This window comes from Serinus canaria, chromosome 2 (genome assembly GCF_022539315.1).
Source record: "Serinus canaria isolate serCan28SL12 chromosome 2, serCan2020, whole genome shotgun sequence".
NCBI classification, from domain to species: Eukaryota; Metazoa; Chordata; class Aves; order Passeriformes; family Fringillidae; genus Serinus; species Serinus canaria.
Window position 1 is genome coordinate 118,620,096 of NC_066315.1, and position 281,155 is coordinate 118,901,250.

General features: G+C 39.7%; 2 protein-coding genes across 6 annotated transcripts; both read right to left on the reverse strand.

Annotated features, from left to right (window-relative positions):
- Positions 1-39,601: 39,601 nt before the first annotated feature.
- PRDM14 (PR/SET domain 14) lies at positions 39,602-46,579 on the reverse strand. Its single transcript, XM_050971029.1, is given in 7 exon segments — positions 39,602-39,829; positions 41,943-42,044; positions 43,305-43,507; positions 45,035-45,305; positions 45,483-45,799; positions 45,967-46,251; positions 46,342-46,579. Coding segments are annotated over 7 exon segments (1,644 nt in total).
- Positions 46,580-53,488: 6,909 nt separating this feature from the next.
- On the reverse strand, positions 53,489-241,298 carry NCOA2 (nuclear receptor coactivator 2). 5 transcript variants are annotated; one of them, XM_030237618.2, is made up of 24 exons: positions 241,174-241,298; positions 231,538-231,617; positions 171,988-172,231; positions 127,729-127,830; positions 126,678-126,850; positions 104,936-105,039; positions 100,697-100,874; positions 99,092-99,277; positions 98,145-98,246; positions 97,908-98,048; positions 94,499-94,646; positions 91,085-92,354; positions 82,444-82,654; positions 79,102-79,311; positions 77,117-77,332; positions 76,357-76,486; positions 73,192-73,357; positions 71,044-71,322; positions 70,141-70,218; positions 69,369-69,606; positions 68,472-68,649; positions 66,024-66,222; positions 60,588-60,677; positions 53,489-57,614 (listed from the first exon to the last, which is right to left on the reverse strand). In XM_030237618.2, the coding sequence occupies exons 4-24, from the start codon at positions 127,809-127,811 to the stop codon at positions 57,603-57,605; spliced, it is 4,392 nt and encodes a 1,463-aa protein (XP_030093478.1). In that variant the 5' UTR covers positions 127,812-127,830; positions 171,988-172,231; positions 231,538-231,617; positions 241,174-241,298; the 3' UTR covers positions 53,489-57,602. The 5 variants fall into 5 exon arrangements, with proteins under 5 accessions (XP_030093478.1, XP_030093474.1, XP_018766516.1 ...); XM_030237614.2 differs by having other exon boundaries at positions 241,133-241,298; XM_018910971.3 differs by lacking the exons at positions 231,538-231,617; positions 241,174-241,298 and adding an exon at positions 197,587-197,695.
- Positions 241,299-281,155: the final 39,857 nt, after the last annotated feature.

A 281,155-nucleotide genomic window follows, 5' to 3' on the forward strand; every position in this document is an offset into this window, starting at 1 on the left:
CACAGAGCATCTCCAGTGCCAGTGTTTCACCACCCTCATTGTACAGAATTTCTTCCTTCTGTCTAGTAAAATTCTGCCCTCTTTCAATTTACCCATTGTCCTGTTCCAACAGGCCCTGCTAAAATGTCTGTTTCTCATAAAAGTCCCTTTAGATGTGGAAAATTCGCAATGAGGTCTCCCTGGAGTCTTCTCCAGGCTGAGCAATCCCAAATGTCTCAGCATGTCTTCATAGGGCAGGTGCTCCATAACCTTTTATACCAATATAATACAGCTTTTATACTCCTTTCTGCAACTCTATTGTATTTCACTTCTCTATAAGGTTCAGGAACAGATCCCATTAGACCCCTACTCATCATAAGACCCCTCAGCCTCCCAACCCCAAACCACCTGAGGGGGTGTGAAGCTCAGTGATTTATCTTCAGAGAGCAGAGGGTATTGTAAAGCATATGTGCAATACACTTGTAGAAAGGCAAAAACAAGCAAAGAACTTCATTTTGAACGTTCAGAAAAGGGAGAGCAGTGGTCTCTGTAGGGGAGGTGGGCTCTCACACTGCTGTTCTGGCAGTGCAGACCTGCATGTGTGTGAGAGGCAGAGATCACAGCTGGCTCATCGATCCCTTCCTCCCCCACCTCTGTTTTCTGCTCTGGCTTTCTGCCTCCATTTCCAACCTATCTGTCCTGTTGGTCCTCCTATCACAGATTTGGGCACACTCTGGGTGCCTCTGTGTTCCCCTCTGTATCCAGCTCGAGCTCTTTCAGCAGTGTCACTTTGTGCTTCAGAGCTTTCCCTGTCAACTCTAAACCAGTGGGCATCAGGGGAGGTTATTGCTGTGTGCTTCTTCCTGACACCACTTTTGCTTCCCTGCTTCAAAATTTTAGGGCAAATATCTCTCTTACTGACCCTGAGGAACAGTCTCTGAGCCATAAAACCACTGAGGGGGGGATCCTCTTAAAGGTTTTTCTCAAACCCTTTGGCAGCTCAGAAAATCTCCATCCAGTGGAATTAGGTAAGGGAGTGAAGTAATTTCTATCATGGTCCCAGTGTTTTTGCACTGCAGTGAGGGCCAAGGGGAGGTTTGCTCTGTGCATCCAGTGGTCAGGAAAGCAGACAAATGGTGCAGATGAGCACACACTTCACAACTAAATGTTTCTTTGGAAGTACCTCATATTCAAGCATTTTTTACCAAATCTAGGTTAAGTTTCCTGGCAGACTGTGCCAGGGTTTCGATCTAGCACTCACTCACCACAGATGATCTTTATCAGGATTACCCAAGGGCAGAGCAGACAGAGAGCAGAGAGCAGACAGACATCATCCTCTGAACAATTTACTGGTTTCCATCTAACATTTTTTCATATCAAAAAGTCAAATCTCACACAATTTCCTACAGAAATGTTTCTTGATGACTAATTGTAAGCAAAACACCATTCCTAGATTCTTCTAACATTTTTTTTTCATGTGACCTTTAGTTGTTCTGAATAACAAGAAACCAGGTAACCTACTCCTGCAGAAACTCTGTACACCATTGACAGCTGTGGCTTGAGTGATTTGCACCTTGTGTGCTTCAAAGACTTGACAAGAGTTTTATAAACACTAAGTAATGAAGTACATCAGCTCTGCTTGTTAATATCACCGAGGAAAAAGAAGGCTCAGCCCAAATACCACAGAAGTCCAGCTCCCCCTTAAAAATTAAAAGGGATTTTTCTTAGTCCAAACACATGTAGCCTGACCTAGATGCTTCTGTGAATAGCTCCTTGGTTTTTCAACTAAGTAAAACCAAGAACCTATTCACTTTCATCCCAACAGAGTGATCAAAGAAGCCATTGTGGGATAGTAGCTTACAGGGAGGAGAGCTGCCTATTGTGTCACCAGCTGCCCCAGCATCTCAGCAAACACATCGAGTCTAACTAGGCTCAGCTTGGCTAATCCAAGTGCTCTCACGAGGTCACAGCACAGGCAATAAGGCTGCTGCTGTCCAGAGCTTGGGAGAGTGATGATATCAGAAAACGCTTCCTTGACCATGGTATTTTTTAGGGAATGATGCTACAGAGTTTAAACTGCCAGCAAAGTCAGGTCACACTGTGACCAGCTGCCCCACTGTCTCTCCAGTATTTATGGAAATGCCTTCACAGGTAACAGCAAGATTGCTTTATTGGTGCATAAAGAAGGACTCAGCCAGTGTGAGCTTGTTATGGACCACACTAATAGAAAACAAGGCATATCCTTGGCAAGGTCTGCACCACCAGAAAATTCAAAGTCATCTCAACAAAGCCTAGTCCTGCCACCTACACATAAGGAGGGCATGAAATCTCTCCACAGGAACTTGACACCCTTCTCATGACAGCACATCCGGGGTAAACAGTCCTAGAAGGAGAGAGCTTCTGGAAATGGAGCTGCAATAGTGCTGTCCTGGGCTGGAGACAGCTATGGAAGGTTGAAGAGTCTGCTGGTCATTCTGGCACACCACTCTACACACCTTAGACAAGCTTCATCTTTTCCCACGTACCAAGAGCTGCAGTTTCCTGGATTTGTGCTGTTGTTACACAGACAGGATAAGAAGGTTCAGTCTGTTGGTGGGAAGAAAAACATGCTCCCTAGGCAGAGCTGGGAAGCTGTTCTCTTATTTATTTTATACTTCAATTTTTCTTAAGAGCAGGAGGTATAATACAGCTGCAGTGCCTTTCCTTCTGACAGTCCTCTCATTTCTAGTGATGTCTGAACTTGTTGATCAATTGTCTTCATAGACTGAGAGACAGAAAGGCCTCAAAGACTTTATGTTGATGTAATTTGCCCAATGACTGCAGTGTTGCTGGAGAGAGAAGAGCCCAAACCCTCCCACAGAGGAAAGGCAGCCCCCAGCATCTCCTGCCCAGGCAAAGGTCCTGCTCTCACCCAGCAGTCATGGTCTCAGTGCAGCAGCAGAGTGGGAGCTGGGCAGTACTGGATGTGGAAGATTGGACAACCCATATCACTCTCCCACTGGAAAGCAAGCTTAGAGCTATTTATAAATATATTCACTGTTCTTTTTGCCTTGGACTGATACAATTTACAGATTTTTATTGGTTTCTTGCATTTTGCTATCCTTATCCTGACATCCAACAACTGAAATCTACTTAACTGTGTTTTTTATCTCCTAGTGCAATAAACCTCTATTAAATTTACTGAAATCACGAAAGCTAAGTTTGCCTTAAATGTCTCAACTCCATCTTTTTTACTACTTTGAGGCTGGTTTGTGCCTTTATATGTATAATGAGCTAGCCAGCTCATTAACTTGGACCTGTGTGATTCAGTGTGTATTTTCAGGACTCTGAAAGAGAAAGCTATCATTTTGTATACAGTGCAAATGACTCCTTACCACTGCTGATTGCTCTTCATGTTGGAGACACCTACATTTTCCTATCTATAAATTTACAAGCAGAAGATCATTAGTTTGCCTCAAACAGTTCAATGATTTTGAGTCACCCAAACCAAACAACATAAAACACAGAATCCTGACCATGGCTCACTGGAGTTCATAGGGCCTTGTCTGCAGTTTATTGCCATGAAATGTGTGGCAATAGGGAGCTCATGTGGCTCCCTCTTCTGTACATCATGATTGCTCCTTAAGACTGCGCAGTGAACACTTGAGGGACCTACTAAAGATAAAATGATAACTTCTTTGCACTTGAGAGAGGGAAGATATTGTTGGTATCTCCATTTGGGAAAGCAAAGTGGTTAACTGATAGCAGAATTCTACTATAAAACACGCAGGACAAAAAAAAAAAAAGCCAGAAAAAAAAAATTAAGTAGTCCTCTGCAAATAAGTAAAAAAAAATTAAGTAGGCCTCTGAGATAATATTGCAACTTGAGCAATTATAGAATGAAATCTTCAAATTCAATTGGATAAAATCAATAGAAGTTAAATCCTTGGTTTTTCTTTTTTTTTTTTTTTTTTTTTTTTTTACATATTTATCAATACAAGTGTACATTTGCTGGTTTATCATGGCATAACATCCATGTCAGCTTATAAATTATTTCACAGATTGAAGAACATTTATTTATGAGAGGTACTGGTGTAGTGGTTTTGTGGGAGCCAGCAAAGTGCTACTTCTGATCACACAGAGCCATTGACCAATGTCTGTGGTCAGATAACTTGACTTCTTCCCTCAGTCATCCCAGCTGGAAAGGGTGTTAAATGCATTGCCCCTGGAAAATGACAGTGTGCATTCATGCATTATTGTGTGTTTTACTGCACAGAGGATGTTGCACTTCTCCTTCCCCTTCAGCTTGTAGTTTCTGGTTTCTTTAAGTGTCATGCAGAATCCTGTACAAGTGATGTTTTACACTTCCTAAACCTTTTATATCCTTGAAGTTCAAGAAATAAGATAGCACTAGCTTTCCTCTCTTGGATTTCTAAAGACATTTCAGGCTTGTCTTTTATCTAAATCATTTTATAGCCCATTAATTGAATAGATAATGTTTCTCAGCAAAGACTGAAGGGTCATTTAGCATTTTCAGCATGGCACAGTATTTTTTCAGCCAGGGATGAATTTTCTTTTACAGTTTCAACACCACCAAGTGAGCCAGCCTTTGGTATCCACTGTTCTTGATACATGTAAATCTTTGTGCTGAAATTTAAGCAGAAGAAATAGTATTTTGGTTGAAATTGCATGTCATCTAATGCCATTACTGAAAAATCAGAAAAGGCAAGGGAGACATTGGCTACTGCTTGTAAGAAGACAGACTAAAATTCCCCAGAAGTCTATCTGTAAGTTCTCATTGAATTCAGAGAAAGTTTTACTATGTTTGGTAATAAAATAGATGTTTTCAAGGAAAAATCCGGTTATACTACGCATGTCAACTGCAAGTGAGTTTTGTAAGCCAGTTTAATCTCTGTTAAAGACCTGGGTTAATCATCCAGTTAGAAGTGCTGCCAGTAGTGGCCTGGTAGCATGAGGAGCCCTGCTGCTCTATGAGACAGTCATAGAAAGTCAAACAGATAAGTCCAACTTCTTACTGTTCTTGACATTATTCTGAACATTGGGCAGCATCCAAAACAGTCAGCCCAAGCTCTGTTGAGGCTACTGAGCCATTATGTTGTTGTACATAGCAAGGAAAGGGGAATGTGCATCCTCCTTGGTGTTCTTCTGCCACTGCCAAGTGGGACCCAGTCCTGTAAGGCCTTGGAAACATGTTAAGCTGCACACACCTTTTCCAGACAGACATGGACAGGGAGATGGAATCCCATTGATCAACTAGTTGGATATTTTATGTTTGGAGTCTGTAAGACTTCTTGGATTTTGAGAAAATGAAAACCAGTCTTAGTGGTTCAAAAAGGTCTGCAAGTCTGCATCATACCTTTGGTTAATCATGGAATCATAGAAAGATTTGGTTTGGAAGGAAACCTAAAGATCATCTAGTTCCAATCCTCCACCATGGCCAGGAACACCTTCCACAAGATAAGGTTGCTTAAATAATTATCCTTTCTAAATTTAACAAGAATATTTACATTCCATAGTACTGCTTTTGTGGACAGTCCTTGCTCCTGAGTGGGTGGTGGGTCTTTAATTTTTAATTATTTGTGGTGGGTCTTTAATTTTTAATTATTTAGTAGCTACATTTGTGGAGGACGGTTTTTATTGAGGTTGAACTGGGGAGGGAGAAAGAAAGCTGGTCATTCATATAAATCTATTTTCTCATATATATATATATATATATATATATATATATATATATATACCTATAACTTATAATTAACAGCTACTTTAAATCTTTAGTGGCCACATTCAACAACTACAACCTAAGAACATGGCAGATTATAGTCCATTATATAATTTTATGTCATGATAACTTCAGGGTGTGTTTTGAAAGACTCTGAGCTCCCTTGGTGAACAGCAAGTAACTGCATTTCATCTCTAGAATTAGTCCCAATTGTTGCAATTCAGGTGGAAGAGATCATTACTGTGAACTCACCTCTTACTACTCCTTATGGTACAGTTGCTCCAGGGACTACTTATGAATTCACAATCAGTGTTTATTAAGCAGATCACTCAGAGCTTGCAGCTTCTCTTTCAGTTCCTGTCATATCACAAAGTAACAACAGGGCAAAACAGGGAAGCAGCACCGTAACACAAAATGTCATTTTCCCTTCGACCACTGCAGCTGCTAACATAGGGCTGAGAATCTCTATGAAATGAGAACAATAGATCACAAAGTTGTGCCAAGAGGTGTCAGGGGTGCCAAAAGAAAATTCTGTACACTTGTGGCCTTGTCGAGAGAATGAGGCCACTCAGAACTAATCAGCTTTTAAAGTTGTCTCTGATCTCCAAATTACTGCAGGCCCTGAAATAACCTTTAAAAGGGTGTCTCCTGCACATGTCCTTTTGATGAGCACCAAGGCAAAAAGAGAACCTCAAAGGAGCATTTGCCCTTCATGGTCAGAAATCCTTAGGGTAGTAAAAATACCCAGAAGACTTGTATGAATGAGGCCTTAGTGTGTGTAGTACCTTTTATTTTGAAAATATTACTTGCCTCCCAAGGGGCAGGAAAGACTCATATTTTTTCAGTACTAGTTCATGCTGCATGAATTCAATGACTGCATGCTCAAGTTGGAAGATGAACAGTCCGTTCTCAAACCATGAGCCCACCAAATTAGGTGTCAATATCACCTCCAATCATAAAAGACAAGAAGTTATAGAAGGACAATTTGGGTTGTTGTAGCCAACAGCTGCCTGAGCACAGCATGGGTCAGATTCTTTAGGAATGAGTGTTTCTGATTCCATATGAATGAATGAATGACATCTGATTTCATGTAGGATTTAATGACCAGGCAATAAAGGAACCTGGCCTCTGACACAAAGTAAGTTAGTGTCTATGCCAGTCCTTCTAGAAATGTGATTACAGCAATGTAATTATTGAAGGAACTGAAAGACTGAATATGTCTTATCTTTGTAAAGTTACCAAATAGTGCATTTCTAATGCTTTTAACAAAAAATTTTGTGTGTAATATAGCTTAATAGAAGGAGCAATAGTACCAAAGGTATCACGCAGGCTACACCAAGTGCTGCCGTGTGAGCAGGCATGACTTCCTGAACAGGGGCTGTGGCCTAATGCCAACAGACAGGTACTTCATGCAGGAATAAAAGGTCAAAGGAAGGGCTAATGGCACAAGGAGGGAAAAAAAGAGCATGCATGGTCTCCTGCACCCATTTTACAAGCAGTAGAAAATATGATATATCTTACTCATATTGTATGATTCAGGCAGTAGTAAGAATCACAAAAGCAGCCAAAGCATGGGTCACCAAGCATCCAGAGACATATGGATGTGTATATTTTCCACTCATTGGCTCTTTGTTCTAATCCTCTCTCTTTCACTCCCTTATTTTCTTTCCCTCTGCTTCACTCCCCCCAGGCCACTGTACCTAACAATGTCATCCCACAGTTAACTATTCTGTCTCATGATCTTCTCCCTATCTGAGCCATTTGCATTGAAAGGTCTCTGGGACAGGGGACACTCAAGCATTGTGTTTTCCCAATACCTGTAGGCCAACTCTGATTCCTGTAATGATTTATAAGGTGCTAATCTACTCACTATAAGAAGACATTGAGTATCTTAACTGATAGCTCATTTAAAAGTAGATTATAGCCACTCACTACTGAGTTTGAGACCAAAACAAGAGTATACCTACTTCTCTCTGTTGTTGTTGTTGTTATTGTTGTTGTTGTTTTGGTTGGTTGGTTGGTTTTGTTTTCTAGGGGTTTTTTTTGTAATGAGCATAGAGGACTGAAGACCTTTAAGGGAAATATTTCTACTGTGAAATGAAACTCCTCGCTGTTTTTGATCAGGAGCATTAGTAACGTGTCCACGTGCATTTTTTCAAAAATCAAGATGATTTCTTGGTAGTGGGATAAAGGCTTGCAACCACATTCACTATTTAATTTAATGGGAAACAGGCTATGAGACAAGTCAGAACCAAATTCCTCAGAACTTGGAGGGAGCTTGTGGCCTCCTGGTGAACACCCAGTGAGGTCCTGCTCTCAGTGGAAGCAGGAAGATCCTACTGTAAGTTGGTAGAATTAAATTAGAGATGAGCAGTAGATAAGTAGGACGGGAGTGACACAATCCGAGATAAGTGATTGAAGAAGCAAACCTATTCCATTAAAAATGCAAAACTAAAAAATATGAGCTCAAATACACTTGCCCTCTAAGGATAAGTCTATACTTCAATCAGAATTGTGGCTTCAGCTGCAAGCATAGACCATCACCTTTGAACTAGCCAGTGCAGATGTTGATATCCATGGAGTCCAGCAGGAGCCACCAAATACCCAGGACAACCTTGAGCTTATCAACTGTTGATTTCCCAGTGGTCTAAGCTAGCACAGCACTGAGCTCTCATTCATTTCTTACAAGAGTGGTCTAAGCTAAGGCTGTTATCTGTGGCTCAGGGATTTGACAAACCATGGTGTTGTCCTGGAGATTTTTCAGGTTCCTCCACACTGGAACTCCTGCCCCTGAAGGCAGAGGATGGCAGCAGAGGAGGAATGGATGGCGAGAGCAGTGGCACCATTTATATGAAACTGTGAATGCAGTTATACTGCCAATTCCTCTTGGGGCAAAAAGGTCTTGAGAAAGTTCTGGTTCTCATTTTTCACCCTTCTTGACTTCACACAATTTGCTTCCAGTGCAGCAGGTGCCTGCCATAGCATACCACAGCAGCTCTGTGGGGCAATGCTGTGAACAAAATCACCATGAGGAGGAATTCCAAAATCATACAAGGCATAAAAGCCTCCCAAACTGGCTTTAACAGCAGGTAGAGTTCCTATACAAAGAAAGAAGAGTATCTATAACCTGTGTCTAATTTCTCATACCAGAATTTTTGCATTTGTATGAGTGGATTTAAAATCAGCTTTTGTCTTATTGTGGGAGCCAGGGTAGGAAACCTTGATCCCTAAATTAAACCACTCCTGTAGATGAACTTGAAGCTTCTACAGTCTTATTTGTGCTTATCTTGACCAATTTGCAAGTTCAGGCTTGCCTGTCGTATTTTCCCAAATTCAAGGATGGCAATGCAAACATTCACCAGAGACTAGGGGATCAGGAAAAATTAATTAAGACCTTGTGAAGTGCAGCATTCTACCCCAGCATTTTGCATCTTTCGATTCATCAGAAAAATTTTAAATAAACAAGATTTCTGTATATACTTGCCCCTCCTCTATGTTTAAAATACAGTCCTGTCATTTATAAATGTATTTCTGCGTTATTGTTCGACTGCTCTTATTGTGTTCGAATACTATTATTGTTATATCTTCAATGTCTTGAAAGTGCTAGATTGCCTGTGTGACCTAAAATTTGTCCCACTGATATTTATATAAGAATACTGGATAAAGCTGGGCTGTACACAGGCTTTATGATGAAATCATTTCTGTTGTGTCCTTATTTGAATTTCCGTATTTACTTAACAAAAGGTTTCACTGGGGCTTTTCAATCCTTATTTACATAGATCCATCAAAGATGGCATAGTTAGACACAGGATGTAGTTGAAAATAGACAATAGCACAGCAGGGTTAAGGTATTGGGCTGCAGCTAAAGTGTTTTGTTAGGAAGATCTGATAAGTGCTTAGACTTTTCGCTAAAATAAAGACCCTGACAACAGTGGGAATTCAACAGGGTAATCACACTTAATGCAGACTGTTTAGAGCAATTAGAGGTGATTGGCAGTGTCTTAAAGCCCTTAAAACAGAAACAACATATAAAAAGAACTGACCTCAATTGGATTTCAGCTTCGTTGCCAGTTCCAGTCTAATGGCTTATATCTACCGTTAATGCACATAAGGGTAAATAATTTTTTATTGATACTGTAAAGTGTCGGTACTGAGGGTTCCTCTGCCATGGAACTATCAAAAGGCTCCACGTGGTATGCAGCCCTATCAGTAGACAGTGTAAATAAAGTGTGCGTACTTGCCAAGGGATAAATCTCTCTTCCCTGATGTCCATGAGTTGTTTATCAATGAATGGATCAGGAATGCCGCGGGGAAGGCAGGCAGACAGTGACAGATGATCCAAAGGCAGAATGGACTGCAAAGTGTGTTTTTAATGCAAAACCAAAGTTTGCAAAGACTCATTTACAAACAACAGTGTATTTTTGCTTATAAATAGCACACAGATATTTAATCTTCAGTGCGTGAGACACTCTGATTTAAAACTCTGCCGACATACTGAAGTCACTGAAATGAGGCAGACTTTTCATTTCTAGTGTTTTAGCTCATAACCCTAAGTTGAACTAGCTCATGTAATGAATCACCGAAGCAGTTACACACATCTTGGGAGCCTCAGCAGGATTTCTGTGATAGTGTCTTTAGGACAAAATTTGCTAAGGCATGGCACCCACTGCCATTGCCAAGTGCTGAGTACTAGGCTGGCAGTGGTAGAAGACATGTTTGAAATTAAAAAGTCACACTTATCTACAGAAGGTATGGCCAGAAAGACAAAACAACTACCTGGGACAGCTTCAGCTTAAATTATGTCAGCCCAGGTAAGAATTGCCATGTTTTCAGCTGAAATGCAGAGCTAGAATAGCCATGTGCTCCTATGTTGTTGTAGTGCAGAAGTTTGGCATCTTAAAACCTTCATTTAGGAGGCGGCAGCTTTTTAAAACGTTCTTTCCTGATAACTTTTGAATGTCTAATGCTATCCAAGTTTTTTATATGTTTTTATATGTTTTTTATATGTTTATTATTTATAGTCATACTGTGATTGTGTGCATAAGATGCCTTATGTTCATCTAACCTAATCTGTTCTGAAAATATCTGTATTACTATATTGCCACCATTGTAGCACTATATCTGTGATTAGGATGTTGGAGTGGCTGTGGAGTGATGTGCTGAGGGAACAACCATTCTGTCATGACAGTCACCCCAGACAGTACTTTTTGGTCTTCAAAGGGAAGGGCCAATGCTGAAATCCACAGCTGGGTACACTCTTTTAGCAGCAGAATTTATGCAATGTAATTTGTGTATTTTCACAAGTGCAAAATAATGACCCAAGGGAGCAATAATACTCTGCCAATTTGAATAAACAGTGAGGTGAGTATAGATCAAGAGCCTTTCTCCGGACAAAATCTACAGAAAATGAAGATTTGCTGACATACTTTGCATTATGACAGACAGCAAAGAAAGCTGCTGGTTTCTCTTTCTTAATCAGAGCCCTAGGTTTAATCAATAGTCACAGTAATCCCATCTACACAAGGCTGGGAATTGCCTTGGTCTAGCCACCCAAGAGATAAGCCTTCCTTTAAGTCTGACCCATTCCCCTGGACTCCCTCCACAGTCAGTGGAGACAGAATAGGCACCTTCACAGAGAGATTCCTCCCACCCCAAGGAGGTGTAACAAACCAGGGGGACAAGAGGGTGTGCCCAGTGACCACCTGCACCAAGGACATACACAATGAGCTCACTGCAGGTACTTAGCTTGCAGTGGTTAAAGTTCAGGTGAATGTTTGCACAGGGTGTCTAGCACAGTCAGATACAGAGACAGATCCCTCATCCTGCACCTATAGATTACTAAAAGCTTTTCCTCTGCTTTCTGAGCCAGTAGGAGCAGAGCTTTCTCTTACAGTCAGACTCAAGCCTACCTGCAACCAAGTGGAATTCCTGGGCCATTTGCTTGTTTCACTTTGTTCCTTACTGGTTATAAGCCAGATGTCGGAAATCTCTTATTGTGTACACATTTTACTCATAACAGAACAGGCAATAAACATTTCATATGGTTTCTACATTAGGATAAATAATGGTTTATTCTTTTATGTAATAAAAGAAGGGGAAAAAAGTGAAATTAAAATAATCTCCCGAAGGCAAGCTCTCAAAAATGGAGAAACATCATAATTTTATTGCTTGACTAGTAGCAATTTTGAATTTCAACAATTTTGAAGTTTTTTGCTTTACAAACAACTTCCAGGTTCATTTCCATTTTAATACAGTAACTGGAGGCATAAGCTTATAGCTTCTTAGAATGTTAGTTAATTAAAACAACGTTAAATTACCATCCTTTCCCGTGCCATGGGGAGCAAACAGCCAGAGGATTATGAGTTTTATTAACTCTCATAATGTCAGTGTTGACTACATCCAAATATCAGATCCATTATTTGTCAGTCCCCAAAGAACCACCTAGAGAAGCAAATGGGTCAAGGATTAATTGACTGGAGCAAGGTTCTCTCTTTCCAGTGGAGTTGTGCTGCTGTGCCAAGGAGAAGACAGTCAAGGTGTTTTGAGGCTGGGTTATTTCTGCTCAGCACCAATCACCCTCCTTTTGCCTGGCTTCTCCAGTTGATGTTGTATGGTCAGCGACATCACTGCAACCTTTCAGCAGCTGTCAAATATTTTTACAAAAACCGCTGGCCTCAACTGGCAACCACTCAGGAATTTTCTAACCAAACTTTTGGATTTCTTGTTTTGTTTTGTTTCTTAAACCTCATGCTAATTTGTGGAGTTGGAATCATTACCTGGGAATGCACCCCCCTCCAGGAAGTTCTCACCAGGAAAGGACTCTCTAGCACACAAATTTGGAGAGACATCTGCAGCCCAGACTAAGGAATAGATCAGTGATTAGGACACTTGACTGGGATGTTGAAGACCTATTCTTCCTCTGTCCCAGCTTTGCACTAGCCCTGGGCTACTGCCAGAGGAAGGGAATTTCCCTCAATCTCCTCTGAGGCCTTTCCCTTTGAATAAATAAACCGTTGATTTCTGATACAAATTTTGTTATTTCATAATACAAATAGATTTGTCAAACATCTGGTTGCTATTCATGTAGCTCCTGAGCAGATTTTTCACAAAATTCTCTTTTATCTGCTCTACCAGGGACATTTTCTTGGCTCCATGTTTATGGATGAATACTAAGTCTATAAAAATTTCTGCTTTTTAAATTGAGGGAATCCAAGAACCAGCAGTATCAGCACAAAAAAAGCCAAGCACAACCAGGAATGAAGGGGTAAAACTGGGGTTTTTTGGTAACAAGTAACCCTTAAGTTAACTTCTTGTGCATTAAATGATAATATAATATTGTCATCTCTCATGACTGTATTTGCTTCTTTTTTGAGGGGAAGGAAATCAGATTTTAATTTCTTTTGTTCTTTTAAAAAGACTTGGTTTCACCTTACTGAGGAAAAGAAGGCTGGGAAGAAACATTTCTTAGCAATTTTCCATAGTAGATATTTTTGGGGATTTTATCCAGCTTTTAACACAGATATCCCTGAGCTGGAAAGCCAAGTGACAAATCCCCACGAAGATGACATTGGTTTGGTGTCAGAGATATTTTCTAACCTGTAAAGAGCAAGTAACCCTGCAAAGTCTAGAACTATCACAAATTTAGCAGAAGCAGGTAAAAGCAACTGATTCCACTGTGCATTTCTGTTCAATGTTGGGTGAATTTTCAGAAATTTTCTTCATTCCCATACTGGGTCCAACAATTTTTGTGATTTACATCCTGACTTACCCTCTGACTAAATTCTGGAGAGCAGTCAGCTCTGCAGCCAAGGCATGTAGGTTAGAGGAGGGTCTGTCTCATCCTTCTGAAATTAGACAGAAATGCAATATTTCCTACCCTTTAAACTGTCCATAAAGTGGATTTTAGATCATGTTGAAAGGAAGCTTGAGAAGCAAAGTACATCATAATACTGAAAACTAGATGTATGAATATAAGTATACATGTGAATACATACATATATTTAAATGATGCACAAAATCCTTTAGAATATGTTAAAGTGGGAAAAACTAGAAAATACAGCACTTTGCACTATGTTTCAACAAAATTAATGTTTCAGTTCCTGCAACTTTTGTTTTTCAAGAAAGATGTCTTTTAGTGGTACATCCTTCCATGATACTAAGAGCTGAACAACAAATTTATGAAGTTCCCAAGGTATCCTCAATGCAACCTTTTGGGAACTCATTCCCAAATGTCATTTTTGCCATTTCCACAAACAACTACAGCTGAATGTTGGCAATTGGAATGGAACATGCTCTGTGCTAGCTTTGAAATCCAGCTTGCTCCTACATCTGGTAAAGTAAATCCCCAACAGCAATGGTAAATTGGGACCCAGTAACAACTGGCACAAGCACCCACAGCTCCACATCACTGGGAGGGAAGTGATGTGACCATATAAGATATCCCCCTCTTCTCTACTCATTCCTGTTCCTACTCAGTGTGACACTGCTCCCTCAGCTGGTCTGATGTGGCTGATCTTGGGCACATCATCTGCATGGCACTGGAGAACTGAACTGGCTTTTTAAACATTAGGCAAATTTTAAATTGCTTTAAAAACTAATGAAAAAGCACCACAGGCCAGCACTGTGGTTTATATCAGCAGCAGGAATACTATAGAAGGAAAGACAAAGGGGTTTAATGCAGTCACTGTAATAATCCTTGTGCTTGCCTATCCTCAAGAGGCTCAGCAAAACTTCCACTTAATACAAGCCAACCTCTCTTACAAATAGGAGATATTGCTGGATATTAACACAAAGCCATCTGCAACTTGGAAAGTTGCATGTGTTTTAGACCAAGAAAATCCTCCAGAGTGGCCTTTTTTTTTTTTTTTAAATGGATAGAGAAGCAGGTTAAAGGGTCTGAAGATAAATAATAAATGAGTGACAGCTTAAGATCACAATTAGGCCATCATTAATAAGCATCAATTCCAAAAGATAAAGGATTTATCTTCAGAAGTGACCACCACAGTATTTGTTTCCTACCACATTTTAATGGATAAACTCAGTATTATAGTTGAATACAAACCAGGAAAAACGTTATACACAGGAAAAGTCTTAAACAGTTTTTATCTCTTTATTTTTCCTTTGCACTGCCTTGGCAACAGCCTTAGTCATTCCCACAAGGGAAAAAGATATCTGAGTATAATGTACATCCTCTGTCACACAATACTAACCTTCAAGGGATCTTTCAGACATAACTAGCTTTGCCCTGCATACTATTGGCACACCATTCTCAACCCTAAGGGGACTCCCTTTCCATGGCACTTTAAAATTTGCTGATTTTAAGACCTATATTAAATACTAAATGCTCCAGACAGACTGGTAGGTCTTCTCAATGCAGTTGAAACAACCTGTAGCAAATGACTTTCCAAAGCAAAAATGGTGAGTTAAATTAAATCTTGTTTGTTTATTTGTTGTCTTGTTTCCCTTCCTCTCTTCTATTCTTGCTGTTTATTTGATCACAATACACTGAATAGCAAACACATCCCTCTGATAAATCTGGTTCTTGCTGAGCATATTAGCTTATCTGTTCCTCCATCCCATCTTTTACAAAACTGAGTGCTGTGACAAATCAGATTATTTCAAACTGTTTTAAGTTTCTCAGCTCTAAGAGATTTACTGTCAACCTTTGTTAAAAAACACAGTTCTTAGAGATGAGATAATGACAATGTGCAAATTTATTATGTGATATCAACATACAACAAATAATGACTGGTAGGAAACAGAACTTTAATACATTATAATAACGATGAAGAAGAAAATCCCGTAATTACTCAGGACCGACTTTATGCCCTGTCCAGCCAACTGCAGTGGAAGTTTAATTTCTAACTTGGAGCATGTGAGCCTAGTATAGGTTTTCAGTATACTTACTCCAAAAAAGCCAGTTCTATGGTCCTGCTACAGCCCTGGTTTACTGTAAGTCAGTGAAGTGATCCTTCAAACCTACACTCTGAGTCTAAGGGACAAGTGGGCATCTAGGAGCACAAGTACCTTCTTTTACTGATGGACAATAGCACTGCTCAAGTTATTACAGGTAGCCAGGAAGGGAGTTGCTCTCTAGTCCCTAAGGTATCTTTGCTTAAAGCATTTAAAATAAAGAGAGCAAATAAGAGAAAATATCATTGTTCTCTTAAGGAAAAGTAGTGCCAGGAGGAGGAGTAACATGTAAGTGTGATCAGATGCTTTAATAAAATTACATTCTCCAGCTTTCAAGAATTTAGGAGATGAACATTTTTCTTATTAAAGACAATGAAGTTCCTTCATGAGACTGTAAAGTCCATATCAGCCCTGGAATATAATGCTAACAGTAATGCTAATACTTCTACTAAAATTAAAAATAGCTATGCTCCTGAAGGTCATTCAAGCAGCCACTGTTACTGCAGTCATTTTTTCTGTTGCTTGAAGCAATGGAAGAGACAGTGGAGGAGTTAATACACTTCTTTAAGTGAAAACCTTGTCAAGGACCCAGCACAAAGCTGTTATGCTACTGGCACCTCCAAAGAAATATCAGGTGGTATCAGCTCAGGTAACCTACCTATCTCAGACAAAAGATTAAATTGATTATGTCCTCATTTCACAAACAAGGGGGTTATTTACCCAATGACTCGGTGAAAGATTTCAGTTTCCACTCTGTTAGAAGCCCAGTGATTCTAAAAACCAAATTAATACTCAAGATAACAGACCTATTTTCTTCCATATTAAAGTATACAAGTCTTCCCAAAGTAATAAAATATTACTTCATTAGCAACTGCTCTATTAAAACTGGGTATGGTCTTTCACAAATCACTTAGATGATAGCTCTCTCTATGAAGGAAACTGGGAGGAAGAAGCAAAGACCATCATTACACTAGGCATGAACAGGAAAAAAAAAAAACATTAACCCCATGCTATGAGTACTGGATATTTTGAAACAAACAAATAAAGAAGTAACTGGATATAATTTTGAAAGGCTAACTCAAACTACTTTTGTAATGAATGATTACAAAACATAAACCATTCTATGATTCTATCATTCTGTGATTCTATGATTCTATTGAAAGCCTGCATGATGTCAAATATCTCTACTTCTCACTGCTCCAAGTTTCCCATTCTTTTAGCTCACACCACTGAGCTCTGTCTGCCTGAGACAGAAGACTGCAGCAGTTATTGGTGTTACTGTGACAAACCCAGCATTAATGATGTACGATGGTGCCAGCGCTCATGCTCATGGATCAGCTGCCTATAGACCCAGCACACTTCCAGCAATAGCAATCAGGGTCCTGATGGATGCATTTGCTTCTCATGCCTTTAGATCAATTCAAACTGCAAACACCTATTGGTCATCTTTCCTATAAACCTGGATAAGGCAAATCTTGCAGGTGCTCTCAGAATTTAATGTTTCCTCATATGCCAGTTTTCTTTTCTCCAAGTCCCTGGGCAATGGTTTTGGATTAGGACATATATCCTTCATTCCAGGCAGAATGAACATAGGGGAATTACTCTATAATGAAATTGACTGAAATTGGTTGAATTGGTTGAAATTCAAATTGGTTGAATTGGTTGAAATTCAAAACACCTTCACTCTGCCTCCAGTCTTTGTACTGCTGAAATTCTCATTACATCGGTTGGAATTTTCCCTCAGATGAGCACATGAAATGCATGCAGGGGGAGGTTGACCCTACTTGAGATGTTGTTTGGATGAAGATAATGTATGTAAGGGTTACTCACCAATTGGTGAAATAACTGGATTATTTGGTAATTGGTGAAATAACTGGGTTATTCAGGAACTAATGTTTGTTGAGGGTTTCAGTTCTGTATTACTGCTGCCTAGACTATAACTCATGGTGGCACCAGGTGCCAGCTGCTCAGTGACCTATGAGAGATAGGTCTACTACTACCCGAGTAGTTGCCAAGTCCTTGGGAACCTGACGTCCAAGCAGGACAGGTGAGTGGTTATGGGGCCAAACCCATCAGAGTCCTGATGAATTCATCCTGAGTGCGAACTCCCAAAGTTAGGGCTTCCTAAACCCAGGAGGGCACTGCTAAGGACTTATCCTCCTTGCAATTGCAACATTTTATTTCCCAGCGCTGGTGGAAACCTGCGCTGTTAATTACCCCGTCATTTACGGCTGATAAGCAGCTACTTTGTTGCTGTGGAGACACAGATATGGGGACACTGTCCCTTGGTGATGTGAAATTTGATGAAGTGAAATTTAGTTAAGTTTAAAGCCAGTTGTTACTCACATAAACCTTGGGATTATCTCCCTGTAGCAAGTGTGATTTGAAGTATATTATTCCTTTTATCTTAAAATGAAATTGTTAAGGACTAACTTTAAAATCAGTGAAAAGAACCCAGCCCACATTTATTGCTATGATGGGGTTTTTGGGGCAGTAGTAAAAGTTGCTCCAAAAATGTCTTAATAAACTCACACTAGAAATATTCCTTCAAGGACTGTGTTAACAAAAAAGCTGAATGCAAACTCACCTCATGGAATCATTGAAATGCCGGTGGCAGGAGACTTGAAGAAGTATCAGAAGTAGTAGTTTTCAATGTCTGTTTTCATATTTTTCACAATGATAATTCAGAGATAATTTCTTTCACTTTAGATCTGAACCAGTGCTAATATTAATTTCTTAGTTCCCATAAAAGAAAAAACGATCTTATGATCTCTGCTTATATGTGAAGGAAACCTCTATTATTTCTGGACACCACATTTATTTGAACTTATCAAAATACAGGCTTTGCTTCCATTTCTTTTTTTGCACCTTTGAAGAGATATTAATATATTTCCTATATTTCCACCAAAATGTTAGCCAGTAGACTAGATAAATTTCTTGCAGTCTTTTTTCAAAATACTGACCTGCAGAGCTGATGCTACTTTCTACAGACTTTCTTTAGAGAGTTAGTCAGCAATGTGTATGAAGATGTCTTCATTTATAAGTCATATTTTCCAGTATGCATCTCTTTAAAACCACTGTTACTCTTTCTGTGGTTCTTTCTGTGGTTTTCCAAGGCAAACAGGATTAGAAATGCATATAAATGTACATCTGTAGAAAAGAAGGAAGTCTTTAAAGGGGGTACTTACAGGCAGACATTAAAGATAACTGGATTTCCCTTTTTGGTTTCAGTAGCATTTCATTCCTAATATCAGTGATTTTGCATTAACAGGCTCATTTTATTTTACAGGCCTGTGCTCCTGACTGTCAGCTGCTTATCAAAACACAACTTAAATCAAAAACTTGACACATGGACCACAGCTCTAGCATTTTTCCCTTTCATTTCCATCTAAAAATATAGGAAAAATTACCTGAACATTTTTCCTTAATACAAAATACACTCACTGCAGACTGAATTTATACATTGGTATAATTTAAACATATAGATTTAATCCCCTACTACAGAAGCAGGTACAGTCTGATTTTGTCTCTCTCCAAATCTGAAAATAAATAAAATTTTAAAAAATAAAATAAAATAGAAAATAAAAATTAAAAATAAACAAAAAATTAAATAGAAGATAAAATAGACAAAAAAAGAAAAAAATAAAATAGACAAAAACCCCACCAAAAGATAAAAAATGAAATAGAAAATTTAAAAATAAAATGGACCAAAAAAGTGAAAACAAAATAGACAAAACCCTAACATCTGAATCCCACATGTCAGGCCCTAATTATTAAACATGTGTGTGTATATATATAGAGCTACACAAACAGAACTTTATTTCCTAAACTGTTCTATTCCAAAATACATATTTAAGGTCATTATTTCATTATTGAAGCATACTTAGTCTATACATAGTTTCTGTTTCACTAATCTTCATTATTTTTCTATATTATAAATGGTTTATTACTATGTTTTGGGGATTTTGGTTTTTTGGATTTTTTTGCTAGGCACTTGTAAATCAAAGTCCCCTCAGGTAAGAACATGGGATAAGAATGTCAGCTCATGAAAATTCATCTCTTCCTTTATTACACTCAATTCTTCTGCATCAGTTTCTTTAAATACTTACCTGAATTTTCCTCCAAAATGTCATTTTATTTATTTTTATAATAAAATCTGTAAAAGGTGAGTATTTTAGTTTTGAAAAGAGAATGAAACTTACCATAAGTTACAGAAATATTTTTTTTCTGAAATTTCCAGTAAAATAACACATAAATTGTCACTCGATGTTAGTGACCTGCTACTTCATCTCACTGTGGCAAGTTGTCACAAAACATTAGACCCATCAGTGACTATAAATGTGCTATTTTTAGGCCATTAGTATTTATTTCTTGCATGACCTTTTAAAAAAACACCCAAGTCCTTGCCTGAATTATTGTTAAAATGAGATGAGCTGCGAAATACAGCCAGAAAGGCTATAAAATCTATAAAATCTGGTTCTTTATGAAATCACTAAGGTTTTCTGCAGTGCTGAGATTACTTACAGCAAAGCTATTCAGTAAAGAAAGTTTGAGATTTGGCCTTCTATAGTAAGCACTTAATAGACCACAAAATAATGCTTTTACAGCAATCAATTTTGCCTTAACAGTCTTTTTTTTTTTTTTTTTTTAGTAAAAATAGGGTTATAAACTATGTTGCTTTGTTTCACATCCAGCAACCTTGGGCTAGCAGTCCCAGGCAGTAAGAGATTTTGAGTAGGCCTTGATATTGTAAAAAGCCCCAGCTTCTACAATAAACCATAGATTTCTTGGCAATTAGACTAGCTGGACTAAATTTCTCTCTGACATGATTTATAAATTCATCCAACTTAATTTGCTGATAGGAAGCTGAGCACTGTACCCAGGTCATTTGGTCTGATTTATATCAGAAAAGTGTGCAAAAGAAAATGGAGCTTCTCTATCTTGCTCTTGTCCTCTCCTAGATTCCTGTTACTCTATAACAGGCATTCTTTTCCTTTAATTACCTTCTTCACGGCTTGAGAGCTTTGATGACTTGATTAAGCCTTGCAGTGCAGTTCCAGTCCCTACCCATCTGATTAATTAGCCCAAACCTTATTAACTTCCTAATTCCAATCAATAATGCACTGATGCTGAACTGTGGAAGGGCAAACTAAGGATAGCACTTTTGTCTGAAGACACAGAACCACGTATGGTCTGTTCTTTTACTTCTTCCTAGTTACAAAATTAAAACTACCCATCAAGAATACATTTGCTCAGGGAGGATTTTTGTCACCGCCTGTCTTACCTGAACCATGTCACAATAGAACTTACACTGATGGAGGCCCAGTGCTGGCACCTCTGTGCTGGGCTGCCTTCTTCCAAATATTTAGCTGCTTCTTGTGGAAAATGGCACCTACTGTCTTGGAGTTACAGTCTCCTGCACAAAATACTGATGGCACAGGAAAGGCATGGCCCATGCTGATCCTGTACAGCCTTCCCTGAACCTGTCCAGAAGGGAGGAGAGCCAGCAGTGACTTTCAGTGTATTTTAAGGATGCCAGTGGATAGATTTCAGTGCTGAAGGATTATCTCAGTGCCTGCCAGCACGGTCAGAACAGCACACACATAATCCAGGGCAAGTGTAACTATGGGTGGCTGAAACAGAGCTGGGATGTGGTGGTGGCACTTCTGTGGCTCCCAGCTCCTCTGTCCTGAACTCTGTCACTGGTGCTGGAGGTCTAAATGCTTACAAAGGCTTGGCAAAAGGAAGCCAGGCTTTATTTTTTAGTGTTGGGATGATCTGAATGAAAGCAGAGAATTTTGCATGGCTGGGGCAGCTGTGAACTGTCAGGCAATTGCATTTCTCAGGCTGCCACTTTCCCACTCAGTGACTGACCAATGTCAGCATTTCACATATTTGTACTTCAAGTATACGTTAGACCTAACTTGCACAGTCTGTAGCTGATGTGTCTTTTTTAAAAATTATTATTCTTTTCTTGCAGCAGCATTGACAGTGAAAATGGGATCCAAAAGTCTGTTCAGCAAAGATTTCACATTAAAGTAGCTCTGCCCATTACTGTGAAAAGTACTGCTCTTGTCTGTATTATTTGGCTTGGTCTAGCTTTCTTCAACTATTGGGCTGGGGGGGAAATTATAGAATCAGAGAATATCCTGGGTCGGAAGGGACCCACAGGGATCACTGAATCCAATTCCTGTCTCTACACAGGACAATTAAAAGAACACACATTGGTTTTGAGTGTCAAGAAGTACAAGAAAAAGTAGAAAAAAAGTATGACCTCTCTAATTTTCTTCCATCAGTAGTAGATAGTCCTGGCAACAGCAAGAGTAGTAAAAGGTACAGCTCACAGAACATTTCTCAGCAATGCACAGCTGGTTTGCATTCAGGATAAGAATCCTAGAACCGATGGTGGATGCTAACTGCTCACCATTTATTCTCCAAAGGGAAACACGGGGTTTCCAGACCAAGCACATCTGAATAACAAACCTTTAAAGCACTGTATTGTGCTAAGAACGTCTGCAAGAGGGGATCTGGACAGGTAGGATGTGTGGGAGGACCCAAGGGCTTCTCATTAAATTCCATTGTTATTCTTGTTTTCACTGGGTTTTCATTTTCTGATCACATAAGCAGCTCTTTTGTTCTCATTAATGTTTGCCTTTCTAAACAATCCATAGTAACAAGTACCTCCATTATGCTTTGCACAGGCCACTGACAACAAACCACAATTCTCTGTGCAATACATTTTCTTGGAGGTAGTGGGTATCAAGGACTCTTAATAGTGCTATGTGGAGGATCAATTGTTCAGCTCTATAGTGCAGGAGTGTCTCCTGAGCCTCTCAGGGCCTGCCTTTGTGTACAGTATCACTGATGGGGAGTGACATTTCTTTCTTAGGGATCCTTTCCATTAGAGAGGCTGCTTCCAGGCAAATCCAGTTGTGGAGCATTTGGAAAACAAAACATGGGTAGAAGTGGGCTTTTATCACATTTGTCCATGTGATTGATAAGGAATTAGACACTTTTCCTGCTACTCAGTAGGGAACTCTAGAAAAGCACTTTAATTCCTGAACTGTTACTATTTCTCTGAACTTTTAAATGAAATGGCACCTCACTATCAGGGTTAATTTCCTAAAGCAGAATTTAAGAAAAATTCTAAAAATTCCTTCATCTCTGCATTTCCTGGGTTTACATGAGCCACTAGCTTTTGGGGACAATGGCTTCAAACCTTTAGTTTCCTAAAGATATGAAATCATGTTTTTCATGTGTCTGTGCTGAGTAAAGTAAGCCAGGGTAGTAATTATGCAAAGGCTATAGTGAAGCAAAGCTGTACATGAGTTTCTATCCCGTGAAAACGAATATGTGCACTGCAGGTAAATCTGGTTTTGAGCAACTCCTCCCACCATACCCACGTAAAATCCTTCTGCATGTGTGCTAGTCCAGCATCATGCTGGGAGTGGCAAGTCATAAAGATTTCATCTTTACTGATGATGGCCTTTACTGAAGAAGCAGAATTGGCATTTGTCCTTGCTATAACAGCCCTCCAAATAGTCCTATAAATCTCTGATTCCTAGCTTCTCCTGAGATATTAGGAGAAATCAGGCTGTAGCTGAGGTCAGCAGCTGATAGATATGGGACTGCTCATTTGTTATTTGGAGTCACATTGCCCCAGAAGAAACTTATGAGGAGCTTAACATCCCAACCTGGATGGCTAAACACCAGGAGGCAGGAAGATGCATCTGCATGAAAGAGGCTGTACAGCCTCACTATGCCTCAGCTTCCCTCCTGCAAGCCAGAAAGGAGCAGCGTGCTGATAAATCCCAGCAGAGTCTGGGAACTCCAAGTTTGAGGTGACCAACATAATGTGGCTTCACTAGCTAGAGAAGGTGTGAGGTACTTACACCATGGCAGAATTAAGGTGCAAGTAGAATTCCACACTAGCCCTAACTAAGAACACTTCCTTCAAGTTTCATGAACATGTGAGTCAAAGCAGAAAATTTCAAGCCAGTTTTGTAACTGGCAACTGAGCTTTGCAGGGGAATCTCATGCCCAACCACTGCCAGCAGTAGATCCCGAGGGTCTGCCAGGCTGGATGTACTACCCAACCCGGCTGCTCTCCCAGGGCTGGCACAGGACAGGGACAGGCATACTTCACTGGGGAAGATAAGCACTTAAGAAGCTTCCAATAATCCTTTCATTCATTAAACTACACTAAGCAGATCTGCTTGGTCTTCAAAACAAAATCAGACACGTGAAGAAAGGAAAGTGCACCTAAACTGATCATACAAAGTCAGCACAGCACTTGGCACCAGGGGCTGCCTGCCTGAGACAAACACAGAGGCACGAGGCTGCCTGCAGCCATGTGCATCCATGCTGCAACAGGTCATGTAGGCTTAAAGAACATCTACTCTTCCCTGTCACCAAGGGGTGTTGGGAAGTGATGTAACTGCAGGGGTCTTGGCACTCCCAGCTTCTAGAGAAGTGCACAGGTCGCCAGACACTTTTGGCTTGTGTTTCTCAGGGCCAGTCAAGAAATTCAGACAGGTAAGGCTCAACAGCTATCGAGATTCCAATCCACCTAGCCTGATTATTCCCACCACCCCAACTCTCTTCTGTTCCCTGAAATTTGCTCCTCTCCTCTCCTCTCCTCTCCTCTCCTCTCCTCTCCTCTCCTCTCCTCTCCTCTCCTCTCCTCTCCTCTCCTGCTCCTCTCCTCTCCTCTCCTCTCCTCTCCTCTCGCTCTCCTCTCCTCTCCTCTCCTCTCCTCTCCTCGTCCTCTCCTCTCCTCTGCCTCCTCCCTCCTCTCCTCTCCGCGTCCTCTCCTCTCCTCTCCTCTCCTCTCCTCTCCTCGTCCTGCTCCTCTCCTCTCCTCTCCTCTCCTCTCCTCTCCTCTCCTCTCCTCTCCTCTCCTCTCCTCTCCTCTCCTCTCCTCTCCTCTCCTCCTCTCCTTTGCCTCCTTGATATTCACCATGCTGTGATAAGATCCCTTAAAAAATCCGGTCTTGTTTTTACAAATATTCAATAGCAACTGACACCTTCTGCTTGTCCTTGTTTGCCATTACCTGTTCTCCCGTTGTTCCAGCTGCCCCTCACCCCACTCATAAACATGCAGGCCAGATAACATCACAGGACACAGACAGCCATCCTGATGGCAGGCAGCATTGAAAGAACAATCGGCTCCTGCTGCCAGGCCCTTACATACATCACCCAAAGCTGTAAGGCTGAGCACAGCAAGAGAGGAAACACAGGTTTGGTGAGGCACACAGAGCCTGGCTTTCCTTCTCCAGAGTTACTCAGTGAGAAGCTGTTTCATCATTTCATTCCCTTCTGTGCAGACACAAATTTGCAGGGATCCTGGTTTTGTCCAGATACTGCCACCAGCCTGGTGACCTCCACTTCTGACCTGGGACCATATTGTGTCCTATGGGATCCATGCCCTCAGGGATCCATTCCGCCAAGGACAGTAGGACCAGGGTCTTTGTAAACATTGTCTGGACAAATGCTCTTGACACCAGGAACAGCATTATCTGATCTTGTATGCATTTCCCTGCAATACAACCAGGCCAGCCAGGTCTGGTAGAAAAGGCTTAGTTAGCTCATGTGGAACATGACCATCTAATGTACTGGGAAGGAGCAGCCCAGGAGAAGGCTTCAAGGGCAACCCATTGTGTGCATGGTACAAACCACAGCCCAGAGCTGGTTTTGCTGGCACTCCTAGAGACTGTACAACAATCTAAGTAATACCAGTAGTAATTGCTTAGAAGTCATGCAGTAAAATTACATTTGTTTTCACAATACTATTATTACAAACTATATATCCCATTCCAATCCATGTCACCCTGTTTCAACAACAACTGCTGAATATTCTTTCCTTGTGTTCCTTGGGACTGCAACAACAGACTACTTAAAACCTGCTGACCTCTAATACTAAAGCTCCTCCTGAAATTATGCATTTTCATATCAGCTGGTTAGTTACCTGCCAAAGCAATCATAGCTTAAAGGGAGTAAATTTGCTCATTAAGAGTGGGAGGTCCATGTTTTAGTAAAATGTTTTTCATTCTTCAGGCGCGCCTAGGAGAGGAAAAACAGGAACACAACAAAGTGAAGAAAACTAGGGAAAATATCTGATTTTATGTAAAAGAAAGGGGAAAAAAAGTATTTTATTATTCTTTCCTAAATTCTTTCTCTCAAGTATGTGGAAATGTTATTCTAAAATACATATAATGAATCAGATAAAAAAAATGCAACAGGAAGGAAAGAAGGCAAGATCTGATGAGCATGGTAACATCCCAAAAACGAATCAAATATTTCAGGCTGGATCCATCTCACTCAGCATATATTTTAACAAATGGATTCCAGTGTAGAAAGCATAGTGAAATTCATCCCAGGAGTCTGAGCTATAGCTTTCATTCTAGGACATTAATGGAAGATTTCTAACTAGGCTGAGTTTACTGAAACAAAAACATCTCAAGGTCACACTTCTTAGGATGAGATATGTTCAATAAAATCACTGAAAAGGGCACATATGTTCCATGCAGATATACTTACAGATGTCACTCATATATGTTCTCTACTTTTTGAAACCTGAGGTGTAATGGGAGTATATTTATGTTAAAAGGCATTTTAAAAAATCAAGAAATCAATTTCTGGTAAGAAGCCTTCATATGAGGAAATGTTTTTTCTACCTATTTGGGTTCCTTTTTTCTTTTCTTCTTTTTTTTTTTTTTTTTTTCCTGGCTTACAGACATTGTGGCAAAGTACAGCAGGGGCTTTGTAACAGTTTATTGATGAGGGGTGGCCAAGGACATCTGTGGTCTAGAAAACCCACTACCAATGCAAAACAAAACCCTCAACCTCAAAACCATGAAGTGAATTTTTAAAAGACCACAAAAAGCTCCAGCTCTCTCCCCCTGGGATTCCCCATGGGAATTCTTTGAAAAGCAGCTAATATTTTTTTCTGTTGGGATTTCCTATATCAGTGAGAAACCAGTTGATTCTCTGGAGCCTGGAAGTATTCATCTTGTTCCTTAGACAAAAGATGCCATGACCAGAAAGAGGAAGCAAAATTGCTTAAGTGCCATACCTGGAGCACTATACCTCTTCAAAAGAAGCAGAGTAAAATTTTTCAGATGTGGAGATGATGGTCTCTCAGTTCTGTCCTGATCCATGAAAATTCCAAAGCAAATTTCACAGACATTGGGAAGATCTGACATTGAGAACCAGTTCTAAGATTTAACCCTCAAAGTTGTGTTTTTATCCAAAAGAAATCCTCACTGTCTGACAAATGTTGGACATAGACAGTTTCCTTGACTTGCTGATAGAAAATGTCATGAACTGAAATGGTCAGCTAAACTGATGAAAATTAATTAAAGTCAGAATGGCAGTATGAACTCTGAGTACAACAGCTTAAAAGGCACTGATATCACAGTTTTATTAGACTTTAATTTATATTTCATTAGAAATACAAAATGACTGAAAATTAGTGTGTTCACTTTACCTGTAGTGCTGTCAATTCACATATATCAAACTATTTATTAAAACCTATAATGTACCTATTTAACCAAGTAAATCCTGTGTAGTGCAAAACATGAAGGAAAGTGTGATGGCTCATTTTACTTCAGGTTTCACTTCAGACTTCAGGCATGTGATTTATTACCCTGTTATTGCAAGTTTAGGCTTTTGAATCAAGTAACACAAAATCTTGTGCATTTTGTGCAGCTATGGTGGACTGCAAACCTGAAAAATATAACATTCTTGTTATGGCTTATGCATTTTGACCAACCTAACTTCAACATGCCTTTCTAAATACACAGACACACACACGTTTGCACAGAGCTAAATTCTGCAGTATGATACATCCTGCTTTCTGTGGCTGAGGTGGAGAAAACACTTTTAACTCAAGAAACTGATTTTGCACTGGAAGTTGTTCAACTATCTCTCCATCAGGGTCTTGAGAGCGAGGTCATACGCAGAGAAACTGCTGAGTATTTCTGGGAAAATAAAAGGTGCAACAGAAAATAAGAATTTCAACAAAAATATTGGGGCTTGGTGTTGTTTTGAGGTTTTTTCTTTTTTAAGGACTTGCTAATAAAGGAGCAAATTCTAAGCATTATAATTGACACAGCAGACAGCAGGGTTTTAATCGAGCAATCCATACCTGACTTTCTTCTAAAAATTGTGTCTGTCTTGGTTCCTTTCCCGTATGCTAATCATAATCTTGAAAGTTTAAGTAGCTACAAAGTTGTGTCAATTTGTCCATCATTTAAAATAACAAAAGAGCTTTATCTCAAAGGAGAAAGTCTGCCCAAAAGAAAATTCAGCAATGCAGGAGAAGAAAATTCCAAGTACACTGAAAATCCTATAAAAATAACTTCATTAAAGAGGGGCAGACATACCAGCTCTTTAGGATATTCAGAGCATTTACTAGAGCACCAGCTGCAGTGGGGTTAGATGCCCTACACTGATGAATTCCATTTGAAGGAGATGTATTAGCTAAGCAACTATTAGATGGGTTTCTGAACATGGTTACAGAGGAATATATACAGTGTCCCAGCAAAGGACATCATCAGGCACGTACGTGCCCGCTCTGCCCGTGGAAACTCAAAAGGAATTGAATAAATGGGATTAAGAAGGTATTTACAGCAGGACAAAGACAAGGACCTGTGAAACACTAACACATCAAAATGTTCAAGAGGAACACTTTAATTGCTTTGGACTGAGTCAATGAAGAAATAGTAAACAGTAGTAAAATGTGTTAATCTGTTTATTAAGACTGCACTGGTGCCATTGTTCCTTTGCTGCTCTTTCCCCACACACCCTCCATACCCTGCGAGAGCAACGTGTTTTCCAGCACATCAAGCAGGGGCTGTCCCCAGCAGGCTGTGGAGGTGACACGTGCTGCTGCAGCTCCCTTCGAGGCCATGCCCGAGGCTGCTTCCCTTGGAGGAGATGCCAAGATGGGAGTAAGAAGCAAGGCCGGCTGTGTGAAGCACATGTTGGTATCTCCCTTCTGTACAGTAATTATTTTTGAGGTCCATTAACATGGATTTGGGGTCTGCTTTAGGCATCATTCTCTGCAGTGCAAAGAAAATAATTTAAGTGATCCGCGGCTCTTTTTTCCCCCACCCTTTGGAAAATAAGAGCTGTTATCCTCATCTGTCTTTACACCAGCCTATGAGATCTAAGGACAAAAAGTGTGAACTGGCACATTAAAATATAACTACGCCAGTTTTCGAGTTTCTGCCAGGGACAATCAGCCCTGCTCCCACTTTAAGTGTCTTGAGAAAGCCTCTTTCAGCAGAGAAACCACTGAGTAACAGGAGGTCATCCAAACAGCTCCGATACTTCCCCCTGCTGCAGGCTCCCACCCTGTCCTGGCTGCTGTGACAGTGCCTTGGAGAAAGTGGCACTGAGAAATCAGCAAGGAGGAGGCTTGGAAGAGACCAGCCTGGACCAGAGCCTGCTGTACACAGCTGGTGCAGCCTGGACCAGCTCAGCTGGGCCAGAAACTCCAGGGCTGGGTCATTGTGTTGCAAAGGAGCCATTGTAGTGAAACCAATAGGGGCCTTTTAAAATACCCCTACATGACAATTCCAGGGTCTGAACCGAGCAAGTCAAAGAAGGTTGTTCCCCATAGCAGGTTAAACTCCTGAGGGTGGAGATAATCTCACAGCAGGAAGGGAGGAAAGTGCTGTGCCTGCCTGGGCCAAGATGCTTTCACACTCCCCATTGCCAGCTTTAGGCTACGGAGCGGGCCATTGTCAGAATCATTGTCATTATTATCCTAAAATCTGCCGCCCAACATTCAGGCATCTATCAGGAAAAGACCCAAGGCCCTATTAGTGCAGGCAATAAGCCCCCAGGAGGAGGGGAGGAAACTCATTCCTAGAGAAATTAACGTCGCTGCTGGCTACATTCCTATCAGCTTTGTTAATTCTGAAGTGACATTCATTGGTAAATCTGATTTTACCATGCTCTCCTATCAATCAGCAGGACAAGTCTCCTAACAGAGGGTTTTTTATTGTCACACACAATAATTTGCCTCACAGACACATGATGTAATGGCCCTGGGGGAAGCTGATCATCAATGCTCTGTATCTATATGAAAACCATGTGCCCACCACCATCACTGTGTCCTGACTGTGTCTGTCATATCTGCCTCTCTGCTCTCAAGCCGCACTTGAAAAAGTCAGCGTTTTCCTATCAAACATATTAATCGATTGTGAAGGAATGCCACTCCCTCCCCAAGCGATGCTTCCAAAGATTATGATGGTAAATCCTTCACCTGGAGATGCTTCCATTGCAAATGCACACTCGAGATTTGAAAACAGTGTCCAACGATGCCTGGTGTTTTCCTGATACAAAAGAAAGTCTTAGAAAAATCATGAGTTTTCATCTCACACCTCAGCAAGCCGAGTCCCACTGAGATTCCAATTCTTCAAGCCCATTCAGAAATGTTTTGTCCCGTTTTAGATGGCTGACCACAAAAGACAATATCTGACAAATGGTGATAGATTTGCAATTCTAAGTTAATTGAATATTTTACCGCCAACTGCATAAAATACAAAATTAATTAACAATAGACTGCACACACCTGCTATTTCTTTTGGGAAACAAAATTTTTGATTGTGATAGAATCTTTAAAGATTTGGGTATTAAAATCCCAATAAACTTCTTGATATACTTCCATCTAAGTGAATGGAAACAGGTAAAAGCCTCCAATAGCCTTTTAGCTGTTTAGGGGGGGTGGGGTAGGAGGGAAGGAACCTCTTAATTTCTTGCAGATTTATGTAAAATAGTCCAGACTCATGAGACTGTGTGTGAAGATCACAGTCTTTAAGGTGATGAATAGTACTAAAAGACCTCCTCGCCACTCTGAAGGGAGTTAACTGAGCTGACTGCCTCGAGCGCTGACACCTTTAAACTGCATCTTTATCAAGGGGAAGACGGGTTGAATTTGCAAAATATTTGTCCTCCTTCTGGGGCCGCGCAGTAACCCACTAAACCGTGTAATTGCTTAATTTTCTTCTACTCCGTACCTTGCAAGAGATGACAAGCAGCGAAGAGAAAATAGAACCTGATGCTGAAGGAAAGTAAATTTTAACTGCGTGCCGGGCAGGGGCTGCTGCGTGCCTCCCTGCCATGGGAATGGCTATCAGGGCAGGCTAAAAGCTCCTCCTCACAGCCCCCCAACACCCAATGCCGCCGAGCCCCGCCGGGATGCTGCTCGAGGAGGGCTGTGCCCAAAAGCAAGGAGAGATGGGCAAGAGGCCATGTGGGACTGGGCATGCAGAAGGGGTGAGCAGAGGCAGAGCTGCTGGTCTGTTCTCAGCAATGCCTGCTGAGCCCACCACAGTGCCCGGGCTCTCCCGGGGCCACCACAGTACCGAGCTAAGCCAAGGCACCTCTGATCAAACCACGGCAGGTTTAACTTCTGCTGAGTTTCTAATGACTGTAAAAACTCCCCTTTTGCCTTGGGTGCTGTAACTATTTATGAGGTTGACCTTTAATTACTGTCTCATGGAGAAATCTTTGATGATATGTCTTTGAAGGCTTGACAAATACGGACCTACCCAGCACAGATCAATACCAATATAGTAACAGAGTAGAGCAGCTCCCACAAAAGCAGATGCTAAAAGGTATTACCAGCAAAGCTGCTTCAAAGGACTTAGCACTTCAGCTGGGCACTGTCAGCTCTTTCCTGCTACTGAAGGGTTTAGGAATGTAGAAAACAAACATGTAAGGATGCCAAATATTAAGGTGACATAAAGACTGGAAAGGGTATGAAGCATTATCCCACTGGGCCCAAGGGAACCACAGCTGTCCAAGCCCCAGCAGGACAAGAGTGACTGCCATCTGCTGTTGCTGTGAAGTTTTCTGCTCATCTGCCTTTCAGGGCTGGAAAAAAATTGATAGTGCTGAGTACCTAGTTTGTATGTCACACAGCTTCTTGAAAAGCAACTCCTTAGCAAATTCACTATCTTCATGAATGGCATCCAAAGCAGTAATGAAACTGAGAGTGGATAGGTACTAATTCTATATTCAGTTTACTTGAGTATTCAGTATTGCTTGACTTTTCAAGTTTTATCAGACATTGTACACGTGCATGAGCATACCTATAAGTACACAAATGCACATATATGTGTGTGTGTATGTACACACAAATAAAATCAAGAAGTCAGTAATATTCTGTTAAGAATGGTGAATACACTTGGAAAATGTCTACACATTTGTGTTCAGGAGGGGGTTATCAGTACAACCATACAGTTCTTTAAAAGAGAACCTCCTAATTCAGAATATTTCATTTTGATTTTAACCCACCTAACATAGCTTATTATTATCATGAAAGTTTAATACTTTGTGTTATAAGTACTATGGAAATAAGTGGGGGTTCTCCCAGGACAATGATTAAAAGCACAGAATATGCATCATCTTTGACCATCACAATACATTATAGGGAACTTGACACTGGTCTTACCTAATGAAAGTTTGCTGCTGGGAGGATGATTCCCAAAGATATAGATTGAAGAAAATGCAAAGATAAAATTTTAAAGGTTTTATAATAGTTTTTATTTTGTCATCACTGCTAGAAAAATAATTGATCCATCTACCAGCCAGCTATAGTTGAAGAAAAGCATCACAGACCAAAAAGCTGTACAGATTTTGGGAGAGGTTTAAAACGCTAAGAACCACTTTAGTTTTCCTTCTCTTCTGAATTTCTTCAAAATTAAATTGTTTTCTCTTGTTCAGAAGAACAACTGTTCTCTTTTAGCTCTCCCACCAAATTTTTTTTTGTCATAACAACATCCTGGCCAAAACAGCTCCCAGGAGACAAAAGCAATGAAAGCCATAAAGGAAGAATGTTTTTGTCATGCCAGGCCCTACTGCTCATGTCTTACACTTACAAAAGCATCAGCAACTAAATTGGGATAGAGGGACCATCTGAATAGATTTAGCCAGATACTCCAACTAGTTAAAAAAATCCAATATATAGAAACAAATTATGTTAAGACTGTGATAGCAGTGTTACATCAGCAGAGAAACAGAAAGGGAATTTAAATCCCTAAATTCAGGGACCTTCCCCTTGAGGAGGTAAGATCAGGTAAGCTCAGACTGATTTTCTCTGAGCTTGCCTCCCTGCCCCTGCAGATCTGGCATTTGAAGTCTCTCTTTGTTGGAAAGAAACTCAAAAAAGCACCTGAAGGGGCCCTTCTCCATCCCTCATTTCTCTAATCTCCAAAACATTAGGCTGAAGACACCATTGGGAAGGGGTCTGGGGATGGAGTGTGGGGGGCTGAGTAAAGAACCCAGATGCATGAGCAAATAACCAAATGTCTCTTATCCAGGAATTTTCCCTTTTGATGGCACGTTTTTTCATGCTGAATTTTGTGTGTATTATATTAGCTCTGTGTGTGATCTCTCCAGCTCTTAGACTAAGAGAAAGAAGCCTTAGAAGAAGAGGCATGGGTTAAATAGAAGCCTACTGTGATTAATATAGTAATATCCGTACAAGGTTTCATACTACTCTTGACTGGAGGTCCACGAAAACTTAGAGAAAAACTCGTTTTGACTGGTAAAATTCTGAATCAGCCTCGTTGCAATGTGTGGAGCAAAGATACCCAGCAGGATCCTGTTTGGGCCCTGCTGCCTGCAGAGCCATGGTGTGAAGCCTTCTTTTGCTGCCAGCCTAAGGAAAAAAGTTTTCAAGAAGGCAGCTCCAGACACACCAGAAAAGTAAAATCCTGCCCTCCAGGGGCCGGACTGTCTCTCTTCCAGCACTGCACATGGCTCCTGGAAGGGAAAGCCCCCAATCCCTCCAGCATCCTTCAGCACTGCCATCTCCAGCACTGAGCCCACTTTGATTTAGACAGAGGATGGACTCACTCTTGCTCTCTAGGAAGCTTGATTTCACTTCAGGTGTTATCTGCCAGTTGCACTGTTTGGCCTGTATAATCCAAGTAATCATCCCTTCTTCCTTCCTTCATTCCCAGCAGGTGTTTTCTCTGCTCCCGCATTTCTGTTCATGACTAAGGTATCTCCAGGATTTCCTGCTCCTGTCTTGCCCATCCCCAGTAGCAGAAAGAGCAGGATGCTGTCAGCCCACGTTCCCACTCTCTGCTTACTGATGGGTACAGCCATACATCAAGCTCTGGGGGAGGGAGCTCAAGCAGAGCAGATTCCCCTTGGGTTGTTTCATGGGAGTTTTCACATCCCTGACAAAAAAATAAAATTTAAAACCAAATCCACTTTTCATTAAGAGTCTATGGGTGAAACTGATACTACAGAAATACGCCTTCCTGCTCCATAATGGCTCTTGCATTAGAGGCTGCTGTTATCCATTTACTTTAGTAAAGATTGCTATTGAATGAAACCTTTAATGGGGTGTTTATGCTCCCGCTTAGCTAAGAGCTCCGAGCTTATGGCAGAGTAGTCTTTCCCTCCACCTTGACAGCTATCAGAGAATCAATACAGGTAATCCCTCAGCTGGCCCCAGCACCGCTGCTGGGGACTGCCCTGGCCACTGCACTGGGGTCACTCGTGGGAAAGTGAAACTTCTCCGGGGAGTGACTTTGCACAACACCCCCACCACCCCTGCACCGACCCTGCAGCTCCAGAGGGAATGCCACTGACCCCACTTTGATTTAAACAGAGGACAGACTGACTCTTGCTCTCTAGGAAGCTTGATTTCACTTCAGGGGTTATCTGTGAATTGCACTGTTTGGCCAGTATAATCCAAGAAATCATCCCTTCTTCCTTCCTTCATTCCCAGCAGGTGTTTTCTCTGCCCCTGCATTTCTGTTCATGACTAAGGTATCTCCTACTGGCTCTGCTCAAGTTCCTGCAGTCGAAGTGGAAGGATTGCATTTTCTCACTGCTACTTTGCAGGCTGATAACACTGCAGCTTGCAGGACTGTGTGGCATTCTCACAGCAAGGCATTCAAAAGTGCTCTCTACACTCCTAAATTGCTGAGCCAGCCAGAGGTTAGTCCTGTGACAAGGATTGGTCCTGTGAGTTTAAGTCTGGCTTGTCACTGCTGCAGTGGAGGTAAGCTGGGGTTTCAGGACAGCCCCTACAGCAAGGCTCCTGCAGAGTGGCTGGCTGGGGATGGAGATGGAATAGAGTCCCTCCAGCCCCACTGCAGGAGAGGCAGAGGTGCTGTCTCTCTCCTCTGGTGCTGCTGCACAGCCCCTGTTGTCAACATCCAACCCCAGGAACCTTTGAGGGGGATGGCTTTTCAGAAAAGATGTTTGCTGGTGGAGATGAAGCCTCTTTAAAGCTTGAGTTAAACGCCATAAAAACACAGACAAAGTCTGGAAGTGTTTCACCGAAGGTTGAAAAAGAACAAAAGAAGAGAGCAAAGACAGAGCCTCACACCCCTCATGTGCCTAAGGCCCTGCACTAAGTGTGTTAAGGAGAGACAGAAGGGAGAAAGTGCAAGAGGCATGTGTACCAAGAGAGAAAGGAAAACGACAGCAACTGTGTCTGTGGGGGTAAAACAAACACCAGCACTTGCTGCAAAGGCCTGTAGGAGACTGGGGACCCAAGGAATGGCTTCCTTAAGAATGGGACAGACAGTCAGGGCTCCTCTGGTGAATGATCTCTCTTGTTTAATGGACAATTTGGCACTGAACAATATTTGTGACATTATATTCAATTCATTAAGCTCCTTCCTGCTTTTCATCTTCCTTCAGTGGTTAACCACCTCCCTGTTCTCCAGAGTGAGCAGCAGGACAGGGACTGGGACAGCAGGGGCTGGGCACCAGGTGTTTGAAAAACAGGGATATGCAGGAGATGCTTGAGGCAGCAGATGTCTGTGGCCAGTCCTTTTGTTCTCTCACACTTGCAAGCCGAGCTTTGGGACCACCTTTTTTTTTGTCTCCCATTGTCATTTACCCAGGAGGAGCATTTCAGGAGTTAGCCTCACACAGTCTCTCTCCCTGCACCCCTCTGCTCCAACAAAACAGTTGATTGCCCTCATACTCTGGTTTCTATTTAGATCACTTTCTATTAACATTTAAAAAACTCACACAGAGTTAATGCAGAGCACTTAAAATCAGCTAGTGTCTTACAGGACTGATTAGTCCCAGGGACTTGTCTTGCTGCTCCCCTTGGGAGGACTGTTTTTAATCCTAGTTAAGAGAAGAGCCAGGGCTCAAGAGCACACACATCCTTTGCCTTAGTGAGAACAGTGACAATGTGACCCCAGACAGGGACACCACCCCACAGCCAGTTTAAGCAAAACTGAGTGAGAAACGTGGGTACCTATTGAACATAGTGTATTATTGTGGTTACTGTCATGGAAAATATCACTTCTGTCCTATATTTGCAAATGTCAAGAAATGGAAGAGATGGATTTAATACAGAGTGTAAAGCCACATCCCAGTCACCTGAGAGCTGCAGGGATGTCCTTTCTGCTGCCTCAGCTCAGAATTAGCTGCAGGAGCATGGAGCACCACGGTGCCTGCTCAGGATGGAGCTGGCAGCCAGGGCTGCCCAGCACAAGGACTGAGATTTTATACATGGTCACAGATATTCTCTTTTCTGCTGAGCTTGCAGTGCGGCCTCCTCCATGCACATGTCCTTCTGTGCCATGCAGTCATTCCGGGAACATGCCAGATAAAAAAGTGCAGCATGCACACAAGCTCCCACTTTCCTAGCTGTGTGTATAAATATGCAAACCCCCACTGCTGGCTGAGCTGGCTGAAGCTGCACATTCACTCAGCTGCTGAGAGCACAGCCACTAAAGGTGCAAATGAATGTGCAAATCAGCGGGGAGGAAAACCTCAGCTCACAGGACACACACACAGGGTACAGGTAGATCACGGGAGGATTCCACAATTTCTCCTAACCCCCACGCAGCAAGAACAGCAATCTGTTTGCTCTAACAATCAGTGCATTTTGGTTTCAGAAAACCAAAATCCGCAGTGGTCTCGCGGGTGGCTCAGCTTGATCTCCCTCCTCCCTGATCCATTTCTGCCCACCCTGCTGTGAAGTGTGCAGAGCCAAGTGCCATCCCCGCTGTCCCCAGCCCAGCTGGGACTCACTATTCAAAAGGGAGAGGATGACTCTATAGGGCAGTTAAATGCTACAAGGTAGCTTAATTCCTTTTTTTAGTGCTCAATCCGTATCCATCATCTTGCAAACGGGAGTGAACTCAACCCAGACCTGAATGCCCTCAGCTTTCATGAACTGTTGGGGTACTTAAGACCAAATCCATCAAGACACTGGGTGCCTTTGACTTCTTGTGCAGTCAGCTGCTGCCCAGCAGGACAAGGACTAGAATTCCCAATAAGAGACAGTTTGACACTGTAGCGACTTACAAATGACACAGGAAAGACCCTTCAGCTATTTGCTAGTACCTCAAATACTCAACTCTGCATCTGGCAGAAAACAAGCCGCAGCCCATTAGTGTACACTGCAGCCTCCAACAATTTATTTTTATTATGTAAAAGTAATAATATTAATAATAGGAAAGATGGGTGCTAATGTCTTTACAAACAACTCGACGGGTGACACTTTAGGACAAAGGGGTGTTAATGCCTTTGAGATGGGTCTTAATGTCTCTACCAACCTCAAGCTGAAAGTTTGTTACAGAACCCAGACAGCTTGACTACAGCCTAAACTCCTGAACTTTATGGCAATAGAAAAATAGGTCAGCAAAGCCTGTTGCAGAACCTACATAGCTTTAACTTCTGCACTTTGGGAGAAAATGACAAATGTTCAAGGCAGCTCGGGAAGGCTGTACCTCAGCCAATGGGGAAAGGAAGAGGGCAACATGCAGCCGGGAGTTTAGGACAAAAGAAGGCTCAGGCTTCCAAAACCCCAGTGGCCCCTCCCTCCCCTTATTCAAATAAAGTTGCAGGACTCCTCTGTCTCCTTTATGGACACTGGCTTTTCGTAGAGTGGTTTTGTACACAACAATTAACATCAAAATTTACATAAGGTTTTAATGTGCAAAACAGCCAGAACCTTCAATAACAAGTACAATCCCTTCACATACTCCTTTACAGGCAACACATCAAATACTATATCAAGGTGCAAATACTTAAGAACAAGACGTTTGGGGTTTCTTCAAGATGAAAATGGCACACAAGAACAGTACAGAGGCAACATTTGAATATATAACCTTCATTCAGAGCAAAAGAGGAGGTTGCCTGCATGGGAAGCTAACCAGGCATTTCACAGTTCTTCAAAGCCATTCCTAGTCATAACATTTCCTTCATTAGTAGGCAGTTTATTTCACCAAATCCTGATTTTTTTTTTTTTTTTTTGACTAAACCAACAAAGGCTTCACACACATAAGTCTCATTTCTGTTGGCCAGGATTTTGTATGTTTGTATCTGTCCTCTTAGATATCAGGCAGCTGATAGGTTCAGTTCCCCTACCTGTTTCACAGCATTGTTTGTACACATAAGTACTGTGATAATTTTCTGCTCAGGAGTGAATTTTTGTGTATTTAAGGACCAGGGATTCAGCCCTCAATATGTCAAAAATTTAGCCTGCTGTATTATAGTAATATTTGATAACAAAATAAGCAAAAACCAATAATCAGAGCATACTCTAAAACCTACATGTATAAACATACAATACAAATGGATTTGCTTATTTCACACACTTCCTAGTGCTGCGCCTCAATATTTTGTTTACAAGTAGGAGATTAAATAAATATCTAAAAAATATTTTTACCATGAAAACAAGAACAGAGCAACTTAAGATACAAAAAAAACCTTATAAAATTAGTGCAAATCAATATATTTAAGGATACAGTATCTGCACAGTATAATTAAATGTACAAGTAAAATATTTTCTATTTCTATTCTGTATTTAAAGAGACCAATAAAGTTGGTACAAAATAACAACTTTACTTATCTACTTTATGTACAAAATTGTTAATCCTAGATGATCTAGGATACTTTGAAGACAATTTTATCATCCTAGTAATATTGAACTACCTGTGTTCATCGACTAACTCCAAAAATCACTTCCATTATTCCTCCTAGACGCAACACACAGTCCCACTGGCACAGTGAGCACTCTCATATGCACAGCCTTCTGCACAGCCTCCTGCCAGGTGTGGTGGTCACTCAGTGATAATTAAAACTTCTATACCAATTACAGCACTCCCTATCCTCATCAGTCCTTCAGCAAAGTCTTTTTGTTAAGCCTCCTAGTTAGGATTTTACACTGATAGAGAAGAGCCCACTGCTGGGATTGTGCTTGCCCCTGGCCTGCTCGGAGTCTACAATGAAACACCTCTGGGAGGCCACTTGACTGCTCATTATCCATAGGGTTATGGCTCACTGATGCTCAGGAATATCACCATGTTTGGTCCTCCAAACTCTTGAGAAGACAAAACCAACCTCCACTATCACTGCTAGCTGGGATATCAGGCCTGTATATATCTTACCACACCCCACTTCTCTCCCTCTGGGCTAACCAGCCTCCAGCATCCTCTGGAAGAGTTGCTCTCACAGTCCTGGACCTCCCAGCAGCTAAATGATTTAAAATAGCTCTTCATTGGTCCAGCAGCCAGTATCTCTGAGGAAGTTCACATTTAAATAGAACATCACTAAAAGACAGGTTAAGGGTAAGTAGACCATGTATCTGTGGTCATCTGTCCAAACAACACAAACAGGTTAAATAAGCTTTGAGAAACACACCTGATGAAAACATCCCTTACACAAGCTTTGGTTGTACCAGGCAGTCCACAGCCACTGCAGAAACATCCCTCACAGTGATATTTGTGCACAAAGGGGTTTTGGGAGGTAGAATTCCTTCCTGCTTTTAGAGATTACAGCATGGGAGGAGAAGGAGAGTGGCATCAGGGTGTACCCTGTTCCCTGTGCTCAGTCATGTGCCCCGGGTCCAGAGACCAGACCCACCCCCAGAGCCACTGCAGCTGTCCCCTCCTGCGCTGTGCGCACAGCCACGCACAAACAGATACACACAGACTGGTACACACAATCAGCTGGTCCGGGACGCCTCCCTGGGGCTCCTGACTAAGGAGCAGCGTGAATCTTCATGTGGCAGCTGTAATCCTCCTGCTGGGGGAAGTGCTGGCCGCACACGGAGCACGTGCAGCCCTTGTCCTTGCTGTGCGTGCGGCGCACGTGGCTGTCGTGGGCCGCGTGCGAGGCGAAGGCTTTGCCGCAGTGCTTGCACTTGAAGGGCTTCTCCCCCGAGTGCTGCCGGATGTGAGTGCGCAGGATGCTGGACGCTGTGAATGCCTGCAAGGGCAGGGATCATCAAGGGCAGGAAAGGAGGTTCAAGTAATTTGCTTTTTCACATGTGCAATCCCCACCTTCAGCTAACCCAGACCCCATCAGAAGCATGTTACCCTGAAAATTAAGCCCTGAAATAGCTCACGTTTCCACTCCTCAGGTAAGAGGAAAAAATAATGAAAACTCCCAGCGAGGAGGAATCAGAAGGCAACAGCTGTTGCTATGCAGATGTGCCTGAGTCCATGGAGATAGATGAAGTTCAGAGAAAGATTTCTGACCAAAGATACCAGTAAATATCTTCTATGTCAGAGGGAAGAAGTCAATACTACCCTAATTAGCTTTGAAGCTCACTTATGTGTGGGAAACATAATACATGCATTTCTTACAGTTTTTGTTTTAAAAGTTAAACCATTTGACTGTCTTGGGATTCAGCTGCTAAAATTCATCTATGCAGTCCACCATACATAATTTACAGGTTCATTCTCCCTGCTCCATCATGCTCTTCTCTATCTGCAGGCAGAGTTTCCAGCCTGTTCCCCCACCACTAACACTTTTGAGTAGCAAAGTCATAAAGACTTCTCCATCTAGGGATAAAACTCTCTCATTAATATTTGAGCAGGAATGTTGTAAAGTTGCCCATGTTTTCCCCGTTTTTTCTTATCCAAAGAGAGACAATTTCAGACCCTTCACTATTTGCAGACCACACAAAATAAATACTCTAGTAAGTTTCCATGGCAAATAGCAATACTTCAAAATTTCCATGGCAAATAGCAATATTCTAAGGTTCCTAGTGAAACCTTGTGCTCTAAGGTTTCACTAGGAACCTTAGAGCACAAAACAATCACAGACTCCTATGCATAAGTCCTTAGAAGTGTATATCAAGGGAAAAAATATATTTTGGGGAGAGAATGGTGATGCTGACCCAGCACTGTTCCTTTAATCTCACAATGTTCCTGAAATAAGTGACCAATGATTTCCAGCAAAGGAGCTGGAAAAGCAAAGCTGCTGTTAGAGGTAGAAAAGGAAAAGAATCATAATCATATAGGAGGAGCCAGTGAGGATTCATTAAAACAGACCCTGGTTTTCCAGCCTCAGAAATTATGGCTATGTTCTAGGATAGCTGCATCCTGAGGACTAACAGTTTAATCTGATCCAATCCACAACAGTCCAACCAGAACTGGCTGGAGGACTGGTCAACTGTCCCTAGAGATCTCTTTACAGAGCAACTTATAAAGTTTTGCCACCTCCTCTTGTGATCAGAAGATTAAGGATGAGATTTCATCTTGATGTCTGAGAAAAAGTATGTTCAGGACTATCATGGGAGGACAAAGAAATAGCCAAAAGGGGTTTCCTCTAAGTGCACTTCAGCAGGACATTTCAGCTTTGTGCTGAAATGTCCTGTCATACACAAAATTTCTCTCTCTACAAAATCAGGAGCAGGTTACCACTGCTGATGGGACTTCTGCATCTGGGGACACTCCACAGCACTGGGAACCCTACCAATATTCATCCTCCAGCAGCCTGTGCATCCACATGCTATCTGCTGCGAGAGCTGCCAGCACTTTCACAGGGAGAGCTCACCTGAATCATCCCTAGTGTGATGGGCAGTGAGAGCAGAGTACATCTTTGATCAGGGCTGTATGGTTCTCCTTGTGCTCTTTTTTAAGTGAAACCTCCATGGCCGTCTGCCCATCAACAACCTTGATACTTCAGGGTAAGCATGCACAAATTCATGTTGTGCAGATTCAGTTTATACACCAAATCAGTTTATTGCAGTCCAGAAGCAGTGTCAATAACACCAAAAATTACCTATCTGATGAAGAAGTGGGATACTGGATATAGCTGCATGCTTTGGATGGTATTTGAAATGCTCTCAAGCTTCCCTAGACACCTTATTTCTGCAGCAGATCACTGAGCTGGTATGAACCACAAATTCCATATCAGATGGAGACCAGACCCTGTTTCTTCAGTCTCATCCAGTCCTGTCACCATACCTCACAACTGCCCAGAATATACAGCCACTCATCTGGTTACCAGTTCAATAAAAATCATTTTCTTGGAAGAAAACAGAAGAAACAAAGCACAGCAGAGGGAAGGATGGGGCAGGGCTTTGCCTTACCTTGTTGCAGTAGACACATTTGTAGGGGCGCTCCCCAGAGTGAACCCTCATGTGTTTGTTCAGGCTGGAGGATTGAGAAAAGCTCTTCCCACACACAGAGCACTGGGGGGAAAAAAAAGGAATAAAGTTAAAAGGAAGCATGTAACAGCATAATTAAAGGGGAAAATTAAGTATGTGGATGATGTACACATTTCTTATGTATAACCTAGATATACATATGTATTTATGTATTCATGTGTAAACATAATAGTAATTTTAAGCTGCAATAAATTGAAATATCCAGAAGTTTAGTCTGGTTTTAAAAACAAATTTACCTGCATATGTACATATATATATTGAAACCATGCAAAATTTCAAATAATTTGTGTTAAAATTGTTTCAATAAAAATGGTTATTTTACAGAACAGATTATTGATTTTCAGTAATAAAAATCTGAAAATTTCTGTAAAATCACCTTCAAATATATATAAATCAAGCCCCAGTTTTAATTTTCCCCTAAAAGATAAACCATTTAAAGAATAAAATAATCTTAAATTTACCAAGGCAAGAGAAAGGAAAAGAAATTACATGGTATTTAATACCTCATATTTAATGGAGTATTTTTATCTGTTACGAATTCCATGCAGATATTCTGACATTGTAATAGTGCCATTTTAGTTACAATTTTTTTTTCTGAAAAAAATAGACATTGTAAGATGATCTATAAAATAAATTTGGAGAATTTTGAGGACTGATTTTACTGAGCTATTTCAAGCACTAGAATTTGCCCTTCCTAAGCTTTTAGAAAAAGTTTGATTTTCCATTCCCAGTACTCCTAAGAAAACTGGTGCTAGAAGCAAGGTGTTTGGTGGAGATGAGTAAAGCATTTTAAAGATTTGTTTTCATCCACTGAAAATCTGCTTCACGCTGAATGTAAAACTTTTAAGCCCTCTTTGGTCCAACAGACACAGATAAAGCTGCGGTCGGTTCTCAGACCGAACGGTGGAGTGTGGGAAATAGACATGAGACATCTCTCCCCTGATCGAGGACAAGCCAAGCACCTTTAAACACAAGTTAACATCACACTGTGTGAGAAAAGAAGTAATACTCATACACAATCATCCAAAAAGCCCAGGAGAAATTTTGTATCTTTTTAAACTAAAACTGTGGGTTTTATTTTCTCAACCTAAACCCATTAAATTTCTTTAACTAAGCTTTGCTGCATATGACAAGCTCTTCCTGAGCAGTCCCATCAGGAAAGTGCCAGAGGAACTGGAGGAGGAGGAACGTTATCAGCATCTTATCTGGACCAAAAAAAGAGACTTATTATTAAGTACCCTCAGAAGAGCCAGTGACTGCGGAGAGACCCGGGAGCAGGCTCACCTTGTGAGGTCTGTGCTTTTCGTGAACGTGGAGAATATGGATCCTCAGCCTGTCTCTTTTTTCAAAGGATCGGTCACAAAGGTGACAAGGAAATTTGCGGTCCCCCTGGTCCACGCAGCGGGTGTACTTGAGGTGTTTGTCCCGGTAGTACTTGTAGGCAAAAACTTTGCCGCAGCGCTCACACTTGAAGCTCTCCCCGGCTTCTGTACAGCAGAAGGGAAAGTGCCACCTCTCCGTTACACCACGGCAAAAGGGATTCAGATCAAATCTGCATCCTAGTCAGAGCTGGGACCCCTACGGGGAATTTTAAGTCTCTGAGAGGGCAACGACTGTAAATTGATGCTGGCAATATTATTAACAAAATATGTGCGGCGTCTCCTGAGTGTTCGCAGGGCTCCCCTTGCCTTTTAAAAGGAGGGGAACAAACGAGAGCCCACAGTCTACTAAAATTATTCGATTTAGCTACTAACTTCACCAAAACCAGAATTTCATCCTTGTATATCCATTAATAGCAAGAAAACGTGTGAAGAAATAACTCAGAGTTCCACATAAAAACTTCTCCCTGTATGCAACCATTGTGAGATACTTCTTATCAAGAATTGTCTGCAAATTTTACCCACCATTCCAAAAGGAAAAAAAAAAAACAAAAAACCACCACACCTTTACTATCGTTTTCAAATAACTATTGAACAAAATAACATATTTATTTGACTTTTTAAAAAAATTCAATTCATCTTTTACCACTGAATTTAGGAAAAAACACCAGAAAATTTTCAGGCGTTTATACATTCTTTTCTGTCTTTAGTAAAAGTAGTTTTAGATTAAGCCTTAAGATGAAATGAACAATTTAGCATCTGTCTGAATTAGACACTTCAAGATAACAGGTACAAAATTTTCCATGCCAAATTTTCATGCAAATTTGCTTCTCTCTCTTTCTGCCACAGCAGGCTGACCCATCCCTTCCCTGCTGCAGCTTTTCCCGCACTGGCACAAATCAGTTTTGTCCATACATAAGTTTTGCTTGTAAGATCATACTTTCTGTACATAACAGGTAGAACTACCCTCCCTCTCCTCTCACCCTGGCGTAAGTGCATTTGACATTTCTCTTGCAAACAAATACTGGCATTAGAGGATCGGAACGACTTCAGCCTGCCTCATTTACTGAGAGCGTTCATTATATGAAAGTCAGGTGTGCAATCCTGAGATGAAAATAGGACCAAAAGTGGAATAACCCCGAAAAGCCCATCTCCTCCCAAAACGGGACCCTGCACAACGGCGCTGCGGGGCAAGCTCAGCCCAGGACCACCAGATGTTTTACAATTGTCAGACCAAACAACACTTCAAACTCCCCGAGGAACCGCGGACTGGGAGCGGGCTGACGGCAGAAGAAAGAGGAGCCTCTTGCTCCGCGCTGCCGGCAGCCCTCGATGCAAACCACCGGATTCCCGGTGCCGAGGGGAAGCTGCTGCTTCGGGGTGCTGGATGCCGCTGGAAGGGGTGGCCGGGGATCGGCTCCCTGGAAGGATGGGCGGACAGACCCGAGGGACCGGGGCTGCGGGGCCACCCAGCACCGCCTCATCGCAGGGTCTGGAAAGCCTTTAAAGTAAAACGGCTGGACAAAGGTGGTGCTTGTGTTTCTTTACCTCCCCTCGAGTGAATCTAATCCAGGCCAGGCACACGTCCGTGGGAAAAAGGGGCAGTGTCGCTCAAGGGGTTGCTGGCAGGCTCACCTTCGGGGTGCTGCGGGGGTTTCTTCCCCTCTGCCATGCCCTTCAAGCTGATGGGGATGCCCAGAAATTGCACGTAGCAATCGCCGTACCACACCAGCAGCTCCTGGTTAGGGAAGATTTCCTTGCAGGTCTCGTAGAAGATTTGTCCTTGGCACTGGATGGCCGTCAAATTCTGCTCCTCGGGGAACCTGGCACAGTTCACCAGGGACATCCAGTTGCCAGCGGCACCCTTCCCATCGATAAAGTGGCTCAGGCCACCGCATTCAAAGATCTGGCAAGCAGAGAAAAAAGGATCAGGCTTGACCTTCCGTACACGTCCCAATGTCACCAGTCCCACCACCCACACTGGGCCGAGCCCCTCTTGCAGGCTACGGTCGAGGGGAAGCCAAAAACCTCGCCCCGGCCCCGCGTTGGGAGCGCGGGGTGAGCCCGACGGTGCCTCCGCTACCTCCCACATCAGCGAGTTGTCGTCGTAAGTCTTGATCTCGCTCGTGTTGACCACTTTGCCTTGGAAAGGGCCGAAGCGGACTCCTTTCGGGATGGGGTCCGTACAGAAGACTCCGAGCTGAGACACGTCCCCGTAGGCCACCCGCAGCACCGACAGCCCTGCGGGGGACAGGGGGCTGAGCGCGGCCGGGCGGGCGGGCGCGGAGCGGGCGCTCCGGGACACCTACCTTCGGGCAGCTGCAGCGAGTCCCGGTCGAGCAGCGGGGCGGCGGAGTCCGCAGCGCCTGCAGAAGAGGAACCCCTTCTTCAGCACGGGTCCTACCTCTCCGACAAAGGCCGCAGCCCGAATCACCCCCCGACTCTTTCCAGGTGTGGGCTCGTAACGCAAGAAAACCACCGGGAAAGTCCGAGGTGCCCCCGGCGATGCCCCTTGAAGCCTGGCTGCCTGCACCCTTTTTGGGACTGTCCCGAACCCTCCCGCACACCTGGCTGCAAGGAGCGACCTGCCGCCCAGGGTCACCCTGTGCCCCGCTCGCCGCCGTCAAATACCCCCTTACCCGAGCTGGCGGGGGACACCCGGAGCCCCGAGATGGCGTGGAGGTTCCCGGCGGGCTGGCTGCTCCGGAGTGCCCCATACAGCACGGCGTTGAGCTCCTCCTCGGTGAAGTGGTACCTGTAGCTCTGCCCCGCCGCCCCGTCTGCCCCCGGGCTGCGGGCAGCCCTGTGCGGGGGGCTCGGGTAGGGCGGAGAGAGCGACCCCGGGGCCCCCGTCCTGAGGGCCGAGCCCTCGCTGGGAGGGAAGGGGGCCGGCAGCCTGGCGTAGACGGGCAAAGGAAGGCTGGAGAAAGGGTCGGTGGGCAGAGGGGGCGGCTGGCTCAGAAAAGAGGGGACCCTGCTGAAGGTGAATGGAGGCAGAGGAGGAGAGGAGGAAACCAGGTCGCCCAGGGGTTTCAGGGGCTGGAAGAAGTCGGGAGCAGTCTCGAAGTAATGGGCGGGTGGGAGGAAAGAGGGGTAGTAGGAGGCGAGGCCGGCGGGGCTTATCCCGAGCGAGTCCCCGCCGTCTCCGGGGACCGACTCGCCGGCCAGAGACAGAGCCATGTCGGGAAGAGCCGGGCCGGGAAGAGCCGGGCCGGGAAGAAGGGGGGCAGACACCTGGGTGCTGCCGGAGCGGGGTCCCTCTGCAGGGCGGGACGGAGGTACGGGCGCTGCCCTTCGCCGTCGGGGCGAGCGGCCCGGCCCCTGCCCGCCCCCCGCGGCTATATCGGCCCGAGGAGCGGGGCGGGGAGGGTGGGCACGGGAGGCAGCGGCCGCCCTGGGGGTCACACAGCCCCGGGGGCGGGCGGGGGTGCTGCCCCGACCTGCACCGCTACCCCGGGGCGGAGCCACGGCTACTCACGGAGCGGCCCGGCCGCCCCTCCCCACGTCGGGGTAGGGGAGGGGGGTGGGTGGGTGGTCCGGCTTCCCGGACCCACCTTCCCCGCCGCCGGCTCTGCCCTCCGCCCCTCCAGGCCCTGGCCCGGCCGCAGCCTCGTGGGCTCTGCCTCTGCCCAGGGCAGGAGGCTGCAGTGCGGAACGCTGTTCCCCACGGAGCACCGGCTGCTGCCGGAGGTCAGGGTTCCGCGGGAACACGGGTCCCACACAGTGTCTTCGGGGGCTGCAGGGCTGTGGTTTAAATACGGAAAGGCAGAAAACACCGCTGAAACTCCAGTGACCTGGACATACAGGAGCAGCACAGTCACTGCAGGCTTCACAGGCACAGCTGAGGTGCTTTTACTCCAGCCTGGGGCTTCCTCTTAGGTGCTTAGCAGACACTGGGCTCTTGCTGGGGTTTCCTTGCTAACCTGACCAGATGGGACCAGAGGAAGACACCTGACCCTTGCCTCTTGCAGAGGTGCTGGGTGATCCCCCTGTCTATGGTTTCATCCCACATATTTATAGGGTTTTCTCCTGCCTTCCTTCCAGGTGGATACATGGCAAAATTGCAATGAAAAAGGGGCTTGGAAGGGGCTGGAGAATCCTGGGAGCCCAGCTGTTCACTTTGCAGAGTGTCATCCCCGGTGGTGCAGAGGGATGGAGAAATCTTCAGTCCAGGACAAAACCCCATGCAGCATGTTACTGCAGAGCTCCCTCTCCAGTAGCTCTTTCCAGCCTGGGTGACACTGCACATGCAGGCATGGAGGGAAGGGACAGGATGGGCTCTGCTGCACTGTGGAGACCTTGGGGACTTGCACCCAGGGGGCACTTTCAGAGAGAGGCAGCATAGGGCTTCCTGGGACACAGCAGAGCATGAGCCAAGTTGCACACAGACACAGCTGGAGTGGGGAACATAGCCAGGCTTAGCTCCTGGAATTTTAAATGCCATTTCAGTAGTTATAATTGTTGTGCTATAAAAATTAATTAGTATAGCTCCATGTGATCCCATGTAAAATATTTTCTCCATCCCAAAGAAGGGATGCATTAGGAAGCACTTGAAGTAGCCCCAGACAGAGAAATCTCAGCTCCAGACACAGTAACTGCCTGCACTTGACCAGAGGTGAAGCCATCCTTTCAATCCTGATTTCTTATCTGGCCTGAATTAAGCGCTCTGAAATAGAGAGTTTGAGAAAGAATCACTGGCTGCCCGGGGCAACGAGGGTGTTCAGCCCTCATTCCTTCTGGCACTGCAATTCCTACTTACTACAGTCTTTCATTTACATTCTCCCTTTATTTTTTCACTCAAGACATAAACACTTAGCAAACACGAGCACACAACCCCAGTGGAGAGAGACAGAGCTGATCCAGTCTCCCTCAGCTGCCAAGATCCCTTCCACAGCCAGTCTAACACATCTCTGCCCCAAAGTTGAGCAGAAACATTTCTATAGTCTGCGTTAAATGTATTGGACTGATTCTCCTACCTACAACCTTCTTCTCCATCCCAGCCTCTGCAAGACAACAGTATTAAATACACCAGGGAAGCGAATATGCACAAGTCTTATGGACAAAGCAAGGAATGCAGCCTTATAAAACTTGTTTGAGATAGTCCCTTAGCTTAAATGGCCTGATTTTTCAGTTGTCTTTTCAGTTTTAATTTTATTTTCTAATTTTCTCTGCTTTGTTCCACACCTCTGTTATTTGTAAAACAGAATTGATGCTATAGTGCTTTAGGAAACAGTTTCAGCCAGGCATTTCAGCACAACTTTATTGATGCATCAGTAGCATAAAAGTAGTACCAGCATTAACCTGATTTACAGGAATAAGTCTTTGAGCTCTGATTGCACAGAAAAGTTGGAGTTATATTTAGAATTTAAGTGTTGCCAGTGAATCTGAAATCTTTTGACAATGCTGTGTCCAGGTATCACAGCAAAGGAAGAGGGAGAGGGACTAGGGGAGACATGCTCACATTAGAGATTCAGGAGAAATGAAGTCAAATAAGTACAACATGAAATTTTAAAAGTCACATCATTAATTAAATTGTAGACACAACCAGAAACAAAAGGTTTCCTTTTTCTAGAAGCCTGATGACACAGAGTCCAGGGGAGGAAAAGGCCTTGAAGCACCATTGCCACTATACTGCAGATTAATCTTTAGATGCTTTAACATCCTCTAAGAGGTTAAAGGCATTTAGTGTGCATTAAACAAGTCATGACCTCGGGGAGAGACGTGGGTGAAGCAGAAGGGCAGCCTTGCAGATGCACCCCCAGCAGTCCAGTCAGTACTGTGGACAGCCCCAGCCTAGAGGGCCTCCCTTCCCTGATTTCATGTCTTATTACAAAGTAATCAGAGAAGTCTATTAGCCTCCCTTCCCTGCTGCAGGATTTTAGAGTGTATTCCTTCCTTGCATTGAGGTGGGGGATGCATAATTAAAACAAGCACCAAGGGACATCCCTGCAGGCTGCTTGCATAGCATTCAGTCACCTCTCAGTTTGGACATGAGTGAGTTCATCAATCTTACATCCACTCTGCGTCTCCCTTTCTCCAGGGTTAAAGCAGCCTGCCTCCTACACATTCCCAAACACACAAGTTACACCTGTGAGCATCCCTGTAATCCCCCAAAGACTACAGTGCCACAGCACTCCCTGATGCTCATCCTCCCACACGTGGGCTCCCTGTGCACCAGCACCTACACTGATACTCAGCTGCAGCATGGACATGGGAATCCCAGCAATGGCACCAGATGCTGTCACGGAAATAACCTGAATTGCAATTTAGATGAGGTCAGAGCAGAAACAGTTTATTGCTATGGCTATGGAAGAGGATAGGTAGCAGAAGAGCAACTGAATCTGCTGGTGGACTATTAAAAAAAGGGGAAAACAAAATTAAGGTGATTCATCTTTCCTTTTCCTGTACTAGCTGTATCTTTAGATACAGCAGCATTTTAATGGTGTTACCATTTGCTCTGTGACTTCACAAAAGTAATTAATTGCTCTCAACTCATTCCAAGTACACTGAGAATAGACAATTACCTGAAAAATATATGCACGAGAAAGAGGTGGGGAAGCCATCTAAAATTTGGATCAAACCAATTCTGTCATAGAGATGCAATCCTCTTCCCTTTGTTGGAGTAGGCCACTGAGTGAACACACAAGCAAAGGCAGGAATATCTGTTGTTCTTGTGTTTTAAAGACACTTTGCCAACAGTTTGCAGGGAGCTGAATAAACTACTCCAATCAGGATCACTGTGGGACCTTTCAGCATCCTGAGTAGTTGTAGAAAGAAGTGATAAAGTGAAGTATAGCCCGAAACTTGGATAGGAGACATTTTTCAAGCAATTAGAGAGTTTTCCCCTGTTTCCTCCTCTGTCTTTGAAGGAATATCTCCTAGGGAGAAATTCCTGGGCACATCACAGAAGCTGGAACAGCTTCACCTCCCCAGCAATTGTATGGGACTGGGGGAGTGTCTCAGTTTCCCCAGTCTTTGCTACCTTCTTAATTCTTAAATGAAGTCTAAGTGAGTGGTGGTTGAGTAGTTTAGAGCACATTCAGTAGGAACTGACATGTTCCTGCTGCTGTGTGAATGAGCTTTACCTCTGGCTGTGTGGTGGAAGAAAGGTCTGAATGCTCTCTCAGCTCCTTTCTTTGCACAGAGCCACCCTTTCATCATGGAGTGTTTCTGCCTTTAGTGCCTAATTTCAGGGGAGGTGGGGGAAACACCAACTGGATGGCACTCAAACTGTCACTTGGCCTGTCCCCTGCACCCAAACTGCTGCTGTTCTTAAAGCCAGAATCTTTTAATGATCCACAGAAGGGTTCCAGCTCCTTGGGGTTGGAGAAGTAACAGAGCATTCTTCCCACTGGAGCAGGGAGTTATCTGAGCATCCTTGGACATAGTGACCTCTTGTGCTCCTGACAATCACAGCGGCTGACTCTGGGTTTTCCTGCCCACCCTCCCTTGTGCGTAAGAACGATGGCAGCATTTGTCTAACGACAGCAGCCATGGTTTGCAGGTTCACCCAGCAGCAAAGCTGAGCACAAATGCCAGAGACACACAGACACAGGATGCATAGAGAGGACAGACATGGTCAGTCACGTGGATTGCCATGAACAAGGCGCTAACCTCAACTGCACCCACTCGTGGTACCCGTGTAAGACAAACACAGCTGTTTCCACCTCTTCTTTAACTAGTAGAGCTCTGTGTTCACTGATGAAAGCACATCATGCCCTCCCTCTCTAGGTTCACGAACACTGGTTCATGGGTGACCTTGCTCTGGGCACAGCCCGTCTGCCTGCCCAGTATCCCTGACCACAGTCCCAGCCCTCACAATGAGCTTTTCAGGTCCTTTACCTGCTGGCTGGTGCAGCTGGATGCACCAAACATGAGCACTCACACAATTGTCCCTTGAGCACTCCACCACATTCTGGTCACACTCCAGGGTACAGCTGTCAGATTTCACCCTTTCAGGCAGAATGTTCTGTTTCAGCCACCATCAGATGTTTCTATAACTGTCCTTTAAGATCCTCTACTTGATCTTATTTTTGCTTTTTTGTTTTTTTTTCTCCTGTGTGTCTCTCAAACTTCTGATCAGAGATTCAGAGATTCTGTTTTTCTTTTTCTGTCCTCCTCACACAAACTGAAAAATACAACCCACTGAAACTGGGGAATTACAGCCTCTGGACTCCAAAATGCTCCATAAACATAAACCCTGTAATGCAATCAAGTGTGGTTTTTTTCATCCCCAAGGTAAGTATACAGAACGAGAGACTGAAGAGAAGAAACAAGATATACAAGGGCTTCCTCCTGGTCCCAACATCTGGCTTAAGTCCACCATCCCGGCTGAGGCTGGAGTCATTAGCAGCAGTAACAAAGGACACTCAGACTAGAACCTGTCTGGGAAGGTTTAATGGGGTCCATCACACCACCTGAGTCTTTAACTCTTGGTGTGGTTTCTTCTTTAGCTGAGAGACATCCCAGGAACCTGTCCTGAAGTGGCAAAGAGCTCAATGCCCAGCTCTGAAGGACCACTGTTCATACAGGTTCACTCACACTAATTCCAACTTGGACCTTTCCTGACCTACATCTCCTAAAGACTTCATCAATTTGTGTTCATTCTTTCTTCTTTTAGCTTAGGAGTATGACCTCTTACTGTGGCTCTGTGACCTGTGTTAAAAGCTGGAATTCAGCTGAAGTGCCTGCAGGGATTTCAAAAAGGTGATATTACACAAGTCATATATCCTCACTACATGTACATGGCCAACAGAATCACTCAAGGCTGCTCTGAGTTCTGCTTTCTTCGGGACAAGAACAAATCCATCAGGAAGGTTTCACTGTGATCACTGTTCCAGGAGACAGGGTTTGAGTTCAGTCAAGAGGCCCACTCAGGCACTTGGCATCTCTATCCCCACATTTCACAGTCCAAGAACCAAGGCAGAGGGCTGATACCACTGGCTGCTCTCTGCCCTGGCCATAGCCTGAGCCCAACATGTTGTCCTCCTCTTACACTGGAACACACATAAAGAACTGCAAGTGGTGAGCAACAAGCTGGGGGAACAATTAATAACTGCCAGGCACCCCTGTTCTATCCCTGTGAAAAGTCCAGTCTGCAAGACTCAATGCAGAGTTTACCATGAGAAGGACCTTTAAAAGGCAGAGTCACTTTTTCTTTGGTCATGACATCAGGTTAGAAGAACTTGTCCATGTGTCTCATGTCCTTGGCTCTGTCAATAAAGCCTGATCTAGAAAGTAAAAGGCAGCACTTCTCTTTCATAAAGCCAGGTACATCAGAGGTCATCATTAGCTTATCATATTTTGATGCCAGGAGTTTTAGCTAAAACTTTTCTATCTTCTTTTCAATATTAATTAACTATAAGAATGTCTAAAGGCAAGGCTTCCATTGGAAACATTTTGTCTCTTATTACATGGATGTTTTCTCTGCTTGCTTCTGACTCCACACTGGGAAGAAACTTCCTTTCCTTGCATTAGTTTCCTCATATCACCATAATTTTGCTGAAAATAAGAGAACTGCAGGATAAGCCTTGTTTTGGTAGGAATGGCAAAAGGTTACTAGTGTTTGAAGGTCTTTAAAATAATTTTAATTTCTAAAATTTTTGATATAAGAAGTTTTTCTGCTGCATCCATTTCCCAGAGACAATATAAGATCATTCTTTACATTGTACATTCTGGAATGCTACAAGCATCCTTGTACCTTTTTTTTTTTTTTTTTAATTGACCAATCAAACTTTTTCAACTGTCGTAAATCCACCATTTGGCATAGCAAGGAGAACAAGCCTGTAACTCTTCTTATCTCCACATCTGAGGTCTGCTGACACTGCCATGAAAAATGCCCATTTCATCCTGTCTGATTAAAAAAAGTACTCAAAATGAACTGTTCTCATATTAAGCCATGTGATAAACATTTTCAGTCAATACAGCCCTGAAAAGATGAAAGGACTTGCCAGTAGTAACTAGCTGGAATTTCAACTTGTTACCAATGCCTGCTGCTTTTTTAAAACCTAGCAATCCATCTACCCTCCAGTGCTTTAGTGCTACTTCTTATACCCTTCTATGAACAAAAGAAGACACAAAAGAAACCTGTTGAAATCTCTAAAGCCATGTAAAACCCGAAGGCATTAAAATTTATTAAATGATGCAATAACAACAGAATTCTTTATTTACAATAGCATTATTTAACATCAAATAAGCAAATAGCATCAGCAAAGCAATATTAACTTGCATAAATGTATTTAAAATTTCTCTGAATATATCTACCTTTGCATAAACTGCTAACACTAGAAATACAAACATCAATGCAGGTGAACAAAGTGATGTTCAGAGTCAACTCCGTTTTGAAAATAAATCACAACCTGAAACACTGTAAGCTTTCTCCTGAAGAACCATAGTTTATATATTGCTTAATTTTACCCTTGTATAATCTTTTCATATACACACATCTCAGATGCAACTTCATGATGAACTGTACAAATAAAACCCACAAATGACATAAAGGGAAAAAAATTAAATGACAGTAAATGTTTGAAGAAATGTGTCCATCATCTCTATTGAACAACATAAAGATTAAGTGATGATGCACTTATTCCAAAATTGTACACAATTCACTATACAAATATAATACATCAGACAGCTATGTAGGAATATACAAGACTTAAAAACAGATCTAAGGCATTATGCTAGATTTTAGCATTTTGAGGTTCTTGCACATAGCTTTTACCTGTAGTAAGAAACTTAAAAGATTTTGTTTTAGTCTACAAAGAAACACCAGGGAGAAAATTCTAATTAAAATCAAAGCCACTACAGTAAATTTTCTTTTGTGCAGAGAATGCTTTTGCTCTTAGGCAGCATACTACCATACAAATACTAGAAAACTTTTAAATTCACACCAACAATTAATGGCTTAAGTTGCATTTCAAAACTGATTGTGTATCTTTGGGTTCTGCAAGTGGAGCTGTGCCACCCATTTAATCTGTTAAGCCCATATGAATTCCGCTTTTAAACAAAGATTAAAAAATGTATTGTATAAACTGCAAAAACATTGCTTTTAATTAATACAGGCCCAAAGGGATACCGGTGTGGGACAATATTTTAAGGATTGAGTACAAATTAACTCCTTGTAGCAAAACAGCTCACTTCACTTTTTAAACTCACCACATTACATGAACACTTAAACGGGTCGTACGACCATGTATATATGCTTATTTTTCACATTATGCGCCTTTCACATTTAATAATGTAAATAGAACACTGATTAATTGTTCTCTTAAAACAAAATCCAAGTACTTTCTCCGACAAATTTACTGTATACAGGATGAAAAATACTGATAATGAAGGGAATTGATTTGGCTTTTTTGTTTCTATAGTGATCAATATGATCAGAAGATTCCTTCACTCACTTTTCTCTTTCATTACTTAGAAGACGACAAAAGTCACAATGAACCCAAACGGAGCCAAAGTGATAGGTACAATCTCCTTTCTTTCAAAATGACAATGGATGATGAAGTATCATAATCACTACAGATAAGGGTTTGCAGGTCTGTTGTGAAATGGGACAAATTTAAACTGTTTTTTTCCACTGTGAAAAAGCATAATCTATCTGCAGAGGTTATGGTTAAGAACCAAAAAAGAATGGAATAGCAACAAAATTATTTTTAAACTCATTTATGCTTTGTGGTGCATGAAATTAATTCCTTCAAATTTATACATTTTGTATATAAGTAATTTTTTTTGTCAGATACATAATGCAAGTTCAAGACCAATGTTGTAGTAATAAGGCTGTGGAGGTTAGGGCTGATGGTTATTGTTTCCCATCAGCAGGTCAAAGAATGGCTCAGCTGACTAAGCATTCTGTTTGAGTTCAGCAACAGAATGGTGACAGCTGAGAAAGTGTTGCTTCTCCAAAATGGTAGCACTGTCTTCTTTAAGGACAAAGTCCTTTGTCATATTTTCCTCAGCCTTAACACAGAATAGCTGCTATTTTATTTGAATTCCCACCTGAATACCAAAACAAATTAAATGACAACAAGACAAACCTTTCAATTCCAAAAGGCAGGGCTGATGAGATATTATAAAATGCATTGCATTTTACACTTCATCAAAAAATTTGCGTTCCGGTTAGAAAGTTTGTGGATTAGTGTCCTGGTTCCGGCCAGGATAGGGTTAACTTTTGCAGAAGCCAGGAGAGGGCATGGCTAGGACCCAGAGGTTATTCTATAACACCTCACATCATTCCCGGGGTGGGGAAGGGAGTCTTTTCCCAGGAGAAGGGCTCTCTTCTGGATCAGCGCAGTGGCGGAGGGAGCATCGGGCATGTCGTGAGTTTCCATCTGTCTCTTTCTTGCACCCTCTGTCACTAGTACTGTAGCTGTAACTGTTTTCTTATCTCATTGCTGTTTCCAGTAAAGAGTTCTTATCTCAACCCATGATTTTTACCTTTTGTGCCTCCAATTCCCCTCTCCAGTCCTCCACAGGGAAAGAGGGAGGGGGAGAAAGCAGGCTCACGGTTTGAAGAGTCTCAGTGGGAGCACTAAATTAGGGAATACCATTCCTAAACAATTAGGAATCAGCAGAAAGAAAACAGGTCAAATTCATCAATTTCTTATTATTCCAAGTCCTCAGAAAGTGATGTCAGTATAGTAAAAGATAATTCAAACCACAGTGGGCAAGGAAAAAAACCAACACGCCTTAATAGTGGCCTGCTTAGTAACAGTTTTTCTAAGATTTGTTACGAAAGGATATAAACATACAAAAATCAAGAACTGGTTCCTACAGTGGCTGCATATAATATAGGTTAATTAAATGGTATTATGAGCAGAATCACAAGGCTTAGAAAATGAGAAGTCTCAAGCCTACAAATTAGATCTAATCAAGGCATTGTGATCCTTTACAAAACACTTTTCCAGGAGACACACACGGCTAAGAAGATATCTAATTTAATACTGAAGTACCTCATTTGGAATCAACTTCACAACATGTATATCTCACAAAAATTATACAAGTAAAACACTTAAGTTTTCAACTTAAATTATTGCTTGTTTACATATAAACTGGATTTTATGTACCTTACAAAACGTCTTCGTAGTCCACACCGCTTTAAAATAATCAGAAACATGATAGTGGTGAAGTCTGTAGTGATATCTGCTATAGGTATTACAGGAATTGTTAAGGGGATGGAAACCAGAAATTATCATGCTTTAAAGCAGGTATCTTTGATATTATGCACCGATTTTGCCACTACCATAATCATTACATGCATTACCATTGAAATCTGCTGTTCGGCAGCCAGTTCTGCCAGTTCTTCTGTGCAGATTGCTGGAAACACACCTAAGGAAATAACGGAGTAACCTGTTTTTTAATTCTATTAGAAAGAGTAAGATGACAGAGGTCAGGAGAGCCAGGTTAAAAAAAACCAGATTTGCTGATTGTTAGGAATTTAATTAAATGAGAATGTAACCAACTTGTATGTTCGGATTAATGACTTGCATCATAAACACTACCACAAAACCCAACCAAATCACCCCTTATAAACAGCCCTCTCACAGGGTAATTTTCATCTGTTTCACAACTTTAACCCCATTCAAAATTGGTCTGTATAGTTTTCTGCATCAGTTGATCTTCTCTGACTTGCTGTCAGTGGAACATGCTTGTTGGAGGTCTCTAAATGTACCAGACGTTGCTTCTATGCCCTCCTCCATGCCTCCTCTCCGCCCCAAAATGCAGGCCTTAGTCTAAAACACCAGTTTTCAGACAGAACTGAATCCTTTGCACCAGACTGTGTAAGCCAGGGAAAACAAAGCAAAAAAAACCCCAAGGTCTAGAACTAAACAGAAACAGAACAAGAGCATGGTTGTTTTTCCTTAAATACATACATTTAAATACATTCAATCTGACATGGTTTATGAAAATTGCCTGTCAACATTTACTTTGCAGGAGAGATCTAAGTTGCACTAAGGTGAATGCAGTGAACAGACTGAGCAATGTCTGTACGCTAGCTCCAGACTGTCAAAGAAGAGGCTGCTCTTCGGCAACGACTCCCGGCTCCCCTCGGGAAGGCAGGGCTGAGTCCTGTTGGCAGCAGGCAGCTGCCAGGGCTGGCAGCTCCACGGGGACACAACAAACAGACACAGCTCTTCAAACTGGTAAGGGTTTGGGGCTGTGAGCCCAGTCAGCTGAAGAAAGGAGCAAACCACCCTCAGGGTCAGCAATATTTCTGCAAAAGAAGAGAAATGGGGTAAAAAGAAATGAATTCTTCCTGCTGGGATAGTGATAGTGAGGATGGACAGGTCAATGAGATCTGGGATGCTGGAGTCCACTGTCAACCATGCATTACTGTTATGTTTTGCACCTGAAATTTAATTGGAATTTATAAAGCTAAACTATTATTTGTGTACACTGATACAACAGACCAGTGACTTAGTTCCTTTGATATCAGTGGTGGTTTGACTTCACTGCATCCTTAGGTCATTCCAATATGCTGCGTGTTATAATAACTCAAGATCATCCACCTCTTGTAAACTCCAGCTGAAGGCATAGCAATAGGGTTTAAAAGAAGTCTCATTCTCAGAATATGTGCAAAAATCTCTTTTAGTGCTGCATCACTGTCAAAGAAAACAACTGCTCTGGCTCACTTTCCCTTCCAAGACTCATAATGAAAAAGGGAATAAAGAAGTAAAGCCAGCTTCAGCTACGGATCCCTAGAGACATCTTTTACCTCAATACCCTTGTGATGTCTTTACACAAATATAGTACAAACTGGTTTCAGCTGAGTTGATTATCTTCTTTCTTATTCACAAAAACATCAGGATGTGGTTTTCACAGCTGTTTTAAGACTACTCCTTCCAGTGGCTGCAATCTGTGCCTTTCTGTCTTCCTCTCCTTGTAAATGGCTGCTCCCATGGGGTGCTGTGGTCAGTCAGGTCAGAGAGTCAATCCAGCCAAATCCATTTTCCTCCTCCCCTGGGCTTGCTTTTCACTCACATCCCGTGGCTCTGGCTGTGGAACAGCTCTTTGCTCACAGCTTCCTGTCACGCATGAGGAAGGCCCTGTTTGGTAGGTCGGCAGCTTCCTCACCAGTCCACGTGCACGCTGCTAGGCTGCCTTCTAGAAGCTGCCTACACCGTGCTTTGGACCTTACCACACCTTCCTCTGCACTCACACAAGGCCTAGAAATGTAGCTTTACTGACAGATAAAGTCAGTGTCAAGAATTATCCTGCAAAGCAGGAAAGCAAGGTCCTAAGTTTTGTACATGTCCTATTCCCATTTAGCTGGTGCAGCTGGAGCTCCTTGGGTGTGAGCAGCACTGAGTCCTGATCGTGGCTCCTCCTTCCTTCATCACAGCACAGAGACACCACACTCACATCCCCTCATGCCCTGACTAATATGGACAAACTAAACTTTGACTCTTCTTTCTGACATGCTGAGAGGTAGTTCAGGGACCCTGTTAGTGGTCTTTCAAGTGGAAACAAAAGTGAAAATCCAAATAAGTCCTTATTTTCAGGGTGGACATTTATGAAACAGTATCTCCAGAGAGATACTAAATAAACACTCCCACTACACCAGCGATTTGAAAAAAATTATGTAATGCAAAAGTTGCCCATTAATTACACAGACTGAACTTTCTTAAAAAAAAAAAAAAGCTTTGTAGGAGTAGTTTATGGCTCAGCTGCATGAAAAAAAGCAGCTGTTTAACCTCTATTACAGTTCAAAGTTCAGTGAAAGGTATTTATAGTGCATATAAACTGCATTTTCATTGACAGTCAGAGGAACATTAATAGAATAAATGTAAAACCACGAAGTGCAGTCTGATGTACCTTTCCAAAATAATTTGGGAGGTTTGAAGAAGTTGCTTTCCTTTGGTGAAACAAAGCTTCTCTTATGCATTGCTACTGTCCCTCTCATTATCATGGCACTGACTTCATTATTATAATTTTACACCCCAGAGATTCCCTGCCAAAAGTCATGCCACTCATTTCTTTCCATCTGCACCCTGACTTTTCTCCACTATCTATCGTACCCTTTCTGTCACATTCACTCTCTGCAACAATTATTTAAAATCTACCTCCTCCTTTGGTCTGCTTCTGTCTCAACATCCTTATTCCCTTTCTTTCCTCAGCAGTACTTGGGATTCTCTTCTCTGACAGCCAGGCTTCTCTGAGCACATGAAATTTAACTGGTTAGGGAATGCACTAAGTAGGAGACCTAGCAGCCTGCCAGTACTTAAAAAGGCCCACAAGAGAGCTGGAAAGGCACGTTTTACCACGGCATGTAGTGACAGGACAGTGGGAAATGGCTTTAAACTGAAAAAGAGTAGTTCAAGATTGGATATAAGAAGAAATTCATTACTGTGAATGTGGTGAGGCACTGGAACAGGTTGCCCAGACAAGTTGTGGATGACTCATGCCTGGAAGTATTCAGTGTTGGATGGGGCTTTGAGCAAGCTGGTCTAATGGCAGGGGGTGCCCTGTCCATGGCAGGGGGTTGGAATCTTTAAGGTTCCTTTAAGGTATCTTTAAGGTTCCTTCCAACCCAAACCAATTTATGATTCTGTAATAATGCCTTATTAACAACTGTTAATGTATATAACAACTTCTGCTGGAGCAGAATACACTGCATCTTTTTATTAATCAAAGTGACCATGAAATGGCTGCAGAAGATACTCTCTATGTACAGATCCCTCCCTCTTGGAGACAGACATTTGTATGTTTATATGAGCAAGACGAAGATGTGAGAAGAACTGGCTTCTGGGAAGTTTTAAATACATAGGAATACAAAAAACAAAACAAAAACAGGGATACAATAAAATATATATGTATGGTTACTTCTGCCTCAGAACTTTCACATTCTTCATTTTCCCTCATGTTATTAACTACTCAGACAGATAATCTCCAGTTTCCCTTATTACTCAAATTCCTCGTCTTTAACAGCGGAGAACTTAACCACGCCCCAGCCCAGGAAGAGGCGCCGCTAGATGGCACCTCCCCCGCATCACTCGGCCGCTCTCAGTCTGTCCGTCCATCGTCCGTCTGTCCCTGCTTCCCTCCCTCTCTGTGTCTACAGAGCAATCCTCCCTCACATTAATTACTGTTATCCAGGACACTTGCAACTCGGCAAGTAAAAAGGTACCGTACCCGCTCCAGCCTCAGTACATTCATAGTTCTGCTGTGCCTGTGCCCCATTTCTTACCCGTGCTGCATCTCCGTCCTGCTTTATCATATCCATTCCAGGCAGCTGGTTTGGAAAGAGATTGCCTCCCCTCATAGCAGGATCATTAACCTATTGGTAACAAGATATTAAGGAGAATGAATCAAAAAATATCTTGGGAGAAGGGCTAGGAATGCAGAAGAATCATTACAGACCATTACACTACTTTAATGTACCAACACCCACTCCAGGCACTCCTCTTGCACAGCATGTATTTGACTTATATTATTCTGTTTCACAGTCAACAACAAAGATTTCATTCCTGATACTATGACCCTTATGCATATTTTACAAAGCAGGTTCCATAAATTATGTCAGTGTTATCTGAAGAGGAAATCCCTGTTATCAAAGTTCTGAAAGCAGAAACATGTAACTACCTTCCTAACTCAATAACACATGGCTTTGCTGCTTGCAAACCACCACACACTTTTTTCAAAGCCTAATGAGATAACATGTAGGCTAAATTATACCAACTACTGACTCAGTTTTAACAATACTTTTCTATTTGCAAGCAGTGGTAGAAAGGTAACATCAAATAGGAAAATGTGCAGTGGCATGCTTTCCTAAAGGATGGTCTCCACAATTTTCTGAACACAGTCACAGGAAAGTTGAAGCTATGTGTTTCTGCACAGCCAAAAGGTCTGCAATGCTTAGTCATGTGTAATTTACCAAATTTACAGCATGGATTTCTCAGTCAAAGGATTAATCTCACCATGTAGGAACTGGCATAAAATACAAAACAGAGCCCTTCAACAGGTTCTGAAATATTATAAGAAACAGTTTTCCTTACAAGTTTAACACGGAAAGAAAGAAACCTCTTTCTAGGAAGACTTTCTTGAGTCAATTCTACTCCTTCAGATTAGATCCCATTCTCATGACACTCTCCCTCCAGACATATCTATTGGCAAGATCTTGTCTCAGCCTTCTCTTGTTGAGGAGGACTCATTACTTCAACATACAAAATCTTCTCATTTCAGGTTCTCCTGACTGTTATTTCTGTTGCTAGTCACTGATTTTGAAAAATACATTCATATGCAACCACCTAAAGACTGGTTTCCAATTCTGCCAGATATAAGGCTACAATTCAATGGGAAAGATAAAAAACTTAAAATACTTTTGCCTTCGGAATTTTGACTCCAAAGAAATTAAGTGCTGCAAGCCTCCTAGTGATGCTTTCTGCTCCTTGGAGAGATTTTTAAGCCTGAATGTGAAAATTTATATCAGAAGGGAAGAAAAACACATTATTTTATTCAGAAAGGAAGATAACAGATACCTTTGCAGCTTTATCTACAAGCAATTGATGAATCCATGTTTAAAAAGTGTTTTCTGCCACTAATCAATATTCATTAGAATGTGCAAGCACAAATACCTTTTCTGATAGTTTAGTAGACAAAGGGAGGTAAAAAGGAAAGCAGAAATAAAAAATTTGTATCCTGAATCAACAGCAGTTTTGGAACCAAAAGATGACTGCATGATTTGTCTCATGGCACTTAGGACAGGTATGGAAAAGGAAAGTGGCTCCAGGCCACAACAAAAGGAACAAAGGCATCAGTGAAGTTTCTATTAAAGAATCTCTTTGCCAGTAAGATGCAAGAATCCTGACTGACATAGTATCAGATATTAAAAAAAAAAAACCAACCCAAACTCAAAAAAAAAACCAAAAAAAACCCCCCTACTATTTTGTTCTATGAATACATTTGCTTCAGAAGACCTTAAAACACCCGACATTAACTCTTCTGACTGCAAAAAATTTCAATTAGAAAAGTATGGAGAAGGACAAAGAAATGGAAAGGTTTTTATAATTTTCTGAAGAAAGGTAAAGTGGTGTTATCCTATATGAAGTCTTACTAAAAACGAGCAAATATATTTTACAATTCCTTTGCAATTGAGCAAAATTAATACTCTCCCTAAAAAACTAAGTTATATACAAGGTGTATAACAAGTAAAGTTTCCTACCACTCCAGAGCTCCTTTAATCTGGTATGCTGAACAAAATCAAAATACCATTTCAAGATAACTCTTCTTAAATGCCATAATATTTTTGGCCTGGGGAGTACTGCCCTGTGGAGATTAATACACAACTACTCTGACTGGAATTCTAAATTGGGGTTTACATCACATAGTGAAAAGCCTCTTTTCTTGCACAGGTTTCAAACTGGTTCTCTGATAGCTCAGTAAATAGCACAGATCCATGATGCAAAATAAGTAACAAGCAAAACCATGGCAGTAGTCCACTGTGCCAACAAGAAGATGAGGACAAGGACACAGAAAGATCTCTGAATGGTGCAACACCAGGAAGCTTTACTTTCTTGATGCCTGGGAAAGCTGTTTTGGACAGGAGGAACCTGCAGACCTGGCAGCCAGCATTTCAGTATTCCTGGTAGCAGCCTCCTAGAAGAAACACTAGTAAGAGCAGCCTGAAGAGATTAAATGTAATTATAAGAGAGAAGATGATAATGAGACAAGATCTCATTCCTCAAATATATAAAAGAGTCTCTAAGTATATAATAATTACCAAGCCCATTTTGGCCACAATCTTTTTGCTTGGTGATGCTGGGAGCCCAGGTGGTAAATAAGAGCAGTTGGAGATAACACAAGTATGATCAGATGGACACCAAACTTAGTATTTCTGAGCTCTGGATGCATCTGTCTGATACAGCATAGTGCCACAACAAGAGAGGAAAGAGAGCCAACAAAACCTGTTTGGTACCAGGGGTAATATACCTGCTTCTCACCTGGTAAGTCAGTCCAGGCACAGCTGTTTATTATTAGGTAGTAAGATCTTACTTCCAAAACCATCCAATAGTAATAATGTTGAGTTTTTTTCAAAAGCTAGAACACATTTGCAGAGAGTAACAGTGAATCACTGTTAGTCTCACTGCGGTCAGAAAGAGACAAGCATGTGAAGTTCAAATAATGTATTGTGGAACTAAAAGTGACACTGAATAAGTAAACAGAAGTGTAGGTGACAGTGTAAGAAAACCCCAAAGAATGAATGAAATAGCAACAGTCAGCAGAATTACAGAAAATACAGTCATTTTGAAAACCACCAGTTACAAGAAAAAGTTTAGCAGAGTCTAGGTCAATTGCTAAATAAAGATGTCACTTAAGTAAAACACTATGCCCTGAAAGCAGGAAAAAAAGGTGTCAATTTTAGTATTCAAGTACACAATTTTAGTTACTTGTGTTTCTCAAGAAAGAAAATGCAAAGCAGTACAGCACATTCCAGAGGACTAAAAAGTACTGTCTCGCGGCCCAGAAATGTCCCCTCAGCTGTCAGCTGGCCACCTCTGACCTAGACCTAGTGTAAAACATTTGCTTGCAGATGACACAATGGTGGGTGGTAAATCAGGAGGAAAACAGGTTACTGTTACAGAATGAGCCACAGCACTTTGCTTTAACAGACACAATCTAAGAAATGCAATTTGATGGAGACAGGAGGGAGGCAACACTTCTGGGAACAAAGAATGCAGGATTCATCTACGCAGAATGTGTTGAGGAGAATTTGGGGGACCATCATAAGGTTCTCAGTGTGACACTGTCAACAGAAGAATCAAGGCAACCCATACACTGGAAGAGAATTACAAGCAGAATTTGACTCTACACAGCTTTGGTACAGTCACTGTTAAATCACTGTCTCTGGTTACTCCATTCACGTTTCTAGGAGGAGGTTACAACAACACAGTTTAAGGTAGATCCAAAAAAGGGACTGATGGGCTGAAACCCAAATGTTGAGATGGATAAAGAACCTCAGCCTATTTAGCTTACTGGAAGTTGGATAAATTCTATCTTGAAACAAGATCTTGTAGTCTAACAGGAAGGAAAAGCAGTGTGACAGCTGTGCCAGGGGAAACAGTAGCCTGCATGGAAATCTTTAAAATAAAACCAGATCTCTTTCTACAATGTGGTTTGTAAATTCAGGTTCCTAAGAAAAATTGTGTAGCACAGGTATGCTGAGAAATCAGATTGGGTCATAACCTTTAAATCCCCTTTCTTTTCTTTTTTGGTTTTACTACTGTTTTACTACAGTAAACGTGTGCAACTCTATTAGCTTGGTAACTAATAATAAATAAAGTCTGCTATAATTTGGCTTAGCAACTGGGAATATCAGAGAAGGTGACAGATTTGGGAGTATCAAAATTACTTTGGGTCACCAGTATGCAGCAGCTGTAAAAGACAAATGTGATCTGCAGCTATATCTGTCAGAGTATTCCAAGAGAAATGGGGAAGAACTAGTGTCATGCACATGGCTCTGGTGGAAATACTGATTCAAACTAGAACAGCTGCAGAAAAGCAATGGGAGTTTAAAGCCCAAGAGACTGAAAAACCATGGCTTGTTTGGCTTAGAAGAGAAACCCCACACAACCCAAAATTAAACAAAAGAAATCTACCCAAACAAACAAAAATCCCCAAAACAACAAATCAACCAACCAACCACCACGTTATTATAATCCTTCTAAAATACAGAGAAGAAAAGAGCTAATTAAGGTGAAGGACAACACTGGAAAAGTAAACACTCTGTTATCAAATTTAGGGTGGAAAAAGTCATACATTGACAAGCCATCAACATAACCAGCTTTAAACTGGAACACTGTAGTATCAGAAAAAAATTATAGCAAGAGATTTCTATAGCAGAAGATGTTACCTGAAGACACAAGAGGTACCTTCCTGTGAATATTTCTAAGAAAAGTCCATAATTTCAAGCCTGTATTTTTGAACAAGCTGAAGGTCAGCTTTGAAGCAAATATATGAGCCTGTTAATTAACAGGATTTGTTTATCAAACACTTAATAATGTACTGAGAGAGTTTAATTGCAGGTTGACAAACAGAAATGTTATTTTTTCTTATTTCAGATATCCTAAGCAGCAGTATCAAATAAGAATGTGTAAACATCCTCTCAGCAGAAAAGAACAGGTTAGTTACGTATTGATTCAGCAACCTATTTTATATGCACCACATTACAAAAAATGTGCATTTAGTGCTTGTAAAGTTGCCACATGGATAGCTCTGAAAGCTGATTGAATATTTATTGTTTGGGACTACAAACACTGTGGCAGTTGAAGCATCTCCCAAACCCTGTCCATATGGGCAGCTTTCACTCCTCTCTCTAGAAAGCAGCTGCCTGCCATCCAGCTGCTGCTGCTGGGAAAATCAGCAACTGCAACTGTGCCACAGACACTTACCTATTGAGAACAGGAGCTGCCATCAGCATGTGCTTCCCATGGAAGTCCAGGAGCTAGCTACAGTGCTCTCTACCTCACTGGTCACCTTGGCTATTCGAGTGCAGAACTAAAACCAAAGCCCTTTTATCATAAATTTTCCAAGACAGCTAGTAAGAGAAACAATGCAGTGGACCTGAAAAACTACTGGAAGTAAAAGCAAATCCTCTAGCTGTCATCTCACATCCTTAGATTCTCACCTGCTCAGGACCCATGGAGGACAACCCTGATGTAGGCACAGAGGTCGCTGAGGTCATGCTGATCTGCCCTGTCATCTGGTTCATGTTGTTCATACCACTTGTGTTGGTTGCCATGGATACACTGATGTTCATGTTATTGTTGTACATGCTGGTGCTTGCTTGCTGCCCAAAATGTGGTGGGGACTGTTGTGAAAACATGCTACAGCAAGGAATGGAAAAAGCAATGTGTCAGACTTAGAATGCTAAAGCCACTAAGAAACTTTTAAAAATATATCTTAAGCTAGAATTTGTATATCCTGTCAGTTATTCCAGCTTGAAAGGAAAAACTAGTTTTCAGCTGCATTAATGTCTAAGGAGTAGATTTTCAAAATGTAAGGTCCCATGTCTGTGTACAAAAATGCATGCCTTTGCGTGTGAAACTATGGCAGAGTACAAATCTGTTCTGCACGTGCAAGAACAGCCAATCAGCTGTCTAAAGGAGCTTTGCATGTATTTTAAAGTAATGTTGGGAGGGAGAGGAAAACACCTTTAACCTCCAGTGTTAGCACAGCGTAGGACTGTTGAGCTAAAACTGAAGACAGGCTAATAAACTTTCTTTTTTGCAAAATAGGCTATTTGCATATACGAACACCAGATTTGCACATACAATTATGGCAAGCAGGCTCACAAATATAGACATGCAGTTGTGCAGGAATTTATTTACTAGGTCTTTGCATCAGGTTTTGAAAATGTGGCACTGTAAGAAACAACATAAAGTATAAGATCATTACCATCTATGTTTCTTTAAGGACATTTCTGAACAACTTACAGGGGAGTTACTGTGGGAAACCTCATCCTAGATTTTATTCAGTCCAAAAGTTTTCTGGACAGTATCTTCCTTCCCATTATGTTGAAAGCCATATGAGAGACTTCTCTGCATTTCCTAAAATGCACTTCACTGTTTACACATCAGTCTTCTCTAGTCTTTGAGCATAATTCAACAGCCAATGAAGGAATTATTACTGACAATGTGTCTGTTTAGAGAATGTGCATTAGACCGAAATACTGGAAGGGCTGCTGTGTCTCAGTATCAGTGGCTGACTTTCCCTCCCCTGTGAAGCACTGCTCCCACAGCTGAGGAAATCTTTCAGGGTTAACACTCAATCTTGCACTTGGGTACTCTGTTAGGCTATTGCTGCGCATTCTGAGACCTGGTGCAGTGCAATGGCATTCTGGGCACAGGACCAAACCCAGAAAATCCCACCATTCTCTTTCTTCCAATTCCATGTCTTTTCAGGCCACCTCACCCCATTTTTAAGTTGTTATTTGGATGGCTGAAACAGTACACTACAGATCATTGTGAATACTCAGTGGCTTGTGTAAGCACATTTGACATGTCTCTGCTGCAGAGCTGCAGTTTAGCAAAGCCAACCATTGGAGTTATGGAGCTGCCCCCGCTGCCATTTTTGGCAGAAGCCATGACAGTGGTAGCTATGCCTCCTGCGGATGCTTCAGGAAGACTGTGAGGATGAGGCATGGACAAGGATGAGGATAAGAGATAAATCAACTGCTTTAGGGGGAACTTTACTTGGATTAACCTCATCAATAAAATACTGGTGTTTTGGGTTTCTTAAATCTTTGTCAGCTAGCAGGAAAAAGGTTTGTTGCTGTGCTAGGACAGTAAGCCTGAGAACTTCAGGATGGCAAAAGCACAGTGCTAGAGACAGCTGTGTGCACCCCAGTGCCAACTGATAAAGGCTGTACCTGACAGCTCCTCCCATCTTCCAAGGAAAAGCTCAGATCACTGCCATCTGGAAGCTCATTGCTGCCTACTAATAGTGTTCAAAACCCATTTGATTTGGACAGACTGATTATTAGAGCTACACCCACTGGGGCAGGGGCCTCAGCCAAAAAGGTGACTGCATGCGTGAGGTATTGCTACAATGCTGTCAGGGAATGACAGCTATATGCTGACCCCCAGCATGTGCAAGGACTAATGGGCTGAACCTGGTTACACTCCAGCATTTAAAGTAGGAGGTGATAATCCAGTCACTGCAATTCCAGAGCGGTAGAATGCATTGGCTCTGGTTTAGCTGATCCAGCCATGTAGAAAGCAGTGTGGGATGAAAATCATATGCAGAAGAAATGCATCCACACAAACATTACGGGCTGGAGCTCACTGAGCAGCACAGGTGCTTCTTAAGGGCACATGGTGTTTGATCAGTTGTAACAGACAAAGCACTGCATTGTGTGGATGCAGGTCTTTTAGCTATGCACCCACTTTGCCATGTGTGAAAACAGAATTTAAACCAATTCGTCAAGCCAAATTGGAAAGAAATCTCTTTTAGGATAGATAGTTAGCAACAAACAAACACACAAAAAGTTACATAAAACGAGCCCATAAATAAGTGTAGATCATAAATGACCCTATTACTCTGTGTGCTCATTTTGGTTTTCTTCTGGATTTACCTGTTACCACCCATATTCCCTTGTGCCCACCCATTCATCTCCGTAGAGGACTGATAGGCAGGATTAGCCTGAGACTGCTGAATCATGGGGCTTTGAGTGTGAGCCAGCCTTGGTGACATCAGTGGACTCTGAGGAGTAGTAGCCCCTGTGAAGCCTGGATCGGGCTGCTGACTAATACCTGAAGAAGAAAATAAGAAATTTAGCCACTGTACATTCAGAGTTAAAACAAACCAAGAGCTCATACCTGCAAATTTGATTGTAACCAGTCTTACTTTTATCATCTGGTAAGAGTAGATACCAAATTTAGAGTTGGATGGACATAATTTATTATATCAGCAGAACTTTCACATAATATATTATTTAATATAATTATAACATAACTTATACAGTAGGTATAAATAAAGAAACTGTATAACAATAACTGTATGGAGGTAACTGCCCAGAAGAAAGTGGTTTGTGGCTTTGTAAAACAAAAACAGGAAATGGTATTAAATTGGGTTAGGGGTAGGAAATTATCTAAAACTGATTTATATTACTTAAATTGAAGAGGTTTTTGTTTAGTTCACTCAAAATTCAGAGTCCATCAAGCAAATACATACACATACATGGGTTTGTGTGTGTGTACATGTATTTATCTGCATATATCTATATATAAACAAGCATACACATTGCACGTCTGCTGCTGCTGCTCAAAGAAAGAGCAGTGCTTGGAGAATAACTGGTACTAGAGCTAGGAGAGTGACTCCAAGGGGTCCAAGGGGTCGAAATTGCCATGTTTTCCACTGTTCCTAGGGAGCCAGGCAAGAGCCTGTGGAGCAGGGGCTCGGACCCAGCACTGGGAGGAACATGGGGGAATAAGGACTGACAAAATGCACTGAGAGGGAGCGGAACCAGTACCGTAGTTTGGAGGAAATGGAAACTGCTGTGCGTTTGCCTGCGGGATGCGCGGGTTGCTCATGGTTGCCGGGATGCCACCGGTGGCCACCATGCTGGGGGTCATGCTCAAGCCTTGCCCTCGCATCATCAGCGTCCGCTGCTGCACCTGCTGCTGCTGCTGCTGCATCTGCCGCTGCCGCAGGTGCTGGCTCAGGATCTCCCGCTGCCTCTGCGCCAACATCTGCGCGTTGATGGGGCCCTGGGGGAAAGCCACCACCACCCATCCATCAACAACCCTTCCAAGGCAACCCAGCCAGCAGAGGCATCTCCACTAGAGCAAACTCAAAGATTCCAGCTTTTTTCCCCCCTCATCACACAACTAACAGAAATACAAAGCAGGAGAGAATAAACTTGCTAATGCTTCTGCTGGGCAAGGCTTTCAACACTGCAAGAGTCAGTAACTGAAATAATACCAGCGTTTAAGGCTGCAGTGATCTGTATTTGCAGTGATTTGTATCTGCAAATGGAGCAGCTCATTAAAAACACACATCTTTAGGAAATGAGAAGCATGGTTAAAAATGCAGTTATACCAAATCTTTATTAAACAATTATCCATCCCATGTAAAAATGGGAATAACTCTCAGAAATGAAACAGCAAAATACTCCCTATCACACAGACTGCAATATTTGTATTGAAATTGCACTTGCCACAAAGCATTGCTATTGCATTATATTGGGCAAGAAAGCAAAAAAGGAAGTGACTTTCTTTTTTAAAAGGTATTATTTTTCTCACCTGTGTTGGCACTCCAGTTCTCAAGGACAGATTCATATTGGAGACGCTGCTGATCTGATTTATCAGTGGCTGCCGATTCTAAAGAGAAAAAAACCAAACCACCCCAACACCAAAACCCAAAAGTTTTTAGAAGGAAAGGGAAAAAAGAAGTGTTACATACAAAGTCATACAGATATACTTCTCTGACGAGTTGGTCTGTAGACCTAGTTCTACTTATCCAACAGTGACTAATTTTCCTCCTCAAATCCTACTCCCACTCACAGAATGCTGTTTCTTAAAGAGATAATACAGCATAAAAATAACAACACAGGCATTATGCTGTTTATACCAAACATGCTCCCTTCATAGCTCCTGTTCTTTTTCGCTATGGGACTGGACTGTTGAAGTTTATTCCAAATTAGATCTCATCCTGATGACTGAAGGCAGAAATTATCTTTCCTCCTTAAATACTATAAGCACTGATATCTGATAGTACTACAAACCTATGTATTTAAAAACAAAACAGGAAACAAGAACTTAATTCTCAGAAGCAGACTAAGGCCAAGGGAAAAAAAAGGATGTAGGATATAGGCAACAGGCAGCAATAAAAGCAGTGAAGAGTCAAGATACAGCAAATAGAAAAAGACGTATATAACAAAAAGCACCAATGTAACCTTGCTCAGAGACTTAGTGAGATCTAGGCTTAAATACTGGTCATTGGCGTATTGTATTACACTAAGAATAATGTGAAGATACCAAAAAAGACAAAAAAGAGAACGTGCAAGGCACTATCTTGTCAAGACTTATTGTGGCTCCTGTTAAATTTTAGCTTAAAAGCGGAATGAAGCGAGACCCGGTCCATTTGGAGCAAGCTGACCGCACGTGCCGCCTAGGAGAGAGAGCTGGGCACGGAAGGGGCCGTACCTGCTGCGCCTGGAGGCGGTGCTGCAGCTGGAGGCGCAGCTGGTTGGGCTGGTTCTGCACCATGCCGGCGGGCCGCAGGCCGGGCCGGGGCTGCATGCGCAGGGCGGTGTATCCCGGGCGCTGCCCCATGGCGTGGAAGCTGGGGTCCTGCATGGGCGCGTAGCTGCCCTGTGCCATCTGTGCCTGCGCCGCGTACTGCTGCGAGAACACCGGAGCCTTCTGCTCCAGCAGCATGCTGGACTCCTGGCTCGGGAAGGTCTCGGGGTCGACAGCTTGGCTCTGCAGAAAGACACCAGCAATAGGAACAGTTGGTGGGACACGGCTTTCCAGAGGATTATACGGGACTAATACAGACAGCCTGCAAAAACAACCTTCTAGAATGGGAATGTTTTGAAACAGAGAATTACATTATCTTTCTTTACCTCAGTATAAAACTTAAAAATAAGCAGAATTGTATGAAAATATATTCAAGGAGACAAATTCCTCCTCTCTCTCTTTTCCTTTGTTTTGTAGGGTTTTTCTTTAAATAAAACTCCATAATCTTTCTTGTGTTCTTTACACAGACATTGCATTACTCTTCTAATGAATAAAAATCTGAAACGACAAATGCTAGATCAAAATCTGTAAATGAAGTGATGCTGCCATATTTTTGCCATTGAATCTGAGATAAATTCAAAGGTATTATACAAATGAATAACTAGATTTTTATCAGTGTCTTTAAACAAAATAATGACTTCAAATAAAGATGCCTGAAACTATTACAGAAGCTAATGTGAACAGAGTGCCTAATTCTTTCAGAGCACTTTTGCACTAACTGATTATCCATTAGCATAAATAAACTAACGCAATTCGGAATTCCATTCTACATACTCCCCTAATATTTGCTCCAGCCAGAATAATTTGATAGCTTATTCCACACTGACCTTGAAAATGAAGTTAATCTAAATTTCAGTGCCCTCATGAAAGGAAGTCTTTAAACTGCTGTAAAATGTTTGAAGGCTATTTTAAAAAACATGTTTTAAAATGAAGCAGTCCTCTTATCTGCAAGATCCTTTAAGTGTTTCCACTGAATTATTAATTAAATAGAAACATATTTACTGCTTAGCTTGAAATAAACCATTATTCATATTTTTTGGTGGTGGCATTCCAAAACCTATATAATATTGCATGAAAGTTTCATAGAGCAAAATTGAAGTTCACCAATAAATTGTATCTCCAGCTCTACACCTCACTGACTTCTGTGTTGTACCAAATAGGCTTGGAGATAGCTTTCTCATGTTCAAAGCAGAATTTCATTGGTCCTATTTCATATCTAAAATACAGAGCTAGTTCACAGCTATGCTCAGGGTGCTGATGAGTGCTGGGGAATGAAATGGGTATTGCAGGATCCTCTTAGAATATTAAGTCATTGTACAGACATACACTGATTTTGGAAATAAAATTCTAATGCCAGAAATGTCAGGAACTAACTTTTACTCAAAATACTTTCATTTTTACCACTTTTTTTCTTTGCAGCATGTAAGACTGAAACAGGCAAGAACCACGTGGAAGTCAACAAAAATGACTGTGGGGAAAAATGGATGAAAAAGTACAGAACAAAGTGTAGAAAGCATGCTCAAAATTCAGAAAAAAAATTACAGTTTAAGTGCTTGGAATGGAATCAGCTGCCTCAGATAAATCTCATCCCTTAACACAGAGTAATCAACTAAGGAAAAAACCATAGGTGAATTTACACACCTCAGGTTTGCTAATCCAAAAGTTTGTTGTCCCCATCACACCAAACTCTGGATCCTGCTCTTCAGCTCCTAGGTCTTCATGCTCTTATTTTCCTTTTCCCGATATTCTGTTGCTGGCCATGATCTTACCTTTTGTCCCCTACAGCTGTTTCTCTGACCACCATTTTTTTGTTTTGGTCAGTTTGGTTGCGTAAAGCAGGTCAGAAGGAGGAGATCTAGGTGAGGGTGGCAGGGGAGAGGAAGGAAGACTAAGCCAGGGTCTGAGGGAAAGTTTTCAGGTGACACTGAGCCATTAAATGGACTTCCACTATCCTATCTTGCAAGAAATGTTTTCAACTTTTTCAACTCCACCTTGACAGCGTATTTTATAAAAACAATATATAATACACGCAAAATACCATGTCCAGTATACCTGGCTCACTAGTTCTGGTATTCCTAGGGCCCTGTCGATTTCTTCTAAACCATCAAAATTCCTTAATGCCATGTAAAGCTGATCCAGGAGAGCACCCTCATCACTTGGTGACTCTGATGAAGGATGATTACACAAGAGATCATCTGGTGAGCTGCCAAACGGCTGCCTGTGAAAACATGAACACAGGGATGGTAAACAGCTGCTGGAAAACATGAAATAATATCAGAGGATTAGTACTCAAACTGAACTAACAAGTAGAGACAGAAATTATTTTAATTGCTGCCAATTTTGGTTAGAAAGTTATCCTGGGTGGAAGTTATGCTACCCCAAGAAGTAACTAAATGACTAATGCCTGTCAAGAATCACAAGCGTGGTGATTCTGACAAGCAGGAAAGCCCAATAAATGTAGCCCAAGTGCTGACTGCATATTACAGGGTCAACAGAGAAACTGAGAAGTCAGTATAGAATACAGCCACTAAAGACAGAAGGAGAAATAATTTCTAAAATTTTTAAAACTAGTTGTAACTTTGAATGTCTCATGTCAGATCAAGTGTACTACCACAAGTAGTACTCATTTCCATACTCTCCCCTTAGTTGGTTTTCTGTCAGGCTAAACAAGTCACAGATGGGTCCATGGATTGTCTGAGCTCTCAAAAATGGAACATCTGGAAGAGCTGGGCAGAAGCACGAGGGAGCAGGGAGAAAAGGACATTCCCCTTTTTGCTTGCAGCAAAACACTGCATCAGCTTACCCCAAATGCACACTTGGGTATTAGTTTATACACTTGGTTATGTGCCTTGGAAGGGCATCAGCAAGAACTTGGGTACTGTCAGGCAGCATGTGATGACTCTATAAATCCTGCTTACCTCACCCCTGAATTTGTATGCGAAGCACACTTGCAGCTACAAAGGCAGAATAAAGGTTTGCTATAAACCCAAAGGACAAAACTTCCCGAGAAACAAACTAAATCTGAAATAACACCTTATCTGCAGCTAAATGACACGGTTTTGTTCTGCAGTTCACACACCTGCCCTGCTTCACGCACGCTACCACAAAACTGCAACAGAAAATAAAAAGAGCAGAGCATTCTGCAGGCAAGGGCAGCTACAAAATGCACATCATGGAAGAATCCCATCCCAGATAATTACTCAGTGACAACAAAAGCTGTCACCCATGGAGGGAGAAAAAGCACTATATGTGAACCCTTTTTACATGTCTGTTTAGAAAAAACAAAGAAACATGTTTGTGTATTTAGTTTCCATAATGAGATATATGGTTGCCATGGAAGTCTAATCTCTTATGTCAAAGCTGAGCAGGAGAGCTGCATCGTCAGGCTGCACACTGAATGAACTCAAGGGATGGCAGGCAGGAAAACGAATAAAAATACATTCTTTTTAATTGGATCCCAGACAGTAAAAAAAAAAAAAAAAAAAAAGGAAGGGTATATGACGCACCTTTAAAACATTGCAAAGTATTAATCAAACTCAGAGAAATTTTTCTAACTCCACAGATGAAATTATAAATCCGCAAAAAGGAAAGAGCAAAAAAAATCCTTTGATTCAAATTGCTTACAAACTCTTAAGATAACTTCTAAGAAGGGATCTGTTATATGGAAAAACAGTTGATGAGGCTAGCAAAAAACCCTCTCTGAAATTGCAAGTGAGTGTGAAGACACATGAAAAAGAAAACAAAAACATTTGTCAAATTCTGTATATTAAAAAATGACAATTACTTACAATTTCTCAATTTCTTTTGTATACCCCAATGAAAATGTTAGTTTTTAATTTAAGAATTATTTTTACTCATTTAATACATAGCAACCATCAGATTATAAAAATAGCCACCTTGGGGATTAATAAAGCAAGAAATGGTAGCAGCAACCAATTAATCGTCTCTGGCTGGGGTGTAAATGATCAAAATATTGGTACTTTCAGATGCAATGCAATGGGAATTTTTTTCACTATCTTCAGCTATAAGGAAATTAACTATGTGGAAATAAGGAAATTATTCAGCTGTAAGGAAATTGTGACGAATGCAAAGGTAAAAAAATGGAAGAATTAACTGCCTGGCTTGCTGACCAGACATGACCCTGTATTTTCTTTTAAGGTGTAGTTTTTAAAGTGAATAATTCCATTATACAAACACTGCATTTTGCATATGGATATGCTAACTGAGGGAAACACCAGGAAACATCTCAAAAAGCATGGAATATAACAAAGAAAATGCCACATATATATTTATTGGTAATATTTTTGGGCATCCTAATGAAAACTAAGAGAATGTAGTCAGAATATAAACTTTTTTCCAAACATACTTTTTTTCCAAATGTATCCACCTAATTTTCTTTTCAGTAATCCCCCGATTTACTACTTACACAACTGAAAATATTTCAATGTTTTGTACTTGCTTGTCCATTTTGCATTCCTTAGACATTCCATATACACACAGTCTCTCTAAAGTAAGCTGCAGACCTTTTGGAGAAGACATGGCTCTTTTTTAAGAAGTGTAAGCTGCTTTTAACAGTTGTGCCATCACTTAAAAGTCTTGATGATGAATGAAGTTATTAAAACATTACATGTGAGTTAATGAGTTGTGACCAAACTGCAGTTCTGATTACCTGAGGAGGAGCTAACTTCAGGGAAGAGGCAGCCTTCCTTTCACTTCATCTTTCCTTCCTTGTCTTTTACAGAATTTAGGTCAATTAAAAGAACCCAAACAAAACATAATTAACCATGTCCTACATCACTTAAAATGCTACCCTGCTGCAGGAAGGGACAGATATTATGAATACACAGTCATGGCTAGTACTACTGGCACTCTTCCACATTTAGTGTTAAGTGTAATTGCTAACAACAAGAACTGCAAAATCAGACAAAATCATGCCCACGTTAATGCTCCAGAGGTGAGAAATGGTGCAACTATACCTCAAGTGCTGGCAGCATTCACTGTGATACAGAAGTTTCAATTCATTCAACACATTACACGGCAAAGAGAGCATTTATAAATATTACTGGAACACACATACATTTCATGAGCACAAAATAATGCAGAAACTAAATTGATGTACACTTGGTGAACATTCTATTCACAACTTTGTTTCCATGAAGTGTGTAAATTATAGGCCTGCAAAATCTCTCTGTGTTCTGATGTGACACCAAGACTCACCTGTTCTGATTACCAAAAGTTGCTTGTTCTATAGGCAAGATGCTGTCTGGCCACGGTGCAGTCTGATTTGGAGGTGCCTGCTGTTGGCTATACTGAGGTCCTCCTATGTTCATTTCCAATTCAGATGGCCCTAATCAAGAAAAAATAACCATATGACTTTTCTGAAGAGAAGCTACTTGCTTGTTAATTCTTTCAATTGAGTTACTTATGTTATGGTAAAAGCAAACTAAAGCATCAAGACTTCAGCAATATTACACTTAAAAGCAGTATTATTCCTTTGTTGAAATTTGCTTTTAAATTTTGAGAAAATATGAGTATTCTGAAAGTGGCTCAAAATTATAAAATAGCAGATACAACACCATAGATGCAAAAATGAATAAGACAAGCATAAGAAAAAGACTGTACATAGAGTCAGTATTATAATGCACTTGCTTTAAAAGTGACCAGGAACAATTATCATTCCACAGCGTTTGGTCTAAAAAAACTCCACAGTCTTTAGTGAACCAAAGCAACTTCATGTCCTCTTTCTCTGGCCACACAACCATGGAGCTACAGAGTAGCAGGAACTGTACATTTCAAAACGTGTTAAAATTAAGCATTTTAGACACCTTCTTTCCATGATCCACAGGAAAATTTCATGGTGAAATATGGTTCTTATTGAATCTATAAACAAACCGAGGATTTCTTACTTCTTTTCCTCCTGCTTCCATGTTTAACAATCCAGCACGTGCCAAAAGGAGCAGCTCCACGTGTGACTTACCCATATTCATGACCTGAGATGGAAGCATCTGCCTTGGGCCAGGCTGGCTGCTGGGTCTCAAGGGGATGCTGGCCGTGGGGTTGCGGATCATGCCTGCCTGCACCGGCCGGTTCATGGCGCCAGCCGTGGGCGCGCAGGTCACCCTCACCGCGGGGGCCTGGCTGCCCCAGTCTCCAGATGCCATGGCAGGCCGAGGGGCATTGCCACCAATCATTCCTGCACAAAAGCCAAACACACTCAGGTACCAGCACATGATCAGAACAGCTTTAACACCACTGCTGCCTGAGGAGCTGCATTTTCAGCAATACCAACGCAGTAGTTTCACTCAAAGCACACTGTACCACCACAGCTGCCCATCCAGATGTGCAAAACTGCAGAACAATGCCTTACACTGCTTAGCTGAGGGACTGGAGACTGTGATACATCTTACAAGAGGAAGACCCTTTTATCATTTCCGAAACGCTGCTGGGGAAAGTGTTCCCACATGTGGCCTGCGACAGGTGCTGAGGGTGTGTGGATAGCCTTAACTTCCTTCCTCAGGAAATGAATCACTGATGTGTGTCAGTGCTTTACTTTCCAAGTGCTAAGTGAGGATGAGGACTAACAATGTGTTAACACTAAACGCACAAATTAGAAGTATTGTGTATCAACTTGTGTTCTGCAAACATCTTTTGGTGACTTCTTTCACTTGGAACCCAGAGCTTTCAGAGCCTCGAGGCTCACCCAGATAATCTCAGATGAATGCACAGTGCAGGGAAATTACTCACGGGAACTTTCCGATAGATGCTGAAGTTCATTACCGTTATTATAGGGGAAGTCCTCCCACATCTACTGTAAACAACTGATACGTCTTATTTACACTTGGAATATATAGAATACTACACTCTGACAGTAGCCAAAAAGCCTCAAGCAAAACCCAACACAAAAACTCCCAAGCCCCAAAGATGGCAGTCACAGTATTTATACATTATATATACAGTATATATACATTTCAATTTTATATCAGTCAAGAGAGTAGATAAAACACTGGTTTCAGGCTGGACTAGTGGTTCAGATTGGTTTTTTCAGTTGCATTATGCAAAATCCCTAAATGAATACTAAAAGCCACACAAACAATTATTACTTATCAGTTCAAATATTTGGTGACATAAAACCAGAGAAAAACCCTCTGAAGAGGGTCTTTGTTTCAGCTGCTGTACAAAATTTGCTTTAGTGTTACATCCTGAGGTTCAGTCCATTTGTGTTCATATTCTATCAGATGAAAGATGTGCTGTGCTTGAGCAAGGCAGGAACACAATAATATTCTCTAACTTGTATATATAAGAAGAATAAAATCTTCTAACATGTATACAGAACATGAAAGTAAGATGACACTTGAAAGAATGCAAGTTGATCTCTAAACTGTCTAAATAAAATATTTCAGCCTGTAGCTGCATGTCTCTTTTAATACTGATGCCAACTAAATACACAAATTTGACACCAAATAGCCAGCTGAGAGGATTTCCAATGCCCATTTATTTACTCAGAACTCTTACAGGGTTGTTGCACACTTGCACAATCTCAGATTATGCACTAGTTGAAATAAATCCATCAGCCAGACTTTTCTTGTCAAACAGGCTATATGTTTGCCCCTTATTAGGTGAACATGTTGTTAATTGCAACATCTGATGGTTCCTAAAAAGGAGCTAAGACTACTAAGTAAAGAATAATTGAGGGCAAAGCCAACATCATAAGGGCAACACTATTGCCCATGATTTTGTTTTGAAAGACCCATCTCTATAGGTAGGTAAAAAGCAGTGCATAAAAGGCAGGACTAAAAATATGCAGACACAGAAATTCAGAATAAATATGCCAATACATAACATCCCACAAAACAGACTTCATGGAGAGTAATCATCTGCAGCATCAACCCCAATGTTAAGCTGCACATGCTATAGCTCGTTACTCAAGTATATTTGAAAAAAAACCCAGGAAAATTGTCTTACCTGCGCTGCTGTTGCCTAAAGTTCCTTGACTTCCTATCATCCCTTCATTCCTGCCCATCAGTCCCGGCTGAGGTATCACTGAGTAGGGGCTACTCGTTCTTATGGGTGGGAAAGTTCCTGCACCTGTTGGGTTCTGCAGTGTTATGTCAAGTGGTAAATTCTGGTTTGGTAACAACCTGCCCAGTTGGCCTGCTCGTGGGTTATTAAAAGCTAGACAGGAGGAGCAAAGAAAAAAAGCAAAGTTAAAAGAATGGAAACTTCACTAGGTTAAAAAAAAAAAAAAAAAAAAAGAAAAAAAAGAAAAGAACCTAGACACAATTAAAGCTCTTGGGCTCAGCTATTTAATGTTGCATAATTTACTCACTCCATATCTGAGATACATCTCTTCTTGACATTTAAATATAAATTTCAAAATGGAACATTCTGATACTGAACACAAACCAGATATGACGTATATATACAAAAACTTTAAATTATGCAATTTAACTGACAGAAGAGCCACTACAGCAAAATATACCACTATGTAATGTGCATACTTAATACTGTCAATTAATCTTATACCTAGTAGGACTGTAATTGCATGCAGATGCCATCCTGAGGCAGATTGTTAGGAATTATTTCAGTTTGGAGAGTTTTCTAGCACAAGCTGTGCCCCTGAAGAAGTTTTCAAAATTAAGGACAGACTGACTCTATATTGGATCCCACAGCCCCATTTCACCATGTACCTCTTAATTTTTCGGCTTGTACATTTTTTGTCATTAATAAAAAGAAATCCTTCTGTGATTCAGCAACAACAAAAAGCCAGCCCAGAATCTGAGCTGTGCCACCTTAATATTCTGGTAAAAAAAGTACCATATTCTTGATGGTTGTTGCCATCTTTATGTAACTACTTTCCTCTGGGTTGTGCTTTTAAAATCAGCCTCTGCAAATAAAATGGCAGACTGCCTCAGCAAAGTGAGTTTCAGACTGTGACTGGCAAGCATCTGGCTCAGCTGGTCTTTGGGCAATGTTCCAATGCATGAAAGCATCCTCTGTGTGCTCAACTAGCTCTCAAACATGAATCAAACACTGACCTTGTAGCTTTGATTCCAGTTCCAATCATACCCATGAAATACATGCAAGTAAATTAAACATTTTTGTGAAAATACTATTTGCAATACTTTTGATAGCTTCTTCTAGGAGAAGCACTTCTGCATTTTTGTGTTCATCACATTACTGAGAAGTTAAATTAATACTTTCTTATTTTAGATCAAAGTAGTGCTACTTTTGAATCTGAAAACTTAGATGAGGTTTAGCAAGTTTGCTAAAATGCACTGAAATATCTCACAACAGAGTTCTCTGACTTTTATTTTGTAAAACCAGACTAGAGGAACTCATTGTATTTTTTTTTAATGTAAGTCCTCTTGCCAGGTGTATTTGCTTGTATGTGTGTACAGAAAATATATCACATTACATACACCTAACTCCTAACCATGAGATTTAAGTTTTGTCTTGTCTGCCTGTTCAACTAAGCAAACAAAACTTACTTATGAAGCAAAAATTACTTTCTCAAGATTAGGGGTATCACAAAGTCTAAGGACTGAAGCAAAATTAAACTTCAGTGACAGTTTCAGAACAGTTTGCTCCAGAAGTTTGACACATCACATAGATAAATGAGTTATTTTATGTGCAGCTTTGCCAGCATCAACTAATATAACAAAAAGGAATTCTAGAAATGTGGCACAAAATAACAACACAGTTGATGAGCTGTGGTGGTGCTTAGATCACATCACCTCCTGCTAATTCTACTCTTTGTCAGGATGGGACTGAAGGAGGCTCCCTATCCCCCATGTAACAGACCCTAGCAATTTGGCAGATCTAGCAGCCTTTCTATTTTTCAACAGGCAAAAATATTTGTCTGTTGAAAATAAATGTAATTCACTAAAACCTGTAAAATTAAAGTTTGTTATTTCGTCAGAAAAAAAAAACCAACTATAAAAAACCCCAAATCTCTTCTGGAGTTGTATATGATTTGACATTCATTCTACATTTTTTATGGTGAGCATATGAGAGGCCTCTCACTTTTTCTGTGGACCTGTTTTCTGTATGCTCTTCTACTGAACCCAAGGCACAAGTTCCTAGGGGAATCAGGAAGAGACACAAGACTGAGCTGGGGGAAAATATTTTAGGTTTTAATTTAGATGGGAAACAGGATGCTGCTTTTGCAGAACTGCTGCTAACCATGAAGCCACTCTCATTTACAGTCATACAGTTACTGTACTGCCAGTAGCTTTAAAAGCACATTTAAAGCTAGGCTACCCCTAGAAAGCCAAAAGGCTGCAAGGAACAAACAGACCTTATTTCAGGAAGAATATGCTGAAGACTTCACAGAGATTCCCTTCTGACTTTGGAGGTGTTGCTGTTAGTACCTCTATACTCACAAAAGCAAGTACATTAAACCCAAGCATCCTCCTCTGAGCTACACAGATAACAAGTGATAACTTAAGAATCTGAAGTGGCCTTAATATGAATTTACACACTAATATTCATTGATAGAATATTAGTATTTATGTAAACACTTTTAAGTAATTTGAGTGAATTTGAAAGTGGCTCAGTGTTAGTTTAACATTATCAGAATGGCTAAAAATATTATCTAAACCCCATGTTCTACAAGAAAAAAACCTAGAGCACATCTAAGGAAGTAAATAGATGCAGCCATCCTAGCCAACAGGAGCAAAAAATGAAGCAGTGGTTTTTCATGCTATTTTATTCAACATTAGTACTTGATAAGACTCCTGTCTTGCTTGCTTTCCAGTATATTATGATGGCAAACCAATGTTTCAATGCTGATTTGTAAGCTGATTAATAAGGTTAAGGAAAGCCGTCAGCTGGAAGTGACTCAACTAAAAGCCACAATCTCAAATTAAAGTTGGGCATTCTTAATCTTCTGTCCTTCTATTAATCTTGTGGTTTTAGAAGAAGACTCTCCTTCATGCTTAGAAAAGCTTCGCTGCAAGAGCTGCCAGGAAAGAAGGACCTGCATGGCAAAAAGATGCACGCGCTCTCCGTGCCAAAGCCCTGCCAACAGCAGCGTCACCTGTCACCCCAGGAGGGGATGTTTGATTTGAGGGTACCCCTAAGAAGCTCTCCGGGGATGCAGACTGCCAGGGTGTGCGAGCTAGACACAGCTCCCGTGTGCCTGCAGCTGGGATGACCGCAGATGGCGCTCTGCCACCACACAACACCCGCCCAGGACCGGGAGCTGCCCGGTCCCTCCCTGGCTGAACCTGACCGGGGCACCACGACCCCGCACCGGGGGTTTCTGAGCCCGGGGTACGCGTGCGGAGGGCGGGGGGCACTCACTGCTCTGTGAAATCCTCATTGCTGGTTTCTGGGTGGCCACTGCTGCTCCGGGGCTGCTGTCACTGGTGAGCTGCATGAGGTCATTGATGATGGCTTGCTTGTCGACCGAGCCCGCTGGCACGCCTGGGCGGCTGTCTGGGAAAAGCTGTGGTAACTGGCTGTTCTGCAGGTCATCCAGAATCTCTTCCAAGTTATCCAGCTCACTGCCCGGCTGCAACAAAGAACACACAAACCCCAGTACAGGTCGCTGCCCGCCGGCTGTTGGCCAAGCTGGGCAGCCCCCGGTGTCACACCCGCAGTGGCCTCGGATGTTCTGGCAACAGGCCTGATGTGGGGGAAGCTCACAAACCTGTTGGAAGGGGACTGGGAAGGCTTCCCAGGGCTGGTCTGCCCTGCTTTTGGGGAGCCCAGAGTGGCACTGGCACCCTTCAAAAGCCCCTCATGGGAACATATGATTCCATACCCTGTGCACTCTGAGATCAGTGCGGACAGCAGGGCTAACAGGAGAGCCAGGAGCGCTGCAGACAGGGGTTTATGTAGGTATAACTGCTATTTCTTGCAGCACAGTTGTATTTCTGATCTCTTTATGACTTGATTAAAAGCATACAATCAGAAAGTTACTTTATGGCTATACCACATGCCTTTTCTTTGATATATTCAAAACCTGAACACTGAATAACTCTACATAGGTTATCCGGCAAGATACATAGGATTGGGAATTTATTATACTCCTAACTTCACAAATCATTGAAAATAACTTCTCTGGAGCATGACAAGAGAAATCTACATCTACATATGAATTTACATTTAAATTCAGCAGAAAATTAATGAAACAAAGGTGGGAGAAAAATCAAGTTCACCTTACACTAACATGATTATTGACCTTCTTGTTTTTCTTATATATACTGATTTTCACTGGCCTTCTCTTTTGTCAGCTTCTCTGTCTAAAACCTCTCAGAATTAAAATAATTTTCTGACTGAAATGTGGAAATCATTGCAACTATATTCTCCAATCCTAAACTCTTGATAAAGGTAAAACTTGGGTAATAATCAAGAGCAGGGTGTCTGGTTTCAGTTTACTACCATCTTGAGCAGTAAATATATCATAACAGTATTTATAACAAATATCTACTCAAAATCAGTGTCTTCATTAGGAAATGTGCAATGACAGAGGAGAGGCAGAATGAGCAGCCACCCATGAAGGATGGGGAACTGAGAAATAATACCACAAACATGCAGAACTGAAATACAATTCTTTCACAGGATACTGTAGAAATACCTGACATGGCTTTAAAATGCCTACTGAGGTTCTCACAGGCTAGCTAGGAAGCACTGCACATTAGTCTGTACAGAACTCCTGCCACCACATCTAGCCTGCTCCTGGGAAGTCCAGCAGTTTTATACAAAGGTAGCTAAAATGCCCCAAGGTTACACTGCTAAGTGCTTTTCTTGGGTGACTGACTGCAAATAATCATGGTGCTATTTTTTATTATTTCCACATTATGTCCTAGTCATATAAATTGTAGTATATGATGCAAAAGAGGAGGGAATTCACTCCATTAAAAGGCAGCACATGGGTGATCTAGAGGCTGGTGTTATTGGCAAAATGGTAGGAAATCAGAGAATCAGAGGACTGGAAGAAATTTAAAGCCTCCAGGCAAAATCAGTGTATGCCATTCCCTATGGAAGTTCATACAGTTGCTTGTTAAAGATATCCAGAGACAGAAAATCCACAGCTTCCCTGGAGAATTGGTTTCAGCACTCTGCCATCCTTGCTACTCTTGTACTTCTTTTATCAGTCTCAACACAAAATCTCTCACACAGATATTCAGACCCTTCCTTCCAATCACATTTTGAATCTGGAGAACATACTGTGCTACCCCCTTTCTTTTTCTAACTTTTTCTGTATTTGAAAACACGTGCCCTTTTGTGTTTTAAGCTGAAATGAACACACAATCTCAACTTGTGAATTTTCTTCAGCAAATAACCTGTTTTCTAGGCCTCCCATTACTCTTGTTGCTCTTATTGGTTGCTTTCAGTTGAGTCACAAGTTTTGCTGAAGCCATGTTCAAGACAGGACTTAAAATGAAGCCTTATAGCTGCTGGGTAAAGCAGAAAATTTCCTCTACACATAGTATGCTTTGATGGCATATTCCAGAAAAGCATGTGATTCTTTTAATTACATGACATTTACTGACTCTCACTCATCTTGTCATCACTAAGATCCCTAGAACAGCTCGGAAAAACTCCTATTTAGTCACTTCTCCCCTCATATTAAAAAAAAAAAAATCTGAGACATTATTCTTGAGTAATGATAATAAATAGCATTTATTCACCCTGAATGTTCTAGTATTTTGTCTCTGTATCTCTTCATTGCAGCTGAATCTGAACTGTGTCCTCCAGGGTCTTTGCAGACATTCAAGTGCCACACCCAGCTTTACCAAGCTCTATTGTCACATCAGGTCATTCAGGTTAACTTAAAACACTGAGCAGCTCTAGATGCTGCACGAGTCCTGCAGCATCTCCATTTTGACAGTGAATCCTTCAATAACCACTGTGTGTGGAGGGATTTCCAAACAGCTTCCTCATCTTGACCATGCACCTCTCCCCCACCATAAGGAAAAGGGCCTTACTCAAATCTAAACACATTGACATGCTATTTCTATTATGCCAACAATTCTGCTACCCTCCTGCTGAAGGGAAACAGGTTGGCTGGTCCAAGATTACCTGCTCTTGACAAATCCCTCTGATGACTCACTGCTTTCCAGGCAATTACAAGCAGCTGGGTGGACCCAACACATCAGTAGAAAAGGCTGAGCCAGGAGGAATCAAAAGTGTTTATATGAAGGCTAAATCACTGCAGGGACAGGTGATAAGCAGATTCAAAAAGGTGCTCCAAGAGACAGCCATGAGTGATGTTTATAGGAGCTGCAGTTTGAGCAATGGGAGATCTGCTACAAGAAGACCACAAGAGCCAGGAGAAGAGACTGATATAGAGCATCATAAATTATAGAAGGATGATTCAGTACTCTTTGGGGAATTAAGACATATGGCCTTCATTACATGGATCTGAGACAACAGCAAAGGGAAGTTTTATATGTTGCAGGGGGGTTTTTTAGTTGGTTTTATGTGGGATTTTGTGTCATCTTTTGTTTTAGCATTCTGGCTACTGCAATTCTTTGTTCAAACACTAGAGATATATATATATATAAAAACAACCTCAAAACCAAACCCAAAAAAAACCACCAATGAAGAACATATTGATCCAAATGTGTCAGAAAACTGCACTCCCTAAGATGTTTCTAATTCCTCTCAGAAGTGGCAAAGAAAGGGCAAATACAACAGATGTATTACAACAACCCAAATACATAACCTTCTCCTTTTTTTTGCTTAATAATCAATATTAAATACTTGAACTTTATATTTTTATCAGGGTTCTCAACTGCTACAAAAGCTCCAAGAGATTTGGAATTAACACCAACCTATGATGTTAGCCTAAGTCTTTCCAGACTTAGCCTCAAATGGCACCATATGTGCAGAAACTACCATTAAAATATTTACTTGGTTAGATTAATGGGATTTTTATTTTATTTATATTCTATATTTACTTTGTTAATGGCCTAAATTGAATTTTGTGTAAATAGAGGGCACACCATAAGTTCCCTGAGAAACAATTATTTGTCAGGAATTAAAAAAAAACCAAAACATAAAAACCTGATAAAGAGCTAAGCATCACAAGAAAATTCTTGTGTGGGTATTTTCACTATGTCTGAGTAATGCAATTATGAAAATCACTGTAGAACTTGGGCAGTAGGTGCCAGAAAGTGTAAGACAAATAATTCTCAGGGATACTTTTGCATTTGAAAAAGTACTTATTTTATACTGTCATATACAGAAATACAGATTAAACTTAAGAGCTCAGAGAAGCTGTACCGAAAGGCAGCTGCACCTCAACATGAAGTTTGGTTTACAAAAGTTGCTGTTTCAAAGCCTGGCTTCCATGGATTGTGAAGGACTGGATAAGATACTCAAGCCTCCGGAAATCTCCTTCCTGCCATGGGCAATGCCCATAGCTTGCACTGTGACCCTGTATTCTAAGGACTTACAACAGGATGTCTTTTGGTGGGGACACAACTTGAAACTACACCTGATTTGCATAAATTTGAAATTTAGTTCATCTTCTACCTCAGAAGTACAGGCAAAGCATTTGACCGTAAGAGGCAAATGAAACCAAATCCCTGCTCCAAACTGGCAATATATCAAAGGATTATAAAAAGAAGGGAAAAAGAAATTAGAAGTGGAACCAATACAATATTTTTCCCCCTGGTAACTGCAATAAACATAAAATTGGCTAATTTTGGTATTAAAAATATCAAGCTATTCTATGACTAACATTTGAAAGCAGAACTCTAATTGAAAGACATTCAGAAAATGGAATCCCCATTCTTAGGTTCTGATAGAATTTCAAGAAGAAACAAATGTTCCTCATGAACTTAATGGATTCTGGACTATTAAACCAGAAATAGGTTTTTTAAAGATGAGTGGCATGTGTAGAGAAAATATGCTAGTACTGGGAAGATACTGGTTTCCACATAAAGCATGAATACAGGAGAATTGATAAAGTATGTGAGGAACACTAGAGCAGTTTCTGAGTTTTAGGACAAAAATGTACATACTTGAGATGATTTCTGGAACAGCATTTGTGCAGACTGTTGCATTGCAAAGTCCCTGTCAAACAGCCTGTACTTATGGTCTACTGAACAAAAAAGAGGAGAGTACACTTGTGGAGATTAGGGTTTTATTCCACGCTCCCCCAGGTTATTTCTCAGAGAACAAGCTGCTTTAGCAAGGCCGTATCTAACATTGCTCATGATGTTTCTCTAATGCTCCCCTGTACTTTCACTCTCCTTGCCCTCCAAGCTGTCAGCCAGTCCTTGCCACTTCTGACCACCTCCTGCTCACTACAGGGGCTGCTCCTGGCAGTGGGCAGTGGACAGTCAGGGAGAGCAGGAGAAGGCAGGTTTGCTGCTGAGGGACACTCTCTTCCCTTTCTAACAGCGGTGAGCCATATGACAACTTGTGGTGCTCGACAGCAACAGCCCTACTACGGTTGGTGCTGGAGGAAAAACCCTGCTGAGTATCCCCAGCAGGTCCTTCTTTCATCCCCTCCCCTCCAGCTGCTGTAACTGGAACAGCAGTTATAATAAAGCCTGATAACCATCATCCCACCAAGGAAGGGAAAAAGGTACGGCAGGGCTGGAAATATTCTCTGCCATTTGAGAAAGGCTTCCTGTCAGTTGCTGCTCTCTGCAGAAGAGTATGTTTAAACACACTACCTAGAAGACTGCTATTTTTAGTACAGTGGTGCACTTCAAAGCATTTCCTGCTCAGAAAGTCACACCAAAAGTAAAAGGAGAAAATGCAATGGCTCTGTTGCCTCCCAACACACTGATCTCCCTTGTAGAGGCCATCCCACTGCTGCTCTGCTGCAGTTTCCAGAGAAACTGCACACTACAGTGACTAATTACTTAAAAATACAACATTCCTCAGGGAGGAGAAGTTTTAAATAAACCTGCAAAATAGGTAACACAAGCACATGGCTAATTTTTACATATGGGAGGAAAAAGGAGGGGGAAGGATGCAGGAGGATGGAAGAATTTAGCTCGAGAATCTGTGTTCTAGTCTTGTACTAAATAGTTCCAGCTTTGATCTAAATTTAGGCAATGAGCACTTCCTGTGGGAGACCATCTTCCAAAGCTGAAGAGTTTTGATGCTAAATATTTTTAGTGATTTTATAATTGGGGTAAAGTGGTTATTTGTTTAAAGGCCTGGCCTTCAGACAGTTAAACACTTACATTATTCTATATTCCCCACCATTTCCTCTCCTACTCCATGCTGGACTTCTGTTTATTCAGCTCCAGGTTTCACTGCATTTTAAGTGGATTTTAAAGTTCTGTTTACAACCAACAGGAGCAACAAAAGCCCTTCTGTCATTATCCAGCAGTCTTCCATCACAGTGACAAGACTGGCCGCTCCATACCTTGGAGCTGAGGAAGCCCTTACCACTTTATCATGACTCCTGCACTGCTTTGTGGTTTTCTGAACAAACCCAACTCCCAGACCTTCCTGTACCTCCGGTTCTCTCTCTCCTGGGAGACAAACTCTGTCTCCAAATTTTAAGAAAAGGCAATACATCCACAGCCCGCACTCCAACCCCCTCAAATCCCTCCCCAGCCTCAGAACGTAAAACCTAAAAATAAAAAATGAATAGACCATTCACTTTAGGAAGTTCATAATTCAGGAGACCTGATTTTCAACTGCTTGAGGTTGGCAGTGCCTGGAGACACTGAAGTCTCTTTCTTGAAAGCTGCTTTTATAGTTAGTCTCATGTTTACATTTAGGGTGAGACACAAGTTGCCCATGAAAAAGTAAAGCAGCTAGTTTAAACTGTTCACCTGTGCTACCACTTGTCAATGGGAATACCAGTGAAGAACAGCTTACCTCATCTGATTTAGACACACAATAGGATAAGATTAAAAAAAAAAAATCCTGGACTATTTTTCTGTGTTTCCATCAACAATAAAAGGAGTTTGTAGGACTACCTTGGACTAGACAACTAGAGGGGACAGAACATGCTCTCTGAGAATTGATTCGTAAGCTGAACTGTTTCTTGTGTACTCCACAGAGATCATGAAAGATAATATTTTAATTCTTTTACAGAGTTAATTCTAGGGGAACAAACCATCTGAAGGCCATGATTTTGATCTACAGATGAAGGGCATACTTTTTTTGTGATTACCAAATTTTACATTCTTGTTGAGTACCTAATTTTGTACAACTGAAGATCTCTGCTTTCAATCTAGTACTGACTTAAATGTGTAAGATCTGAACTAGGAACTGAAATCTATCAGACATTTTAAAAATATGCCATTCTTGCTAGTTTAGGTGTGAATTTCTTGATATCTGTATTTTTCTAGCCTAATGAACCATCAGTTCTCAAAGAGAATCTAAACCCTACCTCTACAGACACTAAAAAATACAGGATTCTATTGAAAACTAAACTAACATCCAGGCTTGAGGATAAATCAGTGCAAATTTCAGTGAGGAGAAATTAGTACAATTTGGCTTGGTTTCCCCTAAAGTGTGAGAAGTATTAAAAAACCATGATTGCTCCTACATAGTGACAGTAGTTGTCAAATTTTGCAGAAACAAAAGCAACAAAGTAACCTTAGGAGTTGCCTGGATAACTGAGATTTTAACAATGCTGCATCTACACTGCAGTGGCACATTTGGCCTCTATTTTGTGGTTATAACCACTGTTGAAAGAACTGTCTGCTAGTGATAGACTGCCAAAAGGGCAAATAAAAAAAAAATAATAATCCAATGTTGTGTCTTGGGGCTAAGAAAATGTCATCTATCCCTCCTCAGCCTCACAATACAATATAGAAAATATAAACAAGAATGTCTTTATGCACACATAATAAAAAGATACAATGGGTTAAAAAAATAAACAAGCTGAAACCTAGTCTACACATTAGAAAATAGACAAAATTTTTAAAAGTAAGGATATGGCTGTGAATGAGACACATGAACATTTGCATTATATATGATGTGATCATGATTTACAAACTAAGGCTTCACACACAGGGCTGCCTGGGGATTAATGACCAGCTGGGAGATTTGATAGTGTAGGACAAATCTAAGGATCATTAACTCCAGCTAGTTATAACCTTCCCAGAAAATGTTTTATACTAAAATTGATATCGTAATTACCCATTTTATAAATAATATAAACAGTAACACTGAAGGAGCAGATTGCTTTCACTGTGTCCCCTTTTCTTGCAAAGCTCTGAAAACTGGAGCACTCTGGGTGGACCTGCTGCTTTTGGAAAGTGAATTCTGCATGAAAGCCAGTGTGACATAACACTTCTTAGCATAGGTCCCAACAATACACCATTTATTATTGTGTTGGGCAGCACAGCAACAAGTGATCTTGCACAGAAAGCTAAGAAATTCCGAATGCAAAATTTAATGCAGATAACCTTGCATGAGGAGACATGATCCCTGCACTGCACAATTCACCTTTCAGAGAAACTTGAGGCTGAATATAAAGAATTTTTAAGACAACAAGAAAACTCCATCAAATCCTCCAAACTGGCACAGAAGTCTATTTGTTTTGATTTTAACTTGCAAGTCAAGCATAACATGAAGACCAGAAATGCAAAGTTGTTATCAGTCCTTTCAAACAACTCCTGTTCTTGAGCATGAACCTGTTTTCCATGGGAGGAGTGTAGCTGCTATGCTGGGCTAGGTCAAGGACCCATTTAGCAAGCACAACAGCAGTTCAACCTCAGCCTGTGGGAAAAGCTGTCAATTAGGTAGCACTAACCAAGAGTCACGAGTATTTTCTCTTTGCCTGACTACCATCTGGGAAAGGCACCCTGCATTATCCATCTCCTCCCAGGCAGAGCCTGTGCTTTTACACAGCGTGATCACCAACTGGGAAACTGAGTGAAGACTGGATTTCAAAAGACAGGTAACAGCTTCCTGATGTGCCAAGATGCCACTCTCAGTGGAAGTCAGATGGCAGGAATGCAGGCCTGGAACAAGTCATTCACACATAACACAAAAATCAGCTTACCTGTTCATTAGGCTCAAAGCTTATCTCTTCTTTTTCCGTCCTCATAGCTATTAACTTTGTGCTACCGGAAGGGTCTGTCTTACTGTCCAACCGCTCCAGTTTTGGGGGTATGTCTGGTAAACCAATATCTTTAGTATCATCTTTATCTAGCAAGTAGCGAAGTAGTGCATTATTATTCTTCTTAGGACTCGCTGGCTCCTGTTTAACAGTCACCTCTGAGCCAGGAGCTGTGCTACTGGACTCCTGGTTCAGTTCTTTGCCTGTGGCCTCTGCTGTGAGCTTGGCCAAATCTACAGGAGAACTACTGTCCTGCAATAGTCTGTGCAAAATTTTATGCTTCTCCTTGAGCGAGGTTCCGTGTGCTGAACCAGACCCAGGCAACCCTCCCGTGGAGTCCTTGTTAATGTCTCCCATGGTACTGGACAAAGGTGAAGGCTCCATCTGATCCGATTTGGTGGTCAGCAACTGTAAGAGCTTTGTCTGGCTTTTTCCATCGTGCAGTTTATTCTGTCCATCAGGTCTCTCGCCACTGACAACGGGTGGCATGTTGCTATCGCTGTTGTCTTTCTGTTCTCCTGAATGGCAGCTGCTCTCTGCTTGTCCAGTTGTACCTTCTGATTGCTCCCCATATATTCCAAAGCAGTCTTTAGAGTCCAGGCTTCCCATCTTGCTTAGCTGGGGAGGATTCATATTCACAGGGGAATTTTGTAAATTTCCCATTTTTAGGTCAGGTGAAGCCAACGACGATCCTAGAGAAACGCCGTGGCCCTCGCTGAGGGCCTGAAGTGCGTTCAGGGAACTGTTGGTGTAGTTATGGCTATTTCCTGTGCTGCTGCAGACTCCCACAGGTGAATGTAAGCTTCCTGCAGGGGAGAACTGACTGGGTGGGATCCGAGGACTTCCTGCCACTCCAGGGCTTACACGATGCCTTGGGGAAAGCATAGAGTTTGGCTGCCCTGGGTTCATGCCGGGGCTGCTTTGAGAGGGGCTATTCATTTTTAGTGCATAGTTACTACCCTGAGGAGTGGATGCTTGTATGCTTGACACATGGTTCATTCCCCCTGAACCACCAAACCTGCCTGCTGGCATGCCCACTTGCTCCTTTGGGCCATTTATGGCAAAATTTATATTGCTACTGATGGTCATATCCTGACCTGGGTTCCCACTGCACATGGCCTGATGGGCAGGGCTGCTGGAACTAATTGGGTTCAATATCTTCCCCATTCCTTGTCCAGTCAAATCCTGATTCATTCCACAGACATTCTGCTCTCTATGTGGCGAGAGGAAGAAAAACAGCCTGTTAGCTAAATGGCAGTGGCCAACTTGCAATTACATTACGGAAAAAGAAGCAAAACCCCAAACCTCACTTTAAAATAACACAAAACCTCTACAATCAAAAACAAATCAACAATTTGACAAAACTGATATGCAACTCTCAACATGGCTGAACACTGACAGTATGGTTTTTCAGTGCCTCATTAGAAAACAATGAAAGAGAGAAAAAACAAAATTGAACCTCATTTAAATGACAGTCATTAGAAATGCTGATAGGTTACAATTTCACACTCCCTTTAATGTATCTCTCCTCTACAATTTGGCAAGAGCTAACTTCTAGAACTGAAAGAAATCTCATCTGAAACATATGACCCAACAAATACATGTTTTACAAGACAGCTGCGGACAGCTGTTTGCTGGAGTTTTGAATTTCTCTAAGTTAGCCCCACCACAAGGCTGGAGTGGGCTATTTGCCCACCAAGTTCATAGTGAAAAGAAAGTTGAAAAAGTCACATTTTTACACTGCCAGAGTATTTCAATACTGCTCCAAAACAGCCTGTGAGCCAAGGGAACTACTGGATACTTGTTCAGAATGAGAACAGTCTGTTAACAATCCAGTCCTGCACAGGCATTTAGGAAAAGGGGAGAAGAAAAACAACAAACCACACACAGGAGCTGAAACTCATATTTTAGAGATTTAAGCCTCAAGACCGAAGAAAGAGAAAAGAGAGAGAGACACACACAGAGAGAAAAAGCTCTTGTGAGAGCACCTGAAGGTCACTTTTCCTCAGTAGATTTTAATTAGTTTATGGGAGGATGTAATACACTTTTTACTCTGTGCTAAAACTTAAATAGGAAAATCAGATATATTCCCAAATGCTAAAAGCTACAAAAGAGACAGAGTCAAGTAGGTTAGAAAGGCAAAAAAATGAGATTCTGACAAAAAAAAAAAAAAAAAAAAAAAAAAAAAAAAAAAAAAAAAAAAATCAAATCTACTCTGGACTTCCAAAACCAAATACAAATGGAACATTCCTAATATGCATTCTCCATGAGACAAAAACCATTCCTATTTGCACAGTATAAGTAAGTGCAGATAAACCTTCAGTTTTGCTAAAGTGTGAGTAGCGAAATAATTGAAAAATACAAAGTAGTGAACCTCCTTGTTCTGTATTGGTTACCTTAGGTATAAAGGCAAAGGTGAAAAGCATTAACTATAAAAAAGGAGTATTTTTAAAACCTTATTACAAGTACAGTAGTACCAGCACTCTGCTAAAAAAGTGCAAGAAAATTTATGAGTACTGTTTAAAAATTATTAGTGCTTGCTTTTTAAAATGTAAGATTTGGCACTTAATAAAATATTAGGTCTATTCAGCAATCCAAAGAAAACAAATTGCAGACAGCTTTTAGTTGGATCAATCTACAATTTCTATAACATGGTTTCAGTTATAATTATGTTTAGCACTGTTTTCTCACTCTCAAGAAAAATGATACAGAGGACTGGGAATAAAGCCTGAAACAAAATCTGATACAAATACACCAGGATGTGCAATGACTTAATAAAAACTATATGTTAAAGTTCTGATGTCAGTGATTACTCAGTCCTGACTTGAGCATATTCTTGTCTCTACTTTTTGAAAAAAACCCCAAACTAACAGTAGCAACAATGCTTAGGATTGGACATATGAGAGCCATTAAGCCAAGCACCAGAAAAGACAAGGCATGAAGGGAATCAAAGAATTAAGTAACACTCTGTCTAAAGTACAGCCCTAAGTAATCATAACATGTTTTTTAAAGAAGAACCAGAACCAATAACAGAATGTGAACTACAAGAATTCTAAGTTTTGTAGATTTAACTACTGTTGGAAAGTTTCTTTTATCTACTATGCAAAATACAGGAAATTAAAATACTGAAAATAAGAACATGGCATTGAAAATCCACCATGCCATTTTTAAATTCTGAAACAATCTTACAGTCTTTCCCTGCTGCAAGCATTGATTTCAAAATTTTACTTTGTTTCCATCATATCAGTTCTGGGTCAACAGAAATCTATCAGCCTTAAACAATCTATTTTCTTTGGCAACCTTGTGCTTTGCCTGACTCTTAGCAGAGTGAGGATGCAAGGAAGTGGCCAGGATTACCTGTGAAGCATATGCAAGGAGATGACAAGCTGAGGTTCACTGGTCGTCTGAGAACGGATGAGCTTGCTCTTCGTTTGGGCAGAGACGATGGTGCCATCCGAGAGGGAAAAGCGATAAACGGGGCTGAAGGCCAGCCCCTGCCTCAGCACTGCAGGCAAGCACAACAACACAGGTAAACTCATGACAAACTGCAGGGCACCTAGCTCGGCTGCTCAACATCTGATGCTTAGCACTGATACTGCAGGTGTGGTGCTAATTAAGCAAAATAAATAAAAATAACATTTTGAAAATGAATAGATGCAATGCGTACAAAAAAAAGGATCCCGCATGCTGTAGGGGGATCAAATGAGAATCTGCAAGGAGTGACAGCAATAACAGGAAGATGCTGTGAAATAGAATGTATTCCAGGAGCAGACAGGAAGCTCTTGATGTCCATTTCACTTTTCATCAAATATGTGTCTAATTCCTTTTGCTCCTCAAACACTTTTTCACTGAACCATTACATCATGATGATTTGATATAAATGTCCTTAGTTTTTAGATCATCCGCTTCCATTAGCCTGTATATTCTCCTCCTTATTGCCTGCCCAAATTGTCTCACAACAGTTACTCTCACTACTTCTTTAATTTAAAAAAGGCATAAACTCTTACCTAAGAACAATTAGAAATGAGAACTAGAAAGAAAATCATTACTTTGAAAAGAACAAATACAAAATATATATAGCTAAAAAATTACAAATAAAATTACCTACATCATACCTGGGGCTCTGCTACCCTTTCTCAATGTTGATTGCATTTCAGATTTGGGGTTTACTTCACTGCACACAGTCTGCAGCCCTTTAAGTTTTTAATGTAAATCTGAACTTTAACAACTTCAGTTTTTTAACGTCCCTACACCCCTGTGACACTTCTTTAATGAAATATTAAAACATGCTTTGAAAAGGAAATCTCCCAAACATTTATTCTACTGTTCACTCTCTGCCATCAATGAAACAAGTGTGGTCACTTAAAATTTAGAAGTAAAATACTTCAAAAATTTTCATATAATCATTTACTGAAAAAAATAGGAATGAAGCACTACAAATACATTTAATTTCTTTTTTTTCATACATCTGTATTTTCTGTGAGGTTCTGTCTCTCTCTTTTTTATTTTATTTTTTTTTACTTAATAGTATCATGTGATCTTCATTTCATTGCTAGTCTTTTAATATTTCCTGTTGTAATGAAATGACGTGGTTTTCCAAGTCTGGCCTTTATTCTTCTGGTCTACAGAGCTAGCACATTTTCAGCCTTGCAAGACTGGTTACGATTGCTTTCCTTCCCTGTCCCCCACTGTTATATATTGTTCTGCAAGGTTGCAAAGTATTATCTAGGCAGTGAGAAAACAGGAAGCACAATTTAAACAACCAGAAGGGGTTTTTCAGCGTAAAAATGTAACGAAAAACAAAAACCTACAACAGTGAAACAATACAAAACAAAATTTCACTGTTAGGTATGTCATTGTTTCAGTTTAACCTTTGGGCACCAGAAGGTCCAAAGCTCTTAACTTTAGCACATACCACACCAGGAAATTCCAGTACTCAATGCCAACAGGATACAAGTGAAATCTCTACTTAAATCATTTTCCAAACTATTTCTTTAAGCAAACAAGAATGTTTCCATATTCCTCTTGAGGAAATGCTATTTTTCTGACTGTGGCCAATAAAAACTTACCATATATTCTGCATTTTACACTGAGAGATAATTTTAAAGCATGCTTTTTATTGTTTATCAAGCTAATGCTGCATTTTTTTTCACACTGCAATGCTGGATTACATGTAGGAGATCACTACTTTCTTTGCTTCCATTCTCAAACCACAATGACTTGAAAACTGCAAGCACAAAGATGCTCCAGCCCAAGATATGACTTGTTTTTCTTCTCCATACTGCAGGGCAGGGGAGCAAAGTATTTCAGCCATTATTCCTCTTCAGTGCTGCATCATTTGTAGGAAAGTAATTCCAGAAGTTTTCCCTCCTCTTACCACTCACTCTTTCCACTTTGACAAGAAGAAAAGAGCCCTCTCATTTAGATTAATTCTACAATTTACATGATGATCCTAAGCCACAACTGCAAAATGATACAGTGTAAACTCCAAAACATTTATATTTTTACCACTTCATAGAAAGCTTAAGAAAGGACTAAATCAACCTTTGGACTCAGGGTAGTAGCTGCTAATTTGGTCAGGAATAACTTCAAGAAGACTGAAATAAAGTGCTGGGATAACATAACACATACCCTGAAATCATCTCTGGCACAAATGGGTCCTTACCTTCAACTGCTCTCTAAACCCCTGGTGTAATTTTAATTGCATACTGCCTTTTTCACTTCTGTCTGAAATCACAGCACAAGGCTGTGAACTTTTAGCACTTCTAGTGTATATACCCCTGTTATCTAAAATAACACAGCATTTCTGTGACCCCGCATTTCTAAAACACCACCTGAAGATTTCAGGAAAGGAGAACATATTAAAGAACATTTAACTAATGCCTCATGACTAAAGCTCTTTTTTTTGGTGTGTATTTGGTGGAATAATTTGATATTCCAGTTACAATTTAGAATCCAAGATGACATGTCTGTTGCTTAATGACCATGGTAACTATTTGTTACGAGCCAGCTGTAAACTCTGCTCTTTAAACATGAACCCAAAGAATGATGCTTCTGTACTGGAAATGTTCCAGCTATTCCCAATAGGTTTTGAAATTACTTTCCCATGGACTAGATAAGGTTATTTGCTTTTATTAATTTGGGTCTGTGTTACTAGAATTAGAGGTATAAGGGTTTTATGAAAAATCTCTACCACAGAAAGCTCATGGGGACCATTCCAAAGTGCAGTACTTTCCTGTTTCTCACCTGCCATAATCTTGACTGAGTAGATGTGCTTGTGGTATATCCTATAACACTTATCAGCTAGATAAAGTGCCACAGCGTAGGTTTCCAAACAGTATGAGAGGTGCAGCTTTGGGAATTTACACTCAATGTTTCTCACAGGAAATGTGACAGTAAAAGTCCATTTTTGTAAAGAAGGGGAATACAGGCAATGAACTGCAATGTGTGAGTTGAGGTTTTGAAGAAATAATGGTCAGCGAACATTTTGGTGGACAACATGCAAGAGGGTCTTTCCTTCCAAAATAATTTTGACATTTTGAAGATTTAAAACACACTCCAGGATGGCACAGTTGTAACAAGAAGGGTAAAACAACCAGTGAGAAAGCTGAAGACATCCCTAGAGAGCCATAAGTAAAACAGCTTGAGAAAGGGACTGTCAGTATCTGGTGATTGTTTCCTGAAAGCATAACAAAGAGAGCACAACCAAGAGATACAAATGGCAAACAGGTTAAATACAAAAAGTACTAAAAGTATGAAACCTAACCTTCCTGGTGATGCCTCTTGGCGAAAGATATTTCTCCCTCATGCTGTGAATGGAACCTCTGAATGCATCTTCTCACCAAATCCTCCCAGCCAGGTTTCATAGCTGCTCGCATGGTACTTGTGTCCAATGAAGTTATTTTGCCTGATATTAGATACATTAGAAAGTATTTGTTATAGCAAATTCTCCAGTGAGGAAAAGGAAATAAAATTAAAAACTTCTACTCATATTTCACAATACCTTGAAGATCCTGGCGTGTAGTAAAGCTCTCTGATGAAGGAAGAAGTGGTCTTTCCTTCATTGGAGCTCTTCTTGCAACACAAATCAAGCAAGACTGCAAATCTTAGAGAAAAAATGTTACTTCGTTTTATTTTTAGGGAAAGGGGTTTTGCTTCCACTAAGAGTTCAGAAATACTTTTAAAAAGTTCCTTAAATCTATTTAGACCAAAATACAGATTTTGTGCCAATAAACGCATAGACAAAACTCAGAGGGTTTGTGTCTTCATTAATTCCTAAAACATTAAATAAAACAGGAAAGGTGGGTTTGTTTTCTTTCAGAAGAAAAATTAACAAGGACTCTACCACAATCCATAAGTATTGGCACATGTTATGAATCTACCTGTAGTAGCTCAACCACTCAGGAAGTAAGTAATAAAAGAGAATATGCTGCATTCACAAAGAGCACATTTCTTCAACACTCACCATTTCATACTTTAAAGCCAAATTCCTTAAACTTGCCTCAAATGCTTGTTGTTCCTGAGAACTCACCTTCACAATAAGCATCTTTACTTACCTGAATACTTATAAAACAATCTGAGGAAACTTACCTGCTGAAGTAGTAAATGGTAAAGGAAATGGTGAACCACGATTGTCTTCAAATTCTAAGAATTTGAAAAATTGCCCTTGGAAACCTTCTTCCTAGTCAGCTACATTTTTCTTACAATTTCAGCAATATAAAACTAGGGTATCTCCTTTTGAGGTAAACAGAATTTCTCTCAGTTCTCTCAGCTGGTTTAATGAGTACGTGCATGCAAGCGTATATCTTCATAGCCAAAACAAAAGCACATTTCTACAGTTAAATTAAAAAAAACCCCAAAACCTAAGAATTTTTCCAGTTTTCAGGACTTAGAGGTCACTTTATCAACTGCTCTGAAAGTACATTAACACAAACTGGAAATGGTAATTACCTTCACCGTCCTCCTTGAAGGAATTTGGTTGAGAAACAGCAAAGCACTGCATAGTTTCATATTTCTGATGTGCTTCCTGGTTATCGTGGCCTTCTTCAGAATCAGCCAGAGGTTTGACCAGCATCCGACAATTGAAGGTATGGCTGTTACGCCTAGGAGTGTCTCCAGACCAAGATCCCCCATTCACTGAGCAAAACCAAAATCAGAGAGTGACATAAATCTGGTACCAGACATTTCTGCTGCTTATCCACAGGAAATTATCAAGATGTTTTACAAACTGGTTGGGAAATAAGCTCATTTAACAACAACAACAAATTAATTTTAATATTAAAGCCCAAAGCAGCACATAACTAGGTCATTTATAAAATTAACAGATTTTAAGAGCACTGCTAATTTGTTCAGCTATTATGTTTTTACAAGTGACTCAAAGTGACACAGTAGAAAGGAGAATGAAAGTCTAAATATTGGTGCATATAAAAGTTATACAGCACAGCAAAAGCCTACTGACTGGGTAGATCAAGTTGATTTATGAGACTGAAAAAAATAAGACAGTATGTAGGATCTTTCCAGTAAACTTAAAAGGTACTTCTAAAAGACAGGGCTGCATTGTATAAAAATCTCTGTCCAGATTAGAAGGGAAAGAAATGAAACTAATATGCCCTTATAAAAACAGGAAGCAATACAATAGGGACTATATTGAAACACACAGTCACAGCTACAATGGGAAAGACTGAAGGGTTGAAATGACCTGGGTGGAGCTGTGGATAAAACTAAAGCCTAACACGGTGCTTAAGACAAGTAAAAAAAGAAACAAAATCCTGAGATGCACAAATATAGGTACTGGACATCAGTCAGAGCGAATCACTGATACAACACATTAGGAAATGGCAGGGTCATATTTAAAATACTCTTTGCTTGGCCTCTTCAGTTATAAAATGCAATAAATGCAGTAATATATTGACTTTAGCCATTTACATTTTTGCTTCTTCAGAGTATATAAGTACAGTAATAAAATGCTAAAGTGAATTGAGCAATACTTTTTAAACTGCTGGGAGTAAATGAGGAAGCCAGTATTGACTTTCTCTTTCTTTTCATCTCCTCCAACACTCAATAGCATTAAAACTAATATTAATATGAATCCAAAAATGGCTGCAACTAACAAAAACAGTTTTTGAAAGTTAAGAGTAAGTATTGCGAAGATCAAAACCATTGAAATGAAAAAATCTAACATAAGGTGGTTTCTGCTTTTTCTTTTGTATTTCTCCTTTCCTGGGCCATTTTTGGATCAAGCAGCCTAGACAGAGAACTAACAGAGAGTTCACATAGCTAATGCTGTCTTTTAGTGATTCACTCTGGAGATCCATTAAAAAATACCAGCTAACATGAATTGCTAAGAGCAATTTTAACAAGGAAGAATTTGAAAAGAGTGGAGGATGCTTTTGAGAATAATATTAATCATTCATACTCTATATATACATTAAAAATAAATAGTATATATGATGAAACTCTAAGTAGTGTCAGGACATTAACTTAAGTTATTGAAATGATGACTTACAAAACCAAAGTTAAATAAGCAATGGTACAATATCAGGAAAAGGTACATACCTAAAGATTTTGGCAGCAGGATTTTGACAAATTCATTGTGGTCCCCTACATGCAGGATGCTGTATATGCTTGTGTTCATCAGCTCTTCTTGGTTGTACCTCAGGTACTGTGTCACATTCTCAGAAACAAACACAACATTACCCTCTGGGTTCACTACAAAGAAGAACCCATCTAGGGCCTAAAGGGGGAAAAACAGAAAACCAGAGAGAGAGAAAAACACAATAGCAAACAATCAGATTAACAAAATACACAGAAAATAAATACGCAATTCAGAAGACATAACTGAGTTTTTCCTCATCCATCCCAGTTCTTACATTATTGCCTGTAAGAGCAAAGGACACATTTCAGATTGAGCATCTAATCTTACTTATATGACAGCAGTGCAAAAGCACAGAAAGATACACACCTTGCAAAATAATGAAACCCACAATCTCCAAGCATGATTGCAGATGGTAGAAATATATCATCCCTCTAATTTTATGTCATATGAGCAGATAAAAGGGGAATACAGTTAAACTTAAAAGCACCAAAGCTTTTTGTCTAAGCATTCAATTAACAATCTACACAGACTTCTGCAGTTTTGCCTGATTTATTCACCTCTCTACGGATTGGCAGGAAATCACTAGAAGAGTTGTTAGTTATTGTATCTCCAGGGACAGAAATAAATTAGAAAAACAGGCCACCCACAATTCATTGTGGGTCAAAACCAAGTGGATCCATACTAAATCTGAACACAGCTCACAGCAAAACAGTCTGAACAAGGAGAAGCTGCCACAGCAAGCACAGGGCATTTTTATTTGACCCAACCTGTATCCTGTACAACTCATGTGTCGGTCTCAGCAGGCAGTTCTGTCCACTGGTTACAGAGAGATGTTTAAAATATTGCACATTACTGAGCAGTTAGCAAATCCAGACAATAAAAGAGAAGGCTAAGGATGGATTTTATTTCTGCTTTCAGCCACCTAGCAGAAGGATAAAGAGAAGACAGACCCAGGCTCTAGGCTAGAGGTTGACAAGGGAAGGATGAGATGCAGCAGACACAGGTTGCAAGTCAATGTCATGGAGATACAAGAAAAAAAAAATTCCACCATGAAGGTTGTCAGATATGGGAAGAGACTTCAAAACCACCTTCCAGGGATATTCAAACCTTGCCTGGACTCAGATCTGGGCCACCTGCTCTACTCACACCAGACTGCAGTGGGAGGTAGGCATACCCAAGCTCCAGAGGTTCTTCCCAAGCTGAGTTAGATGAGTTAAATAATGATTCTGCCCCAGGCTAGGGTCAGTGAAAGCACAATGCAAGCAGAGCAGCTGAGCCAATGGCTGACAAACACTTTCTTTGTTCTATTTTAAAATTAAAACATAATAAAGCTCACAAAAAAATGTGTGTGTACTTTCCCTGACTGCCTCTAAATTAAGATAAACCAAGTCTTTTTTTCCTCCTGTGGGCACAAATTCTAATCTCTGACATTGTCTTTTATCATTGCCTTCTTTTTGTTTCTAATAATTTTTGGTTCCTCCTGTTGATTCACTTTCTTTGTGAGCTCCATCCTTTATATGTACTTTCTTAACATTCATTACATTTTCCTGCTGAGTAGTATTTATTTTAACTAATAAAGATTTACAAATTAATTAATAAATTGAGGCTCTAGTATAATTTTCAGCACAATAATTTCTAATATAATAATCAGCATCTCTGCTGTGGATTAGTGCCTTAGGCTGCATTTCACCACCATTTAAAGCCAGTGTATGCATGGCCTGTTACATTTAGTATTTCCTACACCACAACAGCAACCTGTACTATGAAGAGCTGGACTAGAGAGCTGAGTTGGCTGAAAACTAATTAAAGAAAAAAAAGATGCTAGCCACATCAGTGCCCAGCTGGCCAACCATAGAAGCCACAGTATTTAGAGCTGGCAGAAGGGTGTGGGTTTGGCTGAACCATCCTGCTTGGCAGCTGTCCACACGTTAATTCACAGGGGCTGCAAAACCAAAGCTATCACAGATGTTTATACGAGTCCTAAGGAGAAAATTTTCAAAGGTGGAGATGGCAAGCAAGAGATTATGAGAGTTACTGGCATCTCACAATAATCTTCAGTTTTCCCTACTGTTTCCTAGAGTGGCAACTTGTTTGGCAAAGAAGTGCTCTCTGTGCTGTTCCCTCACAGCTGCTTCTTGAGTTGATCACAGACGTGACCATCTGGGCTTAGAGTAACAAAGTATTTCAGTCTCTCATTTCTTTCCATTCTCTTAAGAAAATCATCTTGCAGGTAAGCAGCAGCAGGCTTTTGAGGAGAAGTTAGTGCACCAAGACACTTGAATATTTTAGAAGCCTCGACTTTTGCAGTAATTTCTTATTTCTGTTCCCAGATGTGAGCCACCACAATCAAAAACTTTTCAGTTAAGAGCTATTGGGAAAATGGGTGAAGAAATAATGGACAGTATGATGGAAGAGAAATCAAGAAAACATATTTTAGATTATATATTGGAACAGAAAATACATTTGTGTTCTTTGAGATGTTGTCATCTTGCTCTTGACTATTTTTCCACACTTTCTTCCTATCTACTTTATGCTTTAAGCAAGAAATATGTTAAAATATTCCTCAGAGGCAGCTGCCTGATGAATTTTACTCACTTTCTTCAGCTGGAAACACTCATTATTTTGAGTATTCTTCAGTTTTATTCTCTAATAAAAACATACAATAACATTTCTAAACCAAATCAACTAATAAACTGTTCATCAGCATTGCAATTTTTATTATTATTTGGCAATGAGAAAAGGTAGGGGGTTTTTTAAGAGGTTGTATAAAAGAGTTCTGGAAAGATTAAATAACTGAATTGCATTTCCTTAAGGTGATAAAGACACAAAGAAAGTATCTGTAGTCTTTCCACAGCAAATATAGAACAACTTTCAGTCCTTTTCAAGTTTCCTGGTGTAAAAGGACCATGGTTCATTAATTTCCACAATGTTTCATTGTTCATATGCAAAGGAAAAATAAATTAAATTGAACAACAGAGTAAATGGTTGATTTTACATGACATGTTTGCTGCAGTAGCCAATCCACAAGATATGCCATGAAAAATATAATCTTATTCTTATTTTCCTTGTCCTTACAAAAGAGGTCCTTACAATTAAATGAATAGAAAATGAAAGATAAATTTTAACATAGCAGTGTAAGAGATGAATGCATAACCTTGTTTGATAGCAAAAACAACAACATTCAATTCAGTGAGTATGTATAATAAAAATTAAATAAAATATTTTGTTACCCCAACTTTTCAGAGAACAATGCCTTCAACCTGTCTAATCTTATGTTTTGCAGTGTGAATTTTATTTCACGTGCAGTATAGAAAACTATGTCTTCATTTGACCAATTATGAAAAATAAAGCAGATACTTAAAACTATTATACAGGCATTCAGAAATGGCAGAATAATTATGCTTCTGCCAAAGCTGGCTCCTTTAGCTTGATTCAGAGCTTTATGTTACCTAAATTTACATTTATTCTTCCTTATAGATAAAGTCCACAGTCAGAATGGGATGGGAATAAACAATCTGCAAGTGAGTTTGAGCAGATAAAGCAGTAGTGCCCATGGCATAAGCATCCCCGTTAACATACCTACCCAACATTACTGCTAACACACATTTGCAAGCTAGGCTTGAATCATACAGCCTTTTGGGGTATCAAAATAGCTGCTAAAATCAGACAGAAATCTTAACAAACTGAAATACACATCCTGAAAAATCTCTCCCAGATTACTTTCATATTCCAGAGGGAAGAATATTCTAGAGGGCTGCTTCAAGCCCTGAAATGAAAATATTAAAGCAGTATAGCAATGACATGCATTTTTGGAGGAATATTATTCACTTGTATGCTGCAGTATATACTAAGCCAATGTTTAAGTGCAACAGGTCTTCAACAGCTGCTGTGGTTCAGAAAAAATAAAACATGCACAAGCAGACACCCAAGACTTGGTGTCAGCTGAAGCCCCTCAAGCTGTCTGTGTCACAAAGAAGCAGAACTCTCTGGGCCTCTCCCTACTCCAAGTTAAAGAGAGATTCATTACTGAATGCAAGAGAAATAAATATGCTGCCTACTCTTTAGTGACATAATCCCAAGTAGCCAGAATGGCTTATCTCTCTTGACCATTCCTTCACAGCAACCTCTGACTACATTTCATTTCATTCATCCTAGGAGGAGCAGAACTGCCCTAAATACAGGGATTTTGTGCTCTTTACCTCAAGCATCATTGGTCCAAGTGCATCCTTGTCGATGACACTCTGACCTGTAGATGATACATCTGCTTTTTGCACTTCATCTTCATTAGCTGCTGCTGCTTTTTCTGCAAGAGAGAATACCATGTGTTAAGCGACAGAAGACTGATCTCACTGATACACCAAGAGCCCACAGAGTATTGAGAAGAGCTGTGAAATGCTTACAGTGCAACAGTTCTGAAAATGAGATTAGACAGTCTCCCATAATGATTCAACGGAAGCACAGCTAGCCTATTTGCTTCTCAGTTTTCAGGTCTTATGACACAAATGAAATAAATTTCTCATGTTTCTCTGCTAGACATTTCACCAAACTACAGAGCCTAACACTGGGCAAAGACAAGGGCTCTTTATGAAGGTGCACTGGGCAAAAACTAGGCTCAAGGTCTAGTAGAAGACTGATCTAAAAGAGCATGCAAAGCTTACAGCTGCAGAGCTTTTCCATGACCGCTATATTTAGAAGGAAAAACATAAGTCCACAATCTACGGTTTCAGTACTGAGAAACAGCGGCCTCAGTTCTGCTCCCATGTCTCCACCCACGTTCTTACTATCACGTAATTTTCATACCACCTTATTTACCAATATATTATTAGAACTACATTCAATTTCAAGTGCTGCATTTGAAATCTGCAGGCAAGAAAATAATGATTTCAGTTCCTGGAACATAATGCCATATGTTAAAATGTGCTGTATACAGCATCACAGGTTATACCCAACTCCAAATGTAAGGGACATTCACAGAACTTTCAAACCTAGTGGGTTTATAATTCCTATCAATAATGAACTGTATTAATTTTTTTATTTCAAGAATGATGGTTTTGTTTAAGGATGATTTAATAAAACTAATAAAACTACTATGTAAAGTACATATTCTAATGCACATTGTACATTGTAAATTAATGAAACAAGTTACTTTTTGTTGTTAGTTCTATACTCAAAACAAGATTTGATTTCTATACTGAAAATTATTTTAGTATTTTTCATGCAGCAGTTATGTAAAAGCTAGGGCCATTCTGCAATCTAGAATATTAAGAATAATTAGAAATTTCTTATTTTTTAGTATGATGCAATAGATTATTTTACTAAACATGAAAGCACACCGAAATTTTAACAAGATTTTATGTCTTCAACTATAAGCTAGAAGAACATTCATTGTATGAATTACTGAAAGTACCATGTGCAGATGGAACAAAGGGCCTTTGGAAAATCACAGAGAGTGAAAATTAAAGCATCAGTCATGCAAATTAAAATGTATCCAAGTGTACAGTATTTTCCACAGTCTGTAGATCTGCAATAATGCAGGTAAAGTTCTTGTGAATTTCCCTGGCATAGGTTTAAGTGTGAATATGTGCTGCTCAGACACAGAGAAAAGGAGCTGCTTTTGTGAAGCCCTGGGTGTTCTCCTGTCAGTGATCACCTGCTGGCAATAAGGCTTTGGTCACTTGGGCTGTCTCATCCTAGATTTCTATGGTTTTTTGCTCTCATGAAAAGACTCACAAGAATTTTAGCTGTCTTCTTAGGTGTTATACACTATATAGCACCACTGTGAATAATGATTTAGCAAATTGCTCTGAAGATGGAGTTGCAGCTAACAGACTAATTTTAAATCTCTCTGATTAGCATAATCTCATCGAAATAAATTCACTAGAAAGAACTATTAACATTTCCTCTGCCACTTGAACTCACGAGGACATAAAATTAGTATCTCTGGTTTAGACTAGGGGTGGGATTTTATTTTTTTCCTTACCTCTCGTTTTGGCAAAAAGCAGAAATTAGGTGTAACAGAAAAACAATTGAACAATCCTTCCCATGCTACAACACAGCAGAGTTGGCACCATATGATGATACGAAACTGAAAACATGTTCTAAAAATTCTAAAAGAACTCTAAAAATAGAGTTGAGCTTTTAATAAAGCCAGTGATGATATCTGTTTCCCATCTGTTCCTGCTAGCATAAAGTGATCTCTTATTTTCACACTGCAAAATATTAGAATGGACAGGGATACCAGCTTCTTGCTCTTGTTTGTCCACTGCTTCAGCCACTGATACCATCTTGATTATGGGAGAACATGGGATTATTCTCTATGAGCCAGAAATGGAGGGGCTGCAGACATGATCCAACAATGGTGTGAAAGCACATTAATTACAGTTTCCTTATGTCACCACTTTGCAGACTACTTTTACTGATTATTTTTCACATAATATGAAATATTTGCTGCTGATTTTTTCACTCTTACAACCATGGAGTTTATACATTGATAAAACAATGGTTTTCTTTCATGCACACTGATGAGGTTTTATACAAAGGAAAAAGAGGACATTTTATATTGTTATAATAGTAAGCTGCAATACCAGGTCAGACAAAGGATCTCTCAAACCTCTCATCCAGTTCCTGAGAGCTGCTGCTTTCCTCTCCACTTCCCTCTTTTCTACATTTTGATTGTTTGATCCCTGACTGCTTCTGCTTCACCACCAGCTGTCCCTCACAACCATCTGACTTCTTCATTTTCTTTTACACTCTTTTCTTCAGAAAGCCCAACATCTTTGTGGAATCAATAAACTCAGTGCTTTCTCAAGGAAAAAGTGTAATGAGTGGAGAAAATATGAAAATTCTATTTATACTCAAATGGTGACAATGTACTACTCATGAACTACTACTACTCAATGTTCACTACTCATGAATGTTGGCTAGGCATTCTGAAAAGCAGCATAAATCACAAGTGCTCCAAAATGATGGACTTTCTAATTGGATCTGTAACTCAGTTGGGTAAGAATTCAAGTAGCTGGAGGGCTCAGAAGAGGCTGCACATCCAGGCCACAAGCCACATTTAAATTTAAGTGGCACTGTATAGGAAACCCAGGCCTCAGACAGCCTCTGAGTAGGACCAGCTGTAATTCACGTCACTGTCATAAGCTGCAGCTACTAATATCATTCAATAAATGATCCATTTTGGACTGAATCACAAAGCCCTTGTGCAGACTTTATCAGCACATCCAAGAGGAGTAAGTGCGAATGCTGTCAGTCATGGCCGATGTCTCGAAATGCAAATCTCTCCCTCTGCAATACAGCCCGTGGGGCTAATTGACAACAAAAATTTGTTACAGAAAGGCAGGAAAAAACATTGATTGATACATGAATTTCTAATGCTGACAAAATAATGCATTGTCACAAGTCAGTATTCTTCATTTTTCTTAACAGTTCCAGCTTCTGGTGTTAAGAAATGGTGCAAAAATGTAGGGTTTACTTTCCCTTTTTTACTTCTATCTTTTTTGAGTTCATGGGAGCCCAACAAAGAAATCAAAAGCTCTGAGAGTTTATACTTGCTACACTACATTAATGATCTTTGAATGTCAAGGCTGAGGAAAACAGCTGTAAAGGCCCAACCTTGCAAAGCCTCTCAGAACCCTGTTCTCCCAGCCCCAGCAGAATCCTTGGTGCTGCCCTGACTAACCACAGCCACTAGATTTTGCCACTGCAGCCACATGGACAGTGGGAGCTGCTTCCCTGACTTCACAGCCTCCAGGGACGCCTCCTGCTAGGACAGTGCTGTTCCTGTTAAATGTCAGCCAAGTGCTACCAGGTATCCTGCAGGCACAGTGGCCAAAGGGCAGTGGAGAAAGAGTGTGGACAGGGAAATACAGCCTTCTGCAGCCAGAGGAAGCGAGAAGGATGGAAAGAGACTTCCCATAGCTTCATCTCCATACAGGGAATTCTGCACTGGAGAGGGAGCATTGAATTAGAAACTGGTCCCATCCTTATGAATATAGCTACCAGGGATCAGGCATATTTTATCTGAATTACAGTAGTATAAACTTGATGCACATTAAATAATTATTAGCTCTGCTCAATTAAGAGTTTAGCCTAGAGAGAGAAAAAAATTTAAGTAAAATACAAGTACCCCTGAGAGAGATACTACAAAGAATATATACATCCAATTATGTAGTATTTTAGTGATGTGTGTAATTTAGATTTTAAAATGTGGGTATGTTTACAATTGTATAAGCAGTATTATACCAAAATACATACTAATATTTTCAGTTGGACATCTTCCTAGTGATCATAAACTGTATTTACTTTTCTACATTCAACATCCAGAATAAAGAAGGAAAAAAAGCCCTCAAAAATATTTTCTGACAAATTTATGAGTGGGAAGCCTCAAGCTTTATTTAAAGCTCATTCTAGATTCTGAAAGCAAACCTTTGTGAAATCACATTAGTTTAAGAGAAATTCATAAGTCAGAGAAACAGAAGCCAAAAGCAATAGTTGGAAGTCTCCTGCTACATTTTAACTTAGCAAGCCCTCTTGGTTTTCCATCCTCCCAACTGAAGCTATGTCAGCTCTCTCTGCATTTCTGACAGCAGACTCTGAAGTGTTAATGACAGGCATCACCTTCTCCTGGTTGTGTTTCAAACCCTACTTTCCTACAGGTGGGCAGGCAGGACCAACTGAACCACTCAAAAAGCTCTCTTTGTCTGTATTCAAGCTCTGCTCCAACTTCCTTAAGGAAACCTGTTACAGAAATATTTCCCCCTTCGTGCTCTCTGCAAAACCAAGTTACATTTTAAAATTAAAAGAGCAAAACTCAGCCCCTGCAGGAATTTCAAAAAGATGAAGCATAATTTGAAAGAGAAAATTTGCATCAATGCAGATTTAGTTTATTTTTCACTGGAGCAGCATTTAAGGTTCTACACAGAACAAGAAGAACAAAAAAGAGATGCTGGTGAAATGCTGGGCAGACAAGAACCCATGCTCTAAAAACCACCGAAGAAAAAGGTCAAGCAAAAAACCCCACCCTGTAACAGGTAAATTCAAGTTTATTATTCAATACTGTTAAAACAGGATTTCCAGATGCCCTATATATAATTCCTGCTCTTTGTAATTTTCTGAAATTGCTATTGAAATGCCACACTTATCTCAAATCACATACCTTTTTTGTACAATAGGTAAAAAAAGATAAACAAAGAGATCTGTAATAAGTGACACTAGAAAACTCAACTCTGCCCTCTTCAAAAAAAAGCGAATGTAAATGCTATACAAAGTTGAAACATGCAACTTAATTTTACACTGGAACTATCTTGAAAACAACTTTTCTTTTCCATTTTTGGTACGTATTAGCCAACAACTCTTGTCTTGCTTAATTCATATATCTAAGTTTGCCCTGCATGATCCTTCTGAATTGCTGTGCAAAAATAACATCCAAACAATCAAGAAAAATGCAGAAGTATCTAACCATCCAAGGTAAGGGTAGATACAGTACTAAAAACTAAGGCTAGCATAAATAGAAAGTATACTTAGCAAAGGCTGTATTTTAGCTGACCTTACAGTTTTGAGTATTGGATTAAATAACATCTCAAATATTAGATGCAATAACATCTGTGTATGACTATTGCTAAGTAATTGTATTGACTCTGGTAATGGATGGGAGGTTTTTAACATGAATAGGGCTGAAAGTACAGAAAGTGCCCTCAAATGTACCAACTTGAATAAAACACAGAAGAGCAAAACCCCAAAAAATTGTATTTGGTAATGTGAGTAGTTTTGGATCACTACACATGATGAAGTAAAGCAGTGAAGAACGTGCAAGTTATTTTGATGCTTGGTTAACCACAGGGAAAGCAGCTCTGCCTTGTAGCTGTGTAATTCAAAGCACTACGATCCATGGCTCACTTGAAACTTGATATCCCTGTGCACGTCCTTACCCAGTTCCCATTGCCTCAACACAAGTTGTTTTTATTCCCTGAAAGCAAGCAATTTTTCAAAACACCAGTGCCTAAGAAACAGCAACTATTTCAGCAATCAATTTTAACACCAGCTTATCCCATCCTTGTGAATAAAGTTAGCTACTATTTTAGGGAAGTGATTATATAGTGAGGTTGCTCTTTCATCACACAGCACACATCTGTCCAGAGCAAAGAAGCTCTTAGACTCTTGAATACATATTTTCCCCCAGAAACTATAGATCAAGTCTTACAGGAAAAACTATGCAGCATCTCAGGAAGGTTTTAGGAGGTAAAACAAGGGAGAATTATGCATCTGCACTGAACTAAAATTAGAAAAGCTGCCATATGGCTCTGTGAAGCCAGCAGCACGTTCTTATTCATTAGGAAGCATTCTGCTAACATAAAAACACAAGGCCTTCCTGTGCTCTCCAAATGTGTTTATCTTTTCAACATTAATGCATGATATATCATCAGGCTGCTGAAATCTCCTGCAGTGCATATTAAAAAAGCACAGCTGCACTTTTTCTCAGCACGTTTATTCACTGGGAGCACAGCTTTGCCCACCTCCCTGACACAGCCCTCTGTCAGCCCGGCTCCCCTCTGCTTGGAAAGGGCTGCCCTCCCACTGCACGCTCGCCTGCCCAACTCATCTGCCCGTGCCCTGTTCTGCTCATCACATCCACATGGTTTAGCTTCATATTTACTACTGCTGGTGGAAGCACACTCAAATGGTAAATGACCCTAGGGTTTGAGCTAAAAGCCCTTGGAAAGCTGTAAGTGAAATTACTCGCTCAGGAGTAGCAGCACTTACAACGCTGCGGTTTCTTTTTCCAGCGCAAGCTGCTCTAAGTGGTGCAGCTGCTCGCCTGTCCCACACATACCTGCCCCACCTTCCCATGGTAAAGAAGCATCACTAAGGCACTAACTCGATGGAAAGCTTCATATTCTCACAAACCCACCAAACATAGGTAAACATTCGTGCAGCTTTACAAGCTTTGAGTGAAGTCCCGCTCTTAGAAAATTCAGTAACAGTAGCCAGCATATAAAATTTTCATGGACACTGAAAAGAAAACAAGCACTGAAAACCCATGATGGATTCAGGAATAGCAACAAATGGAAGTAATAACACCCAAAATTAATACTAGTTTTGTCTCTTAATAATTTTGACATTTTGCCATCATTCTTTTCTTGTACAAGTCAGCATTTTTGTCACTCAATACACCTTCTGTAAGAAGTACTGCCTGAGAAATAATTGCCCCCAGCTCAGTTAAACTGGAACAAAGACAAAAATAATGAAATTCAACTTACAAAGGATAATATTTAACTGCTGGAGAGAAAGAAGCCTATTATCTTTGTATGTATTTTTTGCTAAATACTTTAATAAGCATTTTACTACCTTCTCCTTGGTTTCTTCCTCTCATTTTGCTGTCTTTGCTTTCATCAACATCTAGGACCTCTTTTCCTTCTCATTATTACAAAACTCAGTGGTCTGCTTCTTGGAAATGAGGAAGAAGACAGTGGCAGCAGTGGAAGTGCCCACTCCTTCTGCCCTGGCCCCAGGATCCAGCTGTCTCCAAGCCCCATGAGATGGGGTATTGCAGTGCTGCCTTCCTGGCACATGGCACCACTCAGAACACCAAGGCAGAATCCCATCCATAACTACACATAAATAACATATATGAAGGCTGCTAACTCTCGGATATAACAGTGACCGGTAAAAGTAATGTTATTATTGATATGTAAATATGTATTATTTACAGAACTTTGTACCTACTATCTGCAGATTTATCTACTTAATGCAGTGGGCAAGAGATTATTCTTACCTGGTATCACCCCAGAAGGTCCCTAGTCTCTGGTAAGTTAGGGACTGGGGTCTGAAGTAAAACCCAGAGTTACAACCCTCTCTCTGCTGCTGCTCAAGTGAAGACTCAAGTGAAGTGTCCTATCCAGGACCACAAATCCTCAATGGCTTGATCCATCCCCAGCACACAAAAGAAGTATGAAACAATGCAGCAATTGAAATAATTTCTTTGGTGATATTATTTCTAGTATTTTTATTTATCAGTAAAGACACAGAAGGACAATATTGCTATATCACCCTTTAAGTGAAATCTAAACTAAGACTGAAAGGAACCCTGAATCCATAAATGATTTCTCACCCCGTGCTTCATTTAAACTTGTGGTGATGTGTCAAACTACCACACTGTGAGTGGAAATTTATTTTTCATCTCCAGAACATGGAATTAAGCTTCCATCATGACTATCCCCTACTGAATCCCTGGACATTCTGCAACATTAACCTTTTCCACTAAGTTTTCAAAAAGGTGGAAAGGAATATAACTTGGTATACTTTTCCTCCTGCAAAAATTTTAGACTGGTCCTATTACTAAAATATTTGAGTGTGTTCAACATATGAACACACATGAAATGTGTGGTTTTACATGAAATGAAAGGTTGTGCTTAACTTGCAATCAGAAAAATTAAAGGTACATTTATTCCTGTGTTTTAAAGATATTCTCTTTTCCCCAAAAAGACCACCAACACTGTCTTTATGGCATATACTGACTGATTAGGGAAATATCTAAATAAATTAATCATCAAAGGTGCCTAGCCCAGGAAAGGTCCTTATCAAAAGGCCAAAATCCAGGACGATGCTGAGAATTTCTAATTTTCACTGGTTTTAAAATGCATTTTTAAATACAGGGGTTTGGGGTTCTCTTTTTGCATTCACATTTCCTAAGACTGTTTAGCAACTGGTACAATCCCAAATATCTGATTGATTACAGTGTAATGTACAGTATTTAATAAATGCCTAAAATACACTACTCCAACAATAAAGGAGTACACGTGTTAGATTAAGCACATTGGCTGTCAGTGCCTTACCCCAAAATACCCTGAATTTAATCAGTCACTTATTATTCTGTGCTAGAATCAGATAAGCAGATTCAAATATATGTATCTGTAGCTGTATACACAAACACATCCAGGAAATGGTTTTGCATCTGTTGCTATTTACATGATTTCAAAACACTCACGTAAACGACTCAACTGTGCATGATAACAAATGCTGCACAGCCATCAGCACTGACTTAAAATCTCTTACATTAATATGGCTGCATTTCAAAAGAAAGAGCCAAGCTAACTGACCTCTGCACTGAAATATTAGATACAAATATTTGGCATCACTTCATTTAACAAAGTAATTATTTTCTTTGGTATGTGCTGAATTAGGACAGAAAAAAATTACTGTATTTCTTGGCATTTGCAATTTTAGAAGTGTTAGATATTTACCAAATGAGTAACCTCATCTTATTTTGATAATTCATTTCTCAAAACATCATTGATATGAATGTCTAAATGGTGGGAGTCCAATGTTCTTTAACATTTTGGCTGAGCTAATATTTTCAAAGACAAGAAACATGGCAGAATCTGACCATTTCATTCAAAACAGGGTTCCACTATGGTCTCAGAAAGAATATATTGCTTTTATAAATGCTAACAGCCCTCCAATTCGTTTCTGACATGTTAAAACACCAGCCAGATTTTGAAAATAAAGATATAAGGGTTAACACTCTTTAGACTAGAATCTGCAGATGCAGTTGCCAAGCTAATTAAACTTTTGGGTTTCCAAAACTTAGGCCAAAATAACATACTAGAGAGGAGTATTAATCTAGCCAGACTCTATTTCTTGAAGCCTAACTCTTCTGTACTCAACCAGCTGTTAAAAGGAAACAGATGACTCCCTTTCTTCGAATGCCACATCGCCATGATTACAAAATATCTGTCTTATTTTAGGATGCTGATAATAAATCTTTGTGACACACCAGATCATCCACAACAACAGGCAAAGATCTTTTTGCTTTTATAAATTGCCATTGACAACTGCATAAGTTTTCAAGAGACCTAATGTGGTCCACAAAAAAAGAAACAGGATGGATCATGGGCTCCCTATGAAAGAAGTTTCCATAATAAAATGTAGGCCAAAATGGAGCACAGATAATTGAAGACAGCTAAGGAAGAACAGAAACAGCTTTAATTTAATGTGTCCATGTTAACATGGATTACAGGGCTCCTACTGTTTCTAACAGTCCAGATTATGGTAGATAAATCTTTTGCAAAAAAGCTTCAAATCATTAAGGACAAGTAAAGTCTTCTTCTATAACAGCCCAGCGTTCAGAAATAGAAGCTTGGGCCCCTCTCCTTACTTGTCTAACCCACCATCACAGGCCTCAGCCAAAATTTCAAGGCAATTTAGAAACAGAAACTTCCCTATTACTGCAAGGAAAGCAGATGGAAAACCAAAACCTTCTTAGAAGAAACTGTTTATTTCTGCATGTTAGTTATTTAAAGGGACTTTTTAATCCAAGTCCTTCACAAAACTGTGTTTTAAGATAAATTTCATATATTTCAACACTGGCTACATAATTTCAGGTACATTATGAATACAGGATGGCTGTGGGAAGAAAGGTAAGATTATTAACCTGCATTCCTTAAAATATTCTCTAAAATGAAGAGATCTTTTTTCATTACCCTAGAAAATCTCGGCTTATCTTGTTGCTATGATTTACATCCAGACAAAGTCACTTTTAACCTCAATTGTATTAATTTATTCTGTCACATATTAATTAGCAGACATTTAAAAACGTCTGCTAATAGCACTGAGAGGTACAAATGGGCTCCCTTCAACAGACTGAACCATACTTAAAACTGAATTAATTAGGCACTCCCGTTTCTGCTTCTCTAACTCAGATTCATGAAGCAGGGATCAGCACCCAGTCTGAAATGTGTCAGTATAATCCATAAACAGGAAAATGATTGAACACTAATGGTATTGTTTTCTCTCTTTTCTCAGTGAGCTTTATCAGTTCTCTTCTGAGAAGAAATTTGGAGCTGTATTAACAGTTCCCCAGCCGTTCCCCATGGGCAACCAGGAGCGCAGTGGAGGACGCTCCACATTGTGCCGGCAGGTGCTGCCCAGCCACCTCTGTAGCCTTGCTGCTCTTCCCAGCCCCAAACTCCTGACATGGCACAGGCTGGGAGTGAGGGGCCCTTGTTGGGCAATCATCACCCTGAAAATGCTGAACACGTGTAGCTTTAAGCAGGAACTGTTGAAGATTATGGTCTGCCTCCAGCCGTGTCCTTCCCTGGCACAAAGGCCAGTAATGAAGGTCTGCAGCCAAGCCCGAGCATTACATCAGAAGTGATAATCCAGAACATTTTCCTCCAGTCTCCAATTTACTTATTTGCCTGCAAAAAGAAATATGAGTGCCTGCTCTTCGTTTTACATTTTACCCATTAGAACACCAACAGGTGAGACCTTTGACATAACAGCTGTTATTTCCACAGTATTATGTGTTCACCTCAGCCTAAACCCTGAAGAATACTGGGGCCAAAGTCCTTATTAAATTAACCAACCAACTAACCCAACAAAAATCCCCACAAAAAACAATAGAAGAAACCATACCCCTTTCTTTGGAAAGCATTTAAGCTGTTGAAATAAATGTTCCTTGTCTGAGCTTCAAAGAAAGAGTAAGTGGCAATGCCCATGACCATCACACAGGTCAGGGAAAGGAAGAATATTCTTGCACCATAATTCACAATGACCCTGAGAAAGCCAATATACTCCCTCAGTTATATTTAATAAAGGTTTTACAGACTGGCTTCTCTGCCTGTACCACTGATATCAAAAAGTAATGGGAAAAAAGCTTACTGGGCATATTTACATTTTAGATTGCCAACTGCAAACACATAATTATATTTTGAACATTAACTACAATGGCCTGACAATCTGTACTACAATGTTCACTTAAAATCAGCACCTCTTGCAGATAGACAGATGGAGGCTCAACTTTCAAGCTCAACAGTAATCACAATAATCCTTGATTTTCATCAGTGTAACACTCAGCAGTTCATTAGTAACTTTTGTCACATTCCCTAAACTATTTGATGATTTCTTACCACAGCAACTAAGAGTAAAAACATTATCAGAGGGATGATAGTGAACAGAATAAAACTGGTATGGTGTTGCTGGTCATAAAATTATGGCTAAAGTCACACCAAAGGCAAGAGACAGCAGGACTGGAGAAGGTGTGAAAAAAACCAAAAAACACAGGACAATTACTGAAAAGAAAACAGTGCAGGCTTAAAAATAAATCCCTTCAAAAAAATTGGGGGAAATTTGAAAATACAAAGAAAATCCATGTGACACAAAACTCCATTTTTGAAAATTAGTGACAGGGAGCATTGCATTCATAGGAGTCAATGGGGATATGAAGAAACAACTAAAAACAGAAAAAAAAAACCCCAAACATTCAAATCTTTCCTGCAACCCAAGATGGTGAAAGGCTTTATACAAAAGAACCAAGACAGGAAGAATTTTATGTGATTGGCACAAAATACCTTGCTATTTTTTCCACCAAACATCAAAATAAATAAACCAAAAAAAAATCTAAATGAGGGTCCCTCTGAGTTTTCCAATCTATATTTAGAAATAACAACCTTGATATCTTTTCCTCTTTTTTTTTTTTATTATTTTTAATTTCCAAGTAGAAATATGCTATATTTAAACATACTTCCTCTCCAGTGTTGAATATAGGCCCACACCTAATTTGTCTCTGGAAGTCATCTCCCTCAGAAGAATCATGGGAATGGCAGGTTGTTCCAAGTCTTTCTAGGAAATTGTGCCTCAGGAGAAAAAGTACTAGTATAAGGCTCAGGATCAGATCTCTTAAGATGACAAGAGACCATTCTAACTGCCTAGCCAGCTCTCTGTAACACATCCCAAAATATTTCACCAACTCCTGGATCATGACAAGAACTTCCACTGAGTATTTTGAAGATCATTCACATTTCTTTGGGAGGGCTAACAGAACCTACCAATTCCTTCAGTAAGTTGCACCCGATTTCAGTTAACTTCCCATTAACAATCTGCTCCTTCCGTATGAGTCAGTCACAAATTCCAGCTGTGAGGCTGTATCCTGCCTTTGTGTGCTGGAGTCCTCTGTGGCAGGCACACTGTGGAGCTCCATTCTGGTTCATGACAGTGAGCAAAGCAAGGTGCAGGGACATGCATTTCTGCTCTGAGACGACCTGGGCCTCAGTGAAGGGACGCACGACACGGCTGCCTCGTCCAATAAAGCATGAGGATACTTATTCAGATAACATGGGCATATCTGAAGCACCTCAGTTATGGAGTATCTACTTAATGGATTCATGGTCTATGGAGTTATCCACTTCAGGAGAACTTTAAATTTTTCTGTACTTTTCTGTCTCTCCTTTCCCCTCCTCTGATCTTGTGCAAGTCAAAAAGAGTATGTGTGTGGTTAAGTGTGCAGGGAATATATTAAGAGTACCCCTTGTCTTGTAAAATACATTAAGATGTGTCATCACCCCATAATGATGAAAGGAAACAAATCATGCATGTATTGACTCTCTAGTCCTTTGTCTGAGGGCATTCATTATGAGTTCAACAGTGTTCATGACACAGCAGGCAACTGATCACTTGCTATGTCACCCTTCAATCTTCAGTCCGTGATTTTCCCCCAACTGCCCACTGAGGGTTTTCATAAAAGAAACTGTAAGCTGAAGCAGTAATAGCTGACTTATTGGTTTTCATATCCTTGGTGATTTCACATTCAAGGACCACTATTTCCAACTAACTGTCCATACACAGAATGTTTTGCAGCAATAACAAAATGCATGACTTAGGACAGATGCAATTATCTTGGTTCTAGTTTGAACACAGAGAAGCCTTTGATCAATGCTTCTTCAATCTGCTGTGAATCCACAGGTTTTCAGGATTCAAACATGGTATGAAAGGCATTGCATCCTATTGTGAGTAAATATTATATTATTGCTTTTCAAGCTGCAGTCTTTAAAAAGAAAAGATAAAAGCTGTGTAACAAAAGCTAGATTCCTTAAAATAGATGATCTTTTTTTGACTGAAGTATCATCACTATTCACAGTGAATTTTTAATTTGCTATTCCATAAATTAAGCTTCAGACAGAGAGCCAAGGTAACATGAAGTCTCCTTCATTTACTTGCTTTATGTGCTGCTGAGATTAAGACATTGCATTCTCTAATCTAAAGCACACAGCAAGATGTGGTGTTCCACAGTCAGCACCTTTTACATTGCAAACCATCCAGCAACAAGGGACTAAAACCACTACCATTAGGACTCAAATCAGAAGGCCACAATTGTTCTTTAAAAGCTAAACTCAGCATTTATTTTTTAGCACCGAAACGCAGCCTTTGTTTCTGACCACACCTCTAAAGAAAGAACAGCTGGTGAGAAACACTAGACTCAAAAGCTTAGTCCATATTGTGCAGGGATGGATGTCAGTCTATATTTCTGCATTTTATTTTCCCCTCAAATAAAAATGCTGAATGAATTTATTATATTCACAGTTCATAAGAGACTACGTGTTAAACTGTAAAAAAAACCCTGAACAAACCTGTAAAGTTTTGAAGTTTAAAGTGCTCAGTGACAATTTAAATGCAGTCTGAGAACAATCAAGGAGGCAGCCTCCAAATCCCAAAATTTCAAGATGTCTCCATCTCTCTTATGCAAGACATTTTTACTACAATCCCAGCAGTACACAGACCATAATATGATCATTACATGTTAAAGTAACTAAACCAAAACTTTAATGAAGATATTCCTGTAAAGAACAAAGAGGGAACACTTGACACTATTCCCCAAAGAAGGTTAAATACAGGAGAAGCAGCTCAGTCCTTTATAGCATTTCCAAGCAATGGTATTAGAGATCACAACCTCTTACACTGCAATCATCTTTGCAGCTATATAATACAAAGTAAACAGCCACACTTTGCTAGCTTGAACTATTTTTTTTCTCTTGGACATTTAGAATTTATGAAAGAACACAAAGACTAAAGAAAAACAAATATAAGTAGGATGCAAAACAAACAAGAAAGTTTTCCTGTAGCACTTGCCAGTAATGACCATTTCTACCTGAAAAAAACCAGAACTTCAACAGTTAAGAGTTACATTTAGTTTCTTTTTAACTTTAACCCATAACCTGTATTCAAAGCTTAGATTTTCAGTCTAAAACTTCAAGTAAATTATCTCTGGCATGGAAGTCATCCATCACCAACTGAGCTGAAGCCCATGGTCAGGAGCCACATCTTGTTAGGTGACAGCCATCACATGACACCCTGCAGTGCCCAACAACACCAGGACAGCTGTGGGCACTGGCCCTTAGCTCAGTCATGGCTGGCACACCTGGACCTGTGTGGGAGTGGGGCCCCACCAGGGACCCAGGGTGAGACAGAATCTCTACAACAGGCCACCTCAAAACACCTGCTCAGGCTCACCACACCACTGCAGAAATGCTCCTGTCATGGTAAGGGAGGAAATGGAAACTCATGATCAGGAGGAGGGCAGGGATGGTGAGAACAGTGCTTTCCAACAGCTGACTTATTTTCCACAGGTTGGTTTGCAGCCTGCACACTTGATCTTTTTTATCTGTCTTCCTGAAGCAAGAGAATCATAGAATCACAGACTAGCTCAGGTTGGAAGAGAGCTTTAAAGATCACTTAGTCACCCCTCCTGCCATGGGCAGGAACATCTTTCACTAGACCAAGCTGCTCAAAGCCCCAGCCCATCTGGCTCTGAACACTTCCAGGGATGGTGTATCCACAACTTCTCTGGGCAACCTGCTCCAGTGCCTCATTACCCTCACAATAAAGAACTTCTTCTATAAGGAAGAAGTCCAATCCACTTCTATCCTCTTTCCACTCAAAACCACTGCCTCTTGTTCTGGCACTACAGGCCTCAGTAAGAAGTCTTTCTCTCTTGTAAGCCCCCTTTACATATTGAGAGGCTGCAATAAGGCTTCCCCAGAGCCTTCTCCACTCCATGCTGAACAATCCCCCTCTCTTAATTGCTTGATCCCAGTGTGGGCACAGTTATACGTCATAAAGTGTCTTCAGCTACTTATTCAGTAAGTAATATTAATTACATTATAACACTGCCTCCACAGAAGAATATTAATATTATTAAAATGCCTTAACTTATGTGTAGATAAGGTTTAAGCTAAGTATTTTGCATGATACACAACTCCAATAAAACAAGCAAACACCAGGAAGCTTCCCACTTGATGGGTTGCTGGTGAATGACTGCTTTTCTTCAGATAAAGAAAAGAAACTGATGGTCTCCATTACCTAAAACCACTTAAAATTCTTCAGTGAATCAGTAGTTCTCTGGAGTCATGAAAGTAGGAAAGCCAACATAAACTGCAAATTTAGCCAGAAAGCCTTAAAATGTACACAGGAAGATCAAAGCCACTTTCAATGTATCACTCTCAGCTGTAGGCAGGGGAGAGAACAAAGCAAATTCAGTCATAGTTGTTGTTTTGAGTTTTGGTTTGTTTTTGTAAATTCTCTGAATAAGCTCCTTGACTTCAAGCATGAAATTCTGTGATTGTTAATTCAGTTTTAAAATCCTATCAGATTGAAAATACAGTATATACACACAGTGACAGCCATGTAGAATTCCTTCATAAAGAAGAAGATTCAAAAATTGGCATAAAATTTGAATAACTAATCTCAAATATGATTAATATAAAATATAATTACAGTAAAACTGACCTAGTTAAATATTTGCAAAACAAAAACCAACGAACAAAACACAAGTCTGCATATGCTCCCTTGCCGTAATATCATGATTTTACAAGATATTTATGCACATAACTTTGAACCTTTAAGTAGTTCTACTGACTTAACAGGGATTACTCATCTGCTTAAAGTTAGGCAGTTGCTTAAATACCTTGTGAAATATGAGTCTAAATTCAGATCTGATAAATTCAAAGTAGCAGCAGCCAAAGCAACACCTCATTACAGCGTTAAGACCATGCTGCTTTCTTTTAGCAAGTGATTTTACTTGCACACTGGTGCTGGAGGCAACAATGCACTCACTATCTGCTGGAGTGCCCCTGTGATTACACAGTACTGCTACAGGGAAGCAAAAACTGGTTTTGCTATCAAATATGAAACCAGAAAAAGAAGATAAATATGATTAACAACAAGCCTTGTTTCGAAGTTCACACAGGTTTCTGTGCATGTCTCTCTTCATCAAGCACTTCTCCCTCTCCCAACACCATTTTACTTTCACATGGTGATTCATTCTGTCCAAGGTCTGTCTTTTAAGGCTATTCTGAAAACAAGGTCTGCTTCACATCTCAGAAGTGTACATTAACAGCTAGACTGGTAATTGCCACCCAATATCCCTTCCCTCAACCACGGAAAAGCTGATCTACAGAACATAAAACCTCTTCAGAAACTAGTGACACATGAAAACTGGACTCTGCAGGAAAATGGAAGTGACATAAAATCATACTTGAGGATAATTTACCACAGTAGATTATATCCCACTGTACGTGAATCTAAACAAGACAGGTGGTTGCCATCTTAAAAAATTGCTACAGAAGACAGAAAGGCTTGGAGAATAGAAGGGGAGAAATAAGAGATAGAGACCTGGAGTTTAATAAAAGGAACTCAGGGGACTTGGAAAAAAACCAACCAAACAACCCCATGTCTTGCACTTTTGTCAGGACACATTCCTCAGCACTCCAACCAAAGAGGTCAGGAGACTTAGCTGCAGAAACTGCTGAAGAAGCTTAAGGTGATCTTCAGTATCCTCCAATCTACTGCATTGCTGACATTCAGACAGGAGCCTAAAGCACAACTAGATAATGACCAAAAGGAAATTTCAAAGTCTGAAGCAGGAGTTGTTCAAACAGTGAAATATGATAGATAGTCTCTGCTTTAAAAGATGAGTTATTTACCTGCTGAGATTGGAGCCAGCATGACAGATAAAAGGAGCTACAAACTAAGGGCAAGGGTTTAATTTTTATAACCTGCTTTATATCCAAAAGAAGAAGAAAAAACAAACAAAAAACCCAAAACAAAACACAAAACCCCCACAAAACCCTGAAATAAAATCCAGCAAAACAGAGACAAAGCAATCAAAAAAATAATGACAAAAACCCCACTACCATCATGAGGGGAGTCAGGCTGGTGACAAGAGTGAAGGAAAAGGACTACTGCTGGCATAAAATCAAACGAGATTGATGTGAAACAGTTCAACTGACTGTCAGCCAAAGAAGAAAAAAATTCAGATTACTTTTATTTACTTTCAGAATTCTGTTGTCTTGAGATATAAAGAAACATTTCAAGCAGTACTTATATGACAGAAATTAGTATCTTAAATGCTGAAGTTGCTTCTTAAAATAAGATATGATCCTAAAATCAATCAGATACTATTTTACTAAGCACATTTCTTGAACACAACCAAATGGCTTTCTAGCTCCTTGGACATCTGGCATATAAAGGAATGTTTATTCCCAATGGTCTTTACATTTGTCTAACACAAGTTTTTTAAATTAGGCATGTGCAAATCAGAACTTACTTGCACACATTATGAACAAATCTGTAACATACATGACCACTACCTTTTCCAAGAAACTTAACATGGACTGCAAACAACAGGAGAGCTTACACGTCAATGACCATGTAACACAACTGCTCCAAATTACTATTATGTTATAAATAAAAAGCTGAATGAGTGTTTTCCAAAGTGCTTGAAAGACAAGTCTCAAATCCCCAACAGAGATACCCACTTAAGATTTACATGAATACAACTTCTATTTCATCTTCATGCTATAATCACCATTTTCCATCTCCTCTGGACATTCACAAAATCTCCATCCAATCATTGTAAGATAGTAAGATAAAAGTCCTCAGTAGAAAATTAAGCTTTTGTAAAGTAACTTGTGATCACTTTCCCAAGTACTAAAACCATTTCTAAACCCAGATTAAAACTCCATTCAATGGTTACATCTTCCAAATATCTTGAATTCTTTTAATGAATTTAGCTTTACACATGGCATTCATGACTTGCCTTCAAATTGTAATAAACAAAATCTCTAACATACCACAACTTAGGAATCTTTGAAGTATATACTGTGAGAAATGATAGAAAGATAACAGATAAAGTATTCCAAGCATATATTTGCATATAAAATAGATCAGGATAACCATTATACTAAATTATACAGTATTATTAAAGCAAAAGATCTATTACTTTTTGCAGCTACTAGCCCAGCTAGCTTGACATGGGAAACAAATATCAACCTGCATTTCATCCTTCCCTGTTCTCATTCCTAGAACCTAGAATAAAGTTTCCTTTACAAAGCTCAGTAGAAGCTATGAAACTTGCTGTTTTCAAAGGTATTTATAACTGACTGTGCTTTTGTAAGTAATTAGACCTTCATGTGCAATTAGAATTTTTAGTGTTTATTTCAAAGAAACAACCTCTTTACTAAAACTTCTAAATAATAAAACTGTAAATTAAGTTCTCACTAATTTAATCTAATCTGCTTTGGAAGAAATGCAGAGCAGACCCACTGTATGGCCCTTAAGCCATCCTAATTTGTCCAGTCAGTGCAGAATCACTGAAGAGTTTCAGGATGTTCATTTAGTTTTGTCCTACAAGTATTCTGCATAACACTAATATCAACAAAACAACTGTAATAAAATATTATTTTTAACCTGAGTCTCATGGCCCTTCATGCAAGTATAGCATTATTTTAATGACTTTTGTTTTAGAAATTGATAATGCAAGTTTTTGACTGTTGTCAAGGTGTTCTAACAGGTCTTTCCAGTGGAAGACCAATCAGAAAGATTTGGAACAACCTAAAAGTTAAGACATTTAAATGATGAGCATATCTAAGTGCAGGATTCCCAAGATGCTGTGATAAAACATGAGAGAGCAATAGTAATAACCTCACTAGGTCTGCAACCTGTTTGCATGGTTTATGTCAGATTTTTTGTGGCACTCAACAGAAGTACAGGTAGACTGTACTACTTGTGCAATTTGGACACTTAATATATGTGAGACATTTTGTTAAAGAAATGCCTGTTCCAAAATAACATTTCAGAGTATGCTGTCATTTGAATTTTTTTTAAAAGGAAAAGCCTTTTAAATCTGCTGTAACAACAAACAGAAGTAGCTTCTCTGTAGGAATAGGTATCAAACCTTTATCAGCCCAAAGGAATAATTTAAAATATTCTGATATTTTTTCTGAGATGCTACTAATGACCACCGTGAAGCTCTCACCGTTTTGCTGTGCCCTTAGAGGCTTAAAATCAGTCTGTACAAGCTGTGAGTTTTATGTGGATACCCAGTTGCCAGAACATCTAATTGTCCTCAACCAAAGAACCTTGTGTAACAAATCAACATCAAAAAGAGCAATTTAGTGTCTTTATTGCTCAAAGGTTGCAAACTACTTCTACTTGTTGAAATAAACAGTGCTCACAGCAGTTTAGTCTGTCTTTAGGACTGTATATTCAGTTGTTTTCTGCAATAAGATTTTATGACCTTAAAAAACTAACTGCACGTTCAGCTTTGGCACAATTCTGGCCCTTGATGACTTCAATAGTTTACATATAACCTGGTCTGGTGAGTGTCAATGTTTTTCATAACAACATGAAAACTATTTCTGTCATATTGGTCCTAAACAATAAAACCCTGGATTTGACGAAGTTACCATGAGTTAGAGCCAGATTTTCAGACTGGATTTTCCAGAACTGCTGACAGAATTACCAAAGTGGACTAGCAGATTTTCCTTTGTGCACTCATTTCCCGGGAAAACACACTTTTTTTTTGTCCTTTTCCTTTTCTCAGGTAAAGATAAGAAGTATGTGTTGCTTGGTGACAGAAAAAAAAAATCAATTTGAGAAAAGGATGAAGAAAATAAGGGAAAAAGAATATCTCAAAAGACAGCAAGGTGCAAAACAATGACAGACATTGTGTCAGGTTAATAAGTATACTTCTAATAAGGGGCATGGCAACATCACTAGAATATCCACTTTAAAAATCATAGCAACCTAACAGCAAAAAGAGAACAAGCTGAGAAATAGAACACTCCCTAAGATTTATCAGTTAGAACTTTGGATGTAACTGACACAATCTGACTCCTTCCACTTTCCATTTAGCTTTGAACAGACTGATGGCTAACACTGTAGATCTACTTATAGAATTATACATTTAGATAAATATGTATCTTAATTATGAAACATGCAGTCTCCACTTTTATAATTTTACACACACAGTATGGAAAAGGAAAAGTTATTTTCCCACAGAAAAGTGAAAAATGTTTAAATTGTTTGAAAATCAAAGGAATCACTCTAAACACAGTTTACAAAGAGACATAAATCTACATTAAAAGAAAAATTATATGCACCCACTTTAAGAATTTGAATCTGCCCCAAACACCTGCAGCATGCCTGCCTAGACACACCTTTGCCACAAAACCCACTTCCAAAAAATTTAAAGTTTCTAAAAGATTTGGGTTTTCTCTTTGAATAGGAAATATATCAAAAGAAAAGAAATACAAAACTAATCTTCTAGACAAAGAACAGGAAGAAAACTGTCACGTTCTGTGGTTTACATTTATAACAGGACCCTATCTAGAGATTAGAATAGTTTCAAATCTATTGTAGTCGAGGATATGATGTCATCATTTAAAGGACGCAGATAATTTAGTCCACAATATCTATTCATACCAACAAAAGAAAGCAAAACGAGTATGCAGAATACTTGCATACCCCATTCTCCTGGACATTTCTCTTTTGCGTGGATTCTTACTCATCCATGTAAAAGTATGTGGTTTTTTTTCCCAAAGCCAACTTTTGTGAAAGCTCAAGTGATTTCAATTCCATTAGATACACACATCAGACTGATCGATATTTTCTCTCTCTAAACAATTTTCAGTGAAGCTTATTTTAAAAATACTGAATATGATACTTAACACATTCTATTCACATGACTTTACAGCATTATTCATTACTGATTAACGAAAAAACATGGGAATTTGCTAAAGAAAAGCTGAAGAGACTATCAGGTTAGTCAAAAATAAAATAACAATTAAGACAAAATATTCAAAGTCAATTAATTAGTCTTCTTACCTTGTTCTTTTATCTGACGAATTTGCTTCACAGTTTCTTTCAAGATTGCACATTTGTCAGGTTTAAAGTTAAAGTTGTCAATATCATTAAAATTTGCAAAAATCAGCTCTGCAAGTTCTTCAATGTATTTATTCTCTTGCTCACGATTGCGTTTCTCAGTGCTTCTTTTAGGGCTGAAAGAGGAGTTTATAAAAATTCTGTCTTTAAAGTCAGTTTACTTGCCTTCTGGCCAGCTCAGAGACAATTTTAAAAGGTTCAACAGTAGTTTAACAAAATCACCTCTCTCACTACCAAAATATAACTTATGAATTTCTCACACAGAAAGGTTTCCTCTGGAACAAGGAAAGGAGCACTAGAAAAGATGTTACTTATTTTTTTTCCAGCAGTCATGTTTTTGTTTCAAAAGAGGATTTGGATTAGAAATTGAAAACACAAGATTATTTGGGTGGGAGGAGGGGGGGTCAGGATTTGAATATTTACAAGTATCCCTCCCACATGGCATTGAGAATGCAAAGAGTATTATATAGTGATTGTGTATGAGAAAATAAAACAGCTTAAATAGTTACACTGAGCAATCCATACTCCCTGCCTCCTTGTGAATTTATGGCAGTCTTAAGAGAAGATGAATGAGTGGTTACGCTTTAAAATGCATTTGTGTTGGTAGCTGTAAAGCTGGAAAATATTTTTCAAGACCTAGATTATAATGTACAACAGAGGTGGTAAAAAAATCTCAGATTGACAAAATGAGTGACTGAAGACTTCTTGCAGTGAATGCCAAAAACCATTCTTACATCTCTCCTAAATTGTCACCAAAATTCTGCATTTTGGCACAAAGCTGGATCCAAAAATAAACAAACAAACAACAATAAGAGAGAATGGTTCTCATCCCCACCCCAAACCCTCAACAACACAGAACTACTGCAATAAAATAGTTTGGCACTGACTTCTCTTTGCAAGAATGTTGTTTGTCACCTTCTAGCTGAAAAACAGCAGTACATGTAACATTTTTTTAACTCGTTCTCTCAATATTTCCAGAAATAAATGGTCTAACCTGGGTCCAACTTGATCGGGATCCTTGCGCTTTCTTGACTCTGCTCTGGATGGGTCAGAGGTATTTTCTCCCATTCCACTCATCTTGAACACATATCAGCAACTAAAAGGAAGAAAGAGCAAGAAAGGGTTACGGTGGAAAAGTCTTGAGTTCTCAGTTCATATTTACAAGTTTCTCATTCCATGCTCAACTAAGGTTTTACTTGGCAAACCTATCATTCGAAATAGAGCTTGTTTAAAAGGCACCAATAAAAATACTGTGTTTATGACCCAACAAAATGCTACACAAAACTCCTTGAGAAGAAGATTTGTAGTGGGCAAGTAAAGAATATAATCTCTGACTGTTACGAGTTACGTAAGAACTGATAAGTATATTTTGTGCCTGAGTTGCTGAATTTTCATGGCAAATTTGCAAGGTTGAATGATGAAAGACAAAGGAAAAGCCATAGTGCCATACAATAAGAAAAACACAACACAACTGAAATACATGAAATATAACATGTGTCCCAGCTATGTGAAAAGGTAGTGCATGCAGCTTTAGTTAAAAGTGAGAAGATAATGCCTGCAAAAGTACACATACAAAACCGTAGAAACAGAACATCTGTCTGCACTAGAAATTGCTGAGGAACTGATAAATATTTTGTACATATAATCTACCTCATAAGGAGAATAACTTGTCAAGCTAATGCAGTAAAATAACACAAGCTTATAATTTGTGCAATAAACATCCTGTGGAAATCCTGCCCTGCTCCCAGCTGTTGGTTTCCTTATGCCCTGTAGAAGCACATGAAACTCAGATTACACATTTCTCAACAAGTACCAATATTCTGGAGGCAGAAATCACCAAAGGACATAGGGAGATGACGTAAATGATCAACTTTCATGGAAGATGGGGCAGTCCCAGCTCAGCATCTGCCTATTTGCTGCCAGTTTTGTGAGGATGATAGCAGAGAGGTGTTGCTAGACATTTCAGAGAGCTCCTGTAGTGTTTGGGATTAGCAGAAAAATAAGCATGAGGGGCCTGAAGGAGGTGAGTGTATCCAAGAGGTGATTCATACCATACTAAAATAAGAGCTGGAGCCTGTAATTGTATGACCACTTCATTTTGGCATAAAGTGGAAATCAGGTATCAAAACAAGGGAGTTCACCACCTCCTTCAAGCCCTTCATTTCTGTCCCACCAGTTCCTTTCTCTCTGCTGACCTGGTCAGCCATGCACTGAACCTAATAAAGGAATTGCTAGGGGCTAAAGACACAGTCCCCTTCCCTTTTTCTTTCTGACATTTTTAAAATCTAGCTGCCAGCCTGTCTGTTGGTAATCAGATGTTCACACTGGAAATCTTGTTTTTCCCAATGAGCCAACTGAGTGAAGATATTTCAGATACTGGCAGAAATAGCCCAAAGTTTAAGGTCTTGAGCAGTTAATGCTGAGAAAGGCTACTCACTGAAACCTGAGCAAGCAATGAGTTGAAGCCATCTCAGATTCAGAACTGATCACCACCTAACATTTCCCTAAATTAAAAGAAAATAAAAATTTCTTTTTACTGAAAGCATTTTTTCTACAGAATATTCTGAGTTGGAAGGGACCCACATGGATCACTGAGTCCAACTCTTAAGTGAATGGCCCATACTGGGACCAAACCCACATCCTTGGTGTTACTAACCCCACACTCTGACCAACTGAGCTGATCTCAGTATTTTTTCAACCAGTTTGAGCAGAGAGTGGAGTCATTTCCCTTCTTCTAGATACTGTTGAATTTTCATGAGAAAGACTGTATCATGCCTGTAACACATAGCTTCCATCTGGTCCTTGACAGGAACGGTACCAGACTGTATTTGAAAGATACCTGGATTATCTTTTTCTCTACTGAGTCTGTACATGCACTCATGCATTTGCATGCACATGCACACTGCTATTATTTTGAGAAGATCCCACTGTAAGCAGAGCAAGAAGGTTCCATGGCAGAGCAGACACAACTCTCCAAGGGAAGATGCACCATCACAAGCTCCACCATTCTGTCCTGGCTGCAGAACCAGGGCACTGACAGAGCCACGCCAGTGCCAGCCGCCCTGCGGAGCACGAGACATTGACTGCAGTCTCCAGAGTGGTCTGACACGCTGCTGCTGACACCCTGACCCTGACCCCAGGTGTCCCCATCAGCTGACTGTCCTCACTGACTTCTAGCCCCAGCAGATATACAGATCTGAATTTATCCAAGCACAGGAGTAGCAATATACATTCACAGATAAGGAACTAAGCACTTCCTTGAAACTATGCCATTTCAAAAGTATCACAAATAACAGCTCCAAGGAAGGTGCAAGATACTATCAAGGAAACTGACAATATTTAAACAGAAGCTTTGTCAGTGGAGAGCTGGAACTGTCCTTACAGCTCTGTTTCTATGACTAAATTTTTCACTGACCAAGGTGAGAAAAAAATCATCAGCATGATGAAAGCTGTACATTCCCAAGATCTGATCTCTGATCCAGACTCAGATGGTGAGTTGTTCTTTTAAAGTTTAGAAGAACAATTAGGCTGGGGAATCCCTTCATTTCTTATGCTTCCCAAGTAATACCTGAGAAATGTAAATCAGCTATTTTTCTTGAGAAAAGCAAGCATAACAGTTCACAAATACTGTCAAACTGTCATCTTCTCACTCCCCTTCCCTGCCAAGCAGTAAGAAGGTAAGCATTTATGGTGGACACCATCCTCCAAACCCCTCTCCCTCCTCAAGAAAGCGTATAGAAACTGTTACTGACAGATCTCCTACCTACTCTGTCAGACCTACTTCAAAGGGAAGTTTTATTTTTGTGGGAACTAAAGTGTCACCAGCAGATCCTTCAATGCATAAATCAGTTGTTCTTGCATTCACACTAATGCTATTCTGTAGGAATCTCACTAGGTCCACACTATCAGCTTTTGGAGGACATATTAAAACTCACCTCCCACCACAAACTTTAAACTTTATTCTTCTGTTTTAAGGGGAACAAAAGCAGTATCATAATTACAAAACTAGCACCTTCTTCTCTCCTTTCTAAACAAAGCAAATAGTGCTAAACAAATAATACATGTATTTATTTTGTTTGCACTTACAGGCTATTACATCTCTTTTCTCAGCAGCATTATCAGTTTATTCTTAGAATGAGTTACCCATGTCTTTTTCACTCATCATAATTTATTTCTGGAAATCTACCACCTACTACCATGTTTGCTTTCTGTTCTCCTTTATGTCTTAATTAAAAATCCTGTTCTATACCTCAAAGATTTTTATAAGCCATTTTCTTGTCTTGTAGGTGATTGTGCTCCAGAGCAGAATTTAAAATCCAGAGATGGTGTTCTGCAAAGTGGAGAGCTAGACAGATGATATTGAAGCAAGCTAAAAAATCTCAAAGGCTAAAATGAAAGTCACTCATCTGTACCTAGCACACAGTACTAAAAACAAAAAGGTGTGCCCCCAAACCCTTGTCTCCCTAGGTATTTAGGGTCTGACTGGGATAGCTAAGAGGTCAGGGATTCTTCTGGAATTCAGAAACTAAAATCTATTCCCCAGTTCACAGAAATGAGGAAGAATCAACTTTTAGAAGGTGTAGATAGACTCTTCTGTAACACTGTCTTAAAACAGCCAGAACCTGGGCAATGGAGATGGAGTTTCCTCTTCAGAGAGAGCTGCCATGCCTGTATTGCCCAGCATGCAGGACACCCTCCTGGGTGCCAGGCCAAAGCTGGATGTTCATGAAGCAAAGAGGGCAAGGCTGATTAACTCTTGCAGTGCAGAGTCTTTAGGAGTGTGGTCCATACCACTAAACTCAGGAGCAAGCAGTTCAAACACTGTCTGGAGACACAAGGATTGAGGTTTATTTAACTCCCTTAGGCTGAGGAGGGTAGCAAAGCTCCATCTCCCACTTCTCAGCAATGACTCTTAGTGAGTAAAAGAGGCAAGCACTCTTCCAGTTTTCCTCATGTCCTCTGAAAAGAAAGCAGCTGTTTCACATATTTTTCCATTAACTAATTCACAATCAAGACCAATGCATACCACTAGATGAAGAACTTGAGAAGTTTTGGGTAGCTCTACAAATTGAATGTGGTACAAGCAAGAAACTCAAACCACATTTTTCTGAAGGAAGTCCTTCTGGGCACAGATAGTACCAAGGAGAAGGGTCCTGGGAAATTTCCAAGCAAGAAACAGAAAATGTCATAAATTATTGAATTGATAGATGAATTTTAGACACAGAAATAAACATTGTTGGGTTGAAGCAGCTAAATTGCATATTATACTTTTTGGTTTCTGCCTTAACTTCCTCAATACATATTAATTTATCTGTATCAAAATGTCTTGGTTATTAATTATTACCAACAATTTTATACTACACAAACATTCATAGCATTATATCATGCAATATTTTAACAGGAGAACATAAGAATTTTAAATGCACTTTTAGATATTCCTGGGTTCCTGACCTACTCATAGAACTTCTCAGCTCAGAAAACAGAAGTCCTACATTTGAAGTCTAAATTTTTCCAGGAAACATGACAATTCAAAACTAAAGACAGTATGAGTAGAATGACAAGTCAGAGACTCAAAGTTTTACTCCAGTAAACTTCCCCTTAAGGGAACTACCTTAGATTAGAAAGCAGCATTTATCCTGCTCCAATGATCTTTTTATACATCTCTACAGGAATTTTCAGAAAGAAGAAAGATAAAGAAATTAAACCATTTGATCCATTCAATGCTATAGATGTAGTGGAAATGTAATATCAGATCTATCATATAAAAACAAAAAACCAAGAAAATGTTCTAAGGGTTATTTAGCAAGATACAGAAAAATGATTAATCCAAACTGGGAATTAGTAAAAACAAAACCAGCAGTAATCACTACTTTGAGGAGAGGGAGATAAAGAAATGCTTGATAATGAAAAAAAAACCCCATCATGATATGTCAGATATTGAACTAAATAAGTTTTATTTTAAAAGAAATTGTCTTACAAAGTTAAATTTGAATGCATGTCTCAGAGAATGAATTGTCATGCAAGACCAGGCACTCCCTTTTTCATTGTGTAAGTTTTTTGAGAGCTGTATTGCACTCCAAAATACAAACATAATATCCCACTGTGGAATTGGTATTTTGCCTTCAGTGATGGTACCAGATTCTTCTACTTTACATTATGTTTTTTTCCACGTGTCCTACCCCAAGAAAACACCAAAACTACAAAAATAAGAAAGACCTGAACTTCTAATGCTGACTAAGATGCTATTCAAACTTTAATTCCAGTGGGCATAAATGAGCAATAGAGCTATGGAAATATAAATACACTCACTGCAGCATTTTCCTACAAGGAAGGAGGTAATTAGACAATCAGATATATTATTTCCAAAAATATCCAAAGAACTAATTTTACTTTCCCCCTGATGACCCGTATCAACAGGACGTATCAGGTAACTTAATACTTTTTTCCTATTTAAGACCAGAAGTGCATTTTCCCTCTTTCCATTTCATTACCAGAGGTCAAAGCATGCAAAATACTTGCAAAAAAACCCCACTAGGTAACTATTCCAATTGTTAAATGTAAATCTCAAACACTGAAATATTAAATTAAAAAACTTTAGGATAGTACATATTAGTAACTACATAAATTGACACCTAACCAGTTTCTACCAGATGTGGGAGACTGAAACAACAGAGCCTGAAATATGCTTAAATTATTTTTCTTTTCCTTTTTTTTTGTTTTGTTTTGTTTTGTTTTTGTTGTTATCAGTAATAAAACAATAGTCTCTGCTCTCGTTGTGACGGCACATCCTCCTTTACATCCTCCACCAGCAACTGCTAAAGTTGGAGTACACAGAGAGGCTTAACCTAATTATAAAGCAATAGTAAACATCCATCTTTCAAATGGGAAAGAAAAGCAGAGGCACTGTGAAGAGGGAGACAGGAAAATATCTAGCACAAATCACTTGTGTGAATTTTTACATCTCCTCAACTCCTCAAATGTCACAATGGAAGATGGCATGCAGAGCAAGCCTTCCAACACTGATCCTCAGCACCAGTGAATTCAGTTAATCATCCAGAGTCAATGTAGAAGAAGATAATGTGCATTTTATCTCTTATCAGAGCAGGCCATCTTCCAAACAAGGCCTGTTAAACTGTCAGATTTATTATAAGCCTAACAAATGCAGTTAAAGAATAAGTGAGGATTACACCTTCAAAGCTGCTATTTCAACCTGAAAAGTAGCAAACAAAAGGTAAAGCAACCATATAGTGGACAATCAGGTAGCAGAACTGTACTACCACCCCTCCAGCCCACCAACAGATGAAACTAGTGAACATACAACTGATACAGATCAAAGAGATTTACTAAAGTCAGTGGTTTACTGAGTAACAAACAAATACTGAAATAATAAATAAATACTGAGAAAAATACTGTTTAGTGACAAAAACTATACTGCAAGTCAGTGAAACGTTTGGCAAAAAATTTTCTCTAACAGCTAATTTGAAAAAAACAGCTTTTAATTCTGTGGTTGTTTACTCAAACATACTGCCATTGAAGTCCATCCTTTTTTCCTATGAAGTTGCCATGACTAGAAAGCTTTCTATCTCAGTTTCAAAATTAGAAACACACTCTGTGTAACATTAATTCTGGTAGAAGCCAGAGGAAAGTTGGAAGTCACATGCAAATTCTGATTCTTCACATTTTTTCCTGCTTATGAACTCTTTTTTCACTGGCTTCATTTCAGAACTGGCAAACATTTAATATTGATACACACTGCAATCTGCAGCCTTTTCGCCAAAGGCAACGCTTGCTAGCCACTTTCCCAGGCCTCCAAAGGAAACTGCTGTCAGAGGCAGGATAAGATACTAGATCAGAGAAGGGGGGCCACTGGAGCCTGAAGCCAGCCTTTCCTTGGTCAGCCACAGCAGCTCAGGAGGAACTTTTAGCTCCCAGCACATCGCACCTGTCAGAGTCCCAGGCAGGGAACGCCGCCTGCCCGCCCCACGCGCCGCACCGCACTGGGAGAAGCTCGGCCTTTTCACACGCACAGGAGTTTCCACAAATCCACACAGACATGAAGAAGGGTTTGAAAGTGAATTAAAAAACCAAGAGGTGAAAATCCAGGGAAATACAAGGAAAAAAAGACTGCATTGTCTGGTAAAATAAGATTTAAGCAAGAGATCCGCTAGTAAGAAGTGCGACAGAAAAGGAAGTTAAGAGATATATTAAACCATCCTCCAGAATTCCTGGTATATGTAAGCCACATGCTCTACAACCAAATGATGTATTCCTATCCTTCACCACTAAACACTGGGAACCCCAAACAAAACAATGCCTATCTGCTGAAATAAACAAGATGTCCAATAGCTTGGTTGGTGATGGTAACTTCAGATTAAAAACATAAACTAATTTATTTAAAGGTATGCTTTAAATAAAGCATACCTTTAAATAAATTCACCTTTTCACCTTTATTTAAAGGTGGTAATGCTCAAAACAGCATTACCACCTTTACTGTAGGTGAAACTGTCTAAAACCTTCGCCACCCTACAACAGTCACACAATATACAGCTAAGAGGGAAAACAGAGTTCCTACAAGGAAGGTGATAGCAGGAAGCTGAAAGACTCTAGTCACCTTTAAAGGATTTGTACTAAAACCTGACATGCACCTGTAGCCTCTTTTATCTTTTCTATTCTTTCTATTTTAAAGACAGTCTATTACAGGTAACATTAAAACAAGATTTATGGCAGTATTTAGCAAACTCTATTCTTCAACTCCGCAAACTAGAACTAAGAAAAGAAACGTAATTTACTTGGAAATGCCATTGAGCCCATGTATAAAAACTGAAAACTGGCTCCAACACCTACTACTCACAATTTTAAGCTGAAGGCTCCTTCCTCAATCTTTTCCCTCACTCCTGTGTAATGGCTTTAGAGTGGTGTATTAGACAGCAAGAAGACGACATACTCCATTTGCAGCCTGAAAGCCAATAATGCTCATGAATTTTTTACCTGACAGACACTTCAAGATGCCACTGGGAAGATCGTCTAATAAACACATTAGGCTGCAAATGGGCGGCAGCAGCTCTTTAACACATGCTGTAGCAATCAAATAAATGGCTAACATTAATGTTCAGTGTTACAGACTGGGATTTAATACGACTTTTCTGTAAAATCCACCTACATCTTGATGGAGAAAGAGGTTTTTCTCAGCTACTCAAACCCACAGGTTTAAGAAATCCCAATTCTGCTTGAGACTTTGCCAAAACCCCTCCAGACTGACCCCAGCTCTGTGGGCTGGCTCCTACCTTCTGTATTCCCATAGGCTAAGGCTCTTAACAGAGCCACTCACTCAGCTGCTTATGGATTAGGCTACGTCAGCACCTCTAATATGCCCAGGAATAGCAAAACCAGGCTCTAATAAAACAACAGTGAAAAAATATCAGAAGAAGTACCTTTTTTTTTTTCCCTTAATATACAACAGGTTTGCTTGATTTCTACTTTTAAAGAGGAAAAGATCTGTTTGCATCAAAACATCATCAAAGAGGAGACAGGTGTTACTACTGAAAAAACCTTCAAGACTCTGTATTGTAATTTCAGGTCTGGGATTCTATTTCTCTAGTTATCAAGAATTGTTTGTGATTCTTAATACTCAAGGACAAAAAAAATGCAGGTTAATATCACTAAAACTTCCTTTTAAACACCAAATTAAATAACAAAATACAAGGCCAGAATATATTTTCTACATCTATCTATCTATCTATCTATCTATCTATCTATCTATCTATCTATCTATCTATCTATCTATCTATCTATCTATCTATCTATCTATCTCAGTCACTCTTACATCCTTTCGTTTGTATTAGGTAGGAAGCTAAGTAAAAAACCAAAACAAACCAGAAGTTATTCTAAATCAATTTAGCCTTGTATGATGCATTTAATAAGTATTCAACTTTGGCTGCAAGAAATGCTAAACCTGCAAACATTTTCCCTGGAAAAGGAGTCCAAATTCCCACATATGCTGTTTATTTAATTTAAATTTTTCTGTCGTAGTTCACAATTATTAAGAATTTATGAGACTGATTTTGAAGCCTATTATTCATAACTACTGCATTTTAAAATAAAACTTTGTGAATAGCACAGCTGATAAATGAAGCAAATCTAACAACACAGAAAAGGATAATATTATGGGAACCTTTGTATTTAAACAGCTTTCATTTCCAGTTGATGATACTTCTCGAACAGTGAGTTAAGCATATTTTGACTCCTACTGAATCTTCTCTGTCAATCTCAATTTCCAAACTGTTATTTGTCCACTTAAATTCTCACACCAACTTCCTCTCCAGAAACCACCAAAGAGCAAGGAGAAAATCAGACTCAAGGGAGGGGAAACATGGAACAACTCTCACAAGCCTAAGACACCGTGGAAAAACTCAAATCCATGAAACATTTTCTAATCTCATAACTGGCACAACTGTACACATTAGTTACAACACCAGAAAGCTTATACAGTTTGGTGAGATTTTCAAGATGCCTATCTTAGCAATGAGAAAAATATGACCAATCACATAAACAAAGGCATTTACACATCTCTGCAATGTGGGCTTGCCTACATTAGCATTTCACTCCAGTTAACTGCCTGTCAAACACCAGTCTGTTTGCATCAGATAAAATACATTCCATTGATAAAAAGCTCAGGAAACATAGTTCTGTATAGGTAAAAAGTAAAAATGAGAGGGCAAGCCAGACAGAAACACAGTGTGTTTCCACACAAGGTGCATACAGTAAGTAACACGTAGAGTTATAGGACCTACACACACAGATATGAAACCTATCATATTTGAATTTGAGTTCCTTCATTTATCAATCTGAGTTTCAATGACTTCACACAGCTAGAGAGGCCTTGGTCCTCCTGGTCACTCAGACCAGCTTAGCATGTCTGCACACTCAGGTGCAATGTGATGTGCAACCCAGGCTTCAGCAAAAGATGCTTATGTTGCATGCCACCTTTCATATCTCTAACCTGGGCATCAAAATAATGTTCCTTCAGCCCCAGAGTCGATAGATATTGTTACTGAAATCACATAATCTTACTGAAACTTTTGTTGCACTTCAATAACTCCAACTCTATGGGTCTTCTCTGGCACCTCATCAAAAATTGAACTCATGTTTTCAGTTTTCACACACCTACAGCACCGAGAGGGTTTATCTTTCTTTTCTACTTAACCACCCATTACTAGGAAGCATGTTGAAATTTCAGGCCATTATTTAGAATGCCAGGTACTGAATTAAAACTCTGAGCTGCAGAAAGTGCACCTAAACAGTCTATAATATATCTACACATTTTGATACTGTTATCATGGTGAAAGAATAACCCACTGCATGCATATGTACAAGATACATACTCCACTCTTCCTTCTATAATACTGAGATGCTTTCATAAGCATACATTTCATTTAACAGTGCATAATAATAAATTTTCAAAGTAAGAATCAAGAATTCAAGCTGCTTTGCTCCTGAAGGTTGCAAGTTAACAATAGTCTGAAGTCAAACATACTTATATTCAAGTCAAACAAATGGTAGTACCCAGCTCCACAAATGGTCACAGTCATGGTAACTTGAACAGCTGTCTGTGAGGTGAACTGGACTTCATTTTGATGTCTTCTGTGCCCCCCAAAAGTTCAGAATGCTGCACCACTTCTTTAAATTACATACCAAATTATCCTGTTCAGTACAGTGCCCAGTACAGTTTCCCCATCCTCTTTGCCTCTGAAATGCATTTAGAGTGACTGTCCTGGAAAACTCAGTGTCCTCCTCAGTCTATGATGGCCTGCTGGATCCTGGTCCCCAAGGCTGGATCCTGCCTAGAGGCAAGGATGTGATTCCGGATGTTATGGGAGGACCAGATGGAGAGCTTGGCCTCTATTCCCATTCCCTATTATTTGTATGAACAGGTAGATTCCCCAGCAGGTGCTTCCTGCTGATACTGGTACACATGCCAGTGTCATCCACTTACACTGGAGCAGCAGTGTAAGAGTTGGGAAGTAGAAAAAACTTTTTTCTTATTAAAGTTTGAGGAGCAACCAATTTATTACATGCTTTTTGAGAGAATACAGCTATATGCATGAATGATTATATTTGTATCACCTCCCAACATGCAGAATGTTAGGAGGCAGTAGCAGTTTTGTACTTAAAATAAATATACACTAGATGGACATTAGACTTTTGACAAAGCTAACGTGAGTGCTAACTACACACATTGTTACTAAGCTCAAAAATTAAAGCCACCAAATTATGTCAGAGCCACACATGAGTGTCTTGCCAACACTTACAAAGTATGATCAACTTGATGTTCTTAATACATCTATGAGCTCAAAAACTGGTCTGTAAACATGAAGAACAGCTACTAACAACTTCAAATTTAATGTCCGTCCTCGTTTTATTTGCTTTAGTAAAAAAATGCAACCAGGAATAACAGAAGAAGATGAAAGTGTAATTATCATTTTAAAGCAGTTAAAAGCATTAAGCTCATAAAAATGTTGTTGTTTTACTTAGTCAAGTGCTAAGAAATAAAGTCTGACGAACAGCAGCTTTGTAGTCATGTGTGTCTGTATGTATACACACACACATATATATATGAATCCAGACTGTGACTAAATAAAATATTCATAGAAATGGCTATATGAGTCAACCAAAAGAAACTTTTAGTTTGTGGCTAGTCTGTCATGGAAGCTAACAGCAGGTATCTTGGAAGAAGGTACAAGGCAGCTGTAGATGATCCTTCCCCTCGTACCTGCTCTCTGTCTCTGACAATCAGTGGTACAAGCTTAGCTGCAGTGCAGCTGTGCCTCCTCCTCCCTCTGAACCTATCTTCAGTGATGCCTAATTCCATCTTAAATCCACATACACCTTTGGCCTCCACAATGCTTACAGGCAACACCCTACAAGCTTTACAACAGCTCTCTATAAGCTCCCCAGAGCAGAAATGGCACTGTAAAAAATGGAACAGTTCTGTGGGGAGGCTATGACTCAACTGAAATAAATCAGAATTTTATCACTGACTTCACTGAAGCTTTGATTCTCCTCCTAGTCTACTATAAGAAGATATCAAACTGTAATTTCTCTGTTTTGTAGGGCCTGAAAAGGGTATGCTTGTATCCTGTGGCCCAAAGAAAACAAACTATTAAAGCTGAATGTTAATTATGAGCCATTTTATTCTCTTTGTAAAAATAAAGTGGAATTATTTTTTGTTAATAATGAAACAGTTTCTGGTAAAGAATCATAAGTGCTAGGAAAGAATCAATGTCTACTCCAAGTATTTTTAATTTTGGATTGTAATGGAATATAATTACTAAAGACAGGAACACCCACTACATTCATAGAAGGAGCTGACCAGAAGTCTGTAATACACAGCCTCAAAGCAAAAAATAACACACATTTATAACTACTTGGACTGAATACCTGGCAAAACTTCAGGAAAAGGACCAAAAATAATTTTATTCCAAGCAGTTCTAACAGAAGTTTCTTCGTGAGGATCTTGTGTTGCTCAATCACAACAGGCTATGCTATCAGGAGTGGAAAATCACAGCAGTACAGCATCCTGATGAAGTTTGTTTAGGGACAGCATGCACAGGAGAAAATTAAATGGAAGCAGCAAAGAGGATATTCAGGTACAACACACACTGCAAATGAAATGCATTTATTATAAACCTTTGGGTTGAGTCTCCATTCACAATTTCTGTCCAATTCCTGCCCTGATCCCTATGCTGTGTATCCCCACCACCCAGCCACCCTCCCCAGGGCCCCACAGTGCACCTTCAGCTATCAGAGCAACCACGCCAGGACGAGCCTCGCTCCTGGGTACTGAGACCAGCCCCCTTCTGGAAGAACAGGCTTTCACATCTCACACCTCACCTCCAGAGACCAGAGCATTACCTGCCAATCATAGCTTTTAGTCCAACTCAGGCATCCTTCTAGGCCTGCCACAGATGAACATAAGCAGCAAGAGAAGCTAAGGAGGAATGCAGGCAGTAAAATGACTCCATCGGGATTTCCTCACAAGTGCAGTGATAATCAACTTACAAACACCCTTCTCATTTACTCAGCTCCAACAGCCTGGCTTGTAGATCCAGTTCTCAGTCCTTAACTCAGCTTTCTGATTACAATTATGGGACTATTATGCATTAATGTGCTAACAAATTTACTCTATTTAATAAATTAGATTCTGAGAATTAAGGTTGTTTTTGCACCTTCTCTCATTCTTTTCTATGACTACCTAAATAAATAAATAAACAAATAAATAAATAAAATGTTGTTAAAAATCTAACCAGACAGTAGACTTCCCAACGACACTTATTGTTAAAAATTATTCTAAGAACTCTGGAATGAAAAAACCCCAAACATTTCAAAGTACACCTCGAGTTCACACTTTCCAAGCAGGTTTTTTTTCTTATAATATTGGCACATTTTGCAATGCAGTCACCTTCCCTCCTTCCTTGCATGACAAATTCCCCTTACAGAGATAACAACAAAATGGGGGAAAGAAAAAAAAGAGTGCCACACATTTTGAACATTACCAGTGTAACTCTGTTGACTACAGAAGTATACACAATTTTGAAAAGTGGGCAAACAAAAGTACTCTGGTCAAAGATAGTTTTATATGTGCTAGATACAATAATTCTGTAAGAAACTGCTTACGAAAGAAAACATCCCATCTTGAGTTTTGTGAGAACACAGAGCCACCTGAAGAACACAGTCTACACAAAAGGTTGATTTTGTTCCAATTTCCCTCCCTTAATACATCCTAAAAGGCATCAGGGAAATCAACATAACTGTACAAGCAGCAAAAATTTATTTTTCTACAAAACATAGGTGCCAACATATCAGAAAGCACTACTCAGCCCCCACTATCTTGTTAGATCTTCTGTAATGAAAAAAAGGAAGAAAACACAAGAAGCAGAGAGGAAGTTTCATTGTTCTTGTGGCTTCGACATTTGGTGCCGTGAACGTGACAAGCTCTCAAGCCTCACTCCACGGCACCGCCTGCCCCAGGCCTCTGAACCAAAATGTTACTTTGCTTCAATTAAAACAATCAAACCGAGACCAAAGAGAACAAGCAAATAAATAGCGCAAACTTGTTTACGTTTCTGGCTCTGCCCTCACAGTATGAAATAAAGTCTCTTCAAACACCAACTACATTAATTTGAAAAACAATAATATTTTCCTTTCTCCCTCCTATCTCAAAGTAGCATGAGTTTTTCAAAGTTCTAAATAAAATAAACGAAGGCATTTCCTGTATGTATTTAGTTAATTATTAAACCGATTCTAAGCATGATAGTCACCACCACTATTCCAGGATGAATCTGGGAAAACACACTTCTAGCAAACTGCCAGTGCACTGCAGTAATGACTGATCATATGCATCCTCTCGAGCCTGCCCTTAACTTTGGAGGCAAATTTCTAAAGAGATGACAACCAGCACTCCTATACAAAAATTCAAACATTTAATTTTAGCTTCTTTTTTTGTGGTCCAGGATTAGCATTACTGCTGTGATTGAAGGAGAAACGCTGGGCTTAATGCTGTGTATGAGGGGAAAATAAAGTCAACAAGCCTGCAATAACTTCCCAAGCAGGGGACACCGCATACTGTCTTCACTTTGTTACAAGTAACTACCAGTAACCTTTTTGAGGGGGATATTATTAGTTAATTAATCTGCAATATTAAATGCTGTCCTCCCAAGGTTAAAAGAAAGGTAAATACTGCCGAGATATTTAATGACATCATCATGCATAACCATGAGATAAATACGAGGTCTGAAGATTAACTGAATGTCATTCTGTTTACATGAGCATGTACTTGTAAAGAAAACTATTAAGATTAGAGAATAGAGAAAGTTACATAACTACTACCAATATTTCAGTGTGTTTTGTCTACTCAAGCTCTTGGTCAGAAAGAGAAGGCTTTACTGCAAAAATCTCTCACTCTGACATACTTTGTACTTTTTTCATGTGCATATAAATTACTGAATACTGAATAGTAATTACTGCAATGAAAAAGACACTCCCAGGCTCCACCTCCTCTTGTCAGTGGGAAAATATAGATGGGTCTGTGTATTATTCTGGATGCCAGAAAACTTGCTTACAAAAATATTTCCTGTGCACTAAGATATATTTAGCCTCATAAACCCATAAAACTGTCACAGGCAACCACAAGTACACCTGTAGCCATTAAAATGGGGGAGGGGAACAACAGAAACTGCAGACTCGAATTTACATTATTTCTTTGTAATTGTTAATTAGAAACATTATTTTCAAACTCTCTTTCTCAAACAGAAATAAACTGTTCCTCCAACTCCCCCAAACCAAGACCCCCGAGACCCCCTGCACCCCCAACATCCAGACACCTATGATGCACACAGGAGCACACATATGCAAAGAGAAAGCACTAACAATGAAGTCACAGCACTTCAGAAACACACCTTGTCATCTTCCAGTCCTTGCAGATGAAGGCAGATCTTATTAGTTTTTCTCCGTCTTCAGATAAAGATGAAGATAAATCCCCCACTCATCACACTGGTTTTTTTATTAAAAACAGGAGGGGAAAAAAAAAAAGAAAAAGACAAAAAAAAAAAGAAAAAGAAAAAGAAAAAAAAACCCAGACGATTACCAGTAAATTTACAGCTTTAAAAATATCAGCTCTCCATTATCCCAAACCTGTGTTATGTCTTGATGTAAACCAAAGCACATGCTGAGTGAGGACGTGCGCACACAGCAGCTTATCATCTCTGTCATCTGCTTCTAATGACAGCTGACAAACTGGCCACGCTAATCCTTCCCTAACTGCTGATCAGAGAGATCCCCCTTTGACAATCCAGCATGGTGGAGTACTCGAAAATTCCTCCTGCTTCTGTTCTGTTGCTGCTCTAAAAAGCAGTTTCCTTTTCATTGAGATAATAGCCTTTTCTGCAGTCACGTGGCACCCGGGCTACATTAGCAGAGCTTGATGGTAACAGAGTAACTCCCCTCCCTCCGGTCTGCTGATTTTAAGTGTACGACTCCTGGAGAAACCCAAACCTGGCACACTTGAAATCATTTTGCATCTTCCTCTATCGAAGGGCAAATTGTGCTGTCGATGTGGAGGAGGAATATAAGGGCTCTCTCTACTTCTTGCACCAAAACTAATTAGAGAATCCATTTTTAAACAGTGTCTTTGTTGGGGCATACACATTGGTCATAAACATGTCATATGAGACTAAACTGAATATTAAGCATGCTTAATACTGAGTATCTGGCAAGCTAGAATTATTCTTTTCCCCCTAGAGTACTTTAATTTTTTGCCTGTAATTTTAGTTCTGTTGCAATAAATACTCTTCTCTCAGCAACAACCTATGGCTCAAATCCCCCAGCATACAACTCTCCTGTAAATACAGAAAAAGCACAAATAACAAATGATCCGCACTACAAACTCCAGTGTCAGTGCTTCTATATATCAAGTGACATCATTTATCTTGCTTTAACTCAGTAGCACAACAAATATCTCATGCATTTTTTTAAACACGCTGTCAAGTGGGGAAATCTACCTAAGCTTCGGCTTCAGAGCTCCCTCCTAAATGCCAAATGTCAGGCGGGTTTGCACCTCACTACTCAGAAGTTTTCCTGCTTGTAAAAGGCAAAGTACACAGACAAGCATAATGCTCTGACCTGCCCTCACTGAAGTAGTTCACAGACTACAGAACAAGCCTTTCCTCTTCTGCATTAGCACCATTTCCCTATTACCTCAGCACACAGCATAAACATCCCCAATTTATTTCCCCCAGCTCTGTCCTCCTCTGACTGCACTGGACAGTGCAGCTGGGCACAGACCAGCATAGCCTTACCCAGACATTTCACTGTTGGCATTTGCAGACTATTTAAGAAAGCTGTGGATGAAGCACCGTAAAATAATTGTCAAGCCCACAGAACCACCTTTGCAGCTTTGTACCTGCTCTTTTCCTATATGATCAAGAAACAGAATTATCTCCTTTTGCTTTAGGGTAGATATTAGGTAAAAAGGTTCTTCCCCCCAAGGGTGGCTGGGCACAGGCTCCTCAATGAAGTGGTCACAGCACTGAGCCTGACAGAGTTCAAGGAGTGTTTGGACAATGCTCTTGGGCACAGAGGGTGCAAGGAGTGTTTGGACAATGCTCTTGGGTGTGACTGAGGGATGGTGCTGTGCAGGCCAGGAGTTGGACGTGGTGATTCTCGTGGGTCCTTCCCTGTGATTCCTTCTATTTCCATCTTATCCCAGTACACCACTTCATTCTCCATAAAGACAGCATTGATCATTAACTTATGGTTTCTCCAGGAAACCTGAGAACAGTTTTAGAGACCGTGGCTGTACTCATAGGAAAATAAAATGGAAATTGTGAAGAAACTGTGGCTGTCCTGTACATATAGTTTTTGCCAATGCTGCCTCATCACCCCTTCTATTTACCCCTCTCCCTAAAGACAGCTCTGCTCAGGAAGGCAGCCCTGCTCAAGGCTCTGGGGAAACCTGCTCCAACACTATGATCAACATTACGAGCTCAGGCCCAAAAAGCAGCTGAAAGTGAAATGGGAAAGAGGCCCCTTCTGGAGCAGTGTGGATCCTATTTTCTACTCTTCTATTTTCCATGCATAGAGGGAATCTGTGAGAAAGATCCTCAGTCCAGGAAAAAATAATCTGGTTCCATAAGGAGAATACATTCAGCAGAAAAACACATTCACTGTAAATTGAGGGGGTTTATTTTTCCCAGGCCTTTCTCAGTACCGTCCCTCCTTCTCAAAGCACTACACTGCATAAGGTAAGCAAAATGAACATTATTTGGAGTTACATACAACTTTCACCCCAATAGAAAAGGAACTGCTTTGCAATCTTAATTTTATCTCATTTGCATTTTCCATATGAATTCCTTATATAAGGAAGATGCATCAAGCATACAGGTCAAACTGGAAAATGATACTAATGGGACAAAACCTGAAGATTAGGGACAGCATCTCTGATATTCAAGAAAATATATTAACAGACAATCACCAGAAGGAAAATGAGCTTTCACAAGAATGTACACACACAAAACATTTCACTTATGAAGTAAAAATCTAAGGAAAACATAAAAAGTGGAAGCATCCCAATCAGATACCAAAGCTAGAACTAACTCACTAATATTTACAGGAATCATAAAATGAGAAATTTAAATTCAAAATAATATGGAGAGCACAAACACAATAATCACAGTGTTAAAGAGTTATGTGTAAGTAAAAAGGAGGTAAGAGAAAAGAGTCATTGTAGCAATAAAACAGGAGTTGAAGGCTGAAAAAGCAGTGAAAGTACACAGATGTTGTTAAAAAGATTGCTTAGTGAAGAACAGCATATAGATAAAACTAATGGAGAAGTGGAAACATTCCACTGCAATGTACAGATTAATTCTAGACAAAAGGGGAAAGGAGAAATGAGTGAAAAAATACTCCTGACAGAAAACACTGCTCTGAGTGGGAATAAGGGAACATGCAACAGCAAAAAAGGAAAGGCTCTTTGGCTTCATCAGGCATTGAATAAATGCTTCCAATGAAATGACAGAGTTGTTGCTACCTTTCAAATAGTTTCACATGCATCACACTCTCAATTTGGGGATGAGCAGGTGACATTTAAAACGAGTTCTAGCACTACAGACTTTTTCATGTTAGGATAAGTCACAGATCTTATACAGCAGAAGTTCACCTGAGTTTTCTCTAAGAAATATATCTCATTAATACTTCATTTTCTTTGCCCAGCTGCAGATGACTTTGCAACAGACATTGGGAAGATGCAGCTTCACTAAAACATTCATGTTTATGTTCAAATAATTGAAACTGATAAACAAAACACTGTCCTCATTGCATGCATTTCACCATTTTTTAAAGTTTGTCTTCTTTTTCTTCCTTTTTTTTTCCCTTAAGAAAGAGTGAATCAGGCAGACAGGACATACCACAACAATCTGGTGTTCTTTGCCCTTCTAACATATCCACACCTGAGACAAGGATGGTAAAGCCATCTCAAAACACCTGTTCAGTCTTTTTAATTCCAAAACATAACTTTTTTGTCCTACCTCTCACTCCCTATACCATGCCCAGGAGGATCCAACTCCACCCTCACAATCTCTACAGTCCTATCAGGCTGGAGCAGCCAAAGGGGTACCCAAATTGACAGCTATAGCAACAGCCCTCATCTGCAAAACAGCAAGACATTTCAAACTGTGTTTGTAAGAGTTTGCAAAGCTGACTCACCAGGCTTTGCTCAAGGCACGAGGCCACTGACTTTTAGGAAAGCTGACTGGGCAGCATCAAGTCTCACTCCTTGTGAGAAAGACTGGAAGGGCACTGCATCAGTATAGAGAACAACTAGAAATTATTAGGACTGACTGCTATGATGCACTCTAAGGATATTACTGCTCAGATAAAGAATTAAAACAGTGTAGTGATTTACAAGTGTTACATTTCAATAAATGTAGACACAAACATACAGTTTTCAAATATCAGATATTTTTTCCAAACTCCTCTAACTGAACATTACACAAAAACATTGGTTTTTCAAGTCAAAACTGAAAACCTGTTGACTTAAATGTCAATGACATGGACATTTCATCAGTTTAGAAACTCCTAATTGAAAACTAGGATTCCTCCTTTTACCAGCTGATGAAAAATAAATAGAATACTGGAGATCAATCTCGTTTTTCTGACCTTCACATCTCCTCTCGAAGGGCCCAGAAATTGTGTCACTGGAATTTGCTGCATTTGTCATTGCTCACTGTCAGTCCCTGTATTAGCAGTACAGGCACCTACAGGGCTGAGAACCTTTTCATTTCTGTCCATACGAGGGCAATGAAAAGACACTCCTTCCCCTCCCAACCTCTTAGATATTACTGTTGACTTCTCTCTTCATTTCATAAAATGTCCATGCTTCTTGAAGACAGCTCATCAAGGCTCTCATAACTCTCATACACATCCACTCAGAGCATTCCATCTGCAAGTATCTGCAACATCTAACTGGAGAATTCAGTACTGAGGTGTGTGCCATATATAGCAATTAAGTTCTGTATGGGCATGTCCACTGACAATTGTGTTCTTTTTAAGACAAGTTTGATGACTATGGTTAATTGAAATTTTTGAGTAATAGCTGATGAGGATTAATTTTTTCTTTTTTTTTTTTTTTTTAATCTCTACTGCTTCACTCCTTTGCCTTTAATTAAGAAGGAATACAAGAGAAGAAAAAGGGGTTCTTTCAGTGCAATCTGGAAATGGTCAGCTCCTGGCTCAGCTCTTTCTCCTCCTGGAGACTAAAAAAGGTTTTTCCCCCCTGCCTAGAGCAGAGCTCTGAAGCAGAGTGCTTGCCAGTGCTCTCTATGGGTTATACACAGAGAGGTGTTCTCTGGTAGAAATGGGCCTCAACCCACAGAGAGAAAAGTTCAAGACCATGAGTTGCTTCCATCCATGCTGAGAGTACATGAGAGGAACTCAGCAAAGGAAGTTCAGCAAGCAAAGAAAAGCAGAACCAGAATGGAAACACTAGAGCATAGGAAAAAAAAAATGTTGTATTAAGACACAATGTTACATAAATGTATTAACATCTAGTGCTACCATGCATTTTTAACAGAATGTAGCTAAATTACGAAGAGTCTGGGATTTTTTATAAAGAAATTATTTTATGCTCTACAGAATGTGCCTTCCAGTGAATATATTTTTAAAATCAGCTCAAACTCTTTATTTCACCTCATCTCAAAACAGAAGTACCTCTAAGGACTTTTAATATTAAAAGGCTCTCAAAATCTGCAGACTGACTACTGGCAAGATTCAATGGCTGAGATTTGAATTAGACAAAAGTTTTAACTAGATAAAAGTCAGGCAAGAAAATGTTTACTATTAAGAGCAAAAGAAAACCATACTTATTAATCCAAGGATAAGGTAGGTTTTCTTTCATGTACTCTTATCTACAAATAAAATATTTCTAAATGACATCATATGACTCAATCAAGGTAGAGGATTAAAGATAAAATAATTTGGTGAAATTTCAAGGTTTCTGATAACCAGGCAGGGCAGAACAGTGTAACACTCCAGCTGGCCATAACAGCAACAGTGTGTGAACTGAGCAGGATTTGATACATTGCCCGTGTTTCCCTTGAAACAGAAACTTGCTGCTGTGCATAATGCAAGTGGGACCTCTAACTTACAGTTCAGGATAAGGCAAATTATTCTCCCACAGCTGGAGATGAACACTCAGGCCTTTGCACCTAGATCTCCTTTTTAAGAGAAGACTAACATTTCCCAGGAAGTCACAAAAATCTCATGTCTCATGAATGTTCAACAGTCTTCTAATTGCTAGTAGCTTGCAGACATTGCCTTGCATTTGAAAAGCCAGTTCCCACAAGAAGCAAGCAGGAAATGCACTGAGACTGTATCTTGCAGATCCTGAAATTCTGGGCTTTCACATCTTTCCAAGAGACCTCAATGAAGAAAGGAGATGCTACTGATTACAACTAGTGTCACTTGTGAGAAACTTGAACACAGGGACAGCTGCTTTTTACAAATTTGAGAAGAAACAATTAGCTAATTTAATGTTGCATCATCCACTCTCATCAATTCTAACAAGCACCTGAAGCAGCACTCTGTGATGCTGAGGGGTGAACTGCGACAATGAACAGCAAACAGTGATGACTGCCCCCTTACCTTAACCACTCAGCATGTGGTACACAGAAAAACAGTCATGCTCCAAATTTTGGTATTATTAAACATCCAAAATATCAGTGAAGAGATGAGGTACAGAAGAGAAACTGAAGAAATTTAGGTTTTCTGTTAATAGATTTCAAGCAGTAATTTCCATCAGCATTAGACAGAACCACAAAACTTAACTGAGCCCAAGCACAAATACTCCTGAGAACTACAAGAACTGGCACTATTTGAGGAGAAAACCAAAAGCCACAGACTGCAGCCTACCAAACAAAAAGTGAAAGGAAATGCAGGAACAATTGAAATTAATTTGACTTACAATAAAATTATTCAATACTCTGCTACGAAATAAATATCAAGTTCAGGACAATTGTCAATGCTCATTTTTATAATGATGTAGATGTGACAAAATTGGCATTTAACTTGAGTACTGTGGAAATTCAGAAACTACAAATCCCACTTGTGAAAATAAAAGAGGAAAAAACACCACAACCTTTGTGACAACGCAACAGCAATGACTGAATGTAAGTTATTAAAGAATATTTAAAATAATGTAATTATATGTTCAACAGAAACCAGACCTGCTCACTTTAACCACAAAAGTGCAGGTTTGCTATAAGCAGAAGTAATAAAAAATGACATCTTTCAAGAATGTAAGACAATACTCATTTCATTTAAGTAAAGAAGCAATAGAATTTAGGTATGCAGGTAAATATTTGCAGCAGAAATAAGACAATTCTTACAGAGACTTAATTCTGAGCAGAAATGCTACACAATCTCAACCAAACCCCAGTGTGGTTAGCACTGAATATTTAAGTCTATGATAAGAGGAAACATGTCAGAACTTGGGTCTACAACTAACTCTTATAAAGTTCAACACACTGGATTCCAAAACAGGAATCTGTTTACAACTTTACTTTATGCTAGGTTTTCCCTAAAATCAACTGAAAAGTCAGTTCATATGTAAGACTGAAGGAAAAAGATCAGAAGCAGAATACTGCTTGATCATTTTAATCTGAAATTTAGAACATGTAGCAAATCCTGTTCCCTCCTGATGACTCCTACACACATTTACGTCACATTGTACATCAGTATGAAAAAGTCAAACACAATGTTTGAAAATAGATGGCAGACACATTACAACTGCTATCAACTGCAAACAGCAGGCCTGACAGATCTTCCCTCAATGTAAAATGAGTGACCCACACCATGTTTATACACAATATATTTTCCAGAAAAGCAATCTCAATAGTATTATTTTAATGAAGATATCAACAATACAGGCAGCGCATTTCATTTTCTCAAAGACTGCATTTGAGCATGTTATATTGAAGCACAAGAAGATACAAGGTCTGTAAATGAGGAGAAAAGTCAAGTTTGGAATGGGTATTTCATTGCCTTCCTTTTGGCAAAGAGATTCCCATTTTATCTTTCAAACACATGGCTATCATGACTCATCTTGAAAAAGCAGTGCTTGACAGTTTACAGGATTATTTCTTAAAATCATTAGCAAATAACCTTTAATATGAGGCTTATGAGTAATTTAGATTTCTACAAATTGCCAGTCCCAGGTTCTTAAGAAGCTATGTTTTCTAAGCTCCAAGTTAATAATGTAATAATATATAATATTGTTTAAGCCATTTGTCTTGAGTGAAGCAAATATCCTTTTGAGAAGAAATTAGCCAAGTTTAAATTAACTGTCCTTTCTGCTGTGCAATTTCTTCCCCAAAACTAAGGAGAAAATAGGGCATGTAACATATCAAGATAAAAAGAGCTCAAAGAAAATATTTTGTTGGCAGTTTTTAACAGCAGTATGGCAAAGACAGAGACAATTTGAAATAATCTGGACATAAAGTCATATTTTGCCTTCAAAAAGCCAGAAATGCAATCACAATCCAGTCAAAGCAACTGTGAGAGAACTGATGTGCTCTGTTTCCAAATTACACCTCCACCTGAGAAGCAGGATGCCCCAACAGGTTAACTTAAACTCCAAGTACATGGCCACTACCATTGTCCAAAGGCAAATCAGCTTTACTTGCTAAGCAATATTTCAAGACCATCTTTTGACTTCATTTTGTGATGTGCATTTTGATCAACCGCTTTGCAGATGACACTGCAGTGCTAATTTTGAATGATAAAGCTACGTAGAGTCCTGGACATGTGAAGACTGATTTTCTCTGTACTGCATGTGACCAGCAGGTCAAGGGAGGTGATTCTCCCCTTCTACTCTCCTCTTGTACAGAACCTGGAGTTCTGTACCCAGCTCTGTGGCCTCCAACATAGAAAGGAGATGGATCTGATGGAGTGAGCCCAGAGGAGGACCACAAAAGATGATCAGAGCTTTGGAGTGCCTCTCCTATAAAGACACAGAGAGCTGGGGTTGCTCAGCCTGGAGAAGTCCCCAGGAAGCCTTACAGAACCTTCCAGCACCTAAAGGGGAAGGACTCTGTACAAGGGCATGAAGTGACAGCACAAGAGGAAATCCACTGTCCTTACCTGAAAGAGGGTAAATTCAGATTAGATATTGGGAAGAAATTCTTTACTATGAGAGATGCTGGAACAGACTGCTCAGAGAAGTTGTGGATGCCCTATCCCTGAAGGTGTCCAAGGACAGGATGGATGGAGCTTTGAGCAACCTAGTCTAGTGGAAGGCTTCTCTGTCCATGCAGGGGAGTTGGAACAAGATGATCTGTAAAGTCACTTTCAACCAAAACCATTCCGTGATTCCACAATGCTATGGGAGTTGTGGGGTTTAGATACTATTATTTTGGAATAGCTACACAGACACTCTGATAACCACTCATATTTTTGAAAATGAGTGGTTCTAACTTAGCAGAGCCAAAGTTCAGGGACAATCACTCTACTCCCAGAAGAGAGCCTGAAAGGAGTGGATACAATGAAATTTAAGTGAACTCAGGCCATGAATTAACACTAAAGGGAGCTTTGTTCTCAAACTGGTGTCATTCTCTTGATAAGTATGTGTGACACTGAATTTGCTTGCTGATGTTACCATTCAAAAAAAGCTAAGGAGTTAGGGGGCTGCTGAAGGATTTTTTTCCCTTGAAAGGCTTTTGGAAAAAAAATCCCACATTTTTCACTTCATTTTATATGGGAGGGGGTGCAATGTACAATGATGGCCATCCAGAAACATAAGCCCTTCCAGATCAAGAGGAACAGACATCCACAGTAAAATAGATTTTACAAACAATGTAGAGAACCAATAAAAAAGGCTAATCCATGTCCCTATCAGCCAAGAGATGCAATTTCTTAAATTTCTTAAATTACCTGCTGCTTGGAGACTTTGGATTTAATGCAATTCTGAATACACTGGCTGTCAGTACTACATAAATGCACATCAGTAGGCACTGAGGGGCACATGTGAGAGCACTTTTTGAGAGGAGCAACAGTGGAGAGCCCCCAGTGGAAGCAATGTAATGGTGTGTTGGAAATTAAGTAACAGGGCCAATTAAAATACCTCAACTTTAGAAAACCAGGTAATATGAGACTACAGCTCCTGTCTGCAGTGCTGTTCTTTTCTACAAAAGTGTGATTTTTAAAAAAATCCTGTGGTTTCAATATAATTTTATGATTTGAAATAGTTCATAATACAAGGGGAAAAAACAGCAAAGGAAGCAGTGAGCTGAGTATCCTGTACATAACACTGACACTAACATTTGTATTTGCAATGGAGATTACTGAGATGGATAAGAAGAAAGAAGCGACAAAGTTCCCATTTAGGATTCAGGTTCTTAGGAAGTTTCCATGACACAGTATTCCTGCAACTCTTAATACATCACACTCAATATCTGTGCTGTATATAAATTAGATTAATTACTTTTATAAATATAGAGCCTGCAGTACCTCAGTGTTCTTAAGAGTCAGAGTGGTGGGTAGATAAGAAAAACCAGACTAGCCAAGACATCAGATTCTACAGGTGTGAGGTGGGCTAGATGAAAATATCCAATAAATACAAAGACCATGCAAAACAATGCCTAAAGTGTAATGGAAGAGAACCAATAAGGAAGGCAACATAAAGGGAAATACTTCCAAGCAGATGGCTCCTTTTAACCAGGCACTATGGTCCAAAAGTACAGTCTTCTAAAGGAAATGTATTGATATGTAGAAGTACTTCTTAAAAATTTTTCTGAAAAAGCTCCTACTTGGGAATAGCACTGCTTCCCTTCACCATCACAAACTGATTTCCAGTAACATCTTCCCAATCCTTCCAACTGACATAACTTCAGCTGTAGAACTGCCCTTTATCCAAAAGCGCAGCAGAGAACTTAACGTATCCAGGAGTCTGTAATCTCCAAGAGAAGTCTCAAAACCAGTGCAAGAACCCTCTTGCATCTGTTGTCAGCACTGGAAAGTCTGTGCCTATCCTAAAGAGCTAAAAGCTCTTTTGGATTTAGCTGGATACAAATCTGACCTAATATTTGGACTTGAATTAAAGGCCAAGCACTTGAGATTTATGCTAATGTCACAGATCTCATTTCTGGGTAATTTAAGTGTGCTCCACTGAAGACCATTCCTTATACTCTTTCAGAGGCCAAAACTGTTACAGAGAAACCAAATTATTAAAGTAGCATATGTCAGCAGGAACATGCACAGCAGTTCTGCAAAACCTGTGCTAGCTGCCTACTGATTTCCAAGCACAGTTGAGAATGTTCACATTGAAGTGTAAAGGCCTGTTCTTGCAACAAGCCCATTCTTGCTTTCTGCATGCTTTGTATCTTTACCTATATATACATATTCAAGATAAGCTATGCACACACACACACATATCATATGCCTAAATTAATAAAATATATAATGTAAACACTAAGCAGAGAACACAACTCTTTTGATGACAAGTAGGACCTACAACAAATTCTAGGAAAGAAGAAAAGAAAAATCAGTTTCTTTTAAAGCACACTGCTGCTATGTCAATTAGGAAACAAATGGCTACAAGCACTAGCAGTAATCTCTTACCCTGTAGTAACTTTACCATGATTTTGATGCCATGAAACCCAATATTTGCCTCAGCTATGACTTTTTTTTTTTGGTCACATATTCATTCTTTTTTTTTTTGAAATGTTTATTATTTTGAAAACTACATTTGTACCTCTCAGACAAAGCTGGGTATTAACAGTTGAAACCAATTCCTCGGAGAAGCCAATGTTTTAATATTATTACACACTCACACACATAAAACTATATTAGATTTCATACAATGAACACTTTTTTAGGTAGAGCTATGAAGGTATGACTTTTATTCTCAGGAGAAAAAGGAACAGACAAGATATCCATAACCTTACAGTCTGCATGCTGTGCATGTCATGTAGCAATAAATAATTCATATTTTGACCTTATGGGATACCTTTTACTCATGGATTTCAAAGAGCTTTTGCAATGGTGGATATATGTTTTATTATCGGAAGTTTATAGATCTCAGGATGAAGAGAGACATAAAATTACCTATTCAAGGTCATTTAGTAAGCCAGGTATATTGAAGTGGGTAGTATCAGGCATTCTGCCTTTTTGGTCCAAGTTGCAACTTATAGGGACACTACAAGTATCCAGATATTGCCTTAAACTTCAATGAAACCTGCAAGAAAGTATGATGGATGCTATCTCTGTAAAAATACAGAAATTCTCAAAATATTCCTGGGTGAGAAAGGAAAAAAAATTACCACCTCTAGGTATGTGGTAGCAGGATAGTACAAGAATTCTCCAGAATAATCTTATGCAAGCATTCTGGAAAGGGCATTGGATTCACAGGCAGAGCTGTCAGGATCTGCTAAAGAGGGATGAAAACAAAGCTGTCTTCCTCCACAATGAGATTTTCTTGGAGACTATACCAGTTACCAGAATGAACCTGAAGAAAGCAGAAGCAGTTCTACAATAAAAATTATATACAGAGGTGAACAGTAGAAAATAATATATTTTAGAAAGACTGATTCTGTTTCCAGCAACTTTCCCAGAAGATACACTACCAGCACTTAAGGTATGTAAACCAGAACTAAACACATTAACTATTCCAGTAAATGTTCTTTTTATTTTCATTTGCTAAAAAAAAAAAAAAAAAAAAAGGCATTTCCCCTAATGTCAATAATTAACTCCTGAAAAACACTTTAAACAAAAAATAAATATGCAAAAAGCTTTGTATAGAAAACAACTCCAAACTGATATATAAATATGAGAACATTTGTGAGAACATAGCACTGTAAAGACAGTTTGCTAGTTAACACCACAGCAATAATGCTTTGGATTAAATTCTTAAGTCTTGCAATTCTCTGAACTGCCTTACCTAACATTAAGTACAGGGCTCCATTCATGGTCTTAACTGTAAAGATTATGTGCAAGTGCGTTCTTGGAGTAAGCTTGGAATGTTTTTTACTTTTCAGGATGGAGTCCTTGTGTTGTCTCAGACTGCTGAGAACTTAGAAGCATATAACATGCATAAATAATCTGTTCAGCTGCCCTCTGAAGTGTAGCAGTAGCAGGACCCAAGGTCCTTACATGTTAGCCAAGAAAGATAACAAAGAAATAAGCCTTGGGTTGTTTCTTTGTATTGCTTGTGTTTGTTTCTTTTTCCCCAAAGAAAGAAGGTACTATAATCTGCCACAGAGGGAGCTTACTGTGTTCTAATAACAGAGATGTTTAAACAAACCAAAGATTTATATTTTACAGGGGGAAAAAATTATCATCACTGTTATCACTACTGGCTTATAACAATTGGTAGCAAAACACTATTTCATAAAAGGTCAGCATTTCAAAGATAGATTTAACTAACACCACCACTGAAATGTTCCTTTACATAAAATTAGGTTTCAAAAAGAAAAAAGAAATAACAAAAACACACACTCCTTATTTTATATGTACCAAAATGATGTAAACCCAAAACCTAGTGACAGGCAAATCAAACTACCATCATAGGGAGAAGAAAATCCTATCCTGACTTGTCTATGCAATCAGAATGAAATGGAGTTTAAGGATATCTAGCATGCACTAAGAAAAGACAGATTTGCCAGAATTTTCCTGGGATTAATTAAAGTGGAATCATTTGAAATCCTTCTCTTCTTTCCAAGCCTCTCCAAGCTGAATTTACTCCATTTAGATAACAAATGCAAAGTAGGCAGGAAGGCATGTGCTATTTTCAAATCAGAAAAGCAATCTGGTTTGGAGAAGGGAATTTTTTAAGCTTTCAAAATACAAAACCATTCAGAAGACCAAACAAAATACGTTCCTCAATTCCTTCGTGCGAGTGGAGTCCTTCAGACAGACAACGAAATGTGCCCCTCATGAATAATTTCCTGCACTCAAAAGTCTTGATGTTCATGCCCAACTGCAAAAATATTTGATGTAGCAGAGAGATAAGCAGTGCTTCTTGTTGGAGCTGAAGTCTCTGATTCCCCTACCTTACAGCTGGTGTGTAAACAGGAGTATCAGCATTGAGGACTGGGATAAGCACAAGCCTCCGTGCAAAAGGTGACCATTAGTGCACACTGCACGTGTTCAATCACAATTTGCCCCGTACCTTCTCCGTATTTAAGCTCCTTACCTTTTTTTTCATCATTACTTTCACCACCTGTGCTTAAGCAGAAATTATTATAAGCTTATTAGCTGTAAGTGGTCACGTCCACAAACATGGGGAAGGGTTGGTGCTTGGTGCCAATCAGCTTTCACTAATCTTCACCCTACCAGTGATCCCACTGCTCCTCAGGATTCACTGTCAGGAGGTCAAACTGCTCCCTGAGCCAACAGGGGCACAAAGATCATGTTCCTGGCTCCCTCTCTTCTGCTGAAGGCATGTATCGACCTAACTCCCATGTCTTATGGAAAATGAATGTGTCCAGTTACTTCTTTGATTTTGAAGGTATTTGTTATGTCACAGATATTGTGCAAAGCCAGAAATCTTCACAGCTTAAGTGAGGAGAAGAGAAAATCTCAGAAGATCTACTGAGTTCCTCACGCATTTACAAATGAAGTGTATCAAACTCAACACTTCAGTGTAACAAATATTTCACCTTGATTTTGATACTTTTTGTGGGAAAAAAAAAACCAGATCTGAATCTGAACCTTGTCTACATTTCCACTAGCAATTACATGCATCAAGAAAAAAATGTTCTTTTGGCTAGATTTGTATGGGCAAATTATTGCTTTTATCCTCCAATTACACAGCCAGCACTTAGCTTGGTGAGCAGCACAAAACATAGCTGTGTTATACTACATGCTATAACTATACTCTATTACTTTGTTTGTAATGGTTATACAATGGTTTATTGACAACTTTAAAACTTCTCAATATCCAAAATACTCTTGTGACAATAGCTCACTTGCAGAGACCTAAATATTAATGTTATGGAGGTGATAATGCTCTCCTGACATGCTAATTTCAAGCCCAAATTAAACCAGGTAAGTACCAGCACATGTGAGCAATACCTTGACACAGGACAACAAAGAAAGATGCCAGCAGGTTTGGAAAGCTGTATTCTGGAGGCAGAAAAAGCCCACCATTTTACTTGAAACTGTATGCAAGGTGTGGTCTAAGAAACAGCTTTTGTCACTTACTCTTTCAGAGCACATACAAAGGAAAACTAAATTAGGTATTTAGATAACACTAAAAGGAAACTGAGCTTACCCTTATTGCACACAGGCGTTTCACCTACTTACCAAAGGGTAGATAAGAACTTTTTGTGCCACTCATAATGGAAACCTTCGTACTCAGCTTTGAGCAATCCTAGAAGAGTCATTTTAACTATTTTATTTCCAGCAATGATTAGGAAATACGAGCATCTCTCTAATACTGTGGCAAGCAACAACGATCAGAATTAAAAGAAGAATATGCAGCCATTATAAAGCACAGGTCACTGTTACAGGTTTCATATACCCCCACAGTTTGGTTGATGCGTTAAAAGGTTTTATATTTTAAAGCATCATAAAGAGTATTCATCAGGTAACTATAATTGTTCAGGATATTTCAGGAACTGGAATACAAGACTAGTTATTTACATAATAGCTGTGAAAAGTGCACATCCTTCAATTAGATTTCTATTTTAATCAGTGAAACTGTGGGAATAATCCCATAATATTTCAATAATACCATTTCAGTAATAATGCTTCAATACCTTTTTAGACTTCAAAAAGAAGAAGAATATTATTAGACAAAACAAATCTGGATATCCTGGTTCCAAAAATCCTTTTCTTTCCCAAATATGAAACCCACCTCTTTAATTCATTTCCCTCTTTACTTCATGTAATAATGATCATCTTTTTCTATAGAATTGGTTTTGGATTTGCATTTCTCAAGTACAACAAATTGAGAATACCTCTATGAAGCTGGTACTTATGAGGCAGAAAGCTGACAATAACTGCCCTTAATTTCAGGTGGAAGAGCTGTCATGCAAAGAAGCCTTAATTCATTAAAGTCATGAACACAACAGACAACCACCTCACACTGAAAAATTATGCCACTACCTTTAGATTACGATTACTCAATAGGGTTTTAATGAGATCTGTGAGGTAACCCTGCCAACCCACTACCTCTGGCAGAGGCCACCCTAATGCCCCCAGCCCAGCCCCCACAGGGAGCACAGCGCAGCACTTGTGGCTGGGAGCCCACTCTGAAGGGCTGGGACATAACAGGTCCAGGAAAATTCTGAGTGCAACTCAAACCTGGTGATCTGAAAGCTGCTCATCTATAAAAGAGGGGAATGCACCAGTGGGATTTTTAACTGACCTAAAGTTTGTTTTGGTGGTGGGTTTTTTTGTGTGTGAGGGGGGTTATAAAACTGTAGAAGGAATTAATCTGTGACAGTGTGCGCTGTTTGACATTTGAGGAGAGTAGTTTCCATTTCACTGCATTTTAACAACCAGAAAAGTTTTGAAATCTCGTGTGACCAGATCAAACTTATGTAGTAGCAGTCACTGAGCCGTTTAAGGGCCTTAAAGCTTGCAGCAGCAGCTCTTTGCTGCAGGTACAGGCATGGCTAAAATGAACACAATTCATCTCCAAAAAGAAATGGAATTACACCCAGCAGTCTATGTACAGTGCAAGCTTCAGCATGATTTAAAAGGAAAAAAAAAAACCAAATCAAATCCAACCAACCATACTCTATCAGTATTTAAAAATTCTCCCTTCCTCCAAAGAGCATTTTCCAGTATCTTATTTAGCTTACAACCATATGTTTGCAATTTCTACTCTCCATAGAAGTCATTCTGAAAAACCAAAGGAGAATTTTTTGTGAACCACAAATATAATAAAATAACCCCCTCCATGAAATGGTCTAAGAAGCTTGGATTGCTTCTGCTCCACCTCCCCACATCTGGCACTCGCATCAGATTACAGGCCAGAAGGCAACGCAAAGAGACGGAAAAGGAGATAGTGGCTGGATCCCAGCTAGGAGGAAGCGTGCCTTCTATAACTCACTCTTTTCCCAAATGCCGATACGTCAAAGCCTGATAGGAGAAACAATTGTGGGAGAAGTTTGCACACGTACATACATAAGATACACAAACATCCGACAGGCAGTGAATTACACAAAATATGCTCACATAGCTTCAGAACTATCAGTCTGTGCCAAAAGGGCAACTGGGCTTCTGATTTTGTAACTGACAAAATTTACAGGAAATGGGCAATCATTGGTTTCTAATTCACAGCACTTTCACTTCTTCTAATTTTCCATGTATTTCATAGGCACAACAAAACCAACAGACACGGAATAATCTAAACACCACAGTCTTGTCAAATAAGCGGTTTATTGATTGGTGGTTTTGAAGTTTAAATTTTGCAAACTTTAAACTGGTTTAAAATTCAACCAGGAAGATGCCTGAATCTACAGAAGAATCCAAGGAGCTGACTGGAAGTGCTGTTTCCTAGAGCTCTCTCTGGAACCACATTCTCCTCATCCCTTCAAGCCTGCATCAGCAGCACAACAGCATAAATACTTCCACCGAGTCTTTCAAGCTTAGCAATAAATCTACTGCAGTCTGAATTATCGAAATTATTCAGACATTCAAATGATTTTTTTGTTCCAAATGGACTCGGCACGCTGGTCAGGAACTCATCGAGTCAAACACGAGCAACAAAAGTGGGATTCTTCTTGCTAAGATAATTGATGGCCCTACAAAAACAAAACACAACTGCATATTCAAAACTTTCAAAGACGTCCTGTATTAGAGCTGCAGAGCGCCTTCCCCTCGGTGCCTGCTGTAATATGATCGTAATTGCTGTGAAAGGGCGAGAGACCGACTATACGTTAAATCCTGCCATCTGTAGGTGCTTTACACAGTTCCATTTGCTGCTGTCGGGTCAAAAGTTTACCCTATTTTCGCTTGTTCATAACCAATCACAGAAGCCTCTGCTATGCATAATCTTTGACCTACTCTCAAAGCAATTTTTGTATTATATAGTCATATGATTACACTGAAAAAACCCACACATTTTATTAAGAATACAGTTCTTGTTGGTTAGCTTTATAATTATTATTATTTCCATATTCAGTAAGCGTACTGTACTGACCTTGTTCTTTCCAGTTAACTCCCTTGGAGCACAATCACAAAGCCATGAATTCTCCAGCATTTCTGGCTAGTTGCAATACAGAACCACATGCAAAACAGAGCTGGAAAGCATTCACAGTATCTGTCATTTTAGAAGTAAGGGGAAAGAATTGCTCCATCTGTACTAATAGGGAGAGAAGACTTTTTGTAAACATTTAAATTAATGCTCATAGTAAAAACGAAAAATGTTTCTGAAAATTAGGACTGCCATAAGAATATCCCTATATATTTACCTTAAGAACTAAATATGCAAAAATATGGAAACATTTATGCTACTGATATTACTATTATTAAGTATCAAGGGAACAAGCAGTTTCATGAACAACAGAATTAATTAAGCCTCATCTCCCACAGATTTACACCTCCTGGTTGGTTGACTTTAGCGTCTAAAAAGGTGAAAGCTTTGAAGGAAGGTTTTCCCACAGCTGGGACATTTGTTTAAAGCCTCTCTTTTCCCATCGCTAGGATTCCCAGACAACTAACAAGATTACTTCATGCTGCAACCTTTCCCTGTCCCTTTAGGTGGTTCCACCTATACTCAGATACTTATTTTCACAAAACCTGCGGGATCTGAATTTCGAGCTCTCCACTGTGCCAAAAAATGTGATCAAAATCAGTAATAGGTTCAAAAGATAATGAGAAGAACTAAAGGGATATGTGTGCATCTACACGAGTGCATGGTATGACCTCATGAGCCTTGTTTCTGTAGGAAAAGAGGTTAAAAATAAAGGACAATATTTGACCTTCTTGCTATTTCACAGAAAGCTAACTTAGAAGGACCCAACTAAACAGCTGGCTATACTAATAGATCACCTAAAAGTAATATCACAATATTTAAATCTATCTTGCACATTTTGCTAGACAGTTCTTAAAGAAAAACAGACACACAGGCCCCATTTAACTTCTAATAGGAGATAAAACCAGATACTTTCTCCACAGACATGTATTTACTGTAATCTATGAATTGTGATACAATTGTGATGTTTAAAATTATTTTTAATCTAGCATTTATAGAAGTCTGTTCAATCTTCAACAATATAAACACAAGTCAGCACTTGCATGAATAGTTACATTGCTCCATTTCACATTTGACTTTTAGTTGCTAAACCCTTCATAAATGTAACAAGAGAATATAAGACCAGCCCTTGCCACTGTGATCAGTGAGGTAATATAAACCAGAGAATAATCAATCAAATAACAGCATTAAGCCATTTCCAAGCTGGTAATAAAATACGTTCACATGCAAAATTCTAATAGTTATGAAGTCAAATCATTTACTAAGTGACAGAATAAAAAATTACCCTAAATAAATAACTCAAGATGTAAATTTTAAGGCAACACCAGTCTACCATCCCACCTCTTTGGTACAGCAAAGACCATACATAGGACTTAGCAGCTCTTAAAGCAAAGATCAAGACCTTACATGTGCAAAGCACATCTCCTTAGAATGCTATACATGAAGTCATATATTACTTCCATAAACTGCTCAGTCTAAGTCAATGAGATATTTGGAAAACAGAAAAAGCTACTCAAAATGTTTCTTTTTTTTTTTTAGAGAAATAAATAAAACCCCAAATAAAACAGAAGTCAATATTCTAAAGCAATGAAAGCAGTTCATCTAACTGGCAAACACGGTGGCATGGACATTAGCTATTAGATATTACACAAAATTCTATACAACAAGAGGTTTATTATGCATATTAATACATAAATACAAAAAATAAACAAACTGTGTGCACATATACACACAGCCTTCAGACATCTGTTAACAGGACTGATATCACCTATGATCCAGACCAGGAACAAGTGAACAGTCTTTCACCCAGGGGAAAGCAAGATGGATGCTGTTACAGGAAACCTACTCCACTCAGCTTATCAGCAGCAAAATGAACAGAGGAAAAAGCTCAGTACAAATGGAGAAACGAAGACAAGGCAACAGAACTGACTCTTAAAAACATAAAGGAGAAGGCTGAAGGTACCCAGAGATATCTACAACATGTCTCAGCACAAGGAAATTTTTCACCTTGGCACAACAGTCTGATCTAGAGCAGAGCTCAAACAACTGAAGCAACAACTTATCAGGAGATAAAAATACCGAATAAGTAAAGTTGAGAATTCAGGAAACCTGACTCAAACCCCAAGATGATCCAGTAGCATAGAAATGCTATAAAACCACTTAGTGTTTTATGTAAGTTTGTGCAACTTTTCTAATTTTCTTACAATGCAAAAAGCAATTTTAGAAAGTTTGCAACTGAGCATGAATTTATATTACTCTTTATATTACTGGAGCGATTTGGAGAATTTAACACTGGTCTTGGTAATATGATCAGTTCACTCATATGGACCCCTTTCCTGATAAGGAGAAACAATCTGTCCCCAGCAAAGAGATCATCTATGCCAGAGGCAGAAACTTTTCAGGAACCTGATGAGGCTCAGAGGAATTTACAAGTACCAGGATTTTATGTAGGTTCACAGAGCAATGACATGAGGGATCTCAGATGCACAATATTTTTCTTTCAGTTTTATTTAAGAACAACAATTCTGCTATACAATTAGAGACCAGGCCAATTACAGTAACTCCTTACAACCACATGTATTTCCACTTGACTGTATTGGAATTAAGCGACCCAGATTATTTTTATAAATACACATACAAAAAAGTAACAAGTTTCTTCTACCATCAGCTGACTGAATCATTGTAAATTGAGTTCTTAAAGATATCACCCAATTTCTACATGATTTTTGCTTCATTTTCACCTGAACCATTTTTGTTAGTACAAGAGCCTAATGATTTCCTAGGTGTGAAAATTCTTAAAACAATGAATCTGAAAAAAAGAAAAGTTTAAAAAAATTATAAATCATATAAAAATCTAAATCTTAACTTAGTATTTAACCTTACGATGATAAAAACACACAACCAAGCGTGGAGACAATTGTTAGAAGCATTTGCTTTGGATAATATGCACAGATTAAAAAGGTACTCAGTGCTCTCATGTAATGGATATGCATATTATCTCAGGATAATAAAAATTTTATAGACTACCACTGAATGACAATGAAGAATACACACACAATTTTATTAATATTATTATTGTTTCATATATATACATCTTCCCATATTCTTTTTGGGTTTAATAGTTACAGTCTCAAATTAATCTTGCAGTTCTCCTAAAAGACAATATAAAACTATAATATCAAAATCCACTCAAATATTATTATTTGACTTCTCAAATGGCAATTAGAAGTTTGAATGTGAATTACTTCATATGCAAATAAGATGCTTTTTATACGGCAGAGTAGCTTGGAGTTGATAAGGGCATTTTTAATGAAGTGTTTTAAAGGATGTGGTTTTCTATTAAAAGAGGTCACCTATTACAAGGAGTTGGCAATTCTGTTTCAGTGGTTGGCTGCAGAACCTCCCACCAGCTAATTCTCACAGACTTCACTTCCTAGTCCTTGGGGTAGTCACCAACCTGGCCAGCCTGCACATGCCACAAGTAGCCATCCTAGAAATATTATCAAGATATTATCATGGAAATAAAGCCAGACCACAAGAGAAGGGAGGCTCCTCCTCTCCCTCAGAGCCAGCCCTCTAAAGCGGATTGTGGCAAGCCTCCAGTGCAGTCCAGTTGCTGGGCAGCATTTGCTGCAGCGAAGCTGCTCTCCCATCTCCTTTGGTAAAAAGCAGAGCAGATGGAAATTTCCTGTAGGCTGGTCTTGGCCCAGAGACCACTGTTTGGACGATCCTCCTCCAGGAATAAGAGCAATCCATTCATTGCAACAAGCTGACTGGCCCTACTGTCTTTTACAACCCAGCTCGGCCCAATCCCTGCAGTCGGTGATAAAGCACAGCGCAATGTGAGCACATTTCATCGCCTGTGCCCAGGCAGGAACTAAGCCATGAAGGAAAATATGGCCATGTCACGTTAAGCAAAGAAACACATGAGTAACTCTGGCAAGCACCTAAGATAAGGCTTTTCTGAATGACTAAAGGTAATGTTATATTGATGTTATGATAAATTATTACCTACGGACACAGAGTAAGCAGACACAGCAGCAGAAGCTGTGCAACCATACTCTTCACAGAAGCAACTGAATGCTCTTCTCTTAATGACATTGGAAGATAAGAACAGAAAGAAATTCTTTACACAATAAAAAATGTTATAAATCTGTCTGTCCTGAAAGTTTCTGAATTTTAATTAGAATGAAAGAAACATTTCAATATATGTAACCACCATGGACTTTTTACAAGACTCAAAGGAGTTCACACTTTCTTTGGTGTTCCCTTGTCTGTCCATCATAGCTAAAACACTATGGAGCTCAAAGCAGTACTCTGTTCTGACTTCTGTTCCCTTTGCAATCACTGTTGTACATATCTTGTTTGCTGTGCATGGGCTGCTAAGACTGCGTTTCCAAACTCCATTCAAACATGAGTCAAGGTGCTGGTCATTGATGTAGCTTTTCTGGTTGTTCCAGTTACAATAAAATGGGTCTGCCAGCTTTTCCTGAAGAAATTAAAACATTGGAACAGGATGAACGGTCTTTTTAAGGCCTAAAGACAAAAGGTGGTCACTATGAATTTATGATATTTTACTATTTATCTGACAGTTGAAGAGGAAAGCTAGGAAAGTGAAGGGAAATGTTCTATGTTATGTTTAGGACAGAGGAATCGTTGTTGAGCTAAAGGCTTCTCACAGGGCTTTGCAAAATGCAGTGCTACCTATCACATGAAGAAAAGGCACAGTCAATCACTGTATGCAGCCAGTGTTGCAGCTTCATTTTATGCAGTGCTTCCCTACAGAAAATCTCCTGGGTGAGCAAACTTTCCCTGGAAATGCTCCTCAATGGTGCTTTCCACCAAGTAGAGTACATGGGGAATATTCAGTAGGTATTTGCTGCTCAAGTGCATTATATCAGCAGAGACAGAGAGTGTGCAGGCCTTGTCTGTATGGAAAGTTAGGGCTCTCTTCAAAGGCTCTCCAAGCAGCCTAAAGCATATTTAAACCAACTCGAGAGTGCACAGGAACAGAAGAGGAAGTCTTTCTTATCCTTTTGTACTCATGCTTTTCTGTCACACTAAGTGCATGAGTAGAGTCAAAGGCAGGATGGCTGAATTAACTCAGAAAAAAGCTGTCCAAAAAAGCTGAGCAATCAGTCCTCAAAAAATTAATGATAAAAGACTTTGAATAAAGCCAATTTGTAATGGAATGTAAGAAGGGAAGTCCCTAAAGAGAAAAACTGTCTACCAGCTCTGCAGCAGGTTTTGCTGCCCCATGCAGTTTACCATGGCAAGACGCCAACTTGGCAAGACTCACTCTTCTCCAAGGAGCCTGGCAGAGATCCAGCCACACTCACAGGTCTCATTGCTGCTGCCAAACTGGAGGGGCAACTGAAGACCCTCTTCTGTGAATCTGCAGATCTGGTTATGACTGGGGGTATTTGTGTTTCAAAATGTTCTTAACCAAGTCAAGTTCCCTCTGTGTTTATACAGTGACTGAACAGGCAAAACAGAATACTTAACCCAGCTACAGAAATGAGCCACAGATTGTTAATTATATGGCTATTTGCACTTTGACTGGAAGAGGAAGTAAGCTGGTTATAACTACTTTGGGCTTTACTCCTGCAACTGCATTGAAACCACATTTATGACAGATGAAACGATGTAATTTACATAAATGTAGGCGCTTCCTGTTTTTGAAACAAGTCGTGGTCTGCTTGCCCTTACCTCACAGTAACGTCACTGGAACCAGAATGTATTAAATGTGCTCAGTTTTACTGATTTCATGATCTTATTTTGCTAATTATTTTTAAATGCGTAAATCAAATACATATTTTGGACTACTGCCGCCAAGCATATCTATTCCTAGGACCTAGCTGTGCTCTTTAGGCATTAGGAAACACATGTTTTTCAGGTGTGAGACTGAAATGCCCAGCTACCACTGGAGCATGCTCAGTCCCTGGTGATGTGGTCATGGTCACTCTCAGATGAGGAGGCAGGTGCATCACACTCCCCTGGCAGGCAGGCTGCACTCTGAACTGCACATGCAAGCAGACCTAACCTTTTCCATTCAATATGCAGTATTTCAAGTAATTTGTAATAGCAGCAATAGTGAAAAGTTTATTATGTTGCACAGTGTGGTGTTCCTTGTGGCTAGTATATGTTCAGTTTTACAGACAGTAGTATGAGGAGTAACCACAGCCTTACTAGCATAAATCGAAGAAAATCACAATTTGACTAGAAGATAATTTTGCAAATATTATTTTAAAACCCTAATAGGCAGGAGCATGTTTCCTGTCCTTTTCTCTCATTTTGCTGATTTATGTGAACTGGAACTCACAAACCAAACTTCTGCAATGAGTACAATTACGTACATCAGCACTCTTGCTTTTCCAGTATGGTCATTTTCCTACAAGATTACAGAAGGAAGACTGATCCTACTGTTCAACCGGAAAGCAAACGGATGTCCACTAATTCCTGATGATAAAATGTGGCAATTCTTACCAAAAAAGCCACACAAACCCCCATTTAATTTACAGTGTATTCCTCCAAATTTAGTTTGGAACATACTGTTTGAAAGTCAGGTATCCCTCTAAATCCAAGATATTTACATAGAAAGCCAAAATCCTCAACAGAGAGAAGGGGCAGCATTTCTACCACCTTTGTTTTGCTCTCCAAGACCACAACCTCATATTTCAGACAATTAGATCCCACCCTTTAGGCTTTAAGATCTCACCACCTTCACAGTGCTAACAGAGTGAACAATTACAGAACTCTTAGTCTCACGTTGCAAGAAAACTAAATAAAAATTCAGTTTAAAAGTCCTTGTACAAAAACCTTCAACTTGAAGAAACACTAAAGCTAAAATTTCACCTGATTGATTGATTTCTCTCTACTTTAAAAGTAAACACAATATACAGTCAAGCAGGCATTTCTTAAAAACACCTCCCGTGGTTGCCTTCTCAATCAAGACATGGTTTTGAAGGCAATTTACAATTACAAGAGGCGGGTCCTGCCATCCCTCCCTTCCAGGCCATCTTCAGCAGACACATTTGTCCAACTCTGCTGTTAGGAAGTTCAAAGAGGTCAAGTGCCAGCCAAGTGACTCAACCAAAAATGCATCGAGCTGTCCTCTGGTTTGGCTCCCTGAGCCAGCTCAGCCCAGAGCTGTGGCTGCAGTGGCACAAGGGAGAGGGGGTAACACCTCAGCACAGAGGGTGCAAGCCACACTTCTGGAAGCTGTCACACCAAGGCCATGATGTCACATTTGCGGCATCTCCACAAAAACTGGCCACATGTTCAGCGCCTAACCTCCAAACAAGAGAGGACACACAAAAATCCAATTCATGATGTCCATCTAGAGCTGCCCAGACTGAAGAGACTTACTGAGCTACAAAGTCTCCACTCATCTTTTTTTTTTACTGAGGCCTACTGTTTCTACACAGAAACGCTCAAGTCCAGATCTTCAAAAACTTGTTTCCCAAAGAAATGTGAGCATTTCTAATAAGGAGAAGAAAAAAGGACTTAATGAAGGCAACCCAGATTAGCTAAATGACACATCATAGTGGAACAATTCTGCTGTTAAAGACCATGCAGATGTTATGATGGAGGCAAAGAAAGCCTTTCTTTAGCTACAGCACAGCTGCTGCTAACAACTTCAAAAAGACTTGGCACAGGATTTCAGCCACAAAACTTTCCCCTCACATCATTTCATGAACATCATCTGCAGCCTCAGTGAGCTGCACCAAGGACAGAACCAACACATGGGGAGCTTGCAACAACTTATTGGCAGTGGGGCAGCTTTTTGCACTGGCAGGACTCACATGCACATTCAGAAAACTTGTCTGTGCATCTCCATTCCTCCTCAGCCCAGCAATCCCTCGAAAGTAATGATAACCCACACTGCTGTCCTGTTCATAGCTCCATTATCTTCTAAGTTAAAGAAGACAAACTACTACATAATTAAGAAATATTACAGCTTAAAAACCAGATGTAATCAACAGATCATTTCCATTACTTTTTAAGTAACATTAGAAAGTGTTATCAACTTTCATCCATATCCCTCATACACTAAGCTACTCTAAATAGACACCCTGACCACATAGCTGAAAATATCATAGCTTACAACTACCCTGGATGCGCATGGTTAATGCCATTCTTGCATTTTCCATGTAATATACATAGCACACAGAAAGCATGTATTCACTGTCTAAATTCAAAGTCCAGCTTTCCCCTTCAAATATGTCAAAGAATTACAACCAGTTATGGCTGTAGTACATAGCACATAGGAAGAACTTGCATTGATTTTATAATATTTAACAGTAAAGCACACAGAACTGAACTTGATCTGCATTACATTTGTGATTTCCTTTCAGTGATGATAGTGTTAAGATATATACCTGAGAACTTTAAGATGCATGCATGTATATGAGATAAAAGTAAAACATTTCTGACACATGGGAACAAAATCTTGGAAAAACTATTTTTAATGTCTCCCTTTTTTCTTCTCTTATAATTCATATGTCAGCTTGTTGACTCTAAGACATTCTTAGGCATCTAGCATGTGAAGCCATAAACTGCTTTGTCACCTACAATGTTTTTCCCACATCTGCAAATCTACAAAGAATCAGTCCAAATGAGAAAACAGCTATAGGAGCAACTAAAACTATTAATATTTAAACTTCATAAGTAAAACAGACTACGTAAAAATGCAGAAACAAAGAAAGAGAAACAGAAATTAGAAATAGAAATGCGCTAGAAGAGGATTTTTTTTTAAACTTGCTCAACTGCTTCACTACCAAGAACTTGATACAAAGCTGGAAGCCCAAAACTTTAAAGACTATTAGTAACATTGATTAAAATCAGTGAAGAAAACTCATAAAACCAAAGGTAAAGCTTGAAATACTAGAAACATTAACCACAGTATTACTGTATTCATAAAAACAAAAAATTTTGACATGACCTACTTTAATAATAGTAAAAAAAGTAAAGAATATGGGCTCTAATCCCCTGACTCTACTGATCTTATAAAACAGCATCTACTTTTCAGAATTAGCAACAGACATGAAAGTGAACCAATTTGCTCAACAGATGTTTCAGCTGACTCAAGAAAAATTTTACTTTTCTGCTGTGGAAACAGAGTGAGCTGAGTAAAAATCCACTCTTATTAGCAGCATTTGAAGTATATTAGCTCACAATTAGCTGCCATTTCCATTCCTTCTTTCTCTGACATAACAGAAAATATTTTCCACACCGGATTAGATGTGACACTGAAATAAAGTAGGCACATTGATAAAAACAAGTCACCCTCCTTCTCTCCCCCCCACCCCCTGTTTTATGGGACATGCAGGAATGGCAGTTTGTATTTTCCTTGGCGTTCCTGTCCCACATGAGCTGATAATCTCCCTGGTGGAGCTGTGCCAGTGCACTGCCCTGCAGGCCCACAACACCCCTGCTGTTCCAGTCCCGTGCTTTCCTCCAGCGGGCTCTGCCAGTGGTGAGATCCTTTCGTAATGGGTGCTATTGCATCAGTCTAATTGCAACATAACTCTCCATATTCTAGATAAAGCAAATAATTTCATTTTTAACTTCTGCTCATAAAATACAGATTGTTTCCCTGCCACCCCCACTGCCTTTTTTCTGTTTATTTTCAAAGATTTAAAGAAAGACTTGCACACTGCACAGCAGTAGTCAAACAAAAATACCTCATGTTTTCTTAGAAAGCAGCACTTAGAAATATTGCTCAACACCTAAGGCATTAGTGCAGCCTTTCACAGAGCTGTATGTAGTAGATCCCCTGTGAGAAGGCTGGAAGGGGAACATACATTCTTACTCTGTGTATTTAATAGAATATTCAGCCATTATAAAACCTTCATAGTTTTCAACTCTCTCTCTTCCCTGCAATAGAGAGAAATAGCTTATCTGGCAAACACACTCATTGTGTTTCTAGGCATTGAAAACACACTCTTGGTTAATTCATAAAACCTGATTTAATGTTTTTTTTTGCATTCAGGTTAGCTAAGTTGAAACAATATTTAGCTTAACCATGCCTTGGCCAAAAAATTCTCTGTTATCTACTGATTACAACAGCATTGTAGCTAGCTATGGACATCACACTGGGAAAATATAAACTCCATGCCTGAGGAAATGCAGATGAAATTCTGACTCCAAGCCATTTTGATAGTGGGCATTACAAGCACTACTTAGTATCTGATACAATAACCAGGCACAAGAGTCATGTGCCTGCAATGAATGATGAATTTACATGTCATTTTAATTTTATGGACATTATTATCTGAGTTGACAGCATCAAAAAATGCTGGGCTTCCTGCACCCCAAATCACCTTGCACAATATGAATGTCTACACTAAAATTAATCTGGATGCAAGCACTCATTGGAGGAAATATCAGAACCTAAGTCTCAGAAAACCTAAACTTTGCCTTTGTTTGCTTTTGTGGCATGGTACACGTCGCAGTTATGTCATTCCATTTCCACAGCACCTCTGCGCTGCTCAAAAACGTACAAAATTACCACTACTCAAAACAATAATCTGTTTAACTCTTGGCATTTGGAGTATGGTCCTATACCTGATTTACTGCATGCTACTCAAACTTTTTTTTTGGAAGACAGAACAAGTGATTTCTTTGTGAATTCAATGGTGAGCTGAGTGCTCCATCAACATGATGGTTAGTCCTACCCTTACTCTGTTACTCCTAACCTACAATAACTGTGTTATTCCTAGCTTCCAAACTAAAGCAGTGACAGCTTTAAGGTCAAAATGATTCTCCAGCTCTGAAGACAACTTTGTCTCCAGTTTGGCATAGCTCAGAACTACTTTTTTCACAGCACTTGGCATTACATTGTGCTTTATATAGCACCTCCAAACCTCAGCCCCCACTGCCTCACCCCCAGCCACCAGTGGTCAGTACTTTTCCGAGCAAGATCGAAGATCTCAAGTCATCCACAAGAAAGCAAGACACAGTGAGCAAAGACATAAGAAAAACTAGGATTGAGCAGCTTACCTAGCATCACCTAGGAAGTCTGCAGCACAGCCAGGAAGGGAGTCCCACTCGCCAGGGCAGCATGCAGCTGCACAGAGCACCAGAACGGCTCCTGCCTTCTGCAATCCCCTGCCTCGTCCACCACGCCGGTCCTGACTTCTGCTGGAAGTGAGGCGGGGTACTCCAGAGAACAGCCTTCTCCAATGCATCAACCAGATTCATTCCCAGAGCAAGTCCATCCTGTGCACGGAACAGAGCTGGAGTCCTGCAGAAAAAAAAACCACTGCACATTAGCATGTGACTTAATACCATTAAATTGAGGGGCTTCCTCACAAGGGGCCAAACAAAAGAGATTTGCAAAGCTCAGTTTTGACAATCCTTGACTTAGACATTGCCACACTGGAAAAATGTTTGCATTCACCACTTCCAGAAATGAGAAACAGAGACATCAGACACTGACACACAGGTGTATACAAAAAAAACAGCAGCTGGTTTGAAAATTTCAGATGTACCATGCAGCTTTTGTGGGAAAGTAGTATCAAATTGGTTGCAAATGTGAAATTATTCTCTGCATGGAAATTAGCCATAGGTGGTGACTGAAAACATCCTCAAAGAGCATCTACTGAAATCAAAGAGTGTTTACTTAATATTCAAGATCTCTGGACCTTCCAGAACAAACTTCTCTGCCTGTTTTCCTCAAGCCATATCCTCTGGTCCATGCTGATTCAAGACCTGGTCCTTCTTCATTCCTACCCTCAACACGCCTGCCAAGTCTCTCCTTACCCTGCTCCCCAAGGACTTTCATCTCTCCCAGTTCAGTCACTCCCAGGCTTGGCTAGCAGTGCCACACTCTCCCCTTGACCTCCCCTTCTTCCTTCATTCCCCCAGTATTAACTCTCACTCCCCCACCACATCTGCCTCCCCTGTTCACAGTCTATGGCATTTCAGGGCCTGGACCACACCAGGGTCCCACGCCTGTCAGTGTCCCATGGGTTAGCTTCTGGCTCTCAGGAACAAGGGTACAAACCCAGCTTCCCTCTCCTCTTTCAGGCCACACAGTTTTCACATGCCCAAGACACCATGTGAGATCTGTCATTCTTTAAAAAGTTAAAGCTTGTTTTGATCTGAGAATTTTGCAGTGCTGACAAAGGCGAAGCTGTGACTCGCAATCGGCTCTTCTTCCCCAGTGCCCTTCACCAGTGCTTCCCACACTCCAACTCCTGGTTTCTGTTTCAAAGGGAGGGACATGGAGCCCTTCCAAAAAAAGACTAGGTTTTTTTGTTTTGTTTGTTTGTGGGTTTTTTAAAGATCTACAATGAGAAACAACTTTTTCCACACATGCTCACAGAGAGCGAAATTATTTTGGCAGCAAAAAAAAAATTAAGCTGGCAGCAACTGCCTAGCCCCAAAGGCTAGCATTTTGTAAAGTTATAAAAAACTCTAAGGAACATCCTATACTGGGAAGTACCAGGCAGCCTTCCTTACTGCAACTTCCAGCACTCTCTTTTCAGCTTAACTCATTCAGCTCACTCCAACAAGAACTGTGCGAATCTTACCACCTGAGTGGTCAAGCTGAGCAGTAGCAGCAGCTGTGGGTGGACAGCTCTGGGGTGAACCCCATGCCATGCAAGCTGCCTTTGCCTTCAGCACCAGTTTTGTGGCATGCCTATAGCAACAGAGCAAACAGCATCACTGGACAGCACAGAGTGCAGCCGGCATTTCTTCAGATGTTTTCATCTTTTCATTGACTGCCTGAAAAGCCACAGCTGCTCAAAAAGTACTTCTAGGCCAGGAAGACCTGAAGTAAAATGGGTTGGCTTCATTCCTGATGAATTATCTCCATTATTAAATGGAGATAATTTAAGCAAAACCATTTTACTTTATATTTGCAGTAAATCAGGAGCAGCCCTGTATAAGTTACAAAAGGAAAGGATAACTTCACACAGCACTATTACTTGTGATCACCTGCCCCTGCCTGGAGTGAAAATAGAATTCTTAAATGAAATACAGGGAAACTTCTTCTTTCCTTTTCTCTATTTTGCTATTTACTTATTTATCTCAGCATAAAAAACAAATGCAGCATGCTGTCAATATACCAAGAAAAGAATACATATATAAATAAAAAGGAAAACCTCTCAAAACAGATAACATTCTTTTAGAGCACAGTCCATCTTACAGGTTTTTATATCAAGCTCATAAAAGCAAAGAGGGCAACAATTTTCTGATGGCTCTTGTACATATTCTGTACAAATAAGGTCCAGAAGAGGAGACCAGGAAAAGAAAAACATTCACATGCTCACAGACAGATGCTAATTATGATATGTATTAAATGCAATATGACATTTACTTTTCAATAAGAAATAATTATTTCTAAGGCATGATTAGTCATTCCTGCAAGATCATATTTACTCTAGAGACATTTGATGCACCTAATTCTTAACAACTATGGCAAAAGAAGTATGGGACCCACATGCAACAATTATGTTAATTCTTATGGAAATAAACTGAGAAGCTTTAACCTCAATATGTAAAACAAAATGAGCATTAAAAGCACACTACTATTTTCCAAAATTACTAATAAATAATTTTATCATATTTTGAATTCAATTTAGCAATGAAACTGGCTATCAAGCATCCATATGTGCTATATGTCCTTTTTTTTAAAGCCAGAATAATTATCTGATCACTAGTTACAGTTCAGATGAAAAATATAATCAGGTTGAATGAAACTTCAGTACTTCAAATGTACAATCATGGAAACTACACAACACTTCTTGCTTAAAAAACAAGAGCAGAATTTCATGCACTATTTCATTTGGCAGAGTATAACACATTTGCTGTCAGCAAAGGACTTTTTTCAGCGAAGAAAAAGGAAAGTATCTGAATTCATACAGCATTGCCCAGTGATTAGAAGTATCAGTCACTGCTAGTTGTCTCTCAGCTGTAAGCAACTGCAATGGATTTTGTTCCTACAGACCACTAAACTGTGTTCCTAAAAACTCTTCTGAAATCCAGCAGACCTCCAAAAAACCTATGTGTTTGTTTAACATAAACTAACCTAATTATTTTGTCATCAAAATCAATATTTATGGACTAAAACACTACTTCAAGTAGGAAAGCTTTAATGTAAAACAAATCATAAAACACTGATAATGGATATGCTTGAAAAGGCTCTAGGATTGCACATATTTATGTAAGATTTGTGAATGTATAAACACTTGGTTATATATGTCAAGAAAAGGTGAGGCTCAGTGCAGTGAACTAAACATCTGAGGACTAAGCTTCTTTAGAACAGTGGATTCCTACAAGGACTTAAGACAGCTGGCTGAAGTGTATCAAATATCTTCCCTAACAGCAAAGACCCATCCAAGCCTATAAATTCATTGTTTCTATTTATTCTATTTTTTTTAAGTAGTTTCTAGCATTTTTAAAATGCAAATTATTCCCTGAAAGCCTTCAACAGCTTTTTATTGCTAATACAATTATCACAAAGCCACACTACAATGCAAACAGTGTGCTTGCTATGATCAACAACACTGGCATCATTTCGTGAGGGATTCCTCTCTATATGAATAAAACAAATTCTGTTATAAATTTTGTTAGGGAAGCTGTTCTTTAAATCATCATAAGGAAAATAATTTCCTACAATACTAGAACTTTCAATCATAAAAAAATTCCCAAATCATGATTCCTTTTTAATCTCAAAAAGTTTCTCAAAGAAGTCTATAATCCTACATAACTATAAAATCCTAAATACTAGCACCAACAAAAAAACTACTTAAAGCATTGATCAACATGTAGAGTGCAGTTTATTCTTTCATTTCAATCTGTTCAGATAACATGACACAATGAGTTCAGTATAAAACATTATGGTTCTTCTGCAAATTAACAGACTCCCAACATTAGGGTTACTGCTCCACAATACACCTCACACAGCTGCTCACAGCTTGCCTTCACACTGAAAAGTAGATTAAAATGGAATAATGAACTTCTACCTGTATTCTATTGATTTTACTGACTTAGGGCATATTATTTTAAAAAAAAAAGTTAGTTACCAATACTGACAACAGCACCTACAGCTTCCAACTGCTGTGGCACCACATCCCTGAGTTTTGTGTCTCACTGTCATACGAAACAAAGCCCTTGCCTTGGTGCCCTGGTTAGAGGAAAAAGGGATGGAGTTTCTAGCACTGTTTGATTTCATACCACCCACGTCATGGCAGGGACATGGTTCCAGCAGGAGGAAGCTGAGGCTGAAAGCAGAACCCAGGCAGGGCGTGTGCAGCTCCCAGGGCCAGCTTGGTTGGCCTTGTCCCTCTCTGCCACCGGCAGTCCCTTCCCCATTCCTCTGAACCGCAGCATTTCTGCTTTGGTGCTGAAAGACAGCACCAGAGAGCCCCAGAAAAAAGAAAATGGAGCCCTTGGAGCCACATGGAACCCACTGAAGCCACAAGGAGCCCAAGCCACATCCATGGCAGCCACAGCAGCAGCGGCTGGAGCCCGAGATGCGGCCAGAACCACCGAGCATCCCAGTCCCAATCCCACAGCCAGGCCAAGAGGAAGGGTCCCCTAAGCTGTTTCAAGGCCCTGTCACATCCCACCAGGCTCAGTCTGTTTTACCACTGTTTTCCAGCTGGGAGGGAAGGCCAGGAGCATCCCTGCCATGCTGCCTTTGTTTTCCCATGCACCAAATGGCTCAGCATGGGGACAGCTGCCATTCTGCCTCTGGCTGGGAAACCACACTGGGTTCTGCCTTCAGGAAGTGTTTTGGTTTGCCAGTGGTAAATCCTCTTTTGAGAGTAAAACACTCACTTTATTACATTCTTTTATTAACATTGCTGCAGTTATTGCAATTTTCCAGTAAACTATGATTCCATTTTATAATCTCTCCTAGTGTTTCCTCCACTACCAGAAGGGAGCGGGGGGAAGAGGGGCAGCTTGAGTGGCTTTAATTTGCCCACTGGGTTTTGAATTAGCACACTCAGAAACCAAGTCAAGCACCATGAGTACCCACAACACCAACCCTCCACTGTTAACCCTAGTTAATTCAGTTTTAGTCAAATATTCTTCAGATCAAATGACCTTTCCATTCTTTAGCAAGTATTGAGGGAAACACCAGATGCAAAGAAGTCAACGTGTCACAGCTTTGTGGACATCAGCTCATGTCCCCCACAGACTTTTTCTTGGGATCTGCAGCAATTTCCAGCACCTCAAGCACTGTTCTGACTGACAAAACCTTGGTTATGTCATGAGCACTTCTTTGAGACCAACATTTAAGCTCACCTCACTTCATGTACTCTACAAGAGAATTTGTTTTCCTTAGTCTATGAACAACAGTGCCAAAATAGCTACAGAGCAAACAGTAAAGAGGTATATAGCAGTATGTAACCCATATGCTGTCTACTAAAATCAATCTACTTATAGGCTGCTCTTTTCAAAACAATGCACCTGAGTCTCAGATTTGTGAATACTGGAAGTCACATACTTAGGTATGATTTAACTTAAAGTAAATCAGAGCTATAAAAGCAAAACTAAGTACTAACACAGATACAAGGATGTCTTGCATAGAATGTTAACAAAAAGTCCTCAGAATAAATGCATATACACCTGTAGTATTCTCTGGCCACTGAGGTGGCTCCTAGGATGTATCACAAAGTGAAGATGACTCCTGGCACACATTTGGCTTTGGTACTGTACCAAAGCAAACCTTTTAAAGTTATCTCCCTCTTATTACTGAGGCTTGCAGCAGAAAGACACTGTGACCCTTTACTTTTGTGAGCAAACCCCCATTTCTGCTACAGGGCTTTATGACTATTATAAAACTCTGCTTTAGTCTTCACCAAGACAATTTTCAGAAATTCAAAACTACATGATATAATTCATCCATTTTCCAGAGACACATGAAAGTTATCCACAGAGCAGAGAATAAAAAATACGAGAACTGAGAAATATTATTGCTTCTAAACACATAAAAATGCATGTTACGCAAAGGTTCCTTACCAAAATAATGAACACTAAACTCTATTAACCTCTATTATACTGTTTATGCCTAATTTGCTAAATTCTTAGAATAAAATGCCATTTTTTACAATACCTTGCTATGCCAGCAGTGTGCTTAGCTCCAGAAACTGTAGGTTTTGAGCCTCCAATCCATGATGAGAAGGAGCAGAGAATATTTTCTAACAGATAATGTGTGAGGAAATGTGAGTGTGGTGCCTCAGTGCTTGACAGCTCTGATTTAATACACTGACATCTCCTCTACTGTCTGGACTACATTTGTAAAACTTAATAATCTCATTTTTGGTATATCTTTGGAACCCACAAATCATTCCTCTCATGGAAACCACCCTAAACACCATCACATTACTCTGGAAAGAAATGCTCAAAGTCTGCTGTCACACCAGAGTACTGAGCCAACCTAACAGTTCACTACTAAAAAGTTCTCTGCATTCATCCTATGCTGCTCAATTTATCCTGCCATGCCAAACTGCCTCAGTCACTTGTTGATGGTTCTCCCCTTTGCACAGACAGATTAACTCTTGCTAGCCCAAAGACAGGAATCAGGCAGTTCACTGCCAGGTAAGTACATTTGATTAAGCTAGACCAGCCCTCTGAAATCTGAGGACTATTGCCAGCTCCTGTCTCTTTCCAACTCAGGTTGAAGAATCTCTGAATACTCCAAACAGCAGTTTCCAAGCTGTAATGCACGGTTGACAGCCTCAATAACTGCTCTATAACTAATCTAGCAAAACTACTTCATACACCAGCATTATAAATGCCTAAATTTCACAAAGTGATAGCAGTAGCCAGTAAGAAAATTTAGTAAGGGGAAAACATCCTCAAAAACTTAGGGAAGCATTTAGCAACAAAGCTTGCCTGTCCCAGGTCCCTGTACAAGAACTGAAGAAAGCCCCCAGTACATCAATCTGCCCCACTCATGGTTTCAGTGGCACTTTTTCACCTTCAGCCAGTGTGGTGGACACACTTCAAACTCCACAGTGCAGCAGTTACAGAAGTTTTTTTTTAAGTTTTTCAGCAAAGAGGGAAGAAAAATCAACACTAACTTCAGTATATTGGTTCAAATTGTGCTGCCTGATTTATTTTTTTTTTCATTTCTTGCCAAGCATGGGATTTTTTCCCCCCTTTAAGCCAAGTCACCACCAAGTCACTATGAAACCCATGGAGACAGCTTCTCTATCACAATTGGGTTTTAATGTGAAATGGCTTTTATACTTACCTCTAGTGACAGTTACAACACAGAAACAGAGAATTATTATATATTAATCCTACGCATTCCCAAGTCACAAAAGAACATACAGCATTTAAAAACACATTTCAAATGAGAGAAATCTACTCAATTTACTCAGAAAAATACCATGCATATACATTTATATAGATTACATTATATATAGAAAAAATTAAGTTGAACATTATATAAAAATATAAAACAAAATTGAACATTATCTATAAAAATATAAAACATACACAACATATATATTTAATTTCTAATTTCTAAAAAAAGCAGTCCCAAAAGTGCTTCTCAATTCTTCTAAAAATCAAACCAGTTCCAACGTTATGACTAAATTTGGTGACTCATCTCTCGTTCCAGGATTTTTCTGCAGATATCCCCAGAAATAAAGAAACTGCTTTTGTTTCTCCTGAACACAAATGGAGTTAAGTTGCATCTCTCAAAAGAGAGAGAATATTTTAATTGCTTCAAGTGTTCATTAAGTGCAAGTGGGATCAAGTGAAAAAGCTGCTATACCTACAGCTCAGTGCAACTGCAGTCCCCAGCTTTCACCAAGCAATGTTCTCATGCAAGGTAGGGTGCAAAGAAATTCTGACTACACATAAATTAAAGGAGGTAAAGAGAGCTTCACCCTTGGCTCTAATGATCGGTCACGCTCACTGCACCTATTCAGAGCATCCAGAACACCCCCATGGCACGTTTCTGTCCTCCTCTATTTCACAGCCTATTGACCCACCTTATCCACTCCTTGAGTCACATGAGCACGACTCCTCCCTTCAGCCCCTTTTGGGGAAGCTAAGGGCCATTAACGTGGCTGCTACCTGACTGGTTTCTAACCAGGCAGGCCAGTTTTACTGCTACCTTAATGACTGCAAACGAGACAACTGCATTTTCCAGTTTTCTGAGTAGCCACTCCAGCAGGGCACATGTGGAAACACTGGTGCACACGCCTGCCCATGGCCCTGCAGACTCCCAGCTCTTGCATAACACTGGTGGCTGATACCCCTGCACATGCACAGGGCAGTTGAGCATGCAAACCAACCACCTTTAGATGCAAGTGATTTTTTTTTTCTTTAGAAAGTGGCCAGCTGGCATGCCTAACTCTCTATCTCCTCTTGCATGACAGCAGAACAGACTCCCATTTCTATCAACAGACTGCAAAAGGTTTTGTAAACCATCCTTCGGTAACACTAGGGCTTCCTGCCTCATATTTCTGCTAGTTCCTCTTTCACCTCACTTCCCACACCCCTCAAATCCTCATTGCCACCTCTCCTCCTCCTGGGCATGGCACAGGTCTATCAGAGTGCCAGCTCTGTGAGCTGCACTAGGAGGATGGGCAGAGGCAGTTTGGAATATTACACTGGAAGGTGTTAACGGCCACCATCAAATGGTTCTTTCATCTCCAGGCAATTACAGAGCTGGGCCTGCTAACCAGATGCAAGGGGCTCCCTCTTCCCCTCATGTCTTCCTTCTGCATCCCAGACAAACAGAAGTGCCATCAACTTGAGTCCAAGGCTCTATAAACCAATTAGAGGTTTATTTTGAACTTTAAAAGAAGGAGTGTTTTGCCTTTAGAGATGTCAGGAGGAGTTTGCAAACCAACAGTGCAACTCTGAAAGAGACTCTTGTAACGACTCCTGTCTGCTTAAGAGGTAGCTGAAAATATGCAATTTGATTGCTGAAGTTTAACAACATTTGAAATCCTCAGAAGTTCTTTCCACAATCATAGGTATAAAAAAGAATTTTTAAAAGCTTCAAAAACTAGATGAAAAGCATGTAAGATTGGTTAGGTGCTTTGTACTAATTAGTACTGCTTTTATTATACAGGGCAAGAAAATGACAATTTTTTTTCCTAAACTGGCAGTGAACAGCCAATTCAATAAGCTGCGTTTTTGTTTTGTGTGACAGGGCAGTGGAAAAATCTCTTTCATTTATTAGGTCTGCAGAGACCAAAACTGGCTGGGTGTCAAACCTGCTTTGTAAAAGCCCAGATCCATTCAGCCATGTGTAGATTCCATAATTCTTTATGACCTGTTCTCAGTATCAGCTTCACAAAAGATGAAACTTTCGTGTCTTCCAGCAAGCGTTAGTGCAACCCTTTATAAAACGAAGCAAAACCTCAACTGACAGTTCAACAGAGAAAGGAAAAAAATACACCCTAGTGGCAGTGCCAAATTAAATTAGTTTTAGATTTTTTTTTTCCATATGAGCTTTGCATAAAGATATAAAATGAGGTCCCTTATAATGGTGGATAAGCAAGCTGTATAAAGATGTAAATTTTAATAGCTCATTGCTCCATGCCCCACTCCATGCACCTATGCTTAAGTGACATTTTCATCACCTCACTAGTGATTGCAGAGTATCCAGAATTTGTCATGGGGACTGACAGGGCAAGGCCTTAAGCTGAAAGGTCTGATGGCAAACTGAGATAGTAAAACAAACTTTTTTTTAAGAGGATGGGGCTTTCAAGATAGAAGAAAACTAGGAGGGTGGAATGACTGACTGGCTTTTAACTACAAGAATAGCTAGATGCCTTTGATAAACTGAATAAAACGTGCTGCCCTGTAAAAACTACCTCTCGCATCAAATCAGGTGCACACTATATTACATCCAGGGAAAAAAATTAAATTTCAATTTTCAGTAAACACATCCAGTATCACATTCTTACATTTTTTACAGCATAAGTTTATGAATAACAGCACTCATAACACTTTATAACCTCAGTCTGTAAAACTGAAATAACTAATTAATCATTTTATTCAAGCGAAATATTCTTGGCTATGCTAAGATTCCTCTGTATCTGTCCATACTGACAGCATTTGCTTGAATCATCCCATTGTTTTGGCAATATATTTTTTTACCTATTGCATTCTTTAAGGTAAAAAGAACTACAAGCGAACTCACAAACGTTTCCCACATTATTAAGTACTGTAAATAATCATTTTACCATTAAACCAAGGAATTCTTGTGAAACATGCAATATGCTTCACATATGCTAGAAGTCTAGTGTCCTCATTCCATATTCACTTTGTAATCTTGCATCTGACACATATGTAAACATTAGTAGTCCTAACAATACCTTTCCATGCAAGCTACATGTATTTATCAAGACAGATAAAGATGCACACATGCACATGATTTTCTTCAAAGTTTAATAAAATCTGCAGGGTCTTTAGGTCACCGGAAAATACGTGGGATTTTTATCACCACCACATAAACAGCCTCCTTTAATAGCCCTCTCTTCAGTATGCAGCCTGCAGATCACAGGAGCACAGAGACTCTGAACTTCAGTTTCATTTTCACAAGAGCACAGGGAATGTTACACAGCACCATTTCTCATATGGGGAAGGGAATCTGTGCTCCTCACACACAGGTCTGCCACAATTCAATCTTCTGCCATAATCTGCTGATGGTTTTAGGGTAAGGAGTGAAAATTTTAGAAGTAAACAAACGCAGCATTCATGAATACAACATGGAAACAATTTAGAACTCTTTTAGGAATAGGATGCTCTAATCTGGCTCATTTAACATTTTAGAGATCTGCTGCAAAACATTAAAACTCTAACCTAATCTTTGTTCCTTGTTTGAGCAGAACAGCTTTGTGTTGCCTCTAAAAATAGGGAGGGAGCAGTGGGGGATGGGAAGGGGACTGAATAAGAGGATAAGTGGGAGCGAGAACTGATACACCATACTGGCAGTAATTTTAAAAAGACTAGGGACTGGTATTCTTAATACTATGGCTTTCCTAACAAAGTCAAGCACTTTCTCAATTACCAAATAAAAAAGGTCACCCTGTACTTTTTATTTTGTACATGCACACGCGAAGGAAAAAAGGAAAAGTTTTGTTTCATCTATTACCAAAACCATCATTCTGCAGTCAACACTTTTAATGAAATACAGGCCAAAGGATTAGTCAGAGCAGATTCATGGAAAACAAAGGAAATCTGTATGAAAATACAGATAACTAAGCTACATAACTAAACCCAAAAGAGAATCCTGCTATTTAGAGAAACCTCTAAATATCATCCTAAAAGGGTCTCTACAAGGCCTTGCACTCACCCCAGCTCCAAAGCAATTAGCAGCAACTTTAGTAGCCAATGCCCTGAGGATGAGAAAGTGTACTAACATCATCATTAAAGCCCTGAATTAAGTATCAAATGTGTCAGCAATACAGTCCATGTGTATTAGAAGTCTTAAGAAAATTCTTTTTTTCAGAAAAGGAGCGGTCAGGGATCTGGCAGGGAAGGCTGTAGGTGATGGTACAGGGAAGGTGGTTGCTGCTGAGCTGTTGACCAGCTGGAAAGACAAGTTATTTCAAAGCTACAGGGTCACAAACAAGATAAGAAAGTAAACTAATTGTGTCTGTCACAGGAAAACTTGTGATGAGCCAGAGGATGGGTCCAGGAGAGGCAGAAGCAGCACAACCCAGCACTTTCCATGGCTTAACAACAGGCCCATCTCAGCTGGGGCTTTATGTGAGTAAACATGACTCCAGGAGTTTTTTTCAGACAGTTATTTTTAAATACCTGACCATAGGAGCCTCCTTGGAGTAGGAAAAAAGGGGAGGCAAAACTAAACAGTCATTACACATATATTTAAATATAACATAAAAAAAACCACAAAATATTTAAACTTACTAGAAATGCTCGCTTTCATTTTAATTTTAAAGTTGGCAGTGGACCTGGACCAAAAAAAGGTTATATTCTAACTGAGATGAAGCAGTGTGGATTTTCTAAAACCAGTCTTTAAAACATATAAGAGGGGGAAAAAACTCCCAAACTTGCCCAGAATCTTTCACTCAGAAAGTGGCAATTTGGGTTTGAGCTCTTACTCAGAGATGTGCTAAAATCACTCAGAGCTGGAAGAGCTGAAGTAGGAAGTAGAAACAGAAGTAAGTGCACAACAGGAGAATGTGGCTGTACAGAGCTCAGTTAACAACACCCATATCAACACATTAGGTCAGGAGGTTTGACACAAAGTTTTCCCAAGAAGCATTTGCATTAATGCCAAAAAAGTCTTTATCTACTTCTGCTTTAAAATATGGACATAAACACATCAGGATCTATGTAATCATCTCCAAAGATGCAGTGGGATGCTCATGGTCACAAGCAATAAATATTATCAAGAAAAAATGCTGAGACCAAGAAGGAAAACAATTACATCTAATGGCATATTTTGGAAATACTGATACTGTTTGACTGCTGGAAACCTAAACCAGTATTTTTCCAGCAGTACTTGTTAATATATTTAGAATCAAATTCTGTAACAATACCTAAAATTACAAAGCAAACAACTGCTTGAAAACATGCTTTCAGTACAGAGACAAGTATCTGTTTATCAATCCACCTCAAATCAACTGTCCTCTTCTGTTTACTTGGGATACTTTTACCTGGCACTAGCAATAATGCATGCAAAAAATTTGCATAGTTCTGCCACAGTTGTGGCTAATTATCTATTGCTGAAGTCCTCAGCAAAATTATTTGTCAAACAAAATGTCATGACAATGAAATAGTAGAATTTGACAATGGAACAGTAAAATTTAAATATTAAAATTACATTACCTTATCTCCATATATGACAGTAATCGATAGCCACTGAAAGAATGGGACCTTTTCCTGGCATGCACATTACCTGCTTAATTGCTTACTCCCTAATATTTCCTTAGTTTTCTAAGCTTGGACTTTTATATAATTAGAAGAAACTGATTTTTTTTTTTTATTTCAAGGAAAGTACACTCACCCCACACCTCAGAGTGGAAAACACAGACAGCTAAGCCTTTTCTCAAGTAATAAACTCCCAAAACAAACACCTCAATCCAACTCTCTCTTCCCCTGAACCCACCAACAGAAGAAAAATACCAGAAACAGCCAGCCTCAAGTGTTACTGGTTAATACTTACAGGTTTATTCATTTTAATATTTGGATATTCAATATATTTTCATTTACTATGTGCACATCTGCATTTCTGGAACAACAGAGCTTCTCTTCACATGGCAAAGCACCATCTGCTGCAGACTAGTTTCCTTTCTGCTACATACACCCCATACACTTGAGATGATCTGATAAGTTACTTCTGGTTTTGCACAATTACTGCAGCTAATGAAGTTTGTGGTTGTTTATTAGAGAGAGAAGAAAGAGCTATATCAGCTTTAATCCAAAAACTCTGTGATGCTGTATCAATCTTTCCTACAGTGGCCATCTTAAATGTCCATTTCATTACAAAACAGGAATTTCTTTTATGAGCTTCTAGAGTTTCTCTCAAAGTACGCAACATTAAAAATATTATTAAAAAAACCAAAAAACAAAAAAACCAAACCCAGAAAGAACATGAGCACTCATACCACATGTACCACTAACCATCCACAGAGACAGAATAAACCTCTCTATTACATACACATTTGAGTACCAGCAAGTTGTGCACTTACTTGTATTTGCAACATCCTTACACATCCCAGAACCCTCCATTCTAACCAGTGTTTGGGTTAATGGTTGGAGTCAATCCTCTTTGAGGTCTTCCTCAACCTAAATGACTCCTATGATCTAAGGTAATGCTTTTTGGGTTCCCTCACCTTAAAGAGCTGATGAAAGGCTAAAGGCAATGAACTGAAAGGGGAATGAAATAAGACATGTAATATTTACAAGAGAAGATTTGGAGTTCCAACCATAAATTAGCTTTCTTCAAATTTTGTTCCTTGGTATTTATAACCAGTTATGAGATAATAGTTAATTTGGCATGAGTGCAGCTGAGTATCTGCAGGAGACCAAAGCCATTAAAACCATCTGCAGACACCAAGTTTGGAAGTAAGTGATACTAGGGCTACTTCTTTCTGCTATTACCTTTGTATCTTGAAGAGGCAGTGCTGCTTTTCCATCCATATAAACCTTCTCAATGTTTGACAAAGTTAAGTTATAAAACTGAAAGAGGAAAAAGCACAAAAAAACCCCACACAAAATCACTTTACCCCATCAAAACCAGATTTCACGTGACAATAAGGGCTCTGATCTTGCTCTTTGTTTCCACACTAGGGTACCCCAAAAACCCCCCAAACAACTACAGCACAGGAATAGAAAATCAAGCTCTTGAGTAAGGACCTAACTGAGCTTGCCTGAGGAAATCAGTTTCCTCACATGGATGAATTATAATGCATCTAACCACGCAAATTCCAACTGTGCTGCCCTCTGCACTCCACCACAGTATTCACTGCATTCAATGTTTTGTCTTACTTCCACTGCCCATTGCATGACTGCACGCACCACTTGGTGCAGCACTCAGAAATGTTCAGCGTCGAGTATTATTTTCATAAAAGAACTTTCTATGAAGTTCACAAGTAAGCTGACCTGCTTCACTTACAGTATCATTTGTGTTTAGGATCAGCATTATGCTTTCAACATGAGCAACAGGCAGCATCTAAACGGAGGTGATTATTATGGAAACTTAGGCCTTTCTTTTCCACAGTACTTAGGAAATGCATTCATTTAAATATTCAAACCACGTAATCTCCTGACTCAAAGTACAGCTTCTCCTTGAGAAGACTGAGCACTCAGCATTTTTGCAAATCAGACCAAAGCTCAGCACATGCAATCAAGATGAATACTCGGTGCTGACCTCCAAAAAAAGCTGAACGACATGCGAGCGTCACGGGGGAGCTGTGGGCAGAGCCCAGCGCAGAATTCTGCTCTTTACAGCTGCCTCGGTCAGAAGATTATTTTTTGACTGCAATCCTTGCCCAATTCAGCTTTAGGCAGACACCTACCACAAAAACTTGGTGAAGATGGAAGCAATGAAAATCAGATTTTGTATTCATCGTATTGAGATCTGTCAGAATATCCAACAGTTTGGCTTTAAATATCACCTTCTCCAATTTTTGCCCCTTTTGTCAGCTTTAGACGCCACAATTTTTTATTCATTAAATTTTATTTTATATATATGCACATTTCTACATATTTATAGAGCTCATATAAAAACAGGCTTCTGTGTTTTATATATCTATAAAAGACTAAAGCCAAAATACTGAAATACTAATCAATCAGACTTTGGGATGGGGGGATGAGGGAGCCAATTCTATAATTTAAGCAAATTAAGTGTGAAAGAATGAAGAAAAAAGGTCATTTTGAAGAAAAAAAGGTCATTTGATTAAAAATTTCTCAATTAAATGTGAAATACATTAAAAAAAAACTGCTAAGGCAACTCTGCTTTTTTGGCATCATATTTGTTGCTGAATGGCTCATTCATGAACTACTAGCATGAGCCTGAATACAAATGCAATGTTTAAATTACACAGCCCCAATTCAAGATGTCTGTGAACTAAAAAAAAATAAACTATTTCAAAAAAGCCAGGTGTTTATCATGCTTGGGAACTCACATGATTTTATACCTTTCCTTTTGGGTTCCCTCTGAAGGACACTCACACTGTTTAGGTATGTAGTGAGCAACAACAACACCTGATCCCATTACAGAGAAGAGATTAACAAACCAGAAGATCTGTTATGATCTACTGCTCTCTCTCTGTGCATGTATTTCACTGAGCAGAATGACTGGAAGAAACATGAGCAAAAAGTGATAGTAAATTTATTTTTTTTTAACTAGAGTTACAGGGCTTGTTTGAGAAGAAGAAAGTCCTGATTCATACTCCTTGGTCCCAGGTCGGTTTCTATTTCGGTTTTCTGGGAGCTTTTTCAGTGGCTTTGGATCAAAATAAAAAACAAAGACTATTTTTCAAAATTCATATGGGAACATTATACTGTCCTTGTACAGCTACTGCTGGGCAGGAGAGACTGGACAGCAACCTTCACTTCATCACCTGAAGTACACCTGAGCTCTCTTTCAGGAACATATTGTATCTTAGCATGTAACATGAAAGCTACTTATCATTCCTCCCCCCAAAAAATCAGATATGATCTTGTCAAATAAACTATACTGGTTAGTTTTAATTATATTGCTGTATTTTAATTCCTGGTTAATCAAGACCTTGGTCAGCCTTTACAAGATTTTATCTAAGACTGGAGTTAGTCTATTAGGACTAGAATAAGTAACATCCTGCCCAAAACAATATTAAACTTTTTCTCAGTATATCTAAATTATTCCACATGTGACAGGTTTAGGTGTGAGTGTGAGGCTGCTCAATAAAAAAGAAAAATCGACATTATCAGTCCAGATAACTCTACAGATAAGCCCATGAAGTTATGGACAGAAGCTGACAAACTAACTCAGTATGTTCAACTACTTTGCTGTTTCACATCCTGCTGACCCAGAACAGGAAAGGCAAGTGTTTCATCATCAGCTCAAGAGCTCAAAACATGTGAATATTAATTTTTTAAAAAAAACAAAAGTACAAGATAAATACACCTTTCATTTTCTGTGTCATTAATTGCAAAGCTACAGTTTTCTCCTTGGGTTGCTTTGCTTTTGTTACTTTCTACTATCACAAGCTTCTGATTTGGATCGAGCTTCTCCCCTCATCCTGCCTTGCTTTGATTTGTTTCACATCATTCCCAAGTGCCTTAATTCTCTTCATAATACTCATAGCTTTCAGTCAGTTTGAATCTGTAGCATTGGTGTTCACTGAGACTTTTTAAAAGCATTTCTTTTTCAGATCACGCGGCTTATCATTTGTGTATTTCACACTTTTTAGAGTGTAAAATACACAAATACACACAAATTTATATGCACCTAGCTTTAGAGAGGTACTTTTTGTCCACCCCTAACTAGTCCAGACCTGATCATGCCTTGAAACTTGCAGCATTTTTTTGTTGTTGTGTGCTCAATCATCCTTTTTATTTCAAACAATGGGATGCAATGCCTTTTTTTTTTTCAAAGTATGGTGCACAACATCTTCCATAAGGATGTTACCATCTCCATATTTATAATGCTCTAAGTAATGGTACTACCAGAGGGAAACTTAGTATGTATTCCTCAGTTTGTAATCTCCCATGGTATCCTCCTTTTCTCCCACTCATCATCTCTTGGGAGGGTCAACCAAGAGTACAGTGTGACTTTAGCAGATCTTCATCTTACACTCTGTTACAAACATTTAGAATTATCTCCCACAGGGTTGTCTGAAAAATCACAACTAATTAGTGACACCATTTCTAACAAGTCAGATTCCCTCAATAGTCTGTTTCAGTTTTCCAGTCACAAATCTGCATGTGAAGTGGAAAATATAATTGTTCACTTTCCTAACAAAAGTGAATGCTTTTCTAAAAAACCTAATCAGTGTATACATACTTTTTTCCCTTTGCTATATATTTATAACCTTGATCAGATGTCAATATGCTGCAAACAGCAGTCTAAAAAGTCCACAATGATTTCCCAAGAGACTCCTTAACTTGATTCTTGCCTCACTTTCATCTAGCTGCCTTTTTGGGGAAGTAAGCTCACTTCATTCACCACCATCTTCATTTCATTGGAGTGCAAAGTGAACTGAATGGAACCAGGAAGATTCCAACCACAAAGAAAAAGAAATATACTTCAAATGAGAAGCAGAAAGTGGCAGAAACTATGGACTACAAGTGTTTTGCAGCAAAAGTCAATCACAACTGTACTCAAATTAGCACAGCTGCAGAATTACCATCTGCATACCAGCACGCATGACACGACAACTTCATCACTTTGCTCAAATTAAAGTCCAGCATCACTGAAGTCCTCCTAAATGATTTTGTTTTCAAAGGCACGCTAAATCCCTAAATTATGTCAACACTCGTTAAAGAACACGATCACAACTCCATTTAAAAAGTGGCTGGCTTATTTTGCAGATGACATCACTTAGGAAGGAAGATGCTTTGTATTAGAATGGCTGGCACCCTGCATCTCTGCTTTCTGACTCCAGTTTATCTTACTCACCTGAGTATTTTCCATCATTATTTCTCATGTGCACAAAGATCTGCCATTCATTAAAAGGGCATTATTAAATTAGTATCATAATCTGTCTCTGACCCACATCACTTTTAAAAAAATCAGAAGATCAACTTTATTTTTCTTATTAATGAAGTGAATAAACAGCAGGGCAAGACGATGCAGTAGTCTCAGTCCATGAATATATAAACAACAGGAACCATACAGATCCCTTTCATTAGTAAAGGAGAAGTAAGAAATAACAAAATTAAGCTATGATCTCAAAGTAGAAAAAGACTGATTTGAAGATGATATTTTATTATAGTAGTTCTAAGATGTTTTATGCATTTTAAATTTTCTCAAGACTTTAACAAAATCATAAAATTACAGATTCACAGAATCATTGCAGTTGGAAAAGACCTTGAAGATCATCCAGTCCAACTGTTAACCTCACACTGCTGTATTCACCACTAAACTATGTCCCCAAGCACCACAGCCACATGCTTTTTGAACACTTCCAGGGATGATGATTCCACTTACTTCCCTGGGAAGCCTGTTCAAATGCCTGACCACCCTTTCAGTGAAGCAATTTTTCCTTATATCCAATCTAAACCTCCCCTGACACAACTTGAGGCCATTTTCTCTGTCCTGTCTCTTGCTGCCTGAGAAAAAATACCTAGCCCCATCTCACTAGACTGTCAGGAGAGAGTGTAGGAAGCTCCCCTGAGTCTCCTTTCCTCCAGGCTGAACAGCTCCAGCTCCCTCAGCTGCTCCTACTGACATTTGTGCTCCAGACTCTTGACCAGGTCCACTGCCCTTCTCTAGACTTTCTCCAGCACCTCAAAGTCTTACTTGTCCCGAAGGGCCCAGAACTGACCACAGGATTCGAGGTGTGGCTTCACCAGTGCTGAGCACAGGGGGACAATCACTGCCCTGGTCCTGCTGGCCACACTATTCCTGATAAAGGCCAGGTGCCATTGGCCTTCTTGGCCACCTGAGCACACACTGGCTCATGTTCAGCCAGTTGTCAATCCAGCACACCCAGGTCCTTTTCCATCAGGCAGCTTTCCAGCCACTCTGCCCCAAGCCTGTGGTGCTGCATAGGGTTGTTATGACCCCCAAAAAATCATACTAAAATCAAGAAACATTGGTTTATCACTTTCACATTTCTGACTGACATAAGAAATGCTTTAAATTAAAACCTTTCCAAGGTAGTGACAATGTCAGAAAAAGATACCAGACAGTTATAAGATTTGCCAGAATTGCTTCATCCCATCACACAATAAATGAGTTTCTGATTTAATAGGAAAAACAACACATTTGCAGGCAAAGAAAATTCCACTTCTTCACAATTATCTAAACAAACAGATAACATTACAAATAGGAAGCAGAAGTCTTATGGGAAAAAGCAAACAATCTCCTCATTAAAAAAATGCCCTTTGCTAAGCACTTTTACATACATTAGAAAAGTTACAAGTCTGCTGATGCCATTATGCAACTTTTATGCACATATACAAGCTGCTTTTCATATACAGTGGAGTGTGTTAAGATATAATCAATTACCTAATTGGTATAAAGACTCAAAGAAAACTCTTCCATGTGTTCCCAAAAAGAGAAAATAATGGCATCAAGTCTCTTTTCAAAACAACAAGGATATAAAAGATTTAGCTTCATATGCCATCTGTAATTGTGATGCCAGACCAATGTTTCCCAGAGCACCGATCTTTTTTCTACAATTGCATCTAAAATTTTTTTCCACTACTCTAAACAGAAAGAAAACCTCTCTGATCTGACACCTTGAGACAGGTTACCTGAAAATTTTTATTAGCAAAAAATTTTAACTACTTATATGAAGGTCTACACCCAAATAACAGATGTTTCAACCACCCTACAGAATGGGTTTTAGTTAACAAATAAACATTAACAAATAAACAAATTTGCAAGCTTGTTCTGAATTAACTTTTCTTCTTAATCAGTTCTAGTCCATCATCTCAAGACAAAGCTTGGACTTCACTTATGACAATGCAATGGATCTTGAATGCACCTTTGAAATCTAAACTAGAATTATTGGTTAATTTAACATGCAGACAATGAATTGCTGACTCCCATGGCCACATTTTTAAACACAGATTACTTAAGCTAAAGCTTTTGGTAAAATAATAAGAGTCTTCCTTAAGAGTCACTCCACAAGCTCTATGACTAACAAAGCTTACTTTCCTACAGATTTGTGCCATGTGGTTGGTTGACCTTGTAAAGCTCTTCCCATGCTTGAGACATGGATGAAATCACCCTAACCTATGCCAGCTCCTTTGGATCTCACACTTTTTCTTCCTCAGTTCAGCCACTAATAATGTCTCTCTCCCTTTGACTTAAATTTCTGTTGTTATAAATGTCTTTTTTAAGATATTTATTCTTTCTCCCTTTGAGATATTTGTCAATATTTTCTGAAAGGGCTAGTAATTCAAAACTAACAAGCGATGAAACCCTGAGACAGTCAGACTGTAATCATATTTTTTACTGCAAAAACAAGTTTAAACAGTGAACTTCTAAGGTTTCAGTGATCACCTTTCAAAGAGAAGGGTATCTCGGTAGGCTGGACATCAAGAAGAATTTCTTGATGGCAAGGGCTGTTAAACATTGGTGGTGGAGTCACCATCCTTGGAGGTGCTCCAGAAACAACTTAGCGTGGCACTCAGTGGCAAGGTGGTGGTCAGTCAAGAGCTGGACTCTATGATGTCAGAGATCTTTTACAACTTCTGATATACAGTGAAAGAATAGCACCTCTTCTCTCACTTGTGTTGTACTACACACGGAAGAGAAGCTGCAGTGAATCATAGAAAGCCTGAATTTCTGGAAGCACAAAGCTAAGGCACTGCTTTGCCTGGAAATTAAGAGTGATATTGAATCTCCTACTGGCTTTAACCTAACTAGACCCTTGCTAAAACTTTAAAACAAAGCAATTGTTCTTCAAAAAGTGCTAAACCTCACAAGTTAATGCTTAGGTTTCCCCCTAGGCTTAAACTCCATCAACCAGCAGTGCTAATTAGACTGAGCTAGGCAAATCCATCAGGAACACACCTTTAAAGCCCAGACTAGACAAGACTGAACACTAATATAAATTGAGTGGATAAATTTATTAGCATAACCACCTAGCAAATATCCCACTAGGCTTGTAAGCAATAATGTCTATAAGGTGCAATCATATAAACAGATTAAAGCTTTATTGTAACAAAAAATAGTGGTGACATATTGTGCTAAGTGCACACAAGCTAAACACAATATAAGCTTTGCCTTTAATTGGACACAGGCTAAGATCTTCCAGCATCACCTAAATGATAAAGGTCTAGCTTTAATATCTCTAGGATATGATGGTATTATCTCTATGATGAAACCTTCAGCAAGTCTTTATCAGAAACTGCCTTTGGTTCTGATGATGACAATTCTGCAGTGGAGCTAAGGTCCCTGCAGCCAGCACAAACACAATGTTGGTGAATGTTATTGTACCCACAGCACCCTGCACACACTGTAAGAATGCCTAACTTTTTACCAAGGGATCATCTATGCTGTGCAGCTACCACAGAAAATGGCAACAGGCAATCCATGTAAAAGGGTAAGACTATGCACAGAAATCTGAGGTTTAAGTGACAAACAGCTTGCACCAACGTCAGTTCCCCTTCTCCACACTAAGCAAGACTTTAATTCTAACTCAGAAGAAAGGGTAGCTCATTATTCCTTGGACATTTCAGCAACACGTGGGTGAATGGTTATGGACTGGGGCACAGTGGTGCCATGCAAGCAGAAACCTGTATTCTCCTCTTACTACAGCTTCAGGTGCAAAACTCACAGAACCACAGGATATAACAGCACCCATAGAGTACAGACTACTTCAGAGACGAATACAAGGAGGATTTATTAATTTAGTATTTCTATTTCTAAAGAAAACTATATAGAATAATTCCATATTATTTTCTGCTTAAGTTCTCCAGCTTTTTGCAGTTGTGCAGTTTTATTTGAGGTTATCACACAACTGGGAAATCTTGCTGCCTGAAACATCGAACAGATTGAAATGCTGTGGCTTTTCTAGAACCATCTTATTGGAAACAATCCTTACATTCAAACCCCTCTAAAGATGTTAAGCATGTGCCAAGCTGCCTATTTTAGGCTTGTCTTCCATCCATCTCCTTTATAAGGGCAAAGTTTTCCAAGTGTGAAACAAACCAAAGCACTATATATTTATATATTTATATATTTTAAATTTTAAATGCTAAAATCCTAACTAAATTACCAAACAATTATTCAATTATTTCCCCTTAACTTTTGCAAAATAGTGTAGATTTCAGTCTCCCTCAACCCACACTACTGCCTTTCAGAGTTTAAATCCAGAACTAAATGCAATGACCACACTACAAAAAGTTTAACAAATGCATGCATTAATAGCTTTCTATTTTTTTCATCATCCAACAAGTAGTCCAAATAAGACAGATCTTATAGGAAGAGAATTTTCAGTGGACTATAGAAAACAATGTCCTGATAGTTCTGAACTACATTTTAGAAAAAACAGTATATAAAAAAATTTCTGTATTTAAATTATGTAAATTTAATTCAAAATGGCACAAAAAATAAACAGAAAAGACACAGCAGTACCATAACAAAACAAAAAGTATTTCTACAGACTGGCCTTCTCTTATGCAAGTTAAGGCCAGATCCCAATTGTATGCATGTGGCTTCCCGTGAATGACGTAACCAACAGCAGAATTCCAGTCTTATCAGAGACCTGAATGCTTTCCCAAAGACAATGCACTCAGTTTTTCTTACTGCTGAATCTTTCTTGCCTTTTCAAGTCATGAAACCTTGGCTCCCACCTGATGAATGCCCAGATCTGATGGAATTTGAAAACAGACAGATTTCCTAACATGTTTGATGTTTGGCTGTAACATCATGATTCTTATTCTTGAAGCAAAACAATAAAACTAAATTTAAAAGTAAGCAGAAAAGTGGAAAACAAAACCTTTAAAAGGCACTGTACTCACCATTGCTTCACTGATTTAATATCATTCCAGAAAATTTAAGAGATGTTAGATACGCAGCTCTCACTCTCATGGCAGAAGGCACTTATTTCCAACTCTAAGTTATAATCTGAAGCCTGGCAGAGTTTTGGGGTTGGGACAAAGGGAGCACTGGTATTTTGGTTTGGTTTTTAATATACTGGTCTACAAATAAAAAGCAAACAAATGCACCACCACCACCTTCCAAAAAACAAAAGTCAAGATCCTGAACCAGTAACTATTTTCCATCCCTGACTACAGCTGAAATAGTCCATCCTCACAGCCTCCTGCTCTTCAACATACAATAACTGGGTTGTAGCTAAAAAATGCTTTAAGTCAACTGAAAATAAGAGAAGCATTCTGCTGTATTTTTAATTTTGCTGTATCTTTATGGCCAATCTTTGCTTGCAGCCTTTGCAAGTCAACTGTTTCAAGCAGATGGGAAATAAAAATAGTATTCAAAATAGAGGCAAAAAATGTTTTTAAGGCAGTGAAATGAAAAAAGCATTACTCTACTGAATCTCTGTTATGTTAGAGAGCACTCTCATAAGATCCTATGAAACACAACTAAAAGACTTAAAACCTGAATAAACAAATACAGGCTACAAGTATAGGTATCTTGACATTTTACAGGAGAATTGTTGGACTATTAATTTTCCAATCTACTTCAAAAAATCCAACTCATATTCTAACTCACCCTCTTTTTTAAGTTCTTATCTGTGATGAATTCACTCTTTCAACATTTGTAGCCTTCTTGCCAAATAGTAACAGTATATAACTGTACTTAACTCTTTACTATACTACTATTATGTGCAAAACATTATATATTTCATAAAAGAAGAACATTTGAGTGAGGATACTGGGAGTTCCACTCACTCTGTAAAGAATGTAACTGGGAAAACTGTAAAACCTAGGGGTTTTTTCATCATTCTGCAGAATTGGGGCAGAGGGCAGGAAAGGCAATGCATATAGGCAATATTTTAAAAATTCCAGATCTTTTTCATATTAAAAGTTTATTTGAAAGACCATTTTAGAACTCTGTATTATTCCTCAAACCTCACTTCTGCCTAGTAAACCCACAGAAAACAACATTTTGCCACCTATCACAAAAGTGGACAACAAATACACATTTCTGGTCTCTTCTCACTTTTTTGTAGGACAATTCCCTGTTTCCATCCAGAAAAGCCAGAAAGAATAAGCACATTACAAAGGAATGTCACTGCTCAACTCCTTGACACATTCTCTTTGTATTTCAGTCTTCATGGAAACTAAAATCATGGTGCTTTCTCAAGAAGGTTATAATGCTAAAATGAGACTTTCTTGTGAAGAAATGAGGAAGGCACAAGAGATGTCCCTCAGAACAGTCTGCACACACACCTTAATGACAACAATCTCTTCAAGAAATCTTGAAAACCTACACAGTTTGATCTTTCTATTTACATTTTTGCATCAAAGGGCATGGCTCAGAACACTGAAGTGTACAACAATTACTTAAGAATGAACATGGGGAGCCAGGAATTAAACTGCAACATCTCTCATGCAAACAATTATCACGTTCTAGATCAGACTAAACTTGTTTCCACAGAAACGAACTATCCCCCTTATGATCATATTTGAGGAGCTGGTCCTCAGTGTAGCCAGATATAACATGTCAGCACATAATAAAATATTTCAAAGGTTGAAATACTTAGCAAAGAGACTAGATGTTCAGAAGGTGGTTAAATGAGGCTCTCAACCCAAGCAGCAATTTCAAGACATACTAGGTGCTGTATTTCCACAGAAAATGTTTCCTTCAGACATGAAACAAGCAACCTTAGAACCTTTCATTAACATCCAGCATACTACAGATGTATTTGATTTAGGAAGCTGTGTCAACATGACTTCAGTAAAGTTATCTTGCTTTTCAATAAACACAGTCAAAATGAAATTTCTCACAAGGATTCTAATATTTCAGCTACATTAATTGCAAATTCATAAATCTTTTTCTAGTCTCCAATGCCAATTCTGCCCCACCCACACTCCATGGAGAACTTAGATAAACAAGCCAAACAGGCAAGAAAGTCTCACACATTTGAGCTTGGTGTACATTAAATGCACTTTATGCAAACACTCTGTTATGTAAACATTTATGAATAATTTCTTTATATTTAAATTTAAAATTCAAATGGAAATACAAGGCTCTATGACACAAGGGTTGTTTTAATTAGTAGAAATAAATTAATTTCTGTTAAATATTAGCCCATTTAAACAACCAGAGCCTATGCTTGGGTTTTGAGGGGAGGGGGGAAAAAAAGTCATACAACAGTATCGGTGAGAGAAGCAAGATGCCCATACCAAGCACGCTAAGAAACGTGGAGATATCACTGCAAAAAGACAGTTTTTGTTTTAGCAGTATCTTGGCATGGGTGGAAGTGAATTAGCATTACAGCAAGCAAGGGAATACATCTGCAAAGCAAAACCTACAGACATGTAATTTGTATTAGCAACGATACATACCAAGCTGTTCCAGCAAGACCTTGCCACTTAGAACAGAATATTTTCGTACTCCAGCCACACAGACCCCAGAGACTCAACCCACATTTCCTGATTTCTACAACAAAGAGTGTCATTAGCTACCAGCATCATCAGGAATGCAGTACTACAGTAACCATACTTAAAGAAACCTTTCATCTAGTTTGGGAAAAACAAAAGTATGGTGAGACTGGTATGACAAGTTAATCAACTTTTAAGCTATTAACCTTAGCTTCAAACAAGACAGGTCAACTAGTAAGCACACAGTCCTACACATACAGAACCTGCGCTCAACTCAAGTTAATACAAGTATTAAATGCTCAGTTTAGTCTGCTTATTCTAATTCTCTACTTCCTTTTGTTTCCATTTGATTCATCTATCAGGTAATGCATAATTTCATAAGATTTAGCTACTAAATACAAGTCTCAAAGGAGGTTCTCTTTGCTACAAAACTCCAGCACTGGATTCTATTAAGAGCAGAGATTCAAGAGTTATTTTACTAATATGCTCCTCCTTGAAAATATCTGTACTATTAGGTTGGAGTTATAACTTTCCTGGATTTATCTTTTTCTGCAAGTTGTGTTTAACTCTTGATTTTAATAAAGCACTAAAATATTCTTCTGTACTCAGACACAGTTGAGTCTTATAATTCCTAGTAATCTTAGGACTTTTAATTCCTTACATTCTTGTATGTAATTTTACTATGCCACAGCCAGTCTAGCTGCAATGGGAGCCAAGACCTCTCTATTCTGACCCTGTGACTATGCCTCTTATTGTTACACCTTTTGCCATCTTTGTATGTTTTACTAAAATAACACTACTGCATATATTTTTACTTTAGCTTATCCCTGTAATAGCCTATTTCATAAAGTGCATAATAAGAACAACGTGCACAGATGAGGAACATATCAATACAAACAAAAACAAGTCCCTTAGGCTTCTTATGTCAAACACAGAAAAACTGTACTATATTTAAAAAAAAAAAATGTTGAGGGGTGTGGAAGGGGCATAAGAGCCAACATGTAGCTGCTGAAAGAATTTATCATTCCTACTTCACCTGACCAGAGAACCTAAGATGGAGTATTCATGAAATGTCTTCCAGCAACCCCAGAAATCATCTTGCCTGGAACAAACCTCTGTTTCCAACTCTGTTCAGACAACCAACACCTCTCCTTGCCTACCCACACTGGCTGCAGTAGTGCCATTGATTTTTTGACTACATGTGTGCACTGAGCTTCTAGAGATCACAGGTTAAGTAGTAGAGATAATCCTGTTGCAGTTATCTGTAATTTGTTCACATAAATGTTGATTATATTGGCCAGGCTGGTGGAATAAAACCACTTGCTGTTCTACAGTGTGACTGCAGAGCCCTGTGTGCAGTTCAGCTAAAAAAGTGCAATGGAGATGGTATTCCTGGCACAGAACTCTATTTTCTTTAGCCTGCAATTCCTTCTGTATTTTGTTTACCAGTGGCATTACATGAAAGGTTGTAACAGTAAAAACTGCAACCATTGGGGGTAGCTTATGTTCTAAAAAGCTTGCTTTTTTTTTTTTTTTTTTTTGTTCCTAAGTTAATTACAACCATTTGTATATGTGCTTATTTAATGTCAGAGCAATAAAAAGGAAAAAAATACCTGAAGGACAACTGAAGTATCTTGAATCTTGATTACTCTAAATCTTGATTAATTTAAATTTTTAAATATATTTCTAAATGAAAACTGTAGAACTCCTCAGATTTCAGCAGCACTCTTCTTCTCATCAGCTTGCTTTTCATTAACTGTTTGATTCTCAGATCTCTAAACTGCCACTTCAGAAGTCAAGCTACAATTAGTCACTGGAGGTGCTTGCTAGATGAGATTAAGAGAGTTCCAGTTGCATCCTGATTAAATCTACACACACCAAACAAATTAACTTTGTAATCAAAGCTATCAAATATATCTGCCTTTTACAATTTGAACAAAACTTTTGGTTTTCAGTACGGATACCTAGGGAAGCAAGGCATTTCAAATTGCAACATGCCTGCCAGCTTCAGTTTTTGGACCAACTGGCCAGCGCCCTCTTGAAAAAGAGAAGAATATTCCAGATAGCTGAGAAGTTAAATGAAAATCAGAAGCAGATAACTCAGACATCCTTAAACTCCCTCTTTTTTCTTTTTAAGCAAGTTTTTTTGTCATTTGCAAAGACCCTATTCAGAATTAAAGCCTCTGTCTTACAAGGTTTACTGGAGAAGTTGATGACACTCTGCAAGGGTTTCCTACTACTCACAAGACTGCTGCTTCCATGGTAGTGAGTTCTACAGATTTGGAAAACCATAATAATTCTTTGTCCAACAGTTAAGTACATAATACACACATATAATCTAGCAACCAAAAAATTTACTATTCCTAAAAGCTTCAGAAACCATGATAGGCAAAAACCTGTAATTTCAGTTTTGCTTTTAAAAGAATGAAGTTTCTAGTAATTTTAGGCCATTTGTTTGTCAAAGTTGAATTTGGCCCAGTGTGAGCCAGGCCACCAAGATGAAAATGCCAGGCATACCCAAAAACATCAAATCACAGTCTTTTCAACACAGTCTCAATGTCAAACACCAACAATGAAAAAAAGAAATAAAACAAAGACTTATTGAGGTCAATGGGACATTTCAAATAACACTGCTATGTACTTTCTAACGAGACTTGCTAGCAACCCTTACAGTTCAACTGCCTAACTACTTTCATCATAAAGGATCTTGAAAGCTTTTCAAGCAGAAGTGCCTACACCTCAGTGGTTTACAGCATATCTTTGATATTCAGCAGAGGAAATCCCCATGGGCTACAAAACTGTTTTCATTTTGTCCCATGAAATTCTGTTCACTTCTGGATGATGTATATGCTGGTGAAGTCCAAATTTTTCTCCTCTCTTGCATTCCTGCAAATTTTTGGCAGCATACCGTAGTCATAACCACTGGTTACAAAGCAGGGCTCATTCCACCACCAAAGCAGCAATGTAAATGTCAGAATAATTTTAAATGGTCAGCAGAAAACTCCTTCCTCCAGCATCCTCTCAAAGGAGACCTTCCAAAAACACCACGAGGGCCAGAAGATCCCTTACCTCCAACCACGATACAGTGGTTCTCAAAACATCAGAATAAGCACACAGCTAAAGCAGCCAATACTCCACAGGGTGGTAACAAAGAAAATAATTTCCTTCAGTCTTGGACAAGGGAAAATAATGCATGATCAATCATGACCAGGATTTCTCTTGCCCATCCAAACCCTTAAAACCCAAAGTGAACCACCCAGCATACCAAAGACTGGTGACAGACAATTTTGTAGATTAGCTGAAGACATATTTGTAGTTCACTTGAAAACTTTAGGGCATCACTGCTCCAATTCAAAATTACTGCTTCCCACTTATTAAACCCCAGAACGTTCCTGCATTATTATTACAGAATGTAAATTAGGTTAAACATTCAGGAGTTCAAAACATGGGAAATGGTAGCTTAACAGTCATCAGTGCTGCTTTGGATATTCTACTGTGTCATGCAAACGCATTATGATTAAGATTTTTACCTATGTAATATCATTCCTTCATTAACTTTATCTTCTTTACTGTTAAGAAAAACAACATGCTGAGAAAGGCAAATGAGCACAGCAACCAAATATAAGAAGAGCAGGACCCTCCCTCCCACTGAATAGCAACTTCCAGATGACGAAGCTACTCTCATTCACATATTCTAAATTCATTGCCATAGGAAAATCTCTTCTGGCGAAACGTTTTTCTTCCTCAAGATACTAAGTACTTTTTTCTAGTATTAAAGCTTTGGCCTAGGGAACCTTGAACTCTGAATTTCCTCTTTTTCTCCCCCTCCCTTCCTGCTTCAGAACAGAGAAGCACAGAACAGAGTTCACAAATGATGGCAGCACCAGAGAAGGATGCACATTACATACCTCTGCCTCAAATGGAAGCACATACATAGTTTCACCACACTTTAAGGACCATTGCCAACTTTATTTAGTGCCCCTAATTCTGGGACTGGAGGTATAAAATACAAATCAATTGACAACTGTCATGCTCTTAATTTCCCCATGTCTATTAACTTCTGTCCTATAATCTCTGGTCACAGGACAGACACAGAGCTCACACTGAGTGAAGTAAGAGGAGTATACTGTGGGAATCAGCCACAGCCCTCATCCACAGCTGCAGGTTTCAACTGATCCTACTCCAGGAAGGTTCAGGGCTGCATCTGTTACACAATCAGAGAGATAATCTCAGAGGCCAGTACTGTCTGAAATTTTCTTCTTGTTGCTTCAACTTGCATGGAGCTATCCCTGCCGTCCCACCCTCCTCCCCCATCTGGGGAAACTACACCGGAGACACAGTGACACTGGGAACATGGAATGGCTGAGGTTAGAAGGGACCTCTGCAGATGATCTAGCCCATCCCAGTGCTAAAAGCAGGATCAGCTACAGCAGGCTGCACAGGACATGGTGAAATGGGTCTTGAGTATCTCCAAGGATGGAGACTCCACAACTACTAAATGCAACAACCAAAGTCTAAGTAGGTTTTTCATTTATGATGAGCCCATCAAACACTATTTGGACATTCATGCCCTGCTATAGCTTGAACTATGAAAGTTCATCCAACTTTGGGATTGGATATGCCTTAAAGACACCTTGAAGAAACATGCTTTGCTGAGCACAGTCACCAGACTCTCCAAGAAAAGCTTCCCAAATCTGTATTCATATAGTCTACAGGCTAGAGCTCAGTGGTTCTGTATGGTGTGAATTAAGTGTCCAAAGAAACGTTGACAGTTTTTAAAGAAAGACCTCCCAGAGTAACTAATCTTTAACAAGGAAATTTCTTGAAGAAATACCAAGTAAAGGAAGAATTCTACTAAGGGGAAAAAGTAGCACATTTTTTATACTACAGAGACTAGAGAGAGATGGAGGGTAAAATTACATTGGAGGAAGATTTCAGACCTGTATCAGACACCAAGCAGTCTTAGAAGAGGAAAACAACATCTTTAACAAGAAGTACCAGCATATCAAACATTAACATCACAAAAAGAGTCATACTTTGATTCACTCCAGGATGAAGGATTAAGACCTGACTCCAAGGTATGTAATCCTCCAGGTATGTAATCCTTAACAATCCCGCAGAACTGATGTAATTTTGACACAAGAGGTGTGCCTGCTTAGAGAAACCCTTGTGAATTCTCTTATCCCCTTGTTTAGCCAGCTCTGAGCAGCAAGTAATGCTGAGCCACACCTGGGCATCTTTGATCTTTCCTGCTTCAGAGATAAGAATAACCACTAGCCCAGACAGATGGATAAAGTGGGTCAGAGTAGTTCTTCATGACATGAAGTTTCTTTCAGTCAACAGATCACCTGTCTCCTGGAGCTGTCTCCTGCAGCCACAACACGTGACAGAGGCAACTTCAGCAGTCCTGCTTTAGCAGGACTCTGGTACTGAGACAGCATCTCAGTGTCACACCAGAATTTGGTGAACTTTTCCATAAGAATAACTTTAGACAGGTATTGCAGACTTCTCAGAAAGCCTCACAGAATTCCCACAAGTCTCCACTGACAGTTTAGAAAGGAGGAGGGGTGGAATGCTAGAAAACAGGCCCTCTACATAACTGTCATCCAAGAGGCATTTCAAAGACCAAATACTTTGGTTTTAACCACCCTGCTTCTTTAGGGCTGCCTCTAGGCCACCAACAAGACAGGACCTGCCTGCTCTCCTGATAATGAAATAAAAAAGGCAGGTGCAGTCAGAGAGCACACCAGACCCTCCAGCACACATATCAACATCAAGCACTTTAGCAGTCTAACACTCACTTGGCACAGGAAAGACATACAGCTGAAGCAGATGGGTGGCTAGAAAAGGGGAGTTTGTAGGGCAGAATTTACATATGGACATTCTTGGGCTAAGTACCTACTGACTGCTATCTTACAGACCTCAGTAGCAAGAAACAAAAATCAAAGCAAATAATCTATGACTTGGTAAAATACAAAGAGCTTAACTAGAATTTACCATTAAAAGCAACTCCTAACTACTTTCAGGTAAAGAGGAGAGTACAGCTATGTGTAACAAGGGCACAGCTGATGCTGCTGTACCTGTGCTGGAGGGCAAAGCACACACACCAGCCCTGGGCAGCTGTGCACATCTGGTATCCTGCATGAACAGCTACCCTGGGCAATCTGGGCATACACCCAGCATACCAGGTTTCAACTCAAACATGAACACAATGAAATAATTACATAACAAGAAACTGCCTTTAAAAATCAAAGCCAAAAGCTACTAGATTCAAGAGGTCTGCTAATGTCACAGAAAAAGCACTACAGTTAGACTGAAAAAATGCTGCTATTCTCAAGTATTTCTAATCACACAAAACCACACACAGAATGACTAGGCTGGAAGAGACCTTCAAGATCATCGAGTCCAATCCATACCCCAACACCTCAACTAAACAATGGCACCAAGTGCCTCATCCATTCTTTTTTTAAACACATCCAGGGATGATGACTCCACCACATCCCTGGGCCAGACCTTTCCAGTACTTTATCACTCCTTCTGTAAAAAAATTTTTCCTAATATCCAGCCTATATTTCCCTTGGTGCAGCTTAAGACTGTTTCTTCTGGTTCTGTCAGTTGCTGCCTGGAGAAAGAGACCAACCCCCACCTGACTACAGCCACCCTTCAGGGAGTTGTAGAGAGTGATAAGGTCACCCCTGAGTCTCCTTTTCTCCAGGCTAAACACCCCCAGCTCCCTCAGTTTTTCCTCACAGGGCTTGTGTTCCCAGCCCCTCACCAGCCTTGTTGCCTCCTCTGGATGTGCTCAAGCCTCTCAATGTCCTTCCCAAACTGAGGGGCCAGAACTGGACACAGCATCAAGGTGTGGCCTCACCAGGGTCGAGTACAGGGGAAAAATGACCTCCCTGCTCCTGCTGGCCACACTACTCCTGATACAGACAAGGATGCCACTGGCCTTCTTGGCCACCAAGGCACACTGCTGGCTCATGTTCAGTCAGCTCTTGACCAGCACCCCAGGTCCCTTTCTGCCTGGGCACTGTCCAGCCACACCTTCCCCAGCTTGTAATGCTGCAGGGGGTTACTGTGGCCAAAAAGCAGGACTCGGCACCTGGACTTACAAAACATCATCTTACTTGACTCTGCCCACCCATCCAACCATTCCAGATCTCTCTCCAGAACCCTCCTACCTTCCAACAGATTGACACAAGCTCCCAGCTCAGTGTCGTTTGTAAATTTACTAATGAGAGACTCAATGCCCTCATCAATGTCATCAATAAAAATATTGCACAGAGCTGGCCCCAGCACAGACCCCTGAGGACACCACTGGTGACTGGCGGCCAGCTGGATGCAGCAGTGTTCACCACCACTCTCTGAACTACATGTAAGAAACTACAAACCAAAACCTGAAAGCTTTACTACACAAGCAACTCAGACTTCATTCCACAACCTTTCAGCCTGAACACAAAAATAAATTTAACCATTTTAACCTTTTTCTGTTACTATCTGCAGTTCTGCAACTGCACTTTGATAATCTTCAAGTCAATATGTCCACAGCACTCAGTTACAAAAGCTGGACTTGCTCACATGTCGTAAGTGCTGAATCCAGGAAAAAAAAATTAGCACATCTAATTTCCAGCTCAGGAGATAACCCTATTTAATATGGTACATGTTACTCTCTTATATGTTATGTAAATGTTTTCTTTTTAAAAAAAAAAAAAAAAAAAAAGAAAAAAGAAGAATGTGTTTAATTGCTGCTTTGAAAATTCAGGCTCATGAAAAGCCCATATGTGGAAATGTATTTATTCTCAGTTTTAAGTGATTCCACATGTACAGCTACTCAAGTGTAAAACCTTACACATCTTCCAATACAGCAGACCAAACACTAAAGTTTTGGGAAAATGTTGTAATAGTAGATTTATCTAAGAAAAAAAATCATGACAGTCAGTGTTATGATTTTTACAGTACTAACACTACTAAAATGCATGTTCATGCAGTGGCCACAAGAATTATACAATAGGCTCAGAAGTAAATATTAAAAAGCAGCAGGTTTCCAAAGAGTGATTCAAAAGGCCATGGCTGGAAAATGGTACTATTTAGGGCATTTTCCCTCTAAGTCTCCACTAGAAGTGCATGGTGATCTTGAATATACTGAAGGAGGAGAGCCGCTTCATTGCTAAAAGTTCTGGAATATGCTGGCTCAATTTGAGATTAAAAAAAAAGAACACACAAAAACCCCCAGTATGTTTCAGAAGTCAAATAGTTAACCTCTTCTTCCATACATATTCAATAACTATTAGAGGTTTTATAGAAACAGTACCTAAGTAAAAACTAGTTACTAAATAATGTTTTTAAATACATCCCAGCTATTTTGCAAATTGGTGTCTTTGGAGCTGTGTTCTTTTTTTATAGTCTGAAAGGTAGAGGCTGCTCATTCTAATCAATTATATAACCCCTTTTAAATCCGAAAAGCAAATATAAACTCTCATGAGTTTTTCAAGACCTGAAGGCCCTCTCATTAATTAGCTTTAAAAAGCCAATTAAAAGAGGTTTTCTGAACATCACTCCGACAATGTTTTGTTTAAATAACTGCTTAGGAAACACCATGCTATTCAATATTTAAATTCATAGTTAAACAACTCACTGAAATTCTACAGCGGAGTTAACTATCCTTGGCACACAAATCAGAAGCATTACTTTATTCTTTAAATAGTCCTAAAACTCCACATCAACAACAGATTTGTCAGAACTCAACTATCTTTCATTTACCTTTATATGATATGTAAGCACAGGAACCAAGCAGAAGTTCTTCCTTAGCTTGAGCCAGCTCTTATCTTGAGCCCAAGCACAGGAGCAATTTCTGCCCTCCTAAATCAGTATGGTAACATCTATCTTTGGGCTAAGCTGGTACACCAGCCTTTCAGACACACAATGCTCATTTCAAAGTGGCATGGATCTATATTTACTCCAGAGTATGTAATGAACCTTAATTCTATGCATGGCTGACAAATAAACTCATGTTAAAGGGTCTGTTCATCTCAGAAACAGTACAACAAAAATACTCAAAATACAACACGTCCCACTGGCATTCAACATTCAAAACCTATCAGTGGTTAATGACAACCTGATTGAAAAGCTACTCACAGAGCCATAAGGAGAGAAAAGGAAGGTGCTCCAAAAGTGTCACCCACCTCCAGATGGACTTAAGGCATTTCAAATTGCTAACAATTTCACTATCATTATTGCTACTAAACCTCCTATGGCATCAGAACTATTACATCTTGGCAATACTATATTGCCCTAGAACTGAGCTTTTAGTCTTCCTGATACCTACTGCATTTACCTTTTTGTTTGTCCACCTGATAAAAAGCCAATGCACTTTGCCAAGACACACACCTCAGACAGGCAGTTAGTACGTATGTGCTCCAGAGTGTATTTTTTATTGATTAGTCAGATTTACACAGTACTGTCAAAATCTGATTTTTCTTCCTAACTCACCTACATATTAAGCTATCCTTTTTTGCTATTTATAATGTATACAATTATCCTTCCAACCCTCCATTATGATGAACTCTTACACTAAAGAAGAGGCAAAACCTTTGCAAATGTTCACAATCCACCCAGAAACAAAACCACAAAGTAATAAAACTTTTTTTTCTTAAGTTTCAGAAAGTGTTTATTTAAGGTTAAATTATTATTTTCTTCCTGTAATAGCAACTTTTTCAAAGTTAGTTAAAATGTTTGCTGTTACAACCTCTACAGGTTGCTAAACACTTTCTGGGTACAAAGTCACAAGTTCTGTGGAATGCTGCTCTGTGTACTCTGCCTCTGCCAGCTCAACTTCCCTAGGTAACACACGCACCATACAAACACCAGGTATAAGTGAGGAGTTAAAGGTCTGTGCTTTTAAATTTTGTTATCTACAGAACACACAGCGGGTTCCACTTGACCACTCAAAGCATCATCTTCTGGGTTTCCTACGATCACAGCAAGTGCCGTGTCAGTGCATCCCTTCCACGCAGTCAAAAAGGTTTAAAAGATAATCCAGTAATTCAAGTAATCACAGGATTTGTACAGAGTTTAATAAAAAAACAGAACAAGGTTTCCCTACTCTATGATACAGTGAAAAGGCATGTCAGCACTCCCTCAGTTTTAGAATTCATTACTTTTTGAAAAAAAGAAACCAAACTTTTTTCCCCCCAAAGTGCTATTCCAAGTAGAATTATTCTAAAAAAACACTGTGCTTCCATTTAATGTATGGTATTAGTAAACAAGTATATATGGTAGCATGTTAATTTCTATCCCTTGTCACACAAATGCAACACATTTCAATTCTTGAAACAAGTGTCCTTGTGAACTAGGATTCAAATAAACGCCTTGAAACATTCAGGTTCCTCTTACATGTTAAACAACCAATACAACATATGTTAAAACTTAAGACTGAGATTACTGCCTGAACATTCCTGCAAAACTTAAATTGTGCTTCATAACATTTGGAAAAGCCCCAAAGGGGAAAACATGAAGCCTCCTGTCAAATGAGCCCTTTTCCAGAGCAACATATCCCATGTCTGACAAATCCTGAAATGTGCAAAGGGGCAACCAAGCAAAGATTGCTAAACATGCTAGAGATCAATACCTTTGCACAAGCAGCACAGCCTGGAGAACTAAGCATGGGACTGGCTGCTGCAACAACAAACACGTATCTTCCTGATTTCTTACATGAACAAACTGATGCACAGTTATAATTACACAAGTTCTGTAAAATTCCCTGAAGAGTTCTCGATGTCCCAGTAAAGCACAAAAGTGTGTCAAGGAACAAATATTACTGCCTCCATTTTTAGGAACCTTGGCAGTTAAAAAAAAAAAAAAAAAAAAAAAAAAGGCAGAAATGACTAAGCCAAAATAACTAAAATGCTCACATAAAGCCAGACAGCATGATAGAGATATCAGAAATCTCAACCTCAGCAATTGCTCCAACTGTCAAAATCAGCATTCCAGCATTCTTATTAAAAAGATGGCATGATTTTGGTTTGCTTCCATAAAACATATAAGAGTCCTCTAAAACAACTAACTCCACAAAGCAAATGTTAAATACAGATTATTTTCAGATTTTTTTTTTCTTCTGGCTTATCTTAAGGCAGCTACTGAGAGCTTTTATGAAACACTATGTACAAATATCCTAGAGAATAGCTATGCAAACAAATTCTAAGAACATTTCTCCCTGCAGTCCCTCAGAACACAAAAAGTCACAAATTACTGTAACTGGGGCTAGAAAGGCCTTGCATATATATTAGAGGTGCCATCAGAATTCATTCCTTCATTCCCTTTTTGCTTCAAAAAAGGCTCAAGCCTATCCTCATGATAGCAGATGTGTTCAAAATGCTATCAGGAATAAACACTACCATATCAACAATTTATATTCAAAGAAAACTCTTCCTATCACATAAAACTTAAAATCCACAGTTCTACAGCTAAGTTGAATAGTATCCTGACCTCTCAAATCTAGATGTCTCATTAAGGTTTTACAAGCACAGACAAAAAAAAAAAAAAAAAAAAAAAATCAGTAATTAAAAAAAAAAGGCAGGGGGGAAGGGAGGAAAGGAATTTTAAGCAAGAGCAAGACATGAATCCAGTTTTTATGTGAAAACAAGGTTATATAGTTCTGAAGTGCTTCTGACAGCAAGCAGAAAATGTTAGTCATCCCAAGAGTTGAAATATATACCTGGTTTGCCTGAGGTCTTTCCCTCTCAATATTGTTGATTTCTGACCAAAAGTTAATTTAAAATAAGCTCGTCATATCTACCAAAAGTACAAAAACATGTAACAACTACAGGTCAAGCTCAAAACAGGTAAATTTCTATTGATCTACAGAAGTAAATCTTCTTTTCAACCCGGCAAAGAAATTTAATGTTCTAATCAGCAGGCAAAGGTAGATTACTCTCAAGCCTGTGTGTACCCAAACACACAAATGGAAAGAAAGGAGATGCAGTAAAACCTGTTCCAACATGCTGTACATTAGAAATCTGACGCTCATATTTCATAGGAGCCAAAGTAAATGAAAATGCAATGAAAAGCAAGCTAAGAACAAGGCAGAACCAGTAAGTACAAAGCTTCCACACATTACACTAATGGGGAAATTCACTGAAACACATTTTTGTAGTTTAAAAAGGGCAAAAAAAAAAAAAAAAAATCAGATTTATTCTTAATTCTGTTTTGAACACACACACGTCCTTCATAAGCGTCCTTGGATCTTAAATTAAACATACTCTCCCCACAGATCATGAAATTGGCCTTATCAGACAAAAATGTTTGTCTAAAGATAGGTAACTAAACCAAGCACCCAAAATTCAGCAGAAAAAAATGTTAAACAATGGATTTAAGAGTACTAATAGTTTACTATAAGGACTCAAACTTTATGTATGGCAGTCTTCTGAAATTACATAGCTTAAGAACAACAGCTCAATGAAAAACTCCAGCAAAAAGTAATTTCAAATACAACCAAATGCACAGAAAAACCACTTGTCCTTTTGTGTACAGGCCAATCAAAGATGGCTTTCCTATCACAACTCTGTTGGGCTATTTGTGGGATGACAGGTAATTATTTACACACAACTTTTCAGAGCAAAGACGGACACAACGCGCAGTTAAGACAGGCAAACGAAAGATAGCTGATGCCTGCACTGACACTCTCCAAAACAGTCCTGCTATAGAAGCCTCTTTCACAAGAATTCCCACTAATTTACAACAGGAAAGGAATCATCCCTAAGTAGCCAGGCTGAGATTTTACTGTGCAATTGGTTATATGACATTCCTGGTGACAAAAGCTGCTGACATTAAGTTTGAATAGTCGAATTTGCGCTAGAAGAAAAACCACCTTGCATATCACTTTCAAGGGTTTTTTCACTCCTGACAGCACTTGAATAGCCCAAGAATTTTGTCTAAAAGTTTAAGACAGTTTTTACCAAATGCAATTGAGGAAAGAAGCCTTATATTCTGTCTTACAAAGACTGTTTAACTTGCTTTTCAGTGACTTTGTCATTGCCTTTGAATTGTCCGCCATTTCTTCTTGAACTCTCCAGCTCCTAGGAAATGCATAAACTCCGTGCCCAAATGTTTCAGGACTCATTTTCCCCGAAGGCCATTCCTCAACAGGACGAGCTCGCACATGTGGCCAACTGCTATATTAAGGAACAGGATTAGTATCTGAAAACCGATCAACATCCACATCACCACTGGACAGAATAATTGCAATCACTGCAGCATCGCTCATCGACAGGCCCGCAGTCAGCTCTGAGCATCGCCAGCGCGGTGCGCCTGAACAAGAGCGGGGCTTTAAAAACTCAGTTGTTTTCCTAACAGGGTTGTCACTGCTGTAAGACGTGACTTGGAAAGCTTATGAGGTGCAACTGAGTACTTACTCAGCTGGAAGTAATAGAGTGATACTTTCACAAGAGCCTTTAAAAACCAAGTGTGCAAGTGATGTAACACCAGTAGATAGAAAAAGGACAGGAAAAACAGCATATAGAGGAGAGGAATAAAAGGCATTTATGTGAAAAATAGAATTGTTACTCTAAGGGTTGGTTCTCTTAGATCTTTTGCCTGATAACAACATTGCATATTTCAGTAACATCCATTTGTGTATTACACTTGGGAGAGCACTAAACACTCATTTAATTTGTAGAACAGCACTAGATGCAATAGCCCAATCTCTCCGCTTCTGCCAGAGTTTATAACAATTTATTTATTTACTTGGTTATTGGAATCACAAGAGGCTGGACTTCTAACTTCTTCTATTGACCAAATCCTGAGCTATAGAGAAGGAATAATTCACATAATTATGTTGAAACAATGCCATACTAAAACAAACACAGAAATTCACAAGTATTGAAATTGCTGTTTCAGCTCTCAGTTTAGGAGATCTAGAAACATAAACTTTAGAATACACTGGTAGATGAAAAATAAGTGTCAGTCTTAATTTAGAATTTCCTGGTTATTACTGATATAAACAGTACAACAGAAATTTATGTACTTTGAGATATCTTAGAAGATATCTTATACCTTAGAATAAAACATGTCCTAAAGTATGGTTATAAAAATATCCATCATAGTATCTGTAGTCAAATATACAAATTAATATATTTACAACGGAACTAACATGCCATAACAGTGTCTTTGCCAAAAACATTTGTCACTTGGCTAGAATAAACAAGTATCTTAAGTTTTTAAAGCCTTTCTGCAGTTCAAAATTCTCATTTATCTCCATGATTGTGTTATATTAAAATGCACAAAAAATCTGTATTTAGGAAAGGGAGATGAGAGAAGATTTTGATACGATCAGAATTCTGACTGGTGTTCAGATGTATGCAGATAACATAATCAGTTTTGCTAGCACAAATTAGGTCGTATTCATTTTTATGGTTTCTGTTACCAAAAGGATGACAGCACTCCATTTTAGTTTCTTAAATGCAGAAAAAAATGAAAAGTATCACAAGTACAATTCAAAGTGGTGCTCATTTGGAAAGCTGAGGAAAAATATTTTTCAAAAGGAGAAGTGCTAACATTTCAAACCATTATTCGAAAATTCTTAAGGGAGTTGAGAGAAGCAAGAACAGGATTACAGCAACAGCATTATGTGCAAACAGAGTCTTGTAAAGTACAGTGAAGCAAAACATGTGTATGTATGTATGTGGGACATTACGTAAAAGGAAATAAATAAATGAGTCAACCATTACATTTATTGTTTTAAAAATACCCATTAAATTTTATTCCATCATTTTCAGCAGACTTCAGTGGATAACCACACCATCTTATTCTTGTAATCACAAGTCTTTTTCCCACCATTTTTTTTCCTCCAGAAACAAATCTCATTTGAAAGAGGATCATAAATGCATTAGGGCAAAAGAAATGGCATCCATTTTCTGTTCCTTTTCGCTTATCTTGCCAGCACATGGGAGTGAGGAAAAGGGGTCACTGCTGCAACTACTGACAGCTCAACCTCAGGTTAGCAGCATTCACTTCCTAACACACAGAGGTCATCAAATAACTAACTTACCAAAACCATTTCCTTTGCAAGTACATTCTCAAGAGTCCTGTTCGAATAAGATTCATGACGAACCTTTGAGTGAGACTGAGGATCACCTCGAGACAACGCACTGAACAGGCATGGCACTCACTACAGGTATTTAGAACCATCATCTGGTTTGGCAAGATGGCAGTTTTACAACTTGAGCTCCTGTGACCACAGGAAAATGCCACAGTAGTGGCTATTCCTTATTTTAGAATCTCCCTTTCACCAACACAGTCTGTAAAAAAAAAGTCCAACACCATAATCTCCCCCTCATATGTCACAAGCATTTTTCAGACGTCTCGCTGTCTTTGAGAAAAGGAAAATAAAAATCTGACTTAATTCTACCCTACTTAACTTCTTACACTTGTTAAAGCATTAAACAATGTTTCTTACTTTCCATTACCATTTCCCAAGATATTCCTGTGAAAAGAGGCTGAGAGCTGGTGTGAGTCCATAGCCCGAGCTATGGGATCACCAAAGGACTCCACTGCATTTAATTCCTTCTTAGGAGGCACTTCCCAGACACATCAGGAAACAAGGTGGCAGAAACAGGCTTTTACCTGCTTGTCAAGGATTCATAAACTGCCATAAAATAACATATAGTAACAGAATCTAGCTAAACCAGTAAAAAATTTAAACTACATACTTGATTATGGGACTCTGCTAATTAAAGGAGTATCACGTAAGTTTCTCAAGGACCACCAAAAGGTGATAAAAAGAAAAATGGATTATTAGGTTCTTCAGGTGGTCAAAAGCTTCTCTAATAGAGTAAGGTACTTTCTATTCTTTTTTTCTAAAGTCTAAAGAATGGTTGAACCTTTTTAGGTCATGTTTTTGGTAAGCTTCTACCTTCTGCACAGCCATTTAAATTACAAGTACGTTTTGTGGTAAAATTTTAATCTACTAAAATATAAATGTGCACTAAAGAAAAACAATTAAGCTTCATCTGCAAAATATATTAAAGCTGCCAATACAAAGTGCACACATGAAAAATTAAGCCTGTAAAAATATATAATGAAAGACATCTGGCACAAATGTCAGCCTTCACATGCTTGTTTTGTCAGCTGTCAAATCATGGTAATACACGATGGTAAAAGGCACACTGACAGCAACATTCCTGGTATTTTAAAGAACAATCATAAAATGCATGCATCTGCATTGCTACCAAAGTAACTGAACAGGGCTGGTGGTCCATAGAAAAATATTCATGCTTAATGCTTCTGAATCTCAAATGAAATTCTGTCCCAGAATATTTCTTTTCCACACAAGGCTTTCTGAAAGACTTACCTGGAGTTACTGCATGAGTTATTACTCATGCAAGTCTTTACAGCTATTGTAGGTAAATACTGTTCCTAAGCAGCAAATGACATGGGGTCAAGGAATGCTTGCTAGTCATTGTATACTTACCTTTGTCAATAAGAAAAGTATTTTAAAAACATATGCAAGAGGGACAAAAAATTCCTCCCAATAATTCCCTGCTTGACTCCATCTCATAGATTAAATTATTTTGGCATATCTTGCTGATTTAAAAAACCAATGTTTTTCCTCTACATCAAACACAAGTTCCAGTTACACTTTGTACCTGAGCACATGAAGCACTAAAACCTCAGGATGTGGTCCCATTACCATCTTATAGTCCACACAGACTAACAAGAACTTGGAAGGAAAATATTGTATCGATATAGGTTTTGAACTTAATTTGTTTCTTTATAAAATAATGACTGAGAGCAATCATTTGTACCATGGGACAAAAAGGAAAGCTGTCCAAGATAATGCTACCTAGCTGAAGATTTTATATATCATTATAGTCATCATCTCCTGGAAACCAAAGGAGCAGTAGTAATAAGAGTTAGTCATAAAGACTCCAACCTAGCTTCCTGTTAAATATATAATCATGTTGCAACAAAAACACATTACTTTTAAATAACCATTCCTTAAAAAGTATGCCTGAATTTTTTTCTGCTGTAGTCAGGAAGCCAAAACAGGTCTGCATTTATTCACATACCAGGCACACTGTGAGATTTTATTTAAATGTTGAGGAAGGTGAAGGAAGAAAGTTTTCACTTTCTAAGAAAGAAACTAAGTTTGAAGTTGGGTTGTTGGGATCCTTTCTATTTGCAAAGTTAATTTCTGCCTTGATGTTATGAAGCAGAAAACTTTAAGTCTCTCTGAAAATTACTTTCAAGACAGAAGAGGAGACAGGTAAGACTTATGGGATAAAACTATGACTTGGCTTTCACAGACACTGCAGCAGGCACTGGACTTGGTGAATCCCAGTAGAAGTGATGGGCTTTCTTAACTCCAGTAGGAAAATTTTATTAGGTGGCCTTTTAAAATGCAAGTTGAAGCAAAGTCTTCCAACCACTGAAATTCAGAAAGAATGAAGCCTAGGCTAAAACTGGCTGAAGTACAGCTGGCCTCACCAGGAGTACCAGACCTGGCCAAGGGCATCTTCTAACACACAAAAATCTGATGTGCACAAAACTGGCTACTAACAGCTTGAGTTTGTGACCTGCCTCTACTATCCTGCCTTGTGTAGGATTTTTCCTACATCAATCATTTGACTGAGGAACACTTAGTACAGACTAACTGCATAAATCTCACTACTTTCACTCATCCAAACAGCAACTAAGCATGTAAGAAAAGTTCTCATAGTGGTGTAAGCCTACAATCACTTGTGGCAAAAGATACACATACATACACCTCACTCTTTTCAGTAAGTTTTTGTTATCACCAAGGCTATTAAAATGAAGCTTTCCACATGAGCAGCAGCTCAGTGAAATATTACTGCCACTTCAAATGCTTTCTGTATAATATCAAATACCAGCAAGGTATTTAATCTGATTGATTATCTGAGGCTGAAACAAACAACTTGCAGCACTGACAGTCAAAATCATTATGTTAGATGTGGGGAAGGACAAATGAAGGCCTGTACTGATCCACTGCCAGAGAACACTGTACATTTTCTTTCTGCCTCTACCTTGAAAATCAAGAGACTGAGAAAAAAGGATGTTAAGACATGACATTTTGGCTAATTCAAAGACAAAAAACAAGACTACAGCTATCAGTAGTAACTTTAATTTTGTACGATGACACTATCTATAACTTGCATATTTAACCTGAATTTCTCAGTGTATGAAGTTTTTCACACTTTACTATAAAGAAAGGGAGGTGTCAATTTTAAATACTCATATACACTACAGAAGATTATATTAATACTGTACATGGTTTTTTTTTACAACAGATTTTGAAGCACATAAAACAGTGTCTTCCTGTAACATATCTTTTGATTTTTAATCTAAGAAGTCTTAAACTTCATAATCCCTCTGCTGCATTAAAAGGTGTTTTAATCCCCAGGTGACAAGCAGAGACTAAGCAGCGTGGAAATTTAGCTTGACAAAGACTCACTTGACTGACTTTGTGCCCTCACCCATCCCTAATTTTGCTCTCCCATAATGATTTTCTGATGCACATGAGGGCTGTCAACAGGTAAGGTCCTTCCTTCTTTCACTAACAGGATGACAGTCACACACCTGATGATGTAATTTCTTATACCCTGCAGAAGCACAGTTCCTTTGGGGCAGTGGAAGGGCAAACACACACACACACCATCCCACAAGCACGCACAAACAGGTTTTATCTCAGTTGTGATCACATGGGTTTCACTTCCTTCAGAAACCAGACTAAAAAGGACAAAGGTAGGGAAGATACATAAATACACAATTATCAGATTCATTTATTCTCACACCTTTTTTCTCTCTCTCCTGCTCACTTCCTCAGTAATTTTTGGTAAACCTTGCCTGACACTGTACCAAACATCAAAGAGAAGCTTGGGAACCATTCCGGCATCCATGTAATTCTTGTAAAAACACCAGGAAGTATAATCCTCTCAAAACAAGGATCCTAGGGAACTAGGGAAGCAGTATTTTGGCTTTTTACCAATCGTTTCACAGCAAAGGTAATTAGTAAGTTATATACCACTGGAACCAATACCAGCACAAATCCAGCTTCCCTCACTGCTCGCTCTCTCTTCTAATGATGCCAAGATCGTGACAGGCTTACTTAACATGGTTATTGTTTCCAGTTTCAAACCCTTATACTTAATTAAGTTTGAGCTCTAGATGATCTGTCTTAAGCAGCCAAACAAACCAAAAATACTCCAACTCCATTACCTCACCTTCTTCCCCCCTCGCTATAGCAACAATGCATCAGAAACACTTCAGAAGGATTTCATTCGTGTTGAACAGCTAGGATTTGGTTAAGTGCATGCGATAAGCCACTTTCAAAATAAATTACACAGCTTATGTTTCAGTAACAGTAAGCATCTAGATTCTGGTCAGTCTTTTCATATCAAAAGAACACTATGTATCAGGAGCAAAAGTCCATGACAGAAGTCATCTGAAAAAACAACTAGATGAGTAATAAGTTGCATTTCATGCATATTCGGTATAGTCTTCCACCACCTGACAAACTGGAAAAGCTGCCCCTCTGTCTCTTGCACAAAAAGCCATTGCCTTTTGGGATCAAAAAGTATCAGACATTTGCAAATGCTTTAAAAGTTTTACATAATACATAATCACACACACACACCCCCATCCTAAAGGAATTCCATGATTTCCGTTCAAATGCTGAAAAGATTTGGAAGAGCTGAAAAGACTGAGACAGTGATCAGCATCTCAATACTCCTTTCAAGAGCCAACAGGAAATGATAACTAATGAAAAACTCCAAATATTATTAATACAGAAAAATATGTCCAGCTTTGACAACCAAAGCAGTCATGGAATAAACACTTCCATCTTCAGTAGCTGCTAAAACAAACACTCTTTTACAGGCTTTGACAGAGAACAGAATTCATTTCCCCTTTACAGCTGCAGTGTTTCAAAGTCAGTTAAACATCAATGTGACAGCCGTACTTGTGAGAGCTCAGACATTTACTGTATTATCTTAGCTGGACATGAGCAGAAAGCAGAGACTGTGAAGGCAGAGAAGGCAGGGGGGAGAGCGGGAAATCAAGACTGTTTTTCTTAAACACCTTATGAAGTGTTCATCTTAGTTTTTGCCAGAGAGTTATTTTTCTTGTTCATTTATTCTGCATTTAAAGACTCAACTAAACCAAACACAGCACAGATCTGGAAGGCAAAAAGTTCACTAGGAGGGAGCTTGTTTGCACAGATACTATGGAGCTACCAACTTCTCACTCTGTCATAGCGTGCTTCTACAAATGAAACCCAGCTGACTGAGCCATTATCAAGGCTTACAAATTAAACTATCTTATTTGCTGCTAGTCATCACCCCAGTGATTTTCTCATTAATATCTAGAAGACACAGTTTAGTCTCTCACCCTAATTTTTGCCACTGACTTTCCTGTACAACCCCAACCTCACGAGACCATTGTGAACCTTAACATATATTAATTTCACACTGAGCAGCAAGCATGCTAAGTACTTAATAGTAAGCATTTAGGAATATTGGCCAGATGTCAAACCAACCCTAACAATGGCACAGGCCACTAAACTGAGGATCATGAAGAAAGATTAGACACTAAATAACTGTAGTAGCCATTTGCAGATTGAGGTTCTGTGGAAAGCTGGCTGCTCACATGACTGCGGTCCTGTCTACTTCCAGGTGTTCAATTACATTAAACGAAATTAAAAATACATCAATACATGTTCTTACTACTGGTTTCACATGAAAGCAGTTGTTGCCATTGGGGGAAATGCTGTGATCACAAAGAGAAAATGTCTTATGAATTACTTACACAAATGGTTTGCTGAGTGACTAGTTCTTTCATGACAAATGATACCTACAATACTGAAAAGTTTTCTATTTGGATTCCATATTTATCCCTTCTCTGTGCATGCTATAAGCAAGATTGAAAAAAAAAAAAGAAACTACATATCTACTGTTAAAAAATAAAATGGAGAGAAAATAGTAGCTAGCAAATACAAAACACTGTCACATGAAACAGTCTGTGTAAATTATGTTATTACATGGCAGTCTTTTTTTCTTCTTTGAGCCAAGTTGGAATTTTAGAGCAAGCCTGAGGATTTGTGGTCATTTCATTTGGCATTTATATTCAGGAAATCTCCAAATCTCAGCTAATCAGAGTTTCAGCCACCTTTCACCTTCTGAAGGGTCACTTCAGTTAAAGGGAAGAGAAATCAAGATGGACTTCATCTGTCAATAATAAAATCACTCTTCTTCACTCTTCATAGGAGACTAAATCTGAGGATTTGTGTTTCACAGTAATACTTTGAAGTTTCTGTCTGGCTATTGACTGACTCCCCACAGTCCCCTAAGACACCTTGGTTAGTATTTCTCCCCTAGGAAAAAAACAAGAGAAGCAACCCTCCCTAACAAAAGCTTTTTTACCTGTGCTTCCTAAGCCACCCTCTTCCCCAAAAGCTCGCATGAGTGACCTCCAGGGAATGCTGCCCCAGCCACACTCAAGGGATGCTGTGTTTTGATTTAACCATTTGCTTGCTAAATCTTAGTGTTTGGAGGGCTGCAGAGGTTTTTCAGCGCTGTTCTGCTGCACCCTCCTCACTCCAGCACCACTATTTTTAGTAACCAGCAAATGGGGGCCGGTAGGACCTCTCCTATCACCAGAAAGCTATCAGCTTGAAGTGGACAAGCAGCCCAGCTCATGCATGCTAGCAATTCTTCAGATAGAGGCTTGCAAGCCCAGCCCTGCCTGCTTCTGCTGCAACCAGCACTTCACTGCATCCATTTTAATGCAGGAGAGGTCTTTTTTTTTTCCTTTTGTAAACAAACCTTTGATCAGAATACTGTAAAATAAACGTGTGTCCTTTCTCTATTTATTGACCTTATTGCACTATGTTAGTTACACAAGTGTCAGGTCTCAGAGAGCATAAAAAAACTCACATCCTAAAAAAATTCCCTTCCCCTACATGTACAAAACTGATGACTAGGCTGTTTTACCTAGTATTTCTTCCCAAAATTGAAAATCCTCATAGTTGGTCAATTTCCATATCAATTACCAACTTCAGAAACATGATACAAGACATTGAAATACAATTTAAAATTTATTTCAAATTGATACATATCTAACTACACCATAATAAATATAGCTGCATTAATCTTAAAAAGGAACAAAAAATTCTCAGAAACAACAGTAAGTAAATTCTGTTAAATATGCAATTCAAACTATGTATAGACCCAGTTACTCAAATCAGAAATCTTAAGTGAAATCCAGGCACGTGGTGTGTGGCAATGGAAAGTTCTGTAGGACAGGCTACACTCAGAACAGTGCTGGAGCTGAGCCCACGACTCATGTCAAAACTGATGTCAAAAAGTCTCGTGAATCTTCTCTGTATAAGCAATGCACACTGCACAGTTTGTCTCCATTCAATACTCCTCATCATTAAAAATATTTCCAATATAAAATAGTGAAAAGTAAAATGTTAGAGTGAATTAATTTTTACCTGAAATTCCTCTGCTTTTACTCCTCCAAATTCAAGTTACTAAATAACTGCCAAATAGTATGACACAGCATAAAACAGTTGAGTACTTGTATTTCAGTAATTTGCAAATTAATTTAAAATGTTTTGGCAGGATAAACTTTACATGCATAAACTTGCAAAACATACAAGCTGCTTCTTTATCTACTTATAAAAAGCAGAACTCCCTTCAGTTCCAGTCACGTGAATTAAATTTCACAATCAATTTTATTATGAAAAAAATACAGATTCTTCCTGTTGGGGCACAAAACTTATGCAAAAAGAAGAAACACAAAACAAAAACTTCTCTATGAGTAAATAACACTGAAGACAAAACAAATAGTAAAACCCTAACCCCAACTCCCCCCAGTTAAAGAAGACATTTCTCCCTTATCCCTCAATTATATTAATCTCCAATTAGAAAGCTAATGGTCAGTAAAAATAATAATTAAAAAAAAAAAAAAAAAAAAACACCAAACCAAAACAAAACCAAACCAACAAACCCAAAAATAATCAACAAAACCAAAACCCAAACAACAACTACAAAAAAAAACCCTTAATCACCACCCTACAATTTCAACCTTAAGTTAGATCTTAAAAATAAGCCCCATTCATACAAGACCTTAGTCATCAGGTCACAATCCTAATTTAAAACAACAAATTTTCCCTTTTGGTTCCATTATAAGGTGATAGCTAGCACCTCTAGTAATTTAAAGACATCCCATTTTCCTTGAGGTTAACCAGACAGCAAATCAAATAATCCCACAGAGGATTCAGAGCAGGCTTGACCCATTATTGAAGTGTTAAATTAGAATTTCAAAGAGTAACTCCATAGTCACCCTTCACAGGGATAATTTTTAATTCTTCTCCTGTGAAATGTGAAGTTAAGTCAATATTTGGTGTTTTATCTCATAACAAAAGCAGACAAAAATACTGCTAACTCAAAACAATCTAGGTTGATTCTTGTTTAATAAAACAGCAAAAGGGCACTGCTTCAATGTTTTAATAGGCAAGTTCTCTCTAGCATTTTTTTACAATTTCAGTATTAATTCACATTGGTAGAGAGAAGCAGGAATTTTATTTACATTTTATGAAATTAAATACATAAATACATTTATTTTCTCAACACAATCCACAAATGCCAATGAATCTGAATTTTGCATATGGAGAAAATAATGAGGATTGACCCCATTTTACAGCTAAGAAAATGAGGAACTTAAGCTCAAGTGATTTGTTTAGTACACTTCTGGCAAAACTAGCACTGAAGAATAAGCCCCTGGTTCTCTAGCACAAGGTCCATCCCTGCTGTTACCTATGCAAGTTCATTCCCATGGGTAACATTATAGGGAAATTTCAATTACATGCACAGGCAAATATTCCAAGACCCCAAATTCTAAAAAAATGTTCCTGCCACCTTCTAAACTATTGGTGGAATTAAAAAAAAAAATTGGCAAAAATATGTTTAATTTTTTGTAGCTGACCCTAAGCCAGCCTAAATAAATCATTTTAGCTGTCTGCTCAACACAACAGCAGAAGCTTAGCACAGCAAGAGCCACAGAACCCATCACCAGCATGGTGTAAGAGTGGTTGGTATCATCAGGTATCCTAAACAAATCAACATGACAGAACTAAAAACTGATACTGCAACCAGTACAAATTACAACATAGAAAAAAACACAAAAACCCCATACCTTTTTAATTATTAAAATATGCAATAAAAAGTCTTACGTTGTTGCAGATTTATTCTCCTCCTCAAGACATAGTCTGTGTAAGAAAATACCAGTTCCCTTTTACTGACTTCCTTCCCTGCCAGTGGTAAGCAAAATCATTTAAAAACCAATAAAGCACAATGCTGTCTTTACATTCAGCTAATGCAAGTGAAATATTAGCAGAAGCAGGCTTGACCTAATATTGGATTTTACATTTTCATCTTTCCTGTACTGCCAGTTAGCTCAAACTTTCTGCATGAAACCTTATTTCCCTTCTCAGAATCTCATCTCTTAAAAAAAGTCCCTACTCCCCTGAGGAAATTCTAAGGGCAGGGTCACAGTCGTCCTTTCTCAGCTTCCGCAATACAACTTGAGTAGAAATTATTTACACAAGTGTAACAGAACTGAGTACAGCTCTTTTATGAAGAAGTTACCACTATGCTTATGCAGCAATATTTCCACAAAATCAGAACAGTAAGACAGTCTCCAAATCATGTCAACAGCAAGTAAAGTTAGAGCTTACGGTCCTTCCCACCATAACACAAGGTACTCCCTGGTGGGTTTAACTTTTTAAAAATATTCAATTCTACCACTGCTGGCCACTTTATACATAGTTCACACTTTTACTTCTCAATTGCTCTGAGATATCTAAATAGGTCTCATTTTGATCTTTTCAGGTTTTCAGAAATTCATCAGTTTTACACCAGAAAATACCTCACACTGACCTTAGCAACAGATTTGGAAAGAAAAGATGGCGTAAGCAGCGGCGACCACATGAAACTTTAATTGTATTATATCTTTGTAGTCAAATGCATCCATTTAATTATGGACAATCATACATCTGATACAAGGAGCAGAGCTGTGCCTATAATGAATTTTTTATTTCAGCCACTGAACAGGAAAAACACATATTTTAAAACTGTTAAAAGTTGTGCAAATAGTCAATTCACCAGGAAAAAATGCCCTTGTTTCAGATAGCTTACTTCACGTTGAAGTAGGGTAAGCTATTCAAAGCATTAAGAACATCCACAAGGGGATGTAATTGCTAAATATATCTGTGAATGTATACCTTAGCTTCCTTTGCAGTACCTTCTCTGAGAAGAAAACCTTATGGGTAGCAGATAAATAAATCACATCTATAAAAGTAGGCATGAGAAGAACCTACTGCCCTTTACTGTAGGACACATGAAACAGATAGGATGCTCACCTCCCCTGTAGGAAAATCAGTTCTCTGACAAAGTATTGACACATCAGTAAAAAAGCAGAGCTATTCCAGAGGCAGCAAAGCTCTGCTCAGAAACACTGAGCGGCCCAGAGAAAGCAGCCATCTCCTGAGAGAAAGGAGACCCAAAAGCAAATCTCTGCTCTGAATCAGGAGCAGCGCAATTCCCTCCTCCATCTCGCTGAGCAGCCCGATCCCAGCTCAGAAGGCGGAGGCCTGCTGCTATCGGCCCTCCAGCCTCTCCCTGCCCCAGCAAAGACGGGTGTAGCCCCAGTGCCCAGGCCACCTGGGCAGGCACAGCCCCTGCAGCCACCCCGGGTGAAGGAGGTGACACTCTGGGCCACTGCTGTAAAACACTGGCCACCTGCCCGTGCCCAGCGTGGCACACTGGGGAGAGGCAGAGCCACCCTGGTCCCAGGAGCAGCCGGGGAGTGAGACCAGAGGCCATCTGACCCATCAGCTGTCCCTCTACCCAGGGCACAGGCTGTGCCTCTGAGATGGTGGCCCTGCAAGGGGCCTCTCCCTGCACCCTGCAGCAGCTCCCACTCAGAGCCACGCAGGTGGCTTTCCTGTGGCTTACTGACTGTTGAATCTTGCTGTGACTCTAGCCTTGAAATCCAAAACTTCATTTCAGAATTTCCTAAGTGAGCCATTACAGCATTTCTGATTAGCAGGGACTTTCACCCCCTTCCTCAATGAAGCTACTTACGAAATTCCAGCCAACTCATTAACAGCCTTATGCTAGCCAAAAATAAATTTTCAGTAAGCAATTCCCCTTAAAAATACACACATACAAGTTTAAGTCTCTAGAAAGACTCTCACAATCATGGATCAAGTTGTCCTGACAGAAAACATGGGACTATCCCAAAGCTTTACAAGATTGTATTAGAAGACCACAAAACAGTTTTCCTGGAAGCTGGGGGCAGAAGGAAATAGCTCAGAAACCGAGTGATAAAGCAAATAAGAGGACGAGCAAGTAAGATGCAACTTTGATAACTACTGTTACTGGAATCAAGTTCAGCAGCAGCAAGCTGCTAGGGGTTTTTTTCCCCTTTAAGTGCCCACAATACCTAAAACAGGACCAAAGCACCATATGCATGGTTCCATGCCTGTATTTAAAAATAAATACATACTATTGTGAAACATATGTGCTATATACAAAGCCCATTTGGCACTAACCAACTAAGGCTGAAAATTAATAGAACAAATCTATTTAACCATTTAGGTTGTGGCACACAGCCTGTGATGTACAGTAGTGGTGGTAGCATGGTCGGGGTGTTACAGTGGTGGAATAGCAGGTGATATCTCATATAAGATGGTCTGGTTTGGGGTAGTTTGGGTTTGGGGTTTTTTTTGGCTTCCATAGATTTTGTATTGAGTATGTTTTAAGTGTAGTAACAATAGTGTTATACAATTTGACTCGCTGGTATTGGTTCCTCAAATATTTCAATGTTGATGCAGTGGGCTGACCATGGCTGGATGCCAGACACCCACCCAAGACCTCTCTCTCACTCCTTTCTGCAGATGGACAGGGGAAAGAAAGTATAATGAAAAGAAAGTATAAAGAAAGTATATATGAGATCATGAGTTGAGATAAGGACTGGGAAGGATCACCCACCAAACACCATCATGGGCAAAACAGGTTAGAATCAGAGATATTAACTGAATTTATTGCTAACAAAATCAGAGAAGGATAATGAGAAGTACAAAACCTTAAAAACACCTTCCCCTCCCCCTTCCTTCCTTCCCAGCTCTGCCTTCTCCCACATCAGTGCAGGAAGAGACAGAATGGGGGTTATGGTCTGGTCATTACCTGCTATCTCTGACACTATTTAGGAAATAGAGTTCTTCCCCTGCTCCAACATGGGGTCCCTCCCATGGGAGACAGTTCTACAACAACTCCTCTTAAGCGAGTCCATCTCAGGAGCAACAATTCTCTACAAACTGCTGCAATCTGAGTCCATCCCATGGGCAACAGTCTTCCCCAAACTGCTGCAGTGGAGGTCACTCTTCCATGGGGTGCAGTCCTTCAAGGATAGGCTGTTCCCCTTTGGGTGCTCCACAGGATCACAAGTCCTACCTGCTCTAGCATGGGCTCCACTCTATAGGTCTGCAGGTCCCTGCCAGGACCCTGCTCCAGCATGGGCCTCCCACAGGGTCACAGCCTCCTCTCAGGCACCCACCTGCTCCAGTCTGAGGTTCCTCCATAGGCTGCAGGCAGATCTCTATATCCCCATGGATCTCCATGGGCTGCTGGGGCAGACGTGCTTCACCATGGTCTCACCACGGGCTGCAGAGGAATCCCAGCTCTGGTGCCTGGAGCACCTCCTGCCCCTCCTTCTGCACTGACCTTGGCGCCTGCACACTTGCTCCTCCCACACATTCCCACCCTGCTCTTCTCTGCCCCCAATTACAACTGCACAAGGACTTTTTTTCCTCTTCTTAAATGTTTCCTCAGAGGTGTCACCACCATTCCGAACTGGCCCAGCCTTGGCCAGCAGCAGGGTCTGCCTTTGGCACTGCCAGGGTTACTGGCAGAAGTGCCAGTAACTCACTGAGCATACTCACTGCTGGACAAGGAGAAAGCTTCTCAAAGAACCTACCCGTTACCAAGGCTTGGCCATGCAAACCCAATACAGCTGATCAAGAGCCTAGAACTTGGATAGTGACAAAAGAGTAAGCTCATGAGGAAGGAAAGACTAAAATCACAGTCAGGGACAAGGAATATTTTAAACATTAGTAGTCATGCATCAAGCTCTATGTGCCATCAGCTGCAGATAAACCCTATTCCACCACAGGATATGTTCTGGAAGTTACATACTGTAACTCGAGACAGAAAAAGTTTTACATGAGTCTGTTCAGCAGGACTAAGCAATAAAAACACAGTTAACCAGGATCTGTGAAGAGAAGCCAAGCAAAAAACCACATCTGAAAATTGAAAGGCCATAAAAATTAACCCAACTGAAATTTCATGTGTCGGCCACCAATTTTAGAGAAATGTTGATGGTTTTATCCCATTTTAAAATACCATTATAAACTGTGTCACCACACAGTAGTTTCAAGCTCACAACCAGAAGAAAGAAATGTAGGGGATGTCTCACTCTCTTAAAGCAGATAGGTACCTAGAGATTGAAGGACACAAGAATCCAAGACAAAAAGGGATCCTCAATTCTATGTGTTACTCATAAGGATAATGTTTTAAAGTTTAAGTGAGAACATTCAAATATAAGCTAAGAAAAACACGCTGAAAAAAATGTGACTAGAAACATTTTAATTCCTCCTGACACTACTACAGCTTCCCTCAAGGAAAACCCAAATTGCAATACCTACTATAAAGCTAATTCTTGTCTCAAGTCTAATTTTAAATATTTCTAGTTTGCTTATTGTTGTCACTTTGAAAGATACAGAGTTTGGTGTACACAGAATGCTGTAGTTTATTGATTTGGGATTACTGAAGGAAGAAAAGTACTAATAATGAAAAAAAGGCAAGAATCTAAACCATAAAAATAGATGTTGGAATAGGAGAACAGAGCATATTCTTCATTTATCATGGCCACAGTTGCAAATAAAGTTTTAGCAACACATTTACACACATACTGTAACAAATACTGCCAGTACCCAATTTTTGGTTGTGGCGAGATGACTAGAGGAGGTTTCTGTAACAGATTTGAATAGTTAGAGCCCTGCACAATGTTACTGTAATACTCACCAATATTTCTAAATCATTTTCATAATACTCAACTTCCGTGACTTATCTAGGACCTTTCATCTGAATTTTTCAACATCCAAAGTTTGTTTTAGAAAGAAAACCTGTAATTTCTTGGCAGTCCAGTTAATACAAAAGCAAATTAATGAGAGCGAAACGCATTGTACAAGACTTTATATTATAATCATCTACAAATTTCCTTACCATTACAGATAAGTCTTCTGAGCGTAACATCCCCACACTGTGGTATTAGAAAAATTCACCCACTTTAATGTACACAAATATCCATGAACCACAAAGCATTGTACTATAATGCTGTCAAATAAACAGACTACTGGAATTCAATTTCTAGAAAGCCAAGGCAAAATCTACTGGCCTTCATCTGAAATACCAGTACCATTTCCAAGCCCTGTATTTAATTAATACTATTTACTGTCAAGAGCCAGGCCATGTAAATATTTCACTCTTCCCAATTCAGGGACTAAAGGCAGGCCCAGAGGAAAATCTGCCCAAGTAAATGCATCTCATCTTCTTTGATGATGCAAGTGCTCAGTTGTCCTGTTCTTGACCCCTCTAGAATTCCAAGGCTCCAATACTGGTGATTCAATGTCATCAATCTATATATAAAATACACATTGATTTTCCACAGATGATAATGACAGCTATTTCTTCTGCTAATGCTAATACAGTATAACTTTGTCCATATAAAAAGGTTCCTATCAAGGTAAGAAATGAAAAATCTTAGCAAAGTCCATTACAAAGTCAAAACCAATATTTAAGAAGTGAATAAAATCAAGTTAGTAATCCCATTTCCTAAATATTTTTTATTTATCTCACTGAAACTGCAATGTTCAAAATAATCTTCCAGGATATAACTACATACAAAAGGCAAGCTTCAATCAATTGAATGAGCATTTTCAACAGTCCTGGATATATATTAAGTTTGGTTCCATCAATGCAGTAAAAAGTTCACTGACAGAGCACTCCATTTAAATCCGTTTACAGTGGTTAATGAGTTTTACAAATATAAGAATAGTTTAATCCAGCTTTACAATGAATTTGAACATTGTGGCCTCAGAACTACAGAAGTACTTTAAAAGTACTTTCGTTACTAACAAATCTAATTCTGCTAGTTGCAAGCATAAGATTTCTTCCTACAGTACTCCAGATTTTCATAAAATTCTAAGGAAAGAAATGCAATATACTACATTTATGTAAATTTCAACTTTTCCACAAAATAATGTTTTTCATAAACTTCCAGTTCCAATTTTAGGGGGGAAAAAGCTTTTAGGGGGCAATTGTATAAATCTCCATAGATGCTCATTTCCTAATACTTCAGTTCTCATCATACCACCCACACAGAACTTCACTCTCAGATTAGGAGAACCATTTTAATGCTGATTACATTAAATTCACCATAATCAAGCATCCACTTTTACAAGCATCTTCACAGGCAATTCATGTTAACTAATGTCACTACTGAACGGCACTGACTGAACACAGAATAATCTTATCACATTTCATGCAAGACACAACTCCTCAGTTTTGAGGGCTAGCAATGAAAACACATTCCCTTTATTTATCACAAACCAATTCAATGCAGATTAAGTATCCTTCACAGAGAAGACCAAATTCATTAAAGATTACACATAACAATACATTATTTCAGCTATTTCAGAAACACAGCTTCTGTGGGAATTAGGGTGCTCTGAACTGACTCCAGGATTCTAGGTAAGCACCATTCTAGCACTGCTTTGCAAGCTCACAGAAGCTAGCCTTATTCAGGTTTGATAGTTGGCATCTACTGTAAGTTCCTCATTTGCATCCATAAATTAATACCCAAGGCTTTAAAAACTTGTTTCAATATAAGGCAGTTTTATTTTCAGTACTGCACTTTATTTTCAGACAGCATTCCCTTTACACAAACATGTATTAAGAGAACACAGTCAAAAATGAGACATTTGTCAGAATTTTTTGTATCTACTACAGCTGTAAACAACAAGCACTATAACTCAGAATGAAAAGACACACAAATATTTTCTATCACACTTGACACTAACTACAACACAAACGACAATAAAATCACTACAAAGTTAGATGGAAACAGACTCTCCAGATCAAGAGTGACAGAACACTGAGATTTCTCTAATCTATGTCCTTTTTGCTGAGAAATATTCCTTACAAACCAAAGCACTTCACAAAAAAAGGAGAGAGAGATAAAAAAATGCTTTCTGACTAGTAACTTTTAGACTGGAAATTAAGACAGATTTTGTATCTGTTTGGGTTTTTTGCAAGTCTAAACTTATCATCATTCTAATTGCATCCCCTTTTTTTGTGAGCGCACAGCAGCTGCTACCCAGTACCTCAACTAACATGAAAAATAGACCAAATAAGCTTTAACTAGTAGGTTCATTTTCCAAAAAACTTGATACAGTGGCAGACAAGCTGAATGTGCACAATTTCAGTCAGAGTCGTGGTGCAGTCTCACAACATAAAGTCAAAACCAACATCTATAATTCCACAAGCAACACTAGTCAAAAGCCAAGGCCCAGATTTCTTAAATAACACTCCAACTGATAGATCCTTCCAACACTAGTATAATTTCAGATGGGTATGCTGGTTAAAATAAACACCTACAGCTCTCTGAACTTGCAACAGAGAAGGTGAGCATGCAAGTATGTCAAATAATAGGACTGAAGCCCTAGAAACTCAAAACTCAATAGAAAGTCTTCCAAGGAGTCAATGGAACCAAAATTTAAAACTATTCATTGGCTTATGGAACCTACTTTTGCTAATCAGTCTATAATAGGAACACAGAGATAACCACACGCTTTAAAGCAAAAGGATATTTTGGGTGAAAGCTATCTCTCTGCTTCATCGTTGCCCAATAAATCCTTTCATGACACCCATTTTTTTACAGTGGTTTATTCCTCAATGTCATCACCATAGACTTCATATACAAATATTCAGGTAATATTTGCTTTTATTAAAGGTTTCAGACTTCCTAAACACAGAAACTGTGTTCTGGTCAGCATGTGTGAAGTTACCAGATTATTTTCTATCCCTGTACCAACCAAATCTATAGTTTGGGTGCAGAATGTAGTAGCACAAAGGAAAAGACAGGTTGTTTTCTTTTTCCTCCATATAAATTAATTAGGGAAAAAACCCAAGCAATTATATGGAAATTGTTTTTTATTTTCATATTTCCCGAATGCATTCGTTTTTTTAATCGAAAATTGAAATCGAGACAACTGAAAACAAACATATGATCAACCTGACAACAAAATTTCATGTTCTCTATAGAGAATCCTGGTAGTGACATTCTTCTCTTTATTACAAACACCTAACTCATTCTGAGTGCTATTCACTAGGAAAAAAATATTTTAGAGTATTTGTATTTTTTAAACAATTTGCTTAAATGATTACAAAAGCAGATCATTATTGAGAAGACCTGCACAAGTACCTTATGATTATGCAGTCCAGGTAAGTAGTGTAAATAAATAATAACTAATATGGTGTAAGTAATAAGTGTAAATGAGTAATAACATCTCTGTGGCTAAGAATTTTCAAGTTATTATAAAACAAAAACAAATTATTAACCAGAATTATAAACTTCATTGAATAGAATGAAATTCAGAGTGTTTTATCTGAACTGAAAAGGGAAAAGACAGAAAAAAGCACTGGAAAACTGCTTAACCTGTTTTCTCATTCACTGATGCTAGAAAATTAGGAAAGTTTAAAGAAAAGCATTGTTAGTTTTCAAAAACTGCTAAACATAATTAACAAAAGAGGAAATGATACTTGATGTGGGCTTACATAATTTTACCCATATTTGGTTGGCATTTTATAAACAGTCATCCCCCAAACAACTAAAAACTCTTTCAGCAGGCTCATTTCCCACCTCTATATTTAGTGTGCAAGCCTCAAAAATACATATTTCTGACCTTAATAAGTCACTCTATGTGTTAAAAGACAACATTTATTCATGAGTACACTGAAAAGGTTCTCACATAAAATCTCAAATGCATATTTGTTGTAAAAGATTTATACCAAGTGAATATACCGATATATCAAACATACCTAAAATAAAACCACAGCATTTATATTCTACTTTCTTTCACTGCACTACCAAACTATTATTAGTCTGCATTTAAACAATCCGCAGGGGTCTCTTTTTCTAATTCTCAGTGGTATTATCCCTTCTTGAGAGCAGAGTTAAACAGGCACAGCACTGCCTGATGGAGTCATAAGACAGTAATTCTTGAGCAACAAGCAGTTTAAGTCATCAGTGTCATTATACCAATTTCAACCCTCAATTTAAGTAATTTATTAGTGCACAGAGTTGGATGGAAAAGCTTATATTATTTCATATTCAACCTTTGCCATAAGACAGACCATAATCAGCACATCTGAAAAATGTCAATTCCTTAGTTACAGTATAAAATATCAAAAAAACCTAATGAGAAAGGCTGAAGGGATCAACATGCGATATTCTTTCTCAGCAGAAAGTCCCACTCCTGGTCCTGGCACCAAAGCAAGGACCCTCTGCTTCCATAACCAGTCTCACCATCATTTTCAAAGTTTCCAAAATGTTAGTTTTTCCACCCAGTGTACAGAATCCCACGTTACTTAAAACCAAGGTTTGTTCTGCTGTATCCACACAATCAATTTAAGACATCTTGCATCAAACTCCCCAGTGAAGAAGATAGAACTGCAACACAATCCAATTAAATGCAATAGGATAGAGACAACTCACCGAGACTCAGCGATGCAAACAACGATTTCTAGGGGCTGTGTGTGCAGGGGGCCTCGCTACTCAGATACATCTCAAGTATGCTAGGAACAAATTTGAGAGAAAAATATTAGTCTTTTTTTTTGGAGATGGTCACAGAAGAACAAAAATATGATGTTTAGCACATTGCTGTTTCAAGCAAAACACAACAAGGGAAACACAAACTTTGTGGAGTGTTATCTGCTTTTCCAGACATAACTACAACCCCCTTCCAGTTGCACAATCACTCCAGTCACACAACTTCCTTTCTACCTGCTGCCTACTGCAAATTCACAGTGATAGCAGCAAAAATGTTTACATTAACTTACACAGTACACAGCCTCTATTTTCACTAAAGAATCTGTGAGAACTCTGAAAGTGCCTGGTTCCTTTTTTTGGTTGACTGCTTGATTTGACAGCACATTAGTTTCAAATCACTAAAAAGGAGAAACTGGTGTTCTTTCAACCATTATTATAAGCTGCATGTACAGAAGCATGTTTCTTCTCTCAGCCTCCACCTACAATACTCCTGACCCAAGTGACAAGCATCAGAGAACAGAAAGCCTTTCTCTCATATAGACTCTTTCCATAAAGCAGGAAAGAGTCCATAGAACAGAGGCCATACATTGCACAGCAAAATAATTCCTTCAAGGGAGGAGGAGTGTGCCATTGCCCACACAAATATTATACCTGAATTTCTGTTTGTAGGTCAAAGAGCACTTTATGACAAATATATCCAAGCAAACCACCAAAGAAGAGTTTTCTACTTTCGTATTTTGACAAACAAAAAGGCAGAACATAAAGCAAATGAGAACACAAATAAAATGAAAGATACACTACAAGAGTCATCAGCGAAAAAACCCCACCATACACTAATTATGCCTCAAGAGTAGCAGAATTTAGAATCAACCTCTTTCTTTGCCATTTCTGCCATCTTACAAAAACCTTCTTCAAACAAACTCTGCCTAAGTTCTTTCACAGACAGTATACCACTACAGTAATAGACTACTTAGGGGCACCACTAACAAAGAAGTGTTCTTATATAAAATATACACATGGAAGATAAGCCTACATTATTTCCTCAGGAATGTCCAAAAAGCACACAAGCTCTGTGGACCACAAACTCAGGGCTTTGAGTGGGTCCTTGTTGACAGAAAAAAACCATCTTGTCTTGGAATAAAATGTTAAGTAAGCTACTAGATCTTTTGGCAATTCAGAGAGACACCAAAGAGAAGCCACAGACTCAGCAGCACATGGGGGCTGCAGCCCCAGCCCACAGTAGGGAGACCTTTTCCCCTGGGGGGCAGTAAACAGGACACTGCCTGTGCAAACAGGAGCATTTCCCACTCAGCTCCTCTCTTTTACCTGCTAGGCACCAGTGAATGAGTACTCTACTACCATTTTGTTTCTTGACAACTAAGGTGGCTGCTTACTTTTATTTTCCTGCTGTTTTTCCCTATTTCTTGCATCCCACCTCCTGGTCTCTGTGGTCTCCAATACAGCCACTCAAGGAGTCTTTACATAAGTCACATGGCTCCTGGCCATCACAGCAGTATCCACAAGGGCCCACTGGAAAGGACACTTTGCTGATTTTCATTTTTCTATTCATAAAACGCTTAACAATAATATTGTCTGAAAACAAAGACAATGCATTATAGCTTCACAGTAGAAGCACTACCTTCAAAACACAAAAACATGACTAACAAGACCCGTCTTCCCAAAAAAACCTCTTGAATTATACAGCAACTAGCAACAGGATCATGTACTTGAATAGACGTATTATCTAGTATATTTCTGATACATTTCTCTAACTAAACTAGACTGTCACTGAAGAAAAGAAGTGATGAGCATGAAGTTACGGACAATGAAATGATCTCTTAGTCCTTTGCCTTCCCTTCTCAAGCCCATTCTGGAGGCTGAAGAAAAAGGAAGCCAACTACCACCTATGCCTGTGCAAATTTACACCCAACCCACAAGAATCTGGAGCTTCTTGTGATGACCCTCAGAACTCAAGGGAACTACTCTTGCAAGAAGCCAGGTCTCACAGCGGCATAACTCTGTTAACAGTGGTGCACCAAGGGCCACATGAAGAGCAGAACACTGCCTCAAATAATACACAAATTATCAACATTACCTACAATAGAAAAATGGAATGCACCACAGCCACACCTGCCATTTTCCAACACCACCATCCAATCCTCCATCCCACAAAGAGTAAAAGAAAACTGTTTTAAAGGTCAAAAAACCTCAACTAAAAACAACTGATATGGAACAGAACAACACTGTCTTCTGACTTCAGAACACTTTACACCTTTATTTTCCATTTGTGTACTGTCACTTCTTTCCCTTCTGGTCTTCATTCCAGGTACCTAAACACCTATGTGTTTACCTCCATGGTCCATAAAAATGTCATTGTGAACAAAACACACAATATCAGTGGTACAACCCATAGTTCAACTGAAAGGGAGTGGGAACTGCCACCTTCAGACATACTTAGAAAAGATCATCCACAGCATGCAAGCTTAGTGAGCATGAACTTGGTGAGCTTAGAGAGGTCTGCATTCAGTCTTCAGGTTCCATCACTCCTAAACTAAGAAGAAAAGGAGTCACAAATGATCTCACCATCATGCAGTTATCACTAGCTTCACACAGAACTGTAGCAAAAAATATTTTGAGGCTTCATGAAAAATTCAGTATCTTTGTTTCAAAGTAACGCTTAAAAAAATCCAGCAAAACAAGCAAAAGTATGTTTGCACTGCAAATGCCAACAAAAACTGGCAAGCAATTAAAATAAAAAAACCTTTAAGCTATGCTATTAGAGCTACATTTTATAGCCTGTAAAGTATCAACTTTTTTTTTTTTTTTTTTTTTTTTTACCCCAGCAACAACTCTTCTGGACTCATTTAAAGAAAATAGTACATTTCTGGCTGTAAATTTTAATTTTGGAAAAAATACAAAGATCTAGACTGCAAGAGCTTTTCTCCTTGAGAATATAATTGAAAACCGGAATTTATTTATTTCTATACACTCAATATTCCTCCACAAAGAATCTATTTCAGAAAATGGATAGAACAGGATGAGGACATTGTTCATGTATCTGGAGACCAAGGTATAAAACTGAGACTAGCAAGTGAAATTAGTTGACAATAATCACATGCATTTCTCAGAATATATAAGTACTTGGTCAGCAAGTCCTGACAATAATTTTGAAAGAGTAAAGAGAAAGGGGCTGAAAAGCTACTTTGTGAACTCAAAGCATGGTGTAAGCAGAATGAAGAAAAATAATCTCCACTGTAGCCTAGATGATACTTGAACTCTCAGATTCACAAGTATTAAAACTTGGGTTTTCATAGGGTTTGGGTTGCTTTGGGGTTTTTTAGGTTTTTTTATTAATTTCTAATTGCATCACACAGACATATGATGAATTTTAAAGTTCATAAAAATATGAGTAATAGAGGTGTCAGCATATACTCTCAAATTTATTCATAGGCAGACTTTCCTCTCCTGTCAAAAAGTTTTATTTTTTAATGCAGTTTAGTATCTCCTACATAATCCATGAGGTACAAATAGGTGACAAACTGCATTGTTTTTAATTGGAGTGATTTTCTTCAAAATCCATGGGCCAGGCTCATTAGAGATCAATACTGACAGCAATGAAAAACTAAATCTGTTCGCACACAGATGAATTACAGCATAGGCAGAGTAAGAGTAAAATTCTATAATAATTCTGACTTAACAAGCAAAATGTTCTTTCACTTTCCATGCCCATTCTTCAGTCCCAGGCTTCTCCACTGAGGCAGCGAATAAAGCAGCCAATTGTGATATGCCCACTATAAATCCTACCCAGGAGCAACAATATGTCTTACATAGCTCACTAAAAAAGCATCAAAATAGCAACTCTCAGTCAACAGTACAGCAGATATATGTTCTCACTATGTCCCCTCATAGAAGCTCATGTGATCCATACTACCTAAGATTTATGGACAAATCAACACATTCAGTAGATATTTTAATTAATTTGTCACCTATACTCTCTGCCCTTTTATTAATCCAATAAAGGTTTCCATGTAATGGGGATTATTCTAGCAAAATACAAGTTTTCCTTTCCAAACAGAAAATAACTTCTTGAAGTTTAAAATAAAAAAGGGAAAAATGTAAATAGGATTTACTGAGGACATTGCATCTTAGCTGCAAAAAACAAATGCACATTCCAAAGAAGCACCTTAATACCTAAGTAATGGGAGCACACTCACAGAAAGAGTGAGATTTACTATCAGTTGTAACTGCTAAAATGAGAGCAAAGGAAAAATAATATCTGTCAGTGACTGTATTAATGGGAGATTGTTATGGAAGCCATTTAAGGAAATGCAAGACTTGGAATAGCATAATGATGAAGCTGCAGGAGGAAAAAAATGTGCATATTGTTAATACGCTGCGGTATAGCTTCAGACACTTAAATTAATGAACTAATTTCAAACTTCAAGATGTCAAGCACTTTGATGACGATACATTTTCCATAGGAATTGTTTCCATTATATATCCATAAAACTCTTAAATAAAATTTCCATTAGTCTTTCATTTGAATAACGTGCAATTTCCACAGAAAAAGATTGAAAAATCATAAACAGTTACAAAACACAGTGCAGCAAATCTACCACATTCAAGATCTATTTTTCAAACTATTCATCAACTCAAAATAATTGTATAAAATCAGCAAAAGTATTCCAGATGCTCAGGAGAGGAAAGGCACTTCTAGGTAATAGGCAAATTCAGGACTGAATGAAAGAAAATTAATTTCTTCCACTCATTTTTCCATCATATAAATGCTATTTCTGAATATGCACAACACTGACAAAATTGCTTTGTCTTAAAACTGTCTAAAAAATGCCCTGGGTTTTTGTCTTTTTTTTATTTTTTTCATCTAATTCTGTATCCTAAATTGATTAAACTATACAACCTGTCATTTTTCATGTCAGATTTCTACTTGGTATGTTTTGAAAAGGCTGAGCTACTGAATCATTAAAACAGGGAGTGTTTGCATAATGTAAATACTGCTGACAAACTACTAACTGTAGAACTGGTAAGAAGCCTTTGTAATATGTAACCACTGACGTAATATTAGAAATTATTCTAACTACTCTAAGTTACCATTTCAGCAATACATATGACTATTTAAAATGTTATTCAAATACAGAGAAGGAGTCCTGGAAACTGTATTTTATTCTCTGAAATCATAAAATAGTATCAAAATATTATCTATAATAAATACATGAAATATATGTTATCTAAGCTCCATTATCCTGACGGGTAAAAGCCAAAGAATACTTCTGTAAGGTTTAAATTCCCAAGAGAAGAAGAGCTCAGATCCTGTCTGCAAGCACACAATGGAATCACAGCTGACGATGCACATCTTTTTCTGGATGTCTCCATATGCTCAGGAGGGTTTTTCCCCTCCTCTCCCTCCCTGTTTCTCCCTCTCCGCCTCCCTTGCTCTGAGCATTACATTGAAGAATTTGTCATTATCTGCTGCCAGAAGTATAAGAATGTTTTAACTAACAAAAATAAAGCAGTGCAGTGAACTTTACCTCATTTAAAAATAAAAACAGGGGATCCTGCCAGAGTAGCTGTCTATAACTAAGTTAACTAACAGCAGAAAATGGGTGGATGAATGAATGCCGTTATATGCCTTCTATAAAGTAATTATCAATTACTCTGTTCTTAGTTTAAAATGCTGTGTCACACAGCAGAGCATATACAGTAACAACACATTTAACCTCTGACCTCTAAAGCCAAACATGGACATAAATGAATACTGAGCATTTTAATGCCTATCAGAATACTGAAGAAATATGTGGAATTTGTTAAATATACCTAGCTGCATGCAATCTGCATTGTTTAGAGAGGCCAGCCACAGCACACGTACAAAGAACTGAGTGTGGCAAGAACAGTTTTAGTTCAGTGTTCCCTTTCTCCAGTGCACAATCTATTAGTGCTCAGCAGACAAAGAGAGTTACGTTTATATTTCAATTTGGTAGCAGTCTTTGGTTTGTCTTTTCTTTCAAATGAACTGACAGCATCCTCAAGGCTTAGACCTCTTAAGCCTCTGCAATTCTGGTGTCAGGTGCTAGAGAAACTCCAGCTGAGCACAGAAGCCCAGATTTTGCCAATGAGACAGTGACATCAGCAACAAAGGCAAGGAGCAGAAGACAGTGGGCATTGTAGCAGCAGCTGGCTCGCTCACTGACTTTGTTCTTCCTGCTGCAAAATCTGGGCTCCCTGCAGATGGGCTAGCTCTTACTGGTTTTTTGTAGGACGGAGGGAAAAGTTGGGAATGCCAACACTACAGACGGTTTACATGCCTCTTTCAACAGAGCCTTTCAACGTTCTAATGAGCAAACTACACCCTAAATGATTATAAAAACATAAACATTATTCTTAAGTAATTAATTTTTACTTCAGAGTCTCAGTTTAATGCAATACACTACACTATATGTGAATAAATCCCTTATATTTTCTAGTGTTTCCACCTGAATAACCTTTGTTTTCACTCTCAAATAACATTATTCCAGTTTATAAACTTAAACGGGTTCCAAAAGTACCATTCTTGATGGCAACAAAGTATTCAAGTGTCTTGAGTTTCAAATTTAGCACTGACACCACGAGGACATACAATGAGGAATCAACACACTTAATGAAGTGCCTTCAGACATTGCAGAGATACTGAAGAACCACATCAGACATGGATTCTCTCCCTAGTAAAGACCACAAGCCTGAGAAAATACAAAGTTGAGAAATCTTCAGGTTTTATGTGAAATAAAAGAGTACAGTGACTAAAAAGATGAGGTGATTGCAGCACGTTTCACATGCATTTATTGCATAATGCCCATCGAGATAAAAAAACGTTAAAAATAATGCAGTTCTTCAAAATAATGCGTGATGTTGAAAAAAGATGAACCTTTCTTCTTGAAGTTGTACTCAATATTCTTGAAGGTTGAATCCATGACAAAGTATTTTTTTCAAGACTGTAGATAACCAAGATTTCCTATGAACATTAAGCTTCTCACACTTACGGATTAACCTTTTGGGGGCAATATGCAACTTCCCTTATCTCATACGACACAACAGAGCTAACTTCTATGTCCAGTCCCCGAAGAGCTGTTACAAATGCAAAAGTAAGGGATACAAATGCATCAGCGTCCATATGTGCTTGCATACACATCTGTACGTGGAAATATGTGCAAACCTGGTATATCCTATTTGTGACACCACTGCTGATGTAAACAAACAAGTCTCCTGGAAAAAAGTAGGAGGCACCGAGTGCCTGCACCAAATGCGATAAAACAACCAGTTTCCATCCACACTAAGCTGTGTTTAAGCAAAGAAGATCTCTGCTTTAGGGTGTAATAATTTCAGTATGACATTAAAAATTATATACAACATGGGCATTTGTCAAAGAGCGTCCAACACAGTGGACCGGGAGCCCACCAGGTGGCCCAACACTGCCACTGGGTCATATGGAGCCAGGAAATTAACTGACTAGGGTTGTTTCTGTAGTTCAGTACATAAAAAACCCAAAAGGATAAAATCCAAATGACTGCCTTCACCCACAATGGCAGAACAAAAACGAAAAGAAATGCTTTAAGTACAAAGACTGGCACTCTTAAATGCTTACTTATTTACAGCGGCAATAGAGCTCTGCTGTAACTGCCACAGCCAGACGCTATATGCTTAGCTCAAATTATATTTAAACATTATGTGTTGAGTTCTGAAGCCTATTCACCTGCTTTTTACAGCTAAGACAAAAAAAAAATAAAAATAGGAAAAAAAAAAAGAAATATAAAAACAATTTATTATTATCGAACAAGCTGGCTGATCTCCTTTCACAAGGAGACTCTCCAAGCTAAATTACAAGTATATTTATAGTGTCCCACATACACACATTTCAGACCAAAGTATACAGGCTAACTCAAACCAAGTATATATCATGATACAGAGGTATCACGACTTCCCAGTGACTACCAGCAACTTCCTCGCCTTTTCTTTTTTATTTTTTTATTTCCTTTCTCTCCACCTTTTTCTGCCAGGCTCTCGGGCAGGTTTCCCACAAACTACACGGCCAGAATGTCCCTCTCCGGCGAGAGCCGAGTGCGGTCCCCGAGCTGGGGAAAACGCTCAGGCCCAAGCGGCGCCGAAGGAGCGAGGGGCAGCGAGGCAGGCGAGGGACACGGCTCCGGTTACGCCTCGGCCCGCAGCCTGGGAGCCGCGCGGTGCCCGCGGCGGCGCACACACCGCCCCCCGCGGAGGAGGGGAGGGGCCGCGCACCCGCCCTCCGCGGAGGCGGCGGGCACCTCCGCACCCCTCCCCCGCGCCTCACGCGTGGGGCTCCGCTCGCAGCGGAGGGCCCGCCTGCAGCCGCCGCCCGCTGCGGGGAAGCGGGAGGGAGCGGAGCGGCACCCGCCCAGGGACCCCGGCCCCGCGCCCGGCCGGCTGCTCTGCTCTTCCCCCTCCTCCTGCCGCCGCTCCCCGCCCCGCGCACACACGCAGGCACACGGCACTGCGGCGGCCGGGCCCCCACCCCTCCCCGGGCCGCGGGGAGGCGGCGGCCGGGCGCCCCGGGCTGCGCTCGCACGCAGCTGCGACGCCCCGCCGCCCGCCCCCGCGGCTCGGCCCGTCGCTGCGCGCACGGGCAGGCACAACCCCCGCGCAGAAAGTTAGAGAAGTTGCCCGCTTCGCCCCCTCCTTCCCCTCGCGTCCCCTGAGAGCGCGGAGAGGCGGCGAGGCGCCCTGCGCAGGGGGAAGGGGAGAGGGCGCCCGGCGGCGCGGTCCTTGCCCGACGCGGAAAGGGGGCCGGCCGGCTCGGCCCCGCGGACGGAGCGCGGAGCAGCCCGCGCCGCTGCGCACCGAGTCGTTGTCAGCCGGGGAAGGGGAGGTGGCGTTGCTCTGCTCCCCAAATCACCCCTTTTGTCATCGGGGAGAGACCCTCCCTCAAGTTTCGCTATCGCTGCGTGGTGGGGGCGAGGGGGAACGTCCTGAACAATCCCTTCAAAATCGCACCCCGCTGCCCCAGCCTGGCCAGGGCAGTCCCTGACCCCCAGATCAGCCCCTCGCCTTCCCGGTTCCTCGCACTTTCCCCCCCGCCAGCCAGGGGCGCCGAGAGGCGGTACCCGACCTCCGCCTGGCCTGGGAGCAGGAAACCGGCCCCCTCGGCCCGGCAGGGTGGGGTGCCCTATTTGGGCCCCCCCCCCCCCCCCTCGCCGAAACAGGGGGAACGTCCCGGAGAAGTAACCCCGCGCGCCCACCCCCCACCGCCGGGCGCGGGGGTGCGAGCACGATGCCCCAGTAAGGGACGGCCCCGCGGTCCCTCTGCTCCCCACGGAGGGGCCGCAGCCCCCGCCCCGCTCCCCCCGCCGCCGGCGCGGGGGAAGCCGCCTCGCCGCGGCCGCGGTGCCGCCCGCCAACGCCGCCCCTCCGCGCACCGGCGCGGCCCCGGGCGTCCCCCCGGCGCTACACGGGGCGGCCGGGCAGGCGCGGGGGCCCGGGCACACCCCCCGCCGCGCCGGGGCCGTGCGGGAGCCGTTACCGGGGTCAGTGCCGTCTCCCGCCGCTGCCGCCGGCGCTGACCTTCGCTTTGTAAGATGAAGCTGAAGCTGGGGCTGCGGCCGCCATGTTCCTTTTTAATAACTGCCTGCTTGTTTATTTCAATGGAGACCCTCCCACCGCTCGCCCTCCTCCTCCTCCTCCTCCCCTTCTACCCAGAGGAGGGCTGGACGGGGAGGAGGCAGGGGGAGGCACAAGTCACTCCCCCCTGCCCCCGGGCACGGCGGTAGCGGCCGGGCCCCGGGCGGGGGGAGGCCGGACCGGGCGGGCGGTCGGCAGAGCGGCGCGGTCCGGGGGCCGCCACCGCCCCTCGCCGCTGCCGCTCGGCGGAGCGCGGGGCCGCTCGGCGCCCCGCCCGCGGGGACAATGGCAGCGCCCCGCTCGCAGCCCTGCGCAGCGCTCGCGGGAGCCTCCTCCTCGGCGCCCGAACCGGGGAGAAAGGGGAAGGGAAAAACAAAGTCCTTCGCCGTCGGAGGGAGAGACTTTGGCTGTGGCCCTTTGCTGTCTGTCCTTGGAGGAGCCCCGCTCCCAGGCGGGACCGGAGCAGTCAGCCCTCTTACGGCTTTCAGTGGCCCATATTCACGAAAACAGGGAAGCGAGGCGGGTGCTACAGTCTTATTTCCTTTCTTTGCCTCCGGAAAAAAAAAAATACACACATGCAGAAAATCGTGTCAGCTGTATCTCACTCATGGGAGCAAGGGGATTGAGATGCAGGCTTTCCCTAGATTGGAGGAGTGAATACATGAGTTAAAATTCGTTAAGGACGGGAGGGCGATTGTTAAACATTGCCCTTTAGTTCAAGAAGCAATCCGCGATGCAGAAATCCTATCTTGCAAGAAAAGCTTTACGTTTTCACACGTTTCGATAATGGCGAGTTGTACTTTACACTGACACAGTCGTTATTTTTGACATTTTGTAGCCTGGATGTGGAGCCCCAAGTTGTTCTGTAGCTATCTGCAGATTATATATAGTTCCTGGTGGTATAGCTAACTCTGCTTGCAATTAGGCTCATCCTATATTTTTTTGATCATAATCCTTGTTTTTCAGATGGTTACATTTTCCCCTAGTGTGCTGCATAAAATTTCCCATACTTGTCTGACTTCATTTTTTTAGGCTGTTTTCTTGCATTGGGCAAAAATAGTTCAATTGTTTCTCCAAACAAATTAAAGGAAAACTCTTTCCCACTCTCCTCCCCCAAGTTAAAGAAAGAAGCCTTTGCAATCAACTAGCTGAAGACTTGCAATATCTTCTTCTTCTACTGAGAAAACTCAGAAATGGGAGGGATGGCCATCAGAAATCTATTTGAATTTAGTCCCCTTAGAGATGGGGATGGAGGGATTGTCGTTCTTATATGCTCAATTGGAGCTTTGATGTGATAGTAACCGAAGATCCAATCCATCTTAATGCCACTGTTTTAGCTGGAGTACTTTTGACATCATCTTCGGAAAACAAGGCTCCAGCATCGGGCTGCAGCAGCTGGAGAAGACAAACTTTCTGAATGTCCCTCCCCATTAGTTGTATTTGGCAGAGAAATTACTTAGTCTTCAGGAAGCTCTTCCACCCTGTCCATGCACAGGCAGGCAAAAAAAGAGATTGAGGATTAATTCTGTCTGTAAAACACACAGAACAGAATATTAACTTGAAATAACATAGCAAGTAAGAGTAGCTTGCATTTGAGGGGGAAATTATTATAAAAAAAGACAAAAAACACCCAGAAAAAAAGAATAAAAAGGGGGGCGTAAAGAGTCCTGGAAAGACAGAACTTTTCCTCTGACCTCATTTGTCATATCTGTGCAAATCTCTGTAGCAAACAAGCTAACAGTTAGATTGGCAATAATCTAATTTACCTCACAGTTGTGATTCATTCTCCAATGCCAAGTGAAACAGTAGTTCACCGAGGGAAAAGAAAGAAAAAAGTATGTCTTTAATTTTGTGACCATAAATAGTCCAATTTAGAATTGCACAGATAATTTTAATTCCAGCATTTCTTATTTAGGAAAGCTTGGTTTATTTTTTTTTTCTGACATATAACTTTCTTTAACATAACCAAAAATCTTTATTAAACTAATGCCTAAATCCACCAGGAAAAGCAAGAAAGATCTTTAACTTGCTGTGGTAGGAGCATAAAAGACAGCTCATATAACATGGAGTTTTTAGCCTCAACATTAACAAAAAGCCCTGGCTCCTATGTGGTTGAGTTTCCTAGTCAAACTGTGTGGGAGAGGAGATTTAACTACACACATATGCACAGATCCACTGAAATTTGTTACAAGCTTCTAACTCATAAGCAAATACATTTTGTCATCTGAGGCCAAAACCCAAAGCCCTGGTTACAAGTGTCATTGTATGCAAAGACCAGTTATTATGTTATTCCTAACTGCTATTCTTTAGAGGGAAGGGACCATCTTCCAGATGGGAAATGGATTTCATAAACACACTTCAGTGCAGATTTTATTCACCATTACAGCTCTTCTCTGAAACTTCTCCAGTGTCACCCTTGCTTCATTGTGCTGACTAGAGCTAGGCTTGGTTTTTCAGCAAAAACTTCATCCATTTTAAACAAGAGTAATACAAGTTTCCTGTGTTCACTTTCCTCCCTTCATTCTTCTGCTCTCTATTTTGTTCACAACATCACTTCATGCATTCATTTGATTATTCACTGTGATTTTCCTGGTGTGAAAATAAGCACTGAGAGAAGTTTTTAATTATTTTGAGTTTTCAGAGAGATTTGGTTGAATTTCCTTTCATAAAAATTCCCCCCCCCCAAATTAACAGGAAAATATTAAAAATCTGAATGCAACCATGTTTTTCCAGTCAGTACAGTCATATATTGTCAATGTTATTTTTTCTTACTTTTTCTACATACCATATTTCTTTAAAAACTTGTACACAGAGTAAAACTAGCACTTGCAGGTGTGTTTCTAACTGGTTTTCAAATAAGTAAAGTTATTTTTCCATAAGGTAAAAGGCTATGAACAAATTTTTGGTAGTTTATGAACTTGGTAGGCATTCAGGTATGGCTGCTGTCTCATAAAGCTCTACCTGCAGCTTATATGCATAAGGAAGAATGGTTTATGTGCACCTGCTGACATCAGGGCTATGTATAACACAGCTGTTGGTGCACAAAGCCTTTTTCATGAGCAGCTGCATTTACTCTGTAGAATCACTTTGCCCACCTTTATGGGGAATTGAATCCCCTCTTATTCATTAACCTTCCCAAGTGGATTTAAATATGGTCTTTATGAAACCAATAAGATTTTTGTTGACACAGTTTATACCTAACTCAAACCCACAAAAAAAAAAAAATTAAAACTGTGTAAAAATACTCCACTATCTTAACCTTCTTCAGGATTCAGGGGACCTATTGAGGTCTTCTGGTTGAAGCCTCATCTCCAAGTAGGGCAAATTTTGAAGGTAGCCAAGTTTTCCAGGGTCATTACCAGATGATTTTTAATGTCTCTACAGCCTCTTTGTACTACCCATTGCACAATTTGAACACATTTGTGAGTTGTTTTTTGTTTTGTTTTTTTTTCCATGATGTCTAACTGGTCTGTTCCATCTTATGCCTGTTGCTTCCCACAATGAAAAGGTTACTGTGGACTTCCTAGAAAGCTCCATCTTCTCTATATCTGCCCATTAAGAAGTTGAAGAAAACATTAAAATTTACACCAGCCTTTTCTTCTTCAGACTAATGGCCTGACCTTCTCAGTCTCTTCTTGTACATCATGTGCTCCAGCACCCTCACCATCATGGTGGCCCTCCTCTGGATTTTCTATTTTATATCTGCATCTTTCCCACACTGGGTAGCTCAAAACTGCACTCAGTTTTCCAGATGTGCTCTCACTCCATGGATGGGAGCAGCCACTTTTCTCAACCTGCTGGCTATTCTTTTCCTATGGCAGCCCAGGATGCTGTTGACCTTCCTTGTTGCAAGGTCAGTGCTGACTTACTTGTTGCTCACCAGGACTTCCAAATTTCTTTTTGGAAATCCTTTCCTATTGCTTTAGCCTCCAAATGGCTATTCTGTATCAGATGCGGGATGCTGCTCCACCACTCATTGGACTTCATGAAGTTCCTGCCAGCCCAGTTCTGCAGTCTGCTAAGGCTGTCCAGGGCACTGGCTGCTATCTCCCACTTTGCTGTGATCTGCTCTTCATTTCAGCCCTTTAGTCACTGGCCATGTTACACAGTAACACTCACAGTACCCGCCCCTGAAGTACACTGGCCACCAGCAGGACCTGCTCCAGCTGATGGCAGCCCTTGAGACCAATGGTGCAGCCAATGTTCCACCTTATCTTGTACTTAACCTCTCCAATGTGGTTAAAGGAGGTCTGCGGTCGACTGTGTCTAAAGCTTTGTTACAGTCAAGATAAATGATATCAGCTCTTCTCCACAGATTCACTTATCTCATTATATAAACCAGTCACATTGGTCAGGCAGAATTTGCCTTTCATAAACCCTGGCAAAGAGAGAAATGGATACACTATCTTGCTGCCTGCCCCCCAGGCGCCTTATTGCCTTTCACACACCTGGAGAAGGTGTCCAGGAGGATTTACTACCTAATCCTCCCACAGTAGTCTGAGGTCAGGCTGGCTGGCCTGTAGTTCCTTGGATCTCCCTCCTAGAAGATGGACTTGACGTTTGCCTTTTTCCACCTCCTCCAGTCACCTGTACCTTTACTCACTACACCGCCACACCACCCCCCTGGCATGACACACACACCCTATAGTTCCTACAACTACAGTGACCCTCTGACCTCCATTCACATCTCCAAACTATTGCTGATTATCCTGCTTCCATTAGCCCTGTACAACAATCTGCCCTTTCAAAATAACACATTGACTTACATGGCTTCCTTTAAAGCATCTGGGATCTGGCTCAGGTTCTTCAAGGACATTTTGGCTTTATCATGATTTGATACAGTGCTACAAAAACCTCATTAAGAGCTTGAAGTGAAGAGCATATCCTATGCATACAGTGCTTATATGGTTTGAAATTTTTTTTCTTAAAAAAACTTTAGAGATAAATATATATATATATATTTTGCACGTCAAATAACAAGCTCCTAACTAAAAAAGTGATTACTTAAACATATTTTTGTATGTTCATGCCTTATTAATTCAATAATCTGCTTCACCATCTTTTTTTTTTAAATAAAACAATCTTGAAAAGCTTATTACATTTTTAATACAAAAAAATCAATCAGGATAAATTTTACCAAATAAAATGTTTTGAAGAAAGTTATACATGTATACACTAATAATAAGAATTTAAATCAATATTTGTTCAAATTTTTTATACTGGAATAAAAGACTAATTGTACTCATGCTACTTTAGTAAACAATACATGCTAAGAAAAAAATAATATTCAGCTTAAGGAAATACACCTGTAGAACTAAAGCACAACTGATGTAAATTTACCAGAAGTGTATTTATTTGTCTCATACTGTAAGTCATACCAAAACCCTTGCCTTCTGCCTTGCTGGATTCACTTCCATTTACCTAGCCCTGTTGTTTCTTTATTTTCCTTCAGCTATGTATAATTGTGACCACATGAAGTGCTGGATCAAACAAGCAAAACCTGCCTCTAAAGCTCTTCTTCAACTCTTGAGGGAACTTCTGAGCAGGTAACAGCAAATTCCAACCCTGAGAAGAGGGATAGTCCTGCTGGGTCCCCCTGAAGTCCTGGACCCGGTGCCTGGTGATCTCCAGAGGTCCTTCCCGGCCTCAGGAACTCTGTGCCTCTGTAATATTTTTGTGGGAAAAAAATTCTTTATGCTATTCTGCTTTATTTTTCATTGCTCTCCAACTTCTTCAATTGTTCTTTTCTTTAACCACCTTTTTTTTCCCCTTTTGCCCTTATTTTCTCTTTTATCTTTGTTTTTGCTAGTCTTTATTCTCAGATATTCTCATCCTGCAGCATGTGTTCAAGAATAGTTATGCTGTGACATATTCTGTGTATCCATGCAGTCTATTAAAGAAGACATTGCCATCCCTCCTACTGAGGATTAAAAAAGCCCAGCTCACCCCTGTACTCTGCCTTTAACCAAAATGGTAAACAGTCCTCAAGCAGACACATTAAGGGACAGAACTGAGCTACTTATAAGAAATAGAGGTAGAAGTGTTTCATTATGGTTTTGCTGGTTAAAGAGCAGTGTTGTCTTCCCCTTGTAATTACATTGTTGAATATGTTAACTTACCTTTTGTTTAGAATTGTGTAACACTGTCTTCTTCCCTTGATTTCCTGCACTTGAATACACAAATTTTTGTACCTTCACAAGATTTCCATATTGAAGAGCATTGCTGAGGAAGGGCATAATTAAAGGCCATCCCACCATCACCAAGTTGAGATATACACATTTACAAGGTCCCTTTGTGCTGCTCTCTTTGGGATGTACTCTGAAAATTGATTCTAAGGCAGATTAATTAATTCATAATTAACAATTACTTCTCATTGTTGACCATATACATTAGAAAACCTTCCTCCTAAATCACAAGTGTGCAACCCTGAGTGACTCTACATCTTCTATGTTAAAAGTACTTTCTAAATTTACTTTTAAGATGATTACACCTTGAGTCTGATCAACCTCTGCTCACCACTGTCCACTTACTATGTAAATCTAGAGTTATGTACACATGTAAATTTACCAGCTCATGTAATTAGAATCCAGAAGATAGAAAAAAAAACCAGACTGGTAGTGAAGCATGTTTTTAACTGTCAAAAACTATGCGTGTCTGTACAAGCAACACATTTCGTGCAACAGACTTAAAATCTACCTCCCTCTTTTACAGTTCCTACCTAATACCATTGTGAAAGAAATGAAATCAAGGTGGAAGGATGACAGTGATTTAGTCACAGAACCAGTTAAATGACTTTCCAAACTGAAGGCCACAGATAGCTTTTTGATTTACAGATAGCACAGAAGCTTGATGTTAGAAACTTTTAACTGAAGTAAATAAAGTCCAGAAAGCATGAAGTAAATTTAGAGAGCCTGGCTTCACTTCAAGAGAAAGTTGAGTTTCAAGTTATACTTCTATAAATTCAGACAATCAACTTCTTGGTCTATTTTTTTAAATCATTAGGATTTTTTAAATTTTATTTTTATTATTACAGCAATTGCATTTTCATTAGAGCTTCCCAAACTCATGGTTTTTTGTTTGACTTCCAACCCTAAATCCTAGAATAACAAAATTTTTGCATGGAATTATTTTAATCTAACAAAATTAGAAAAATAATATTGTCCCTGAGATTTTTGGACTATGTGGTAGGACAGAGGTTTTCAATTCCCTGAGACTACCTCCATTTCACCCTAATGGGATGGCCTCTGAAAACTCCTTGACATCAGTTTCATCTGACTCACCAGAGGCATCAGGAATGGGGAGCAGTCATTCTTGAAGACTGAGCCAGAGAGTGCAAAACAACCAGAACTGTTAAAGATTTCCCTAATCAGTTTTGGATGTCTGTCCTGTTTCCCTGCACAGCTCCTTGCATTTGCAGACTGGTGGTCTCCTCGAACTGCCTTCCCTACCTTAGGAGTAGATACTGTTGTCATGTGAACCTCCGTATGTAGGCTGAGATGACACATTGTTCACAATACAGCAAGAAATTCTGTGAGTTTCTTTACCTCTTCTTCCTGGTGCAAGAAAGAGGAACAGCACTGAACTTTAAACTGGTCATCAAAATTGTCACCTTACCGAAATGTGTCTCTGCTCCAGCCTCCGTGCACACTCAAGGAGACAGCTCTATATCAGTAAAAGATGGCTCACATTTCTGAAGCTGTAATTATACCGTATTACATTCTCACCTCTGTTTTTTCTAGACAGAGGTTTTGATTTTACTACGTATCCATTGGCTCATCAGGAAATAGTGAAGTTAGCAAAAGCCAGGGCTGAAGAAGGGAGAGGCTACAATTGTATTTATCTTGATATTTTTCCTTGCGCTTTCACACTGCAGCCATTCCACTTTTAAGTCTTCAAATACATTTGTCATAATTATAGCAGTGTTTAAAAATATTAGACAGTAAAGCTGTTTCATTTTAAAAATTAAAGAGGAAGGAGAATAAAAGTGAAATGGATGCACTAACTGGAGGGTCCTATTTGCAGTAAGACAAAACATGCTTGACTGGGTGCTTGAAAGATGATGCAAATGTACTGAATGGTTTGGAAAAGCACAATTTGTAATCATGTGTGTACTTACACTCAACTTAACCAACTCAGCCTTACCATTGTCTGGTGAGTCCAACCTGACAGCGAAGGTAATGGGCTCTGTCAATAGCTCTGCTTGCACTCTTTAAATCAACAAGTGTTTTGCAAGAGCCACTGTAGCTGCAAGGCTTCGAAGAGAGGCGATGTATAGCTGTTCCTCCTCCCCCACCCTTGCAGTCCTTTCTGCTCTGTCCCTCTCTGAAAGCAGGTTACAGCCTAAGCTTTCCCCTGCTCGTTTTGATGATTACACTTAGGAAAGATCCTGCGTTAGACAACTCAAGTATATTTGACGAGATTCTTATAAATACTGTGCTTGCTGAGATGCAGACTTCCAGAACGAATTGTCCTTTGTGCTCTCCTCTGCTAAGTCTCAGCCATATGTTTAGCAAATGGAAAAAAAGTCCTATGAAGGACAGACCAAGCTGAGAGAGAACCGTCAGAGAGAACCAAAGTATTAAGAGGAATTTAATTTCTTTATAAAAAACGATCACATTCCCTCTTAGCTTAAATACAGCTGGGTTGGTTAAATATATAACCTGAATCCAGAAAAAAAAAAAAATGTAACAACAAGATCATGAGGCTGAAAGAGGTCAGGAGGCCATCTGTGTCCACCCCCTCCTTTAAGACAGGATGATCAACACCTGTCTCATTCCTAATGGATCGGTCTAACCTGTTCTTAATGACCTGTAATGAAGACATCTCAGCCTCCCAGGCAACTGTATTGCTTTAAACTTCTCCCCATAAGTTTTTCTGGTGTTTAAGCAGGGTTTCTTTTGCTGCAGTTTAGCTCTTTATCTTCTCCTCAAATCTACCACAGATATGGAGATTCTTTTTCCCCTCTCTCTTTGCTGTTCTCACCCTTAAGCAGAGTTTCAGCAGTGTTTCTCTTCAGTCGATTGCTATCCTGAGCAAACCCTGTTCCTTCCCTCTCTCCTTCGAGGGCACATTTTGCTGGTCCCTGCTCACTCAAGCTACCGTGGGCTTTCTGCTGTTGGTACAGAGAAAGAAATTCATTTTAGACACTGAGCATACTGCTTAGTTTGAGGCCTTACTGATGCTGGAAGCATTAGTTTGCCATTGCCATAATTTGCCATGCAAGCTGTATGTCACTTTCCACATCCCAATAATTATTTTATTCCCCCCCCGCCCCCCGCCCCCACAACAATACGGCATTGCTCATTTTTTTCAGAGATCAGATCTACCATCCCAGCTTTAGGATTCCGCAAATTTTAAAATGCAGTTTAGTACATTATACCATGCATTGCATTGATGTAAAGACATACACCACTTCAGATGAAGACCTTTCCCAGCCATTACTTAAACAAAAATTGAAGAAAGAAATCTAAGACACACAAATATTTGTACATATTGTCTAAATCAAAGCATAATAAAAAAATAATACCACTAGTGCTTGTGAGCAGATCTGCCTGAATTTTTCAAGCACAGGCATTATTTCTGTGCTGTCAGTATTCTACAAATCAGGATCGAGAATATCAGAGAACCATCAGGAAACTACAGAAAAGGCTCAGTAACACCTCATTACATTCTTAAGACAAACATTCTGATATGTAGGAAAAAAATCCAAACCTTCCAGGATGGAGGAGGATACTACTTATGTTTATAAAACTGAGATGGTCACATTTGCTTAGGTATTCTGTTCACAGCTATGTATTTTTCTAAACAGGTCACACAACTCTAGGTTTAAACACAGGGCACTACACTTCTGCTGTAGCAGTGATTACCTCTTGAACACAATCCCATTTTGCTAAGGACTGTACAACTTTATTGCAAAAAGATTTTCCCTGGCCAAACATTGCAAGCTAAATACCAGATAAGGAGTGGGTGGACTGTGGAGGGGGGTGCGGGGGGACCAAAAAAACCCCAAACAAACAGACAAAAAACCCCCACAACCCCAACCCCAACCCAACCTACAAGTCGCATCCTCACCCTCCGCCTAGAGAGTAAAGAGAACAATGAAACCGGCCAAGTACAGGGTTTGGTATGATAGAGAGCTGTCCTACTCCAGCTGCTAAACTGTCGTTGAGTCACTTGGTAGAAACTAGAGCAGGGTAAACAATGCAACAATTCAAAAAATTCAGGAGACACCCTTAGTTAAGTGATTTGGCAAATATATTTAGCTTTGCTGGGGATACTCACTGAGACTACTTACATGCCTAAGCACCTTGCTAATCAGGAGGCTATTTAAGTTATTTGGAGTCAGAAACTGAAATGTATTTGTTTGAAGCTAGTGGGCCTGGTTTTAGCTGGTTCTTGGAAGGCTAAAGTGCATAATAAAATATGCCTTCCAAATATGAGTTTAGTTGAATTTATTTGCCACCGATGTATTTTTTAATATTGTTTTTCATGCTCATTATTGTAGATCCATGTATTTCTTTTTTTTTCTGATAAAATGATGCAATTAAAAAAAACAAAACAAAACAATACAACACTTATAATTTTGAGACAAAGCCTGTCTGCCAGCAAAAAAAAGCTTTTTTCTTTTGATATTACTTAAATCTCATCCCAAACTACTTTGATAAAGTCTTTCCTTTTCTTTGATTAATAGTCACAGAAGAGGAACGTGAATTGTGACATGTGGAACAAGCTCTATTCAAGGAAAACAATGTATAGTTGTGTATAACTTGTGTATATTTTTGATTGTGTTGATTAACTTTTTATACACATGGTTTAGTTTTCCATACTGGCTATCTTACATGCAATTTTTACTTTATAATCTACCCATGAAAGCTGAGTGAAATATTACACATTCCTATTAAATTGGTTACATGCCTTTTCTATGGAGGAACTGCTTGTGATATTATTCAGGAATTCTATTTGATTGATTACTTTAAAGGGTGTCCAGTTCCACAGTGTCTTACTTAGCATCCCCTTCACTGACACATTGTTTGTGAATACTTGCAAATTTTAGAGGAGTAAGAAAATGCATTGGTTAGAAAACTCAGGTATTATATTTCTGTTTAAACATCAGAAGGCCTCTGCAGCTATGTAGCAATAAATTGCAATTTTCTCATTGTGTAAGCTTATTTTCCTTATGTTTTCTCGCTATTCTGACAAAAATTAGAAAAATAAATTGTAATAATGGAGATCAGGGAAATGATGAGCAGGGAGTAGTAGGCTTGCCTATGTCTAATAAGTCTTCCTAATTCACATAACTCAAACAAGAAAATCAAGTGAGCTGGCAAACCCCAAACAATGGAATGAAGAAGTAATGCAAGAGTAATTTCTAATTAATGCTGTTTATTTTGTAGGAGCAGAGTATTTAAACATCTGGAATTTCATCTGAACACCACCATTCAAATATATTGCTTTTAAAACATGTATCTACCACTTCTAATATAATGCATTATATATAGAAATATGCCTGTAGACATAAAATGACATCTATAAAATCACCAGCTGTAATTATTCATAGCCATTGTAAGTAAACATGCTGACGTCAGGGTAAAAAGACAAAGTTGTAGAAATAAAGAGAAGAAAAGATAAAAATGTGAATTTCTGAGTAGATAAAATTATGATAAACAGGACCCCTTTCAAGGGAGAATTTCTCCTCATGCACCATGCCAGTTTGGTGACTGGAGTCAGAAATTCTGGAAATGAAATGCAAATTAAAGTGAAAATGAAAATCAAGTTGTTTCTTATACAAGGAAATGTGCATACATTTTAGATATCCCATAATCCATAACTAAATCATGACTGAATTGCTACTTCAGAGCAAGTAGAAAGGTTTATTGCAAAAAAAAAAAAAGAAAAAACATTAAGTTCCTGAATAGTCAAGGTATGTAAATACCTCTTTATACCTGCAGCAATCTCAGACTTATATGTTTCTCTAAGACCTGCCTACCAGCATATAATGCAGATAGAAACACATGAGAAAATCCTGTACAGATTGCAATAAAGATAGAATCTACACTGAAATAGCGCTTGATTTTATGAAAAACAAACAAAAAAAAGCTGCCAAAAGGCACAATGTGAAGGTTCAAGCCTGCACTGTGTTTTGTAAATGCAAGTATTATTCTAAATACAAGCAGAGAGAAACCTCGCCCTAACTCAAATCACAGTGTCTGCAACTACCACTTACTGGAAAAAAATAAAAAGAGGACAAGAACACTTTGTAGTTCTTGTGTAACTGGTTCACACACAGGTAGGTAGAAATCTGCATCAAACCCCTGCGTCAGCTCTTTTTCCTAGGAGTGCTGTGTGTTACCCTTTCCTTGCCCCATGAAATGAGGTGGAACTGCAGGGCTGACGTCACTTACACAGAGCAAACTAAGTCGTACTTCAAAAAAAAAAGCACTAAAAGCAGACTACAGCTGGCTTTTCTTTGGCTATACCCTGTGCTTTTTTCCAGCCAGCAGCCGTCATCTCACTGTACTGCAGACTCTTCCTATTGATACTGCTCCTTACTGCCTGTTCTAAGGAGGAAATGCTGCAACGAGCAAGGCAATGGAAGCCAAACAGCTTGCAGTGCATCAGCTCCAAACGAAGGCTTAAAATTCCCTAAACATCCTAGGTTTTTATTAAAAAGCACAGAACAGCTGTACTATTTCACAGTCAACTGCTGTGTTTTATACACCAGTCATCAAGCCCTACTGTCACATCCAAATTCGTGTGTGTTTGGGGGCTCCAGATGCAATAGGTGTTGAGGTATTGTAAGTCAGACAAGACTTTAAGCACTGAGGGTGCTTGTAAATACTTCAGGTCCTTGTAAAACTTCTGAACAAAACTACTATGGAAGCCAAAGTTTCAAAGCTGACAAAAACTAGCCATCCCAGCATGGTTTTAATTGTGGAAAAAGCAATACAAACATTCAACTTTTAGAAAACAAAACCACTATTTTGGACATCTTAGTCAAAATAATGAGATGTTACACTTGGGTCAAGCTGTCCATTTTAGTTCAAACCAGCACTGAGGCACAAATATGCACCTCTTATATAAGAGGTATATTATAACCTGGATGGTTTCTAGAAGGGTACTCTTGCCCCAGCTACACTCCTTTAAATCAATCTTTATCATCTCTTTATCTTCTCTTGGTCTTTACTTCCTCTTTCACTGAGACCGTTAAAAAATCCGCAGGCTCCCTTTTCAACAGAGAAGCCACTTGCTGACCACGATAGGAGGCCACGAGGGGGAAGGACATGATCTCAGGGGTGGCTGGAGCTTGGGACACCTGTCTCAGTAGGTGCTGGGACATGTGATGTCCCCAGCTCTCCAGAGCCAATGCTCAGCCTCAGCAGCTCCTCACAGGCACCGGGAAGAAAAAAAATTGCCCTGCTGTCAATTCGAAGCAATAGTTATGTGAGGAAACAATACAAAAATAGCAAACATTCTGATGTTTACTTGTTTCTTGCTTTTTAAAAAGAAAACAAATTTTTTTTTTTTTTTAATGAAACGTCTTTTTTTGAAAACTGGACACCAGTTTGATGGGGGAAAGGTTGGAAAAAAGTCCCTACCCAATGGTTACAAAGGACAACCTCTCCTTGCCTGCTGTAGGCAATACATTCCATCAGAAGCCACCAGAGATTGGGTACCAGACAGCAGCATGCCAGAGATGAGCAGCCTCAGCACTCAGTACCAACAGACACCCATTTTGACTTCTCATATGTGAACAGGCCTGAAATGAGCATAAAAAAACCACATCTGATACCAATGGGCCTGATGCACAGAGATGGAGCTCACAGCAGCAAAGCTTAATTTGCAATTTCCTTGTGTCTCCATAGAACACTTTCCATAAGCAATTAATTCGTTTTTCAACTAATTAGATGTTCAACACCTTTAAAATTTAGGCCCTCATTGTTGTAAAAAATTAACAAAGTGTACTAATTCTGTTTGCAGAGGTGAATTTCCCACAAAGTAATAATTTTTTTCTTTGGACTTCAATTCCTTATTTAATTTGATTGCATGAATTAAGATGTAGAGACCCCATGAAGAATATAGGTAGTTGAAGTCTCTTCAAGGTCTTCTTTTTAAGGGATACAAAAATTTCTGTTTATGTAGCTTTGTTTGGGAACCTAACATTTACTGAGATAAATGGTAAGGTAATTATATTCAATGTTACTGAAAGAAAATGACAGAGAACATTATGTAATCGTTCTATTTCTGCAAATCCATGTTTTTTAGTTGCTAGTCTGCAATCTGTATTTTACCCAGTAATATCCCAATTTCCTCCCTAAGACAAGCTGCAAATTGAGTTTATAGTTTATTTTAATATTTCCTGCCATCAAATTATATGGATAAGAAATCCTGTATATTCGTGCCATAATCCCATTTCTGTTGAAGAAAAGAATATACAACCTGTAGTATAATATTGTCATGCAAATGGATTTGAGTCTCCCTATCTTAGCTTGCCCAGACTTTGAAATCTTTTAAAGTAAACAACATATTTTTTTAGGTTAGCTGGAGAATGAACTTTTAGAAACTTCACATGGAAAACTGAGATATCATCTTTCAAAATGAACAAAATAATAGAGAGTAAAAAAAATGTCCTTGTTTAACATGGTTTTGCTTAGAGTTCCATTAAGAAATGAAGAACAGTTGTCCAAGCCCTTCACTGAAATACTACAATGTAACTTGAGACACTAAACAGATCTCTGGGTTTTACTGTGTACAAGTTTTGTGACATGAATGTTTAATTTTATTAGAATATGAGGATGAAAGTCAAAGAAAGAATTATAGCTGCATTAAATTTCAAAAGAAAAAAAAAAAAAACAGTCACTCTGCAGAAAGGAGAATACAGGACAGGAGAGCGAGGTATCTTTATGAGACTGGTGAAAGAAATTGATATCCTAAGGAAAAAATGTTGAAAATTGGTATGAATAAGTAAAAGTAAGGGGATACATAGTGGGAGGGACATCATAACTCCAGGTCCAGGCAAACTATAAAAACAAAGTGAAAAATATTCAATTAAATCATAATAAATAGGCAAGATAAAATCAATTGAGGGAGTGATTTAAAACTGGTATTTATGTAGTTTTAACACAATCAAAATAATTATTATAAATCCAGCATAGCACAGAAATTATACATTCATCAAAATTTCTTCAATTAGATACTTTTTACAGCAAATACATAGCAAGAGAAAACACTTGTTACTTCTAATACTAGATGATAAGCAAAGTACAGAGTACAATCTGGGGAAATGAATGCAATGATTGTCAAGATTTAACAGTTGGTAATTTCAGGGTAGTTGAAACTTTAATGTGGTTTGTTCTCCTGTCCTCAGTGCTTTCTGAAAATCAGGTCCCCTCTGATGTTTTCTCAGAAAATGGGGCACACAGATAACTAGCAATTTGTTAAAACTGTGGCCTGAAGATGCCTTCAGGAAATAGACAACTGCACAAACTTTGATGAATATTTTGACTGACTCCTGTGAAAATTTTGGGCAGAGGCAGAGTACAGTGGAATGTCCAACAATGAATAGTACCACGTAAGTCACACCTCCTCAAAAGAAAAACTAAAATGCAGCATTTTATCTGATAAAACTATGAAGAAAAAATTCCAGCTTATTTATGAGATGGAGAAAAAACCTCCTAGAACATCAGAATAATCACTAACAAGCAAACTCATATCAGATGTATTGAATGTTTTGGGAAAGTACCAAACTAAAAGCCAGGAATATCTTTCAGCAAGAAAACCTAACCGCAGTGTTGTGTGATGCTGACAAATTCCTCTCTGACCATATTACCAGGATAAGTTGATGCAATTAATACTAATAACACAGGATGCAGTGGTGCCTTAATTTCTGTAGAGCGTTATAAAACTATAATAAAATGCTACGTGCTGTATTTTTATTACTACTCTTACAGTGCTTTTTTATTTTTCAGCCAGAAAGCTGCAGGTAAATGTTTTTAACATACCTGTGTATAAGATATCCACAACAATCAGGCCTGTTGTCCAGAAAAAGTAAGATACAACTGTTCAAAGGCATTTGAATATGTTCTAGAGAAAGTTAAGGCCAGAAAGAAAGTATAAAAGGCCCTATATTTTAATCTACTCAAAATCTTCATTTTCCCTTATCCTAACATCAAGTGTCTTATACATGGTCTGGACTTGCAGCCACATGGGTGCATATTTTCTAAATTAAAAGTCAGAAATTGCTAGAGAGTATTCTGAAGAACATTTATCTCTCTACATACATTTTCCAGACTCATAATGAGTAACCTCATAAAGGAAGTGCTCAAATGCTTTGATTTTTATTGCAAGACAGCAGATCAGAAGAGAAAATGATATTTCCAAGTAGGATTCGGCAAGGATCCAAATATACCTGAAAGAAATATCAATTGCTTAAAAAAATTGGTGATGCAATTTTATTTAAAATGCTTTGAAAATGGAAGTAACACCTGCAATCCCCAACCTGGTTGTCCTCATGAAATAATAGCAGGGCCTGTTTCACAGGTTTGTGTGATGGTTGGTGATGTGCCTTGTTAATCTTGCATAAAGGGTGACTTCAAGCTGACTTATATGGCTTGAAAGCCATTTAAAGACATCTTTAAAAACCAGAAAGGTAAGCAGTGAGAATATGAGTTTATTTAGCTTTCTATGAGCTTAAGGAGGTTCATAAACTGGTTTCATCTCATTTAGCAGCTTCATTAATACAATGGCAGAGCATGTTGTAAACAACATGCTAATCACATCACATAATGTTAAAATGAGAGGGTCTGATGGCATTAATGAGAATGGAGATAGTCTTAAAAAACCAAACCAAAACAAAAACCAGAGACAATGAAAACAGTGTAAGAAAATATAATAACAAGATTTGAAAATTATTCTTGGGAGAGTGTAGGCCAAGCCAGTGAAGGGAAGGTGGAGCAGTGGAAGCAGGCGTGCCCAGGCAGCCCTACAGGTGACACTAGACAGAGATTTGGAGGCAGTTTCACAACGTGATGCTGTAGCACAAAAAGGATGCAAAACTCAGGCTGCTACTGTGGCATTTCTCTTCTAATAGAGCAGAGAAAGACACTCCTTTCAGCTAAATCTGGCTCAGTTTTCACTCCCAGAAGACATGCAGCACACTGGCATAGATTGAAACGAACTGAAATTAAGGGTAGAAAGAGAGAAAAGGTCTTAAAGGTTGCAAGGAGAACATGAAACACTTAAGAGGTTTTAAAATCTCCCCTTCACAAATTTTACAGGAGGCGAAGTTTGGAAACATTAGATAAAACATGATGGAGGGAAATGAAGAAGGGGGTTGGCAATGGGTATATTTTTTGATTGAGTCAAATCATTCCAGCCAGAAACCACTCAAAGTCTCTTGCAGATGAATGGTGGCAAATTAGAAATGGGTTGTCATTCTCTCTGCTAGTCCCACGGAGAAAGGCTTCATTTTGCAGAGGCCTTGTGCCAAATGACATCTCCATCAGTCACAACAAAAGAGTCAAGATCTGAAAGGAGAAGACAAGCAGCTTCTTTTCAGACGTATGTGCTCTCAATAATTCTTAAATTATTTCATGAACAATATTCATCATGAGGACCAGGGGCTCATTATCTGCATTTTTCACAAGAATTCTGACCAACATTTTAATAATGTGTCATTCTGAAAGCTGACACTCAAATCATATTAAATCATTTGAAGTGTAAAGCCACAAACTTCGCTGTTTAGCAAAGAGCACCACTGCCATTAGATTTTGGTACTCCCTCTTCCTGACAAAGCTTCCTTTGAATTGTGTTGCCCCTGACTCTATTTCAAGACTTTTCAGGTCTTCTCTCTCAACCAGTACATCAGGTAATGGCTGCTACTGGCAAATGTCTTGAGGATTTATATTTATTAGATCTATATTTATTAGAAACTAGGCAATTCCTGGCCTAGTTTCTAATAAATATAGCTGCTACCACAGATCCAGTAGGGTTTGGGTGTACTTCTTCCTCAGTGCTGCTGTTATTCTCTGAAACTTTGGAGTAGTCATGTTGTAATAAAAACCACTCCTTCTTATGCAAAGGGAGAACTGTAAAACTTCATTAATGATATTTTTTTTCCCTTCCTTAAGGGCTAAAACCAAAACAACATACTTCTCATCCTTAATTTTATGCACTCAGACTTGAAAATGGTGACTCACGAGAATTAAAAGGCAATGCAGCTCTGTCTTTTGAGCCAAGATAGAAAGACTCATTCTGCTGCATAAATCTCGGGATCCTACTAGAAAACAACATAAAAGTGGAACTGCTCAATCCAGCCAGCATGCAAAACAGTATCACAGAATGCTCACCATCACATATCTAGGATCCCTCACTCCTCAAAAACTTTTCCTCTGGCTGTTACCCATGATGTTTGAAACAAGCCCATGAACTTGGCTTATCCCTGATTTGCAGCCAGACTGCCTCCTCTCCTCCATGGCACCTCCATCTGCTGCTTGGCCCCAGACAGCATCCCCAGGACTCCACCCTGCCACGCTGTGGCCCACAAGATTTCTTGTGTGCTCTGGTTTTGGGCTGTATCTAATGAGTTCTGCCCAAACACAGGAGTAGACAAAAGAGAGCCCTGGCACTGTTGGCAACAGTGTGGTCCTCTGAGACTCAAAGAGTGCAAGGGCCAGGAGCCATCCCACCTCCTGTCAGCTTCCTGATACCTGAGCAGGCACCCACGTGTTCCCATACCTGCCTGCATGCACACACAGTGTGACAGCCAATCAAAGCTGGAAAAAAAAGGGTGATGAATGAGTTCTGATCTCTTTTCTCTCAAGAAGAGGGCCTGTAATATGCATTGCATTGGCAGAATCAATGGTAAGCATCATGCCCTTTATAAATCAAACCAAGATTGTTTTCCTAATTACATTTACATCACTTTGATTTTTAAATTTTCATCATAAACAGGACACATATTCTGGAATGACATCAAGGACTTTCTAATGACACAGAAAATAGGCAGATAACTTTGCAACAATATTGACTTGTGATGCTTGTGTGCAATAAAAAAATGCTTTTTTCATCAGGGATCTTCTGCATATAGGGGATTCCAAAACAAGATAAGAAACAACACGAAATTGTTTATAAAGTATACTTTTATAATAATAATTTGGCGGGGGGGGATTTAGGGCAAAAGTAAACAAAATAAATTTGTAGTTAATGATCTTTACTTTTGTCCTAAGCTTTTCTGACACTTGCTCAGCCTCCCCCACTCTGCCTCTCCTTGCACTGAATTCTGCCTGATCACATGGCCACGAGTCAAAATGAGATCAAATGACGCAGAAAACTAAAATTGAACTTTAACCCCCACTTCTTCTCGTCAGTTATTTCCCCCATGCACTGGCAAGAAAAAAATCCTCAAATATGAAGCAGAAGTCATTCTCACACAAATAGTGAAGTCAAACAAAACCCAATCCAAACCAAAAAAACCCCAGACAAACAGCTAAAATGTTTAAATTGACACAAAGACTTTTCTTTTTGCAGAGTTCTGCCAGGCAGATTATCTGCAACGAGAAGTGGAGCATTTAGAATGAAGAGCAGAAATAGAAATGTAGGCGTGGAGACTGCTAGCTCAGAAGAGTCTTTTGTCTGGCGATACTGTGACTAAAGATAATCTTTGTTTATCTTGTATGTTTAACTTGTGTCTTGTATACCCAAAGTGTTGGAAAAAAAATGTGGAATTACAAGTGAGTAACTGAACAAACCCACAACACAGGGTATAATTTCTAGGCATGGTGAAGGCAGGAAAAACAAACTCAGCAGTTATTATTCTGTATTTTTTCACTTTTTTCTATATAAGCAGTCCCAGACTTGTGGCACAATAATGTTACAATTAAAGCATACTTTGACCAACAATTTCACAGTAGAATGGAAGGAATTATGTGACATTACTAACACAGCAAAGCAGAGCTGCAATGCACCCTGGCTATGCAAGTACAGCTTTCAGCTTAAACTTTACAGAGATGAAGGAGTGAGCTCAAGGCTGCCGAAAACTGAATAGGATTTAAGTATTTAGTGTCACCCAATCAGTGAAATATGATTAATGAGTCTGGAGGAGTACACTGCTTTTTAGTCTCCAAAGCAAGGCAGACATGGGGGGAAATGTACTGGAGCTCTTCAGCGATAAAAGCCGCAGCAAAATTCTGCACAGTTAAACTACACGTTCAGTTGCAGCTGCTTATTTCTCCTCTGTGTGATTAGAGCCTCCCATTTCCCTCATTACAGGCTTGATATTATTGAAGCAAAGCCAACAGCAAGTTAGCAAGCCAGCAGGGGATCAAATTGATTATACAGTTAGCTGTGGAAAAACTGAAATTCTTTATTAAGGGGAAATGAAATACAGTTAATTTATGCTTCAGCTGAACCCCTCCCACACTACAGTTACTCTGCTGGTACTCTGAATTTTCTCTGAAGATACAAGACAGCTGAGAAATTACAAAAGCTTTATTGATATAAAAATAAATCAGGCCTTCAGTATTTTTTAAAAAGGATTTTTCTATTACTAATCATCATAACTCAGTATATAGGACAAGACGGCATTAAAGCCAAAAAGAAAGGAAGGTGACAAGCAGTTGGGTTTAGATAGACTGGAAGATTTGCTGTCTGTCTTTAGCTGGTGTCACAGAGACAGTCCACAAGTAAATGTAAACATCACCTTATCAGTAAAGCAGCAACTCAATTTTTGCGGTATTTCACTTGTAAATCTCTTTCCCAAAAGGAAGAAAATAATCGTTTGTACAGAAATAATTTTCTGAGAATAAGAACAGGCCTGTTAATTTATTTCTGACAAGGACAGACTGTGAGATAAAGCTTGTTTCTAAAATGACCTTTTAGATCACAGCACCACACTTGCCCCACCTATCCCAAGCAGTTACAGCCAAGCAGTTCAGATCTTCCCTACAGAGCTGAAAAGTGCTGAGAGCTCACAAAGAGAAAGTTCCCCCTGTCCCACAGCCCCAAACATTCGTCCTTGGCAAAGCCCTGATAAATGGAGCTGTGGATGGAACTCTACTGAGGAACGTCCCCTCTCCACACAGATGTCACCTCCCATTGCTCCCAGCAATGTGGTCCCAGACCACCGGCCACCCTTCCCAGAGACAATCACTGCTTCTTTTAATCTATTTTGCATTGTCCCTTTCCAGCTCCTGGCAGGAAAAGGGATACATCCTCTTCAGAAGGCACCTTGGCTTCTGTCCCAGGAGGCATGAAGGATGTTGTAACTTGTGGAAGTTTAGCAACCGAGCCTACATAAGGGTCCCATGGAGGGAAATGCTTAATGAGACTGCTCTGCAGGAAGTGAAAATACCATACAAGGCATTTTTAATGAATTTGTCAGGATTCACAGCCTTAATCGTGGCCATTGACAAGGTTTGCTTAATCAAATTGCAAGGAGGAGCAGCCCTCTCTTTGCTGGGCTCCTTAGGTAGGCCTTCCTGTGCTTCACTAGACTTTCTTCTGCCTTCTTTGCATTTCTGATGCTTTCTTCATGTTGCAATATCCCTGTAATATGCTTTTTCTCCTAATCACTGCGGGGTGCTTGAGATTTCTCCCTGGTTTTCAGACAAAGCTTCTACCATTACCTGTCAGTGTCTTTTTGGATAAAAAGATAGTGATGGTTTTGGCAGGGGTAGAATCAGTTTTCTTCATAGCTGGTATAGGGCTGTGTTTTGGATTTGTGCTGCAAACTGTTGATAACACAGAGATGTTTTAGCTGTTGCTTATCAGGGTTTGCACAGAGTCGAGGCCTTTCTGCTGCTCACCCCATCCCACCAGTGAGCAGCTGGGGGTGCCAAGGAGTTGGGAGGGGACACAGCTGGGACAGCTGACCACAGCTGGCCAAAGGGATATTTCATACCATATGGCATCACGCTCAGCGTACCAAGTGGGGGGAAGGAGGAGCAAGGTGGGGACATTCAGAGGAATGGTGTTTGCCTTCCCAAGTCACCATTATGTGTGATGGAGCCCTGCTTCCCTGGGGATAGCTGAAACCTGCCTTCCTGTGGGAAATGGTGAATTAATTCCTTGTTTCTCTTTGCTTGTGTGTGCTGCTTTTGCTTTACCCATTACATTTCTTTATCTGAATCTTGGGGTTTTCTCACTTTTACCTTTCTGATTCTTTCCCTGATCTCACTGAGGGGAGTGAGTGAATGGCTGTGTGGGTCTTAGTTATCAGCTGGGGTTAAGCCATGACAAATATTCAAGGGTCTTACTAGAATAAAAGCAATCGAGCTTGATTTGCACTACCCACTTTAGCAATATTAATATTAAAAGAGAAGTAAAAATAGACATTATGCTTTTATTTCCTCTTACTATTCTCACCTAAGAATGGAAAAAAATAAAGGTCTTCTTTTCCACTTTCTGCTGTAATATGCACTGGCTGATCCGAGGAAGTGCTAATAAATGCAAGTGAAAGTTTGCACACAACTTAAAATGCAGAAGAGCTTATTTCACTGAAGGCTGCATGTTTACCAGGAAATGAGATGGACTCAAATTGCCCTTGTGACTGCTTGAGACATATACTCATTAAAGATACTGTTGAAGTAATATGGAGGAGGAAATAAATTGCTTGAAAGGACAGTGCCAAGACTGGCAAATCTAAAATTTACTACACAGTTATACAGAAGCTATTTTGGGAGCCACAATCACCTCTTGGAAAAATAAACACATTTCCACAGAACAGCAATTCCGTATGTTGCACTTGGCCATCTTGACTGAAGCCAGTAGCGTAATGAGTTTTACAAGTGGCAAAAACCAGTCTCTTGGCAAAAACAATCCCTAACCTCATGAAATACAGCATGTTTTGCTAAAAGGAAAACAAAGCTGAAATATATTTTATATAAACATAGATATATATAATTATTGTTTACGAGAAAACTTCTACTAGAGGATGGTAAGTCTATGGCACACAAACTGATATAAAACAATCAATGACAAAAAAATGCTGCTCTTATGATGACAGGTGGTTTTCAAAAAGACACAAAAAAACCCTGCTTCACAAACAATTAATTGAGACAGATTTCCAAGGAATTATCTGTGGTATTCTGTACAAGTTTTTTCCTGAATCATAGCAGCTATCTATTTCAAACAGTATTAATTTTATATGGTGCAAAAGGTACCGTAGGGAAACCAGTCTCCTAAACACCCTGGATACATCATAGCTCTTACTGGGATGTAAGAAGAAAGCATCCAGATAGTTGTGTGTGCATGTGTTTATACATCTATACATATATACTCTGCACACAGAGTCCTTTCATAGGCTTTTCTCCTATATTTTGATGTTTCATTTCACTTTTCCTTTGCCATGTGACTAGTTTTTACATTTATATATATATAAAAATATATAAAATTTGAAATGATATATAAATATATATATATATATATAACTGAAAATATTTCCATTTTGCAAAGGGAGGATGGCAAAAGACTGTAAAGACCTAAGGCTCTTCTCAGTAACCTAAGGTAAGGGCCATGAAAAATTCCTGTCATGAAAATCAGTCCTCACATGGCTGTGGGAGCTCTTTAGCTAAGTGTTGTCATCTTAAGGCAAGGGTTTGAATTATAGAGCCTGAGTACTGATTTGGAGAGCCCCCATTATTTGCAATAGAGTTGTAAAACATAGTAAAGGCTATGTGATTTCCTGGTATATGACCAAAGAAACCTCACCATAGCCCGGAAAAAGTGCAGGGGACAGGGCTTTTCTGTTAGGGCAAGCTGTTTTTCTGGGGATAGAGCTGCATACATCTAAGAGAATCATATCACTAAATGGATCTATCCATGTGCAACAAATCTCACACCTTCATTTTCAGCATGATAAAGACAACCTGATCAATGCATAGTGAATGTGCCATTTAACCATCCCTGCACTGTGGACAAGAATTTGCAAGTCCAATGCCTCTAAATTCCTTTAGGTGACCCTGTTATTTTATTCAAATACAATTAATGTACTTTGAATGTACAAGGAAAAAAATCTCTTTTGTACAGTAGACAACAAAGAAAAGTGATTGACAGCACATATGAAGTGAGCAGCACATCCAGAGCCTGTCCTAGCCAAACGCTCTGTGTGTTACACAGTATTGTTTCCTAATACTTTCACAGTTGCTTGTAATGCTTTTTGGCTAATCAGTTCCAAATGCTTTTCAAAGATTCAGACATTTCAAAAAATCATTAATGCTTTTGAGTGTGTTTTGCTGTGAAGCCAAGCTGAAATCCTGAAAGAAACATTTAAGAAGATGGCCTGGTGGTGAGTGCAACAAACAGGCATCTCAAAAGCAGCTGGCACAGAGGATTTTTGAATGCCTTGACAAAAATCAAGGCATTCAAAAGTCCTCTGTGAGTTTCAGAAGTCTGTGGTCTGTGAGTTCTGTTTCCTGCATCTTTAAGACATAGCATGTCATTGTTCTGCATCAGAGAGCATCCATCTGCAGCTGGGAGCAATACACATCACTGACACCAACCACTGCTTTGCCAGGTGTAAGAACCTGGAGTTAAATAATTTTATCCCTAGGTCATTCTTTAAGTCAGTTGCAGTGCAGAGGAGAGCTGCATTTCCATCACCTTGCTGACAATTAGATACACCACAGATGCAAAGCACTCATCTTTCTCGCTACCAAAAGTGAAAACCCCCCCTTAACTCAGAATTTCCTTGCTGTAACAAAAGTGAACATTTTACTTTTGCTTTCAGTTTTACTAGAGTTTGAAAGGTCATGTAAGTCTGCTTTTATGAATATTCTTAACATAAGCTGGAACATAAACACAATATCAAAACAAATTAAGAGAATTCTGAAAAGAGAGAGGTGGAGAATAATGCTTTAGCATTGTAGCACTATTGTATTAACATCAACTCTTGAGTGAGGCTGATGCACTGCACAGGAATCTGGGCTGTTTTGCTATAAGTGGAAAGTTACTTAAGCAGGGTGTCTCTGCAGTGATGAAGGATGCAGCAAAGAGGTGGAGATTTAAAAAGCCAGTTCTCAGAAAGAATACAGCAACATAAGAACAGGTATAGAAATTTGAAGACTTTTTTTAGCTGCTACATTTTTGTAGCTTTTCTACCCTGTACAGAATAAACTCTTCAGCATTTAAAGCACTAAAGGCCTGGGAAACTTTAGACATCTGGAAAACAAACAAAAAAACCCCCAACCCAAAACGTCTGAAGCAGTAGAGCAAAGCTGATTCACTTGGAATCCTAGGTTATACAACCCATCAAATTCAAGATCTTTTATGGGGACCCAAACTAAGACCCAGTAGGGAAACAAAGAAAAGTAGAAGAAAATCCAAGGGAAAGAAGTAAGTTTGATGCAGTGATCAAACATAGGCCTTTGTTAAATTCCCAGATGTAGTCTGGGCTGGCTGTATTTTGAGGTACTATAGGTTCCTTGAGGATGGAAGAGGTGTAATCTCCAAGCCAGTGGAGGCGTTATGAAGTTTAATGCTGACTGTTCCATTGGTGTAAATGTACAAAGTGGGAACATGGGGGACTGGAACAAGAAGAAAACAAACAAAACTGTCTAACATTCGTACAATTTCTATAGGCTTTTGCTTGCCTAGGACTAGGGAGCAACAGAGATCATCTCTGTTCAGCCTGTTTTTGAACAGCAGCTGGAGATGAGCTAGGATAGTCACAGCATTAAAGCATCCAGCTGACACTTGAACAACATGTCTAAAATGAGCATATCCAGAAGCACCTAGTGGCTGAGGAAAAAAATTCCCCGCTTTTGCATTACAAGTCCTATTTTTAGGTCACTGGTATTTTAAAATAAGGCTTTCAAGAAGAGTGTTTTTTAAAAAAACAGACAGAATTTACAGAACAAGACCAAAATGTGAAGTGCTGGATGACTGTGGGTGAGGGAAAAGACTTTGGCACAGGTTTCTCAGCAAGAGAGCCTAGCCCAGACTCCTGGCCAGGCTCCAGCTTTGGAAGCTGTCCTCAGACTCCTCCGAGATGACTATCGGCTCCTCTTCCTGCTCAAAGCTGTTGAGCAATAAAGCTCTGAGTTGTCAAACTGATACCACTCTTTCAAGCAGAAGTGCTGTGATTCAGTCATCAGTGAAATAACCCTCCCGATACTACAACTCCCAGAGCAGCTCTGGAATTGAAAACATTGTTAGAAATGCAAAGATTTTGTTTTGTTAAGCTTTTTGGTGAATACTGGTTTGTTATTGTCTTTACTTATGTGATCTTTCATTAATGACTGACCACGTAGTACCGGAAAACTTTTGCTACAAACAGGAATAAGGTTGTGTACTTGACAGCTACATTTTAGGAGCATGAGAAATGTTTTGAAAAATGGCTTTATTCCTTCATTGTGTCATCTCAGGAAAGCAAGAGAAGAGAGGATGTCTGAGCTCAACAGAAGCACTTAAAATCATGAGACTGGCAAAGCCAAACTTGAATGATTCTTCCTCGTCCCATGGAAGCACTGCTTCCATCATGCTAACTTCATCAGCATCCCTAGCATCCCCAGGATGGCCTTTGACTACTGAAATTAACTCTATCTTACCTATCAGCCCCTTTTTTCTTTTTTTTTGGGATGTAGTTTTTTGTTTTGTTCTTTATTTAAAATCTCAGTTGGTTTGGTTTTGTTGGTGTATTTTTGTTTGGTTGTTTTTTTGTTTGTGTGGGTTTTTTTGATTTTTTTTTTTTGGCGTTTATTTTTCAGGAAGATGAAAACTTCACATCTAAAATGTTTTGTTTTCCACACCAAATTCAAACTTCTGTTTACCAGCACTTGTATCTCAGCACTGACTTTTTCTGGCTCTCTTACTGATTATTCTATAAGAAACTATTTTCCCTACATAATAATTCTTGATTTGCTAAGGCATTCCCAAGCATTACTCCTTTCCATGTTCTCCAAGTGGTGCTCTCAGGAATGTTCAAGCAGTGTGTTTATGAATCAAAACTGGTATTTTATAGAGAAAAAAAACCAGGAAAGGTCTAGTTTGCCTCTAACTTTCTTAAAACTACCATAATCATACAGCCAAGATGACTGTAAAAGGAGATGTGGCCCTATTCTCTTTTTCTCCACACCACTGCCTTGTAACACCATGCTACAAGAATGAAAGCCACACTATCACATCTGCATCAGCATCAGTATCAAAGTGCCTGAGGACACAGCTCCCCTGATTCAGCAGTGCTGGAGGGAATCTGTGCTTTCAGAAAGATCTTTGAGGCACACAAGCTACCACGATAATTTCATTTTCTGCAAATAAATTGTAGAAGAGAAGAACGTTAACTGAACTAAACATTCCTCAAAGTTGTGCCAAGGGATGTTTAGAATTAATATCAGGAAAAGTTCCTTCTCCTGGAGGGTTGTCAAGCAGTGGGATAGGCTGCCCAGGGAAGTAGTTGAGGCACCATCCCTGGGGATATAGAGGAGGCACTTAGAGACATGGTTTAGTGGTGGGCTTGGCAGTGCTGGGTTAGTGGTCGGACTCAATCTTAAAACTCTTTCCCAACCTAAATGTTACTAGGTATCTGTTGTTGAGTTAAACAACCATCTCTTAAGGATCCAAGCATCCTTCAGAATTGAGACAGGGAAAAACAGTTACTCATTCAAACACCTAGAAACAGATAAAAAACTAGCTTTTTATACAAAGGGTTTTCTGACTAAAGCCAAGTTGTTCTATGTAAAGAAAAGCAGATCAAAATTATCCAGTCTTTTTGATCTAAAGCACATTTCTGGTTGTACTACAAAAATTTCTTCTTTGGGATACACCCATTGGGAAGTTCCAGCTTTTTGGTCATGTTGGCTGTCAAAAATGCATGGAGCTTTTTTGACAGCCAACATGACCAAAAGGATGATAGTCTGTTTCCAGACTCAGACCCTTATTATAGCTTAGATCAAACCCTGTAATAAAACACTTTAACAACCACCAGTTCTATCATATGCAAATACTTAAACTTCTACTGAATCCCCCAGCCTAATCGACCATCTACAGCCTTACTTACCCCAAGAAGGTTGCCAGAAGTACATTTGTTCCTCATCATTTCATATTCTAGGCATGGACACAATGTAAAGTTCAGTTGTGTTCATCTCATAGCAGGAAAAGAAGTACCTTAACATAACAAGCTCAGAAAAAACAACTTTGTTGATATTGCGTGAAAATTGGGTTTTATACTAACAGATTCTCACGGGTTTTTTTTGACAACCCCTATGAAAGCTTGGAAAGAGTGTGGACTACTACTAGATGTTTGTTTAAGAACCCAGGTATAACCCTCCAGACCAAGCTGCCTGTGGCCCTTCCCTTTTCCCCCCTCCAATAAAAGCCATGAATTCCTGCAGAGGAAAAGGGCACTGCTGGGTGTCCAGAGGTTACACCAGGCTAGTAGGGGCTGCTGCAGCTATGTTACTGCAAAGCATGTCATTTCTCATTTTTGCCAGAGAAGAGAACCCATGAACAGTGACAAGGCTGCCATTAAGAGTGTGATGTCTCTGCATTACAGACCAGCTCTCTAGTCTTCCATGAAAAGGAAGATATAAAAAAAAAAAAAAAAACAAACCACCAAGCGAGATCTATTGCATGAAAACAAAATGCAAAATGGCACATTAGGAAAAATAAAACTAGGATGGCAGCGTCTTTCATTTATACCACCTTTAAACTTTATTTTAGCCTTTTACTTTTTGGTAAAACAAGAAAGCTCACATGGACTCCAGGTGGAGCTGGGATGAGTGCATATTGACAGTAAGGGTTTTCTGTTAAGCCATGTCACTAACTAATGACAGATCACTGAGATCTCTTTTTAGCTCAGTGACTAGATAAGGAGGCAGCAGATAGTCTTCTAACCCTGATCTGTATCCACAGTGTGGATACACACAGCAGCCTACAAATACCTACAAACCTAACAATTCTTAGCAGTGACTTGAGGCTGCTTCCCAGTCTCCCACCCTTGGCCCATAGAATCTTCTCCTCTAAAGAGCCATTTCCTTGCCTGCAGGAGACCAGGACACCAGCCCTCCCTACCAGGTTCTCACTCCATCACCTCAAGCTGAACAGCGGAAGAGTTCTTATCCATAGCCCTTCCCCCACCTGCAGCCAATCCTCCTTGCTCCTCCCCCCTCCTTTCCATACTGCTCTCACTTTTTGACTTTCAACCTTTTTGTTTCCAACAGTTCCCCAGAACGAGCAGCCACTTCCAATCTGCTACTCCCATTTTTCCTTATTTTATGACTGCTCTTGCATGATCAGATGTAACATTCACTAGCCTGTAGCTGGTGGAGGTAACCAGACCTCCTTTTTTGTCCTTTTGGCTTCCCCTCTGCAGGTGCTTGTATCCCAGCTCAGGAATCATCTAAGAAAGTGGCCAGCATCCAGGACAAACTCTTAAATAGATTAACTGGAATATTTTGGTGGGGGCAGGGAAGGGGGAACCTCCCCCAAAAAATGAAGGAAAAAATATACCAGCAGCCTCTAGGAGCAAAAGATAGTAATTTGCTTTCTGAACTCATTTGCTGTTGGGTAAATTAGGAAATGAAATAAAATTGTATTTCCAATTGCTGCCTCCGTGGGAGCAGAAGGGACTCAGAGAGGAAAGCATAACTCTGGAGAATCAGCAGATAAAGCTGCAGTTCTCAGTTCTGCGGGAGAGATCATCTGTCAGAAGCAGCGTCTCGGGCAGGCTGTGGGCTCGGCATTATGTACCCACGGTTTGGTAGATTCACCCTGCTCAAAACCACTCTGCCATTTTCAGGTGAAAGTTGATGCAGTTGGAGGTTTATAATCAACCGTGTTCTGCCTTATCCTTTCTACTTACATTCTTTTTATCATGCACATCACCAAGAGACATAGAAAAACCAGAAAGAACGGTGCTAAGGACGGGAAATACAGACTTTTAATCTTGTAAATAGGTGCTAAGCCTTGCTAGGGACTGCAGCGTTCCCAGCGCAGATAAGCATCGCTCCCTCGTGTGGTTAAAACTCACTATTGCGAATTTAGCGGCACTGCAGATCTTTGCATGAAAATTCAGAGAAGAAAGGATTATTTGCCGGGATTTGCATCTCAATGCACAGTCACATACGCGTTCATGCATGCAAAAGTATGAGTGCAATCATGCACCTTGCACGGAGTTCACTCTGAACAGACAATTTCACCTTGTATCTGTGTTGAAAGGCTAAAAAAAAATCATCTCCCTCAAAAGGCTGATAAAAACAGCAAAGAAAACTGGGATCTGATACGGGGAAATCTACAGCTCCTCACAAAAGAGGCTGTAAGGAAGAGAGTTTTTCATATGCAAACACTGATTGAATTGTTGCCCTCTAGATAACCAATAGTTAAACCCACAGAGTAGCTTGAAAATTGAAGATGTGAAACTACTGGATCCCTACACAGGATTAACACCCACCCTTGAATATCTTCTCAGAGTGTGCAGAGTCCTATATAAGACTGAGCATTCAGAGAGTCCACAGACCTCATCAATTTACCTGTTAATTCAGACCTGAATGGCATTTATGAGTTCAACACACAGTGTAATGACAGAGTCCCTGATTGCATGTAAGTAGACAAGAGATGTGTTATTAATGCTGTTCAACAGAGCTGTACCAAGGCACCCTAATGCCTCAGAGCCCCCTCCCTTGCCCTGGTTTCCAGCTTCACAGCACAGCAGAGGATGCCTCTCATTTTGTCTCAATGCAGTAGACCCTTCTTACGTAGCTTAGCACAATAAACTGGCATAAACTGGTCCCTATAGAAAAAAACAACCAAAAAACCCCAGTACTACTTCTAGTCATGCTGCAATTTACTCAAGATGACAATGAATAATTTTCTGTGCTTTCATTGCTAACCAATCACAATTTGTTTAAAGAGCCAACTATATTAGAAGGTTTATATAAAATATCATTTTGCAATAAATTCTTCCCCAAAAATGCTGGAGAGTGAAAATGAGAGTAAGAGACTGATATTGTTGAAATTTGTGTTCTCTTAATTCAATAGCAAGGTATTTGAATAAGAAAGCATTGTACAGTATGAGCAAATATGCTTATTCAGGAGTAACAGCCAACTCATATTTCCAGCTGATATCAGGAAACATTCAAATTTATCTAAAATACATAGCTACTGTTATGTGTTGCAAAGAATGGCTGGAGACCAAGAATTAAAATACCTTCAACACAGGACATACAATGTCATTTAATCCCAGTGAAAAAAAAGGAAATGTGCTCTCTGGGACTTTTCCACCCTACCTTCTCAAAATGTTTGTTGCATTCAAGGTGCAAATGTCCTTGAAAGGCAAAAATAAAGAGAGCATAAAGGTGATATTTTAGGAACAAACTGAATCTACATATTTCCATGCTTTCCAGGAACTGGCAGCTGCTATTTTTCCCTCTGTAGTGACTGTGGCTGGTCTCTGCCTTATAAGAAAACTAGACCCATCCCTAGAGGAGTTTTCCTTCAAGCAGCCTCCCCACCCTCCCCCATCCTTAAGGAACCATAATTCAAGCTTAAATACTTTGGAAAGAAATTCATTTTCCTACAGCATAGGAAGACTGATGCACAAACATTAGAGCAATCTAATTTTAGATCATTCAGACAATACGCTGGATCCTTACGCGCATTTATTTAAGGCTATTTATAGTCCTCCAGACGCTGCTGGAAGTATAGTCATCCATTGTGCAGCTATTCTGCAGTGCTCCAGTTTGGGAGGGAGGAAGGGAGGGAGGGGTGGAGGATGCAATCAGGAGTCTGATTGTTCTGGGGAGCACAGGTATAGAGGTGTTGGATGAAATGTTCATTTGCAGGCTGAATGGAGATCAAAAGTTCTGGCCGCTGAGTAGCACTGCTGCTGCCAAGAACTGTAGGGGCACTGGAGAACTTGGAAGGCCCAAACTGCACCAAATTACAGGCCCAGAGACAAGTGCTGCTCATGGCTGCAGGCATGGAAAAGGGACCGTGTGCCAGAGCCGGGGGGGGAAAACCTCAAAAAAGTTTTTAGTCCTCTGGGGACATTTTTGGAGTAGAATAAATGGCTATACTGTACCTCAGAGCCTGAGTGTTGGAGTCAGCATCTCTCTCAAAGGCATGTGATTTCCAGGACAAAGTCCTTTTTGCTGTGGGCAAACACTGGTACTCCACAGCCTCTAGGTCTTGGGTATTAGAACACCTCTCAAGCACCTCTCAAACACCTCCCAGCCTTCTTCAGTTCTTCTATTTAGTTCATCTTAAAAAAAAAAACAAAAAAACCACAACCAAGAAAACCAACATATCTTCTAGGTTCAGATGAATTTTAACAACACATTAAGACAACATTTCTAATGCACACATCCAGTGGTTGAAATGTAATTCATGCTCCATGGTGTCAAAAAAGCCTTTGGACCATCAGCTCCTTAGATTAGTCCATACTTCTTCTACAGTTTCCCCTGTCTGATACACAGATCATCTTTTATCACATCTAGATGCAAGTCCTGGGGCCTCTAGCCATTCTAGAGCAGATGTGCTATTTTAACTCACAGTGTCATCTAGATACCCCGGTCAAAGGACTCCCACTTGAAAATATGGACAATCCAAAGAACTACAGCACAACATCCTGTTTTCATCAAGGTGTGCCTTGAGTAGGAAAATCTGCTTTTGAACTTATTGGTGATTTTTGACAGCCTTCCCCATGGATCTGGCTGCACAGAACCCAAGACCTTACTGTTTTCCTATAGAGCAGCCACTGCAAGGCACAGCAGATAAAGTACATTTGTAGGTCACAGATCCTTAAGTCAGTGTCCTAGTATCTGTGTGAGCTAAATATGATCCACTATTTAAAAAGAAGCAGGTAGTAAGTTTAAAATCACTATTCCAAGGCTCATAAAAAGACCAAGAGCTTCGCTCTCAGATCTAAATCTGGTTTTGGAAGTATTAGCCAGCTGCTCTTGGTGTGATCAAACTGAACTGCTTGGGACTCCAAAAAATAGTTCCTCACTCGGAGAAAACAACTTTGCATTTATGAAATTGCCATGGACAATGACTGACTAGACAAATGGGAAAAGGACAAAACAAGCCAGTATAATAAGGTAGCTCTGTCTTGAAGATTTTTGTTTCTAAAGATTATATTTTGTAGCTTTTTTATGACCCTTTAAGAACTAGCTGACCTCCAAAGAAATCCAAGCTACTCCCAGCAATGAAGGTGGGCCATCAGTGCTCTTGCCAAAAGGGGTTAACTGGTTATGCTGCCTTCCTTCAAGACATCCAGTGCTTGCTACTGAAATATTACAGAATTAAGGTATTAAGGGCAGCTTCACTTGCAAATAAATGGTACTGTCAAAGAGAATTTTCCCAAATCATATGAAAATTTTTTGATAGAATCAACCAGAGCAATAACAGAGAACAACCACTACACAAGCTCTACACTACAAGCAAAACCAACAGACCACAAAAGTGAGCATGTCCAAGGAAGACCATTCAAAATAGTCTTTCACTTCTGTGTTAGCAAGTCACTGTTTATTTTCCTTGTGAGGAACTATTGTTTCCCTAATCAATTGATATCCCAGCATTCTAGGAATACAGTCATGCAGCTCAACTGACACATAAACACCTGCAGCTAAGATTGATGCCATGCAGAGGGACCTGGACAAGTTCTAGAAGCAGGCCCACAGGGGTGTAACAAGAGGTGTAACAAGAGCAGTGCTGCACATGGGTGGGGGCAACAGCTGGTCTCCATACAGATCAAGAGCAGTCCTGCTGAGCAGGGCTCGCTGGTGGATGAGAGGCTGGACATGACCCAGCAATGTGTACTTGAAGCCCAGAAAGACAAAATTATCCTGGGCTGCATCCAAAGCAGCGTGGCCAGCAGGGCGAGAGAGGGGACACTGCCCCTCTGCTCTGCTCTGCTCTGCTCTGCTCTGGTGAGACCCCACCTGCAGTGCCCCATCCAGCTCTGAGGGCCTCAGCACAAACAGGATATCAACCTGTTGCAGTGAGTCTTCCAAGATAATAGAGGGAATCTCGAAGGGGGAAAGGCTGAGAGAACTGGGATTGTTCAGCCTGGAAAACAGACAGCTTAGGGGGACCCAACTGGGGCTTTCCAGTACCTGAAGGGAGCCTGTGAGAAAGCTGGAGAGGGATTTTTAACAAGAGCATGTGGTGACAGGACAAGTAGAGATGGATTCAAACTGAAAGACAGTAGGTTTAGATTTGATATTAGAAAGAAATTCTTTACTGTGAGGGTGGTGAGGCACCAGAACAAGTTGCCCAGAGAAGCTGCAAATGCCCCATCTCTGGAGGTGTTCAAGTGTAGGCTAGACGGGGCTCTGAGCAACCTGGTCTAGTAGAAGGTGTCTCTGCCCATGGCATGGGGGCTGGATCTTTAAGGTCCCTTCCAGCCCAAACCATACTATGATGTGAAATATGTATCAGAAAAAAGTGGTTCAAGATAGAAAAAATTTAAATCTAGAAGTGTATGAACTGTTAGGATATACTTCCCAATAAATTTAAAATAGAAGGTCAAAAATTAAGTATTTAGGTGAACTAGAGAAGGTACATAAAAGCATAGCTAATCACACTTCCAGAACAATTTCTGCACAAGAAAATACTGAATAGAGAGGGAACCCTTAGGCTTGAAAAAGAGAGGTCTATAAAATGAGGAATAATATGAGAGTGATGAAGAGGGAATGATTATTCATTATTTGAGACTCACACAAGGAAATCATCAGGTTTAAAGCACAAGCCACAGGAAATATTTTTTCCAAACAAGGCATAGTTAAATTGTGTAACTTATTGAGCATTGTGGATGCCAAGTATTTAAATGGGTTCAAGAGGGATTACACAAATGCATGTAGAATGCTTCTACTGGCAACTATAAAAAATTAAAAGAAAAAAAAACAAACCCTACAGTTTGATGTACCAGATGTTTCAGAAGCCTGTGAAGTGATAACTGCTAGAAACCAAAGGGATGAAACATGAGGACACTTCTCACAGTTTTGCATCCCTTCCCTAAAGGCCATGAGTGCCAGACACTGGAGCACGTGGTCTTCTGGGTTTGTCCAGGAGAGCAGCTCTTTGCAGAGAAGCCTTACAGCTGTGGAGACGAGAAGTCTGCCGGGCTTCCCTGTAAGAGGAACCTCCAGGGTTAATGGGAGTTTCTCTGGCCTTCACTGCAGCTCATTCTCTCGACTTCACTGACTTGTGGGGCATAGAAGGGGAAGAGGAGAGAGTGAGAGAGCAGAAGCAGAGTGTCAAGAGAACTATGGCACCATTTGTGTTGCCTCTAGAAACAATACCATTTCCTCTACCTTCTAAAAAATTTTCCTCCAGAAAGTTTCTGAGAGTTTTCTTGACAACACAGTTTACAATGTCTGAACATTTTTTAATGGCATGCAATGAACAAAATTTAAATACCAGTGCCAAGAATTAGAATGATTTACACCATTCTCTCCAGGGTGGGGCATATTCTATTCTCTACTCAGAGGCTCCTAATGTTCCCCATGCTGCTAAGCTGTGTTTGTCACCATAAATTAGAAGGTTTCCATTTAAAATCTCTGAAGCTTTTGAAGCAGAGCAGGCTTGGTGGTGGGGAACAAGGGGTATGTTTTCAAGTCCCGAGGGAATCAACTGCTTCCAGCACAATCTCAGCTCCTGGCTCCTGCTGCATTCCTGCAGGTCTCAGTGCAGCCATTCTTCTCCAAAGCTATATCCAGAGCAAGAGGAGAATGCTTGATATTGTACCTTCTCAGTGTGAGCATTGCAAGTCTTTGGACCTGTTTTCAACTGCATTTCCAGAGATGTGAAGCCATACAAACTGAGGTTTCACACACAGTGTGGCTCTGCCAAGCCAATGATTAGGCCAGTCAGACGCTCAACCCATCACCATCAGTTTAATGAATTACAAAACAAAGCACATTCATAGTTCATAACATGATTCAGATAGTTTGCCATTTCTTAACAGGGCTACCCAAATCCAGATGTTCAGGAAAATTTTGCCCAGACTCCACCAAAGTCCCAGGAAATTCCTGAAGGAGAGCCACAGTTCTTATTATTTTTCCAGAGATAGATTTCGCTGTGCTGCTTTCCGGCAGCAAAAGCAATCCTATCAGGACCCAGAACAGCTAGAGCCAATCCATGATTTTTTTTTTTTTTTTCTGGGCAGAGTAAGGTAAAATTACCCCAAAGACAACTATAAAAATTAGTGGACTACACAGTTTTTCAATGTCACACCAAAACACTTTTTTTCTATATATATATGAGAGAATGTGTTAAAGAATAAAAAATGTCCTTATTACTGTAAAAAAAAAAAAATCTCTAGACTGCATCTTTTAACTTGTATTTTCTGAGAAGTTGTTTTAACTATTGCAGACTAAGTTTTCATACAGCTCCTGTAGCAGCTAAAGAGAGATGTCCAAAAGCAAAGCTCCCAGAGAACAAGCGTTTCCCATTGGCAAATAAAAGCTGAAATTTCAGTGCAGGAAACAATTTCATAAGCCTTTCTAACAAATAATTTCATCTTGAAAGCACTAAAAATGGATGGAAATAGAGAGAGCAGGTTCTCTGTATTTTCTCCCACCCCAAGAATTCAGCAAAGAAAGCAGCATCTGCCACAGCATTGTGTACTTGCCTGCAAAACTGATCTCAGACAGCAGATGCAATCTGAGGCTTACTTTGCACTCTCAATGCTGCTTTTCCTCTAAGGTTTTGCTCTTTTGGGCTAAGATGAAAGCTTTAATACTGAATGTCTACATTCTGCTCTCAACCAGAAGTGAGGAAGTAGATACTTGCCAAATTAGGACAGCTTCCAAGCCCTGCACAATATAAACCAGGTTTTATTACTATGTCAAGACTACAAGGAAGTCGATCTTATTTAATTCAATGCTCTCTTTTCTGAGTTACAGCACAAATGCTTCTTAAAAGGCAACAAGTAATTTTCGCTGAAAGTGCAGCAAAAAAGTGGGCCTTTGGAGATATTCTTGCTGGCTACCAGTCACCCCCAGCCAAAAGCAGCTGTCGCAGACTTTGGTGGCCTCTAGTGGCTGTTTTGTCCACATCCCAAACTCATCACATGATTTGACTCCTAAGATCCCACCTGCTCCACCCCCCATCCGTATTTGCTGGATCATTCCAACCTGGCATCAGAGTGGGATGATGATATTGAGAGGTGCAGTAGGGGAATGATAAAGTAGCAGTTGTTACAATCATCTTAGATGCCATGTACGCATCAAGATCTACCTGTCCTCATCACCTACAGTGGATTTTCTGTCACCTGACAGGTATAAACAGTGACAAGTAGCTCTGGTTCTTGAAATTATGTGTTTTCCATTGATTTTCTAACACAATTTCTTTTTAAGCCACAGTTTAAGCTATGATGTCTAACAACGAAGTCAAGAACAAGACGTGTCTTCTTGAAAGACTGATCTTCACTTAACATTCTCTTTCAATTATTTGAGGATTTAAAAGTTACAAATTCATGTTTTTAAGAATGAAATTTTTAAGTAGTTCAACAGTTCTTTAAAAGCAACAATCTGATGTGTCTTGAACAGAAGTGAATACAGAGCTCATGGGATCTGTAGACATCCCCTCTACAACGTATCAAATCAAACCTAATGGAAAGTGACATTCAGGGTAAAAGTTTTCTAAAAGCAGTCTAACTTTCCCTAAGTTGAGTACAGTTCTCAGATCCCACCACATTGCCAAATCACCAGCAGAGCAGTGTGGAGGCTCTGATTCAGACTGGATGAAATTCTGCTCTTCTGTATCCGGGAAACTGAAGTCTACAAAGACTTTGAAAGTTGTTCAGCTGAAGGGAGTGGACACACCAGAACATCAAGTTGCCAGGCAGCACCAGAGATAATGCCCAACATAGCTCTTGGTGTTCTCCAAGTTCATGGTTACTCTCTCAAGGTGGAAAGTTCTACTCAAAGGACACAAAATGCTGCACAAGCATCTCAGCAAACAAGCCCCCCCTTCCCAAGAGGGAGGGCCTATGCAGTTTCTCAAGCTGACAAAAGGTTTGAAAATTGGTCCTGAACTCGTGATAATTTTGTGCAAGTTCCAGCTCCAGCCCAAGTAACAAGCCATTCCTCTTTAGGCTAAGCAGATTTCCTGTCTCTAGTGCTCACTGGTTCTGGTGAATAACCCCAAGGAAAACCATATTTGCCTTTGAACAGTATCTCCCTGATGCTGCTGGACTGTGAGCAAGGCCAGAAGCAATTGACATGCTTCCATTTTTGTAACAGACTATTCAAGCACAGTTTTAATTCAATACTCTTTATTATGATATCCAGGAAAACAATAACAAGGTGATTGCTTATTACAGCTTCCAGGGACTGGGGCTGCAGACCTCCTTGTCCTGGGTACACGCACGCGCACGCACACACACGCACGAAAGACAACCCTTGCCACGAGAACTTACAATCTACATAAACAAAACAAAGATAATGATTAATTGAGAAACAAAGAGGAGGAATCACCTGCGTGAGAACATGAGTTAAGTTTTGGCTTGGTTTCTAGTCCGGAGTTCCAGAATTGAAATTCCTACCCTGTTACAGTATTCCTATTACCATGGGCTGAATACTTATCTCTTGATTACAATGCAAGATACAGTCTTCAACATTTAAAAACAAATATAAGGAGACACAAAGCTCTAGACCATAATTTTTCATGTGCTATACAGCAAAACTAAAGTCTAGAGATTCAGAGATCTTAGGTGCCCGGTTTCCTAAATGAGAAAGGCAATGAGAGTGAACTGCAAAAAGCAAAACAAAACCATCCAGGAATATCAACTTCTGTTAAACCAGACTGACTAAGACATTATTGTTTCAATTCAGTATATCAAACGCTCTTGTGTGTGGCATGAAGAAGTAACAACTGTGTTGTGCTGAACGATAATGCCTGACCTTTAATGTTAACCACAATAAACACAGACAAAGAATGAATACTGAAACGCTATTGAATTATAAAGCTACACTTTAGCTGCTCTGATTCTGCAAAAAGTTTCAAACACAAAAAGAAGAAAAAGGAGTTGTCATTTCTGGCACTCACATCATAGACTTGCCATCCTTGAGCTGGATAAAACTAAAGTATCTGCAGAAATCTAAAATAAAAGTGACAGGACACATAGAAAAAGATCAAGAGCAAGTGTATTGGATTCAAAACTAGGCTGTATGTTTTTTTTATTAACCAGAAATAAAAGTTGTTGCCTTTTGAATTGGCAACATCTAAAGAGCTTCTCTGAACGGCAGAAAGCAGTCAGCCTACTGCTGCTGCAGCCCAGCACTCCTCACCCATTGCTCACCAAAGGGAATGGACAGTGGCAGATGCCAACAGCAGTCCCATTTCACTCACAACAGCACTTGCTATGTGGATGTGAGCTATATCCAAGTTGTTTTGCAATTTATTCATCCTAAAGAGTTTCAGTTCCCATTAAGGAGGTTCTGATGACACTCAACATATTGATGTGCACATTTCTTTTGCGTGTCTGATCCAGAAACACTCCAGCACTGATCCTATTTTAGCTCTGAAGAGCAAAATTCCTTATTGTGTACAGATTTAGGGTTATCAGATCCAAAACTGAGTAGTTCAGGGAGCAGTGTGAAGAGAGGGTACTCACCAGACCTCCACCACAACAACTTACAGCATGTAAAACAACCCCACCAACAACCCGACAAGCTTGGGCTAATCCAGTGCTCTAAAGATAATCCACAGCTTGCAATGTAAGAAATTCAAATATGATGAACAGATGATAACTGACGTCAGTCCTTTGAAGTCTTTTTCTTTTTAAAGGATTTTCTAAATATTCCCCAAGCTTTCATTTTGTAGAACATTCTTATACCCTGCACCAGAAATAACCTAAATATTTGCATAACAAGATTCAGGCATTAAACCACAGCCCCCCCCCTCCAGATACCATCTCTGTATGCAGCCTCCCACCACCCTGTAAATGTTACAAACATCGCCACTGTCTCTACTTTGTGTTCAAGTCCCT

Coding starts and splice junctions, on each gene's coding strand:
- NCOA2 (XM_030237618.2), bottom strand. CDS start 127,811: ATGAGTGGAATGGGAGAAAATACCTCTGACCCATCCAGAGCAGAGTCA. Junction 66,223..68,471: donor GGGAATATGGGTGGTAACAG/GTAAATCCAGAA, acceptor TCCTTGCTGTAG/CATGTTTTCACAACAGTCCC. Junction 60,678..66,023: donor CCTCCATGGGTCCTGAGCAG/GTGAGAATCTAA, acceptor TGTTACCAATAG/GTTAATGATCCTGCTATGAG.